At 41.6% G+C, this 252,530-nt stretch overlaps 6 protein-coding genes and 1 non-coding gene across 20 annotated transcripts; 3 read left to right on the top strand and 4 right to left on the bottom strand.

Moving 5' to 3' along the window:
* Positions 1 to 29,197: 29,197 nt before the first annotated feature.
* On the bottom strand, positions 29,198 to 119,779 carry DISP1 (dispatched RND transporter family member 1). 6 transcript variants are annotated; one of them, XM_050316473.1, is made up of 10 exons: positions 119,648 to 119,774; positions 106,991 to 107,252; positions 105,323 to 105,428; positions 63,511 to 64,047; positions 46,103 to 46,132; positions 41,945 to 42,068; positions 40,574 to 40,701; positions 40,041 to 40,138; positions 37,913 to 38,010; positions 29,198 to 32,853 (listed from the first exon to the last, which is right to left on the bottom strand). In XM_050316473.1, exons 3-10 carry the CDS (start codon positions 105,325 to 105,327, stop codon positions 29,209 to 29,211), a joined length of 4,665 nt encoding a protein of 1,554 aa, XP_050172430.1. In that variant the 5' UTR covers positions 105,328 to 105,428; positions 106,991 to 107,252; positions 119,648 to 119,774; the 3' UTR covers positions 29,198 to 29,208. The 6 variants fall into 6 exon arrangements, with proteins under 6 accessions (XP_050172430.1, XP_050172429.1, XP_050172431.1 ...); XM_050316472.1 differs by lacking the exon at positions 119,648 to 119,774 and adding an exon at positions 116,578 to 119,246; XM_050316474.1 differs by lacking the exons at positions 105,323 to 105,428; positions 119,648 to 119,774 and adding an exon at positions 116,578 to 119,246.
* Positions 119,780 to 131,211: 11,432 nt separating this feature from the next.
* Positions 131,212 to 147,846, bottom strand: BROX (BRO1 domain and CAAX motif containing). Of its 5 annotated transcripts, none has more exons than XM_050315668.1 (13): positions 147,734 to 147,846; positions 146,054 to 146,209; positions 145,199 to 145,305; positions 143,578 to 143,674; positions 142,142 to 142,237; positions 141,405 to 141,477; positions 140,949 to 141,054; positions 140,291 to 140,380; positions 139,443 to 139,528; positions 138,053 to 138,134; positions 136,842 to 136,992; positions 136,069 to 136,228; positions 131,212 to 135,593 (listed from the first exon to the last, which is right to left on the bottom strand). In XM_050315668.1, exons 1-13 carry the CDS (start codon positions 147,814 to 147,816, stop codon positions 135,507 to 135,509), a joined length of 1,374 nt encoding a protein of 457 aa, XP_050171625.1. In that variant the 5' UTR covers positions 147,817 to 147,846; the 3' UTR covers positions 131,212 to 135,506. The 5 variants fall into 5 exon arrangements, with proteins under 5 accessions (XP_050171625.1, XP_050171628.1, XP_050171627.1 ...); XM_050315671.1 differs by having other exon boundaries at positions 146,054 to 146,184; positions 147,734 to 147,801; XM_050315670.1 differs by lacking the exon at positions 147,734 to 147,846 and adding an exon at positions 146,736 to 146,968.
* An 84-nt stretch (positions 147,847 to 147,930) lies between these two features.
* AIDA (axin interactor, dorsalization associated) lies at positions 147,931 to 177,731 on the top strand. 2 transcript variants are annotated; one of them, XM_050316767.1, is made up of 10 exons: positions 147,931 to 148,147; positions 151,963 to 152,032; positions 158,769 to 158,822; positions 160,788 to 160,842; positions 165,993 to 166,056; positions 166,488 to 166,594; positions 170,959 to 171,081; positions 173,370 to 173,492; positions 173,964 to 174,081; positions 175,036 to 177,731. In XM_050316767.1, exons 1-10 carry the CDS (start codon positions 148,038 to 148,040, stop codon positions 175,130 to 175,132), a joined length of 921 nt encoding a protein of 306 aa, XP_050172724.1. In that variant the 5' UTR covers positions 147,931 to 148,037; the 3' UTR covers positions 175,133 to 177,731. The 2 variants fall into 2 exon arrangements, with proteins under 2 accessions (XP_050172724.1, XP_050172725.1); XM_050316768.1 differs by lacking the exon at positions 147,931 to 148,147 and adding an exon at positions 150,463 to 150,647.
* Positions 177,732 to 178,633: 902 nt separating this feature from the next.
* On the bottom strand, positions 178,634 to 207,343 carry MIA3 (MIA SH3 domain ER export factor 3). 3 transcript variants are annotated; one of them, XM_050316762.1, is made up of 29 exons: positions 207,184 to 207,343; positions 205,909 to 206,042; positions 200,674 to 200,760; positions 196,138 to 199,075; positions 194,946 to 195,227; positions 192,625 to 192,680; positions 191,421 to 191,552; positions 190,168 to 190,189; positions 188,078 to 188,166; positions 187,849 to 187,926; positions 187,636 to 187,746; positions 186,712 to 186,783; positions 186,461 to 186,565; positions 185,554 to 185,676; positions 185,323 to 185,440; positions 184,406 to 184,461; positions 184,234 to 184,324; positions 183,984 to 184,122; positions 182,212 to 182,313; positions 182,052 to 182,112; positions 181,922 to 181,957; positions 181,763 to 181,830; positions 181,375 to 181,472; positions 181,128 to 181,259; positions 180,853 to 180,915; positions 180,650 to 180,726; positions 180,435 to 180,506; positions 179,689 to 179,845; positions 178,634 to 179,320 (listed from the first exon to the last, which is right to left on the bottom strand). In XM_050316762.1, exons 1-29 carry the CDS (start codon positions 207,326 to 207,328, stop codon positions 179,061 to 179,063), a joined length of 5,904 nt encoding a protein of 1,967 aa, XP_050172719.1. In that variant the 5' UTR covers positions 207,329 to 207,343; the 3' UTR covers positions 178,634 to 179,060. The 3 variants fall into 3 exon arrangements, with proteins under 3 accessions (XP_050172719.1, XP_050172718.1, XP_050172720.1); XM_050316761.1 differs by lacking the exon at positions 207,184 to 207,343 and adding an exon at positions 206,741 to 206,906; XM_050316763.1 differs by lacking the exons at positions 180,435 to 180,506; positions 207,184 to 207,343 and adding an exon at positions 206,741 to 206,906.
* A 3,473-nt stretch (positions 207,344 to 210,816) lies between these two features.
* Positions 210,817 to 232,786, top strand: TAF1A (TATA-box binding protein associated factor, RNA polymerase I subunit A). Of its 2 annotated transcripts, XM_050316765.1 has the most exons (11): positions 210,817 to 211,172; positions 212,666 to 212,835; positions 214,127 to 214,240; positions 215,533 to 215,731; positions 216,403 to 216,533; positions 217,385 to 217,543; positions 218,655 to 218,721; positions 220,236 to 220,356; positions 222,129 to 222,289; positions 223,395 to 223,555; positions 232,648 to 232,786. In XM_050316765.1, exons 1-10 carry the CDS (start codon positions 211,037 to 211,039, stop codon positions 223,535 to 223,537), a joined length of 1,401 nt encoding a protein of 466 aa, XP_050172722.1. In that variant the 5' UTR covers positions 210,817 to 211,036; the 3' UTR covers positions 223,538 to 223,555; positions 232,648 to 232,786. The 2 variants fall into 2 exon arrangements, with proteins under 2 accessions (XP_050172722.1, XP_050172721.1); XM_050316764.1 differs by lacking the exon at positions 232,648 to 232,786 and having other exon boundaries at positions 210,818 to 211,172; positions 223,395 to 224,722.
* HHIPL2 (HHIP like 2) lies at positions 224,850 to 243,436 on the top strand. Its single transcript, XM_050316769.1, has 9 exons — positions 224,850 to 227,579; positions 232,648 to 233,300; positions 234,684 to 234,827; positions 235,171 to 235,502; positions 236,963 to 237,089; positions 237,427 to 237,572; positions 239,040 to 239,121; positions 241,926 to 242,008; positions 242,802 to 243,436. Exons 1-9 carry the CDS (start codon positions 227,187 to 227,189, stop codon positions 243,185 to 243,187), a joined length of 2,346 nt encoding a protein of 781 aa, XP_050172726.1. The 5' UTR covers positions 224,850 to 227,186; the 3' UTR covers positions 243,188 to 243,436.
* Positions 243,437 to 244,197: 761 nt separating this feature from the next.
* TRNAT-UGU (transfer RNA threonine (anticodon UGU)) lies at positions 244,198 to 244,270 on the bottom strand. The gene has a single exon. It is a non-coding gene; the product is annotated as a tRNA-Thr (tRNA).
* Positions 244,271 to 252,530: the final 8,260 nt, after the last annotated feature.

The raw sequence follows: 252,530 nt of genomic DNA, 5'->3' as shown, positions 1-252,530 counted from the left end.
GTGAAACCATTCCAAGCCTGAGATGCTCAGAATAAATACAGTTGGTGCAGTCTGTCCTATATGATGAAAAATCACCTTCAAATAGATGCCAGAACCCTGAACATCACCTCTGTAGAGTCACCTATCTTAAATGACAAAGCCTGGGGAATTGTCGAGAAAGAGCTTGTGCAGACTTTATACTCCTCTGCTCAGCAGGAACCACAAAAGCCTCCTGTACAAAAATGGAGAATGACTATGTTTTATGAATTAAGGCCATAAATTGAGCCTTAAATTGAGCCTCAACCTCATAACTATTGATCGGATTTCCTTCAGGCTCGCTGGGAACATTACTGCTCTATTAGAATTTTATGGCTCCTTAGTTAAGGATAGTCTCATCAGTTTTACTCACCTTCCTCAGTGAAAAACATTAACTTGTTGGAGGGGGTCCAGAATAGGGTGTGAAGTGTGGCACTGGCTCTAAAGCAAAGCTATTAAGATGGAAGGCGGTGAATTTATTTGCAGTAGCAGCACAGGGAATATCCAGAGGACAATGACTCAGTGCCCCGTGGTATCAGCTCAGCTATTCAATGGTAAAAGCCTCCTGCCACCATTGCAATATATATTATAAATATTAACTGGTCAAGCAGGCAGTGTTGTTCAACAGCAACAGCTATTCAGCCTGTCAGAGTCCAAGGATTGCAAGGGCTCCTCCTCAAAATCAAGGTACTTGGGACCAGGACCCAGATTCTACAAGCATATCCCTATGGAGAGTAACAGAAGCCACCAGTTATATGCCTACATATTATTTCACATTTTACATTATTATTATTTAACATACAGTGAAACCTGGCATCCTCTCCACTCTGACATGCATACTAATCTCAGCAAAGTGCAATTATTTTTGCTAATCCCAATCCCTAATCCCTCCTCAGAGAGACTGTTCCACATGCAGGTAGATACATCACCTTGTTAATTAACAAGATGATAGATCTAACTACTAACAGTTAGTATCCAGCATTGCTCCCACTTCAATAGATGCATTACCTGTGTGGAGAACACTGGGATAGATGAGACTGCAGAGTTCAGCCTCGAGTGGGACGCTCCTACATTGCTCAGAATCACTCTGCCTTTAACTTTCTTGTGTCACATCATTAACTCAGCTCCTTTGCTGACTTCTGGGTCTTTTTCAGCAGGACAGCTCTCCTTCTCACTGCCAGAGACCATCTGCATTTCAGATCATGGGATCCCACTTCTCAATTTCACGTGGTACTGATTATTTTACAATGGCTTTGACGTGTTCTCTTCTTGCTGGAGCTGCAAATAGGAGCAGCCCAGTTAAATCACACAGCAAGGCTCATACCTGGCAAAACACTTACAAAGAGCAATACACAACTGAGTGTCTGGAGGGAGTGGTGGAGATGCTGCAAATGGAGCAGAAGCTTCACATGTGAATCTCTGGCAAAGCAGCAAAGTTAGGAAGGGTACACGTGCTTAAGCATCCTGCCACAGAAAGGGGACTTGGGTCCCATGGGAAGTGGCAACATGAAGACAGACAAGGACATCTTTAGGGTCTGACTCTACAAACATGAACCAGCACAATGCCCTGATGTAGTAAGCAGATTCACCTGAAAATAGGACTAGCACAGACAAATATTTGCAGGGTTCCTTTGCACTTATACAGTACTACCAACAGCAAGCAGGCAGCTCTGTAAAATAAGGCTTCCAAAATCAGAAGACTGGTGTAAAAAAACAAAAACAAACACAAACACAAACAAACAAACAAAACCACAAAAACAAAACAAAAAACAAAGATTGGGAAACAATTATACATGTCTGGTATTTGACACTGTAAGACATTTTTCACTTTCTACAGGATCATAAGAAGGTTCACGCAGTCCATGAATAGAAAAGACTTTTTGGAATAGCCCAAGTATTTCAGGACTTCTGTATAGCTGTGGGGAACATCTGAATTAATCAGGCCTTGAATAAAGAACTTTAGGAAGGTGATGAAGAAAAGATAGGCTGGCCTTTCCAGCTTCCCAGACCTCTCTGAGCAGTGGTCTTACATCACGTATATTCTCTTCCATTCCTGCAAGATGTTTTAGCTGTTTCTGTTAAGTAGGAGCAGCAAAGCTACAGCCTTGACTGCAATGAAATAATGGGAAGGAGAAGTGACAATATGAACACTTCCCACACCGACAAATTGACATCAGCAGACCTCACAAGGCCTCTTCTGGTGGTTATTTCATCAGACTGCTTGTCAGACTCTGAGAAGGTATCAGACCTTTGGAATGCCAAACAGCTCTTTCTACTTTTGGATACGAGCACTTTTTCATCCACAGCTTTTAGTTACCTGTTTTCTGATTTGTCACTCACAAAGATGAGCTGAGCATCCTGGTCTTCACTCTCACTGTGCTGCTCCTGGCAGCCATCAAAATTCCATATACCTGGAACAGCGCTGCAGGTGCTGCTCCATCATTATTTCCTTTAGCCCAACAAAAGCTGCAAAGTAAAGTTTAGAAGCTGAGATTTACCCAAAAGGCCACTGTGAGCACGGACTTGAGCGACAGAAAATGCTGTATGCCAAGCAGGTACCAGGAGTTTTAAATTCAGCCTTATTAGTCAGCCTTGCATCACATCTAGGAACTATTGTTGGGCCAGGCCAACTCCTATGTGATTGCTTCTTGCTGTTAGTACAGATTGACAGGAGGCTTCTCTTCCCTTTCTAACCTTAACTTTGCTTTTTGTACTGTGTATACACCATGTAGTGGGTGCCAAAAATAAGTCTGCATTTCCTTTCCCAATATGCAAAAGTCAGTATGTAGGTATGACATGAATTATTTCATAGTGCAAAGACTATCTATTCATAGCAGACTCTGTTTGTTTCAGACATGCAGTTTTCCTTCCTTTCAGATAGCCTATTGTTTGTCTTTTTCATTTGTATTAAAAATAAAATCTTTGAGAACTGCAAGCAAGAGAGAAAAAATATATTTCTTCTGAAACTAACAATTCTCCAAACAGGAAGGTTACCTTTTTCCTGTTTAGACATTATGTTCAAAGAAAGGAAGTCGGGATTTTCAATGATAATAATAATTACACGGCATGTAAACATCAGTAAGTATCAAAGAAGGCTTCACTCTCTATTTAGTGGGTCCCAAATGCTACGCTACTGTTCAGAGTATTTTTACCAGTTCACCAGCCTCTTGCAACATTGGATTTCTAAGCAGTCATTGCACTGGGTTGCTCAGCTGTGTGCAAGATCCCCCAGTGAAAGAACAGCATGATCAGGCTGCCTCAAGCTGGCATGGAGGGCAGTGATGGAGAGGAGTGCAGCAAACGGAGAATCCTCCTACGAAACAATGAGTCTGATATGGCAGATCTGGGTGGGGGTTGAGTCAGGATTACACATACCAGGCAGTGTCATCTTTTCATGTTGCCACCCAAAACTTAGCACTTCAAGTCATGGAGTCTTTTGACGTCGTTCCTAAAAATTGACTTGTCAGCGCAATTTCAGCATCGTGATTAGGTACAGTATCAAAACAGATACCTGGTACATGTGGTGCCTTGTAACAGTGAACCTAGGAGTGCTTTATAAAGAGAAGTGCATTTTATTATCCTCTCATTAAAGACAGAGGAGTTGAGGCAGAAAGAATCAAGTTACATACCTTTGGTCGCGGTCAGTACCGAGAGGAGAGCTCATGTCTGACAAAGGATAAGCTATTAGGTCTCTTTACTCAATTTTGTAGGAGTTTTACAACATGCATTTTTATTACCTTGGAAACGAAAGTTTTCTATTTATCTGCAGAACTAAGTAGCAGAGCAAGGCCTCCACTTCATGTGCCACTAGTTTGCCTATGTGGGGCAGAAGAAGTTTCACAGGGAGGAGAAGGTAGCTGAAGAGTCATTGAGAGTTGCCAACTTGAGTGCCAGTGATTTTGAGATGATCTGAGCCTATTCAGTATAGGAGCAAGAATTCACTGGGCTTTTCACTAGGAGTGGCTGACAACTTTTCAGGTTCCCACGTGGTCTGGTATTTCTGATGAGGGTTTGCAAATTAAGAACAACAGGAAAAATAGTGGAAGACATGGCCCCGTGAGGACATAATCCTCAAGAAGATGGAGCTGTGGGAAGGGGAGCAATGGAGTAGAGAAAATAGGGAGAAGGCAAAGCAATTTTAAACACACAAACACTCTTTTGACAACTCTGAGTTAATAAAATTTCACTAATGATCAGGAAAAAGCTTTGGAATGAGCCATTTGGATATGTTGCTTCAAAACAATGAAGCCTAAGAATTGAATGTGAATAAGGAAAAAAAGAGAAAGGTGAGACAATTACCTGTGATTTAGAGTAGAGAGTACAAGAAACAAAGAAACATACTGCAACTATAGCTTCATTTTTCCAAAGATCTGATGTGCTGGAATTTACTCCCTTTAAGTCAACCGAAAAGAAAACCCAGTCCCATGCACTCAGCCTTCCCTTTGGGATGGTGAGAAATGCCAGGGTGAGTCACTTAGTTTGTATAAGGGTGTTATCACCTGCAGCTCTCCTCACATAAGCATTCGACACTCCTGAAAAGCAGGCCTTGAATTTCTCACTCTTTTCCTAAGGAGAATTGCCTTCAAGCTGCAAAGTGAACACATTCCAACTGCCTGCCACAAGCATCTTGCAATTTTCAGTGTCAGCTTCTTTAATGTCAAACTTTGCTTTGCAGCTTCTTTTTGTAACCTCCCTAAGTTCCACACTGTCAAACATCCCTGGACCATCTTTTGTTGCAGGGAGGCACCCAGGCAAGGACCATTCTGTGCTGTGAGGGAGGGCTGAGAGCAGCTGACACTCAGGGACACTGCATGGCAGGAATATCTGTGTGATTAAATACAAGTTAGGAAAGATCTACAAACCATTTAGCTAGGTATGTCCACCATACTCACTACCCAGACTTAGAGAAAACCCAGGGATTAATCACAGCCTTTCCTCTGAAGTGTGGGCTTCAGTTTTTGTGCCAGAGGCAAGACTTTTTAAGAAGATGCCAGCTCAGTTTTTGGCTGTAGTGCTGCCCCTGACAGACCTCATGGCATGAGGGAAAATCCAGGCTGGTGTGGAACAAAGAGAAATCCAGAATACACATCACCTTTACGATAATCCCTTGATACTCTACAGGGCCATATCCAGCAAGAGGAAAAATGTAGGCTGTTGGTTAGTACAAAGCTGGTGATATTTCACTCAGTTCTGTCTTTACAATTCTTTATCAGGAGCAATCTGGAATGTGAGTTGATGGAGAACAGACCAACAGAGCTTGGTTAGTTTAAATAATGAAGGAATTTCTTCTTTTTTGTTCCTAAACTAGAGAGAGGCTTTAGAAAAGCCCATGCAGTTTTCTGCCCTATTTTCCATTTTCGTTCAATTCTCCTGGCCCAGGTTCTGTATGAAGATGGAAACAAATGACTTAATGAAAGAAAAGACAGGCTAAAAAAATCTGTAGTCTGGTGTGAAAAAGCCAGAGAAGCAAAACAGCTACAGGGAAGTTATATCTGAAGCTAACAGAAGTTTTCAGTGTGAAGATAGAGAAGCTGCACTACTACTGAGGGCACTGTCCCTGCCAGCTCAGTGTGTATTCATACTGGAGGTGCAGTGACTAAATGAAAGGCAAAGAATGATACGAGAGGTCAATAACCTGAAACTTTTAAAGAAGCCTGTGCAAATCACCCTCTTCAGGCTTCACTTCTTAATCTTTTTCATGGGAGGACAGAAAAAGCCCTGTATCCTAAGGCTGCTGTAATTGTAAGGATATTAAAACTGAGAGACAATTAAACAATGTGGTGATGAAGCAATGAAAACATAGAAGACAGATAAGAGCTTAGCTTTTTTCAACTTACTTAACTCCTAATAAGAGAGAAATATATGGGCTTGTCCTAGGGCCATGGAAGTCACACTGGCACTTGTCTTCACACCCAGAAGAGCTTACACTACAAACAGACGTTATTTCAGGTTTTTTGCTAAAACTGGAAAGTCTTTCCTATTTAGCATGAGTTCTGAAAAGAAAATAATGTAGTTCACTAGAAAGTGGGAACCCACTCCCCCTGGGTGTTCTTCCTTTCGAGTATTTGCTCATACTTCTGTGGGCTTTTTTCCTAACAGTGTCCTTTTCATCAGTGTTCTTCTCTGAAGAGACTCATTCATAATATTCTCATTTGGGTACACAACACATTTACCCCCTTGACACTTCAGAAATCCGCAGGTCCATTCATACCCCAGCACACACATCGGAAGGCTGTTTAAAAAGCCCCAGGAAGTTTGCTCAGACGTGCTATTTTAGGAGGCCTGGACTGGGTCTTGGAATTTTGCAATATTTAGAGGATTTGGCACCGTGACTGTTTCCACACGAGGACACGTGTGCCGCCAGAACGCGTACGGTGCTCCTCGTGAGAGAGGGATAAGCTACCTGCAAGCTAAGCAATAAAGAGGAAGGCCTATAAAATGCTTGAGAGTAGCTGTAGTAAATAATTTGGGGAAGGCTGACCCAGTCAGCCAAGAGCCTGATCCCGAAGAGACAGACAGGTCAGGCTGCAGGGGGCCAACCACAATGCACAGGCTGGGGAACATTTGCTGTTCCCTACCTGCACCGTGCCCTGTGAGGAGGGAAGGACAGTGCATACAGAAAAGGTTAGCCTGTCTGAGCATGGGTTATAACATCATTTGGTGTTAGCTGAAGGGACAGACCTAAACCATCTTGTGTTACAGCACTATAAAGCACACAGCTACAAAGCCTGGCCTTCCTCTGCACAACTCCACTAAGCCAGCGTATGTGTTACGGTCCTAAAATGGTCAGAAGATAAAAGGGCTGCCCAGTCTTAGCAAGCCGGTGGAATAAGAATGAAGCATTTTTCTACAGAGCTCCAGCATATTTGCTGGTAGCTGCTGAAGGCACCAGATAGGCCCCTTTTTAGTCCATCCTGCTGATCCTGTGGTGAGGAGGTGGCAGTGGACACTCTACTAGCTTTATCCTCCTCATCCAACAGGCAACCTGGGACACCTGCTCAGACACCACTGACTGAATTCAGGGAGCAGCACTAGGGACACTGTTATTAGTAAACAATCAGTCTGCCATTGAAGTTACTCTCCGTGGCTCCTTGCATGGTCCAAGGTTTAGGAAGGATCCGTGACTCATCTCAGGCTTGCATATTCTCAGTATTTGCAAGCCCTTAGGAAAAAGTCCTGGCACTATAACTGAGGGACCTATGAGGAATATCTGCAGAAAAATATCTTACAAAGCAGGTAGCTGCAGGTAACCATTATGGCTGGGCCGTTCTGCTTTCTTGGTTTTCAGAGAAAGGTGGTATTTCTCATATGTCTGTTCTCCCATGGGAGCAGGCCATTTGTTCAGGAACTGGCTCAGACTTCAAATTCATGAGGCACAGCAATGGGTGATGAAATCCACTGAACAGGCCTACATCTTGCAGAAGCACAACAGCAGCTCTTCTCAGCAAAGCCTCTGTAGATTTGCCACTTCTCAGATGACCTGAGAATCCAGACTTTTTACCTTAATAACTTACTGCTCTCTGACCTCAGTTTTACCCCTTCAAAGGAAAAAGCTTGGCAGGAGACACTCTGGAGGGATACAGTTTGTACTTCACATATAGAAGTAGTAAGTAGCTTTTCTTTCAGTGACCCTTTGGTAGCCCTTGCACCCAGGTTGGAGATCTCCCCATATCCTGTTGACTATATTTCATTGCCATGACAAAGCAGCGACAAAGCAGCACATCCTGCCTGAACCTACGAACCTTAGGCCGGCCCCTAATCTTTAGTTCCAGGACACACGCATTAACAATGCCTGATGAGCTACCACAGTGTGTCGGTGCCTTTACCACTGAAATTTGGCATTGCAAAATATCAGTCTGTTCTGCTGGGATGTGTATCCGAAGCCAGAATCTTCACTAAAAGCTGCTACGCCATCGAAACACCATCCACAGCAAAACCAGCACAGATTTTAAACAGAAGCTGTTGGGTTTATTCTGACTTCCTGCAAAGACTAGCGGTGTATTGAGCCTCAGTTTTCAAAGTGGCATCTGGGATCAATGCAAACCTTTGTCACAAGTGGCTCAAGGTGCAAGACTCAGCCTTGCCTCCCACCGAGAGCCAGCAGCTGCATACATTTCTGACAGACTGATAGCTGTTTACACAGCAGTAAATATCTTCATACTCCATCTATTTATACTTTCATGTCACTTCAGAGTTTTTTATTTTAAATTTTATTTTAAATCAAAGATACCAAGAAGGCTATATAATTCTGTGTGTTACTTCACAGTTTGATAGAGAAAACATGACCTAGGAGGGTAAGAGTCTGAGAAGTGAGATGTGATTGCTTTAGCAGGAAGGTTAATTAAATAAAATTCCTCAAGATCTAATCCCTCCTGCCTAGCTCCCACTTGGCTTTTGTGACTGCTCTGCATGTTTCGACCTACCCACTGAGAAGTCATTGAAGGGGATAAAGGTTGCAGCCCACCTGCCTGATATTCACTGACTTTGAGGAGGATGGGAAAAACATCTTGGAATTATTTTTTCTTCAGCGCTAATACACTTACTAGAAATAAACCTAATCAGTAAGTTGGTGACTGATTAGTGGGTGTTTTGGCTTTGATGAGCCATCTGAGATGAGAACCTGAACAATATCTAGATGGTTGTAAGCTGGATGAACTGGGGAGGAGAAGTCTTACACAATTATGCTGTGGTAAAAACAGAACCAGTGACCACAAGGTAGAAAAACAAAAGGGCTTGAAAATCAGAGAAAACTAGGGGAAAATAAAAAAAGCAGAAAAAAACAGATGGGCTTTTTACATTTTAAGTAATCTATGATCTGGCCCAGTTTCATCAATGGAAAGATACCCATGGAATTCCATAGATGTTTTAGTTTTTTTTAAAAAAATGCATTTTTACTACATCTTAAGTAGATAAATCCTGCAGCAAGAAAGATAATCTTTGTTTTCCAAAATCTTAGTCCTTACGGAGAAATTTTTCAAAACAGTATTAGATCTTAAAGGGGCGAAGCAGATGATCTCAGATCTGGACCAGCTTCTGACTTGCAGCATCCAAAATGATCAAGATTATTCTTCTGCAGATGTGGCCTTAAACCTTTGTAAAATTTACAGCTGTCTATGAATTCCACATCTAAAACTGAAAAATTACAGAAAGGGACCAGCATGGTGAATCATCACTCTCAAATCTCCCTTGCAAAAGAGGTGTCTCTATCCCTTCCCAAAATATGAGTCACAGTTCCCTGATGTGGGCCAGAAATCTGCCCTCTAGTTCTCAGAAAATGGTGTTTATAGCATAGCAGTATCTAATGATTAAGGAATTGCAAGGCCTCTTGGAGAAACAAAAAGGGTTGCAAGCAAATAGCATGACCCTTGGAGAGAAGACCTCCTTGTGGTTGAATGTAGGGATGAGTAAACAAAGATGAAAGGATTGCTCTTGATAAGGCACTATCTCTGTGTTTTCCTTGTGACAACCACACTCCTCCACAGTTGTAAAAGGAATTCATACGGCAACAGAAGAGTATCAATATGTATTTCAAGTAATTTCCAGGTGTTGATGCGTCCAGGGACTTCTTCAAAAGGTGTCTCAGCAATCAAGAACTTCTGTTTCACAAATCAGAGTATCAAGCACACAGAAAAATCAACTACCCAGGAAGTGCTCTCAGCAGGAGCCACGAGAAACATCTGCCCTGGTACATTATCTTCTCCATTAGCCTCCTGGAATTTGATTTGACACTGCAAAAAGGAGTGTGCAGGTACCCTTGTCAGCTCCAGAGGCAGAAGACAGGAATGGCACTTTAATGACCCACTTAAAAGTAATGAAACAGCCATTTATCCTAATTGGAGGAACACTAATTATATCAGAAAGTGGCAGCACTTTTAGATGGCAGAGTGCAAATGCTATCTAATCAAAGTTAATGAATAGGTAAAGTATCCCGACAGAGCATCTGTGCATCACTCACCCATTCCTGCAAAACAGAAAGATTAGCCTGTAGGGAGCTGATCTGCAAACAGAGGTTTTAAAATGGAAGGTTAATTATGGTGGTTGAATACATGTTCTTTATCTAAAACCAAGTTCACACCATGAGCCTCAAGGGACGTTTTCCCTTTGAAAGAAATGAAAGTGGCTCCAACGTGGGGGAACATCCACTGTGGAAGGCCTGTGGTGATTACCCTGAACACGTGAGGGACCCCCAGTCTTCATTCACGGGATAGAAAGGGGAGGTTCAAGACAGCCTTTGAGTAAAGACACCACTGCAGCTAAGCCACAGGGGTAATTCTTAGGCTGAAATGTCTTTGCTTTCTTTCTAATTGGCTCCCAGCAAGCAGAAGAGAGAGGACTCTGGCACTGCTGCTGGGAGGGAAAGGTCAATTCCAACATCTTCACAGCCAGTCTGGAGCACAGCAGAAATAAAGAGTAGGGCCCTGGACTGGCACAAAGCACCTCACAAATCCTTCAGCCTCGGTCCTTAAGGACAACAATGGGGCCACTTAAGCCAAGCTCTGAATGAAACCTCATTTGCTCTGCATCGGCCAGGAGAAGGGTGGTTGGGATGCAAGGGCTGGGAATGGACATGAAACAAGGAACAGTGAAAAGGTCCTGGAGAGTGCATTGGAGTTTAGCGCTCCTGGAAGAGGAGATTATTATTACAAGGGGAACGTAGGGGTCTTGCCTTCAGCAGTCACCTAGAGATACCAATGCATTTGTATGAAAGTGAGCTGGGCTTTCTATGAGCTGTTCACTGACAGGATCCCAACAGCTATGAGGGGGAAAAAAAAAGCGAGAAAAAAAGCTTTGACACCTTTTAAAAAAACCTCTAATGAGGAATAGCAGTGAATTGACAAAGCTGAAACCTCTGCCAACGAAAGAAAAAGTCATCAAAATTTGCTCCTGTGAGCAAGGTACAATGTTAAAGTCAGAAAACATTTACCCTCAAGCCACATTAGTCAGAGCCTTAAAATATTAGCAGAATTGGCTGCATGGAAGCCATGTGAACAGCACGGGTTTTATATACTGAAGATGCCAAGTAAACACACAAGTCTTGACCAAACAAGTACTGCACTGACAGCTCAGATGAAAAAAAAAAAAAAAAAAAAAGAAGCCATGAGGGATGTAATAAAACTCCAAGGAAAATGTGCTTCCAGCCAAAAAAACAAAACAAACCTCAACAACTCAGGATAAAAAGACATTCACAGCCTCTGAATGCTTACTGAGATTAGACATAAAAGCCTCTTCAATTTATCTTGAGTTGTGCTTTCCTCTTAATGTCAAAGGGTACCCTGCTGCATAGGAAGATGTTTATACCCTCTCATGGGAAGCCAGAGGCTTCAGATAAGGGAGTGTCTTTGGAAGAAGAGAGCTTTAAAGGCTTGGGAAGATAGCCTTTATTATCAGCCAACCCTCTATTAGGTTGGTGAGATTCCTGTTTGATTTGGCTGCAGTCTCTAGCCTCAAGTTCCTGCCCAAGCTTTTAAAATAGAACAAGATCTCCCTGCAGCTGAAAAAGGGTGAAGGGTGGAAGATGTAAATAGCAATTACAGCAAAAATCTTGCTTTTAAAAAACCCTCCCCTCACAGATACTCTTGCTCTTCCCCAGTGGCCAACATTGACGGGCTGACAAAGCCAAACAGGCTACACAAACCAGTTCAAGTTAAATGTAACTTGCCCATCTCTTTCAAACTGCAGATGACAACACAACCCTGAAATCACCCTTCTTTGCCCCCATGATTAGAGGCAATTCAACAAAGGACAGATTTCTGGACAGGGGTTCATGAGTGCTGGGGCTGTCCTGGCTTCCCCACCAGCCTGCTTGGTAATTACCTTGGGACATCTCTGCTGCTTTACCTTTCTGAAGTATTTTTGAGATCTTTTGAGACCTATAGATAAGAAGTTCTGGGTTAAGTATTACTTTATATTCTTACTGTTGGTGGTTTGTGTTCCATAGAGTTTGGTAAAACTACATAGAAAAGTAAAACAGCTAAGCACACCAAACTTGATTTGGGGAATAAGAACCCCCCATATTCCTTCCTTCCCATCACAGAGCAGCCCTGCCAGGCTCGTGCTTCTCGGGAACTGAGTGTGCTCAGCTCCCATTTACTGTTCATGTTTTGTGACCTTGCCTCACCCGTGTCTCAGTTTTTCACTGTGCTGTTATAAATCATGACTTTCTTGTCTCTCAGCACTTCAATCAATACATAAAATGTCAGATCAGATAACTGGTACTCTCTCAATGCACACAAATGTAATTTCATAATGTGATTTCACTTTTCAGAGAAAGAATCAGAAAAGCTATTATTGGAACAGGAAGAACCAGCTAATCGATCAAGGACACTTTAAAGGCAAAATTCTTTGAGTTTTGAGTACAGTATTTGGCTTTGGATTATACACAGGTGGCTTCTGTGACTTCCACTCCATTTACACGTGCTACAAACCAAAACTATTCCAAAACCTAAACACTTAACACACCTGACCTTGGACAAAGTATCCACTGTGATACTGAGGTATCATAGGATGCTTAAGTGCCATTACCTTGGGAGATCAGTTTGGTCATGGAAGTTTTTCAGCATCTATGATTTCTTTTTCTATAGCGTTAGTGTCACATGGAAGTTGTCATGCTGCAACCCATTGTTTTCTGTCTCATTTCCAAGCAATATCTGACATATGGGATGAATCTGAGCTGACATCTCCAAACATGACAACACCATACAGAGATCTTGAAGAGCTGCAAAGTGCGAGGTGTGAAATGGAATCAGCTACAGATTTTTGGAGAATAACTAAAGAATTCACACAGGAAAAAAAAAACAAAAAAACAAAAAAACCATCCAAAACTCATGCTGTTGATTTCAATCTGTGCTCCAACAGAAGACAAATGCAAGGTGAAGATAAGACCCAATCTCAGTCCTTCTGGCTCTGGAACCAGAGCTCTGCAATGACAAGATGAAGTTCTGCTCATATCTGCACATTTCCTCTCCATTTGCTCATGGCCATATCATGCCATCTGTGTTAGGAGACGATGAGATTTTTCAGTTGGGATTCTAGGGAGGCTGCCTTCAGTAATTAGGAAGTCCCTTTCAGGAGCAGATTAGAATGCCTGGGCGAACTGTCGACAATTTTTGCCATATAACAGCAGTTCAGGAGTACTTTGTAAACTTTCCTCAGTTCCCTGAATGATCAGCATTATCCTCCCCCCACTGCCCAGACTTGAGAGCCCAGAGAAGCTGAATAGTACAAGTCATTGGAAAAGTCAGTCTGGGCCACAGCCACAATGCTTATATTTATTGCTTTAACTTTTACCATCCAAAATCTTTTGAAAGAATTATCAAATAGTTCCATTTTTGCTCAGCTGCATCACTGAACTCAGTTTTTGCCCAAGGACTGGGTGGGCACACTGAACACCTCAGTGAGGAATACAAGCAACTTTCTGTGATAGCAGTTTCAATCTACTGTCTTGATGACCTGTCTCTTTGCAACTTGTAAAAGCTTTTGCTTCATAAGGAGGGAGGTCTGCTTGAGATTAAAAAAAGGCATTGCATGGCACAGTTATTCTTATAATGCCTCTAATCTCCAAGTGCCTTTGCTGAGGAAAATATCATAAACACGTTTTGTGTGAAACAGGGAAATAAGCGAAGAAGCAGAACTAAGTATTACTGGGATAGACTAATTTGAGATGAGAAGAAAATTGCAAACAGAAGTTAAGGTATGCAGCAAGGGAAACGTGGACATCTTAATGAGAATCAAACACTGCCCCAAAAAATTTACTGAAACCAGACTGATTGCAGATATTTTTAAGCGCTGATAAGCTGAGTGGATGCCAGCACTTGAAAGAAGTTCTACCTTTTCCTAGGAAAGAAAAAGGAAAGAAAGTAAAGGATTCTGGAGATTCAGCCATCTCCACATAGATGGATCAGCAACACGGGAGAAAGAAGTGCATTTTTCTTCAAATTCTCTGGTGATAAAAATAAGAGGTTTCACTGGAGCTGGATTTCATCTATAGCCTCTGTTTGCAGGGACTCACGTTGCCAAGCATCAGGCACACATGGCAAAGCTGAAAACTCTGGGTAGATATTGGTTTTAATTGCTACCTGAAAGAGTGTGGAAGGTGACTTCACCTTGAGGTGACAGAGATAAACCAGATACCTTGGACACGGTTACACAGAGACAACTTAATGTCGATGTGTGCCTTAAAGCAGAAAAGGTTATGTCGGCAATTTGACACAGGCATACCTGACATTCTTCTCAAATTGGAGTGAAAAGACCAGCCTGTGATTTATAAAAGGGTAGACAAAGCTGCACAAAGGCCAGGGGCAGGAAGGAGATCAAAGTCTTAGACAGAACAAGCTTTCCTTATCAGGTTGAGGCTTTTCATTTTTTTTCCATTTCAGAAAAAAATTTAAAATACTAATTTCTAGCAAAAATAATATTTTCAGAATCATCTTCTGAAAAAAATTAACCCTGGATTAAAGAAGCCTCAGTTTTCATGTCTTTCTTCTTGGGTTGATTTCCTTTATCACTTTTTCTCTTATTTCACTTCTTCAGTGTCAAAATAGAGAGACTTAAAGAGAGAGAGAAAGATGAAATGTCTATCAGCCACAAAGAAACATGGACATTCTCTGTATAAATGCTGGTGAATTAATAAAGTGTTAATGCTGTATGTAAAAGGCCTTCAAAACTAAAACATTTTAAAAATCATTTTTCTATTATCATTACTTCACAAGCCATGTAATAGCACTCTGAGACTTACAAAGCATTTCTGACATTTCCAGACTGTCCAGACTGCACCTGAATAAAATCATAGCAGTAAGAGTTGAAACAAACAATAATCCTGGAGGTCTGAGTTCCCAGATTCAGGTATCACTCAGCATCAGCTCAAAAACAGAGCACAATATGATGGTTTATTTCTTATTGTCTCTCCAGTTTCTCTTTTTAAAGACGACATTTTCAGGAGTACAGGGCTCACTGTTTCTTATTCCTGCCTAGTGCCCTACACTGAATGGCAAGCAGAACAAAACTCGCACTTGCTACTGCCAATCAACGGCCAGACATGGTTAAAGATTTTTAAAGTAATTTCCAGAGCTGACAAACCGGGTTTATTTCATTAAATTACTAAATTTCTTGTATTTAGAGTTTTCTAGTTCAGCCATGCTCTGAGGTTTTCACTGAAAACTCAGGCCTCCCAAATATTGCGGTTTCTGATGATTCCATGCTCACTCCAGGCCTGGGACTCTGTTAATTCTCTCCAGGCTGCCGGAAAGACAAGGTACAACAGCAGTCAGTCAGAAAGACACTTATTTTCATCTCTCATGCAGTTGATATCTGAGAAGAACATCTCAGTGGGGCCCTAAGGGCAACAATAACTTTGATTTATTCCAGAAACTGCTTTCTCAGACAAGTTGCTCTCTTGGCAAAATTTAGAACAAATTCTTTAACTATAAATGCTTGGGAAAGGTTTTGCCTTCCCATCTCACTTGAATAAATATTGTTTGCACTGTATTTTGTGTGACTCCCTCAGCCCCCCCAGCAACAGCACTACACATTATTTCCTGATGGCATGTCAATCTGTTGCCTTCATTGTTCATAATGTCAATAATTATTATACAAACACAGTATTGAAGAATTATTTCGAATCCTCATTGACTTAAGTACCAACAGGAAGGGGAAACTAGGGCAGGAAAAACCTGCAATTACTGTTATGCATTCCCAGTAACATCAGTCACAGCGCATCAGGACACTGTCTTCCTTGTTCTTCTCTCTTCTCCTCGGACATCCTCTGGCAGAGCCAGCTCAGAGAACAAAAGCTGGATTAGACATTTGTAAGAATAAGAATAGTATCTAATATTACACCAGCTAATGAAAAATGTCCGAAGGTATCAACTGTCATGCTTCAAGGGGATAAACTGATTGCCAGCTGTGGTCACGGAAAAACAGCTTCCCCACCCTCACCCATACAACACTTCAATGTAATCACAGTGGGAACACAGTGGACATTTAAACCTGTCTGGAAACAGCCACAATTGGAAACAGTGGTAAGAAAAAATCTTGACCAGACAACTCACTCACCTCCTTTTTACCTATGGCAGTACAAAAAAAAAACCAGACAGCGTAGCCATCCAGACCAAGGCAATAAAGGAATTTTGGCTTTCCACTTGAAGTGCTGGCAGATGACCCACACATGGCTGTTTGCTGAAATTCATGCCAACACACTGATGAGTGTCTGTGAAGGTACTGCAGTGGGCTCACAGCATATTGTCTGCATATCCACCAAAGGCCCACATTACAGTTCTGCACACACTGTTTAATTCTAATTGGTTTAATCACTGGTCCTGCAAGGTCATGTTGCCTTCATTAAGTCTGGCAGTTCTTCCTAAGCCAACACATCAAAGTCCCCTACCCAACAGGACAGTAATACACAATCTCAGAGGCACATGTACAACTCAGCTCCACTACTCTGTCTCTACATATGTTCCTTTTATTCCTTCAGTCAACATTAAATACACTTCTGAGTAGCCAATTCTATCTCTGCTGTATTTACCAGGTAGATAAAAGGATTCATCTGGCTGCAAGTGCTATAGATTTAACCCATCATCTGAGAATTAGGCTTGTCTTTTTATTTCATCCATCATTTTTAATTAGAATAATCATGCAATCACAGTGGAGATGTAATTTATGAGATGGTGCCTTCTCCTGGAGCTCTGCAGGTCCTGAATCAGGATATGTATGTTAATTGTATACTATACATATTATGGCTCTAATTCTTTCATCTATTCCTCTCTGGTAATACCCTTTCCTTCCAGAATTGACCTTATCTTTATCTGTAAATCCTAGGACATCCACAAACGGCTGCAGAAGCAATACAGAACTGAAAATGCTGGACAATCAAACTATCTGCCTTATTTTGGCATTCTTTTCACTGTTGCTCTATCTGTAATATTGCAGAAATTAAGCAGATACCATGTAGTACCTGACAATCTTCCCTCTTGAAGGCCAACCTTCATTGGGGTAAATATTTTGGTAGAGAAGGACAGGTGGGAGAAGATTTAGTGGTACAAGAATGAAGTCCTCAGTTTACGGAGCCAAGTGTAAAAAGGCCTTCTAAGGAAGCTCCAAAATGCATCCTCAGGGAGTTCTGATTCCACATTCATCTAATGTGTATTGAGAGGCTTTTCCTTGCCAGTCATCAAAAGAATGGGCACATCTGGGCTGTGTGCCTGGTGTGGTGCTACACGAGAGAAGGCCTGGAGAAGGCAGGCAGGCATCACACGTTGTCCCAAAATGAAATCCGTGCACCACCTTCAAACCCAGCCTTAGATGGAACAAACCACAGCAGCACAATCTGGAAATGACAAATGAATTGGCATAATGTGGCCAGACACCCTGTAAGGGAAGAGAGGCCAGACTTTCTTAGAAAGCTGGAAGTGAAAGATGACATTTTTAGAAACAAATGTAAACCTGAGCTTCCTCAAGTAAAGCATGCTGATGTGTATCAAAGCTTCAGCTGGCCTAAACACTGTGAGTAAGCACTGAAAGAACAAGATTTTTAATTTGTTTTAAAACATTACTCAAGTTTTATGACCAGATCTAACCTTTAAAGAAATCTGGGGTTTTGTCTGCTTATTTATTTTTTATGTTTATACACACACTTAATATGGGTATATGATGATAGAACTTTACCAGAAAAACTGTTTCCTATTTAATTTCTTCTCACAGGAAAGGATGATTCTAAATTCCAAGGTCAGAGGGGTTTTGTTCAAAATCTAAATCAAATGACAGCTCTGATGTGTCAGTACAGAGGTGTGCAAGAAAACTGCTGATCTCTAAGAACAAGAGTAGATCACCTGTATTTCCTAACCTCTGTATTTACATACTGGAAGATTCTGAACTGGATATCCACTATTTCAGTTTACAAAGAGTCCATAAGGTTTACAACATTTTTCTTAATATGAATACTGTGCACAAAGCGGTATTACCAGGTGTCCTGGGTGAGTGCTGCCTGATGCCACACAAACTAAACCCATGCCTTTTCCTATAGAAAACTACATGCACAAAAAATTGGGAACAATAGATTAGTCAAAGGAATTAAGTTTTCCCAAGCCAGCACATGGCCAAGGGCTGACTGTTAGGAGGAAGATGATTTGGATTTGAAGCATCATCATGGGGAAGACAAGAGACAAGGGCTGCGCTCAGAGCACTGGGCCCAGGGACCATTGTAACCACTGATTTAACCCTGTCATCACACAGGTAACCAGTTATCCAGAAAAGGTGGTGCTCTGGCCCTAAAAGGCAGCTACTAAAGTCCATTGTATAGGATGACTTCCAGCAGAAGTCAGCATTGGGTTATGGTTTAATTTCCCACTGCAGACCACACCACAGCACAGAGATACTTGTGGGAGCTGAGTAGTGAAGGCCAGAGCCTGTGTTGTCCCAGCTGGGTTCCTTTGGTGACTAAGGGGAGCAGAACACATAACTCAGGTAACCTTTCCCTTTGCTTGGTCAAATATAAAGATTCATGGAAGCAAAGTAGCCCCTTTGCCAAGCTTGCTACCCCAAAGAGGAAAGAAATATTTCACATGCTCCTGTGCTTTTCCAACTTTCCCATGTTATTCTAATTTGAGGTTTCAATCCACCTGTATGTGAGTTATCAAGACAGAAAGAGACTACACTGCCTTGTTAGCCATAAAGACATTGCAACCTTTGAAAACCTTCAGAGGGTGATGTTCCAAGTTAGAAATGATTTGATGCTCCTAAATTAGGATCTTGGGCTCTCTGGACATTCACAGGGAAAAGAGACACATGCTTCCAGAAGGCTGCACCTGGATTGGATGTGGGCAGACGACAACAAGGGTACACCTCAGATTACTATTATATAGTAGCTTCCTGTCCCACATTTAATTTGGAGGTTTTCTGCAGTGAGAGAGAGGGATTTCAGGCAAGACACCACAGTCCAGGATGCATCTTTTCTTATGCCAGCATTTAGCTCTAGATGCTGCATCCATACCAACAGGCTGGAGCTCCAAGACCTCACTTTACTGAACTAATTCACCATGTGGCAAACCTCAGTAGCTGGGAGTCGTAATTTTTAGTTCAGATCATCAGTCACTGTTCTACAGAGAAAAGATGGAAGAGATTGAATCTTTTGGGAAAATTCCACCCTGTGTTCCCCGTGTCCCCTCCCGCTGTAGGAGGGGTTACAAACAAAAGTTGCATCTAGTTCAATACACTGTAATGTGACTTCAGATCCTCTGAAGTAAAAACAAACCAATCTGAGAGCTGTGATAGCTTTGAGGAAATCTATATCAGGCAGGCACACCTAAATGTAAAAACATGAAGAGGCTGTGGCTTCCTTACTGTCTGGGTTTCCTAAGGAAGGGTGGACCCATTTCCAGATAGCATGGACTTGGGTGGAGGGAAGGGGGAAGACACACTAGCAGCAACAACATCTGGCATGAATCTTTGCTTTCCTGATCTTAAAATACAATGCAAAACCAGAGCAAGTGTAGAAACTGAAGACTCCAGCAGGGTTTCAATCAATCAGGCTTTTCAGGCTAAAATTTATCAAAAAACAGGAGCAAGACAGCAAATGATAGACATCAGGACGATTTCTAAGCTCTTGCATTGTTAGAAGACAAAACAGTTTTAAATCCACAGCCCTTACATTTACAGTCCACCTCAGGAGCTCACGCCACCCCTGCTCTATTCCCAGACCCCAGGTGGCAGAGGAGGTGATAACACAAACAGTAGCTACCTTTGGGTAATAAATAATACTTAAATAAATCAATCCCACCAGCTCTCCTCCACTTAACGTGGGGCTCCAACGAGCAGCAGGGATTCTTCCTCAGCAGGGCCTCTTTGCAGGCAGCAGCAACTGCGAGGATTTGAGAAGCGCGAGCACCGGGAGGGAGCCGCTCTCAGCTGCCCAAAAGAGGGGGAATAAATTGCAGAGTAGCACAGTGACAGTGGACAAAAGGCAAATTTAGACCTGGCATCAGACACATAAATTGCTAAGAGTTCTTATGACTGGAGGTTAATCCTCAGGGATTGCATGGCCCAGTGCCCCCCTGCTGCACAGGCCACCACATCTGCTTTGCTGCTTGAGATCAATCCCTCCCTCTGGTCAGAGGACTGGGGCAGATATAATAGTGCTTCTTGTTTAAGCTCTGTGTCTGGAAACACACACTTAAAAACAAGACAGAGTGGCATAACCAGCCCCTGTGAACTGTTTGGCCCCTTGCAGTATGATAACCAGCTCTTATCCTTTAGGATGCATGTTCAGACACTGCAAGGAAACTGGAGCTGAGCTGGAAAAGGGAACTTGAAGACAGAGCAAGGGTGGAGTTCATCTTGTAAGGTGGATTGTGAAAAGCGCTACAGACTTGCTAGCAATCAAGTGTATTTGGCTTCTGTTTCACTATTATGGGTCAAGGGCTTTGTCTTTTTTCCCCCATGTTTGAATCAAGCAGTTTTAAAGCTAGGTGTAGGTACTTTGAATCATCTATGCATTTCAAGTTAATTATTTTAAAGGCATCATGAAATACAATCACAAAGTACTAAAAACTGTAAATTAAATGAGAGCTTATATGTCCCTACTGTGCTTGCCCATTTATAAAAATATTGAAATAATGATAACATTGACTGTCAGTTTAAAATAATTATAAGGAGTTTGAGACTGGAGCATATTACCCTCCAAGGGTACTGAAGGAGCTGGTGGAAGTCCTCACCGAGACACTTTCTACCATTTACCAGCAATCCTGGCTAACTGGGAAGGTCCCAGTTGTCTGGAAGTTGGCAAATATGACTAAGCCCATCTACAGAAAGGGCTGAAGGAGTCTCTAGGGAACTACAGGCCTGCCAGCCTGACCTCACTGCCAGGGAAGATCTTGAGGCAGATCAGCTTGGTTGCCATCATATGGCACACATGGGGCAACCAGGGGATCAAGCCCAGGCAGCATGGGTTGATGAAAGGCAGGTCCTGCTTGACCAACCTGACCTCCTTCTACAATGAGGTGACCCACTCAGTGGATGAGGGAAAAGCTGTGGGTGTATCTACGAGGACTTATGTAAAACCTTTGACATCATTTCCCACAGCATTCCCCTGGAGGAACCAGCTTGGATGCATGTACTCAGCGGGTAAAAACTGGCTGGATGGTGGGGCCCAGGGAGTGGTGGTGAGTGGAGTTAAATCCAGCTGGTTATCAGTCACCAGTGGGGTTTCCCACGGCCCTGTAGTGGGGACCAAGTCCTGTTTAATGTCTTTATTGGCGATCTGGATGAGGGAAGTGAGTGCACCCTCCATCAGTTTGCAGATGACACCAAGGTGGGTGGGAGTGTCAATCTGCTGGAGGGCAGGAAGACTCTACAGAGGGATCTGGACAGGGTGGATCAATGGGCCAAGGCCAACTGGATGAGGTTCAACAAGGCCAAGTGCTGGGTTCTGCACTTGCATCAAAAAAACCCCAAGCAGCACTATAGGCTCAAGGCAGAGTGGCTGGAAGGCAATCCAGAGGAAAAGGACCTGGGGGTGCTGGTCAGCACTTGCTGAACACGAGCCAGCAGCGTGCCCAGGTGGCAAAGAAGGCCAGCAACCTGGCCTGTATCAGCAATAGTGTGGCCAGCAGGACCAGGGCAGTGATAATCCCCCTGTACTCAGCACTGGTGAGGCCACACCTCGAGTGCTGCGTGCAGTTCTCTGGGGACCTCACTACAGGAAGGATATTGAGGTGCTGGAGCGAGTCTAGAAAAGGACAACAGAGCTGGTGAAGGGTCTGGAGCACAAGTCCTGTGAGGAGAGGCCGAAGGAGCTGGGGGTGTTTAGCCTGGAGAAAGGAGGCTCAGGGGACCTCATCACTCTCTACAACTCCGTGAAAGGAGGTTATAGCCAGGTGGGATTCAGTCTCTTCTCCCAGGTAACAAGGGACAGGACAAGAGGAAATGGCCTCAAGTTGTACCGGGGGGAAGTTAGATCAGCTATTAGGACATTTTTTTTCACAGAAAAGGTTGTCAAGCACTGGAACAGGCTGCCCAGGGAAGTGGTCAGTCACCATCCCTGGAGGTATTTTAAAGATGTGTAGAAGTGGTGCTTTAAGGACATGGTTTAGTGGTGGGTTTGGCAGTGCTGGGTTAATGGTTGGACTCAATCATTTTAAATGTCTTTTCCAACCAAAATGATTCTATGATTTATTGCAGGTTCCTGGATAACAGCCTTTTCAAATACTGGTATTTTCAAGTGCACAGAAGTTTACAATTCCCTAATTAAACATCAATCACCTTACACATGCTATTGTTTGAAACTTTGTTTCATGCTTATTACTCTGAGATTGTAGAAGTTATTGTATTCTCAAACATTGTGGTTTACACACATTTTCAAGACATTTACTCCCTCTGTGTAGCGTACAAGGCAAATAAGGATGTGGGGTTATCTCTCTCTCTCTCCCCCATCTTAACTAAGCTAATTGAAAGTTATATATCTAAGTTATCCAGTGCACCTACTGAGCCTGTCTCACATTCCTGCACACAGACTTGAGTGCCTTGCAGTTAAAATGTATTAGTTCAAGTCCCATAATGCTTCTCAGCTACACACGATGAGAGAGCCAGATTAACACTTCAACGACACTTTCATTACCTTATTTTGGTAAGCCATCTTTCCCCAGTCTTGTTATTTCACATATTCAAACTTCTTTGGAAAGTGATACCACCTAGAGATATTGGAGGAGGGTTTGTTGAATCCATGTTCAACACCAGCATGGGACACAGTAAGCAAGGTGGTGTAAAAAGTCCTTATAGAACTGAGAAAGCAGCAGACCTTACCTCCTGGCAAGCCACTGGAATCCAAGCACTTGTCAATTTTATGTTGTTTTGCTTAATACTTCCTGAATTACTTCTTTTAAGTTACTTTGTGTGAAGGCAATGCTACACAAAAGAAGGTGAGAGTAAGTTATTATTTGTCATTTATGTTACAAAATTCATAATGCCCATCTTTCTGAAAATTATACCCTTTCAGTGCTATGCCAAATAAAACACCCTCATATTATGTAACTACCTACTGCTAGAAGTATTCAAACTTCAGTTTGTGTCAGTTTAACACAGTTCTCCCTATTTCTGCCCTATTTTGTAGTGTAACACTGCTGTGAAATCTTAAAAAGCTGACATATTATACTCCCCAAATGTAAATAAAGTTTCTCTAATAAGAAAGCATCAAAGAGATTATGCTGCATAACAACAGAAGCTGTATTTCAGGAATTCAAGACAAATGGAAATGAACAAAAGGAGAGGAAGGTCTGCTACATGCAGTTTTATGGACAGAATGAGCTACATTTGGCACTTAACAGATTCAGTACCGTGTCAGGAAAGAAATCAAGCTGCTGGGACATCTAAGAAAAGCCCCAAAATGTAGGGTCATATAAGAGAGAACCCTAACTAGGAAAACAGAATCGGAGAAAAGGTGAATAATGGACTTGGACAGCTTTGCTGCTGTGACAGCCATGAATTCAAGTTCCATTAGACTGAAAAGAGCATTTATTAGAGAAAAGGTTTAATGTTCAGGCTACTTGGAAAATATCTGGGACAATACTATCTTATATTATAAAACAGATGTTTAAAACATAAATTTTAAAAACATAGATTTAAAAATATATATTGAATCAGACTATTTTTGTAACAAAAAGTGAAGAGTATCTGGCCTTGTACTGCAGGATGGTTTCAGCAGAACCCTCCACTCAAAGCAGTGCTAAACCTGCTTTCTGTGCTGTCATTCTTTTTAGGATTGAGATCACATGCCTTCAGTGGCCTATTTCTGTTCATTTTTACCTGGACTGTAAGAACATCCATGGGTTCTGCTTTTGCACATAAACATCTCTCCTCAAAAGCTGATTTTGGGCCAAACACTAAGGAATTTTTACGAGAGCCAATAACTCAGCAGTAGTGATACCTCTCTTTCTTATACTAACACAGCTCAAATAACTCCAATTAACTTACTTGTGATTTACACCACTAAAGTGAGAGATGAATTATTGCCCCAGCACGCAACACACTGAAGGGTTTTTTTATTACCAAAGGGAAAGGGAGAAGAGGTGGTTGATGCAGTTGCTGCCCCTCTGCTCCCCCCACACTGCGGGTACACAATGGCTCCTCTGAGAGCTCCTGAACGCTGCTGTTACAGCAAGGTGATTTCAGGTGACCTGCTCCTAGCACTGGGTGAGGGCAGGCAACCAGAGGTGCCACCTTTGTCCATCATGCCCAGCCAAGCTGTCCTTCATTTGTCCTGAAAATTACTTCAAGTACCTGTAAACTCAGTTCGTTTCAGTACATCACCCATCTTAAAATTTAAAGCACGACGTTTCCTATTATTGAATAATATTTTAAAAATGCTATTGTACGCAGAAGACATGGCTTAGGTCAAATTTTTAAGAGCCTGCCATTATTCTGTGTGTATTTTAGTCACCCTGTTTTCCAAGGATCGGGGCACTGTAACATAGCCAGCGTTACTAACGAGTCAATTACGAATAATCTGCCGCTTTCCTAAACCACAGAGGAACGTGCTAGAACCGCTATCACGATAAATCTACAGACAATTTTGGTTAAGGCTTTACAAGGGTTTAAGAAAGTTTGTTTAGGCCTCAAAGCAAAGCCATCCATCTGCCCTAAAGACTCACTGCTGGAAGAGCTCAACTTCTAACACTGCCACTATTGTGGCCAGGCCACAGCAGGAGAGTAAGTGTTAGCCCTGCTGCTTTTAAGAAGACAAATCAGCATTAGTTTTAAATTAATGGGTTGGGAACTAGACTCAACATACATTTTTAACTAACAGCATTTAAATAAAAGCAACAACCAGCTGCTGCTCACTTGAATATGTCTATCCATTTGCAGGGAAAGTGACATTGGTCAAAACCTAAAATAATGGAATCCAAAGCCAAGCTGGACATATTACCTTTAATACATTTCAGGTACACCAAAATACTCAAAATTATGTGTCTCCAGGAAACACCTGACTCTGTGGACTCCACTTTCTTAAGTGGAGACTTTAGGAAAAACACTCAGAATACAGGCTGCCAAATAAAAGCAAACAGTAAAGTCAAGAGCATTTGGTGTGTGAGACTACTTAGTATTCAGACGTTATAGCACAGTAGTACCTAAAAACTGCAGCCTCCCTAAGCTGTGCATGATCTATGTTACAGGCTCTCCAGACCTCAGAGGCCTTTTTCTGATAAAGTGAGTGAATAAATAGTCAAAAGATAACACCATAAAAGTGAGGGTAGTTCTGCCATAGTGACACTGGATCCAAATTCATGAGTCTGCAGAGATCTGTTAGGAGGAGAAGCTATTGCCTTCCTTCCAGACTGTAACTTCTACAGATTGAGCTTTTTATTGCTAAGGCAGGACTTGTTTCGCGTTGTGGGAATATGCAACACTTAGTAGGATGGTGTCCCAGCTCACTATCATAAATCAAATGCTAGATGTACAGGCACTTCAGATGTTATTGGCAGAAATAAAATTTAATATAGCTTGCCAGCATGTGGAAAAAATTTAAGGTCCAATTCAATGAAGTCAGTGTGATTTTGGCCTGAATCACCCATCTGCTACCTATATTAAGTAGTATAACATTCTTTATATAAATAAAATATATTCAGTTTTTATCACATTTGACATTTCTTACAGTGCTAAAACTTTCGTCATTTGTCAACCTGTATTTTTAGAGCCCTCTTGGACTGACTGCCAGGACTCCATCTGGCAAAATGAGGGGTGTTCCTGATTCAAAGCACTTCAAAGGAATTCTCCCACATCAATTAAAAAAGATCAAATTAAAGTGATTATGGGTGATTGCAGAAAGATGGATTTTAATTTTCTTTAAAAACACAAACAGTGTAACAGTAGCTTAAAACTCCCTTATGTTACTCTATCAACTACCTACCCATCTACCAGTACTTTGTATGAGGTGACTGCATTCCAAGTGATTACTGAGCCTGGTGTAACACTTTAGAGGACTTAATGTAAATTCTTGTATAATTTTTTTTAAACTAATTGATGTATTACCTACAATCTAAATGTGATTATGACCTGAAAAACACAGACCCTAAGGAAAATATAGACAACTAAAGTATCTAATACATTAAATATAATTTTTTTTCCCCTTGGGTGAAGTGAATTTTAAAGAATTGGTCTCAGGTATAAGCCCCACTTCCAGAAAGATCCTGGCTTGTATGTTTTATTCCTTAAGAAAGCTTACTAGCAACTTCAGACCCACAAACAGGCAACTGGCTTCCCACATGAAGTCTCTTTCCTTCCTTGAATTATCAAAGAGATGCCACTTTAAAGACACTTCACATGTGCAAGTTACTGTAAAGTCTTTCCTAGGAAGCTCGCCTGTCATGTCTCAAGCTACATGTCATCACTGACAGAAGAATTCTCAAACACCCCAGCGTGGATTATCCATAGAAATAAAGCTCTGCATCTTCTAAAGCCAGGACCGTGTTACTTCATGGAGGAAGCACCAGTCAGTGCCAGTGGTAGAGCCCTTAAGCCCACCTGGGCAGCCTCCAAGAGAAGCACCACACTGAGCCACACTCTGTGGTGTGCACACACCTAAACTCCCTGTGCTATCCCAATGCATGGGAGGACTTCAGTGACAGCAAATTAGTTAATGGAAATTGGAGTATTTTAGGCTCATCAGCTACCCTTGGGACTTGGCTATCATTGGCAAGCCTTCGAGAGATGTCTCAGTAGGATGTAATGGTTCCTGTTAAGATTTCATGGAGTGGAAAAGAATCCCACCTCTCCTTGCTTGCTCTTAGTAGCTGGTAAAAACTTAATTATTAGTATTTATTTATTTATCTCCTGAATTTTCTGGGGATAGAGCAATGCATCGCTTCATCAGCCTTTACCTCTCATTGGAATCAACTCCTATTCTCTTCCACTCTCCATGGCTCAGAATTTTAGAGGCCACACATGAACTGACATAGATGCAGTGCACACACACACACACACTGCCATGTCCATAAGTATTAAACTTATCTAAGTCCATGACTGCTCCTTGTCCAGCTACCGATTTTGGAAAGGATAAAGCAGTTGGCAGGGGAGCAATGGCAAAGTCACAAAAGGCAAATACAGCGGTGATCCTGTTCACTAGCCCAGTACATGAGTTCATTATAATCTTTTCTAAGAGCATGTTACATCACAGCACCTTATCTGCCCCATTTTTTAGCCTTTAAGAACATATAAATAATAAGAGAAATATAACATTAATCCCTGTTGCTTACCTCACCATTATAAAACCAGTTATATAGCAGTCCTTACCCAAAATACAGGAGGGAAAACTGGCTTAGGAAAAAAATTTCACTTTTGAGCTCATCAGCTCAAAAAGTCCTCTGTTCTGTAGATGCATTAACTGGGGACCTCCCCTAAGGCCCCTAAGGTCTCAAAGGCACTGCTGTGAATGACAGCTGAGGTGACAGGCACTACACAAGCATTACACATTGGTTTTGTAAGGTCAGACTCACACTGCACTCAAGCAGGTGCAGTGGGTAGGAAAAAAATTGGAAAACAGCAACAGCCCAGTTTATTTCTTATCCCTTTTACCACCTTCAGATTGCTAGCACTGCAAGTCTTAGCTCTTTATAATTAATGGCCTCTGAGGTGCACAGAAAAGCCTTGGATTGCTCCCCTTAAAAACGTTTAGAAAGAATCAGGCTTTAAATTGAGAGATGAGCTTCAAGGTAGCTAAAACTGAGTTTTCTAACTCAGAAAGAATGATACGCTTCGTAAACCATGCAAAATTATTTTAGCTTTTGCTGTAGATTTCAACCTCTTAGTCTGTTGCAGTCACTGAGATATGTAAGCACCAACATCACTACTCCCAGACAAACCAAAGTGGTTTGTTGTAAGATATGAATCTTTTGTATCCCTTCAACATGAACTCCAGGACAGAAAAAGCCAGGCTTTTCCCCCAGGTATTCATTACACACCAAGTACATGATATCACACCAGCCTATGAAATCTATCTTCTGTGTCCAATAAATCAACACAACCAGCATAACCAAATGATTATAGGAAGAGAGATTTGTCATTAAGGCACATAGCAATTATGACATGCTACACATTTCCAGCTTTCAAATCCACTCTCCCTGAACGATGAGACCAGCAAGTATTCCCACAACTATTCACAGCTATCATTTGACTAAACCCTTACACAGATACAACATCTGAAATCCAACGTTTTGGTTACATCATTTACTTCAGTATTTGTAACTTCATCTTGGAACTTCTCAGGGTAAGAACACTCAGAACACAGTATTTGAATTTATGCATTTGAGCCTTTTGATTGACTTAATCTGATACTGTTGACAGTAAGTCCAGAAGATGTGCATTGACTACGCCTTTCTCCACAGCGGATTAACTTCGTGGGAAAAAGTTCAGCATTGCAAGGCACTTCATACCCAATTTTATAACCCCTGATTTTATATACATACATCTGTCACCCACATAAACTGTATTTTTCTTGTCATTAATGAGAAGTAAACAATGTTCACTTACTATTGTTTTCACCCGTATTCTCTGGTATTTAATGGTAAAGTCTTTACAGTAACTGCCAGAAAGGGTAGTTTAAAATGTTTTAGTGCACTATATACACAGAAATGCAACAAGGGCAGTGTACATGCTGTTGGCCTCCAAGAGCTTTTCTTCAGATTTTGTTAGGATGAATAGATAAAAAATATTCCAAAATAACCTGCCCTGCAGAGCTGGTCTTTCAGACAAACCTAAATGAAACAATTATAGTCCTGCCCTGGTTCAAGGTGTGCATAAGCCTGCCAAGGTAGCAGTAGAATAAAGGTAAGTAATGTACTCAGGAAATGTGGCCATCTCAGTCTGACCCAAATGTTATCAATCTCACAAGCCCTGGCTTCAAAAAAAGGGAGTTTCTTCGCAACGCTTTATTTCTTGGGATGGTTTATAAGGAGAAATCAAACCCTAATCCCTTGGACAAAACCTAAATGAAACATAATCCATCTTATGAGTTACAGCAAAAAAACATTCTGGACAACATCAGGTTTTACTACATGTAATGGCTTTATGAAATGTATAAATGTTACTGTTCTATAAAATACATTTTTCATTCCAAAAGGCAAATTATAATTCATATTTATTCAGGACTTTCCTTTTTAGCGTTTTAAACTTACTTTGAAAAGAAAGACACAGGATTGCCAAATTAAAGGTTTATTATAGTGTTTTTATTAACAAACTTTCATTGGAAAGTTCTGGGCGCATTAACATAGGAGGCACATTGGCTTCGATGTTTGGCATTTGACAGTCAACAGAATTGCACTTCACTGCGATAGCCTTGCTACAACAGTGTGAACTTTCACGGCAACCCTCGTGGCGAGCCTCTCTCACTGACCTACTCAGCAGGTGCTTTTTATCATTTTGGTCGGCCTTCAAAACCTGCTCATTCTGCAAAGAATGCTGATCTATCTTGCTCTCAGCTTTCTTTTTCTGCTTGGACAGAGAGGCTTTCTTGCTTTCAACCCCATTCGCTTCTGTACCACCTTTTTCATCACACTTGTCTGTCCGCTGACAGAATCCCTTTTGGTTATTTGAGATGCTGTTCTCACATTCAGAGCAACGCACTATTAGAGGTCCTGCGTTTCGGCAGAGAAACTGCGAGGAGCTCATCACCTTTGGAACAGTTCTTACGTTCTCCTCCGGGTTTTGATGAGCGTGTGTATCGGTCCTGTTTATTCTTTGATGTGCCTGAAACTGTTGCATGGACTGGAGGAAAAAATTTTTAGGCAGAGAGTTCTGTGTCATCGTTCTTTTGAGCCTTCCTTGAAGGCAACTGCAGTGGAGGACATGCTGGACTGGATGTACATAACCTTCGGTAGCTTGCTGTAAAGCATTTATAGGAGCTACAGAACTCTGGATCTGTACAGTTCCCGGAGAAGGAGAACACTGGTAACAGAAGGTGTCACTTAACTGGTGACATGAGTGTGGACTCCACTGCGCTGCCACTTGCTTATATGCATCAGGACAGCTGCACTGCCTGTTTTGAGAGAAAACTGGGCATATGGTGTGTTGGTCAATAGAAGTCTGCAGCACAGCTGAACCAGCAACGTTTTTTATGCTTTTACTCACTTCACTGTTATAGGCTGGATGCATTGGCACACACATGTTTTGGGGCCTGCTGCTGAAGAGCTCTGAGCAGATATGAGTTTCTTCGTACGTCACCTTCTCTGCAGGGTTGCAGATACCGGTTTGTGACGCCAGGGGCTCAAGCTCATAGTGCTCATGCTCCATTTCTGGTTTTTGACTTCTGGAGTCCAGCTGATACTTGCTAACAGGATGTGATTTATTTTGACCTCTGCCTCCTTGGCCTCCTGAAAAGGTCTGAGAGAAGGCATTACACCGCAATTTTTTTGGTAGTGGGATCTGGCCACAAGTGCCCTGGGGTCCGAGGCATCGGCACATGCACTGGAAGAAGAATGTTGCAAAAGCCCAGCTAATGCACATTATAAGCATCATAAAAGTGCCAAGCTGCGTGTACGCCAGCACTGTCGAGGGCATCATCATTGCTCCGGCTACAAATGTGGTCAAGGCAGCCATTGCAATAGCAGAACCCATACGGCTCAGAGAAAAAATTACTTTTCCCTCTCGGTCAGGGTCAGGCGCTAAGCGATAAGCCACTCCATAATGAACAGCAAAGTCCACTGATAAGCCAACAGCCACCGAAATGGTGACAGATTCTAACACATTTAGCTCCCATCCCAGAAGAACCAGAGAACCTACAGTGACAAAAATAGTTCCGGCTATTGAAACTATTGCATAGAGGCTTATGATTATATTCCAAGTGGTAAGAAGCATTACGCTAAATGCAACAGCAACTGAAAGACCCATGGCAATCAGAGTACCGTCAGAAAGACTGTCCTGAAGATCATAAAATTCGAGGTTACTCACAAACCAACCATTGCTAAGACCTTCGGGAGCAGAACTAAGCTCATTTGAAATCCATGAGTCCACCTCTTTGTAGAACTGATGCATTTTCTCATAAGCCAGGGTAAAGAGGTAGGTGCTTTGGAACTCCAACACCACGGCCCTGATGGTGTCATTAAGGTCAAAGCGAGGTCCTGGGGTTTTGCTGTCTAAATGGTACCCTGTGCTTCTTTCTAGCTCCATTATAGCTCTCTTGATACATAATTCAAAAACTTCTTGTTTGTATGGAAAGCTCCAGTGGCTGCAGCAGGGGTAAAGAGATGGCTCATCACAGTCTTGATTTTCCATCCACTGCTTAAATGTTTCAATGAAGCAGCTTGTGAAGTCTTGTTCTTCAGTCTGATAAAAAAAGGTTTGGTTTCTTAACTTCTGACAGAAACGTAAAATCCAAACCTGTGAGGCTGGGTTAGCGATATTAAAACTGGTATCTAGCTGCAGCTTTCCTTTGCTTTTAGGGTTTAAAGGGTCACCATTATCCTCAGGTGTCACACCCCAGATTACTGTAATGGGCATGTGGAGCTCCTCTCCATGGTGGACACGTTCAAACATAAAAAGCTTTTTGTATTCTGCATCATATCGCTCAAATGGGTGGGAAGACCTAAATACCTGAAACTCAGAGAGCTCCAGCGATGGCAGTTTCATCTTTGGATTCACACACACGATATATGCTCCACCAATTGTTAAGGCAAGGAACCAGAAAAGCCAAATATATCGAAATTTGATTACAATGCATGGCAAAACTTTTTCAAAAAATATCCTGGATGCTTCCGAAACTGCAAAAATAATCTTGTGGAACATTTGGCACAACACTGTCCAGCAGTTTTTGTTGTTGTATACCCTCTGCTGAGGTTTCTTAAAGCAACTGAAAATATTGAGAAGGTATCGTTCATGTAACACAACTACAGCAGGCAGCCATGTGACCATCAAAACATAATTCACCAAAATGGCAGTGCCAGCATAAACACCAAAACACCTGATTGCTGTGATATTGCTGACGTAATTAGCATAGAAGGCAGCAGCGGTTGTAAAACTCGTGACAAACATGGAAAGAGCAGCGTGCTGCAGCGTGATGCTCACTGTCTCAGAGGTTCCAGCATGAGGTTTATCAAACTTTGTGTAGTTCCAAACGTCACATAAGACAAAAGCATCATCTGCTCCAATCCCAACAAGGATAATTAATGCTGTGAGATTCATGAATGGAAAGAACTCAAAATGAAATACTACCCGATAGAGAAAATAAGAAATAATCAAGGAACTAATTATTGCAAACATGGTCATCAGCGTGATAAACATGGACTTCGTGTACACACACATAACTAACAGAACAATTACAATGGCTATGGCAGGATACACAGTATCCATCAACAGGTAATCTTGAAACAACCTATGTTTTATTCCAAACTCAATCCCTGTGACGGTTGTTACACCATCAGAAGCGTTCCAGTTCTCAAAGTTATCTAGGTAAATACTCATCATGCTTTCCCCTTTCTCCGTCGGGGAGAAGAGCATGCTGTATTTTAAAGCTGGTAAAACATAGTCAGCTGTCTTTGGGCTTAGAAAATCCTTGTCCACTAGGTAGTGAAGGATCTGGTAAACAGCATTGTACTTGGTACATTTGCGAGGCACGTTTGTACACTTGAGTTGGTCCTTCCTTTTGGCATTCATATCCCAGCAGTCCGGCCCCAGGGTTCCATTGTAGTAGTATTTGGCACATGTGCGAAGCAGCTTTAGGGTGTGAGAGACGTCCCGTTCTACGATTTTTTGACACGATGACCTGTTGTTCAGAATAGCAATATAGTTGCCCAGTGTCCAGCTGGGACAGCACGAAGCAGCAGTGGCTCTCTGGCAAAGGTCACCAAACTGGGAATGGGATCTGATCTGTATAAAGACAGGCAGGGCAAACAGTCCAGTTTAAAGTAACAGTCCAAATTACTAGAAACGTTCACCCACAAAAACCCTCCAAACAAACAAAAAAACCCCAACCCAATCCCTGCTTCCCCCAAAAACCCCAACAAAACCAAACGAAAATGATGAAAATTCAGTTTATGGTTCTTCTGTGTTAACATTTTAAATTCTTATTTCCACACACATTGTTTTTGATCCGTATCCTCTTACACGCAGCAGACTCAGCAGTAACTTGTCACATTGGCACAGAATTGGCAGAAGCATTAAGAGTGTTGTAATTCTATTGTCTGAAGATACACTGAGGTATTTTGTTTCTTTCCAGACTGAGGACAGTTAATTCTCTTCTGTTATCTCTTGCTATATTCCTGAAAATAACCAATCAGCCATAAATCAATGAAGTTTCATTCTGCTTGGAATCATATTCTGAAGTTCCTAGGAGACTTACCATCCAAAAAGAAAGGATGTGACAGATGACTTCCATCACCTGACCCCTCTTCTACAACCCTGATTTTATGGCTCTCTTTTAGCTCTTGTGCAGCTGACAGACACTGCCCCTGACCTGCTCAGCCTGCCACCCAGGCACTGAACGTCCCTAAGTCATCCAGGATTTCCAAAACACAAGCACAAGCACACCACTGTCATGAAGCACCCCAATATAAGCCCTGATGCACACAGACAACAGTCACGCCTCTGAATGCTGCACCCATGGTGGGACAAAGTCCCAAGAGTTGACTCAGGAGCGGAGTGGAGGAAGTTGGAGCAGCAGCAAGGCCAGAGAAGTCATGGGAACAAGCAGACACCAGTGGCAAGTGCAGAGAGGGAGAGCTGGGACATGGGGGAGGACTGCTGGTGTCAACTCAAGTGACTGCACAAGGGTCAGGAACTCCTACCAGAGCTTTACAGAGATGACAGTAATTTTAACATCTTGGTTAAGGACTCTCCTGAACTGAACGAGTGTTAATCCCTTATAGGGATATTCTTCTTCCGCTTCAAGAATATTCCAGACATAGCTGAAGTCAGTAAAAGCATGACTTAGCTAAATCACCATGAGGCACTTCTATGAAAAACTGAATCAATAAAACAGAAGTGAAACTCTCAAGTAGCAAGGTTAGATAAGGGAAATTTCCTCAAGCTGAAAAAACTCGATCTTGGTAGGGCAAAAGGAACTTAAGTCTTAAAAACCAGAACTTTCAGTCTGTTATATGTGATGAAGTAGAATTAGTCCTTATATAGACTAATATGTATATAGACACATGTAAAAGTTCAGCCTTCATCAAGTTACACAGAATGAACACCTATTAATACAATCATGTTAGTACAGCCATGCACTTCAGTTTACAGAATTGGGCCCTGAAACATTATTTATGCATGCTTTAAGTTTAGGTGAACTGAAGTAAACCACATAGTTCTCTTTTTTTTTTTCCTTCTTTTTTTCTTTTGCAAAATTGCACAGGTTTATTATTAGCAATCTTTTATAATGCAGACCAAAAAAAATGCACTTGGGGCTTCTCATGGCAGTTATAAAAGCTTTAATATGGACTAAATTTTGTCAACCAGTTGTTGAACAATAACAAACTGGCATTCCCAAAAAACAGGATAATTCACATTTGATTGTTTCCAGATAAAAACACTCACACATGCAAACTCAGGAAAAACTGAACAACCTACTAAATAAAAGGAAGCACTGGAATAGCATATCTGTGTTTTTCATGGCACATCTCCAGGTTAGTCCTACGAGGATATAATAGGCAAATTGGGAGGAAAGGATTGTATTGTCTTCTCTACGTATTCAAGTTCAAGATGGGACAATGAGGTTTATATACTGTTCTTCAACACTCGCTGCAGGTCATAAACATTCACTGTTAAAGGAACTGCTGCCAAAGATAAAGTAACATGAGCTGGCAGCTGGAAATTAGAAATTAAAACACAAAATTTAGCTCCTGGTGGCTCATTAAAATATTATGTAAAATGTTAATAGATTGTAGCATTGAGCTTTGTTGGTGATCCAAAAGAACTGAAAAGGCCATTTTGCTGTTGCCAGACCTGGTCTGCCACTGGCAACATCACAATTTATTTTGGAACAAGTAAAGAAACTAAGCAGTGCAACCTGCACACATGCTGCATCTGTGGGCAGATCTGCCCAAATGGATCTCCGCAGTAACAGACATTTCCCCAATACACAGTTTTGGGGAAGCAGTCTGAAGAGATAACACAGTCTTTGAAGCTTATTAAAATAACAGTTTATGGATTAATGGGAAAACATTCTGCAATTAACAGGTGAAAAAAACCAAAAAAGGCTCTTCTTATCCAACTAGTAAAAAGTTAGAGCACCTCCTATAACTATTTTGTAAATAGAGTTTCCATGAAGATTATAGGAACTACCATATGCTGAGCAGCTGCAGGATGGAGCACCTAGGTGTCAGTAAAACATATAGTCAAAATAGTTACAAGCAGATGGGAATACAATTAACACATAAGGATATACTGTTGGTTCCATACTAAAGCAAATACTTGGTGCTGAAATCCTGCTTATCATCAGAAAAACATACAAATTTTAAGGTCTGGATTTGCAGAAAATAGTGTGATTTTCCCATCTTTGGGTACAGAAAGCTTTGCCACTTAGTTCAACGGAATTGTGGCTCTAAACAAGCTTGAATTCAACAGCAAAAATAACTCCAGTCAGGAAAGAGTTTGTAAGACCAGAAGGTCACCGGAGTCATAGATTTCTTCCGATCACTGCAGTGCAAATCAGCATCCTCCCTAGGGACTGGCTGCTACCAGAACTCAGTATTCACAAGTGGGGCATAGCACAGCACTTTGTGAGTTCTAAGAAGTGTTAAAAGTCCTTGAAAACTTTTAGAAAGTGTTAAAATAATTAAAAAATGTTATTTTTAAGTAACAAGCATTTAAAAAAGAAATAATGAAAAAAGCCTCAGCCCTTTCTGAGCCCTGAATATCTAATTTTTATTATAAATTTGCATACACAGACCAATAATAATTGCAAAACCTAACCATATCACTCTGTTTTATATACTAACTAGCTAAAAATCAATTCTGCTATCATGATACACTATTATTCTGTTCAGCTGCGGTATTCAATTACTACATTCTGAAGTAAATTACAAGTAAATTACAAATAAAGATCCACAGAAACATTATTTGCAACAATTTCCTCTATAAATATCTACACAACTGTGGGTGTAGCTGAAATTGCCAACATTTAGTTTTCTGAAGTGTTCTTATTTCAAAGGAAGAGCTGGTTTTATGGCTATAAGATGTGTGGTGCTTTCTTTTGAAGTAAAGTAGTTTCATCCTTCCCTCAGAAAGCAAAGCAGTGTTTGAAATAATACATTATTATCAAAATGTGCATATAGGGAGGAACCAAAGAAAAATTCCTCAAGAGTAACGCAATCATGACAGAGATTATTCTTCAGATGTAATTAACTGTCTTCTGTTAAATAGAATTATTATGGGTTTTTTTAATTCAGACTGCATTGCTTTGCAATGACCTATACTACCTGCGATTTACCTGCATCAGCTGCCTGTGTTACTAAGCTTCAACACTTAAACATGTAGATTAGAATTTCCTCCTTAACTCTCAATTTTTACCCTTGTAAATTACTCCACTGAATCTCCCGATTGAACTGGCAGTATGATTACTCCCCAGTTCAGTTCATGCAAAATTGATCTGGGTTAGTTTAAATACCATACTTTGCTCTCACCTGGCTCATTCTGATCAAAAGAGAGAAAGGACAACCACATGAGCCATCCTGTCAGTGCAATAATCTTTGATGGGGAAATAAGGAACACCTCACGAGCACATGAGGACAAAAACGACTGCCACCAAGGGAGGCCAACCAGGACAAAATGCCTGTCTGCAGAGTGCAAGGGAGATTCATTATACAATGTTTTGCTACAGCTCAACATTTTAACAAAGTAAACGACAGCTGTTGTGGGAAAAAAAAATTTGGAAATTTGATAAATTAACAGAATTGTCTAAAAGGCAACATCCTCATTAAATAAACGTGGTATAATCTGAATTTGTTTATGGTCAGTTTTGTTCTGCAGGAGAAAAAATGGAAATAAATAGATCAATATTAACAGGAGAAAACCATATTGCTTTATTTCCGTGCAAATTCACCGATACAAAAGTTCATGGCTATTCAGAGGTTAAAGGAGTTTACTCCAGCAAGTGACAAGCTTATATTTTACAAATGTACTATTGGGATGTTTATTTTATTTTAGCCTTTGTCAGTTAACTTCCTTCAGTCAAAAACGGACATCGACTTCAATCAGAGTGCTACATTACCTTCGTAACACATGTAAAAGAAGCCTCTGAACATGGTTATTCCAAAGGTTATTTTGACTATGCAAGGTACCAAGTAGAATGAAAGTCAAGTAAAAATACACCAGGCCAGACAGACCATGACAAAACATCACCTTTCATTTCCTCGGTTCTAAAGAGAAAACTAAGATATTACTCTGTAGGCACCATTATCCACATCTAATTAAGTGGGCTATATTTCTAGCTACTGTATCTATGTTCTGTTGATGCCCACTTGATCTCCATTCTAAACTAACAGAAAAAAAACCTGAGTGACCCCACCGGGTGTCAGAGAAAACTGCACGTGCGATGAGGGTGCATCTAGTTCACCTCAAGGTGAAAAAGCAAGGAAAATGAATTCTTTGCTGGGAAACGAGAACAAAATTCCATGGAATTTTATTCTATGAGGAAACACACAGTGAATATAAAGACAGTCCTTTCTGCAAAAAAACACTCCTGAAGCAACCCTCCTCTACCCCATTCTGGATGTTATTAGTAGCAAAACCAAAGAAATCTTCATACATAATCTGATTTACAAATTGCAAATTGTTTTTTAACTTTGCCTGCATGCTGACTGACCGTTTGACATGATGGGAACAATGTGAAGTCCTCTCATATGCTACCGGATGGTGATGGGCAGCAAAAGAAAATTTCAAATACATACTCCATATCTGCAAGTTTAACAAATTAAATGCCATATTTACTTACCCTCAAGTTATCTACATTGCACATTGACTTAATTGCATTCAAATTCCACAAATTCTCTCCTTCTGTTGATGTAAACACCACTCGTGAATAGCGATCACCTGAAATCACAAGAGGGGGGTTTTATTGATTGTTTGGGTGTGCCTGATATCAAAGCCTAAAGCAAAATCCCACTGTTCAAATGACACAGATGAAATCTTTGTCAGGTCATGGGAATTCACCTCCTTTTCAAGATGAGCTGTTTATCTGTAAGACTTGCTCCACATGAAAGTTTCCATTTCCTTAAAGTGCTTATAGTAAATATGGCATCTTTATACCACTCAGAAGCTCTACAGACTTCTGTTTAAGCAAACTATCTTCTCAAATATGACAAACAAATAAAAATCAAAAGATCTAATCAGCAAACTACGAAATTCTTGGCACAGCATAATGGCAGAACGCTGATAATAGTCATCAAAGGCTGATTTAGTAAGTCATTTGAGAATATAAATAATAATTATAAAGCTGTTTCTACAAGAATGTTTTTGCTTTAGAAGCAAATGACTGGAGTGGAAATTGTTGTGATATCCTTGAGGCCATTTTTAAGAATTCCACAGTTTAGACACATAGAGCTTAAATTACAAATTAAATTGCATTTATCAGAAGACAGCTTTTAGGAAAGGAAATAATTACTTAGTGGCAGTGAGATCTGAATGCATAGCTCACAAGGGAAACAGATACAAACAGAAATATACGGTACTGCACAACACAGTATGGTACTCTGTGTTAAGAAACATTATCACATTAATTAAAATATTCCAGAAAATCAAAAGGCTGAATTTTCCCCACTGTTGTGAATCTGCAGAATTTTTGTCTTCCACAAGACTCTAATGAAAAGACTTGGGGGTAGGGTTTTATGATGTCAGACCATGCTTTAGGATCAAGGGAACTGAAATCTGCAGATCATGGAGCAGACAAAGAAAGACACCAGGAATGACAACAACGGGTCAAGAGGAAATCAACTGTTTTCTTTACATAACGGACTGGCAAATTTTCCCATAGAAGTGCAATTCCTTCATGACTGCCACGATTGAGACTACACAGAAACAGCAGTGGAAAGAATGAGAGTGAGACTGTGCAGAAACAGCACGCAGGATAAGAGGAGTTAATTCTCTTTCAAGTTGCAGTTAATGCTCAGCAGAGTTTCGAGTACATTTCCTCTTCCTTACTCATGATATGCTCAGTCTAATTCGGTTCTGCTCACATGAGCAGAAATGACGACCTTGCTCACATCCTCTCACTTAGATATAAGACCGTACTGTAATAGAAAAAAGAAAATCTGTTCTTCACCCCAGTATTCACTGGTCATCCCTCTCTTAGATCAAGTAATATAAACAAATAACTTCACAATTATGTTTTTGTGCTCTGTTATCAGTCCTCACATATGGAAGTTGCTGTAAAAGAGAGCGAGTCGTTATATGAATAAAGTCAAGATCTACATCTGCTAATGCACGCTCTCTGCCAGAACAGGACTTATCAAAGTTCTGCAGTATGCCCTGTAAAAGGTCAATAGACTTCCTTGTCTTTTTTTGTCCTCTAGTTTAACTTGGTCAACTTCATAAGTCCCCAGTGTTTTTATTTTATTTTTGTTTCTTTGAGGGTTTTTTGTGTGTGCATTTCTTTTACCCTAAACAAACCCCTAACTTCTGTCCAAGATGACCAGTGGATGTCTTTTCAGACATATACAGGAAAAATATTTTGATTTAGGTTTTTTAGAACTAAGCTAATGGCACAGATAGAACACAACTTCTTCCCTACAGTGAATTAAGCTCTACCTCCATAGTCACACACAAAGCACTGCTTTTACAATGATCAGTAACACAAAGAACTAATAAAATTCTTTACAGGAAACGGAAACACTTAAAGGAAGCACTTTAAGTAAATACAGTTGCTTCCCAGGAAGAACCAATAGAACACAACATTTCAGCTGAATTTTCTCAAGACTTCTGCACACAGAAAGAAGGTGCTTATTGAGCCCATATGCCTGCTAAGCAAAAAATACTTTCCTATGTGGCATGCAATGTATAGAAGTGTTCAAAAACATACAACTGACAGAAGTCTTTAGCCTTCCTTACACCATTTCTTCACTTACTTGGAATATCACAGAAAAAGGTATCCTTGTGGAAGTTCCAGTCTGCTTGCCTCTTCTCTCTTTCATAGTGATCATCTGACCATCTGTCATCTTGATGACTAAACCAGAATAAATAATTTTACCTTAACTTAGCAAAGAACTTGCTAAAAGAGGAGCATCCAAACACATCACACACCTTAACAGCTCTTATATATGATAAAACACATTTTTACCAATGTGCCTCTGGTATACAAAAACTGACATAAATTAATTTTTTCTTTAAATTAACAGACTTTGAAGGAAATGACATTGAGTCTAGTTTTGAAAATATCCCTAACTCTAAGAGAAAACTAAAATTAAACACCTTTAAGAGTTTGAGATGGGAAACATCTAGCCTTATATGAAAGGCCTTGAGAATTGCAGATGATCAGATTCAATATTTATTGAAATCAGTGGAAGTACATACATTTAACTTCAGAGGGTGCCAATGCAAGCACTACATACATAGAAAAGACACCAGTAAAATAAAATACATTTAAAATACAAATTCCTACCTTTTAGCTTGCTCATCTGCATATTTGAAAGGATAGTTTGCAAGTGTTGCTTTATACCCTGTGTTTTTCACCATATTATTCCACGTGACCAGCCTCTGTCCTATGGCTGTCCCCCTTGGTTCAAAACCCTAAGAGGAGAAAATCACAAAATTCCATTAAGAGCTTTCATTCTTTAGCTCAAATGGGAAAGCGGAAACACGATCAAAGTGATGGATAGTTTTCATTATGAAGCATAATTACTCCAGGCATCTACTTCTAAAGGTAAAATGCTTTATGACAGGTCAGACAAAATAATGACCAACTGTACAGAGTGACGAGGGATTAAGAATTCTTGCATGTACTACTCCTCTCCCTGAGAAGAGATGATTTAGTCTACCAAATGTTCAACACCTAGTTTTCAGAGTAAGGGCATTCTACAAAGTCCTCTACATTATCTCATTTATCACTCTTTATTGATTAAATATGATTAAAAAACTCCAAAGTATACCTACTCTATTCCTCTAAGAGCAATAGAGTAGATATACTTAAGAGCTTTACATAATTTTGAAAGTGACATTGAAACAATTTTAACAACTTGACTGTTTTCAAGAAATATCCATTACATATGAATATGTACATATACACATACTATACTAGAAATAACAATAACTTATAGAAACAGTATATTTTTATTTAAGGATAATAATTAAATGCAGTATTTTCAATAAGAAGTCCTGAAAGTTACTCCTGTGTAAGACAGTTCAAGAAAAGTAAGAATTGAGCACAGTATTTAACAGAATCTGAAAAAGATTACTTTTAGTTTTCCAATATGGAGATCATTTCATCCCCAGAAGGCACTTGGAACCCCCTTCCCTTTAATACTGGCCCTCAGTCTTTGAAACCTGATTTAGAACGTATGGTCTGTTGTACTGTGCTGTACATCTAAAACTGGGATGAATTTACATTATCAATCTAAGCAGTTCTGCTAGAGGACATATGACTTCTCAATAGCAAAATGAAGAGAGAATTTAAACTAGTGGATAACATTCTCCAATAGCCACTGTTGCTTTGTATCACCGTTTGCTGCTCCAATGTGAAGATTTCATACTTTTTTCTTTTTTAATTAGAGGAATTGCAAGGGTCTTTAACAACTAATTTTTTTTCGTGGATTCGTTAGACAGAAACTGCTTCTGCAAGCTTACTACCAGTTGAGTCTCTCTGGAAATAGTTTCCCAAACAGATTGACAGTACAGGAAATCTTTTCAGGCATACTAAGACTCAGTTTTCCTCTCTGGGCAGATCTCAACTCATGAGGAATCTACCAATTGCTGTTTCCTGGCGTCACTGAAGAAACAGCAAACAGAAAACACTTATTGATTAATATTTACTTACAAGCAGTGGATCAGAGAAATCTGGAAGATCTGGAACTAATATTCCAACCAGGGCACACACCACAATTAACACAGTGCACATGCCCAGGACCACCACAGGCCAGTCGGCGATTAGCGCGGCATAGCTATGGGAGAGGGGCAGAGAGAGACGTTACAGAAATGAAAGTTACACAGAAAAATTAATCCACACTTCTCCAAAGAGCTGACCAAAGAACACTGACCCGTGTTCTTTGTTACTCTTACAGGAAATTAAGCTGCCTATCACAAATGGACAGAAGCCATTCGGAAAAATTTTTTCCACACATTTGTTGGGGGTTTTCTCCTTTTTTTATGGTAAGAACCCCCCTCCAACTTTCTCTCAAATCTCCCTAAAACTTTCTATTCTTATACAGAAAGCTTTTCATGTCAGACTGTTTTTTTTCCCCTCAGGATTCTGACAAAAATGCAGGCTTTATCTTAGATCTTCTTTGTGCTGCTACAAAGATGATTTACTATGGACTGAAATAGATATTTCTGTTGCTTACTACATGTTCAGCATTTAAAACTGTCATAGCAATAATTCACAGAAAATATTTTTACAGAAAAATATGCAAAAAAAAGAATATGTGAATTGAAAACTGTCGCTTAAGATCAAATACAATTTTTTAAATATAAATACTTTTTCCTTAACTTTATACTTAATGTTTGGCATAGATATCATCCATGATTGGGGACCACTAAAACTAGATACTTAGTTAAAAATTTAATGATAGAAAGAAATCACTATTTATTTTTTGAAAACTTAAGCATTTTAAAGAAAACAAAGAGAGAAAAACCCTCACTTTTAAAGCAGAACCCAAAAGAAAACATATCCCCTATTTTTACAACAGTCATTAAAAAAATACTCAAACCCTACACACTAATGATCCATGAAATCTGCTGTAAATTCAAAGATGCGAGGGAGTGTCAACATGATACATAAACTAATCAACATTAACTACCTAGTCTTGTAGCATAACATACATCCTTGCATTTTAACACCTAGTTCATTCTAAATTTTAAGAGTGCAAGGATTTTTATATGCAAACCCAACTTTCATTGACTTTGTAAAATATTTTTATTTTTGTTAAATTGACAGAAGAGTATCAGAAACCGAGTGAAACCCAGAAATCTTAATTTCTAAATAATTTTTCTTACAGTAAAGACTTTAATTCATAGAGTTTATGTTTCAAAAGCAACACTGTCTGAAGTGAAGAGATTAGAGGAAGTCCCATAAAGTTTAAAAGACATTAGAAAAATAATTACAGGCGATGAATCATTCTATACGGATGGTCTCTGTACACACTAAATATTGATCAAGAAGATCTACACTGTTACTTCCTCCTCACCTTACAAGCAGTGTAACATGAAAGTTTATAGCTTTACTTATCCTTTAGTTATTTCTACTGTCTCAAAAGATCATGGCTCTTCTTCAGTTTTAAGAGCAACTTATTAGCTAATCACAATACAATTACCAGCTCTACAGAATTTTTCTGTCCTGCTGCTAAGAAGGGAGGGAATGGCCATCTCTTCACTCCAGCAATGCTTTCCCAGCATTCTAACTGTAAAATCAACAGCAGTGAGGAAGTTTATGGCTGACTTTCCATAGCATGTGAAAATAGGCACATATAGGGGTCTAAGTGCACCTTTAAGGAGAAAGGAAGTCCAAAGCACTGGGTGTATCTCAATTTCCTATTAGGTAAACATGAAATAATTCTTACATTCTCACACGAGAGGTTAATTAGTAAAGGCTTGAAAAACAATCTGAAGTTTAAGTTTTTATTAAAGTGAATCACAAAGGGGCAGCTTGCCAAATGAGCAATTGTACAAAGTAGAAGTGAAGGGAAGTAAATGACCTAATAGAGTTTTCCTATTTATAGGACTAAATGTTTTCATAAACACCAAGCTAGACTGACTAGCTATTACACTGCTAGTCAGACATTTGCTCTGAAGTCATAAAAGTTATACCCAAAAGATTTATTTTCCTATTCATCACTAGTGCCAGTTCCTATTCATCACACTTTGACATGTTGTCTCTACATGTCCATTCTCAGCTGAGCAGCTCTTAATTTGGTTAAATTCTTTCAGTCACTAGGTGTAAAGGAAACTATGTCCTAAGTAAAGTGTTTAACGTGATAATAAGCCACATACTGGAAACAGTAAGTGCTTGTTTACACCCGCAAATTTGTCCTATTTCTTGTATCACATACTGAAATTCAGATAAGCAAAGCTGACCTGAGCTGACAAAAAGGATTAGCCAGACTAAATTTTACCTGTCTGAGCATTATTTGGTGCTGCTCAGGGCTCTGGCATCAAGCAAGTTGCCTATAATGAGCCTCAACCCCAAACCACTGTACCTGGCTGAACAGATGGCAGTTATTTTTCACCCACTAAAAAGCCATAAAAAGAGCTTAATTACTTTTTCTTTTCTCCAGGAGAAGTAAGCCACTGCCCTGATTCTGCATAAACGACCTGATAACGCCCCACGGAGTCCAAGAGGAAAATGATGACATCAATTCCTCAATCGAGGAATCACATTCAGAAAGGATATCCTTAGTGCTAAGCACATCCTTTAGTACTTTTCTAAATCAAGGTAACACCTCCTGCTTTTTGATGCCTAATTAAAACTATTTTTTGGTTGTGCAGTGACGTGGACATGTAGCCACACTGATAACTTATCCTCCTCTTTTTTTTTCCCCTCCAAACTATTCAAGCACTGACTGATGAATTCGCTTAAGTCTGACACTGACTGAAAGATCATTCTTTCAGCCACTTGGCCCCTGCTTTCAGTCTAGTTGTTAGAATGGTACTACTACTTTCAGCTAGCTATGTCCCATTAAAATACATATAGCTTTCATTAATTTATTTCCTCCTGACGTTTTTCACACACTTAGAAAAGGTTTGGTTTGTTTTTTTCTTCATGTTTTAAATAACTCAAAATGCTTCGGAGATACAGTAATTCAATCGGTATTTATCTCAGCTATTTAGCACCACTAAAAGCACCGCTGGTTTCAAGCTATTTGCCCTAAGGTGATCCAAGACCTCAGATAGTTTCTTCAGAAGGAGAAGACACAAAAGACATTGTTTAGTTTTCCTTCCCATTTTAAGCTGCAGACTAATGCGTGGCTGATGTTAAACTTTTCAAATCAGCACCTGTATGCAGATGTACTCAACTTAAACCACTACCCACCACCACTACACAGAAATGCACCACATATAGTGTCTGTACTGTAAAATGGTCACTGCGTGACTGAATTCACAGCAACACACAGATTTATGTAACCCAAACCAGGTACTTAACAAACAGCTCTGTTCTTTACTGAAGGCAAATCTTAAAGATGGATTATGTTTTTAATATTTTTTCACTTGAGATGGTTCCTTGTTGCCATGACTGTTGCGTTGACAGCTTTAGATGCGTTGCTCTGTTATTTTCTCTGACCCTGCCATTCTTCAGAGTGTATACAATCCAAACCTAGTGCTCTTGATTGCATGGGGCTTCTGGTTTTAGAAGAAGAAAAAACTATTATGATGAAATTTTCTGACCTTGTCTGTCAGGTTGATTTATCATTATTGATGATACAGCTAAGCCACTTCTCAGAGTAGCCCTTAATCAAAAAAGTACTGAGGCATGGAGTTTTCATGCTTGTGTACATACACACAAAGAGAATGGTGCAGACTGGAAAAAAATGCCATTAAAGAGATGAAAACAAGAAGCATTGAAATCTGCACGGGTTTTTAAATTCTGGCCTAGTACTAATGAAGAGACTGCTTGTCTCTCCATAAATAGAGCACCTGAGTTTGGCCACCTTCTGCATTCTATCCTCTTCCTGCTCCCTCAGAATTCACAGATGTGTTACAATTAGGGAAGTTAAAGAACTTGTCCCAACCTCTTTATTTCAGTGTTTATTTAGGGACCCATTGTAGATGAATTCTCATAAACATTCTTTGACCTTGCTATCTGCCTCCACGACCTCCTGTGGCAGTTTCAGAAATTCCCTACCCACTGCATAAAGAAGTACCTTTTGCTTTTAAAATTTGTTTAAATTTGCTTGTTTACTATTTTCCTTGAATATTCCTTATTCTTGCACTGTGCAGGGAATAACATTCTGCAACCCTCACATGTGACAGCATTGGACCTTACCTTTTTGGTAACTTGAACGGTCTGGCAGGCCTAGAAGGAGGAAAAAAGAGAGTCATTGAAAAAAGATGAAATATGCATGCACCTACCAATTTAATTCTTCCTATACATGGATAAGCAAATAAATTATGAATATCAGATATTTTGGAATATGAATTATTTTGAAAGGCCCACAATCATATTCAATTGAGTCTTTGCAAACAAGTAATTCAGAGAATAATTACTACTACAGACAGCTGGGTTTTCTAAAGCGGAATTTTATGCAGCTGATTTTTGGGATTACTATTCCAGAGGCTTTTGCAGTTTTCAACAAGAGACCAAATAAAGTAACATGCTAAAAATTCAGTACAATTGAAAATCATGACAAAGTTTGCACATGATGGGAGCAGACAACCACAACACTATGCTTTGACTTTGCAATCCACAAACCTCATTAATTGACCTTTGCAATTCCATTATGAAAAATTATCCATAAATTCTGTTTTGCCATAATACAGGAAATAGAATGACAGAGTATCTCTCTAAAATAATTTTTATGCAAGTTTTTCTTATTTCTTAAGAATCTAATATTATTTTTGATAAGGAGATAGCAAACCCAAGTGAAAATTATTATCTATCAGTTCAGTGAGCACTTCATTTTGTTAGCTATTGGATCAGTAAGTTTCACACACATTTCACTTAAAATAAAAGACTTCCATGAAAAATTTGCAAGTCCTTTCAAGAAGTTCCTGTCTATGAGTGCAACACATGATCACTCCAAAGATGTAACCATACTATGCCTTCAGTTAAGTTATGGACTTGTCTCACCACCAAAGACATATTTAATATTACTTCTTTAAAAGAAGCACAGAAATCAATGAATAAAGAAACAGCTACATGCATAAAACAGATCCCTTAGTAATTTTACACTGCGGTTGCTGAAAGCATACATCTGTACATTTTCACACCACCAGAACAACATTCAAACTTCAGGCTCCTCAGAGATTTTCAGAAAAGCTTAATTTACTACACAGAAAAGAAATTTGCTGTCCATCAGAGCACAAGATTCAACACAATGGGTTGAAATCCTCGTCCAGGGGAATGAAAACGCTGGCATCTCAAGGTAGCTGCAACCATGCTCACATCAGGTGTGAAGACTGCTCAGACTGTATCTATCTCTAACTCTGAGCCACTGTAAGGTAATAATCCACAGAAATCTGAACCTATGAAACACAGTGCTGTTACACCAAACAAAAGGTACAATCCAATGCAAATCAGCTCTTTATGTAGCAACAGGCCACTTCAGACACAGATTCAAAGCACTGCTAACAGGACAGGAAAAGTGTGATGAAAATGTAATTGACAACTGCTGTACAAAATAAGAATTCTATAAAAGCAAATTTCTATCAGCTGTAATTTGGAATCACTGTTGTTTGGAAATGCTCCAACCCAGTGCAGCTGTTAACTGGGACATGCCTGTAGGTACTACACAGTAGTAAGAGTTGCTCCTCGCAGCCATGTGGAAGCTGGAGAAAAGGAGGAGAAAAACAGAATAACCAATCTGCAGTTGCAGTAACTCAAGGATTAAGGAAAGGTATAGACAAAGATCCTCTGTTAAATCCAGCCACAAAAGTGAAGATTAAATTTATGAAGTGTCACCAATCCTCAGACTGCCAGTCTAAGATGCACAAATATGACCTTCAGAGGTACTGAACATACCCAATTTCTCACGTGATGCTAAAAACTTCTGGTACCACTACAAGAACAACAGACTCAGCAGCAGCCAAAATGTACAGAAACCCAAACAAACAAAGTTCTGAAACGACTTTGCAACAGTAGGTTGCCTGAGCCTGAAAAGAAGTTGTGGCAGGTTCAAGGGACTGTTTGCCATCTGATCTACAGCCTCAACTACATAACCAACTTTTCTCAGCTAAGGCTACACTGGACCATAATAAACTAGTTACTGAAGTCAGAACTCACTAAACTTGAATCTAAAGTTAGCAGTAACAGGACTCTGTACGAAGAGAAAAGTTTGAACAGACAAGCCCTTTCATGCAGTAATTCAGCACCAATGCAGAGCACAAACTGAATGTGCCTCTGCACCTCCATTGGAAAGGGACAAAGCTACAGAGTTGGGTATAACAGATTTTTGTAACTGCAGCACAGACTCTTGGGTTTACAGATGAGAGAGGAACGTGAACAGACATATTTACTGTCATCAAACATGAATTTCCAGCTTTTATTTGTAAATTTGAATTTCCATATATACTCAGTCACTTGTGACAGTGAGTCCCGTTTTCATCTGTGTCATAAGGGGCCCTGCCACGAGCAACAACCACCAGACAACAACGTGGCACATGCAACAGCCATCCAAGGACAACAGCTAGTACAAGCTTTGTAATTATGCTGACTTGTATGAGGGTTTCTGTGACAATTCCCACTTACATTAGCAGATAGAACTGCCTTCTGTATCCTTGGACTTTGTCAGTTTTAGTGCTCGCTTTTAAAATGAAGTTAATCTTACAAGGTTGAACAAACAAGCAGGTGCTCTAGCTGAGAATTAACTCCCACAGAGACAATGTTTTCTTCTACACAGGGGCTGCAGCGCTGTTACCCACATCATTATACCCCTGTATGATCGTCACTGTGATCCCCATGGCTCTGTAAGGGTTAGCTGATTCATCCAGACAGCCATGACCACATCACTGTGCAATGCCCCCTAGCTCAAGGCTTTGCTCAGACAGCGAGGTACAGAACCTCATCTGAGGTCCCCACAAAGCTGGCAAGACAAAGTTGTTGGAAAGGACCAACGTGTAATTGATAACACTCCAGGGATGATGCTGCCACCTTCTCAATGTATCTTCTTGTATATTCTCTCTACACTATACATCTTGTATATTCGCTCATCCCAGCCCTTTCCACATGCAAATTCTTAGTAGATAGGCATATTTTAAATCTCTCTTTTTAAGCTTTACTCTGTCTTTCAATTACATCTCTGTAACTGAGATCTGACAAAACAGATTTTCTAAATAGAATGTAAAATTCATTGTAGACAGAACTTTAAAAAATTAACTTTGCCTAATTTGGTTTACACAAAAGGAGGAAAAATACCAACACAACCACTCCTCATCCTCCCCCTTTCCCATCAAAACCAAACTACATTTCCCTCTGTTTCCTCCACCTGCAAAATATATTCAGTGCTGAACAAATGATGATGATTAAGTTCTTCAAAGTTAGGGAGGGTTAAAGGTCACACCTGCTATCAAACTGTTTTGTTTCGAAAAGCATGCATTGAAAAAACCTGTGTACACCCAGCTGAATTCCAGCAGTGTAACCAATCCCTTGCAGCTGTTGTGATGACTCTATTATATTGGTCGATAGGAAAAGTTATCCCTGAAAACTATGCCCCAAAAATTCTTTAGTTATGCTCTAAAATACAGAAATGCATGGCAAAACCAGATCTTTCCCACTTAATTAATGCTGCCGTGTCTAATTTCTGAAGTATTATACTTTCATTGAGCCAGTTTAAATAACAGCAGTAACCTCCAAAAAAAGTGCAGACAAAAACCAATCCTCATTGGTTTTCATGAGAAAGAAATGGTGAATTCCATTATTTTGCTGGGACAAAAGCCAAGCTGATCCGTGTATTAAATTACCTCTGAACCTCGTTCTCACAAGCCTGACAGCAGAAAGTGACAATCACAGTTGTTTGTGACCAGACCAGCACAACCAAGTTATTGACATAAACTGCAGTCACTGATTAAAACCTAATACACTGTGCACCAAGGGGGACAAAGGGAAAGGGGAAGAAAGGGACAGGCTCTATTCTACCACCATTTACTGTGACTGTCAGCCCCTGCCCAACAGATGCTTGGCTTCATCCTGTTCTTTCCTAATAGCAAGTTTTGTCTGAGCATCACACAATTAAGAAATACATAAAGAAAAGATAAATAGATTGGTTAACACCCCCAGATGTTTCTCAATATGAAATGTATTTTGGTTGACCAGCATCCTTCTGTGCAACACGGTGAAAAGGAGCAATGGTGTCTTTACAAAGGGTTGCTGTAATATAATCAAGTTTACTGTAGGAAATAACAGAGTATCAAGAGGATGGCTCAGGGCACTCCTTGTGACTGGACTGCTACAGTTCTAATATTCACCTTTTCAGACTAAATTAGCACTCGGCCTCAGTGTTTCTACCCATATTTTGAACAGTGAGATTACAGAAACCATTTGTACCTTTGTGTACTTACCAAATTGAATAGGGTCAGTTCACACATTTAAAAGCTACCATCGCTTTACATATTTTTCAATCTGAGAAAGATGCTGACTAGTGCTCCAGCTTCCTGGAGAGTAACACGCTGTGCCACAGGGCAATATCCTGACTTCAGGTTCCCAATGAAGCCAATGTCTCCTTTTGGTTACAGCACTGAATGAGTTTTCACATGGAAGTTAATAGATTGGTATGGGTATATCAGAGAGGGGAGTTTGGTCTTAATTTCAAGATTCACAATGGAAAATTGTGGAAAATACCACGGAAATCCTATGTATTATTAAACCTAGTTCTATAACTTTCATGTCACCTGGACATTACATGGCACAGAGCGATGTTTCGTGAACATGTTCCTCAACATGGGACTGTTACAAATGAATTTAACATTATGGCTGATTTACTGCATTTGCAGTGTGCTTCCTTAAGCTAATGCATTTCAGGGAAATACATGACTGAACACATCAGAGGCAAATAAAAGTATCTAGACATTTCAAAACACTCTTTTGCAGACTTTCCTCACAAACCTCAGCTAAGAAACAGGTATCAATTTAAGTAACCCCTTTGCCTCACAGCACAAGGAATCCATGCTTGCTGCTTCCTTAGTGGGTGCAAGAAACCCTGCAGAAGGTTTTGTATTCATTTCCATTAATAGAAAATTAGGAAAACAGGCATACTTTGAAGAGAGTTTTCTAGCTGTTGTGGAGCAACCATAATTTTTAAAAAGTGTTAGCAGCTATCAATAACCTAACAGGTTGAAAGAGATTTTAATATGGTTTTGAAAAGGAACATTGCAGCTTACACTGATAGTATCTTTTTTTTTTTTTTAAGAGTCAATTAAAAAGCATGAACACATTCCAAATCATATCTTCATATTAATTTATCCAAATAATACCTTCTTAAAATTCCTATTACAATTCTGGATATTGCCCTGGCTAAACATTTGATTTCAGATTTATTTCATGTCACTTAGATGCCATTAATTTCTCTTTTACAGTGTGTAGAGACTAGAACTTGGATATAGAATTTTTCCCCATTTTTCCGTGGAGGAAACAAGCCACTTAGACTTTGAGCTGAAATTAATGCCTGTGGGGTTACCACCCTGACATGGGGCAGCACAAAGGCATGGCTTGGGATTGTTGTGTCCTATTTTAAGGTGTGAGGAAACAACTACAGCATCACATAAATCTAAAGCACTCAGCATGGGTGCTTCTCCTCTGTTTCATTCCTGGGAGACAGCAGTTAAGGGAAGCAGAAAGCTGCTCTCCATCTATAATACATATAATATCCAACTGATTCTGGTGCTTTGCTGCAGCTGACTCAGCTTCCAGCCCTGGTACCATCTCCCAGCTGGAACCAGCACTAATTGCACTGCCTGCCGTCAAGAAGTTTATTAGGAACCCCCAGCTGGCTGGACTAGAAGCACTTCAAAAAGATACGAACCTTTGCAAGGTAAAAGTCTTTTCCCATTTAATTGCAGGAACTGGTCTCTAATGGAGAAAGTACTGACTGCTGATAAATGCCATCCCTTAGCAAATCCAGCTGAGATCCATACTCAATATTGTTTGGATATGAACAGTGACAGCCAGCCACAATTTCAGGGCTCAAACCCAGGCACAAGGGTAGTACGGAAATGGTCCCTGACAGCAACTTGACAGATGAGGAAAAGCCCAATTTTCCAAACTATCATTCAAAGAAAGCTGGTCAGGTGGCTGGTCTCCTTCATTTTGGTGCTGAGCTCACAAAAGTTCGAAAATAAATGTATACATTACAGCTACTTATCGTAAAGGTGTCAGAGGGATGTAAAGCAATCACTGACAGCACTGCAGACAACACAACAGCAGCAGAAGCAATCATGATAACTGCTCTAGCAAAACAAGAGTCTAGAGTAAATGAAAATTGTAGCCATTGCAGTAAATGTGTAACACCTTCAGTTTCTGGCAATTCAGACAAACACTGAGAGTCTCACATAATCTTAATTCTACTTTCCCTCCTGTAGGTATTTCTAAGAGGAATGTATTATTTCCCTTGATACAAATAATATTACGCCCATAAAAACACATAGCATATTTGTGAAACAGTGTACTCTTTAGGATGGAAATAATATCTATTTCCTTTCTGAAGTATCTTGTATACCACAGATGCCTAAACATACTGGTACATAAAAAAACTGTAAAAAGCCATATTAGATAAACTAACTTTGCACTCTTTCTTTTAATTTAAAGATTCACTTCAGTCAAAAATGCTAAGTTGCAATAAATAGCTGTATTTACTGAAAAAAACCAACCAAAAAGAAATATAAAGACCCTCCTGTTCAAGGATTATGAGGTGTTTAACCTCAATGCTTTACTTTGCCAGAGGGAAACTATTCCCTTTGTTGGTAGATCTGGTTACCAGAAGTGATAAAAGGTAGGGTTTTGTCATTATTACACTCATGGATAAGCTAAATCCCTGCAGGATAGAACGAGATATGCATCATATGGTACATTCTCCATTGGAACATTCAATACAAACTAAATCCCTGCAGAGGAAGAAAATCCACATGTTTTCAGACTGTCATTGAACCACGAGCACAACCTGAGTTGCTCTAAAATATGAAGCCAGCTTTTCCTGCTGTATCAGATATAACACCTATGTGCTTTATCATTTTAACAATCACTACAGTCACTCAGACAACAAATCCAATGGATTAAGTTGCCAAAAAAGACTCCCAATTAAATTTTTTGCTATGATGCATAGTTTTCCTTGATTCTAATCATGAACTTTATCTAGATGCTCTTTAAATATGCATTTTATTTGGCTGCACTTAGCTTTACTTATTTAGATCTCTAAAGGAAGAATAGGGCAACCCACAGCAGAAGGATGGTGTAAATAAGGCAGAAAATTCAGTTTTCTGAAAAGTTGCTTTTTTAAGGTTTTACTGAAAGCAGGCAAAATGTAATGAATTTTCAGGGGTTTTTCTCCACCTAAAATATCAAAGAATAATACAAAAAAAATCTATTTTTTAAATCTCTAGATTATCTGGGTGAAATTATCTGAAACTAACTCCTATTTCATCCCATTAAAATGCGTGAAATGTCAATGCCGCAGCTTTGCTTAACGTTGTACACATGAATTACTTCTGCTAAGACTATTCTTTTGCATAAAATTAAGCCAAATGAAGCTATGCAGACCAAAAATCAATATGCTATTTGGGAACTGGATTGCAGTTGTCAATTCACATTTTTGTACTTGAGATAGCAAGCTTTATAAAGGTTCTTGTCTCCTTTTCTTGTGTTCTTACCTACCTCTCAGTTCCAACTGAGCTCTAGGTTCACAGCAAGTATGAACAAATAACACTGCCCTTCTGCAAGGAAAGCAGTTGTAAGGAAGATGTTAAAAGCCATAAAATCATTGTCTGAGTGATCCTTGCTCTATTTCTGATTTAAATTTAAGCATAAACATGTATATGCTTTCTGACCTACAGCATGCACACTGGGTAAAATCCTAAAGAGTGGGGTAGACCCTACATACTTAACTAAGCCAACATTTCATTCATTTCCTTTCTGCTATGAAATCAATATTAAACTTTATTAACCCACTCTGAAAAAGTAACAGGTAGTTTTGATATCTCCCATTCACAAACTTCTGGCTCATGCCACTTTACAACAGGAAAATACGATTCCATCAAGTCATCAGAGATGGGAGAAGGTCAATGCAATCATATTGACATCCCATACGTGTGTATTTTCATTTGGAAGTTCAGCAACAGGGCTGGGAGTGATGTCCTATGAAGAGCAGTTGAGGACTTTGGGTTTGTCTAGTTTGGAGAAAAGGAGGCTGAGCAGCGACCTCACTGCTCTCTGCAGCTTCTTGAGGATCTCTTCTCCCTGAGATCTGTGATGGGATGTGTGGGAATGGTTCGAAGATGAGTCAGGGGAGGTTTAGACTGGACATTTCTTTACTGAGAAGGTGGACAAACACTGGAACAGACTTCCCAGAGAGGTGGTTGATGCTCCAGACCTGTCAGGGTCTGTCAAGAGGCATTGGCACAATGGCCTTAATAACGTGCTTTAACTTGGTGAGCCCTGAATGGGTTGGGTAGTTGGGTTAGATAATCCCTGTAGGTCCCTTCTAAATGAAATATTCTATTCTATTCTATCCCTGTATGATTTATTACATGCTGAAAATTAAAACTTCTATAAATTTATATCATACAGGCCTGAAATTGACCTGAAATTGAAATGCTCCTGTAATCTTCTCCAAAGCTGGGGGATTGTTGGGTTTTTTCCCCTCTCCTTTTCCTTGCTGCTCCATATGGAAGGTACAGATGCAGGAGCCCAGGATTTACTTACCAAGTCTTCAGTTTAAGATTCCTTAGAAACTCATGTTTGCAATACTGATTTTTAACGTATTCCCTCTTTCATCTTCAACAACTGACTAAATATTGTCAATTACTACTAAAGCTGGCTCTTTTCCTTAATAGCATCTACTTGATTCACTTGTCTTGTAAAGGAATTAAATCATCTTCTCTGTAGGAAAATCTGACAGTATATCAAGGAGCCAAGTAATACAGATCCTATAAACACTTTTCTTGTATTCTTCTTTCCCTAAACTTTTCTCCAATGAGTGTAGCCACTTTTAAACACTTCTCCAAAACTGTCAATAAGAAAACTGCCATCAAACATACTTAAGCTGGATTGTCCCAGCTTCAAATGGCATAGCTTACACACAATTTAAAGTATATACTTCTTCAAAAGGTTTAGTTGAAGCTACATATATATTCCTTTAACTTCTGAAACACTACGAGCAAGACCACATATAGTGCTGCCTGGCAAGTTAAACAAAAGTTCTGAACTATTTAAGACAATTAAAAAAAGCTTAGTAAAATACCACCATGAATCATTATTTGAAAACAAGCCAACAGCTAATTTGGAGCAGCCTAATATTATTTCAAGATCCTTCACAACTCTAAAACCATTAGTCTTTTTTCTTTTCTTGGTAATTACAGTGAAGTTAATAGATACGTTCTGGGATTTAAATGATGACTAGAGTAGTTTTCAGCATTTTTACTGGCAAAATGTTCCTTCCTTCAAAATATTTTATTTCAAAGCTGTTTTTATTACACTTCCCAGCTGAATGGAGCAACACAAGGTCATAGTCCCATCTTGTATTTCTCTGACAGACAGGAAATTAACGTGACCCAAGAAATCACAACACACGTAGAAGAAAAACCCCATCCCATGATAGCAAGAAGAACGAAAGAGACGTACATGAGTGCCTATTTGTATCATGGTATTTCTCCACAAAGGCTGAAATGAATGTTCTTGTAGGCAGTAATGACTGACATTAAGCATATGTAAGTCTGACTCGAGTAGGGAGACTTCAGACTGCCATAAATCACGCCTCAACTGGTACATGCTTCAGTCTTCCTTCCTGTGCAGATGTAAGAATTTGTGAATGTAAGTTACCACGAAGTTCGTTTCTGGTCTCAGAAAACCTCTTTTCACCAGAGTGTGTGTCTGAAGATAGACTAAAAGCACTTAAAATTCCTCCAAATTACTCACCTTACTATGGGGACAAACAGTAGTTTTTATCTTTCTGCATATTTTATCTCTTGCAGCAAATGAAAATAGTTACTTAGGTATCTTTGTTCTAAATTAAGTATTTCACCTCAAACACATATTTCAGTGTTGAACTGCTGTTCCAATGTCTGTGAATTCAGTCACTTAGAACGTCATAACTTCTAAGTGATATAAAACAAGTGTATATTCAACTCAATTAAAAGATTTAAAAGGATTTAGTATGCAGTTACACAGAGAAGGCTCTTCAGCTTACGCTGGCACTGATAAAAACCTGTACATACATAATGAGACAGTCTCGGCTGCATCTCCTGACACTCGCATTTGTTTTGTACGCTCAGCGAGAACCAAACAAAAAAGGGAATATTCACTGAACATTTAAGGTTTCCACTATTGCAGCTGAGACCCAAAAAAACCCACTGCAAGATTAAACAGGCTATAGAAGAGATTTAATGTAATCAACACCGCTCAGAAAAAAGTTGGTAAAAGTTCATTCATTTGACAGAACAAACTAAACATCCTACAAACTGGAAGTGTAAAGCACGAATTTTGTGGAAAGGTGTTCCATTAACATGACAGAAAATATGGGAGAAGTGATGCATGTAAGCTCTTCTAGTCCAGTACATTCATCTATTTATGATTTTATTAGAAAAAAAAAACAAAACACACCCTAATTTGCAAATAGAGGGGCCAGGTTCCCTGAAATATCATCAGGATTTCTACCTATAACTTCCCTCACCTGCACTGATCTGTTAGTGGTACCATTGCATTTCTATTTTGCATTGATAGTCCAGGCTTTAAGAGATTCCTTTATGCAGCAGATATCCTGCACAGAAATCTCACAGCAATCTTAGTTTAGCAAAATTAATGCCAGATTGCTCAGGCACCCTCTCTATTTCTTTCTTGCATTGTGTTTGGGATTTTATTTTGTTTTAATTTTTGCTGTTCAAGCACTACTGACTAATTAAAAGCATTTACAGCAATTATTATTATTTACTAGGAGATGAAGACAACACTGACACATATCAGAGAGGAAGGACAAGTGATTTTGGAAGGAGTTAGAGACAGAGGCAATTATGGCAACTCATGAAGAGCTTTCCAAAGCTGATGCTTCTCATTCCTCCCTTCCCCCATCCTAAGGAAGACTGAAAACTTTTAAGTAGAAATACCCGAATCTTTCAAAACCCATATCTTTAAAAGTGATGAAAATCAGGTCACTGGCCACACATAGTTTAGAGTTTTGCTCTTTGTTGTCTAGTGTTCTCTTTACTCACATCTGAACCTTACCACAACCTCCAAATGAATTAGAAGTATTGGAGAACAACTAAACATGGTCAAAGCATTCCAACAAACTGCCATCATTTTGGTTGTTCTGCCGTGGTTGTTTTTTTCCCTAAATAAATGTATGCAAATGCTCAGTTTTAAAAGTAATCTCAAAACTCCCACCTATTAGTAGTCCTTTTCAAGACTGAACACAGATGATGCTGGTTTTCCAGTCAATTTAGTACAAAAGAAAGGCCCCATGCTTTTTATGGTTTCCCTCACATTATCAGCTTTACATCTTCTGAAGACGAGTTCAAAGGCCCAGCAGATCGCTGGTTATGTGCAAGGTCTTCTTTTGTTCAAGGAAAGGTGAGGGATACAGGGCACGGGAAATTCATCTTCATGCACACGTGGAGCCTGGAGCCTGTAAGTAGCAGAGCCTGCAGGGCAAAATGTGGCCAGGCTGGTACTCAGCTGCACTAAGACCAGAGCAGGAACCTTCTAAGCATCTTTTTCCTATGTCAAAAATGCTTGATTCAAAGCAATCTGAAGTCTAGACAAATACTAACAATTAATTAGTACAATTACAACTGTATTGTGCATTGTGGGCTGTGCAAACAACACAATTAAAAGCCTGCAAAAATCCCTTAGACAGCCCAATGAATGAGGTGTGGGTTTTTTTTTTTGTAAGTGCACATAGTATTTTTCTAGGCATGTTATTTTTAATTTGTTCAGCCACTGAATGATAAATGGCATTTTTATTTGTATTCTGGTCTCTGTGTGTCAGCCCTTTGCTTTCAGCTCTACAAAGTGCAGCATGTTGTTTGCACAGCCAACAATGCACAATAATTATCATGGGAAGAGTAAATGAATTAATAAAAACCAGAATAAAACCCTTAAAGTATCATCCTCAGGGATAATGCAAGACTAAAATAAAAATGTGTGAAAATGAAAGCACAGCTCAAATTAGACGGACACGAAAAATAATTTTCAAGAAAGAAAAAGAACCAGTTCATTTGGTCCCAGGGAGAGCTCTTTCTCCACATGTGCACAACAAAGAATCCCACATTTGGACCTGGATGCATGAGATGGCTTCACATTCCCTTTCCTTTTTCTCAGCTACCTCAAAATCCCCAAGTAAGCCATGGGACTGTTAATGCTCACAAAAGGGAGCGTCTAATTTGTGGTTCCCACACACCTCCAGTCTCTCCATTATGGAAAGAACTCCTATTTTGGCATAAAAAAAAATGACTTAAATGAGAATAGAGGCAGAATTGTTTCCATACAAATTAGCAATACACAGGAACTCCAGATCTACAGCATGAACCAAGAGGTTTGCAACATCCTGAACACCGAATGAAATGATGGTAACAGCTTGTGTGCCTTTTACCTGCTGAAGCTTGATAAAACGCTTCAGAAATCTGATCTTCAGCAACCTGACCTAAAGGGTTTTTTTAAAGATACCTATCTTTAATCTTCCTAGAGGAAGGCAGAAAGTCTCTTTTATTAACATTTTAACACAGTATATGCATATTTATTTTGTACAAATTACATTAGTATACAATTCACATAACAAGTGAAAACAAAAATGTCTCTTAATGCATCAAATAAAGCAGAAGCTAACAACTTTCAAAATGGAAAATATTAAGATAGGATAGGCTGTTTAAAAAACTCCATATAGGAGTTGTTGTGAACAGTTAATGTTGTTGAAATGAGAATATTTGAAAATACTTTATACACATGTATACATATTATCAGCTCTGCAAGCCATGCAGAATGTACTAGATAACAATTATCCTTTTCCTGGAATCAAGCAGGGAACTGTTTCATAACAAAGTCTTGTTATTAAGATTGGTATTTGGCAAACATTCCCTTGCTTTTTGAAAAAACAAGAGATTTTTTTTTCTGGTTCTAATCTTTATGTGAAGTAACTAGAAGGAAAATATAAAATGGGTAAGAGGGAGTTGTAATATTCTACTCTCACTTCACAGCTTTTTCATTTTTATAGATCTTTTAAGTACTAAATGAAGTGCAAGTATTCAAGTAGATCTGCAGCACTGTTTAAGCAGTGTGTGGCACAGAACTCTGAGACGCAGCAGAACCCAGAATCCCAGAACCGCCACATAAATCTGCAATGCCAAAACAGTTCAAAAGAAGGTTTAAATCTAACTGAAAGAAAGCTGTACTATAAGTCTGGAGGTATGAATGCTTTACCAGTTTCCTGACGCTGGTTTTTGCCTTCTTTAGAATATAAATTGGTCTAGCAAGCGAAAACTAAACAGCAATTTAAACTAAGCTTTGGGAGCTACTCCAAACTAGGCTGGTGGGGGATGAGGGGCAACTTACAAAGTCTTAAATTTCAGCCAAACTAATGACTCTGTAAGGCTTTAAACAGATTTTTTTTTTCATGTTCTAGCTAGAGATGATTGTATGATCGTGGAGAGATCATCCAATACATCCTTTTATCCTGTCTTTTTCACCACAGATAATTCAGATGTTTTTCAGAACAGCTCTCTTTACTTATCTGCTTTAGTCAAAAGCGTTAACAGTATAGTCTTGAAATGTAAATAACAGTAGGTGATATAAAGCAGGTCTGCTGTGAGCAAAGAGTACTTGTATGAATTTATTGGTTTGATGCTGCAAAAGTGCAAGCACCACACACACTGGCAGTCTGGAGCATCTTCCTTATCAGCAGCACCAGCAGTTTTTCCACAGCTCCCCGAACTCTTCTCCCCTACATTTTGTCTCTGAATCCACAGACCTAAGCTTTCTAAATTTTATCATCAAAGAGAGATTCCAAAAGAATATCAAGATTAGGAAGGATACAGGCAGCCTTCAACTGGCATTTTCCTATTAAAAGCTTCCCATACAAGTCTGAGAGAAGCAGCCCAATTTGATACCAGAGACACCACCACTGTTATCCCGTGCCTTCCACAATCCTAAGACAACTTACTGAACGATCTCTGCACCTTCTTCCTCTTCCCCTCCTATTTACATGCACACGTTCCTATACAAATAATAGATTTCGAAAAATACCAGGAAAGACTGTAAGAATTTTCTGGGTTTATTTTTGTTATCGTAGTGTTTCGTTCTCCTGAAGTGTACAACCCTTCATTATTTATTTTATCCTCCTTTCATCCCACTAAACATGCTGCTGGGCTGCACAGTTTTACACTTTCCTAGTGGCTCCTAACTCAGTGCCTCCAGTTGTCATGAATCAGTCTTCGTGCTTAATCCACTTCTTCCGACTGACAGCCTTACTTGGTTGTTTTTCCTCATTTCTGCTCCACCTTGAAGGTTGCTGATGACTACAGAAGCAGGTGGCAGAAATGAGGGGCAATAACTGCCCACCTCCCAGTGCCTCTAAGCTCCATAGGTTTCTTGAGATTCACAAATGCGTTCTGGCAAAAAGGGTTACTTCAGCATGAGTCCTCCAAAGGGGCAGGGCAGGAAAAAAAAGTCTGCCAACACTACTAAAAGCACTAATCATATAATGCTCCAAACTGGTAAGTTTAGAAATGGTTTGTTAGAAAGCAAACTAAATTCCCAGACAACTGCATTCTGATATGGAGAGACAGTGAGAACTTCCCAGAGAGTGTTTTTGTGGTCAAGATAATGCGCCCACTAAAAAGAGAGGTATGAACATGTTTGCATGAACTACTACAAAATAACACAAAAAACTTTACTCAAGATCTTTTAACCTCAGAAAAACATACAAAAATAATCAGAATCATTAAAACCAGCAGTTGACGTATTTTACTTACTTTAGCAGTAGAATTTTTTGCCACAATCATGTTGCAAACCAACAAAAATATTTTCTTTTATGCTACAAGACTTTTTCACCAATCTAAAAAAATTACCAGCTGCCAAAGACTTCCAAGGTAGGGTGTATAGATGAGGTTTCCATATAATTTAGTTTCAATTTCAAAGCTGAACCCACTACAAAATTCCAGATCCAGCCAGCTTTAAGAGGATAGGACAAGTGTGGCATTATTTCAATCTGTCTTTACACACTCCAATCTGCAATGATATACAAGAGCCACATTCCTTTAATATTAGGTCACTGACAAATGTTAAGCCTTGGGCTTCAAAACCTGACAAAACCTGTCGTGCTGAAACAATTGGTTACCTGCCCAGAACTGTAAGCATGAGAGATACAGTTTGCAAAGAGTGTTCATCCCCCTCTATCTAATCACATCTTTCCCCCTTCTTAAAATTATAACAATATTTGAATGCATTTTTTAAAAATACAAAGAACCCAAATTAAATCTAGTTTGAATATACACTGAATTTAATTATTGTATTGTATGAGAACGTGTATTTTAAACAACCCTGTTAAAACACGCACATGTTACAAAGCTGGATGATTTCCAGTGAGCCTTGTAATAAAAAAATATGTGGAGAATAAGCTGTTGTGCAGATTAGAAGCTCAAACTGCAATAAAATTAGAGTATGAAACAAAGATCACTTAAAAACACCATACACCTAAGTGTTACTCTTCTGTGTACAGAAAGTTACCTGAGCATGTAGAAAATGAATACACATTTATCACCTATTCTTTTTAGCACTTTTTAGCACTCTATTGCCTTAGCTAGAAGCAAGTCCAGAAACGAAACAGCAATCAAACTGCAGAGTATGCTAACACATACAGCTGGTTAAATAAGTATCAGTGCCTTAAAGGTCGGATAGCATCTTGTTTTGACTGCTAACAGTAAGACAAACCATTTACAATAAATCATCATTTATAATTTATGTACATTCATGTAAAAATGTGTACTATGGCAAGGAAGTGCAAGAAGAAAGAAAAAAAGCATCCTGGCTCAAGAGCCCAATCAGAGATGTTCAAGCAGTCTTTGTACTTGTGAAGTGTTACATTATTTTACTTTATCCAGAAGAAATTTTCACAGTTCTTATTTACAGGCTAAGAATAGAACCCCAGATTATGGACTGCATTTTTTCCCTTCCCCCAGACTATGGAATACAGATGAAGTTTAACAGTCCTGCTGCACAGGGAGAAAACCAGTGAAATCAGTGCATCCATTCTGACAGTTTGAAAAGTATGACTGACTGATTCTGTAATGGCTTGACCTTCTGCATACCTCTGCATACAAAATTATATGAGAGTTTTCATCTTTACTTGACATTTAAACAAGTATGGGGTGGAAAAAACATGTCTGATTGTAAGCAGTTCCGACAACTAAGATTTTTTCCATTTTTAAGTGGAATAACTGGCAGAAGAAAGTTGATTTGCACTTTGTATTATCATCCTTATTTGCATCTGCTTTCACCTTAATGAAAAAAAGCTTTATTCACTTCGACTTTTTCCACATTACATACTTTTCCCAGTCTGATATTTTCAGAAGTTTAAAATTAGTTCATATATTTCATCAAGACAGAATCATTACAACTGACTGAGAAATACTTGTAGCTCAAAATTTCAAACAAGGCTGCAGATGTTGGAGAACAGGGAGAAGGTGAGCTTTTAGTACTCCAATGAAAATTCACCAATTTTGGCCCAATTGCAACTCAGAAAAAAATAACCTTGCTTAAAAGCTTCAAAGTGTCTTTCTTCAACAGTGAATTTGGTTTTCAGAAACTGCCCCTTGGACTGACTGATTTTGCCCAGGACCAGGAGGCTGTAGAAGATTTTCCTTGTGTTTGCTGCTCCTTGTAGCTGGGACTGTCACTGGAACTCCAAAGCTATCAAGTATAAAGAGGCACATTTGTATGAAGCAGAGAACAGAAAGGAGTAAAGCCTGGAACAATCCAAAATTTCTCAGTCCAAGCATAGCTTCAAAGTTTAGCAGGTAACATACACTAAAAAGGCATGGGGGCAACCCACTGAGCCAGCTGACCTGACAAAGAAAAAACACCCAGTACACTTATGACTAGAATTATTGAATGTGTTTTTAAAAGCATCTTTTTAAGGAAATGTGTGTTTTGGTTAGACTGTGCAAACACACCAGTTCTTTTGGTGTATTCTTAGCTATTCCTGTATCGGTTTGTTTCACACAATATAGGTGTACGCTGTGTCTTGTAGAAGAGCTAATGAGCTTCCAAACAATCCCCAGGAAAAAGAAAAAACCAGCCTTTTTTTCCTCTCAGAATTAATTCACTTCAGGAATATTCACGCAGCCCTGCAACACTAGTCTCCTAACTTGATTTCTTCAGGAAAAAAAAAAGGTGGTAATGCATCAAAGATTAACCTGTAAAAACCACTGGTGAAGAAATCTAGTTCATCATCCAAAATTTTCAATCTTCTACTTTTGTAAGAAAATTAAACATTTATGGAAAAGGTTACCCATACTGAGAACTAAAAAATACTGCAATCTGCTTACCTTATCCTGGCTATGTGCTGCTGCACAGGGTGATGCTGGAAATGGTCAGGCCACTGATGGTGAAGGCAGAAGGATGGGGAGGGCTGAAGACAACAGGTAGGCTGATAGACGGGGTTGTGTTTTTGGCAAATAGATGCTGAATACTCAGTGTGTGGCTGCATGCAGCACGAAGTCATGGGAGATGGTGCTGAGCTGCCAACCACTGAATTACATTCTTGCTTGCTATTATGGCTACTTAAAGAATGATGGTATGGACAAGGGTGGCAGCACTGCGACAACATCTGCTGAGTTCTTTGGTTGTCTAAAGGCAGAAAGGACGGTTTGATTGTACCATTAAGCTGCAGGCAGCCGTTTGGACTTGGTTTTGTTCTTGGGGTTTCCTTGGATGGGAGTTGCTGGGCTGTGGCGTCTCCATCATTAGCTGCAACAATACCTGTGCCAGTGGCATTTGACAAGATGCTGCCATTGCTCAGAACCACAGAGTCACTGACGCTGCTCATGGCCATGCTCCGAGTCCTCGATGGGTCTGTGATGTTCCTGATGAAACAAACAGAGCCAAGTTAACAGAGCTGCAGGGTTTTCAGATGCTCAGAAATAACTATTCTAAAGTGAGTAAAGCTCTGCTCTCATCTTTGTTTTTCACAACACAGGGAAATAGAAAGGAGGCACACCCACATCGCCAGAGATGTTTTGAAGGGCTTAAATTGGTTCAACAATATGTTAAGAGTGAAGTTATGTAAATTTCTCAGTGATTAAACCAAACTAGAAGTCAAATGAATAGACAGTCCATGAATTTGACAGTGTCACAGCTGTGTCACAGCTAAGTAATGGCTGAGATGCACAGGAACAGGATCATTTTGCACAAGACTAAGTTATAGGCACTATTTATAAAAAGAGATTTTGGTATGAACTGTGTAACCATCCACACCTTGCACTGCAATTTGCCTGTGTGCTTTGAAAACCTGCAGGAGACAGGACCACACAGCAGAGATTGTTTAATAATCATTTATGTGCTGGCTTCAATAACCTTCTTTCCTATCTCCAATTTCTATTGAAAACGAGGCATATTCATGTTTTTAAAGACATTCTTTTGAAATACCTTATTTAAATAAATCAAGCCCCTTCAGCAGACATACCAAAATTTCTGAAAAGTAGACTAGCTCTTTAGCAGGAGCATTATGAATTCCAAAAAGATAGAACACAACCACATGTTTTTCCCAAGTTTACAAAAAAATAATTCCAAGATTGAAATATTGCTGACAGAGAAGCTCTTGCTTCCAAGAGACATGTATTCTAAAGGCAGTAAAGAAATGGACTGTGCTGTAAATAAAGGATATTAAAAGATTTTCTTATAAAGTTTCATCTTTTTCAAACAAAATGTAAATAAACGAGAACTATTAACACTGGAAAAGCGACTATGGCTCAAGATCAAAATTTGTGTGAGGTCCTCACTGCAGTCAATTTCTCCCATCTTAACTATAATCTTATTTTTGTAAAGTATTAAAATAAGTTGGAGATCATTATTTTGCTAAATAACATGAAAGGTCAAACATCACACTCAGATAGGAGTTTGTTACCCAAGTTAGATGGGCTGGATGAGGAAGGAGGAGACAGAGGAAGAGGAAGAAAGAACACTAATTATGTACTACTTAGAAGAATAAATCAACACTTCCTTAAAAACCAGAATCAGCTGATTACAAACTACTTTGGCTAACTTAATGTTACCTTTTTAATTCCAAATTTAATCAACAACATTCTAAGTTCAAATTGCAAGGTTTGCATTACAGACACTGAACTTTGCAGAAAGACACAACATACAGATTAAGGCAGATAAACAAGGAAGTTTCTAACTTATTTTCTTCCCTGATACCTTTGCTGAGAGCTTTGAGCTCTAAGCCTGCCCAGCCAGCTGAGCCATTTAATTGCCTGAATGCTAATTCTGAGCAAAAAGTGCTTTGACGACAGGAATGCTACCCCTGGCAGCCCCCCCGCACAGCATCTCCCCTAGACAGAGCTAAATCCTTCACTTGTGAGATGAAAATTAATCCTCTGCTATTTGTTCTAGATCATGTGCCGAGCCAGATGCCCTGGGAAATCACTTTCATTTAGATAACCGCTTAGAACAAGAGAATATGCTGCTTGACAAGCATATTTTTTCCAGCCTCCAATTCCACACATTCCTGACGGGTACCCCCTCCCCTGGCCCAGGCAAGTCAAGCCCATGGAGGACTTTCTCCTGAGCATAGAGAGTAAATTCAAGTGGCTGGCTGAACTTCATTTTCGTCTAAAGAGACATATTAGTTACGTGAAATACCGCTGTGTTTGAACAGTCTGTTTTTTCCTTGCACTGTAGGCAACTTCAAACCTCAGTGGACAGAGAGAGAGCTGGACATCAAGGCAGAGAAAGCTCCTCTCGAGCTGTCTGGCAGCATTTTAGGAATTTCTAGCTGCTTATTTTCACATTCACTCACACAAGAGATAGGCTGCACAGCGATGCTGCTACATTTCTGTTTCTAAATTAGTTTCACACGTCCATATTATCACTTGAAATGCTGTACACTGATCAAAGTTACTGTCTACTGCAATAACTGAAAATAAAGCCTGGAGATACTGCAAATATCCAGCCCTTCAAGAAGACAGACCCACCATCCTTTGGCTTTAGGTCCATAACACCTGCAGGGTGCAGCAATTGAGATACCAACACATTATTTTCAGTAGCTGTTTCAAATCACTTTATGAAGGAAACCACACATTTATGCACAAGGCAGACACGTTCCAAACAGAGATGCAAGCTGACTTGTGCCCACGGCAGCTGGGCAGTCCCAACACACACACACAGGCTTGGGCCCTTCAGTGTATCTGTGCCCCTTGTGAACACTGACATTGGAATTAATAACTTTTGTTCCAGACAGCCCAGCAGCTTCCATTTAATATGATCAAAGATAAAATGCTTGATTTTCAATGGATGTAATATCTACCCACATACCTTTTGTTTTAAACACTATCTTCAGAAAGACTTTTTAGAACTAGTAAATTCAAAGAAACGATCATCATCAGTATCACAACATATAATTCTATCTTTGTTCTTCTTTTGAACAAGCTATTATAAACCATTTCAAGCTGTAAAAATTTTAACAGATCAAGCTGATTCTTCCTTTATTCCTAAGCCCTGAGAAACTATTGAGTTCTGTCCACTTCCATGGAGTCTTTGAGCAAGGCAATGGAAGCACCTGCTTGCCTTGAAGTTCTTTCAATGCCATATTAAAGTAAAACAGACTACTTTGCATGCTAAGGTAGCCATCTGATTAAGTATTTCATTCAGTCATAGCTAAGGAGAACCGGGACTCAATTCTCTAGAATGTAAGCTGGGCTGTACATTTTCATTTGGTTCAGTAACTTTTCTTTTTTTAAAGAAATGCAAGACAGTTACGTAATTTGACAAGTTTAATGTCACCTGAGTTTGGTTTCATTCATGTTTATGGGTATCAAAAATTCTGTACGGTGGTACTTCATTTGTGTCATGCTCTATAGAAGTGACTGCAAATCCACTGACAGCAAAACTTCACCTGCAGCTGTCACACTAAAATATATTCTTCGATCACATTTTTATCTCTCTGTTGTATTTTGTCTCCTCTGTCACAACTGCAGTGACGGGGAACTTCCTGAGAGATGTAACAATGGCCCAAGGAAACAGCTGATCGAGAATCTTTCCTTTAGAGGACGAACAAATAAGCCAGTTAAAATGCAACAACTAAAAGCACAGTCAGATTTTAGTAAGAAGCGGGCATGGGAAATCAAAGAACATGTTCATCATGAAAAAAACCCTAAAAATAAGAATCTTTGATAATGCAGTCTTTGGGAAGTCTGTATTCAGACTGTATTTCAATGTTGAAGTTAATTTTTTCTGCATTCCTCAGACTGCTTCAGGATCTGGTATGCTCCAATAAGGCGGGGTTTTCACTTACGAGAATTTACATCTGAAAGCTCTGCAGCAGTTGGACAGGTATTCTGAATAATGAGGTTGTAGAAAACACAGTTTTTAATGCAGGCGGCCCTACTTAATAGAAGACTAAATACAGTTAGAAAAAGTGTTAACCTACATAAGTTTAATACATCCCATTTAGGTACCCACCTCTCTAGATGGACACAAGGTATTTTAAACAAGATCATCTCTTTAGAAATTATGCCAGCTGGACCGCTAAGGGAAGAAAACCAGAATCATCTTTAATAACTGGGTGCTTGGTAAGAGGAAGTGCTCAGAAAGCACTTCAGCCACGCAGTTCAAAACAACAGCTTGGAAGAGTGTTGTATCTGGAAAGTACCATGCTCTGCAAAGGCAACATTGCTTCATGACGGTTTTATGGAGTAATCCATCTATTATTTGTGGAGCTAACAATGAATGCAGCTTACCCAGCAGACGTCTGCCAACTGCATTGCAAGCCCTTGAGGAAATAAAGTAATGCTGCACCACACCGAAACTATGTAGGATTTGGTGCTGCCCAACCAGCGTGTTCGTTTTAGAGCTGGATTAAGTTCACCTGTTCCTTTGGCTGCAACGGAAAGAATTTTTCTTTGATTTAAGTTTCTTTTTAAAAAAAACAAAACACCAGACTTAAAACAACATTGGTTCAACAAATCCCATCTGGACTCATAATGCCTGCAATTGGGAATGATAGAAGTGCAAATCCAAGAGGGAATGACGTAGTGGAAACCTGGTATACTAATACAGATAATTTATAGATCTTTAGAAGATGACAAACAGCCAAGTGCTGAGGGTTGCTTTAACCATACAGGAAAAAAAAAAACCCAAACCAAAATCTGTACCTTGCACAAAACCAAAAGTAACCTGTTTTAAAACTTCACATTTTTCATTTAAGGTAGGACAAAACTCAAATTTCACTTAAAAGTTATCTAAAGCCTTTCAAGCTGTAGTCAGCATTGCACTACTCAGCCAGCTGGACCAGTCCAGATTTTATGGACTTTGCAGACCTGTCAGCTACAAAGCATCACGGTTCTGAGATGAACACGATGTGTGAAGTAACAAAAACATCTTTTTATGTTAAAATTTCATCTAAACCAGCTGGATTCTAGAAGTAGTGCATTTTTGAAATAAGCAACATTTAACAATCCCAGCACTACCTGTTAAGTCTTATCCTAGATGAAACGTTATAGTGGCCCTGTAGTCCCTTAAGACGCTAACATTTTCCAATGTGGCAAATAGGCTACGTGGTCTCTCAATCTGTAAGCTCAGTTAAATGCTCTCCAGATCTTGCCTGCTGGGCCAGCCAGCGCACAGCAACTCTCCAGGAGGGTTCTCTCCTCCTTCACATTACCAAAATTCTCTGTATCTTTGCTTTTTCTCAGGGCTCTCAGGAGTAACAGGTGGTGCCTGGTGTTTGATACTGGGCTTTATGGGAGACATCTAGTTATCTATCATTGCAATGGTCTTTAGCAAGTCAAACAGCTTTTTAATGTTTTATGGTTGTTGATCTCCATTTTGGCTCTCAGCTAGACATTTTTCAAATTCTCCAGCTCTTACTCCAGTGCTATCATTTGTGGTGCTTGGTTTCTCTCAATACCCTGATTCTTGCTTTTCCATTTCAGCTGTTAACCACTAGGTCTTCTCTGAAAAGCTTTCACTGTACAAAATACAGACGCTTCCCAGAACAAGCCAAGCCTGTCTTTTCCTTCCCCTCCCCCCACCAGGTATTTTAAGTATATGAAATATATGTATTTCAGCTTCTAGAAGAGTCCTGAATTCTTATTTTATCAGCACACAAGTTTACCTGCTACAGTTATTAATGCAGCCATTTGAGGATTGATAAAATGTAGCTCCTATTTTTGAGGAATTCCGTTATGGTCAGTTTATTTTCTGCAGTCTATAAATACCCACTTTATCAACTAATGTTGCCCTATTAACAAGCAGATTTTCAGCAATCTAAGTACTTGTACCATAAGGTTAGAAGACAGTTATGAAGCAGAAAAGGTTTGTAGAAGGGGAATTTCCCCTCCTCCAAGTGTTTTGAGAGCCAGCTATCCCTGCCATCAGCCTCCACAGCCTGTGAGGTTGAGAAGCTGTCCCGTCCCGAACCTGAGACACCATGAGCTCATTTCCTGTGTCGCAGGCTGGCTTGGGAGCTGCAATTCCTGTGACAGGGAGTTTCCAGATGTCACTGTGCCAGGACCACAGCTCATGTACAGCTGGGCACTGGCAAACCAGCGTTGCCAAGCTGGCACATAAACTGACCCACCAGCAGCAGCTGTGGGGTGAGGGAGCTGGGAGAGACTGCAAAGGGTGGGAAAACCAGTATTCTTCAGTCCTTCAGAAATAGATTTTGCTTTTCTTTTAAGCTAAAGTTACTTTTACTGGCACAGACAGCAAAACAACAGCAGACCATTTCTAAAAATCATTTGCAGGGCTTTGACTAAAGAAATCGATTGCAGTGCTTTACCTTACAAAATCTTTTCAAGGTCAAAATTTACAATACATAGAATTAAACTATAGGTAGATGCAACAACAAGGAACATCTGAATTCTTTTCCAGAAGTTTTTAAAAACCAAAAAGCCCCTCGAAGCATATCTATGGAGGGAAAATGAAAAAAGAATGTATTAACAGTCCAAAACAGCTTCAAATACCCTGAGTTTTGGAATGAGATGCAGCTACAAGCAGAAATAATTTGAACCATACTATTTCAAGAAAAAATGTGCATAGTTCTGGAAAACAGGTATATCTCAGCACAGTTAAGGAGCACAGAAAGCTGTTAAAATAATCCCCAAACACTACTTACAACTGCCACACTGTCATCGCATCAAATCTTATTTACACAATGTACTGACTTTCCATTAGCATAGGAAAGACATTTAAGTTTTTGTAATTGAAAATATTCTGATCAAAAATAGCTCTACTCCTGCTTACACGGGGGTGGTGGGGGAAACAAAATATGTCTCTTTCTGGATGTAAGAAGAGTTACTTGCTTTGAAAGTTACACAGGTTCTTACTTTATCATGCTGTGGAATTAACATTTAAATTATTACAGCTGTAAAGGGACACAAAACCAACAAACACTCTTAAGGATGCAGCCCCAGCTCTACCTACCATCACCACGACTATATCAGCATGACATAAAAGGTTAAGAAACCTCTTGACCATCTGCTTAGAATCAGATTTTTTGTTTTCTATCCAAATTTAAAAGCCATGTTTGAACATCTTTAAAGAATTGTTACTAATAATAGCACTTTTCTTTGTATTTTAACAAAAGTACTAACATAATTTCACAACTACTGTATATTAAAGAAAGCAGAGACTCAGTGAGAATGTCAGGGCACATCAGGCAGGTACAAATCAGCAGTCACACCTATTGGATAAATACAGGGCATTCTTTGCATTTAGCTACAGAAAACACAGCAAAGCAGTTTTACACTGGCAGTTCAGCAATAATTTTCTTCAACAGCTAAACACAGAAGTTCCCCCACACACTTCATTTCCCAAGCATGAACTAGGTTTTAAGTCTCCCATTAGCTGAGCCGCGCTCCGAAGGTCAAATGATAAACCTCATATACCACTTTTATCGCGGCGCATCTGCTCAAAGAGCTGGGGATCTGAAGTCGGGGTGCGTTTTGCTTTTCTCAGCGGGCTATTAACTCTGGCACGGTCTTGTGCTAAACTCCCCAGCACTTCTACCCGGCTGAAGTCTTTCACAAGCCCAGGAGTCTACTTGCACTACTAAGTAGCATTGGCAGTGTAAATAAACCGAAGGCACGCACTGAGTTGAACCTACACACCCGCTAAGTTAAACCCACATCCTCACGCTCTGTGAGCGCACGGCCGGGTCCGAAGGGACCGGACGGGACGCACCTCTCGGCACTCACCAGCCGCTCGCCGCAGCAGATGGGCGGGAGGGAGGCGGCAGCCCCCTCTCGATCCAGGTATCCCCCGGCTACGCTGCCGCTCCTCCACGGCCGGACCCGCTCGCCCCCAGGGTGTCGGCGGGCGGGCAGCGCGGCTGGGACAGCGCCGCTCAGAGAGCGCCGCTCGGAGCCGCGCCGGGAGCCGGCCCGGGCCGCCCCTCCCCGCGGCAGGTCCCGGCGCTGGCAGCGCCCGCGGCTCCTCCCTGCGCCGCTCCTGCCGCCCGCGGTCCCAGCCCCCTCGGGGTCTGCGTTTGGCCGAGGCCGGTGCGGGGATCTGAGCCCAGCGCTGCAGCTTCGCCTGCCGGCGCCCACCGCGCCGGGCTCCTCGTCAGGCTTCCCAGGACACGCCTAAGTGGCATCACCTTGCCATTTGGAAATGGAAAGGGCTGAGGGAGAAGGCGGGAGACTGAAAACAGCGCCGGGGGTCATTTGGAGTGCTTTTCAGACTCATTCCAGCACTCACTACCTCCTGGCAATGGCTTGTCCCCCAGCCCCAAGCTCTTACTTCTTCCTTTGGTTGTCAGGCATTTCTTACAAAACACTGCTGTGTGGCTACAAATCTCTAACAGGTCTCCAACAATAAAAAACCACAACAGGTTAAAGGGGGTTTTACCACACCAGATATCATGGTATTTGTACCTAAAAAAAGCACCTTCCACACCTGAGCACTCGAGGACCTGGTAGCTCAAAAGTAATCATCTCCACATACTTCTCAGATACATTTTTTGTAAGACTTAATAAATACGAACAATTATTACCGACAATGCAAAAACCTGAAAACTCTATGGTCACCACTCAAAAAGCTGACAGGCTTTTAGAAATGCTCTCCTTCTCCCCTGCTGAAAGGAGCTCTGATTCCAGGATCAAGTTGGAGTGGTTGGAGCAAAAGGAATTTCTCATCTTTAAGCGTCTTTGCTCTTTGTAAAGCAAACAAATCTAACGAAAGGAAAGACTGAGGCTCAGTTTCCCTTAGCGTGACCTTAGAATTATGCATCCCAAATCTGGTCCACATTTTTACACATGGCAGCTCTTCCTGCTCATTGGATCTGGTCTTTACCAGGTGGTGAGAAACTGTGCTGTTTCCCCACTTCTTAGGGGAAACTTTTTTTTAAACCAGTCTTACTTGACTTTCCCACTGAGCTTCAACTGGAAAATTTCACTGTCATCAGCTGCCTTGTCTCCATCTCCCCCACACCCTCCATCCTATCTAAAACATCATTTTTTTAACATTAATGGATTCTTTAACAGAAAACTTGCTTTTCTTCTAAGGTAGAGCCATTCAGTGCCTACAATCCAAGACAGTTCTTACATAAGAAACTGAAATACATTTACTGAGCAGAACAGCACCACGACAAAGCAGGTAACTTTCAACCATAATTCAAAATGAATGTCGGACTACAATACAGTGTTCACTTTCTGAATATGTGAAATGCATAATCTATCCTGGAAGCATCAGAAGAATAATCTCAAAGTTACTTTTCCAAAGTCACATAATTCCACGTATTTTGGATAAACATATCTACTAATAAAAGTATTTCTTAAATGTGTAAATATTACTTTGCATCTGTGCATACAGTTCACTGCAGATACTGTACCCCTTGTATTTGCTAACGACCTCAAAGAAGTGACAAGAGGCACATAATATTTGCTCACTGCTCTTGTATCTAGGAGGAAAAGTACCATAAAAATCTAAAGGATTAGTCTATTAAAACTTTGACTATATGCACTGCAGAAAATAAAGTGTTTCTTATTATATAAATTTACCACAGATACTTTGTTCCCAAGAACAACAGTAAAACGAATGTATAATGTATGTTCATAGGTTATGCTTAATAAAATGATTCCTGTCCAACTGGGATTTAAGGAGTGTATCATATCTTTGAGTGACAGACTTGTTGTCGATTATTGCCTCTATGCATGAAGCTGAAAACCAAACTCATCACCAAGTGCTAAGAAACCTTTCCCCCATGATAAACTCTAGCACTGTAGAGATGCAGTTGTGCAGTGTCCCACCAGCACATTCCTTGTTTGGACACTTCCATCATACATCCTTTAACATCCCCTTCTGCATCATATTTAACTTCTAAAGTTGCTACTCATCCCACCACTCATGTCCAGCAATATCAGACAAATGCTGACTTCTTTATTTGCAAGTGATTAGGAAATACAATTGAGTTCTGCAGCATATGGAGCGCAGGTACAGGAAAAATGGGAGAAGGTGGGAAAGGATGGAAGAATTTTGACCGATTCAAGGCAGACTAGGGATGTCAAATTTGATCATGGAAGCCTGTAGAAGAGAAATAACACTCACTCTGCTGTGTTCACTGCCTAGAAATGCATCTACACAGAGAATCTGCAGGACATCTGCATTACTAAGTCAGCCCTGGTTTAAGTCACTATGATGTTCGATATATCAGGAAGTTCCACCTCCCTATGGATCTACCAATACATTTTACAAGTGACAGAATATCTATCATAAATAAAACAAACTCTCAAAGTTTCGCTATACAGTAAAGAGAAAATAAGCAGAATAAAATTTGACTATTATGTCATCTTTAAAACTATTAGGTTTTAGATTTTGTGGATCACTTCAAAATTCGCGATTTTAACTTCAAGCCCTTGAAGACAGACACACTGTTCTGGGTAAACAAAAGTGCTTTACATGTTCTGATCAGAGAAAAATTATTTAAACTTAGTTATCATAAGAGATGGTTTGTCCATTTTTCTATCATGGTGTTTTGTTTTTTTTAAACTGAGACTTCAAAATAACATTTTTCATGGTATGCTTAACAAATAAAATCAAGCAGTAGTAAAAATACCAATAGAGTTCCCAGAACTCTCTATATATAATACTTAAGAAAATAGTAAATAGTGTTATGATGATAACCATGTTGGATATTCAAACGAACTATAGACTGTGTAATATATAAGAAGATGAGCCTAAAAAACCCTGAAACTTGTATTTGTAATGTATCAAGTTTAACTACTCTCTCTCTTCAAACAAGACCCAAAAAGCCGCAATGCTTGGCCATGACCCTTTCATAGCCTCTCCTAAACTGAAGACACCAGGCAATGCCATGGAGTGCCAGCCACTTCTCCCACCTTTGGCTGCCCATGGTCAAGAGCTGTGTTCTGTATCTTCTCTTAGCTGGATGCCCTCACCTGCCCCTCTGAGCTTAATACAACATTAACCACAGATTATTCCTGTCACAGTGTCACTCTCTTAAAGATTGATTAAAGATTTTAAAGATTAAGCGAGATACTCAGAAGAAGCTGAAGGACTTTGCCAGTGCTGGATGTTAGTAAGAGAGCTGGCAGAAGTTTTGGGTGTTCTGGGGACAAATTAATGCTGAAGGACTAAGCGAGTGCTCGGGGGAAAAGCCCAGAGGCTTCTGAAATCCTTGAAGGCCAGACAGAGGGGACCAGAGGTGCTGTAGAAATTCTGATGAATTGCTAATGAACTGGGGAGAATAAAGGACTATGGAATAAAAGAGCCAATTAGAGGTTAAAATGACAAAATGAGTTCTGCACGTGGCACATGTACTCTGCACGTATTTTATTACAGCTACACTGAATTTTTATTACAATTCCTATCCACCTACAGAATTTCCTGGCTGGTGTTTTTTTTTCTTGGATGCAATATTCTCTGTTGCCTCTTACATGCTACAGCCCAGTACCTGCAGCAGGCAATTTACCAAATGCCATTTAAAATAAACAGTGTAGCAGGAGAAATATGGTAGGGACCAACCATTCACTTACTACTTTTCACACTAAAGTATATTTTTGTGCAGCACTTGAGCTATTACTAAGATAACAGCATCTATTATCATTATTTAGAGGCACAGAGGGCACATGTTGGGATTTTCCAGATTCCAGCAGCACATGGGATGTGCCAGCCCAATACTGAGAAAGTGATTTAGGCTGAGTAAGCTAGATCTATCAGAGATTATTAGGTCTAGACTGCCACAGATTGTTACACCTGACAATTTTGAAGAGGTATCCAAAAGTGCCTAAATGGGGCTCCCAAGAGCTCTTCGATCCAGAAATATGAGGCAAAGACACAACCTGGCTTATCTGAGACTGCAGCCACACAGATACAAGTTGTCTTCTAGACACAGCAGTTGTTTTCTCCTAGCCTGAAAAGAGAATGGCTGTGGTTCGTAAGGAAATGGAGTTGGAAACTTTCAAAACTGGCATCAGGGAACCTCTGAGCATTGGAGTTAACTCACAGTTTAAGTTACCCATCCAGTGATGATGGATAACTCCAATGAAGATCCATGGTAAGCAAGTGTCCCCTTGCAAGCCCATGGAAGAGAAGACCTTCAGGGCCTGGGTAACCCCCAGCCTCCAGTCTTAGCCCAGGAGGGGGGTAGGCCCAGCCCTGGAGGCCAACACAGAGCAAGAGAGAAAGATGAAAGAGTTCCAGCTGTGACGAGAGTGCTGCAAAGTTATTGAAGAAACCTGGAGCTCCGAGAATGGAGAAAGGGACTACTTTTCCTCCTTGGACTGGTATAAAGGGGGGAGAAGTATTTCTGTAAATACATAGTACTTTTACTTAAGTAGAATTGTTGTAGATATAGTTTTTTAATTTTAGCTTGTTAGTAATAAATATTCATACTATTTTCCCCAAATCCAGTCTCTTTTGTCTGCATAAACCTTCTCTCAAGTAATAGTAATTGTGTGGGGGGTGTGAAAGCAAATTGACCCAGAACAAAACCACAACATTTTTGAATAGAAAGAATATTGTAAAATATAAAACCAAAAGCACCCAGTAGTGAAAAACTGGTACTTAGATCTTTGGGTTTATTTATCTGAGATACAGGATGAAGCAAAGGAAGTTAATTAAATACAAGATATCAAATATAAAAACTTGCATCCTCTTACACGGGTATTCTTCTATACACTCTTTTTTGTTCCCCTTGAAGTGGAGAAGACAGACCTTCTTATAAACATAGCTTGTAATATAAGCAAAACTGATTCAGTATCATCATGTGCCTAAGGCAGAAGCCTCCAGTCCTCCACCACAAGGATGAAATACTGTCTGATCAATAGATGACGTGAACTGACCGTCCTTCTCCTGCTTCCACACACCCAGACTTCATCACAAAATCTTTCATAATTGATAACCTTGAGAAAGGTTGAGAACTAAGTGAGTTTACAGGCTGAAAAAATCTTTAAGCCTTGCAAAGCAGTTTTTTCTCCAGCACTAGTGACAGGGGAAATGTTAAGACATGCTCACTGATCATACTCTGTCCAGGTGGGGTTTTTCGTTGTTGTTTTTGTTGTTTAGTTTCTATGGCATTTTTGGTTATTTGGAGGTAGGTTTTTTGTTTGCTTGGGGTTTTTTCTTTTTTGGTGGTGGGGTTTGGTTGTTTGGTTTTTTTTTTAAGATAAGCAAATGACTTCTGGCTTGGATTTGGAAAATTTAAACTCTACACATGACATCAAATAAAACAGATACCAACACATTCTTTTAATATTCTGGAAATTAGACATTTAAAGTCACATCATCTTAAATAACACTAAAAGTTGAAGCACAGAAATAAATTTCTGGGGGCAAAAGAGGGTCTTTCATTGTCCTTGAGGTGCCTAGAACAATGTGCTCTCAGTCCCTAGTGTAATTAAAGAGTTAGTTCAGTATGAATTTGCAAACAAACAGTCTGATTCTAAACTATTTCCTTTATTGATTTCTTTAAAAAGCTCTCAAAGTATGATAATGACATTTTACAGCTTTTGCCCCCACCTCCCCAACTGCAACAAGACACTAGCAGTATTTCTCTAACTTTTGTCATTGAGATCCTGAGATTTTAAATCAGATCCTGTGAAAGCTGAGTTTTATGACATATAAGACTGTCTTGTTTTATCTACTTACAGAGCAGAAATACATAATGACTTTTTTAGTGGAGATCTAAGACATAAACCTATTATCTTCCATTTTTCCAAACCACATGTACTCTGAATTGAAATGCATATCTGAGGTTCCACAGTAACTCAAGTCCCACATCTCACAAAAGTCTTGAAAAGCTATTAAGTTTTAAAATTCCCCACAGTGGATGAAATTATTTACATTACTAAAATAAAAACCAAAGTTGTGTATTAATCATGAAAAACAGAAGAAAATATCAGATTTAATAATCTGCAAAAACGCTTTAATAAGGAAAGTTTATAAGACAGTTTTATTAGCATCTCAAATAGTTTTCAAATACTAATATGAAGAAAACTTGTTAAAAATACAAATAAATCTGGAAGCAGAGCTGAGTATCTATACTTCTGATTTATCTACAGCTTACAATGTTTTGAAGGAATTTTTAATAGCTTGTCTTCGGCTGTAAAAGTTTCATTCTCTAAGCAGAGTGTTCCAATAATAAGTTACATTAAAATGCAGCTGCATAAACATGTTTACACAGTTACATTTTCTCATTCACATTCCTTTCTCACAGGTGTACCTTTTCCACTATGAAGTAACTAAACTTGAGTGTATCTTAAGTAAGTGCACACATGTATAATGTCACTTGTAAAATAGTCCAGACTGACCAGAGGGAAAAACTAACAGAACGCTTTATCTGAACATAAAATAAACAAGTGACATAAAAAGCAGTAATTCTACCACTTCTACTACACCAGTACTTAAATTACAACCACCAGCCTGATGTTAGTGAAAGCAACTACTGCAGTACAATTTTTTTCCACTACAGGAGAAATGTGCCTTACTAATATTGTTATAGTTACCACATTAAGTTTAACTTGTCTATAATCAAAAAAATAACAAAGATGCTGCCTTTCTCCCATCATTTGGAGAAATTCTTATAGTCCAGATACAACAAATACCACTATTTCTATTTGAGTTAGGGAAGCAAAGGAAGGAAAAGTCACTTTCATCAAATTCATATTCTTAGCTCAGGAAACAGTCTTGCAGTGTAAGGGATTCTTTTAGAACACTAAGTTATCAATTATTTTTAAGACAAAGCCCATTGTTTTGAACTAAATTTAGGGGAACTAAAAGTATAACATCAATATTCATTACAATTGCATAAGTATTGACATATAATTCTTATGCAATAAAAAAAACAGCAATGTGCAAAATAAACTTTTATATTGCAGGTATGAGGAAATTATTCATTTTGTTGTTCATTTCATTCACTTACACAGCTACGTAGAACGTTCTTGCTATTCATTTAAGAGCAAATTAGGTGACAACTGTAGTTCTGAAACACTCCTTCTACCTACTGCAAGTTCAACATTCAACCCACCATGCTGTTCCCTTGGCTTAGTAAAACAGAAGTGGGAACCCCTACCAGCTTCTTAGTTACTTTTTCTTCTGAAAGATTTTCAAAATTAACTGCCTAAACCTTCAAACAATGCATGAAAGAGCTCCCTCTCCTTTTGTACATAACCAACACCAAACCTTCACCTTTCCTCATTAGGAAAGTGAAATCAGAACCAAAGCTAATCTCTTTTTCTTCAGGAAAAAAAAATAAAATCTAAGCGTTTGCAGTAAACAAGCATTGCTAGAGCCCACAGAGGACCTTTTATTTGATGTGAGCTTTTCTGACACGCTAACGAAGGCCTGACAGACAAGGCAAGAGAAAATGCTATTTGAGCACAGACTCAATGTTTGCTCACCAGGCTGCTTGCCTGCCACAGGCTTACTCAAACACAGCCCCTGCAATGGGAAGTCAGTCTTCTCTGGCTGTCTCTTAGCAAACAGATGTGAGCCTGGGAATTGCTCATACATTCAGATAAATCAAGAACCAGACCTTTCAGAGCACCAACCTCCGCAGCTTTAGAAGGAGATGTCGAGTTTCTCTGCGACCCTCTGATTTCACTGTTTAGACTAAAATACTGCCTATCATATGCAGGGCACATAATTTCCAAAGCTGTTCACTCAAGTTTGATCCATGGCTGCTTCACCTGCTACTCTAAGGCAAAAACCTTGAGACAAGTCTAAACTATGGAACACCTACGTAACATTCTCCTACTTCTTTCTAATGCTATCTCTCTTTCTTTTGTACTATGCCTGGGGGTAGTGAGGCGTGTCTTCTCAAGAAACTACTTTGGCATTTTCTGCAGTGCACAGGTTCCCTGGAGCCACACAGTTCTTGAGTGTACAGTACAAACCTTGGGTTGTCAGTACAAAATTGCAGTTGCATACTTTCCTGATCAATTCTCAAACCAAAAAACCTCTGGAAAAGCATAGGGTACACAAAAATTGCATTACTGTTGCATTACAAACACAGATGTATTACTTCTCTGCATGAGATCCATTTAACAAAGCAGATTTTTATGTTGAAGATGTCCACTATTGACCAAATGTCTAAGATGATGTACCTGAATGCTTTTCAAACCTGATGTTACCTCTTAAGATTTACAGTCAATAAATACAATTGGATAACTACTTAAAGACAGGATTCAAGAACAGATTACTTCTACTACAGTCTGATGTATGCAGTAATTTAGTTGGACACTACTGTTTTTTCCAATTGCTACAGGTTAAACATACTCAGTTTTTACCAGAGTCATTGGAATAGGATTCGGTTCTCTACTGGTTACATGAACTCTAGCATCAGATTATAACAATTAAGGAATCTAAAGAGGATCAGGTGCTGAAATGTATTTAGGAGTACAGTTTCTTTCCATACTCAGGCTTTGAGGATTAGGACTCTGAAGCAGCAGGACTGATACCAGCCTGCAGAGGAAATAAAGGGTATAGGAATTGAGAGAACACCAGTCACTTTTGGTCATTAGAGACTAAAACTGGAGATTTTTTTTTTGTTTTTTATATCTTGGCAAAGAAGAGTGACTAGGTACATGCTTGCAGTACCACAGCTGTACAAAGTCAACACCAGTAAACCACCTCCATACTGGACACGGAGACAAGGGAACAGCAGCTGTCCAAGACTTCTGGCAGCCCCAGGGCAGCAGCAGCTGCACGGCCGGTCCATGGCTGGGAGAAAAGCTTGGCCCCCTTGCAGCTCCCCTGCTTTCAGCTCCCTTAATTGGGCCAGTACCTGTTCCAGGGCACAGGCACTGCTGATTTTATTAAAGCTAAGAAATCGGTTTACTACCAAGCCCCTGAACCTTTATAACAAGTGTTCAGATATTAAAACCTGAATATTCTTTTTGTAATTTTAAATCTTACTTTACAGAACAGCCTTGTTTAGTCTATAGTGTTTAACAGTCACCAGCCAGATACCATTATAGTATGAGCAATGCGTGCATAAGATACTGACCTTCCCAGAAGAACTCCCAGCCCAATCAGCTATTGATAAAAGAGCAGCCACAAAAAGATCGCTCCATTTGTTAGATGATATTAATCTTTACATATGCCCTTTCAAAAACAGCATATTCATAAATCTATTAGCAAAAAAAGTCTTTCCCAAAGAGTTTGCTTTAGAGACAAAGAAAAAAAAATAATCTAGCCTTGAGGGAAGCATCCCAATTAATTTCGGATGACTTGTTCTTCATGCTTGCATAACACACCCACTATGTTTTTTTTTTCCTCATGGTGAACAAAAAAGTGGATCTGCTCATACTACTCAAAGGCAAAGGCACACAAAGTTATTCCTAGGCATTAGAAGAGACTGTAGTATCCACCAGTGTTCTTTCTGCCTTTCCAGTACAACTGAGTGTGAGATGCCAGGCTGGACCAACAGTATTTGTGCAGGGCAAGTGGGAACAGGTGACCCTGAGCTCCTTGGTTACTGGCATATTGTAAAACAGGGCTAAGAGCAAGCTGCGCATTTCAAGGGGAAGGGGGCTGGGAGGAAGGGAGAAAAAGGAACCTGGAATGCTTGGCCCGAGGTCAGAGGACAAGGAATTTCAAAGCTAAGTGGTAATTTTAAGAGGCAAGTGACTATCACAAGGACATGTGCTCATCACGCTCACCCACCAACTTCCTCTTCAGGGATTAGTTTTAATCCCAATAAATTTTCTAAATTCAGCTCACCACATACTTGCACAAGTTTGTTTGCTGGCATAAGGATGGTGAACATAACAGGCAAGGATAACCAGCTGGAGTGGAGAGATGCACTTCTTTCAGTGACACTGCTGGTTTAGGTCTGATATGCATATAAGGTATATACCATAGTATATTCTGTAAAAGTAATAAGCTCCATAGTTGATACTCAGGACTAAAGAGAAACTTTCAAAAATTGCTAAAGGAAAAGCATGCAGTACACAGAATATAACCAGAAGGTAGAGCTGTAAATTGCAGGCATAAGCATGGCACAATTTCTGGTTGTAGGTTTTCTGTTAAACAAGTTATTGCTGAACTAGTTTTGAATTCTCACAAAATAACAAAGCAGAAACAAAGGCCTGAGTTCAAAATGCTTGCAAACTGAAATTCCAGTCCAACATATACAGGAATTTCTTTCATGAGGACAAGATGAAAAAGAACTCAGTGATTAGCATTCTAATTCAATACTAAAACATAGTGGGGTACAATTGGTAAAGCCACTGAAGGCATTTTCCCAGGTTTCTTCTTGAATGACTGCACTTTTTCTTTTGAAGAAAACAAGTCAACAGTTCAACGACATCATTATCTTCTGTGACTTTTTTCACAGGGGCTGTGTTTCTAAGCTACTTGCATGGTTACTGTAAACACTGAGCAGGAGCATCCACACTCTTCAGATTATCAGTCAGAGGATGACTGAGAACAGTCAGCCTTCCTGTGCACAGAACACATCTAAAACACACCAGCCACCATGAGCTCCTTTCAGGGCTGCAGGTAAACACATGAGTGACAGCAAATAAAGTTGTATTCCTTTAAAATGGCATGGGTGAAACACATGTGTCTGCCTTCAGAGGGAGGTAAATTCAAGGCAAATTGAGCTGTGCATTACTGGGTTCTGCACAGTACTTCACAAAAGCCTCACAACTTCAAAAAAAAAAAAAAAAAGGAACAGCCAGGTCCTGCTAAATTTACTGTGCTCACGCCTCTCTACATTTAAAGGTGGAAAGAAATACTTCCCTCCAGGAAGCAGGGCCCAGTTCATAATTTCTGGATTAAACCTATTACTATTAGCTGCAGAATGAAATTATTAGTGACAGGTTCATTGAATTACCTCTTAACAGAGGTCACCGGAGCTTCCTAGAAACCTAAAACTGCCACTGTAAATTTAGTTAATAACAATTGAGCTTTTTAAACCATCTAAATTAGAGGTAAACATAATAAATAAAGAACCTGTTTTAATACCCTAATTTAGTCATGCACAATACATTTTCATTGTTTTCACTTTGAAGTTATAAACTGAGGAATACACGAGTTCTGGCATGCACCACTATTACATCAACATTTTATATCCACATATGTGGATGTACAATTTCTATTGATTTTAAATATGCTCATTTCTCTTAAAACTATAAACACACATCATGAATAATTTTTCTGGCAATTACACAAACCGTAGCTTGATCAGCACATTTAAAATAAGATTAGACAGAGGTTTACAATAAGATTAAACAAAAGCTTTCACCACGTAAAAATCTGTTCTGAAATGAATCACTTTTGCAATATCTGAAAAAAAAAATTAGGAAAAAAAAGAAACCATATGTATAAAAATCTTACTTTCATTCTGTGTTTATTACTGCCACTTTAAAATTTCACTCAAGGACCTTAGACAGAAATTGAACAATCTACCACTTTACTGGCTGTGCTTAGTTCTGCTTAAGCTTCCAAGACGGTCAATAAACTCTGTGTTGTTTCCTGTAAAATACACACACAGACCTTGAAGTGCAGTCTGTGTTTCCCCCTCCCAGGGAAGTGACCTCATCACTGGATTATAAAGTCCTGTTTCTCTTACTTATGCTCTCCCTTGCTCTGGTCCTGTAAATTTTGCATTCCTAGCTGTATGAAGGATGCCCTTGATCCCAAGCTAGTAAAGAGCTGAGTAGTTAAGAGTCCACTACTCAGTGAAAAAGCTCAGCCTAAAATCCTTCAAGTGGATTTTGGTGTTAAATCCAAGTCTTCCTTTTCACAAAACTTTGATACAGCTGCCCAGCAGCGATATCCAAGCTTTGCAAGGTGTTTGGAGACACTTGTGCCCTACTGTCCCAGTGGAACTTGGACACTGGGGCACTGGTAGAAGCAGCACTGGGCATAGCCTCTGCTCCCCAGCACACCAGTGTCCCTTGCTGTTGGGACCTCAAGGGGACTGGAGTGTTATATTTGCTTAGACCAAGCTCTCCAATCCTCCCATGCACAAGAAGAGCCTTCTTCCCTGCTTGTCCCTCCTAAGTGCTGATCTGTTTTGTCACAGGTTACTTCAACAACTCCTAGAAGTAATGCCGTTCCATTCTAGCCAAAGCCATTTTGAAATCCCTATTTCTACACAGGATAAAATAAACAACTTGAATTCTGATGGCTCGTAAGGAAAAATGGTGCTAAAGGCGAATTACTGGGGAAGAAATGGAACACCCCATGAACGGTCATGGTAAATCTTACACTAAAATGAGGGTCACCTGTCACAACTGAGGCATGTTCACTAGTATTGAAGAGGAACCTATAAAGTTCTCATAGTCTCACAAGCCTTAAATAGGTTGAAAACATGCTCTGTTATGATTTATTTTACCAGTTGAATGTTATTCTGCAAAGATCATAGAATCCCACTGACCCTGGTCACAAGTTCCCTAGAACTATAAAGAAAATTCCACAATTGCCAGAGACCCTGAATCTGAAGTAGATTGACAATAATTTGCAATTAAGGGACTAAACTACCACAGAGTGCAGGTTTCATGGTCTAAATTGTTTACTATAAATTCAGTTCCTTTTGTAATTTCTTTTTCCTGCTTAATCTTTTAAGGTGTTTTGTTTTACTAACTAATATACCTCATGCAATAACCAGACATACCCCTAACAGACAATGATGCAAAAGGTTGGAAAAACTGACTGATTAATCAGCTGTGAGATTCAGTATCCCCTTTTGCAGAGGGCACATCTGATTCTGAACAAGGTAGGCAAACCTCATTTGTGCTGTACTAGTTTCTGTAACTTTGTGGTAGAGAGTGAGACCTCATTGTTCAATTATCTCCCAGCACTGGGTGTCAAAGCTGAAAAAATGACTACACTCTTCAGGTGTCTAGGTTGAACAAATGACCTTACTGAAATAAGAATTCCTTTGAATTGTTCCACTTTCACAGAATTTTCCAAGTACCCTCAGTAAGATTAAGCCACGAACGGACAGTCACTTCAATATGGAAGTGTTTGTCATCCTGCAAATGAAACTTGAAGACCAAATATCCATATAAGTAAGTAACTAAAATGCTGAGAAATTTATAAGGAAACTCAGGCACTAAAGTCTTGAAGTGGTCTGAACTACTCTGTCTCCAAATACTATTACCCTGGATTTCATGGATCTAGGTCCTCTTGCAGAGCAGCTTCTGCTAGCCTTCAAAACACTAGGTGATCTGAAATTCAACAAACTCTGTCAGGGGCTGCGCTGAATTATCTACCATCTGGAAACCGTAAAAATCAAAATTATATGAAGGGGAACGAAAAATAACATGATGGCAGTGGTAAAGTTTGATGACTTTCCAACAGGGCTAACTGGAAACCTGCCTTTTCTGAAGACCCACAGAACTTAGAGCAAGCTGAGTGAGAGTTAAGAGCCCTAAGATATCAGATATGGCTACCCAGCAGGGTCTCCTACCTGTGGAGACCAAACTTTATTTTCTTCTACAATGAAATGCAGAATCTTTTTGTTTTAGTTTAATTGGATCAAAAGGGAAAAAAAATCAAATTTCAAAACACTGAAGTTCTTTGCAAAAGCACAGTCTCCTTTTCTTCAGCCAACTCTACATGGTCTCATCCTGAAAAACACAGCACTGTTCAAAATAAAGTTAAAGGATTATTTGGAGTTGTCTTGTATAAACACAAGCCAAGTATCATCTTAAGTTACTATAATGGTCTTTATAAAGGCTCATAAGTCACACAGCAAATTTTGGCAGAAACAGACTTCAATCTTTAGACACGTTTAGGAATTTGAACACAGTGCCAAAAATCTCCCAAAGATAAGTGAAATGCACTGAGAAAACTGGTTTTAATATCCGAGGAGTTACTCAAGCTGCACTGAATTTATCAAGATAAGGAATACATTTTTCTTGCTATTCAGAGGACAGATGAACCTTTCTGCTCAATATTGAACAGCTGTTGAAAACAACGGATGCTGAAAATTATCTCAGAGATTCTACAAAAAAATCTTTCATAGAGCAAAATACCTTGCAACCCAAACACCAGAGTTCCCATCATGAAATCAATTTCTATGCCATGGTCTTAATTTCAGTCTACTTCATATATTCACTCAATCTACACCCTCTGAGCTTTACACTCAAGAAATTCTCATGGCAGCAGCAGTCTTCCACAAAGAGTTCTGTTCACTTAACAGTGCTAGTATTTGCTCAGTGAAACATTAGTTCCTGCAAAAAGGAACTGAACAACAACATACTCTGGTCCAGCAGAAAAAGCAAAAAAGTCTAAACAAGAACCAAAAAGGCCACCTTTTCAAAACTAGGTAGTTTATTCTAAATAAGACAGTTCTGCTCTTTCCTTAATCTAAAACCAAAAATTGTAAACTTTCACCAATTTACCAAAAAGAGTTTCTTTTTTTTCCACCCATGCTTTAAGCCAAATGTGTCTCAACACTGGACCCCAAACTTTAATTTCCTTCTACTTCTGCTATTGTTATGCCAGCACTTCTAAATATTTACCCTTCCCAGATTCCTAAAATGGGAGAAGCCGGGGCTCTTTTGTAGTGCAGATGATTTGCACAGACCCCAAGCAGTGGAGAAATTCTCACGCTTTCATGGGAGGGAACTGGATTTAGAGGACACTTTGCTCCTGACAGAGTAAAGTAATCTTTAATAAATTTAAATTGAAGGGTCTTTCTAACACAGAAGGATTACATATACCTTCCTCAATGATAAACACTAAAGGTATTAATAAACATTTCTTAGAGAACTGCAGATTTACATTTTTCATAAAGCAGAGATGCGATTAAACTGCATCCAAAGCTGGGAACATTTAGCACTACGCTGCAGAAAAGTTATTTTATTGTATATGCCACTTCCATTTATCTCCTGAAAAATTAAACTGTCATTATAGATAAGGATTCAAGAAAAGGTTAATAAAAAATTCTAAGGCAACACAAACAAAATGCAAGCATAAACAACATGAAAAAGAAAACTAAGTGCCATTTTTATGCCTACTGAATCTTTTGGAGTCTCTGCAGGGACAGCTTAGTCACTGTTATAGAAAGAGGAAGTCAGTTTGGTCTTTGCTGGCATCACGCATTCAGCAGAGTGATTTAAAAGATAAATACTCCATAACCTATTTATTCATTAAATCAAACCCATAATCTATTAAGATACAGTAAATCTGAAGGAGATGTAAACATACAAGATACTATTGAGTCATCTGAGGCAAAAGCACTTTTCTTATTTTTGTAAGCACACACTGAGTTAAATTCTCCTACTTAACAGAAATCTGTCGCTAAGGACATATAGGAGGCTATTTAAAACTTGCTAAAGCCATTGATTGTGCAATTTTAGCTGAAGCAGTGAATAAAAGTATCAATATATCATGGTATTATTTTGAAGTTGTCAAATTATGCACTCTAACTAGAAGAAAATCCTTCCAGAAAAATCTTTCTGAGCACTGAGCCTCTTTTGTTATCAAAGCAAACATTTCTTTGTGTGTCTATTCCATCCGATAACATTGGATTTTCCCCCCTTACGGATGCTGAAAACTTGGTGGGTAAGAATCTAAATGAGATCATCAGTCCCATATATTAAAGAATTCCTTAAGAATCTGTACAAGTATGTAGTAATCCACAGAAGAATATAAAGAAACTTAAAACTGCTTTTCTGCACAGTGGGGAGCTACAGTTTCTCAGTCTCCAGCTCAGAACACTACATGGGCAAATCAGGAAAGAGGGAATATAACAGAGGCTGTCAAACTCTGCTTTTCAGTCTAAGGCAGCAAAACAATTATGGACAAGTCCTGACTTATAAAACAAGGACAAAAATACTTCAAAGCTATGGCTGTTACTATCAAACCCATTTCACATAGTTCTGCCAGCCCATCAATGACCATCTCTCCTTATCCTCCAGGCACAGCACCATTTCTCTTATTGATTACTTCGCTTCCCTCCTTTCTTCTCATCTCCTGTTTCTGGTTTTACCTCCTCTTTTCCTGAATTTTCCTAATTACAAAATCTTCTAAATCAGCAGGGCCAGAAACTTGGAAGACTACTTTCTAGCAGCAACAGTCTGGATAGGGCAGGGCAAATGTCTGCACCTGCCCTGTAGGCAGCCTCACTGTGTAGAATATCTGCCTGCATAAACACTACTTATCATGGCAAGAAGTTCAGATGTGCAGGACAGGTTTAACATATAAACAAGAAGCTGCTGTGGGATGAACAGTTGGAAGCCCACCCTACATGCTTACTGAAGGGATAAAGGCACATCATCCAACCCCATCTGCAGTGGGATCTGGGATCAGCTGAGAGTACCAGAAACCAAAATGCCTGATAATCATGAAACATTTTAAATGCTGTATCTCCTCTGACTATCTAAACCCTCCAAGTATCACAAATCTGGTTTACAAAGCAGTTAAGCCAAGCTGTGTTGTATGTCACTAACTACAATTTGGAATACTTCCCACATAGATCAATATGTTTCTAACAGTTTTTAAGAAACTATTTTACAAGATTGGCCTTATAGACTGTAACCAGAAAAAGTGAGAAGCAAAAAGGAGAACATGCTTAAATGCCACCAATAGCCACATATTTTACACCTAACAGTGAGAGGTATGTTCCCACAGCCTGCTCCTGCGACGTAAATATTTCTCAAATCAGAAATTAAGACACTTTTGCTGTCTCTGAAGAACAATGACAGATAAGCATAAAAAGAAAAAAAAAATCAAATATGAACTCTCACTTTATCTAGTTCATGAGCAAGCTATAGAAGGCAGGTTTTCCTACCAGAATTAAATGGAGAAAAAAAAGCACATTTCCAAATAGCATTACTGGATTTTGTGACTTTTCTAAACTAATAATGGAAATAATACTAAGCAGCTATACTGAATATTATAACTTTCCAGGATTATAATGTGACTTCAGGCTTATCAGCTATCAAAAAAGGGAAAATATTTCCAAAGATAAGTTTAATCACAGCAAAATTATCTACTTGTTTGGTGCATCGAGTAACACATCTGTTGGCTTCAAAACTAGTAATTACCATAACATTTTAAACAGCTGAAAAAAAAATCTGAACTTTTCATAGTCTCCTAGCTGCAATAACCAAAGGTTAAACATTACTGAGGACAGGACCAAACTCTTTAAAACATCCAATTATGTGCTTTCCCACTTATGTGGTTTAAAAGGGTATGCTTTCACCAAATCTGAATTAAAAGCAGAGAGATAAGGCAGCTAGCCAAACTGAAAACCTGTAACAGCACCAAAATTATGTGGATACGCAGCAAAGAAATATGTTGCTAACACTGACTAGCAAGGTAAGCATCCTTACCTTCAGCTGGAAAAGCAATTTTAAAGAACAGCTGAGGGTAATTTGCTTAGTAAGGAAAAGTCTTAAAATGGGAAATATTTAAAGAGAGACATAACAGTTATGTATCTATATAGTAAGTAACATCCAGACAACAGGCCACAGATCCAAGCCTTTCAGAAGAGTTAGTATCTGATACTCTCAGGAATGCAAGATGCTCTCCAGTGCAAGAATATATGATGTGAACTCTGGAAAGCAAAGGTAAAACGAAACAGAATGAGAAAAGGCAGCTGGAAAGAGGTAGCCCAGTTCTAGGTGGGATGATACCACTCTGAAAGGTGCTGCATAAGGAGAAAGGCAATTTGAAATAGCTCTTTGTGTTACTCTCCAATAGAAGATTTTAATGATAATGAAAACAATTCTAAAAGGGAAACTGAAAAAAAATCCCACTTCAAGCTACGTAAAAAAAAAGAGAATGTGTTCACAAGAAGAGATGCAAATACTTTTAGCACTTTCTTCCATCCATTAGTGCAGAACACAATCTAAATTTTAATTGATGCCCCTCACTAAAAGCTAGAAAAGGTATCACTTCCTGGTTCTGGATTAGTTACCTTGAACACAAATGAGCTGACAACTGTTAACTGCAGCCTTCCCAATGTAGAAGAATTAAAACAATGAACTTCCCAGATCCTGCACAAAGCAACCCTTTCCCTTCCTTACCCAGCCAACAGGGTGACTCTTGAGAAACAGCTGACTGCACGCACAGTGAAGTCTCTGCTGGAAACCAGGCTCATGTGCTACATTTGATGTACTTCAGGCAAGTGAAAATCTTCATTAGAACATTCCAAACGGGTTTCCAGGAACAGCCGTACACTGAATTAGGGGCTAAAGGAAGAGGAGTTGTCAGCTGTAACTGCATCAGAAAGAAAAACAGGAACACACTTCCTGGGGTTTTTTAAATTACACTTCAAGAGCCATTGTTACTAATAGCTGCTCCGAGCTGTAAAAACTGCAACCTTGGAGGGCAAAAGTCAAAGAAACCCTACTGGTTTTCCCCGGATTACTCACAGAATTAATAAGATCATTTGGGAGGCAGCCTTGAGGTTATCAGGAATCTCTCGTCACATGCCTACAGCAAACTTTTCCAGCATTTCTGCTTACAACTCTTTAATGAACTGCAGCACCAGGGCAGAAATCCTCTTGCCTGCTAGTAGGTCGTGCTGGAATGTAATTTGGCTACCTACGTATTTTGTGTTTCCAATAGCAAAGTTAGGAAAAAAAAAAAGAAGCAGATAGGTCTTTTGCAGTTTTCCACTAAATGGTTCTAAAATACCTTTTTTATAATGTATTCACCCCTGAAAAATAAATGTCAAAGCTTATATATTATTACTGCCAATAAAAGCAAATTATCTTAATTATTCAGTACATAATCAAACAGAACATTGCTTTAAAGTACCATAGAATGTATTCCTTTTCGAAATATTTTTTAAAGCAACAGGTCTCAGGCAGGTAGAAACAATACAAACAGTGAGAGTTTTGTAGCTGAATTGAGCTCTGCTGTTTTAACACACAAAAAGTGTTAAATATCAATGGAACTCAATGAAGGATATGCTACAAACAGATTTTTGTAGGGTTTTAGCTACAGGCCTGTCTTTACTACACCATGTTTAGGCACTTTGAAGATTTTAGCCCAACCACTGCCAGCCACTGTTTGTGAGCAACTATCTCATATGCTGAGCTCCTGGCTCAATAAAGTTTCCCAAAAAACAGATACCGAGGTGGATATCACAGCATCAAGAACATGGCTTGACAGGCAGAAGCTCAGACATCCACTGTGAATTTGTGATGGGAGGTCAGCAGGAGAACAACAAAACCTGGTATGCCCACTACAGGAGAGCTTCTCAGTATGGCCACAAGAACAAGATGAACTACTCAGAGATTATACAAATCAAAAATGACAATATACATGGCAAAGCAGAACTTCAGCTTGCCCTAAATGTGAAGTCAAACACCCAGTACTGCTGGAAGTCTGCATCTGAAAGTGCTACACATCTGAAAGTAAATCCTGTCTTTTGGACAAACTTTCTGAGAAGAAAATAAAAGGACACGAAGAGGGTGAATCAGTCTGGGAGCCATAATAACATTACAGAAGAGCAGATACTGAATGTATGCCATCATCAGGTTAAAACCCAAGGATCTGGCCAAGATGAGAGCTGGGAATAATAAAAAAAAACCCTCAAAACTTACTTCCCTCCCTAAAAGTCAAAATGAGACAAAAATTCCTGAAGCAGCTTGTCACAGGTAAGACGATGACTTAAGTTTTTATCAGTTTGAGAGAAATCAGTGTTTGTGGAAGGATTTTGCTGGTTCAATCAGCACACTGTTTGGAGACTTCAGATAATCAGGCATTCACTGTCACAGCTTAGAACAACATTTTGCAATATTTTACTTCCCCTCTTACATCCCAGGCAATCCAAAATGGATGCCAAGCAAGCAGAAAAAACACGGTTCTTTAGTCAGTCACATCTGTTTTACTTGAAAAAAGTTATAAGCAGCATAAATTCAACACATCACAAGGCAGAGGGAGCGCAGACATACATGCAAAGACACACACACTTAGCTTCCAGAACAGAAAGTTTAGTCAGGATATGGAGTGAGGTTGTTCTCTCAGCTGCTGTACATGGAAGTTCACTGTCCTGAGAAGGGTTAACAGGGCTAACTTTCTGACCACTTCAACAGGTAAACTTGTGGGTGGTTTTGTTTTGCACATTGGAAATAGCCTTAACGCACTGTCTGTGATATTCTAAGTCATAAATCCTACTGTGTGCAGTTTTAAGAAACCCCCATGACCCCACTGTTGTCTGCTACCTTGGCACTGCTGATTCACTACTTGCATTCACACGCTGCAAAAACTGCTGTCCCATGCAACCCTCTGCATCTGAGTGCAGCACCTTGTTTGTGCTGGCATGAACTTTTGCCCACTCTTGACTGACTATGCTTTTCGCACAGGAAAAGCTTAAGATGAGGTTTAGAAATTCCTTTGTCAGGGCAGATTCTCCCTCCTCCTCATACAACCCATGCTGGGGGACAGGAAGGAAGGAAGAGAAGACAAGACAAGCAATGCTTTTAATAAACTCTCAGAATAGAAAAACATGGGTACATATAATTTTGATACATCAAATTACCAATTAACTACACCTTTTGTCCAAAAAAAACCAAAAAACCAACCAAACAAAGGGCATCTCTTGCTTTCCCAGTACTGCTACACCACCCAACTAGGAGAGGTGCATGTCCTGCCTTGGACTCACTGATTTCAGTCCAATCCCAACAGCAGCTCTTGGCCTCACTCTTCTCTTTGTAATACCTTCTGTCCATCAGCAGTAACACGAACCTAATTTGCCATCTGAACAGGCTGGCAACAGCAGCTCACCTGCCTACAGAGCTGTGCTGCCTTCAGCCACCTTCAACTGCTGGCACCTGCTCAGTACAGACATCCTTACACCTGGAGGATGCTTTGTGAGTTCGAGCAGTGTCAGCAGGAACACCTCACAACTGGGACACAGATACACTGGCTGGTGACATCCATGGCATAGGGATGAAGCAGACAAGGAATTGCTTGTAAATCACGTAGGCTGTGAAAGAAAACTGTCTTGGAGAAGTCACTTACAGTGATAAGATGCAAGGATAATTTCCATTACTTGCAAATGACAGTCACATAAATTTCCTCATCTGTCAACCTTGAGAAAAGAAAGTTTTAAACTATGAAAAATATGTGCCTGTCTTGGAGCTGCTGGGACTGGCATCACAGAGGTTTAAGTTAGAAGTGGAAGTTTTCCTTTCCCAAAAGCCTCATGGCTGGTAGTATCTGGAGGCATCCCTTAGCTTTCTTACACTTTTTTTGTAAACTTGAATTGGTTTTGAGCAGTGGTTCCCTGGGTGTCTAGAAATGGCACAACTTTTCTCTTAAAGGCGAGTTTAGGGTTGTAGTCATTCTCTTCACATACTTTGCTGATTATTCACCCAAACCAGTCATATCAATGGAGTTTCAGCAGAAATCTCCCATCTTCTTGCTATTTTTGAGCCAACCATAGAGCTACAGCCATAACTTCACCTTACCATTATCCAAAGAGTCCAGCAACTACTAGTCCAACACCTGTACAACTCCTTAAAATTCCCCTACAAACCCCTCTATCAAATAGGTTAACATTGATTTCTTCCCCCTTTAAAGCTGCTTCACCAGCAGGTCTCTCTTTTAGTTTGTCTAATACAATTAAAATCTAACTTCTACATTTTCTGTATGATTTTCTGTATGATGACTTCTTGTCAGAACTATGTTTAACTTGGCACTTTTAGACCAAGATGCAATTTTTACCTAACAAAATTATTAGGAATTATCGCATTTCCATTTTCTCTGGAACAGATTTATTACTTCTGCAGTATCTTTGAGCAAAAATTTTCAAGTCTGAAACAACACAGCAGAAGAGGACAACATCTACCCTCTGTATTTAAATTTAGATATTACCAACAAGTAGCTTTCTAAATATTTATAAAACTGAGTATTAAAAACCAAGGAAATTTTAAACAGCTTCTTAACCTCAAAACAAGGCACTTGCAAAGATACCAAAACACTAAATATATATGCACGCAAAATAGTTCAGGAAATAACTGTAAAGCTTAGCTATTAGAAGTAAGAAACAAAGATCTTCAACGTGCTAGTTGATAGTCAGCTTCAGGCAGTTTCCAATTAAAAAAAAAAGTTATCAGGCAACTTTTTCACTGCTCCTGTAAATTGAACAGATGGTTTTATTTCAGTACTAACAGTCTCAATAAGTCAAGAATTTCTAGGCACAGAAATGCCTGTTTCCATTGCACTAAACCATCAAGATTACTTTTTATGTTTTGGGGGTTTTTTAAAAACAGAAAACTCATTTGTCCCCAGCAAAAAGCTTTACTCATTAGAAAACTCAGGACTGATGGGAGGGGAGCAGACTTGCCTTCAAAAATGGCCTGAACTTATCTCAGCATAGCTCAGAGATTACCACCAGGCCAGAAGACTTCCAAGGATATTCCAATCAAGGCCTCTATGACGCACTTTGAGCTGGGTGCAGAAAGCTACATGAATTATCAGTCCAAGAAATTGTAAGCATCATGCTGATCTTGCCTGCTACATGAATATAAAGTACCTTACTCAGTACCCAAAATGTAATCAAACCTTTATAATTCAAATAATCAAAAGGTAAATATTTTTGTGCAAGTGATGGAAGATTTCTAATACTCTTAAACACTTGATTTACATCAGGCATACGATTTCATGTTTCTATCTTCTTTACTCGAGGTGGAAAATAAACTAGTATAAACTATTTGTACTCATCTCTGCAAAGCATACTCAGGAGAGAGAGACAGGAACAAAGTTTCTCATTATCAGTATCAGAATACCGTGCCACTGCACACTTTCTATATAGAGTTTTTTTCCATTAAATTCAATTTTTTTTAAGTTTGAAAGGGTTAAAAAGAAGTTGTACCTGGATTGAAAACAGAGTCTGAACTGATCAGCCTCACAAGGGAATCTCAGTGTAAATTTCCAAGTGGAGTTCTGCTTGGAATTTCAACAAGGTAATTAAGTACAGACCACTTCAAAGTGGGACATGTCTATACTGATCACTGGAAGATACAGAATGCAGAATGGGAGTCAGTATTTCCAACAACATTTGAATAAAATATGGATTTTTATAAAATACCTGTACTCCACGAGAAGCATAAGAATAGAGTGACAGAATATTTGAGCAGGTCTGCTTCTCATTTTTTTCAGTTAACGTTATTTATGCCCATATACAAAAGTTTCTTTGGAAGCACCAGAACTTAGCTGTTGGCTCCAAATACCTTAAAAGTAATTAGATGGTTTTAAACATTAGTTCTGCCATGGTTCCTAATCCTTTTATGCAGATGGCAGGGCACTACAAATCCAGTTTGTTTTCTCTCCAGTTGACCCTGGGTAACACCACACCTGAACTTGTCCTGTTCCAACTCACAGGTATGTGTCTAAAGGCCCTCCTCCATGTCACACATGATACTACCTTTGTTGATATATGTGTGCCAATATTTCAGCTTCCTTCTTCTGTCTGCTCATTTTCTGCTCTCAAACTCCAAGCTTTTGTGGCAATGTTCTGTGCCATACATACCTTGCCATATATTGATTCTGCCACACATTGTCCAGATTGCCCTGAACATTTATTGTTTCTAATAAACTCTTCCTTCATGTTTACTGACTCCCTCATAAGATTTCCAAGTCACAATTCCTCTTCACAAAAGCTGAGCTATCAATATATTAATCTGTCTAGGGTAGAAGTGGGACCTACACCATTCCATCCTTTCAGTCTGCAAGCACAAGTGAAACAAGTGTTTAATCACAGTATCAGAGAAAATAATTGGCTGCTGGGCTTCGATAACACAAACAGTAGGGCAAACTGGCCACTATTTTGGCAAAAAAGGGTTACATGTGTTATATAATATCCAGATTTTTTTAGAAGGAAAAGGGAAAATTCCATTGTCTTTATACTAAAATAGAATTTATGCTTTTGAGTTTCCTGTTTTCAGGGAGTTTCTTACAAATAAATCTGAAATTCTTCATTTATAATGACCAATACCCCAATGTCCAAACAGATGTATTTGCATCAAGAATATATTTTCTGGACTGAGGTTCACAGACCCAGTGAACTGAAATTTTGCTTGAGACTATGTCAACCAGTTGCAAATAGATTCTAGGTGCACTGTCAGGACTAGGAGTACAGGCCAAAAGCCTTGGCTCACTCTCTGGAGACCTAGACAGAAATATTTCACTTGTAGGATGGAACACACAAAGAAAAATAATATACCTGTCTTTTACAACAAAAAGCAATTTTGATAGATGACCAAACAGGCCGTGCCTTCAAATTACCACAACAAGACTCAGAGTGGGTTTTGGAGGTTGTTTGTTTGTTTTCACAATATAAATATATACACTGCTTTTCAGCCATATTTTGCTCAATGAGCTTCATAAAAAATATGCCATATTCTGCAGATTTGCAAACTGAGACCATATGTGAGCATTATGCACACCACAACAAAAAGCACGGCCGCCTGCTCAGCTGAACATCTCTTCCTGCACATGTACACAGATGGAAGCAGCTGCTGCCACTAAATAACTCACAGAGCTAAAATGCTGAGAAACTCTGCTCCATTCCCCAGCCAGGACATGCTCTTGTGAACTGCAGGAGAGCTGTATGGGATAGAGAGCAAATGCAACTAGTGAGGTGGTTTCTCATTCCCTCCCAATGTCATGAAATAAGCTATGAAAAGATACTCATCCAGCTTTGAGAAATGAAAAGACTAATACAAATACCACTCTCTCCTGTAATTGCTAAGCTAAGCAGAAACACAGTAAGTACAAACTTTCATTTTACAGCACAGCACAACCAAAAACTAGGTTTTTTGCACCAAACCCTTAAAACATGCAATTTGCCAATCAGGTCACTGTAAGAGGAGGGAAAAAAAGTAGTGTCTGCAACATGGGCTTATACTGAAAAAACAAGGAGGTGGAAGGATGAGGTAATGGAAAGAGAGAAAGCAGTTTATCACTCCACTCACTCTCCCCTCGCAGAGGACTTTGAGCACTCAGGAACAGCAGAGGACTATATTCCTACTCATGACCTTTCTTTGAAAGAGTGCACTACAAAGTCTCAAGAAGTAGAAGTCAGGGAGGAGGCAGAAATCTGGCATTCCAGCACTCCCACTCCCAGCTTAAAACTTCAAGGCAGACTGATTGCTATTTCACAGTCTGCTGATTTGCTCTACTTTTCATGAACCAAGAATGCTTAAGAAATTCTAAAGTAATCTCTGCTTAATATCTCAGGTTAATCATGTTAAAATTTTGCTTCTGGAATCTGTAATGTCATCAATGGCATTAGTGAAACATTGAGAGTGAACAATCAGTAAGAAAAAGAAAACTAAAATTCTTCTTGCTGTATGAGAGTGAGCCAGAAGTTCCTTTTCTTGATGATTTTAGAGGCAGGTTAGTTTCACACAGCAGCAGAAATTACATGTAAATCAGTACAGAAATTACACAATTCTCTCCAACATTTACCAAGTTATGAGAAACCATTAGCAATGGTGCTGAAGCATATGTATTTATGCATTAGCAAAGGCATTACTGCTTTCTGCAGTTCATGAAATCATGTCTCTTGTGGAAAGTAGCTATAATGCTACACACTGCTGTCTCTACAGCTGCAGGTACTTACATTTCTGTGATTGAAACAGAGGAATGATTGTGCTGAATCAATCCACAAGATAAGAATTTCTCAAGCCTCACAAACAACAAATTATCTGATTCTTCAGAGAAAAGTATGACTGCCACAAGGTTTTCCCTGGAAGTTATTTAACCCATAAGTTCATAACTATAAAAGGTTTTTTTTACTCTTTGTATAATGGAGTCCATGATACATTTTTAGATGAGTTTCAGATATGGCAGATGCCCTATCTCTATAACCTCAATTCTGCAAAAATACAGTCAAATTTTCTATGCGCCTTATAACCTAAGAACTGCAATTTTTGCATTTTTACAAGTTTATTTGCTTTGTGGAAGTAGTTGGTGCTGGACACTGCTTTTCCTGTCTCAGAACTACTTTGCAATTAAGTGATTAGACCTGCCATGGCTTACAGGAAGAACACACAGTATCTCTAATCTTTAGGTACTATTGTGTAGTTCTGCTCGGAAATGTAGACGGTAAATATTTCCAGCCTGCTATTCAGCCACTGTGCCTTTAGAGATGTTGATGGGGTAATGCGAACACAGGAACAGGAAAGCACACACGTGCAAGTTTTAATTTGCAAGTTTCACTCCATGTTCTGCCACCTAAAAACCCCATACATTTCCCATTTCTAGAAAGACACTGTGCCAGTATCTTCACCCACACTGTTGTACTTTTCCTTTCATCAAATGAAAAACGGTTAATTCTAAATTTCAAGTAAGTGTTCCTACAGTCATCTCCAGACTTCACTACTTATCCAAGTAATGAAGCAAACAGGAAGAAAAAACCCAACCAAATCAGCAATTCCATGAATCACACAGAAATTGTTTTGCTTCCACTGACATGGTCAATGTTTAAGTTAAGCATTGATGTAATCTAAGGCACACCCTCCTCTGCTGCAGGACCTCGCCCTCCACAGCTTGTGCCCAACTTCCATCCCACCCAAGGACATCCACTAGGGTGCACTTATATTTGCACTGCATTTTAAATAATTTAATTGTTCTACCTGCTTTGTAACAGAGTCAAATCAGATATAACAATAATTAAAAGAACAATGAAAATAATAAAGAGATTCAGTGAAAAGAATCCTCCTTTACTTAATTGCTTTTTAAATCTGATAAATTCAGCTTTTCTGCTTCCAGTTCTTTAGAGGTAGTAATGGCTCATTTGATCAGCTCTTATTTAGAGAGTCAATTACTTTATTGGTAAAATTTACCTTTAATGCAACTGCCACCTGAGACCTCTTCATTGTTGTTCTTGATTGATTCCTCAGGTCCTTCTCTCAAAAGTGAAGTTCTTGTCCGTGCTGCAGCATCTCTCTCTAAGTCCCTGCTTTTCTTCTTCTTTACCAGTATCAAGAAAGCAATTCCCAAGCACAGAATTCCCATCTAACCTCCATCCTAACTCTCCCTAGTATAACAACACACTTATCATTCTGACTAAAAGACTTTCCCAGAAGGCGAGGGAAAACCTGACTGTTTATACCAAAAGGCACTGAAGTAACAGAAGTTACTCCCTTTGCAAAGAAAAGGAGTGCACTATACTGAGAATTCTATGGGGAATAACTGCACAGAGAAGATAGCCAGGACTGTGAAATTCTGTCCTCATCGCCTCAAAGACTCAGGAAGTCTCACACATTCAAGAGACTTGCATGATATGTTCCCACCTCACATTGTTTCCCTCCAGCTGCCTCTTTCTCATGCATTTGCATACAGCACCTTCCTTTTCTTCCCTGAACCTCCTGTGCTTCGAGCAAGATTGAGCTGGATGAAGCCACCAAGTATTTGGCATATGGAAATAACGAAGCAGGAGAAAGAGCAAAGCCTTATTACAGACAGATGTTGTTGCTCTTACTGGAGCTCCATGCTCAGGAGTCTCATTAGAAAAAATATTGTTCCCAGTTGCAGACTAACAGTGGAGAGAAATACAACAGAAACAAGTTGTCTGCTCCTGAACAAGAGAACATTCAATAAAAATCTAAATTTGGCATCTTGATGTCTTTGACATCAATCAGGCTTTAGAATTCACTGCCATGTGATGCTATCCATGGAATACAGCAAGGTTTAGTGCACTGTAAATTTTTATGGACAAGAACTAGCTGCTCATACTATTAATGCCAACAGAAAGACTACTGGAAGAGAGGTAAACATCCTCTGTGTAAGGCGTTAAGCTTTTCATGCCTCTGGCTCAAACCATAGCAAATAGCTCGACACTCTCTGAGGTGAGATTCCTTATGACAGGATTCCAGTCCCACCCCTGCCCCACCAGCCCTGGTGTGCTTCAGCCTCCAAACTGAGCTCCTTCTGTTGGCAAAGACCACGGAAAAGCATTCTCCCTCAGAGCCCCTCATACCGGGTTTTATTCTCCCCATTCCAGCAAGCCAAGCTCCCTCAAAGGTGGAGTTGACACAGGCCAGAGCTGGTGCAAAGACAAGGCCACTGCACTGGCTCAGCTGCAATGAGCAAGGTCACCTCCAGTACTGGAAGTGATTACCTGCTGGCTGAAACATTTGTCTTGATACTCTCTTTGAAAATGACATTTGAAAGGTGTGAGTGTCTCTCCATTTATTCTAAAGGGAGCCTGAGTGACTGGCATTGGCTAGTCCTTAACCATTTCAACTTATCCATGACAAGCTCCCCACTAAAAGATTAGCCCAAGATTCCCCCAGCAAACAGATTCTTTCGACTACCTACCACAGCACTTTCTGCACGTTCCTCCTAAACTTGCCTTCTCTCCAGCTTAATAAAGGTGCACTCTCTTTCTTCCTGTTTATTCTGTCCCTGTTTCTCTGCACTTGCAAAAGCACCGTTCCCCCTGTAAATACCCAGCATTCTGGCAGGCCTTGTACAAATAAGGACTTGGCTTCTTTCAGCCTTCTAGCTGCTATTCAGTCCTCTGCCATCTCTATCTCACCTCTACCAGAATATTAAAACAAAGTAGTGAATAAATTGGTACAAAAAAAGGGTTACTGAACAGCTCTCCCCTTACTAATAAGCTTTTTCTTGCCCTAGGCTAGATCAGATGTTTGCTTTCATGTTTGTACCAGCATCGAGTTAATATTTAGTATTCAGTATCAAGATTATGGTGCTACCACATATGTAATAAGACCCAACTAAATGTTCTCAAGAAATTAAGTTCTAAAATTTGACAAAAATAACACTTTTTAAAAACCTCTAATGGCTATTAGAATGGGAGAAGATATATACATAAAAAAACAAATATGACTGAAGCAGTTTCAAAGCACAGAAGAATTATATATGAGTTTCTAGCATTTCATGATCACGAAGTTCTTCCTTACTTTGACCAACTGTTTCTTCTCATGTGTTGAACATCACGCAACTAGTACTACCAAAAATCTTCAGCTGAGGAAAAGTATCTTGAGTTTAACCACAGGAGATAACAAAAATCTTTCTCCCTATTACAATCTTGTGGGCAGGTAACTATCACATGGCCTAGCAGAAAAAGCTTAAACAAATGCGAATGTATTTCTAGGCTGTAGCTAAAGGTACCAAAGTAAACATGTACCTGCATCTGTTCCCTTATTTTCATTTGCAGAACATGAAGGTGTAGGTACACAATGTTTTCTTCACCTGCATGCATGTGAGAAATAAGCCATTCCTTCAATTCAGTCTCAGAATTGCAGCTATTCTCCATATGCTTTGGCACATGAGACAATTCAGCTAGAACATCCCAGTAATGAAACCACAAAAGAAATATTCCAGAGACACAATATGGGAGAAAAGGAAAGGCAGGCTGCCTTTCAGATCCTTCCCTGAAGGGCAGCAACTTTTCATTATTTGGCATTTGTAAAAACCTCTAATTAAAGCATTCAAAAAAAATTTTCATGGCATGCAAAATTGATGTTGTAAAGTGTTATATTTCTGTTCAAAGCTTAAAGAAAGTTACAGAATCCTCATAAAGTCAGTGAAAAGAGTACATATTGTACATGAGATACCATACATTGAAATAATAGAGCAGACACGCAGCAACATAATACTTACAAAAGATATAACAATTTATTTAAGTTCAGCTTGGCTACACATCTTCTACATAACACCATTATTCCTTAAAGGTGAATATATAAAATCAAGTATTGGGATGAAACCCTCAGAAGCTACCCAGACCTTCAGCCACTCTCAGATCACTGCTTCCTGCTTATGACAGAGGGATTTTTTTTTTTTTTTTGGAAACACTTGATTTTTGGCAATTAAACTTCTAAACTAAATCACTAAATTTATAACTGTGAAGCTGTACCCACCAAAATTGAAAGTGTTCAGACAGACAATTCAGTAATTCTATCTGAGCAGGTTTTTGGGGGGGTTGTTTGTTTTTGTTGGTTGTTTTGTTGAGGTTTTTTGTTGTTGTTGTTTGCTAGACATGCTGGTCTTTCTTAGCTGAAATAACTATGCATTTCTACAGCCTAAATGAAGTAATCTGGGCTTTTCCTAATTGCCACTTAAACCCAAATCACCTATCATGACCAAAAAAAACAACAAACAAAGATATAAAACACCAAGATCTAAGATTACTCTGGTAAACATCATTACTGGTACTCTGCATACCCAGGCCAAGCAGTAACCACAAGAATGCAGTTTGGACACGATGGAGCTCTTGATATCCAGCCCCTGGCTCCCCAGCTGACCCCTGATCACCTAGAAGGTTTCAACAACTTCAGCAAGTTTTCCACGAGACATTATTGTGACTATGGCATGATTCAGAATGAGGAATCTTCCTCTTACAGCACTCTAACGATCTCCATCAATGTAGAGCTACAGATTATTTTATTTGTCAAAGACCAAGTCCAAGTGCTAATTTTTATCAGATTTCACTGCCATCATCTATCAAAACCAACTTTAATATCTTCCCCAAAAGTGTTTTTTAAGTTAGATCTTAAGCAACATACAAGTTCTTTACTTAGAAGAGGGTCTCATTTTGTGCAAGCTTAAGATACTGAAAACCATCTAATCAGCACAGTGATTTCTGGGGTAGTTGATTCTTTATTCATTTAAGTATTACAGCTCAAAATTGTGTTTCTTCCCAAATAACTGAAACAGCTCTTTAACAAAGCAGCAAATTTAATACAGCATGGACATTGTCACTGTCTCCTTTTAGCACGTAATTCCATTTCACCAGTGCAAATTTTATTGTAACTACCTTCCACTGTTTCTCTCCTCTCAAACTTTGCCTGTTTCATAACACTCTGGCAACCCAACATCTTGCTTTGAAACAGCTTTGAAAGCCTGGCTTACGGCCAACTTGCAACTGATACTACAGTTTAAATACCTTCCTAGCAAAGTTGCAAAAACTTCAAAACACTCAGGGATCAGTCATTAAAATGTTTTTGTTTCAGTTACAACACTAATGAAAACCAAATGTCTACATTTATTTTAGCTGGCTTAATGGTCTGGGGACTTCACTTAAAAGAAAGGTCTGAATCAACCCTCATTTACTTGGCTGAACAGATTAGCACAACAACATTGTAGAAAGATACGGATAATATTTTTAAAAGATTTACTAAGAGTGTTTCGGCCACAGATTCAATTAAGGAGGCCCAATTAATTGCCTCCATTTTATTTTTCTTCTCTAAAGTCTTCAATTACAGTGCACCCGAAACGATGCACTTTTAGCTGCAAGTTTAAAAGGCTCCATTTGCCAACAGATTTAAGACACAAAACTAATACTACGCTACAGGATATAGGCTACTGCAAGCTATGTTTCTACTATCCAAACAAGGCACAAAGTAACAGATCCTGCCTAAAATTTAAGCCATCCCAAAGTGTCTGCTTGGAAAAGCACTGTGTTCTACAAGTGTATCTCATTCAGCAAACATGGGAATATTCCGGGCGGGAATCATAGCATGCTAAATGAAATGCTTTGTACAAAGCTGTCTTTCAGCTGAGAGTTATGACATTCTGCTGCTGGTTTAATCCCTACCCTCTACAATCAAGTCAGCAAATTCTGTGCTGGTTTTGTATAGTCTTAGCCATAGATAATGAACTGATGTTTCAGCAACATTTTATCTTTGAATTCACTTTTGAACACTTTGTCCATACTCCTCTACAGCAAAGAATATCAAAGTTCTGCTAAAACAAAAACAACACAAGCTGACACAAATATCTACATTTTCAGTAACAACACTGTTGTTCATCATTTGTGTCTCAAGATACATGGAGCATGCACCACCTGTTTTCAACTACCACTCAAACTGTTGAACCGCACGTTAATGACAGCTGCTAAAAAGTCTAAAATATCAGGGAAAACAAATAAAAGTTTAACTGCAGCCCTGCAGGATTGAGGCAAGCCACGGTCTTTTGCTAAATATGAGTCATTATAATACATACAATACTCTAATAACGTGTATTTGCACTTTGCAGACTCCCTTCAACACCATCATAACTCCAAGGTTCACAGGAATGCCGGCATTTGTGTGCAACGACTGCTTCTAGGACAGGAGAGCGAGCAAGTGGTCTGTGCACTTCCAGAGTTTTACAGGCCTAAGAAACTCCCAGCAGGGAGTTCCCACTACACATCTCTAACACGCACCTCCATGCTATTTAGCCAGAAACACAGAGCAAAAAACCCGCTTGAGAGGTTATACCAAGTGCACAAATGCCAACCCAAAAAGATATTTTAAGTTAATGAATCTCAAATTATCAATCTTTTATTCCCTAAAATATGTAAAAGACGATATATAGGAATAGATGAAAGGTTATAGATTACTGGTCACCCAGTAAGCAGTCTTTATAACATCAATTTCAAGTGCATTGGCACTTTACTCGAAAGAGCAGTTTACTTATGAACACTGACATTCTTACCATGCCTTCAAAAGTATGTAGAGCTCTCCCTGTGCAGAAATCCTTCTTTCAAGCACAGGAAGACACTGAAAAGAGTAACTTTTTATATGCTTAATTCCAAGTTTCACCAAAAAAATCATATGCTTACAGTAATTAAATTAATTTTGCTACTTAAGAACTTCTTTTACAGACATTGGAATACAGAATTCTAGCATTAAATAGCTTATAAATGTTTTTCCCATTAGTATCAAAAGGAGGAGAAAAGAATACCTAAAATTAGTACACTTATGTTTCACAAAAAAAACATAACACAACATAAAAGGCATCCAAGACCTTAGGTCTCTGCCCTGGTCAGGACTTTATAGATGATGGACATCACATCAAGAGCACCAGAAGCAAAGAATCCGTTCTCAAAGTTTCAGCTAAATGATCACTAAAAGTAACAGGTAGGAAGATTAAATAATTCAGCTACTTCAATGAGAATGAAAAAATATAGTAAGAACAATTTCTTAGTCCTTTACTTTGCAAATCCACACACCTGCTCTTTACTACTTTGAGAGAGAATCAAGACATACTGTTTATATAGTTATTTCTCTTATGTGGAGAAGAACAGTATGAATTCAACCACACCCTTCAAGAAACTATAAAAACACCATTTCTCAGCATGAATTTTCTCAAACCCTGGCAGCCTTACAGAGCAGTCACCTACATAGCTCTAGCCAGCAAAGAGGTCCTCCACAGATATCTTTCAGATAGATACAACACCTTAATTAAACTCAGCATACCTACCTATCACAATTTCTCTCAGGCATTCAGCAGAGAAGATGAATAAAGAGCATGTGGATCAAATAAAGAATAACAAATCTCCGCAAAAATACAGTTGGAGAGAAGTTCCTGCCATCAAGTACTGTTTGCACAAAGCAGCACAGAACTGCAAATCACAAACTCTCAGGAAACTCCTACATCCCATCTGCGCACAAGGGGAACTTCAAGGTTTAAATCAAACCTTTGGTTTGGGACAAACTTCTCAAACATGAATCTTTTAAACAGTAATGCAAATTTATTCCTCTCCTGAAGGAAAATAATCACATCAAAAGCAGATTACGGAGAAACAACAATAACTAAGTCTCACAAATATTAAGATTGTCTCAGAATATTAAGATTGACTTTTATGGTTCATAGAACAAGCTTCAATTTCTTGCATGAGACAGGGAATCTTATGTGAAAAAAACAAAGGAAAAAAACGGATAAGTATTAAGTAAAACAGAATCAAACAGATGAGCATTCTCACTTTAATGCCTCATGTAACTGGCTATTTAGTTCAAAATGTACCTCATATCACATGAGCTGTTCCAGAAGAGTAATACAGAGGCAAGTGTAAGAACAAGGTGGCCACTCAGCTTCCTCCATGTCAACACACTCCCAGAAGCAGTCACCCCTTTTGGAACAAGAGAACAAAATTCTGGGTATCTTATTTTTTCCCCAACATTCTGTATTTGAGGCACTTTCTACTGTGCAGTAAGGGTTAATCTGAAAACTTAAGGGTTAACCTGAAAATTTAATAGAGTGCTTCGTGAATATTTAGGATCTTGATGGCTGGCAGTGTCAGCATTGGAAGCTGGCTGTTGGGTCAGGCCAGAAGGTTGATGGAAAACGAAGTAATCCAACAGATGTATACAGCACTTGGAATTTTCTTTCCTGTCACTACCCCAAGCACAATTTTCAGGTATGGACAATAAACATATGGGATGATTGAAAAAAACTCAAAACAACCAAACATAGGGGCTTTTTATCTAGAAATCTACTTGGAAATTAGGCTTGAACTGCCATAAAAGCACACTCTACCCCAAGAGCATTTGGTAACCGGTGATTATCAGCAGAGACAGATAGGTATTGTTAAGACAACACCTAACAAAATAAGAATAGACTGCAAAAGACATTCATCCCCAAGCACTGTCATGCTGTAACATCCTGCTGAATTTGTACATTTGTGATACATGGGCTGTATCTTAGAGGCAGCACAGGAAGCCACATCACATCAGGCCTCAAAACCTGAAGTTAGAAAACCTTTCCTCAGAGATTCCAGTGAAGATTCTCACAACTTTATTTAGCCCTAGACATGGGATTCTAGCCTCTTGAAATCCATGCTCACTTTCTGCCCGAAGAAGTGGAACTTGTGTCAAAGAAAACTAGACTACAGCTTGCCTCACTATTCTGCAAGATAAAGGTGCTCTCTCTGGCACACACTCCTGACCAGATGTTTGGCTACAAAGGAGGACCCAGCCAAACTGTATCTCCAAAGAGGTGCAGAAAGCACAGACTCCACGTTCCTGTTCCTGAATGGAAAATGTAGATCTTTAATGGTGGTGGCTGCTAAGGGGTATTTAGCTTGAACAAATCACTCAAGGTTTGCACTACACCCATAAAAGCAATGAAAGAGCTCTTCTATTACACATGCATAGCCTGTAACACAGCTGGATCTGTACCTATCACCTCACAAAGACACTGCTGGCTATTGCTATGGATACTAAACCCATAGAACATCTTGTTACCTTCATGTGGAAACTCAGCTCGGACATACCACATTAAAATTAGCACACTGAGGGTATTTCATTTACACATTCTAAAATACACAGGACACTTCTTTGTAGAGACATTTCAGATTATTGGAACACACAAGGTATAAGACTCTCAAACTTCTGTCAAAATACCTTTAATAAACTTGACACGTGAGATAACTTTAAAAGGTCAACAGTGGAGCTCATATGGGAACCGACCAGTACAGTTAGATCCTGCCCAGGCTTCTCCCCCTGCCTTTGATGATGAAGTGGAAGGGGACAGAGTCATTGTGGCTGTGGAGTTTCTCAATTAAGTTTATCACAGCATGTAAAAGAGGCTCAATTTTACCCAGAAAACTGCTGCTAATTGTTTCTTTTGCCCCAGTAAAAGCAGTCATCTATCTCTAACAGAGCTGCTTATTTAATAATGTTTCTTCCTTACCTTCCACTTTCCACAAGAGTACGTTCACCTTTTCATTCAGGTCCACTATGTTGCCTCTTGACTTTGGGCTTCTCTTTTGGCTTATTTGACAAAAAACCTATCCACGTGTCCTGCAGCAGTTGTTTATCTTGTCCTTAAAGACTGCACAGCTTGCAATGAGACATGAGCAGCACTCAGCCTACTTGTACCTTCACTATGACAAAGACAGGGTTCGTTTTCTTCAGCTTTCAAGCATGCCTGCCTGTGCCTCTTCCAGTGTGACCTGGGAAAGGAACAAGTTAATGTTTGACTTTTGTTTTAACTGTATACTTTTTCCAGTGGTTACTTAACAGCAGAGTCTGGTGTGCTGAGCATGGGATTGAAGGCCAGCAGTCTGTATCTCTGAATCAAGATTTCAGAGGTTACATAAACACATTTATCTTTGTGGTCTTTATTTTGGAAGGGGAGAAAAGTAAATGAGCAGTTAGGAAGGAGCAAAGCAGAGGATTTGGAAGGCAGAGAACTGACCAGAAACATACTTTAAGTGTTGTATTATGTAAGTAGTCTCTCCTGGGCATTTGATCTATGCATGCAGGAGTTTTATGGCTTAATTTCCTTGTTCTGTCAGTTCTTAGCCAGGAAAAAAAAAATCACTATTCCCTTTTCTCTGAGTCATGGCAAGTCTAGGACCTTTCCTTGCCTCATGCAGATCCATGAGATACAGCAGGTTTGACAGTGGTAATACTGCATTCCTCAGTTCTGGGCACGTGCCCTCCCTATTTAAATGCTGATTGACAGGACTCCAACACACTACACAGGGTACACAAAATCAGCAGGGTTATTCTACTGCAGAGGGAATAAAGCAACCCCAACAACTAACATGCTAGTGCAGAGTAAAGATATACACAGGAACATCTCTGCATTAAGTAATTTCAAAGTGAATTTAACCCATTCTCAAAGCAGACAGCACAATTTACATTCACTGGCCAGTTGACTCCCAATGAGAACAGCATCCTTTGAAAGCACAACACTCTTTTGAGGATAGTTAGCATGAACTTTCTCTACCTCATCCCTCTGTAAACAAACATTAGGAACCTGACATATCCATGGCAACTTGTGCTGTGGAAACAAGAATTGAACATAACCTTTTAAAAAATGATGCCAGTTCTTTTACAAAGAATTCACTGAACGAACTATAAACCCTGTGGGGTGACACTAATAATAAATTTAAATGTGAATGTCTGTGGAGGCCCAGCTTAGAACAGCACCTGAAGAAAGAAGCCTGCAGGGATTTCATCCTGATGCTACCAGTTTTAACAAAGGTAAATCATTGCCCTGAAGACCCTACACACCCTCTCACTCTTCAACACTGCTGGTCTGTCCAACCAGAATGACATCATAGGAACATTGCCCTCAGCCTCTCTAGGAAATAAAATTAAAAGATAAATCCTTAGGCTAGCTGCATTTCTAGAACAATGCTGCAAGTCAAACCAGTTAATACTGATACAGCCTCCTCACTTGGAAAAAAAAACAGAACTGGGATTCCAACAAAATTTAAATCCCACAAGCTTTCTGTACCCTTATAAATTAAACAAATGAAACAACTACACCATACATCTGAATTCTTTGAGAAAGGAGCTATCTTCAATAGTGTGGGGAAAAAACAAAGGAAGAAAAGAGGAGTTTGCATTTTCCACACACAAAGACAAGGGAAAATATCAAAGTCATAGGTATTTTTCAACCTACCAAAATTTAAATGATTATTTTTTAACCTGAAGATACTGTATCAGGATAAACCAAACGACCTAAAAATCCATGAATGAAAACCTTGGGCTTACATTCTAACTTTTAATGTGGAAAGACACGTCTGAGAGTTTTCATCTCTGTAGCTACAGACAAAAAAAATTAATCCTTACAGCATTACATTCTGTGTGTGGAAAACAGGGCCAGGAATTAAACATGCCCTTCAGCAAATCATAATTCAACAACATGTCTAAGATGAAGATGCTGACAGTTCTGTCTCCCAGGCCCAAGTTCCTGCTACCAGAGCACACTGCCTCTTATTCATGCATTTTAATTGCCAGGTTTAGAAAAAAAGGCATGCAAGATAAAGACTGGTATCTGCTAATAAGGGAATGGTTTAGTTTCTATCTTAATTCTTACTCAGACTAATGAGCAAAGCAGTCTGAAAGCTAAGAATCTGATATCAAACTTACCATGGGGTTTAAAGAGTTTAATTTCTCCCTCATGCCCAAAGCAATTTTATGTATAGCTGGGGAAGAAAGATTGATTCTGGAAGTTTGTAGCCATCAGTATACACTTAGTGTGTCAACTGGAAGATATTTACAGACATGAAATGGAAGTGAGCCAGAAGATTTATAAAAGTATTTCCCCCTCTCCCCCAATGCAATATTACTTTTCTTTGAAGAGCAGGGAGTGGAAATGAGAGAGTACAGATGCGCAATTTTGATAGCAAGACCCATTAGCACGAAAGGAAAAGGTGATTAACATGGGCCCAATGCTATTAAACACTTTGATACCTTTTTAATTCGAATGCCCCTGCTTTCTAGAAATCCTTCTAGGATTTTCTAATTCTCTAATGGGTGGGAAGGAGCTCAATAAATCAGCTAATCCTGACTCTCAGGACTGGGGGAGAAAAACATGGTCTAGACATAGTTAATCTGTGCCTTATGAGGCACTCTAAAAATGGAAATACCATAGTCTTCCCAAGCAATCTGTTCCAGTGGTTCAGTTCATTTTCTAGTGCCCATTTACACCATCTTTGTTGCAGTTTAAACACATTATCAGTGGTTCTGTCGTCAGAGTGACTATACTGGAAAATACTCTCCTTGCTTATATCTGACCTGAAAACAACTCTTCCTTCTCTCTGTAGTCTTCTGTTTGTTAAGGGAAACAGTTCTACATCTCTGTGAATAAAATAATCACATTTTCAAGACTTCATTCTTTCCTCTATGCTCTCTCAAATTACTGTAGCTTGGGATGAAATGCCTAAGCCTAGCATGGAGCATTGATATGTATTCAGGTTAAGTTTCTATATATCACAGCACACTTGAGCTGTTTGCATCACCTCTGTTAACAGAATCACATCTGCCTTCTCAACAGCAACACTCCCAGACACTTTGTACCAAGCTCATTCTACTCCCCTGCAGTCTTCTTGTAGAGATGATAAATAAATGGAGGATCTTAAGTCTTGTCCTTATCCAAAAGGCATGGGTTTTTTTCCCCCCTCCCAGGCTGCTTCTTCATTTCCTTCAAGCCATTCTGAACCCTAACCACGTTTTCCAGTGCACTGGCAGCAATTCCTAGCTTGATACCATCTGCTGTTAATACTGCATAGCCTTAACGTTTCACTTAAGTCAAAATTAGTGACAGAACCCTGCAGAGATCATTCAGTCTAGACATCCTCTGGTCTGACAGTGATCCATGAAGCTTTTTAAGGTTTTTCACCAACTTTACAGTATTTAGAGAAACATCCTTGCTTATCATACAGAAAAATCCATTAGAATAACTAATTATACTAAGAACATATTTGTTCCTACCAAACAAGACTGGATACCATGTCACAAAACAAGACTTGAGAGGTTGTGAATTTTGGTTTGAGAAAACCCACATTTATGTTTATTTATCACCTTTGCACTTGAAAAGCTTATCAAATAGTCCACATTTGTTGCAATGTTTTAGGAAGTGGACTCCAGATCTTCAGTGCTTCTTTTCCACCTGTCTCACATAGATACAGGTTTGGCTTCTCTCTCCATTTAAAGAACTTTATCTGTCTGCAGGAAAGCTGATACCAGTTCTGTGACCAGGAACAGGGTGAACCAAATTATCCTTCATTAAAATTTCACCTGCTTTTCAAATTACCACTTTTGTAAGTGTTCTTCATCACCTTCTTTATCTGAGAAAAGTTCCTCTGTTTCTGGGGCCAGGTATAATTACAGCCTAACCTGCAGTAAAGAGATCTGAAGCAACAAGTGCACTGAACATAAAACTTTCTAAGCATCACGTTATGTTTCTTCACTCAGTAGCAGGTCGAGCCCTTATTCTTCTTCTCACCATAAACTATTTTCTTAAGCACACTGTCTTAATTGAAGTAAGCACAAAAGGATGTCCTTTGTGCCAAATGTGCCTCAACAGATCATGGAAGAGTTAGGTCTACAGAAAAATCTCTTTAGAGATAGGAACATACTACAGGAAACAGATTGTTCTACAGTATAATCCCTTTGTATCATGCACTCCCATTATTTCACCTTATTTACCATTTAACCCTTATTCTAAAATTGCTTAACTTTGTCTCAGTGTCAGAACTTTCAACTAATATGTGTTCTTAATCAATTTATGGAAAGAAATCCATATTTTAAAGTACAAACCCAGCATTTGAAGAGTAAAAGCAGTACTGTCATTTGGGGATATCATTCAGACCCATTATTATGAGTTTACTAAATTTAACTTAAAACCTCTGACACCCACGGCACTGACCACCAGAACTGTCTCTTAAATGGAGGGGGCAATGCTGAGGGGTACCCAGCAAGAGGGAGCTCTGTTAATTCCAGCTGGACTGAAAACGTAAGAAGTCATCTCAGTGTCTCATAATCCCACTACTACAGCTTCAGTTTGCGGGATTTACAGGTTTAGCGCCCTGTGTTCTAAATGCAGCAAGGAACTCGGAACAGCATATTCCAATCACCTTTGGGGGTTTAGTGGAAAAGGAAAAAAGGTGGGAAATGTAAGAAAAAACAACAACACGTTTGGCACAAGCAAAGAGATGTGGTTTCTCCTGCCTAGATAGTAAAAAAACAAAAAAGAAATTATTATATTTTTGAAAGTCATTTTTTTTATTGTGTATGCAATTGGCAAAGCCATGTCAAAGAGAAGTTAAAGAATGTCACAAACTAACAGAAGCTAAGAGAGGGACAAGCCTCCCCCAATCCATTCAACATCACACATCAGTGATCAAAATCTATTTAAAAAAATAATTTAAAAACCTTTCCATTTCCCCAGAAAGCAGTTTGGTTTGTAGAAATCAACCATATCCAGGGCAATAACCAACCAACCAATGTGACCCTCTTATGGAAAGGCCATGGAAAAAAAAAAAAATCTGTCTGGAGTTTGTGTTGGCCAGGCAAATCAATACACTTAGTCATAATTCATTCGCACTGCTTACAAAGCAAGTAATTGTTTTCCCACTAATGCCATCTCTACCATTTTTTAACAGAGAACAAGTTGCAAAAGTACTGAGCTTGCAGCAGATCAAACTGGCTTTGCTTGACAGCAAAGAAAAGCAGAGAAAATCAGTTTACTGATGCAATAGTTAAGCAGTAACACATAAAAAAAGCCAGTTACATTTCACGGTCAACCACAACACTATTTTCTTCAGCTTAGTGTAGAAACATTATTACACAGTGACGCATTTCCAAAACCCTTAATACAAATCTTGCTTTTAAAGTTCATAAAGGTTCACTGTCAAAGAAAATACCTAAAAAGTGTCTAGGATTATTCAGGATCTTTACTGTCACAGAAGTGAGTTCTAAACTATATTAATGATCTTGGTTTTAATAATGATTTTGGTTTTAATTCCATTATGTTTTTATAAAGGTATCAGCATGACATACATTTCACATGATTTAACTTCAAAGGGTTAAGATTAAGTTACTGAATTCTTGCAATACCTGCTGTAGTTTTTTATGGTTTTAAAGAAGCTATCAACAATAAGTGAGAACATATGTTTAAGACTAGGGTAAAGTTTATTCCAAGAGGCAAAAATTCCCTTCAGCTTTATATAATTAGTTTGAACAGCATACGTATTAAAGAAAATATTTTAGCTTATTTACATATTCAAACTATGTGGCATAGTACTCTGTGATTTTGTAAGCCCAAAACATCATAACTGCAGCAATCTTCAACTAATTACGTAGTTCTCAAAAATCCCCCTTTTCCTTCCTCCCACCCAAAGATATCTCCATATCACCAAGTTTTTATGCAACTTCAAGAAGTGCTGCCCGGCAGGGTGTTTCAATATGAAATAGTTTTACTATTAGAAATGGATCCTATCAGCTGGATTGCTGAGCACAGCGATTACTTGGAGCAAACAAAAGGGCAGAAAATACCTAAGAAAGTCTTTTAAGTTCTCATCAAATCTAAAAGCTTCCTCAGTCCAAGCCTATAAGTATTGAGTACCCTCCATGTCTTGTAACAACTAATAAGAAAGTGCAAAACTCCGAAGACCACAAATGAGGCCTTGCAAAAAAACCAAAAACCAAACCAAAACAAAACAAAAACACCTCCAAACAAAAAAACACCAAACCAAACAAAAAACCAACAAAAAACCCAAAACAACAACAACAAAAAAAACCAAGAAACAAACTATGAAACTCCAAGCTTTAATTCCAACACTACCCTGAAGCACAAGTGTAATCTGAGCTGTACCATTCCACTCACATTCCAGGTAAAATGAATTTTGTGTTTACAAAATGTGTCTCCTCAAATCTCACTACTGATGCTCCACCGTATCTATAAATATTTAATTACAGACAAACACTTCCCGAAAGGCAGCTCAGACACACATCACTGGCAAACGCATCTCCCCTAACCTAAAGCAAAGAAAAGTTCATATGTTACAACTACAGTTAAAAAATGGCATTGGAAAAGAAGCCTTAAAGAGATGAGTATGGAAAGAAACAGTTCTTAAATCAGTCACTTCATGTCTAAAATATTTTCTAAGCATACTCATTGATCAGACAATATAAGTCACAGGAAGATGAGGATGCTGCACTTAAACTTTGAAACTTGAAACAATTCTCACTGAGACTCTCTTTAAACACTCAGTAAACAGCAAACACTTTTGAAAAGCGAGGCACAGGCACGGTATCAGCTGTGGCAATAAACCTCACCTCCTTTGAAATTTACTCCCTGGTTCAGCACCGACACAGGCAGGTCTTATCACATGCAAGGATGGCAGTGGCACAGAGAAATACCGGGAAGTCTAGAACAAGGCTGTTTACAGCCCCTGACCAACCTTAGTTACATAGAGAAGATAAGAATTAAAGCTGTAGGAGGGGGAGATACTCTTGTCAACCCAAGAATAACAATAGTTTGATTTCTAAACACTATGGCTCTGCACAAGAAAGGAGTATTACTGAGCATGCATGCTTCACCCGGGAACATAAGTGTTTTCAGATGAGAAGGCAAACATTTTCTCCCATTAAAGTCTATCTCCCTCCCATTTTATCTGCATGTGAAGTTCATTAACAAGGAGAGACTACACAAGACTAAACCACAGTATCCATCTGCTAATAGTTATGGCTTAATTCAGTCATTTTTATTAATTTGTGTTACATAGCACAAGAGTTATGTTGTACTATAGACAGCACAAGAATGTTTTTATCATGCTGTGTTTGCCTGTTTCTACAAAAACAACAATGCTATACATTAAGATACACAGTAAGACCTTTCTTCAGAGACTTGAATGCCGAAAGCTAACATTATTCCCAGTCATATGTTGACTGTATCAACCCACCAGAAAGTAAGTTTTTCACATCTCCCGTAGAGGATAAAGATGGGGGGAGGAATAAGAACAAGGAGGGCAGAGTGTTGCCTTCTCAGCTTCTACAAGCTGAGCACACCACAACCGACACTCTGTGCTCTGCACCACTGAGGACATCCAGCCCGGCATGCTCCTCTTCTTTTGGGATGCACATCTCCAGCTGTCTCCATACCAGAAGACCTCCAGTTCCCAACCTCAGCACTCAGTTTCCCCTCACTGGAAAGGCCCCTATTATCATTTCCAACCACACATTCCAAGATCGCACACCTTACAGTCACTAGTTCTTTTCTTGGTGCCTGTCACTCCTTTCAGATGTATTCCTACTTAATTTTAAGTGGCACTTTTCTGCCTATATACCAAACAATTTCTCCATCTCTCCTCAGTGCCACCTTTACTAACCAGAAAACGTCATTCTTGCAAGGTCTTTCCTACCCTACATCAACATCACCTCCAGTCTCCCACGACACCCGGCTTTGCCCCACTCCTTTTCCCCAACACCTCTTTCATTCCTTTTCTTTTCCCCACTCACCTGGTCTGATCGCTTCTACTTTCAGATCTACTTCCCAGATCACCATCTGACACTGGTTCCCCTTCCCTACAACTCTCACAGACAGATTTATTTCTGTTAATATTGAATGCTGGAGAATCTCCCAGAGTAATTTAAGCTGCTATTTATAAGCACAGGGTAACAGTCAGCTTAAAACAGAAACCCAACATGTTTCTCTTTTATAAAATTGCTTTGCATACAGGTCAGAGCTTCCCAACCAAAGAATCCTCTTTGTTATTCCACCTTTCTCAAAATGTATTCTATATTTCTCAAAGGCTCTTGATTTTGAATCATAGAATCATTCAGGCTGGAAAGACCTCTAAGATCATCGAAACCAGCCATTAACCCAACGCTGTCAAGTCCACCACTAAACCACGTCCCTAAGCACCACACCTACACATTTTGGAATGTTTATAGGGATGGTGACAACATCATTTCCTTGGGCAGCCTGTTCCAATGCTTGACCACCCTTTCAATGAAGACATTTTTCCCCAGTATCCAATCTAAACCTCCCCTGGAGCAACCTGAGGCAGTTTATTCCTGTCCTATCACTTGCTGCCTGGGAGCAAAAGACCGACTCCCACCTGGCTACAACCTCCTTTCAGGTAGTTACAGAAAGCAATAAGGTCTCCCTGAATTTCCCTTCCTCCAGACTGAACAATCCCAGTTCCCTCAGCCACTCCTCATGTGACAGAAAATTCACACTTTTTGACTAGCGTTAGCCTCAAAAATCCAAATTCAGAAGGAAATTTCCTGTGGCTATTCTATTAATGTCAAGACCCATTCAACAACAGCATTAATGTATCACACCTCAAGAAGAAAGCCCCTTAAAAGGCTATGTTACTGTAGCAGAGATCTCATTTTTACACTAAAGCTAAAAAGTATTTTGTTTACAACAAAACACCAATCTGTTGATAGCTATTTGCATCAAAAACTTCAGTATCAAACAAGCAGTAGTTACAAGTTTTGACTATTTTAGCATTACAGTCTCATTGAACATGTGATTTAGAGACTACAATCTACTCTTACACCAAAGTTAAAGCAACCAGCTTTTTTTTTCTTTTAATATAAGAACATTTTCACACCTTCCCGTAGTATTTAATTTTTGCTGTACTTCACACCAAAGCCCAGCAGACTTTGTAAAAACTGTTCTCAGGAAATCACACTAAACTCTGAAATACCATATGGCTGCTGAACAAGAAAATAGCCATAGTTACCAAACCAAAGTAATGCCATTGATCACTTTAAAGAGAGATAGTTGTAGGCTTGCTAATTATCTGAGGTGCTTATTATACATTTCAAAGTTTGAAAGTAATTCTATCCCTCTATCAAAGCTAGTAAATCAATCACCTCTGTTAAAGGCTTAGAGAAAAAGTCAAGCTTACTGCTTAAATCTACAGTCAACATATGAGAAGCATTACTATGAAAGCCATTCAGAAAGCCTCCTCATGGGAAAGGGTAACATTATGAGAACTAAGTGTTTTCACATGTTCTTTTTACCTTTGTTCTTTTATAGTCTTATTTTTCACCTCTTCTACAGCAGGATTTTTTTGGAGGCTACTAATCTGAATTCCATCCCTTTCTTCTCAAGGCCCCTTGGGACCACTTCTCTCTCAGCACTGTCTTTTGTTCCTCCTACAGTAATTCTCTGATCAGTCAAAAATAGCTTCACATGGCATTCTCCAACGGAGCCAGGAATCTGCGATGGTAGCAGATTCAGAAAGGAGGACTGAAAAAGAAAAAAAAATAATTTGAAGAGAAAATCCCCATGTTCTCAGAAATGTTGCAAGCCTGCTAAGAAATAGAGAACAAACTTCATCCTGAAGTCGTGCCTCCCATGCAAGAGAAGGACAGCACCTTAAAAAACAAAGGCATTGCTCCACAGACAGGAAAGCCCAGCCACTGACACTGCCCTCTCCCAGGTGCCATGAAGCCAAACAGACTTCACTGTGGCCCTATTTAGCATTTCACATAATCTGCAGACAGCCTTAATTTCACTACAATAAGCTCAAAAGCAGGCTACAAAAAATGGAAAACCCAACAGTTGTGTTTTATTTTCTACATATAGGCTGTGCTCATCAAGAGGGGAAAAAGCCCTCCAGAGTCATATTATAAAGTTTCAGATCCTATGAGTCTTCTCTATTTTGCACCACTACAGTGTCAGGTCCCAATTTCAGCATCCATCTGCTTTTAACCAACATACACATTAAGCTTCTAATCTCAAAATAACTGTGTCCTCAAGCTAGGCTATTATATTACTACAGGATATTACTCCCTTCGCTATAAAGGAGGAAATAAATCTTTCTGCAGAATTTCATTTTTCTTTCTATGTAATGACTGCCAAAATATCTTACACTACAATCATGGTATAGTTCAACCATTCTACTTCTAAACAGAATACGAATGTCAAAGGCTGTTTTGTTACTTTGTGTCACATTTAAAGATAATTATTTAAGAAAAAACCAAACAAACAACAAAAAAACCCCCACACCTGGATGTTTGTTTGCCTCTTTAATTTGTATCTCAGTTCACACATACATTCAGCAATCAGAACAGCAGCACCCCAGTACTAGTTGCATTTTCTGGGAGCTACTGAAAAACTGAAGAAGCACAAGTCATTTATTTTACATACATTCATGTTTTTTCTGAGTGTAAAATAAATGTAACTTGTACATGTTATATACATTATAATATAGAGTGAACATTTGTAGGAATGTTAGCATCAACAATTTAGTGATTATAAGCTTAAGTATGTGCCACAAGAGTCTACAAATCACAGAATATCCCGAGTTGGAAGGGAACCACATGGATCATCCACTCCAACTCCCGGCTCTGAAGAGGGCAATCCCAAAAATCACACCATGTGCCTGAAAACATCGTCCAAATGCTTCTTGAACTCTGGTAGCCTTGGTGCCGTGCCAATGTTTCAAGTATATATTTTTCTAATACCCATTTCTCTGTTCCAGAAATAGTTACCTTCCCCCCCCACCCCCTTGGCTGTTTCACACTAGATCTCTTTCACTTCCATCCCTGCAGGCTGCATGCTTTGGGCTCTTATTCCTTTGTCCAATTAAGAAATCCCTTCTTACTTCCAGTCTCAATTCATCCCAACTGCTTCCTTGCACCTTTATTTGCCTGCAGTTCCACCAGTCAACACTTATAAAGTTAAGCACGTTTATAAGCCCACTAACAATTTAGATGCCTTGTCCTAGGAGTCTGGGGGAGTGGGTTGGTTCAGTTGGTTAGAGCATGGTGCTAATCATCCCAAGGTTGTGGATTCAATCCCTGTACGGCCCATTCACTTCAGAGTTGGACTTGATGATCTTTGTGGGTCCCTTCCAACACAGAATATTCTGTGAACATCTGAAACATTCTATGACTATTTCACAAGTTTGTTCAAGTCAGATATTCTATAACAAGCTACTTGTAATTCTGATCAGACAGCTTTTTGCTCATTTAAATCACACACATGCTTTGAGTAACTACAACTCTTCATTCCTCTTCTTAAAAGAGCTGGCTTTCATTTACTGACATACAACATGTACCACCATCAACCATTCTGCCAACCCTGTTTTTCCATCTTCTCTAGGGGCTCAGAAAAACAGATGGAGTGTCCTATTGCCACCCTCACAGAAACATTTTCCATTAAACTTCTGATATCCTCTCCTCCTCTACTAGAAGGAAGATGGGAAGAAACTAGCAGGTAAGCTGTCCCTGACTCAGGAGGTAACTCATTCTGAAAGTGGGGTACAGTGGGAGATCATTTCAATGGCTGCAGGTGCCACCTCTGATAACTGGTAACGTGGTTACTTGCACTGAATCCAGAAACTGAAGGGGCTTCTGCGTCCCTCTGGACAGACCTCTGCCCTAATGGGCTCTCCAACACACCACCAGCATTTCCCACCGCCACTGGAAGCAACGCTTAAGCAGGTGATCAACACATCGGTCGTGCAGACAGAAGTCGGGAATCACCATATCCTTATTTCCCAAGACAAAGGGTACCGCACGAGCTGCCTTTCGAAATCATTGCCTTTAGATGTTATGTCCTCAACGAGCCCTTGCTCCCAACAAATAAAATAAGGTAACTACGAGCAGCCTATGTCTGAACAAAGACCAGAAGCACACGAAGGGCTGATCATACCTCAGTACGTAACAAACGGAAAAAGTTATGTGCCTGAACACCTTTAAATAAAGAAAAAACAAAACCAAACAGAAAGACAAAAAAAAAAAAAGCCCCAGCTCCCCCTAAAATAAATACAGAAATTCAGAAGTGAAGGTAAAAAAAAAAATCAGTTCATTTTTACATGACGTTTTAAGGTAAGGCTCAGGCTAAGGCTCACAAGGGCACCTCCGCTCCCACCAGGGCTCTCCCCGCGGAGGGACCGCCGGTGTCCCGCAGGCGCGGCTCCGCCGGACCGGGGGTTCCTGCCCCGCTACACGAGCACGGGGCGGCCGCCGCCTCCTCCTCCTCCTCCTCCTCCTCCTCGAGCCGCCGGCCCGACCTGATACCTCGGCGGCGGCGCGGAGAGCCCGCCCCGCGGGGCCCGCCCGCCCGGCGGGCTGCGCTCACCTCGCGACCTGGCGACTGCCGGCGGCGGGGCCCCGGGGACGGCGGCTGCCCGTCGTCGCGGGCCGGGCGGCGAGAAGAAGCGAGCGGCGGCCGCGGCGTCCCCACCGTGGCGCAGTTACCATGGGACGGACGCCCTCTCCCTCCGGAAGTCACCGCCGGCAGGGCGGGGAGGGCGGGGGCGGGCGGGGCCGCCATCTTGAGCGCGGCGCCCGGCCTGGCGCCCGCCATCTTGAGCGTGGCGCGGGGCTCGCCCGAGCGCCCGCCCCGCTGCCCGCCCGCTCCCCGGGCGGGGGCTTGGTGTGAGGGGAACTGCAGGACCAGCGGCAGCCTGATACACGCGCTTTTATGGATATATCTAAACTGGGGGAAAGTCCAGTCTGGGGTTGAAAAGATTGCCCTTCAGGGAAAGAAGGTCACAGTGGCCCCAGGACAGTTTCGTCCCAGGCTGTGGCTCAGATCCCTCCTGCGGCCCCTGCAGGGTCCCCGCACGTCCACTGGATCACCCTTCGCCTTTAAAAAACACGTCAATGTTGTAAATAAAACTGCACATAGAAAACAGTATTATCTACACAGGTAAATCCGGTGCTGAAATCCTAGGAAAAGCTTGCAGCAAGCTGTAGTTGTGCCAACTTGAGCATAGGCCGTAGTTTTTAATTACACAATTGCATACCTTTGTGTCCCAAAGGGCCTCTGTCTCATTTATGCACAGAATGGTCTGAGATACGATTGTGTTGTTAATCAGGGACGTCGAGTTTTCTAACCTTTGAGTGCTTCCTTTTGTGGTCGGATTAAAACTACGTATTTGCAATTTTTAAAAACCAGCATAACACATAGGATAATCTGCAGTGATCCCTTGCCCATGACGAGCTGTTACACTTTCATCCCATCCTAAGGGTAATTGGCTCTCTGAAAACCACTCTGAGGCATGTGAAACAACCCAGGTCAGGCTGGCGATGGTTTGAGAGCCAGAGTTTGCAGACTGAGTCAGACTCCAATCCCCTCCCTTCCTCCTCATCCTCCCTCTGGGGTTCACTTGACATGGTTTTTATTAAAGGCTCGTTATAATCTCTAATTCTGACTCAGACCTCATCCTGAACACCAGTGGTGTGTCTCCTGCATCAGCCCAAGGGTTTGCGTTTGGTCAGGCGGGGCAGAAACAGAGCGTAAAATGCTGTGGGAGTTGATGTTTTTGACACTGGAAAGTCTGGGACTAGAACCACACTCAAGGAGTGCCATGGTGAATGGGAGAGAGCATTTGAATTTTAGACGAGACTTTCTGTGAAGCAACATGAGCAAATGAGACAGGAAAAGCTCCAGCCCCCTCATCTGCAGAAGGACTTTGCTCCCAGCCCTGATCACTTAATATCGTGTTCTGCCACTTCATTGTAATTGTGCTGATTTCTTCTACAGGCTCAAGCAACACTGAGTCACGCAATATAGCTTCTGTAATTCCTGTGAATCCTCTTTTTTTTTTTCCTCCCACAAAATAGATTACAGGATATCAGTTATGCTTCGGTGATCCTCCACTGAAGTACACTACCCTCCAGAAATATAAAATACCTAGGTTTCCACACCACAGCTCCTGTCTTTCGGTGCCATCTAGTGTCCAGGCATGGAAGAGATGTTGTAACTAATGGAATTTCTCCCCATCAGATCGATTTGCCATAATTAACACGTTTTGGACATTGATAGATGGCACCGGTAGAAGATATATTTGTAAATTAATACAATATTTCTCTATATAAATCTAGCAATATATAAATTCCTATTTTTCTTTTATGGCACTAAATTCTGACACAGATCTCTGTTGCATTAATGAAATTAAAATCAATAGCACTCACAAATCAAACGTACATGTATATATATATCAGTTATTTATTCTGGATATGCTGTTCTCTGTAACTAATTAGATTGCTTTGGATAATAATGGTCACCAAAAGAAAAATAAATTGAAAATACTGAAATAATTTATCACCTTGCTTCATTTTCAGCTCTACTGAAAAGGAGTAGCCATCCAGATCAGAGCCCAATCAAAATTGCATTTGTAAAGTAGAACTGCAAGGCTTGGAGTAACACGTCTTTCAATCCAACAACAAAAAGGAATGAGCTGGTTTTTGAAACAAGGAAGAGGCAAAAAATGAAGGATTATGCAGAGATCAACTGACTTGTTTGTTATCTTTTAACCCTTCATGTCTTTCTTTATAGTGACCGTTAATTATTATTCTCATCCACAGTCCATAATCAGCAGTAAAATAGTTCTTAACCACTGAAACGCCCTTGTCTGTCTTTTACTGTTACATACAAATTAAGGGGAGCACAAAGGACTTACATAATCTCCCCATATTAGTACAAAGAAAGCATTTAGTGGCCAGCCAGCACAGATAACTCCTTCTTGAAGATCTCAGATTCTAAATCAAGATCCAAACTCTGAGCAGCAAATACAATAAAAGGAATATGAATATGGAATATTATACAATAGTCTTGTGCATATTCAGATGCTTATGTGTATATATTTAACAAATCTTGCCCTCCCCTACATGGCCATGGAAAGAATTGGAAAGTCATTATTCTCTGAACTAGTCTAGCTAAAGAGGAAACAAAACAAGGTGCTCAGCTGCTTTCATTCTGGTGAAAATCTAATTTAATTAGAGCAATTTCAGATCACAATTCTGACAGCTGTGTTTATCATACTTTCTTCAAAGGATAGAAATTAGCATTGACTGACACTAGCATCAAAGCTTATTTATTCACCCGCCCACATCCTACCAGCCCTTCTGAGTTTGTCTGTTTATTTAGCACTTTATTAACATCACAGTAAATAAGATTTCATTTCAGAGCATGCATGTTTTTTGTCAAAGCATTTAGCACAGACTTCTTACAATAATGCCACTGTAGAACCCCTCTTTGCAGGTTTGATGAAAGAGGTGTTCCTCAGAAAAGGCACTTTAAATGGTTAACAAGGACGCAGACTGGGATCCAGAATTTCTTTTTCTTTCTTTTTTTGGTCAACAACTAGAAAATATCTGCCTTTCAGCAGTTGCCAGGACCAACCTGTCCTCCCTTAAGCTGCAGAAGACTGCCTGAGTCCAAAGGCAGATGGGTCAGGGGGTCTTTGAACCTCGGGGTTTGGGGAAACCACGTGGTACTGCAGACTCTGCTCTGTTCCAGAGCTGCTTTGCCCTTGCCAGCTCGTAGAGGCGTGAGCCCTGCCTGTTCACACACAACCTATCTATCACTCACAACACTATCTGTTCACTCAGCCCATCTATCCTCTTGTGAAATAAAAGCAGCTTCTTGCTGGTAAACACCATCTTTTATTTCGTGTTTGTGCAACAGCTGGCAAAACGGGGCTCGATCCCTAATTAGAGCTGCTGGAGCACAGGAATGAGGTGAACGGATCGTAGCTCAGCTGCCCCTTTCAGAGGCACGTATAGAACACCACCACATCAGATCAGACACCAGAAACACAAGCACAAGGAACTTGCTTCCCACCTGCAAATTCAAGCCCTGGGGTGACAGATACATTTAGGAGGGGACCCCATGAGCTGGTTCTTCAGGTATCAGCAGTAGTTTGCATATTTCCATAATTGTTAATGAATGCCAAAATACATGAAAATTATGTCAAAGGAAGAGGAAAAGCTCCTTTCAAATGGCTTTCCAAGAAGAGGTAAAGCAAACAACTCCATTTGATTTTTCAATGAGTAGAACCCAACTGAGCTGATGGATTAGGTTCCCAGCAGGTGCCCTTCACGGGGAGATTCCATCCAGATCTCACCTTTCCCCCCAGCTTGCCAACATAGACATCATCATGTACAAACTAGAGGCAGCAAAGAAACAGATTAGAGATCAACTAATAGGAATAAATTCCACTGCTTTGACCACAGAATTACTTTCTCAAATCCTGGGACTTAATGCAACAAAATTATCATAAGACAACAGTTCTGTGCAATGGAAATAATTTAAGTTTCAGTGTTTGTTCCAGCAGTGCAGACAGGCCTGTGGAGTGTGCTATCTTACCTGGAACACTTATTGAAGCTGGCCACTGGCTTATACAGCAGGAGCTGAAAGGTGACAAATTCAATTCTCCAATTCTAAAATTAGGAAAAAAACCAGAAATGCCAAGGAAATGAGACACTCAGCAGCTGGTGAGGAACAGATGAAAAATTCACAATTTTCAATCACTCACAGCACAAGTTATGCAGAAATAGACTGAGCTTCCAGTTTTGTTTTGGAGGTTGTGTCACTTCCAATCTTTCCTGTGAAACTCAAGCATGGCTTATTGTAGTGATTTGCATGTAGATGAATGAAATGTCTGCTTTCACTGGTGGTACTTCTGAGTCTTGTTTTTTCTCTAGTTGAGGAAGAAAACAGCTTTTTTGAGAGGAATATTAGTCTTGTAAATATCCTCATGCTCTAAACCATTACAATCAGACTGACTTTTCTTTTTTTAAAGAAAACTTTTTTTTTAAAGAAAAAAAAAGGGGAAAAAAAGAAGAAAGATTAGGAAATGCAGCAGAGTAGCACTGATTTGCATTTTCAACTGACAGCACAGCAACTGGAGAGTTTTGCTCATTCTGTTTACCTAAGGCAGAAACCACATAGGTCCATGGAAAATCCACTTGTGGACGTGCTTTTTCTCAGCTACCATCAAAATATCAGGGAAAAGCATAACTTAGATGTCTCTTCAAAAGCATTGTCCAGAAAACTTGTTTTGCATTTACATAATCCACTCTTCCAGCTGTTCCCCTGACTTTTTTCATGCATACCAGTAACGAAAAAAGTGCAACAAAGAGTAGCTTAGAACAGTATTCAGTATCCCATAAAAGAAATAATTCTTTTATTGACTTGGTTGATCTATAAAGCAAATCTACCTTCTTTATGAATACTGACATCTTGATTTGTAACAAAAATATGAAATCTGGAGAGCAAGAATTATTAAAATCACTATTATTAATGTTTGACCACTTGCTTTGCTGAATATAGGTAAATTTTACACTCTGCAGATTGATTTAGGTATACCAGGATATTGAATTCCATTGTAATGCCCCAAGCAGTAAGTTCTCCATATTCAGAAGTGATCAGCTAATGACAGGTCCAAAATTCATGCCTCAGAAAATAAGAGCTTCAGTTAAGTGGGAATCAGATGACAAATTCCATCTATCTCTGTAGCTTATATAAAGCAGTAGATGCCACAGAGGACATGTTCTTCCTCACAAAACTCCCTTTTCTCTTCCATGATTGTGTTGCTTTTTTTCTCTACTACACATTAAAACCTTACTGTTTGGCCAAAGGGAGGAGATTTGTTATGCCACAGCTGATAATAATTCAGTCACTGCCTTTAAGTTACTTTAATCAGAGATAAATGGGAATGACAACCACCAGTTATTGAAACACTTCTTGGGTCACATTATGGAACTTCATTAGTACTTGCAAAAGCTCTTTGTGAGAAACCCACCGTATCCTTAACTAATCTGTCTTCAACACCCTGTACCCCCAGGTGATTTTTTCACTCCAGGAAGTCCACATCATATCTCTCAGAGCTCTCTTCACCATCCCCATGTTCCTCAAGACAAAACAGTAAAACATTAATTAGACAAAAGGCAGCTAATGTAGGTATGTTCTGTTAGAAGAACTAAAAAATTAGTTGTCCCAGTACTTCTACTTACCTTGATCACAGAAACTCCAGCATATATAGTTGATTTATGGCTGTAAAGTAGTAACAAGACAGGATCAGAGCCCACAAAACATAATTAAAATAAGTCCTAAAAGCAACAGTGTGGAACCAGAGTCCTCAAATCTGCTGCTATGTTTTAAAAATGAACTATTTTTTTCTTTAGCAGCAAAAAGCTGCAAGAAGTCAGTGTTAGAGCAGGGAGGGTGAACTTCATTCACCTCTGGTTCATGTTTCAAGCGTGGTCCCAACTGCAAAGCCTCCTCTGCTACTCTTTCCCTCCCTTAAGCAAGCCTGATAAAATGCTGTAAATAGCTTTATGAATCAAAGGTTCAAATTTAAGTCTGTTAAAAAGAAAAAAGTATACAATTTAATAAGAATCAAGCTCAAATGGAAGACCTCGGAATATGCTGCCAGGACTGAGGTCATGTTTTAAAATTCAGTTATATCATGCCTAAAACTTGGAAAAATACACTATCAGTTTTAGGTATCCCTTTTCCAAAGCAGAACATTTCACTCTAAAGCACAAACTGGCACAGGCTGGTTATTCAGACCTTCAGGGAAGTGGTGTTGTACTAAATCACAAGAGCCCATATGTGATTCACATCTAAAGTTAAACTGTCAAACTAGAACCTCAAATACAGATTCAGACCATTTGAAGTTTCAACAACTTTTGGTACCCTTTCATTTATAGGCAGTCCTCAGCAATGAAAACTGAATTTATAATTGCAACGTCCATAATCTGCTAACCTCACATTTTAAAAATCCCTTTTTTTTCTGTAGAATGTTATTGCTAGAAAAACTCCACCACCATTTTCATGCATCCTTAGTTACAAAATTTCACTGGGTTGGTTGATCATCCATGCAGTGTTTCCTCCAGAGGCCCTGTGTGTCTCTGAGGATGTGTCTTTGATCAGGTAAACATCCTGTACAACCAACCATTGTTGCAGCCATCCGTAACCAGTCCTGCAGCACAACAAATCAGAGCAGCTTATTTTCTTACTGGCAGGAATTAGTAAAGGACAATTGGAGTTACATAACATTATTCAGATGGATTGCCCAACAGCAAACACCACTAATAACACCAGGAGTGTTGCAACACAGCAACACACTTGAGAGACTTTCAGGGAGCTGGTGACAGAAAACTGTTTTAGAATTTGGGTTTTGGGACGAGTTTTGTATCACCTACATTCTCCAAAGGCCTATATGGTTAGACAAAGTTTTCAAGGGTATTCCTCTATTTCTTGAGATTTTTCCTCAGGTTAAAACCCCCTTGACTTTGGCCCCAAAACTTGGGCCAGTATTTGTCTCCAAAGCCTAGACCAGCACTGACTTCTGATTCTGCTACCAGAACCGATATTGAAGTGAACAAGCTGGCCACACATCCACATCATCTTTGACATGAACCTCCAGTTCATCCCTTTGGGCTGTCCTGACCTGTTTGCTCACCTTCAAATATCACCTGCAATCAAAATCCATCTTTAGTGCAGTAACTTCAGAAGGTACAGTACAGGAGGACTGGTGTATGTAATAGGACACATAAACCAATAATCACAGTTGAAGCTCTACTAGAGCTTTCATTTAGCTTTACACTGATTTCAATACAGTAACAAAGCTCACTAGCATTTATCAAAACCTTATTTTCAGTTGCTTGCAATGTGTTGTTAGCACTGAAGTATTTTGTCCCATGTTGGGAAGAAAAGGACTTCCAAATGTTTGAAAATATGGATAGGAGTAAAACAAGGAGTAAAACAATGTTTTTTTCTCTAGTCCATGTGTAAAAATTCTTTGTTTGCTTCGCTGCTCTAAGTCACAGAGGAACTAGAGTGTTTCAGAGTCTAGAGATTTGACAGTCACGGGTTCAGCATTTACTGCCTCTCTGAGCAACATTTGCCCTGGATCCAAATATACAAGCTCGAGGGAAGATTTGTGTATGGAAAGGACATAGGTAAAGACTTTTTGAAATATTAGAAATGTAAAATTTCTATCAGAGTATTTTCTTCCAGTTTTAGGGAACTTCCCCAGCAGAAGACAGTTCTGTACAGACAGTGCAATATGTTCTCCATCCACACACCAGAGAGGTTTCACTCTCCAAAACAAGAGGCAAGAACTGTGCTTCTGGTAAAGTTTTCACAAGCTATGGTAAATCTAATTTAAGCAAACATTTTTATTACCTATGGTAAGTAACTTTCTGTAAGCAAAACTATCATTCCTATTCCTTTAGTCATGTATCTTATTTCCACTACAGGCTTATTCACATTAGGTCAAACTAACATAACATTTCATTCCTGTGCACCAACCCTTAGTCCATATCCCACAATTACATTAAACTGTTGCTTGGTTTTGACTTCTAATAGAAGCTGTGGGGGGAAATACAACATAACATAGGGAAATCAAGTGTTAATTCTGTATTTTTACAGCTGAAATTAATTTTATTTTTTGAGTAGCAGAAGGGGGAACAAAAAGTGGTGATGCATTAGCTCTGCCCATCTCGCTGGACAGATGAGAAAGGAGCTGTTCTAAGACAGGGCTGATTCAAAGGACAAACGTGCTCCCAGGCTGAGGGTGGGTCTGTCAGCTTTTGCAGAAGGAAAAGCAGAAGAAAAAGGAGAAATAGAGAGACCTTCTTTCCTTGAATTCTTAGACGGCCTAAGGGAAGCACCAGACATGAGCTTCTAACACTCAGCTCACAACCACAGATACAGAAGAAACTTCAGCAAACTTGCACCTCTACTTAATAAGATAAATCAATGTCATTTTTATGAGATATCAATATCAACTGAGGGGAAAAAAACACTACTTAATTTTAAGCAAAACCTTTCTTTTAGTTCAAAGGCTTGTTTGTATTAAAAACAGTTACTTCAAAATCAAATTCACATAAAATTCAGCATGTAAATAAACTGATGTTGTCATTGGTCAAGATCCATTTCTGAAAGACAAGGGCTCCAAATGACATTTTAACAACCTTGCGTGGCAACAGATAAAACTGGGACAGCAGGAGCATCTCTGAGTTCACAGACTGAGGAGTTAAACCGCCCTCATCTCCTTCAGTACATTTTAAAACACCATGTGCAAATCAGTGCTGATTGGAGTCACGTGTCTCACAGTAACCAGAGGTGGGGGGGAAAAAGGAGCAGTTCTTCTCAGGTGGTATAGACAAACATTTATTTATGCCAATCTTGTATCCTGCAAGCTGATATATGTTTGTGGTTATACTGAGATTACATTACTATGGCCACATTGATTTCCATGGAATTTTTTCTTATTTGTATGCCTGTAATCAGGCCAGGAAGAATCAAATGTTCCATTTAAACCATGTTTTCATTCCACTGTAGATTTTCAATGCTCTTCAAGATCTGAGTTCTGGACTAACTGTAAATGAGAAAAATAAAACTGTAAGGAAGGAGAAAAGAAAGATAAAAGATTTGCTTTATTTATACCACCTCATTTGGATTGAAATCAGTCGTGGCTAAGGCAGGATTTTGCAACATGGGAGAAACTTTTTCAGGCCAGTACTTGCAGAAGTTCCATACATACCCGGCCTTAGGTTCAAAACAGCTTTTCAGTTGCATTCGAGAGTCTGTTAAATTTACCACTTTTTATTAGTATTTACTTATTAAAATTTACAAGATCAGTTGTTCCTGCACTCTGACTATGTATTATTTACCTTATCTAAAAGAAAACCTGGACATGTGAAATGCTACGGAAGTTTTCCTCTTGTAACAGCATTTAAACCTGCAGTGCCAATGCAGGTATCAATCTAATCCATCGTTTTCCCTTGAAGCCTGCCTGCACATGTATCACTACCCTGTGTAGCAGGGAGGAGAGGTCTGAAGTGCCTTGGCAGTGACCTTGATGGAGAGGTAGGTCAGAGAGCATGCAGGGGCTCCTGGCTGCCACCCCATCAGCTGCCATCCCATCAGAGATGTTCTTTTCAGGATAAAATGATGTAGAAGGTGTAACTTGTGACACCTGTTCCCATTTTAAAGCTGCAGTGCCACTCCTGGGTACACCCTGTCTGTGCCGGGTAGTTGTGTGGAAAAAACTGCAGGAAAAGACAAGCTCTGCTGCCCCTTGGTGGCCATCACTCCACTGCAGCCCTATAAGATTATTTTACACATTCCAGAGGGCTCTTCTGGTGCTGTTACTCACTGTGTTACATGATGTTTGGGGAGAAGGTATTTACTAAGTTGTGTGGCAAAAATTGGGGAGGTACTGTCAGCAAAGAGGGTCTGGGTATCCCAGAGGAGAAGGTACCTGACCTTCAGATCTGATGGCAATTCAACAAAGCAAATGCAGCCCCACATCCAGGGGCCATCGACATGGGCATCGCAAACTGAAGGAAAGTCCTTCTTTGGGAAAGCCAGACAAAAGATTGGAGGCATAAGCAACATTATTAGAGACCACCACATGGTTCTGAGAGACAGATGTGTTTCTTGGTGACACCAGCAGATGCATGTCTGGTTCAGAAGGAAGACTGAACACGCTGTGCTAGTCAGGCTTCATCAAGAATATCACAAACAAGGAACCAAACCCCTTTTTTACGAGACAAACTTACAGATTAACAAGAGCTGCCACAAAGGTACCTGGGAAACCTGGTGAGAAAGAAGGAGACCTTAGCTGGAATCCTGAGACCAGGAGCTCCTGGATGGATTAGCCTTCAAAAGCTCATCTGGAGCCCTTGGCTTTGCAGGACCTCCTCTGGAGCACCTCCTCCAAGCTCCTGGCGAACAGCCTCCGCTGTGTGAGGAGTGGAGGGCAGCGACGGCCAAGGTCAGCAGGACGGAGATCTGCGAGCTGAAGGAGTGGGTGTGGGCAGCACCTGCCTGTTGAGCAGGAGCCCTGAGCGCTGGCTGAGAGCACCTGGGGAGAAGCACAGCACAGCCACTGGCTCCCCCTGCCTCAGGCAGGTCTGGGCAACAGCTGTGGGCAACAGCTGTTTTTGGAACATGGAGCTGGGTTTGATGTTGCTCCTGCTGCAAATGTCAGCTATCAGCACTATTGCTGGTGATTTTTACTTGTTTTCCAAGTGTGCAAGAAAATAAGGAAAGCAATAAAGCAAGGAAACATATAGGTTTTTTCCGCAACAATTTTTTTAGCAAGGAAAGCCAAGGAAATCTATTTTTTTTTAAGAAGTGGAGGCATGAAAAGCAGCTTGCAAGACATTAGAAAAACCACACAGTAAGACAGGGATGTATTTCCCATTCAAGGAGCTGCTCAGCTTTTTGGTCTGAAGTGTTCCAAGTAACTCATCATCCATTTTCACATCAATGGGATGCAATGGCCTGTTTGGTTGGCTCCCTGGTTGGGTGGGTAAATCTTATGTCAGACAGAAAGAGAGACATCAGCGTGAAAGAGATTATTTTTTTTCTTCCAGAAACTGTGCTAAAACCTGAGAGGCTGAAAGGAATTAGCGTGTATTTACACTAAAATGAATAGAGCAAGCTCTGCCTCAGAAAATGAAGAAACATTCCCCACAAATCTGCTTGCCCCTGGCTGGCAACTTAAGAGAAGTGGCCAGCAATCTGGGGTTATTCCCAAATAACTCCTTCACGTAGCATGTAGAATATCTTACAAGGTCACAGACCTTGGCAAGTACTGGAATTTCGTATTTGAAATGATATCTAATTACTTTTTCTTTTTAAAACAGAAGTTTGGAAATTCCATCTCTTCTCTTCCTGCCCCACAAAGATGTGCTTCTTGTAGCTACTACTTCCATATGTACCCAATTCACATAAGTATCCTGCTCATTTTAAGTCCTCCTTTCAGCCTACTTCAAGGATTAAATATTTTCTATAATGAATAAAGCTGCATTAAATTGGAGAAAGTAACATTCAAGACAGAGCCTTTTTCTTGCTACTATACTCGAAATTTTAAATGATGAAACAAAGTGTGATACTTTAAGATTGTTTATTTTAAATGGTATTCTGAAATTCGTGGTTATATACAAATTTTCAAACTATGAAGCTTAAGATTGCGTGGTGACTGTCTTCACAAGATAAGGCTGCTTGGTCAGTATAATCAGAGCTGATTCCATGGACGTGGGATCACTCAAGAGTACAGGATGGCTTCAGGAAGGTTGTAATCCGTGCAGGCCCCAACACCAAAGGAGGTGGGCCTTCCTACATAAAGAGCTAATCAAAGGTCCCCTCAGTTGCCATGGGACATTGGTTGAATTTGGGAGCATCAGCAGCAGGGAAAGGTGCTGAGTGAAACCAACAGTCACTGTGGAAAGGCCTTTACACTGAACTCACAATGAGGAGACAGGGACACACTGGAGGGGCTTTTCCATGCCTGTCATACTTCCTGTACTTTATTCCTCACTCAACTAACTAGGCCAGTTAGAGAAAAAAAAACACACACAAAAAAAGCAGCTTATGCTGCTATGATAATTTAGCCATGAACTTTAGAGACAGAATTTTGTCTTTAGGGATAATTAATAGGCATGAACAAGATTTATGTTAATACTGAAACTTCAGTTTAGATACTAGACAAGGGGAACAAGGGGATGGGATGAAATGTATCACCCTGCAGCCAATAGACAGGAACTTCTCATTTCTCTGGACTCCCGTGGAGGGCAGATGAACTACTGCCTCCTCTCATGTTCCCTCCTCTCATGTTCTAAAGGCAGAGATATGCTTCATGAGTTTGTTTAAACACAGACAATTAAAAATACATTTTAGTAATGCTTCCCATTAAAACCTTACTGATAGCACAGTACTGAGATCAGTGCAACAAAACTAAAATGCCAGGAAGGAGTATTTACAACCATATTGTATTGTTCCGAAGTTGCAAGACGAGAAATTTCTAAAGTGCAAAGTTGTCTACATTCTACACAGATACAGGGATCCATTTTCCTGCTGGGAGTACAAACCACTACTGTCGTTACAGACACACCACATACCCATGCTGAACATCTTAGTGACCAAACGCCATCCTTAGGCTGACAGGCAAAACTCCTCTGCCAAATCCAGCGGGAGGCAGACATCAGCATCCAAGGGCCAGGCTTAGTCGCTCAGCTGTAGGTGTGTCACATGCTGGATGGAGATTAACTACTGTAAACCCAGGAACATGAAACATGGAAGGAGCATATTTAAATACATGGAGGAAGGTATTTAAATAGAAATCTTACAAAGAGCTGAATGGTGTGTTTTATACTAGATTAAAGACAATTGCTTTTTATTTTTAAAGCACAAAACAGAGGGCCCAGCACTCCGTTTTCCATTCAGCCGCAGTTTTGTCCTACTTCAGACTGAGCACAAACTTTTAAAGACTATTTACACCAATGAGATTTGCAGGTTTAGCCATGAGAGCCTCTAAAACTGGAGAGAGGCCACAGAAACAGGCTCTTGCAGCATTAGAGTATTAAAAAGTCACCATTCAAAATACCTCATTCTTAAAAATTACTAAAGGGAACTCTAATAGAAGGAACATGGCTGCTAGGTTTCCAGATTACCTGAACTCCTAGTCCTTTCATCCATATTCTTAAGCATATTGGACAGTTAATCTACATCCTATTTACAATAATTCTTCCTACTACCCAACAAAACCAAACCAGAAAACTGCTCATTGGCTCACAGCTCTCTATACTAAACAGTTTCTTATTTTTTGGGCAAAACCATCCAGTGTTTGCCATAGGATTTTAGCTACAAGTAAACGAAGTTTGTCTTGAAAAGCAACACATGTTAAGTGAATTAGTTTGTTCCATTAGTCTATTTTTAAACTACTACATCATATTTACTGAAACAGCTATGGCATAAGACGTTACACAGCTAGGCTTAAGTAATGTCACCATCTGACACAATTCACTTGGTTATGCCCCAAACTATTTACAGTGAACTCAATTCAGACAAACCACTCAGTTTGAGAAAGTGTCCAAAGGATTCCAATCCATAAAATAATCTTTCCTACCAAGTTGTTTGGGAACAATTTAGTAATGATCTGTTAACTTTAAGATATTCCTGTACAGGAATATACCCACGGGCAAAAGCCTCACTGGAAAAGAGTCCCAGGACCTACACATGCATTAGCAAACACAGGCAAGTCTGTGCCACAGCATGCAGCAGATGGAAGGGAAAACGAAGGGAGAAGGGAAAAAGGAATCTAGTCTGCATAGAAAGGAAAGTAATTAAGTTGAGACATGTATGAATTAACACAAACAGGGATCTGGGAAACAATGAGTAACTAAAAAAAAATCATGATTATGAAACTGAGTTAACTGCATGTTGATCCTGAAAGGCGCCAGGCTGAGCAAATGGACGTGACTACAGATGTAATACATTTTTAGAATTAACATCTGTACAAGCAAAGTAGCTCCATGCTCCATTTTGGCAAAACCCAAGCTGGTCTTTTAACAATGCAAGAAGTCTAATGAGTCAGCTGATCAAGTGATGAACAGATCTGAGTAACTCTTCATAAAACATACCCCAAGCCCCAGTGCAAGACCAGAAGAAATGGACCAATTTTAGATAAATATTATTCTTGATACTCATTATCCTCTAATCACTTAGGCCCTTGCAGAACAGAAATTTCTTCCAAAGAAATTCAGCTCATTTTACACTTATTCTTTATGCAGAACTGGCAGAAAGAGAAATCCATCAGAGGAAGCAATGAATTCTGCATTTGATTCACCCAGGACTGCCAGAATTAAAAGCCTCTGCCTTTTGCAGCAACAAATTCTGTAGTTTGGTCCAGTGTCACAGGAAGAGTCTTGAGTTTCCTATTAACCTCCTCAAAAGCTTTTGTTCCATAGGCCTTCAAGGAGCTGCACTCCTGCCCTCTAAGCTAAGTGACTCTGAGCCCTGTGAAAGACTTCAAGCAGACGCACCAAATTCCACCACAGTGGAGGACAAATCCAAAGAGAACAAAGGGAGGAATGTGTTTACAGCGTACATAAGGGTAAGTGCATTTGCCATCATGTTTGTTGAAACAGTGAACGTTGTCAGGCTGGTCAGTTTCTTTCTCAGGTAAAGTGAGATGCAGCAACAGGCCCCCAGGGATTGCAAGGCTCTCACTTCAACACATGCATCATATTCCCTTGCACTTGCAGCAAATCAGAAAGGTACGTTTTTGCTGTCACGGGTGTTTTGGAGTGCTCAGCACTAAAGAATGCTATCGCATTTTCCACAGGAGGCAAAAATGGAAGCAGCAAGTTCTACAAAATAGTTTCTTTCTCAGTCTTGATGGGGCTTGGCTTTTAGCAAGTTTTCTTGCTAAGGAGCTGATTTCAGTGCAATACTGCAAAGGCTGAGAAGTAGCACTGTTGACACAGGGCATAAAGCTCATCTTTCCTCCCTGTTCTCCTGACAGCTTCTTACAGACACTACCCAGATGGAAGCACAGCAACTCCGTTACAATTCCATTACCTTACTCATGACAACTTCCTGAATTCCAATGCCAGGAGATTTTAACTGTCAGCAGCTTTCAAACTTACCAAATCTTTCAAGATTCAGAAACTTTAAAGGAATGACACAGTGATGCATTACTTTTAAGAACTTTCATATTACTTGCTGCATCACTTTCAGATACACTTTGATATTAAAGGATTTTAATTAAAGTACCTTACTATAGATTCTGATACCAGAACCCTATTCTGTAGAGGAAAGAACAGAGGCTAATAGTTTCAGAATATAAATTGTGCTCCAGTTATGCAGAACTTAAGGTTTTCCAAGTTCTGTGAAAGTCCTCTGAAACACCACAGGCGTTGTTACAAACCAAACCCAGATTTTCTTTGCTCACTACAATTATGTGAATTGGAACACGACAGGGTGCTAAGCCTGAATGACAAAACTTGAATAAATATAACTGTTCATGCAAACCTATGTTTGCAGAATTTGACATTATATAGCATATAATGTAATGGAAAAATCCTCTAGCATTACAATCATGATACTTCCTTTGCTATTTGTGGGTAAAACTAAACCCACAAAAAGAAACTCTCTAGAGGCACAACAGGAACATTTAAGCCCACTCATTCTATGATATCCCACTAAAACCAAAAATAAGTCAGATATAAATAACCTCCTAGAAATCCACCACATTCTCAAGCAAGATAGACACATATTAATGAAGGTAAATTAAATTAGTCTTCTAAGTTAAAAAAGGAGAATCAAAAAAAGGGAGATCAGAACTAAAGCCCCAGAGTCCTACTAATACAGTTTCAAAGTGAGTTCGAAGCACTTATGGCACTTAAGAAATCTGGCATCCACTGTCTTTTTGAGGCTTTATATCTGGTTCCTTCAGAGGTTTTACTTCTTCATCTGGTTTTGGTTTAGCCTGCAAACAATAAGAACAAAAAAAAACAACTAAATACCACAAGTACAAGCCACTATATTTATGGACGACTAACTTTACACGTTATAACAGTCCCTTCTTTTTTCAAGGCTGAAGACTTTGAGTAAGACTCAAGCAGGGGGAAAAAGCCAAATATTCTCTGTTTCAGCAACCTTAAAGAAGTCCTTTTGTAAAAAGAATCTTTCTACAGCATTCACTCCTGTCACTCCATTTCAGCATATTACACACATTAAAGGGTTTCTTCCTATTCAGGGCTTAGTAAGAAAATGTCTCTGAATTCCCAGATGCTGACAGTGGGCAGAGGTTAACTGAGTTGCCCCCGGAACAGTAGAAATGTGTAGCCTTGTGTCTACATCCTGCTCTGAGCTGGGGAACATTACAGAAGAGCAACACAGTAACTCTGTGGGATACACAGAATAAAGCTAACAGGAAAGAACAGTACACGAGGTTATCTTACAGTGTCATCCTTTGGCCTCTTGGTGAGATCAAATGCTGCAAGTGTTTCAGGAGTCCAGTGTGCGTTCAAGGCAGGAAACTCAAAAGGAACAGGCTCTACTAAGCCATAGTTTGCTTTCAGTTCTAGCTGGGGAGCCTCTGCTGGCACCTTCTGGAAATAGCTGTAAAAGAATACAGAAATGTATTTAAAATAAAATGCACCATCTCTGCAGGTCTTGTTTGCATCTCTAAAGAGAAACAATCTGGGTTTTTACAGTGGCAGTCACTGCTGCTCTCTTCCACTGCATTAAGGCACCACCTAACATGCATTCTGTCACCAAGATTCACAAGAACAAATGCAATTCCTTCTTGGTATTACTGTTCATCCCTAACAGCGAGGCAGGTTTTCCCCTCCTGATAACCACTACTCCCAGTGCTTCAATGAGAAGAGCATCTTTTGTCCAAAACAACCCTTCAAAATACAAATGGGGATTTAAAATACTTCCCAAGAAAGACAAAGAGAACAGTTCTTTTCCTAAATTAGTCTTAATATGCCACAGTACATGATGGCAGCAACACCGCAACACCCACAAAGACTGGCTACAAGGCAAGGCCTGAATCAGGGTGTAACATCTGCAAATTGACAAAAAGACAAATTTGCAAAAATAAGTTACATGCCATGCCCTAAAGGAATGTAACAACTGGAGAGTAAAATTCACCATCCCACCTTGAAATAATGGCAAATGAGGTAATAACACTTTATACAAAGCATTGTACCAACCATGAATTACTTACATAAATCCATTCTCTCTCTGGCACTTCTCTAGTGTGGTCTTAATCAGACTTCCTAATTTCCTAAAGAAGAGATGTCCAGAAGGTTTGGCAGTAGTCCCAGGCCCTTTGGTTTCTCCATATTCTTTGCACAATGCTTCAGCCTTGGAAAAAACTTTTCAAGAAAGAAATGAAATAAAAATCATTTACAGAGCCCTCTTAAACCACAGTTCTGCTCTACAGCGCTTCAGTTTTAGAAGATACAAGAATTCATTCAGGCATCTTTCTTCTTAGAAATAAAACCAAACTAGTTCAAAGGCAGCACTTCCAGACAAGATTTACTGCATCCAACAAGTGACTAGGAACAGATTAAAAAAAAAGAAAAAAGATAGCTTTTTGGGTGGGAAGATGCAGGAAAGCAGTCTTATGTGTGGGGCAAAATACAACAATAAGCCCAAGAACTGTGCCACATGGTGGGGAAAAAAGAGAGGGCATGAAGATGTCCATGCACAGTTGATGTCCAAGACCAAACAACAATATGGAGTGGGAAAAGAAGCACTCTCCTCTGAGCAGCAGGTACAATAAAACCCACGGTATTTGTTTCACTGCAAGTAATCCAATTTATTTTGTTCTTAATAAATTTTTAATTTATTTTAAAAATTAACCTTTACGTTTCCAATCTGAAGATTTGAGCATTTTTTATACATGGTAAAGTTATGCAGTGCTGGCTGCTGGAGTAGCAATAGTTTTGAAGACAGAAAAATGGGCAGAAGACCTCAAACTTGCCTTAAGCTACCTTTCAAAGGAATAGAAAGGAAATAAATTACTGAAATGTGTTTAAAAGCAAACAAGCAGGGTCTTGATTTACTATTTAATATGAGGTAGAGCAACCCCCAAAGCAGAAATGGCTGCAGTAACCTGGCATACAGACCAGAAAACATGATGACCAGACCATTGTTTTTTACAGTGTATATTGCAAAGCAGTCCAAAGACAGTCTTTAACAGGCTGAGAAGTGAAGACGGAATTTTCTAGAGCACTGTTATGAAAGACAGTCTTTGGTATGAAGAAAAAAAAAAAAAAAAGTACTGCCTCTCTTCAGAGGTGTGCTGGATTTTCAGATCAGGTGGCAGATCAAATCTTAAGTTTATAGGAGACCAAATAAACATGATACAGCAAAATAGAACAGGCACATCATCATCATCACACCATGTAATCCAATCTCAACCACACTTACATTTTTCTGATTCCTGCAGAGATCTGATTGCTTCCCCACATTTATCACTCGCCAGTAAAGTTTGGCCATGGTAACAGTATGCCTGATGGGAGAGGACAAAATCATTACCAACGTCATTGGGCACTTCCTGCACCAGTTCCCTTCTGCTGTCCCTTAAATCAGAGATGCATCTCTTTGAAGGTGCCATTCCCTGCAGACAGTTGACAATTTGGGAATGCAAGTCAAAGCAGCGTTCACTGAACAGTGCAACACAAACACCACGAGGCAGGTATGAACCAGGCTGTCTCAAGTCTAGCCAAGAGTAACTCAGAGCTCCACAAAGCTGTTTGACCAAAAGCACTGGCAGACAGTTGCAGTTCAAGCCCCCTCAGCTCTCACAGTGAGACTGTGTCAATGTGCAGCACTAAGCCTCACCACAGGAAGAGGACGAACCCCAGCCAAGTTTACAAAGCAAAGACTAAAAACATAAATTACCACAACACTCAAAAACAGAATCTGTGACAAACACCACTGAACCTGGAAGAGATGAGGTTTTCTGCAGTCTGAGATTTTTTGCCAGAGTTTAAATAACTTTTCCACCCCAAAAAGTTCCATGACTTTGCACCTATGCTTGAAGATAGTATTGTATTCCAGTGAGAACTGAATTGCCTCTTATCTATTATCAGGAGTGGAGTTTAAATACTAAATACCACAGGTGAAGAAACAATCTCACCAAATAATGCCTGCCTTGCACCCCGTCCTTTAATGTCTGTTCTCACAGTACAGCTGTACCTTAATTTACTATTGCCCACATCACACAGCTTAAAAAAAAAAGGAAAAGTACCACAACTCTGACCCTCTCTCACCTCTCAAACTTGCTAATAAGGCAAGCAAACCTTTTAGCTACAGGTTTAACCTAAGAGAAAGACAACTGTGTTAACTGCTTAGTTTGGGCCATTTGTACAGCATGAAAGAGCCAGATGACAGGCTGTGGCAAGAAACAAACTGCAAACTGAGCAGCTCAGGATTCCAAAGGCACCACTGCACTTGCTAAGAGATCAGTCAGGCAAACAGGAACAGCACTTGGAATGGTGCCTAGTGGCGGTACTTGCTTCAGTTTCATTCAGGGTTTTCAAAAAGATGATCAGCTCTGAATTGTGCCTAGAATTCCACTGTCTTGCAGATAATGGAAGGTGAGTATTATGCTCAACCTGAATTGCTTCACTTATCGATACATGATCACAATAAATTCCACACTGCAGTAATTGCACTTGGCTCAACAAAAACACTTCAGATGCCACTGACACTGCACAATCTCTCATCGGAGCACAGAAAGCAAGCCAAGGAAATACCTAGCCCCTATCCAGCCCTTATACAGCAAACTGTGACTGCTGTCAACCAAAATACTTACGTAGGCCATATAGAAGCAGCTCTTCAAGTTTAAGTACTTCCTCCATTTCCCTGCATAGGTTGGATCCAAACTGGATAATGTTTGATCTATGAACACACAAATAAAGTTATTCTTAGGACATTTCCAAAAAGAAAAATCCCAAATACACTCAAAGACCAGAATTCTTAAACTTAGCAATAGATCTTACTATGAATTAGCCAGAAACAAGTGACAAAAAGTGCTCCCGCAAAGGCATAGAGAAACCATGAGAAAAAACAACAAAAAAAATGCAGCTATCATGCAGTTGTCCCTAGAATTCCTGAAAGTTTGGACAGCTAATTCTCATAAGTAGTTTTAAGCAGCATTTCAAAGCTTGTTCCTAGTTTAAGTTCAAGTGGTGACCTATAATGTGACGTGTTACAATTCTCTCCTGACTCCCATGCTTTTACAGTTTTCCCACTTGCCCAGTAAGCACAGGATCAGCTTACTCATCTGGAAGGATGTACATTATTAACTTGCTATGCTCCTCATGATCTGTATCAGAATCTGCTGCCCAAGGGCCGCTGGAACACATATCAGTTACATCAGGCCATTGTCTGCTGCTAGCACATGTTCTCAAGATGTTACTCCGTCTTCTGCCTGTCACTAACATTTCCTACCACGAGCTACAGAAAGATTCCCACAAAAACAAAAGGTCTTATCAAAATATATGCTGGTAACCAAAGCCTCAAATGTGCTAAATAGAAGCTAAATACACAAACCATGTCCACTGAGGAACTGTTAATATTGCAATTTATGGGTGGGTGAAGTATGTCTGCTGGCAGGAAGGCATAAGCCAAGTCACTAAGGATACAAAACAAGACACTTACCAGCTTTTTGGTAGAAGTTAGCTGTTTCATAAGCAAGAGCAGCTATTAGTCCTGGATTATGTTTCAGCTCAATAGCCCGAGCAATTGTCACTGAAAAAAAGTTCCACACCACAGTATAAGTTTAATTGAAATGTCCCTTCACATCAAATCAGCAGAGGCATTTGGGATTTTAAAACCCCTGCGTGAATGGAAAATAAATGTTGTACAGTCAAGCAAACTGCAGAATAAAGACAGATTTTTGATTTGATAGAATGATCCCAATTTAAAAATAAAACTGAAGGGATGTTATCCTTTAACTAGCTAATAAACAAGAGCTGAAAATACTTTAAAGTAAAGGAACTGTGAATTTATGTCAGGCAGGCATGGTGGTGAAAAGGTTGCATGAAAGGAAAAAGAGAAGGGGGGAATGTTACATGCAAGTTCTCCCAAAGTGGAAGGTATTCCTTATTATATTTGTAATATCAGATTGATTTGGGGGATTTTTCTTCTATAATTATAACTTTAGATTCTTTAAAAGCAATCTGACCTACTAAGCCACAGTCCTTCAGGAGAATAAAAAAAAAACCATGACCTTGCTGCCAAGCAGAGTTCACAAGACATCAAGTGACCCACAAAGACTGTCATTTCCCACACCCAACAAACATTTAATTGATGATACCTTCTTGAGCTTCAGCTTGGCACTGTATGATGTAAGAGTCTATAAGTCGAGCTTCTAAATCTCTTCCCTTTTCTACAGGTGTAATCAATTTTGGAACGTGACTTTCCTAAACAAAACGCAAGTCTCAGAGTTAGTTTAGACTTAATGCCACTGCAGTCAGGGCAAAACCAGTGCCTCATTCCTAAATGGATGGGGCACTGAGTGAAGGTGCCTGCACTGCTGAATGCTAATACTGGGCAAAGAGACAAATTACTCTTCCACTGCAACTGGGAATGAGTAGCAGGGATTGAGTGGTAGCACAACATATTACTACCCTTCTTTTCCCTCTATCATTCAGGTAGTCTAAGGTACCTGTGTATTCTGTAACATCATCAGAAAAGCAAAGGCTTTTCTAAGACAAAAGGACAAGTATTTGGAGACACCTTGAAGAACAAACAGCAAAGACAGTTTTTCTACCTTCAGGTGTTTAAAAATCCCAGCTGCTATCTTCAGGCTTCTGTGAACATCCTTTGCTTCATCTTCTGTTATACTAAGAATACAGAATGAGTCAAGGAAAAGTGACTTAGAAAGGGCCTCTAGGTGATATTTAGTCCCACCTCCTGCTTTAGGGCACAACTATCAACAACAGTAGATCAGGTCAGTTGTGGCTTTGTGGCTTTAGATCTTAAATCCTTCAAGAATCAAGAGTCCACTAATTCTCTAATGACCTGTCCCACTGCTGTGCTACCCTCATGGTAAAGAAATTTCTTACAGTGTCCATTCATTAAATAACCAAATAGAACTTGCTTGAAAAAAAGAAACATAAGACCTTGTAATGACTTTCAAGTAAAAGGCAACCTCAGTGTTAAAAGCCAAAGATTTAGAAATCTGTAGGGCTAAAAGTCAGCAGAGCTGTGATTTTGAGAATCTCAATTTTGTACCCAGACATTTAGAGCAGGACTGATGAAGGGTTTATTCACAACTGACACTTTCTCTGTATCACAGTCATGTGGTACTACTGCACTCGGCTTACAGATGCAACCAAGGACTGAAGTGCACTTGGACATTCCAGCACGTGAGTGAAGGCCAAGCCACCTCCTTGAACTCCTACTGTCTCAGCTGGACATGCACTACAGCAATCAAAACCCAGAACCTGCTAAATCTTTGCCGGAATATTGCTACAACAGGATTACTAAGAAAAGAAAAACACTTACTCTTCTTTTCCAGCAAGTCTTGAGGCGTATTTTGTGTACCACAGAGCTACATTAAATCCCATAGAAACCAGTTCAAACACTGCATCCTGCTGGGCACTAAAGAAAGAGAGACAAAAAAAACCCCAAACAATTTACTGCCTTCAATTTTGCCCTGGCAAGCTGTATCTGCTGATAATTTATGTAGCATAAGTTGATATTTCTTAGCATAAAATGTATTTAAGATATTAATGATTTCCAATTCAGAACCTCCTACTTGCTAAGAGAACTGCCTAAGAGAGACATAGATATTTTTACTTATTCCATTTAAGAGCTCGTAATTAGAATCTCCCACATTCAGATGCCCACCCTTCCCTTTTGGGAACTTTTATGTTAAAACTGTAACTTGAGACTTGTTTAGCTTTGGGTGTGGCTGACATTTTTCCATCTCTTTTTTTTTTTTTTTCTTTAATTGCACATTTTGTGGAAAGCCTTGCTCTGGAATGTCTACTTTAAAGTTGTACTGCTAAGTTAATAAGTCAGAACCTATTACATCTCTCTCAAACGCATGTTATTGCAGCTATTTATGTAACTGCAGACAAACAGCATGTGCAAATAGCAGGAAATTTCAGAAGCTAAAAACATGATCTTTGAAAAGACTGAACTTGCAATCACAAGCTCAGTATGGTTTAGGAACCAGCAAACCTTTTTTAAATAAAAAGGTGTGGGAGTGGGAAGAATAAAGCTGGCACAAGTACAAGTGTCTGTGACCGTGAGAAAATCAGAAGAAAGTCCAAATCAACAGATTTTCTTCCAAGGGGAATAAAAGCTTTGAGGAAGTCAAGCATTTCTAGCTAAAGCTTGACAAATTTGTAGGCATAGTTATACCACACGATTACCTACAATAGCAAGAGACAACTGAATAATCCAGAAGGTTACAGATCTATATTCCTACTTCAAACGGAAGAGTTGTTTGTTTGGACCAACAGTACATGGACCAGGAGCTTCAGAGGACAAGAGCAAAAGTCAGCTCTTCAGCAACACTGGTACATCAAAACATGGAGAAGTGGCTGGTCAGGCAACAGTGCCAAATGGAAAGGTTTTAGATTATAGTAAGTTTTGTTATCATATTCAATTCACCAACACCCTCAAGGCTCTTCTTTGTGCTGCTGGAGCCAACTGCAGATTCAGTCTGTAGATCAACTGAGACTCAGTGGATCCTTCCACAATTACTGTGCACTACCACACCTCTACATAAAGGCCACACACGCTTCAGAACACCCAACACAGTACTGCAGTTACCAAAAACACATACAAACATGTTTTTGGAAACTACTTTGTGTCCAACGCTTTGCTACATTTCTCAGCTTTTCTTCAGGCCTGTGCTGGCACATGAGCACATCTCTAACCGAGCAGCAAGACAACAGCTGCATACCCTGTACTCATAGAAGCACACGCACCTTGGGACTTGTCCTTGTAACGTGTCTGTCCACTTGAAATTCTGAATGTATCTCAACTTGCACTCTTGGGAAGAGTTATCCAGTGAAAGGATAAAACCTATGGAATAAAAGAACGTACCGACAGGCAACCTTAGAGTAAGAAACAGAAACAAGGAATGAAGGAGAGTGATCAATAAGAATACAGATTTTGATAAAGGAATGTTTCTTTCTGCACCAAAAATGTGTTACTTCCTGAGGCTTTCATTCCTCAGTATCTTGAGAGGAAGATTTAGAAAAAACCAAACTGGCTACCTCAAGAAACTCCTTGCCCAGCAGGTTACCAAATCACCCCTGTGAGTCTTGACTGCTCAAGGAAAACCTTGCAGATGTTTGTATGTCCCATATGGTGACTAGTTAGGAGTTGAACTGACCCAAATACAGGATGGCTGAAGCTGCCTGAGGCGAGTGAGTGACTGTCCCTGCCACTATAATGGCCATGAGGAAATTCCAGGAAAAGCTTCCTGGTCAACAGGGAGAAGGAAAAGGGCTTGTAAGCATTGACTCACCCAGTCATCACCTCTTTTGTCTCGAGGGCTACAGGAAACTGGTTCTTTATGTCCAGCAGCCCAGAAAGCAGCAGTCAGTGGGATGAAGCTCATGCTATGAGATGTTCAAATCCCAGCATATGCTTTTCATATGCTTCATATGCTTCATATTTTTCAAGGAACTTTTCAGGGAGGCTTAAGAAAGGCCTTGGTCTGATCAGGTCTTACAGACTTTAAAAACTCAGGACTAGCAACAGCAGCTATCGGGGCTACAACTTTAGGCACTGTCCCATGTTTATAAAGATGAGAAATACTCGTTCCTTTCACATGCAGAAGATTTTAGTGGCCAAGTGTGATGTTTTCCCGAAGAAACTCTCCAAATCTTGACTGCAGCAACATGGACTCCTATCTCACCTTTATCTAGATGTGGCATTGGCTTACACTCTCCCAGGGACTGAGGGAATAAAACCAATGTGAGCTGCTTCACTTCCCACAGACTAAAAGATCACAGTTTCCATGAATCAGCTGATTCCTGAAAACTCACTCTTCAGAAACTTGGCTGAAAGGAATCATCAAAATATTGGCAGGAGGGAGGTTTCAAGGGAATCTATGATCACAGCTGACCATCTACTGAAAATGTAGATACTGTGCTAATGAGCACCTATATGTACACCTAAAACAAGCAGCAGTAGAAGTGTAAACTTGCAACAAGCCTATGATCTGGTATCAGACCAAGCCAGAAGTTTATGCTGTATAGCGAATCCTATCAACTGATTAACAGACTCAGCTTGTACTTAAGGAGCAACTCACCACCACCCAAGAGACAAATAAACATTCTCTCCTCCAGCAGGAAGCAGGATAAGCTTAAAAGGAGGAGGACGGGACTTCCAACACATAGTACTGGCAGGATCACAAAACACACCGACACTTGGAGACAGGGCCTGGCAAGACTGGTATCAAACACAGAACCCATGAAGACATTATCCTTCCTAAAAAGTGCAAAGCTTCCTTACAGAAGATCAGCACAAGACACATTCTGAGAAGCGCCATTAAAACTCAACTGATACAGCTCCTGATGTATCAGTAGCACTGCCTACCTTGCAGGAGTGAAAAGTACAAGTCAGTTGCATTCTTCATCATTTCTGGATTACAACTCGAGTCTGTAAACAGCTCCAAGAGTCGTGTTCGGGATAACCTCAAATCGCTACATGGAGGAGAAAAAAAACAAAAAAGAAACTAGGATGTTCTACTCCAAAATGTACTATAGAAAGTACCCACCCATGTACAGCACCACCCTTTTGGCTCAGAAGGTGAAGCTAAGCATTCCGTTTAGCTACCTGAAGGCCTGGAAAGGGATTTTATGAGGAGGATGCCAATAAATACAGAAAAATCCTCCTTTCTCCCTTGGATAGACATGACTGACTCTTTAGCACAATCATCCATTTTGGACAGACAGCAATGAATAATCAGTACTCAATCTACTGTTTTAACGCAAACTGAAATAATTATGCCTTTACCTACCAAGAGGTTGGTTGCAGGGGGAGGGGAGTAACAAACAGGAACATTCTCAAACATTAGAATGGGGTGAGATGGGGAGATAAGAATAGATCTGCAAAATAAGCTGAGATCTCTTTCCATTACATTCCTGTCTACAATAGAACAGTCATGCCTTATCCACTTATGGAAATTAGGAATATTTTGCACAGGAATGCACAGTCATCAGAAAGGCAATGAAATGTTTCGTCTTTTGCTGCTGCATTGTTATAATTGGGCCTGTTGTGCACTCAGAGACCTGAAAACTGGAGAATTTGTAACCAAATCTTTGGTGTTAGCAGCAGTTAGTTAGGTCTTCCTGCCTACACCTCCAGCTCATCTTCTCAAAAACTGAAGAGTAACCATTACTTTTAAGGACGCCCTCCAAACAGAGTGAAATTAGTCAAAGGAACACTTACTTGCAAACTTTTGCTGCAGCTGGAGTGGTGGCTACCCCATAATAATTAAATGAAACAGGAGCCGTAGCCTTCAGAGGGTTGCGGTGGAACCAGTGGGTCATTTTCTCTCTGTCGTGTTGTTTGCGCCAAGTCTGAAGTGTGGAAAGGACAGAAGAGCTGCAGGAACAGGTACAACTGAGGGGCTACACATAAAATGTAACAGATAAAACCCACCACCACTTTTCTTCCACCTCAACTTCAGCAAACGACTATAACACAAGCATTGCAATGAGCTTCACCACAGCAGTGATGAAACAGAACGGGCAGATGCTGACACACGGGAAAGCTGTGCTGCATCAAAGGAGAAACCCCTTCACAAGGAGGACAGAAGGACTGAGGAACAAGTTCTGTGGTCTCCTATTCTCAAAGTCCCCACTGGACAAAGCCCTGAGCCCTTGGGATGACCTCGGAGCTGACCCTGCTCTGAGCAGGGCACTGGACTGGAGACCCCCGGACTCCCCAGCACCCCATGGCTCTTTTGGAACCTTCTAAGTTTATCCTTACAAAACACTCCGCAGCTTGGCTATAATAAAAAACCCAAGGAGATCTGTCAAGCAGAGACCCTCTGGCACTGTGCAGATCCTCCTGACTGAGCAGAGGGCTTGTTCATCGTGCCAGCACCTATCGCGACACCCCCACCCACCTGCGCAGTGCTCTGTCGCACGCTCGGTCGCCCCCGTTCCGGGCCGGTCTGTTAGTCCCTCACAGGGCTCCGAGGCCCCGGGACCCCCGTTCCGGGTCTGTCGGTCCCTGACAAGGCTCCTGTGACCCCCGTTCCGGGTGTGCCAGCCGGTCCCTCACAGCGCTCCCGGTTCCCCCCGTTCCGGGTGTGCCAGGCGGTCCCTCACAGCGCTCCCGGTTCCCCCCGTTCCGGGTGTGCCAGCCGGTCCCTCACAGCGCTCCCGGTTCCCCCCGTTCCGGGTGTGCCAGCCGGTCCCTCACAGCGCTCCCGCCTCCCCGTTCCGGTGTGCCAGCCGGTCCCTCACAGCGCTCCGGTTCCCCCGTTCCGGGTGTGCCAGGCGGTCCCTCACAGCGCTCCCGGTTCCCCGTTCCGGGTGTGCCAGCCGGTCCCTCACAGCGCTCCCGGTTCCCCCCGTTCCGGGTGTGCCAGGCGGTCCCTCACAGCGCTCCCGGTTCCCCCCGTTCCGGTGTGCCAGCCGGTCCTCACAGCGCTCCCGGTTCCCCCCGTTCCGGGTGTGCCAGCCGGTCCCTCACAGCGCTCCCGGTTCCCCCCGTTCCGGGTGTGCCAGCCGGTCCCTCACAGCGCTCCCGGTTCCCCCCGTTCCGTCCCGGCCCCGCCGCTCCCGGCCCCGCGTCACGCACCGGCCGCCGCAGGCAGCGCCAGCCGAGAGCCGATGGCGTTCCCCCGCCGCGGCCCGATCGCATGGATCCCGCCGCTCGCCCCCCCCTCTCCCCGCCCGGTGTCCCCGGGCCGCCCCCGCCGCAGCCCCGCGGCTCTGAGGGCTCCTCCCGGCACAGCGGGCGCGGGGGCACGGCCGGGGCCCGCGGCCCTCCCGCGGGAGGGACGCCTCAGCGCCACCAACACCGGCGGCAGCGGGGGGACACCGGCACCAGCGACGGCAGCAGCCGCCCGGGAGGGGCCATACCCCCGCGGCGCTGCCGGGGGTCGCCGGGGCTTACCTGGGGGCGGTCCTGCGGCGGCGGCACGGCCGGGAGCGGAGGGCGGGGCGGAGGGCGGGGCGCGGCCCCGTGACAGGGGCCATGGCGGTACCGAGGCGGAAGCGGCGCCGCGGCCCCTTTGCCCCGGTAGCGATGGCGGGGCGGGCGCGGCCGGCGCCACCTCCCCCCGGGGCGGTGCGGGGTGGGGCGGTGCGGGCGGGAGGCGCCGCCGCGCTCGGGTGTCCCGGGGCCGGGCGGGGCGGGGCGGTGCCGGCGCTGGCGGTGCCCCGGCGCGGGGTGAGCATGGTGCCCTAGCGCTGGGGCTATGTCGGAGGCGGCCCGCAGCCTCCTGCAGCGCTGGGGCGCCAGCTTCAGGAAGGGCACCGACTTCGACTCCTGGGGGCAGCTGGTGGAGGCCATCGACGAGTACCAGATGTGAGTGCGGCCCCGGGGAGGGAGCGGCCCCGGGCAGGGCAGGGCAGGGGGGCCCCGCCGAGCTCAGGCCGCGGCCGCCGCACTGCCGGGGCCCCCCGGCCCTTCCCCAGGGCGCGGGGCCGGGGGCCGGGGTGTCCCTCGGCGCGGCAGCCCGGCCGGGGGCGAGGCAGGAGCCGGCCCGTCCTGCCTGCCGTGAGGGCGGCATGGGGCTGGGAGCAGCCGGGTCTGGCGGGAGGTGCCCCTGCCCACGGCACGGGGGTGGAACAGAATGGTCTTTAGGGTCCCTTCCAACCCCAGCGTGGGCCGCCGGAGCGGCTGGTTGGTGGAGCCCCCGAGGCAACCCTGGACTGGGATGCTTCCATCCCATCACCCTGTTTGCCCCACGCTTGTGGGGAAGGGAGGGTGGACCTGCCAAATGGGCTGGAGAAACATTAGCCTTAAGCGGGGAAAAAAAAAAAAAAAAAAGGCGTAACCAACCCATCAGAGTGAAAAGTTGTTTGTCACATGCTTGTGTGTTTTGCTCCTGATGAAATCGGGGTGGTAGTGTGGGGAACCTGGCACCCTAGTCAGATTTGGTGGCACTGGGTGGGACTGCACCATTCATCAATCTGGCACCAGAGGAGTATCGGCTATAGAGCATTGTTGGTATCCTTAGTAACACACCTGGTAGCTCAGAGGCTCTCCTCTACTACTCCATTCACCCTGAAGGTAGAAGTTATTTCTTTGTAATCTGAATATTTCAGGCTAAGTTTCTCTTGGTGAATTTTCTGGAAGTTGTCAAGAGGGTTTATACTTGTTCCCAAGTGAAAGTCAGCTGAAGGATTGCTCCCTGAGGGATCTTGTAGCACTGGACTGTTGAAGTTACGGGATGAGCTGTAACCACACTGGCTACCAGTTCTGTTGCCATTCAGAGTAACAAGGTCTCCTGGCCATGGACAGCACAGTTGTGAGAAACTGTAATCTCATAATTTCATTCACTCACCAGGCAGGATGATGCAAGTTCAGTTATTTGTAGTTGGAGCCCCTGGTGGTCTAGGGGGTAAAGGCGCCGCGCTGTCACCGCGGAGACCCGGGTTCGATTCCCGGTCAGGGCCACTCCCGGGCAGGTGGGGCTCGTTAGCCCTTAAAGGCAACCCACCTACGTCCTAAGGACCTCGCTGCCACCGTCCAAGCTCGCTTGGCCCCGGCAGATGAACCTTAGGATTAAAGGGTGGGCTCAGTTCCGCGCACACTGTGTCTCACCTAAAAAATCCAATGCGCAGGCTGGAAGGTGGAAAGACCTTCCCCGGATCTTCGCTCGCGAAGACTGGCCATTATTAGTTTGCTGATGGTCTTTTGAGTAGGGCAAACTGTTACTATACAAACTTTGGCACAGGGATGAAAAGAAATTTCTCTTCCAGGTCTGTATCTCAACAGAAAAAAAAAAAAAAAAAAGATTGAGAAGTAAAAGAAGATATTTTTACTAACTGCCCTTATGTGGACATCTACAAGGAGTCCAGTAGGATCCTAATGCTTTAAACTATCTTAGCAGTCTCAGCAACCAGTTTCATATAATGATGTTTCTTCAGAATGAAACGTCTTTGGGCTTTTCCTTCTGATCACACTTCTCTGACAGGCGAGGTCACTAAATGTTTGTAGACAGTCCAGTGTGAGAGCCGAAGTACAACTTCTGTTCCTTTCCTCCCTCCATGGCTTGTGTCGGACGAGAACTGAGGTGATCTCCACACCCTGGCTCTGCTCTGACTTTGGAGCGGTGAGATATCTTTGTAAGAAAGCTCCTCATGGGTAGTGGTGTATTGTAAGCTGCTCTTATCAGTGAGATTCTACTGAATAGTCCTCAGTAGATGAGCTCTGTGGTTCCAGGACTGAGAAGAAAGGAGAGAGAAGATCAAGGGATTACAGGGAGGTAATTCCTAGGGAGGAGCAAAACCTTTTCTCTGTGTATATCTGCTGTTTGTAGATTTAGCAGGTAAATTAATAACAATTTCAGGCTGTAGAGTAGAAGTTGCAAACAAGGAGCACCAGACAAGATATCAACCTGTAGTTCTGGAGAGACATCATAGCATGGGTTTTTGTTGTTGCCCTCTCCAGTGGCACCCTGAGATGGGACGAACAAATCTGGTGCTGCTGTTGTCCAGATGCTGTGAACGCTGGCATGGTCTGTACTGATCAACACCAGGAGCCTGGGGAGAAGCTGGTTACAGTGAGCTTGATGATGCTGAGAAAGATTTTCCCAAATGTAAGCTAAGTCCTGATGGCTGCTCCCGTAAAACAGTTATTTACCTCCTGTGTCCATCTGCTCAGGTCTTTGTTACTCCTGGAAGTGCGGGAAGCTTGGTGCAAAGACTGGCCTTCGTTCATTCAGGTGCTTACTCACTCAGGACCCCTTTGAGCTGTCAGCAGTGGCTTCCCTGTTGAATGTCCCCATCTGTGGAACTTGGCCTAATCCAACTTTGAATGAGCCTCAAACGGGATGCCAGATGCATTTATTTGGATTAGGGTACTTTTTTTTTTTTTTGTATTAGTGACAAATGGAAAGAGGGTTGTGTTTTTGATGCTTGCAGAAATGTTAATGCTGTGATGCAGCCTGTTGTGGGTGGCATGTTGCTGCTATGGTGATGTTTCCTCAAATCATTACTTTTTATGAAGGGGGACAACAGCACCGAGTTGTGCAGTTACTCGTCCTGTTTGGTTGTGTTTTCACTGGTTCCAGTTAAAAGCTACAGCCACCTCAACCCTTATGGGGTTTTTAAAGAGGGTTTATTTTGAGAAAAAGCAAAGAAACTGAGTTCTGGTTTTTGTTCCTGCCACAGGCTTTGACAATAATCTGTTCTGCTGTGTGCATCTTGGTGTATATGTTTTAACCTCCCCCCAGAAACCAAGCCAATGCCCCTGCAGTGGTGGAGAGAAGCAGAATCCCTTTAATAGTGCAAACTTGGATGTTCCAGGTGGAAGAATATTGCGATGTCCTGGGTACTGCTGCTGTCCCTGGGTTTTCCCTCAACCGCCATCCTCCCTCCTGCTCTGCTTGTAAAAAAAATTATTTACGGGGAATGGCAACAATTGCCCAGAGGTTTTGCTTGTTTAATGTTCTCCTTCCTCCCCGGACGGAAACTGTAACTCTTCCCATAGCTTCCCTCCAGCTTCCTTTCGCTTTCTCGAGCTGTTTGCTTACTGTTACTTTTCCAAACCCCTGGGTACTCCGGCCTCCGTGGTGACAAGGGGTGGGGTTTGTGCTCCGCCTGGGATGCTGACAGGCACAAATGTGAACTGATCCACCCCGGCAGCCTGGGCCAAGCAGCCCAGTGCCTGCCTTCCAGCGCTGGGAGACCACGTGCCATCACCCGGGGTGCCCTCACCCTGGCAATCCTTGCCTCAGACTCTCCCTGTGAAATGCACGTGGGACTGTACCACAGTGGGTCTGCGCAGGGGCTACAGTTTGTTAGGATAAAAGATGAGGATGGTGAGAGAAACAAGGTCAGTGCTTGTAAAAGGGTCTGTTGGCCAGAAGAACCTTCTTACCTGTTCTCCCTTCATGATGCATTATATGTGTAGTCTTTCCTGCCTGATGTGGTTCCATACTTTGTCACTTTGTCCACCTTCTGGGTTTTTTTAAGTATGGACTACCATGGCTATAGAAAACTTTGTTTTAAAAAAAAACCTCAAAAACACAACGACAACAACAACAACAAAACCCTGAAAGTATTTGGAGCAGCAGTCTGTGGACCTTTTGTCTGACACGGTTTCTGGAGCCAGGGGGAGGGCGTGTGTTCATGTTGTGTTCCCACTCTACAGTTTTCTTTTCCCCCATCCAGATTAGCAAGGCACCTACAAAAAGAGGCGCAGTCTCAGCACAACAACTCGGAATTCACAGAAGATCAAAAGGTGAGCATTTGCTGTTTGCTCAGTCAAGGAGCTTGGCTCAGAGATGTTGATGTGTGTTATGTTTTTTTTTATCTCGCAGACCAGAGCCTTGTGAGACCTTTTTTACTCCCTCAATATACGCAAACAGAAACAGAGCCCAGCACGGCTGGAGCAGTTGCTGTCATGAGATGTGACGGATGCTCTGCTGTGTAGCGTTGAATGTCATGCATGCTGGCCAGAGTCCTTCGTAACCCGGGTGTTTCTTTTTTTGGGTGATGGTTGATAACTTGCTTATTCAGTGTTAGTACAATTTATGTCGTGAGGTCTAAATACAAAGTGTTGTGCACTGCAGACACGGAGGGTGTGTGAGGGGGATGTTAGCTTAACATGTAACACCTGACAGGGAAGGATCCTGGCAGAATACTCCCTAGTAGCCTCTTAGAACATCATTTGTTTATAATCTTTCAAAATATTGAAATTACTTTACTCCTCCCTCCCTCCCCTCAGTTGAAAAGGCTGTTTCTTGTCTCAGCAACATACTACTGCAGTTGTGTGGTGGGATTTAAGTGGACAGTGCTAGCTGGGGTCTCATGTGCTCAAACATTTACTGCAAAATAAAATCTTCTGAGATATGAGGCCCTCTTAAATTTTCTTGTCTCTTATAAAGACATGCTTTTCTTAGGGATACCAAACTAGAGACTTGTATTTCCAGCTTTCCCGGTCATAAGATCACTTGTTTGAGCAATGTTGTTACCAGGAAATTGACATTTTCTAGCTCAGAGTCTCGCTTCTGGTAATAGAGTGCTAGAGTAATAGGATCTGTGCTTGGAAATGTTAGTCCTGCAAACAGGTCCTGGCTACGGGAATTCGAGATGAACTTGATGTGTTTAAAGAAACTCATACAAAGAAATGCACCTTTATGTAGAATCTGACAGAGGTTTGTAACTGTTTCCTTGATGTGTACCAATAAGAAAAGCAAAGAGCTGGTCTTCCATGTTCTGTTTACCTTCTGCAAAGAGGGTGATAAAACTCATGGTTGCCTTAAACTGAGTCTTAATCTTGGAGAAGGATTTGGTCCACTTTTCCTGAACTGTAAGCCTTGAGAGCCTTGTTAATGCTGGACAGCTGTTTACTCTTTGATTGCTTCTGTTCTCTATCCCTTGCTGGTAGCTTTCTCCATCATTCTCAGCTAGAGTTATCTCTGCAGCGTGTTTCACCTCTGTGGAGACTTTTGAAAATGTAGTTACTTCATGAAGGCGAAGTTGTTAATCTCACTTCTGGAGACATCATCTCCTGCGAGTATGGGAACCAGAACCGCACAGGGCTTTGCTTCCAGATGTTCCCTGAGTCTTTATGAAAAGGACCTTGGACCAGATTGTGGAAGTGAATGAGGTCAGCCATGAGGGAAGGCCTGGGGGGCTCAGGAAGTGGAGATAACTGACCTCAGATGTGAGATGCACAACTGCAATCATGTCTTAAGGCAACAGTCTTCTGAAAAGAAAAAAGTAAGGAGTGGTGGTTTTAAATCCTTGCAGAGTGATACCTGTTTCTGAGGCTGATAAAATTTCAAAAGTGTTTTGTATCTATGTCACTTCCTATTTTTTGCAGATCAGAAAGTGGATGATGCACTGAAACTTTGGTTATCAAAGGGCAGTAACTGTTTGATTAGCCACACGCACAGCCCAATTCTTCAACAATTTGTTGGAAGAACACTCTCTTTCCCACCTCTACCATGAGGAATGCTAGTCACAGCAAAACTAAGAGTCTTCCTATTGCTTTGAAAGAAGCACTTAAAACTCTTTACAGCAAAATCTTTTGGTGGGATGTATAGGTCCTTGCTCTTCTGGTCTTCCCTATTTCTGCAGGAGCTCAGCCAGAATATCATTTAGTGGTCATGACCAATTACTGTCATCCCTAATATCATTCACTTGGCACATAGAGGTGGAGTTTAGCAGACTGCTGGCTTTGCAAGCACTTTGGTTAAACAGAAGTGTATCTTCTTTCTCACCACCCTTTAAAAAATCAGCTACCAAAACAGCTACTTTTGCTCAGTTCTGCTTCTGCCAGTGCATCCACCAACATGGTATTTCCTTGTGGTTCCAAAAAGCCTCTTTCCTATTACCTTGACTTTCTAAGGTTCTGTATGTTGTGTAAGAGCCACCTCTTTATTTTTTTTTTTAATGTAGAAGAGTGTGTAAACTTCAGAGTTTGCTTATCTGATATCACTGGCCAAGGCTGCACACGGAATTTCATAGATTGAAAGGCCATGAAGCTCATTATGATTTCCAGTTGTTTGATCTACCCCCATTCCCTTTTTTTATAGATTTCCAGTTATCTGTTTTCCAAAGGACTTTCCATATTGGTGAAAATTACTGTGAGGCTGTCATTTTTTCTTACATTTTCTCTGTGAGGAAAGTGGATTTCAGCAGTGTACCAAGGGAAAGCTACTCACTTTACAGCTACGGGAAAAGGACAAGACAAGGTTCAAATCCTCAGTCCTATCTGCCTGTATAAACTTCTGCCACGTTGGGGCTTTTTTTGTGCATCACAGGTGGTGTTACAGTGCAGGTGTCGCCACACCATAATTGATGGTGTGTTATTTGCTAATGTAATCATACAATCTGTTAATCTAAAAACACTTGACAGATATCACCAGTTTCTTTCCTAGGCATACTGTGAGCCAGTTATCATTTATCTTGTAATAAATGTATTGTTTATGGTAAGAATTCAGACTTCTAAATAGTCATATCTTGCCTTTTTGCTTTTGATCTGAAGAGTCTGTTATGAAACACTGTATGCTACTTGCCTTGATAGAGCAGACTGGTGTCCAGATTTTGCTGTTCATTCCTGTATTTTCAACTTCTGAGGGGTTGTCATCTTATAACTATTCTGTAGTTTCAGTCCTTAGGGAAGGCTCTGTCTTGACTTGGATAATTGACAGTGCTGGAATGTTCATTAGTGATTGTGAATTTTACTGAAGAATTTCTCTGCAGATACTGTAAACTGTAAAAGAAAACTGTGTGTTTAAATCTAGTCACCCTTCAACAGCCCTAAAGAGGCTGGGCAACAGTTTCATCACCTAGAAGCTGCGTGTGTGGAATATTAGCAGATACAGTTACTGGTGAATTTACCTCAGTCTTAACATTTTGAATCCTCCTCTTCATTATTTTACCTTCATTGTCTAAAAGATCCTGCCTTCATTCATGACCAGCCGCTGTGTTTTGCGATATGACTTGTTCCATTTAGGTTTGGCCGTGGTTGTCAGCTTGCCTCCAGCTACGGTTACTCTCACCCAGTTCTCTGTGCAATAAATGTGACCTTTAAAGCCCTCTCCCAACCGCAGTTGTTGCTTCTCGTGTAACTGTTTTTGTGCTAGGCTGAGTTCTCTGCAGCGTTAGAAAATCAGCCTTTTTTGTGCAATGATAACTTGCTGAAATAAGAGCACTGTTGAACAGTCTTAGCATGATTCATTAAACTACTGGTCTTCTAACAGCCTAAACCTCTCGTTAAAGCCAAACTCCGCTCTGGCTCTGTATTTATGCAAACATCTTTGACTGCATTACAGTTAGCACAGTCATTACTCACACAACTGCACTGAAGAAACCTTGACTACAAGATCAACTGATTTTTTTCCCCTGTTCTAATCATGAATTTACATAAAACTGAATCTTAACTATTTTAAACTAGCAAAGTTAATTATGGCTTCAGCCTTTCTAATGAGATGCAGAAAGTTTTCCCTGCTGCAAAAAGCAGCCTTTGCATGGGATAGTTGCAGCTGAAAATGATAGCAGTGTTTAGCTGCATTTTTAACTTTTGGGTTGGGTGTGGTCCCTTAAAAAAATAGTTATGAATAATGCCTGCTGGGAGCTTGCCATGTTTCAATAGATTCCATATAAAACCTATTCTTTACTATTTTAAGACTCCCAAACTGTCTTAAATTAATCTGTTTCTAGAGCCATTTATTGCCCTTCAGCCCCCAGGAGCCGGAGGACACACATTTTTGTGTTGCTCTTTGTTCTCTTAGGAGGTTCCTAGTTCAGGCAGTTTTCAGAACACACAGTTACGAATCTGCAGGATAGGGAATAGTGGTGTTGCTGAACTTATTGGTGAACTGACAACAGAGATAGGGCTTGAGCAGTGTTTCTGAGACCTCCTTTATGGTGTGGGCTTAATGCTCTGCGTGAGGGACCAGGGAGGAGGAGAGCCATGGGAAAATCTGTTCTGTGACGGGGCACAGAGACTGTGTGCTGGCACCCTGCAAACTTGTAGCCCTCTTTCTGTTGTGTAGTTGGAGGGGTTTTGATCTAACACAGAATGGGCATGCTTTTTTTTTTTTTTTTTTTTGCTCAGCAGTCAACACCCAAACCATTGGAACAGCTGGGTTTTTTGCAAATGTTAGAGCTGTAGTCAAACCTCAGAGATTCCCCTCCCTTCCCTAGGGAACCTCTGGATTCCTTTCTTTTACCCATTACTTCACACCTTCCTCTTTGAGAATCTACCTTTGCAAATATATCTTACCAGATGTTCTCAAATATGAAAAGGAATTCCTTTTGTTACACTGCAGCCCATTAGGTGGATGTAGTGTTTTCTAATTATAGGGACTGAGAATCTGCTTCTGTAGTGCTACCTGTTGTCCTCCCATCCAGCCTGAAAGTACGTGCAGATAAATCCACAACACCCACGTGTGCAGTGCGGGTCTGGAAGTCTCAACATGAATCCAGGACTGTATGTGTTCCTTTGTTTTTCAAAATATCTCTGTTTTTACAAGCTGTGCTTGAGATCCAGTCACGGGTCTCTGTTATGTAGTAGCAGAACTTGTTTTGGGGAGATGGGAATTTGTTGACTGAACTTAGTCTGCAAAGCAAACCTCCACAGAAATGGAGCTGCTGATATTTTTCTCTACCATGTTGCATCTGTGCATGAGGTCACATTGCTCCATGCTGGAATCCCAAACAGCACTGCTGCACGTGCTGCATCCTCAGCAGAGGAGAAAACTGTGTGTCCTGTGTTGATACCCAGCACTCGCTGCTTTCCTGGAAGGTGCTGAGAAGAACTAAATTTTTTGAAAGACCTCCATACAATGGATAACAGTAAAAACTATGAGAAAGTAAAGTCTGGCCCGAGCCATGTTCTAACAGAATGTTTAAGGCGAGAGGAGGTGCCAGCTGAGGAGAAATGGCTTCAAAAGCTCTGATGAGCCTGTGGTGGCAGATGAAAATCAGGTGTCTGAGGCTTTTGCACACTCCAGCTGTTGGCTCTGCCCTGGAGGTGTTGGTGTCTGATCTGCTTATGATTCAGCTCCTGAACTCTTTCACCTTTCAGTGTGCCCTAAAGTGAACTGAAACTGGAGTCCCTTAGCTTTTAGCCCTGTCACTAATGAAACTAGTCGTGGCCCAGGAGCTGGCTGAGGAGGAGTTGTGACATCTCTCAGGGCAGATGATGGAGGAAGGTACCTGTGAAAGCATGCCTTGTTTTTATCTGCTGCTACCAACCCCTTGAAGCCCTAAAAATATAACCCTCCATTTTGGCTTTTGACTGACACTGCATAACTTGCCAGCTGTCCATACTCTTGAAGTTCTTTGATGCTAGAGTTGTACTCTAGGAAATCTTTTCCTCCCCTTGCATCCAGCTTGTGGGGGAGCTGTTTTAATACTGCCTGATTTAAAAGGAAAGAATGAGTTACAGGTGCATATTTCAACTTTAATCTTCCTTCTGGGGGGAAAACTTACTTTGAAAATAAAGTACTTTTCTTTATAGCTTCATTCTTGATGGTTTTCTTGCCCTATAAATGTTCCACAGAGCATTTTGAATTTGTATCTGGCCCTTATCTCTGCAGATAGTCTGAATTTTAATTCACCAAAAGCTTTTAGTTAATGAACAAACTTGTGATGGCAAGGTAAGGTAAAATACATCAGGCAGTTGTGTCCACTTCATAAGAGATATGGAAGCCTTAACTCCTCCTTTCAGCTGGTAGTGACAGAAACAAACATGACTGTTTTGTGAGTCATAAAGCTCAACACTGTCTTCAAAGTAAGACTGCTTGCAATGGGCTATTTTGAAGCCCTTCCCTCTGTTCTGCATTTTTAAATGAAAATGAGGAATTCACAGTTATGCTCAGGCATATCTTAGATTGCTGACAAGTTTGAATTGAAGAATATATTCCATGATTCACTTGGAGTTTAAATCTCTTAAAATCACAAAAATGGAAAGTTAGAAAAATAATCCACCTTTATACTTCCACTGAAACTTGCAGAAGTGGACTGTGTGTTTTTTCAGTGCTGCTGTAGCATCTGAGGAGGGTGGACTTGGTTTGCTGAGACTGTGAGCCTGATAGAGGAGCTGTAGGCATGGCTCCTAAAAGAGCAAATAAGAACAAGCCACTCAAGTTCTCAGAAGTTAATACACTGGTTGGTTTGGTTTTATTTTTCTTCAGTCCCCTATCACCTGAGAGCAGTTGAGTTTATAAACAGTTTATGATGTGAGAGGCGTTATTACAGTTTCTGCTGAGTGAATGACCCCCATCTGTGTTGCTGGGCTGTGGGAGGGGAGTTAAGTGGCAGATGCCTGTTTCATCACTTGTGCTTTCAGAAAATCTTGCTTGTGTATAAAAAAAGCTTTTGATGATGAATGATCTGGTACTGAGTAATAGATCTGAAATCTTTGCAAGAAAAAGCAATTGTTTGTATTTATATTCTTTTAAAATGTGAATCTGGAAGAATACTGTTTCAGTACTAAATTATACTTTTTTCCCTTTCAGAAAACCATAGCTAAAATTGCAACATGCTTGGAACTGAGAAGTGCAGCTTTACAGGTATCACTCTTTTTCCTGTGTGACTTCATCCTTTAGCAATAGGTAAATATAGAGCTTTTTAAAGCTCGTTTAGTGTCTTCAGAAATAGCTAAAACTTCTGAAAACAGGGTGAACAAACACTTGAACACTTGGAATTTCCAGACTATCGACATGATGGTCCAGGTGACTGCCTTAAAAAGATCTTAAAGTGTGTATATGAGCATCTGTGAGGGTTTTTACAGGAATTTAACTTCACATTTTGTGTCTTTTGTTCTCTGCCTCATTTTCCTCCTTCAGAACTGTTTAGTTTGTCTTCCTAACTCATGTGGAAGGGTAAAAAAATCCCAAGTGACCCTTGCACTAATTCAGCTGCTTCACAAATCATAATAGACCATGAGGAAGAGTGTGTGTGTAGAATAAAAATGACTTTGTAGCAGTCATGAAAACTGGCAGTGTTGTAGAAAAATGTGGGAAAACAATGGTTTACAAACTACTCTTTGGGCTTTTTTTCTAGATTGAACGTAGATGTCATGGGAGTGAATATCTTTTTCTCTCAGCACAATCTTATCCCCAAAACAAAAGGCAAGCGAGAGAAGTTTCCGAAAGACTGTGGATGGGGAAGGGATGAATCAATGGAAGTGAAGTTTGGGTTACTGGATTACCTCTTTACCAGCCAAGAGTGGTGAAAGGCAAATTTTGCAGCAAGTTACTCCCAGCACCACTCCAGAGCACTTCATGTGGCTGTACAAGGTGCAGCAGCTCCACTGTGCTGCCTTCAATCGCCTGAGAGGCTGGGATCCAGCTGCTGGAGCTGAGCTAATGAGGTGAGGCTGATCAGCCTCCAGGCCATGCAGTGTTTGAGGAATTCCTTGGTTAGCTCTGCCTGTCATTCTATTTGGGTCCAACCTGGAGCGTTTGAGGAGTGTTGCGCTTGCTCTGGGTCACTGTGACTTTGAGGAGGGCAGGCGTGTTCCACTGTGGGACACATCTTAGGCAACAGCAGAAGATGCACCCACGTCATAACCTGCCAACCGGAGGAGATGATGTCGTGCAAAACCAGCCTTCCTTGTTGTTGATTCCTCAGCAGTAACTCGAAGATTTTCTAATCTTGTGTGAGGCTACTGGAGCTCCTCATGCACTTCACCTTGAGGAGGGGTTTGTTTGCTGCAGTTTGGTTGTGGTTTCTTAGGAGAGGTTAAAGCAGCTAGTGAGAGTAGTCATCTTTTCCTGCTCTCCTAACAGGAAGGGTACAGCTGCTTTACTCTCCTTACATAGCCTTGAAGAAGGTCCCTGATCACTCTTGGACAAAATTGAGAAAAAACCTCAATGGGCCTTAAATGTTGGAAACAACGGGCAGTGTGAAGAGATACCAAGGGTGCAGTGACATAGTACATAAGACCTGATCCTCCACCTAAAAGAGGATGTCCAGTGTCAATCCTCTTATTTGCACCACTTGCCCCAGAATAAGCTGGTTCAGCTCACCAAGCTGCTGGTGAGCTACCTCAGAACAAAAACTAAGAATTTTTCTGTTGAGTTAATAAGTCAGATAGGCTTACTGAGAACCAGACATGTATATGCTACAGACAGATGAGGAAACTGCATCATGGAGAAAGGCGAGGTGGTAATTCCTCTTCCATTTGCAGTGAGCTCTTAGCTGAATTTTGTCAAACTCATTCTGTATACTGTCATTTCTGCCCATGTTTCAGTGTTGAACTGTGAATGTTCCTGTCTGTGGTAAGTAAGAATTTGGAACTAGTTCCTTTAAATATATTTATCTTGCAATAGAGCTTGGAACATGGGTTAAGTTTGTTCTCAATAAATGAGAAGTAACATTTTGCCTCACCTGTGAAACCTACCCTTTGTTGGGGAAATTTTATTTGGGTTCTTTAGGATGTAGCTTTGAAGTAACCTTATTCCAAGATCTGGTAGCTCTGTCTGAGAGGAGGGCACATCCTGACATCTAACTCTTTCTTTGTAATGTCCTAGTCCACCCAATCACAGGATGAGTTTAAGCTTGAGGATCTGAAGAAGTTGGAACCAAGTAAGTAGTATCTTTGTATTTTAAGTGAGTGACATTTATCATGACAGTGGAAAACATGACAGCTCCACAAATACTGACTGACCACAATGTGGTTTTAGGTGGTTCTTCCAAATGTCTGCTACTGTGTAGACAAAAACTGATGTGTATTAAGGAATGTAATGTGGGTAACTTCAAAGTGTAGTAATCTGAATACTTCAGATAATATATTCATCTTTATTTTCAAATAAGTAATTTGGGTGCTGCTAATTTTCGCACAAAATAGTATTTTAAGGTATCCATTAGTATATTACATCATTTACCTGCACTTTTCTTGCTTGAACTGAATTTCAACGCTTTGTGGTCTTCCTCCTTGCAGCATGAAATTTATTTTTCTTCTGAAAATATTTAACTTGTGCTCATGGTAGCTAATCACCTGTCACCTCCCACCGTAATGCTACCAGACTAATGAAGTTAAGAGTCAAAATGAGGATGTGAGTCAGTCTTTGAAGGGTTTTGTGCGATGTTGTTTTTTCCCAACTGGTCCTGGGTCAGGTCTTGGTATGTCAATCCAGAAATAACTTTTTCATGTAGGAAGTATCTATTTATCAGCTTCATTTTCCTTCCTGTAACACTGACTGCTTTGTTCTCAAAGCATCCTTATGATTAGAGCTTCCACATCTAACCAATATTATCCTGAATGCCAACATTTCTGCAGTTCTTGAGGAAGAGCAGATGCAGAAGAGCTTCTTTCACGGTGACAGAAGTTGGTTACATTTTGCTCATCACACAACTGTATCATTGAGGGTGATCCTGGGGATAAGTATGATGGGCAGGGAAGTGTTTCCCCTTCATGAACAGACTGAGCTTCCCCGCACAGGATCCTACAGGAAAGCTTATCAAGAAGTGGGGCACTGAGCTGGGCTTCCTAATATCTCTACCAAAACATAGAGTCCAAATGCTTTTAAACTGTTCCCTGCAAATGGTTAGTGAAGGAATGTTACAAGACCACCAGGTCTGTGAAGATCGTAACTCAGGAAAGGGTTTAACTGTGTGGTGGAATATTCGGTCTTTCTCAGACTGCGTCTTGCACGTCTGGCCTCTGAATCCTCTGATTTGGGCTTGTTTTGTATAGATGCTGCTGCTTTCTGTTTACAAAGTATTTAAAATGTTGTAATCATTTAATGACTGTGGGTTTTAGACTCCATTTTGCAAATGCCCTGTGAGTGACTGAATGATGGGAGAGGGAGGGGAATCCTGTCCAAAATTTCAATTACGGTGCAACAGTCCTGTTTACTTATCTTGCCCTCCATCAGAAAAGGGATTTTGAGCTGTCAAAAAAACTGTTCAGCAGTGTGAAGTGCATTCAGCCCACACCTCATACAACAAGCAACTATATTAAAACTGAGGAAGAGTGTGTGGCCATCAGTTTTCAAATACACAGAGTTATTTTCCTTGGAGGAGAACTGGGTGCCTCTAGGACAACAATTGAACATTGATGTTCTTAATGCTACTGTCTGACTTGGACCATTCTGGCCCTCTTTCTCTCTGAATTGTGCCTTTGTTTTGTGGTTTTTAAGTGTATCTTGAATAGAGTAAATCTTAATCAGGCCAACACCAGCCATCTCATAAAATAGTGTTTTAATTTGCCTGTTGTCAATTTTATTTTGTGTTCCACCAGAAAAAGCTAAAAAAATCAGGGCTGGCAATGCAAATAAGTGACTCCTTTGTTAGATCAAACCATTCCATTAGGGTGGAACGAAAACAGCTATTCACACAAAACAGCTATTCACACAATTTGGCTTGTTTTAATTACTTTTGTGCCCGAAGCTGTCAAAATGGCTGAGAACTTTGGTTTTGGTGTTGTTAGATTTACTCTTTTTTTTTTTTCCCCCTAATCTTGTGTTTTCAAGATCTAACTTTTCCTACTTGAGCTTGCATTTCATGCAGCTTAGAAAGTGAAGCAGTTGGCTACTTTTGTTTGTTTATAGGATTTGTCACTGAGTCGTTTGTGCTACAATAATGCTACAGGAGGGTCCATACATACAAATAGTTCTTTTGAGACTGCGCTGTGTGAAGTCATTGTTAACACACTGGATCTCACAAATCATTTTCTTTGTGGGAGCTTATTCCAGTGTTAGAATACACAGTACAAATGATGGGCTGGGGCATTCCCTGTGCCTGTGCTCTTGGGTGATAATTCTTGCCACTAAGTAGCTAGGGTCAAACTCAGTGTATGTGTATTATAAGACAAGTAGATACTGGGTTGTACTGGGGAGCCTGGTATCTGAATTATTTTATGTTGTCTATTTAAAAAAAAAAATCACTACAGGTATCACAAAAAATCACGGTCACAGTTAATGTGTCCTGGTCTCATGGCTCATGTTGACAATTTCTTTTGAAATCTTTCAAGGAAGTGCCAACTCTTGATAAAATCAATGTGGTAATGTCCAACATCACAAAAGAAAAGACAGCTTCCACAGGAGAGCCAGCAGGACAGTAGTTTTTAAAAGATTTCTCTTGGAAAACAACATAGGTGGAGGCCATGATACTGGGATCTGCCCATTAGTCTGCCTCACACGTGGAGAGCTTTCTGTGAATCATGTTCCCAAGCAGCAGCCTTTACAAAGGGAAAGGGCTCTTTCTCCCAGGGGTGATTCATGTTTTTGAAAATGAAACAGAGACCAAAAGAAGCCCAAACCAAACTTTCAAAACTTTGGTGTCTTACCTGGTATTACAAGGGAGATTGCTGTTTGTTGTAACCCAAGTTTTTTCCTGTGATCTGGTTATTTTTATTTGAATCAACTGAAACTCACACTTGTGGTAGATGCAAAGAGGATTTTCCTTCTCCTCAAAGTTTTACTGTTTAGCTTCTTTTTCTTTTCTTTTTTTTTTTTAGTGACTGAATAAGTATTTCACCGGCCTGAGTGTGGTAGTTCCACTACTAAACATCCTTGTGATGTTTAAACCAGCACTTCAGTAATTTCTGTGTTACAACTTGGAAAAATTATTTGCTACTGGTGATGAGACAGAGTTGAAATCTTTTTAAAAACTCGAGCCATAGCTTTCTGCAGCAAAAGGCAAGAGATTCAGTTTCTGAGCTGAAGGTTCAGCATCACCTTTGTTCCCAACTCCGCCAGCGTGTCTGAAGGCAGCTCCCGTGGGCAGGTCTGGTGCCCACCCGGTGCCCGTGTGCTTGGCTGCGGCTCTGTGGCAGGAGGGTGTGTGCTCAGCCCGGCCGCGGGCAGCACCAGGATTTCAGGCGCTGTAAAACTGTCTGCCTCTTGCCTGTGCCCGTGTCAGTGGAGCATTTTGTGCCCTCTAGCGATGTCCGAAATGTATTACCGGGAGGGTTTTTTCAGGGGCTGTTCGCTCACGTAGTGAGAAGGACTGGTTACTAGGAAGAGAGGAATCTAGTACTTACCAGCTGTTGGAAGACGGGAGGAGAGCTACTGTGACTTCTGTCCTTCTGTATAATGTCCCTATGATCTGTAAGAGGTCTCACTTTGCTGGGATTTTTCTGCCTGGGACAGTTTCACTTTCTGTCTCTGGTGTGATGTAGCTCTCCCAGAGCTGGGGAATTCTGAGAGTGATGAAAATCCCCTTCCTTTCCTGAACCTCAGCTGCACTGGAAGGTGACTGTCTGCTACTGATCAGCTTCTTTTCTGTTGGGAAGTGTCTGTGATTCTTTAGATTCATGCTGAGATCTGCATCACTGATCTTTTAGAGCAGAAGCCTTTGGAGAGAGAGACATGGCATCAGTTTTGTCTGTTAGCTCTGACTGAAGGCAGCTTAAACCGTCCTCTGCATTTATGTATTGTGTCTGGCTGGAATCAGGCAGTACTTAACCTCTCATACAGGGTACAGAAATTAGAAAAAAAAAATCAGCGTGAGTAAAGACTGGAAAGACTTTTTACGTTCTTTATAGTTTCCCTGAGGGATACTTCATTCTTAGAGCATTCAGATGGTATCTGGTAAAGTAATGCTGGAGCCCCTGCTGGGTGATGAGAATGTGAAGACAGAAAGGGAAGCTCTCCTCCGCTGGCTGAGTTGTAGGCACAGGCAGAGGGGCCTGGCAGTGGTTCCTTAAACATAACTGGTATTTAAGTACCTCTTGGTATTTGTGTAATCTTAATGTTGTTTGAAAAGAGTTTTGTTCTCTTTCAGTAGTCCTGAGGGGAGATTTCCTGTGCTCTGAGAGGGCTTATTGCAAAGTGAGGCTCTGTGATAGGAATCACTTTGGTTTTTTTCTCTCTTCCTACCCAGTCTGGGATATGCATTGTCTGGTAAGAGAGTGCCTCTCCCAGCAGGTGTTCTCTTGTAAATTTTTAGGCCCTTGAGTCATCATGAAATGCTTATTTCATTCATGTGCTTTTGGAATTTTTGCTTTTACTGGTAAATGTGTCTGGAAATAATAGCTAAAGTTGTGATTACTAAAACTTGAGTCAAGTTTCCAACAAAAATGGCAAAGCTGTTCTCCACAGAATGCTGCAGGTATAGCTGGTGTCTGTGGGGCTGGGTGCTCACTGTATCACTTCTGAATTTTGCCAACCTTCCTAGGCATCTGAGGGCAGATAAAAAGAAAAAACAAACAAACAAAGCCACCACCATGAAATAAAACCCCCAAAACACGTGAAATGAAGAAGTAGCAAATCTCCCCAAAGCTTTGCGTTACCAGCACACTTGGTCTCCCCTGGTGGCTGCCTGAACGTGCAGCTTCCACGTGTGCTGAAGTGTGTCAGTCCTGGAGACTTCAGTCTGTTTTGAGCTGATGCCAGTAACATGGAGCTGTTTGGAGCTGATGCCAGGAACACCACCCCCTCCTTTCAATGGCCACCAAAGATTGCTACCGTCACCCCAGGGTCTGTAGCTTTTTCTCATGATGCCTTTGGTTATTGCCACATTGATCTTCCCTGTCTGAGTGTGGTGGTGATTTTGTGCTGGAGTTGCAGCTCACCTATCTGAATGTTAAAGTGATATATCTTGGATCACAGCTATGCTGTGTTTAAAATATGAGAGAACAGGGGTGCTTTTTGTATGATCTGATTATTTTTTAAATACTGTCACTGTTATTTGTGTGTGAAGATGCTGTTAGAATGTAGATAGCTTTGCAAAGTAGTAGAATTAATGCTGGTTTATGAGCATGGATTCTTATTTTTTTCCCCTCTCTGCAGTCCTAAAGAATATCCTCACTTACAATAAGGAGTTCCCCTTTGATGTTCAGCCTGTCCCACTCAGGTAAGCAAGAACTGCTTCACTTCATCTATGGGTGCATATCTAAAAGGGAGCAGAGCCTGGGGCCTGCCTAGAATTTCTAGAACCATCTACTTGCTGTACTGCTTTGTGTAAACTGGGTAATAAAAGAACTTTTGTATTCTGTTTGTCTAGGTACCACTAAAAATCAAGGCCATGCTTTTGGTAAAATCAGGACTTGGTACATCCCTACATCTGAAATTGCCAGTATTGTGTCTTGTTTTTAGACTGTGCTTTCTATTGGTCTGACCTCCTGCAGTCTCTGTCAGAGTTTATAGGTACAGGTAGAAGTTAAGAAGAAGTATTAAATGACATTGAACTGTATTGTACTTGCTCTGTACCCAGCTGCTGGCTTGTGAGTTGAAAACCAGTTGGTCTTGATTGTTGGTCTCATTCTTCTTTCTTGTGTTTTACAGGAAGATTTTAGCACCTGGAGAAGAGGAACACTTGGAGTTTGAGGAGGATGACGAGGAAGGAGGAGCTGGAGCAGGGTCTCCAGATTCTTTTCCTGCTAGAGTTCCAGGTAGGGGCACTAGCCTTGCCATACCAGCCTATGTAGCATCTCATAAGTTCTGTCTCTGAGAAGCTCCTTTCTTCCCTTTGATTTGAAAAGCTTGGATGAGGAGCAACAGGCTAATGCAAACTCTGATGCTGTATTGGAGAACCACAAAGGTGGCTAGTGAATTTTTTTCTCAGCAAACAATATCTTATGGTGAAACAGTTGTATGAATAACCTGTGAGGGTGGTACCATCTACCTCAAATAATTAGCCTTTTTTCTTTATTCAAACTCAGTATTTTCATCCCATGCACTTTCTTAACTGTACTGTGTGCAGTGTTTCAAATGCATTAAATGTAAATTGTGGCAGTGTTTCTCCTGCAAGGAGCATCACATCCTGCTAGAGATGTGATAAATTGTTGCTGGTTATTTTTGTGTTGCGTTGTCTGGTGAGACAGTGGCTTAGAGTGAAGCCAGGCTCTGAGAGGATAAAGAGAGAGTGTTGGTTTTGATAGATTAAGTCCTTGTCCACGTGAAAGCACTTGTAGAACTGGATACACCTGTAGCTTCAGGTTTTGACAATTTAGATGATCCAACAAAAGTTCTTCAGGTTCCTGGTGTAATTTCTTTGCAGAAGAAACCGAGTTGGTTGGCAAACTTTGTATTTCAGAAACGAGATAAAAAGTAAGGAAACTAGTACTGGAATTATGGTTGAAAGAGCTGGGGTGTTGCATTCCTTGTGCCTGGAGAAAATGCAGTCTGTGTCCTTAGGTGTGAGCCAGGGCACGGCACTGAACGTGGTCCCTGCAGGCTGGGCTGATGTTGATGTGCACAGTCTACACTTGTTTGTGTCAGGTCACAAACAGGCTGTAACATGTTGTGATGTTTGGTTACTGACACTTGCTATCTTGATCCTTGTTATCCACCATGATAAATCCATTTATGGAGATGCATTCTGTCTGTCCAACGTTCAGCAGAGAGACCTTGGGTGACTCTTGGTGTGGCGGTGAATCAATCAGGTTGTGATCATTGCCACGGTGCCAACAGGTACCTCTGCAACCCATCAGAGCTGTAGGTGTGTAGTGGACATAAAAGCTGTGTGTGGGCTTAAGAAACAAAATAAGTTGATGATAAACAGACTGACTTTACAGTTAAATCATTTCCAAAGAAGGGGAGTAGTAGCCAAGTCTGAAAGAAGAGATGTTTGGGGCATATACTTCTTACTGAATTATTTCTCAGTAAGATCATGCTTTTAAGAGGAGGTGAGAGCAACTTGTGAACTTACTGCTCTTTTACACTGTCATCTGTTTAGCAGATGCATATCTGACTTTCTGAATTGCTTTTTTGGATTAAGGTAAACTTCCCCATAGCTACAATAATCTAAGCCCCTGAAGTGGTTTTGCAGTACTTTAACACAGATTTTGTTTTCCCCACGGAATGCAAATTACGGTGGTGTTTCTTACCTGATTAGAGGTTGGTCTGTTGCTCTTCCTCTGGGTGATGAGGCTTAAGCAAAAGCAGTTTGCAGCCTTCTGGGTTGAGCCTCATAAATGAAGTGAACTTCCCATACTGAACTGACAGAACTGTGTTGCACTCCTTGCCTCGTTATGCCTTTAATCCGTAGTGTGTGACTGTATTGTCTAACTGATCGTGGTCTTGTCTTCTACATGCATGGCTTCATCGTTATCACATTGCCCCATCCATCTAACCCAGGAGCCAGTGAAGGTATGAGAACCCTTTAGTATGTACAGTTATTTCTTTGGCCAGGTTCATGTAGCTGTGATGTTCTTCATTCGGCTCTCAGTTCCAATCCTCAAAACGCAGTTGTTGGTAACAGCGGCAGTGCTGGGCACCTCTGTACCTATCTTTGTTTGCCTTCAGTACCAGAGTTGACACACCTTACATAGCTCTCTAGAAGTCCTACTGTGCTAATGAAGGCATTCTCAGTTGCGTGGCCAAGGGTAGGTGTAGCTGGATTTTATTTACTGGAATACACATTTTTGGGAAATCTTACAGAGTACTTAGACTTCTGTGCTGTAGGGAGCTGAACTGACCAATGGCTTGCTGCCTCCAACAGCAAAGGTTTCCTGCCTTTCTGCTGGTTATATATGACTTTATTCCAGTGCTGTGCTTGCAGTGGGTTCTTCTGTGAACCATTTTCATTTGTGAACCCAGCAGACTTGTCAGTTTTTCCTCCACCTCTGAATTGGGGTTTGGGAAGGGAGAGACTGAGCACCTGTGTCTCGGTGGCAGAGAGCTGTCGGGCTGGATCACTGTCATGGCTCTGAAACACACTCTGTAGGAGGACACTTATATCATTTGTAGATGCTCCTTCCCACTCTGGCAAAGGTGCTCTGTGGTTGTGCCTGGAATGGCTGGCGGTTTTCTCCTGAAAGGCTGCAGTGTGAGCCTGCTGGAGGCCCACAGGCCTGAGCCAAGGGGCAGGGAGCAGTGTGATGGTGCCCAGCCCCAGTGAAGTTGTACCATGGGGCTGTCAGCTGATGGCTCCTGTGTGAGGTGGCTACAGAGGCTTCAGCACCAGGCCTGACTGGGGGGCTGTGACTCACATGGGACAGGCTACAGTCAGCTACTGTAGTCCACTGTTCCTCCTGCTGAGGCAGAAACTATTCCTTGGAGACTGTCCTACTGTTCTCTTATCTCCTGGAAGTGGCCTTGACTGTTCTGTTCATTGCAACTCTGCAATTTCACATATTCTGGAAAGAATTTTTCAATAACAGAATAATTCTTCTTAAGCCACTATTTTTACAATAAATGTCAGTCTGATGCATCTTTCTGGTGACTTTTCTATCAAGTATCACATCAGCCTTTGAGTGATGGACAGGAAAAACTGAAGGCTACAGTTGTTCTTGGCTCTTGGGGGACATGCTGCTTCTAGGAGACAACTTAGAAATGGCAGAGCAAAGTTTTGTGCCAAAGAGAAGGTGGGCTTGCTTCTATCTTCATTTAGATTGAAATAAGGACTCTGTCTTTCAACATCTGTTCAAGAGAAACAGCAAGATTAACTAGAGCGTGTGCTGCTTTGCAGAAATGAGGGCTCTTCTCTAAGTTTACTTTTAACATTTCTCACACAATATCAGAATCCTTTGCTTCAGAACGGTGGGTCGAGTTCTGCCGTGGTATGTTGTGAAGTGGCTGCAGACACGGCACTTTGGAGGCCATGAGCCTGCCAGCTGCCAGGACAGGCAATACAGAAACACACAGCATCGTGGGTGTGAATTCAGGTCTTGCTAATGATCCTGAGAGGGAGGCTGGGTTCAGGAATGCTCATGAAATCTTGCTGAAGCTGTGGCTCTAGTTCTAAGAGGAGAATACATGGTCCCCTCTTGCAAAGTCAGTCTCTCTCACAGGACAAAAAGTCCTTGGTTCTCCAGCTCCTCAAGAGGAAAAAAAAGTATCAAGGAAAAACTCTTATTGGACTTGTCAAAGGAAATTATTTCTTTGTTTAGATCTTAAGCCTGGGGATAACTTTATTTTTTCACTAGAAAGCCAAAACTTTAAATCAAACTTTCTCTTGAGTCTAAGCATTTTCTGTTCTGGTGCTAATTCGTCTAATACTGGAGAGAGGCTTGAAGTGTGTCAGTTTTTGCTAAATTCAGCATGAAATAACCTACTCCACTGTTGGTGACAGAATACTGTAGCTCTTAGTGGGTTTGAGCAGTTTGGATTTCTTGCCAGCTGCACTGTCTTCCTTAGCACTGTGAGGATTCATTTATGCTGACCACCAAGTTTTGATACAAACTGTTCTTCATGCAGAGCTGAGAACTCCTTCCTTAAGGCAGAAGCCGACTTGGGGGATGCAAATACTATTTTTTCTCTCTTTAAGTGGAGGCCAGTAGAACTGAGATAATTGAGAATCAATCCTCTAATTCCCTTATGTGCTGTGGGATTTGCACCAATGCCATTTTCCTCCCTAATCTCCCAGTCTAAATTGTACAACATGAAGCCAAGTCATGTTCAGTGGGGTGGGACTCATGATGAAGTGTCTGATGCTCCTGCAACTGCAGATTGAATCCAGCCTCCCAAATTTAATCCTCCAAAATGATATAAAGCGGGTTCCATGAATGAGTTATTCTGCATGACAGCAAGAAATAACATTTCGAACAAAGCTCCTCTCTGTTGTTATGGCATCAGTTTTTCATGAATTGATTTGACTTGAGACAGTCCTCATTTTTTCGTGTGGGCTTTGAAATCTGTCAGATTGTGTTGTGTGTCTCTGCACACAGATATTCCCATAGTGCTTGTGTACTACTGGGATATGAATCCCAGGGCTTTGAACCCCTTAAGGAGAACACCACCTTCCATGAGAGAAAGGAAGGCCTCTGCTGTAAGGATGGCACAAAGGGTTAATAATGTGCTTTACTCTTTCCAGGTACTTTGTTACCCAGATTGCCATCTGAACCCGGGATGACGTTACTCACCATCAACATAGAGAAAATTGGTCTGAAAGATGCTGGGCAGTGCATTGATCCTTACATCACTGTCAGTGTAAAGGGTAATGGTTTCTGCTCCTGGCTCCTCACTGCTAGTTTGGACAGAGTGCATTTTCTGAAAGCTGCATTGATTTCTCAGCCTGCTGGGAAAAATGTTTGTTGTTACTTGCATTTTATATTGTGAACTTAAGGCTTCTGCTTTAATCAAGGGTGGGAAAATTCAGTATTTGGGAGATACTGGGAGGTGAACCTGTGCAGGATACGCACTTCTCTGTGCACTGCAGGGTGCCTTCCCCGTGCTGGGAGCTGAGTGAGTGGCAGTGACGTGGCAAGGCAGTGCTTCTCCATTCCAGCTTGTTCAGCTGGCTCTAAGTACAGATCTGTTTGGACTGCTTGTACTCCCCAACACATCCTGGGCTCTGGGCTTTCTGGAGATGGTGAACCACAACCTGCTGAATCCATTCTTGCCCTCCTAATAAACTAATTTTGTAGTAAAGCAAATATAATCTTACCAAGGCCTGATGTTTAGAGGAATAGGTATAAAGCTGGGGAGCAAAACTTGCGAGTGAAATAAAATATAAAATATACGTTAACCTCGGCAGTGAAATGTTTTGGCCAAGGCGTGGTAGGCAAATAGCCTCCCCCTCTGGGAGCTTCCCTGGATCTGGAAGAACCTCTTTCTCTGTCATTCCAGGATAGGTAATATTAGCATTTCTCTCTGTTTCAAATGGCAGCATGGTTGATGTCTTCTGCTTGACACTGAGATTTTGGTATTCACACTCCTTCTAGTGGGAGTGTCTGTTCCCCATTTTGCATTTCTTAGCAGGAAGCCCCCATAGTCAAAGTTGTTTACCCTTAGTCTGCCCTGCTTGACTTCTGCTTCTCTTTACAATCTTTGGAGGTATTTTTTTTTGTTTTGTTTATTGTATAAAAATTTGTAGCTGAGCCAGCAGCCTCTGGTTATCAGTTGTGATAACAACCTTGTATGTGTCTTCTTTAGATGTGCCATTGGATACCAAAAATGTAGGGATTAAATCCTTGTTAGATGTGTGATCAGTGCTTCCTCCACCAGACATGTTCTCTGGCAGAAGGAAGGGTCACAGTATCAAGTGTCACTTGAGTCCCTATCCAAACTTGTAAAGCAAACATTCCTTGTTCCTTGCCACCAAAGTGTTTGTTTTATTACATAGTGGTAAAACTGCTGCTTGCCTACAGAGCTAGCTCTCATTTCCTTTCTGGAACTAAGGGAGACTGTGTATTGCTGGGCTTGCTTTCCCAACGAGTCTTCCTGTTAACATGCGGCTCTCTATTTCCAAACTCATTTACCTGCAAATGGTGGCTGCCAAGGAGTGATGTAGAAAATAAGAGCAAAAGGGGGGGAGAGGGTGGGGCAGGCTATCACCTAATCTGCTAATGGTGCCTTTTGATACTTTATTTCTCAAGATTTTTGGTCACAAAATGTGACTCTGAAAAGTCTTTTTCTCACTATTAGGAGTCTGAAGACACTGAGCAGGTGTTTTCCTTGGTTCTATACCAAGCTGCTCTCCTGCAGGTTTGGAAAGAGGTTTATTCCTGGTGTGACATCGGCAAATCCCAGCCCACACCCTGGATAAAGGGCATCATTGGTGCTCCAGGGCCCCAATCTCAGCCTGTGCCCCAAGCACAACGTGTGCACTGCACACTTGTAATCTTGGCCATGTCTTAGCAACTTCCTCTGCCAGAGGGAAAGGGATCAGTGATGAGAGGGGAGAGAGTAAGAGGACACATGTACTCCTGGAAGCAGCAGAGGATTAGTGAGAATCTGTGGTGGCTGTGCCTGAGCAGCACAACCAGTGGCCGGTGCTGGGAGCTGGAGTCCAGCCTGTGGCCCCACAATGCCTCTGTCCTTGGAAAAGCCAAGAGAAATAATGGACAGTGAATGGGTCTAGGCACAAGGCAGGGCATGTGCAGGTTGTGTGAGGTGTGCCAGCTGTGCCCTGCAGACCCTGTGTGGAGGGCAGCCTCTGGTGCGTATCCCACTCGGGCTGAAGCCCTGCTGGAGTCCTGTGTGCAGAGGGAATGGAACCTTTTGCTGAGAGCGGAAAAAAATGCACTCTTAAAAATAAAAAGAGGGAGAATTCCAACTTTTCATTTGAAATATTGTCAGAACTTTAGCTGCTTTCATGTTGCAATCAAAAAGAAAATGCGCTGACTGTGAAGAGGCATGATTGCCCCTTTTTTTAAGTTTAGGGGGAAAATCCAGGTGTGCATTAACTTTTTGTGACAGGATTAGGAGTGACTCATGAATCTTTTAAAGCAGGACCTTAAGTCTGAGAAGCTTCTGCCATTCTCATGCTGTTCTTTCCTGCAGACTTAAATGGGATAGATCTGACTCCTGTGCAAGATACTCCTGTGGCTTTGAGAAAGGAGGACACGTATGTCCATTTTAATGTGGACATCGAGATTCAGAAACACATTGAAAGACTAACAAAAGGTATGTGGTACCAGGGACCCGAAACAGGGCCCAGGAGCTTTGGAAGCACAGGCAGTGGGCTGCTCCTGATCTAATAAACAGGCTGTGCCTGAGCTGGTGCTGCAGGGCTCGAGATCCAGACAAGGATAAAAATAGACCTTTGCATCCTGTCGCTTTCAAATTGGTCCCTGCGATGACTCGCAGACAAGGGAGAAATGAAAAGAGATAAAAGTGCAGCAGTCTGCTCTACTACACGGGTATTGAGCTGCTTTATCACCTGCTCAGTCATTGTTACCTGGTATGAGCAATTGAGTGAAGAGGACAAGTTGTTGTTGGAGCGATGAGCATTGTAAGAACACAGTGTAGCTTTTGAGTAAGTAACAGAAGCATCGGACATAATTCCCTCCAATGTACGGGCAGAAATAAGTTTTCTTGGCAGATAACTATTAGCCATAATTGCTAACTTCTCTATTAAACCATTTTTCACTCTAGGTGCAGCTATTTTCTTTGAATTCAAACACTACAAGCCTAAGAAAAGGTTTACTAGCACCAAGTGCTTTGCTTTCATGGAGATGGATGAAATTAAACCTGGGGCAATTGTTATAGAACTGTAAGTGAATCACAATTATGGATGACAATGAGTGAAGAAATGAACTAGACTTCAGTTACAATGTGTGACTTGTTGCATCAAGGAGAGTTTCTTGGACTCATTAGATTGACTTCCATAAAGAATATTCTATTTTTAATAAAGAATAGAAGATAAAATGTTTTTAGGCAAGTAAGATGGCTAGAGGCCCTTCTCAGAAACTAGACCATTTCCAAATAAAATGCTGGTGTTTGTAACCGAATTTTGTATGAAGTTAACCAAGTCTATATGGGAGATTTTAATTTGCAGTTTGGCTTGACTTTCAGATCAGCTATTTAAAAAAAAAAAAAAATCAACTCACAATCTTTTGGTACAGAACTTCTGTAAAGGAAAGCTGATTTGAGGCATGAGGTACCAATTTGCAAATTTTATGAATGTTTCAAAGCATTGTTGGGTGGTTGTGTTTTCCCCCCTTGCCCTAATAAGTAGACAAATAGATCAGCCAGTTATGCTTGCAGTGGTTGTCGTGTGCATCCTACCCTACCCTTGCTGCGTGGCTGAAGGTTTGAGTGAGGCATTTGAGGGTTGGTTTTTTTCAAGAAGAAGGTGAACTTTGCCATTCTGGGCACCTCTAGGAAAAGTGCTTAATCTGTGATAGCTGAAGTACTTCTGAAGTACCGAGTAACTGATACTGGGTCTCCTCCAGTCCACAGTATTATGTTGGGAATCTCCTTACAAAAATATTACACTCATTTCCATATTTGAAATCTTTGTTCTGTTAAAAAAATAATCCAGAGAAAATACTGGTTTGAGTTTCTTCCTGTAAATCTAGTCATTACTGTTGCTTCCAATAAGCCTTGTCAGATGGATTTAAAAGGCTGGGGTAATAAGATCTGTGCAGGACGAGCTTTCTAGTTTGCCTTCATGTTCATGTGCAGCCCTGAGCACTTGGATTAACTCATTTTCTTGTGGTTACAGGTACAAAAAACCCACTGACTTTAAAAGGAAGAAATTGCAACTGTTGACCAAGAAACCACTTTACCTTCACCTCCATCAAACACTGCACAAGGAATGACCCTAGTTGTGAGATTTCTGTGAACTGAACCACACGTCCTGGTAGCTGTGTGTAGTAGCCTTAGCCTCCGAGGGGCGGGAAGATCCGACTGTATTCATGCCAGTAGGTCAGATGGGACCATCACACACTGCACAGCACTACTTCAGGGTCAGGGGCAAGCCCACCATGCAAGTGCAAGATTTTTTTCAGTAACTTCCAGATACAGGTTTTTCCGAGAGCCCTGAAATACGTTGACTGCTTTTCCTAAGTTTGCCGTTCATCACTTTTTATCTTAACCGTTACTATCCTTTTGCCTCAACTTCCACCCAGGGATGGAGACTGCCCCTCTGCCAAACCTGCAGCAATAAAGACGTGGCAGGCCTACTAACTGTTTACACTTGCTGTGGTATTGTAGTTCCTCTCATCTGCATTTCAGAGTCCTCTGTAGCAGACAGGGTGGCAGAAGACTGGGAGAGAAGGATGAGGTGTGGTGTGAAGGAGCTTGAGGTCCTGCAGGTGCTTTGAAGTGAGAGAGAAGGTGGGCAGATCAGGGGGGCGGCCACAGCACAGCTCCTCCAACAGCTGCTTGGCCGTGGTCAGGTCAGGAGCAGGACGACTGCAGATGAGAACACTGAACTATGATTTTAACAGCCTCGCCTGATCCACTTGTACTGATTTTTGCATACATGTCCTTTACAATCCTTTAAATCACTGTTACTCCCCAATAGAGCTATTTTTTTTTCTATATCTTGTCAGAGAGTGGTTTGCAAAGGTGGGTGGGTGACAGAGAGGCTGCTCCAGGGCTTTGTCCTGGTGGCAGTGGGTGTTTCACCATTGCGGTGACAGCAGGACAGGACAGGCCCCTCAGTGTTGAAATGTCGACTTTTCCAGAGCTTTGTATAAAGCAGATTTGGCTAGCAGGCTGACCCACCTTTTACATGAAACTGCTGTTCTTATGGAAACTGATTGTATGCAGTTTTCTGCATATTTTGTGCAAGTCTGGAAACTTACTCTAAAAATTACCTTTTTTATGTAAGTAGATAGGATTATCATTTATTTTCTATATTTTTGATTTGGTGTGTAATAAGCTGCAGGACATTGGCTTATTATGACACACTTGCATTCATCTTTTGACCTAATAAAGGGACAGAAGTAGAACCCAGTCAAATTTTTCATATATTTGCGTGGATATTTAATACGATACTTTAAGGTTTGATAAACTTCTTGCATATCTAACTAGTGCCTGAATACTCTGCTATGCTAAGGACGCAGCTCCCACAATAGTGTCAATTATTTTAAACAGCCTGGATGCAGGTGTATCATCCATTCCTCTTCTCTGTCATATAACCCCAAGATGTTACATCATGAGATGTTACTTTTCCTCATGCTACTTGTCTGTCTCCAGGCAGGTGTTCAGCATTTTTGGCTTTACTTTATTGATTAGGATAAAAAGCTGGTTTTGAATGTCCTAATCTTCTTGCCTTTCTTCTGTAGAGAGGACATTATTTAGGTGTTATGACAGAAGTCAGCAACACTTTCTCAAATTCCACTGCTGGTTGGAGGGGAAAAAAAAGGCCAATTGAATCATCCTGTTTATGGTTCTTTACAATACCCCAATGGTATTACAGGTGAGAGGGTAACTATCAAGCCCTGAAAAGATATCCCTACAAGTCATGGAAATACCTCTGAATGCAGCATTCTGGATACCAGGCAAAATGAGGAGACACATTCCTAAAAACCAACCCAACATCATCCTTTGAACTCTGCAAAAGGATGGAGCAAAGTGTTTGTTAGTCTGTGGTTGCAAATAACTGAGCTCGGGCAGTAGGTGTGTTACCTGTCAGTGGTCCCTGGCTGGCTCAGGACTTGCTCTGACTGAAGGATCTGTGGCACTGAGTGTCCCTGGAAGGTCTCTCTCACTCAGCGAGGGAGGGTTCTGGGGCTCTGTCCGGCTCTGCTCCTGTTGCTCACAGCCCGGTGTAAGCACTGCCCTCACTCGTGGGTGTCCAAGCTGCCTCCTCCTGGGGCATCCCAAGGGCCATTCCATTCAGATTTTAAGTTCTTCTTGCTAGCTGGGATGGGCAAGGGAGGAGACACTAAACATCACAAAGCCTTGTATGAAGATTGAAAGAGCCTGAACTTGGAGAACCCGACTTTCCAACATGTATGTTCATCAATGTGTGTGTCGATGGCCACCGTGCCAATTGAAATTCTTTCCCCCGAACCACAACCCATCGTTTCTGCTGCTTACCTTGACCCTTCCCCAGCTTGTAGCTGTCTGTATTAACGCCAGTTATATGAAATGTCAACTTTGAAATATTTTTGTTAAATACACAAGTAGAGCTTTGTATTTAACTAATTGTGAATTAATGTCTGTTGAGTGTGAAATACCATTTTTAAAGTTGCTTCTATCCCCTGCATTTTTTCTGTGAACTGTCTCTCACTGAAAGGACTGCTGCTGCCCACACCACAAGCTTTGGTATTGTTTTATGCTTCAGTGATGTTCTAGCTTGTCTTTCATCTTGAATCTAAAGCTTTACACTTGTACTGTTAAGAATGTAACACCTAGATGGCAAGTTTATGGCTGCTTGTACTCTGGCAGTAAAGCTGTAATGGCCTCCCCAGTAGGGTTTTTTTATTATTCCTAGAGTTGTCTTCCTTTTTATCTCCCTAAGGATGACTTTTGTGCAATGCACTTTTGAGAAACCTTACTCACTGAGACAGTAGGGGCCTGGTATTCCAAATCCCTGCACTAATACTCAAACAGCTACAAGTGTAGGGCCTGTTTTTAAGGTTATTCAGTGTTCTGTGTCTGCAATGCAGGTTAACACGGTTTACATGCACCCACTCTGCTTTACAGAAAGCTACTTACTTAGGTTAAGAAAGAAAGTAAAGAGGCTTTCAAAATACAGACTTACTGTTAAGGAACCTGAATTGGGTTAGGGTCTTAAACACTGAGTAACTGGTCTTAAATTGGCCTTAAACGTTGAGTAAGATGAAAACTCGGCTCACACCTTGCTTAATGCTGCGAGCTGGTCTTCAAAGCAGAAAGCAATTAGGAAATTTCTAAGTCCATCTAGTGGAGAATGTTTCCCCAGTCCCTACACAACTTCATAAAGGTTTCCAGCTCTGGAAGCTGCATCCTCCACGGTCCTCGTTACATGAAGCAAGTCCATAACATGCCAGACTAATTCAGCATAAGGGTAACAGGGTCATTAACCCTGCAGCAGCAGTAGCAGCAGCAATTTGGCCTTGATTCAATTCTTGCACTCAGAAGCGTAGCATTTTCTGGTCATGTTGCTGAACCAGTATCCTTTCTGAACAAAAAGTGGCACTGAAACAAAGCCTTTGGGGTTTAGCAAAAGGAATTTTGCTTTTTATTATAACTTTCCTTTGAATACAGTGGCATTTGTGCTTCTGATCTCTGACCAGACATCCTTTTTAAAAAAACCCCAGACCTTCAGAGTCCTCATGTAAACCCCTGGCCTACAGTAACTGCAGCTCAATGATGAGATGGAGAAGGCAGGTTGGATAGCGTTTTACTTAAAAAATTATTTCCACAGGAAATGATTTGATTTACATTTTTAACGAAATTAGTTCATTTGCCAACTGGTTACAAAGGCTACATAGAATTAAAACTATCCACACAGGTATTTCCTTCTATTGCACTTTTAGAGTAGGTTCAAGTCCACCACAAAAAGGTTCTTGCAGCCCAAGTGGATGGATGAGTTTGTGATCATAAATGCACATAAGATGTCTGTAGCAACTGGATAAAAATTAATCCTGCAAAAGCTGAGATATACTGAAATGAGACCAATGTCTTCAAACCAAGAGCCGTTTCCTGCGATCCCGAGGGTGGGCTGTGTGCCAGAGCCCACTGTGTGGAGCTGCTGTCCCATCAGGGCCCTGTGCTGGGGCTGTGCGTAGTCCTTGGAGCCCGGCAGCCACGTTAGTCCCTGGGTGCTGACGGGGGCAAGTCTCTGTTGGGAGAAGGCGCATAGTCTCTGGCAGCTTGTGGGGGTAGCCGGGGGCCTGGAGGATAATCCCTGGGGCCAGGAGGGCCTAGGGGCCGGAAAGGAGGGTGCCCACGTACGTAGCCTCTGGGATCTGGGGGAGGCGGCAGTGGGCCAGGAGGCAAATCTCTTATTCCTAAACGTGGACCAGGTAAGAAATCTCTTGCAGGCGGAGGTGGCAAGGGAGCACCACAAACTGGAAGGAAAAGAAATCATGGAGTTAAATGAAATCTTGCTTTAACCTAGACAGTGAAGTTCCTGACTTGTCCCTCACTTCCATTATTTTCTAGAGCAGCTCTGGGGTCCATCACATGCAGACTTCACAGCCCATGAATTATATTCTAGGGACTTTTGGCTGCTGTAGCAGACTAAACAAGGAAAAACACCTTCTTAATACCTTGGCATTAAGAAAGCTTGAAAAAAATCCCCCCAGTTCAAGCTTATTGAGCAAGACAGCCAGAGCCCATGGAGCACTGGGAAGCTGTGCATTAAGGAAAAGCACATGTGGGTTGTGCAGTCAGATTCCCAGAAGGGACGTCTCAGTGCGGGGCAGAGCAGCTGTACCTTGGGGCGCAGGGTGAGGTCGAGGCCCGAAGTGCCCACGGAGAGGAGGTGGTGGTGGTCCGTAGCGAACAGGCGGCGGAGGAGGAGGTCCCATCACTGGGGAGGGCATGATGGGTGTCCCAGGGAAAGGAGACGGGCCTTTGGCACTGGCATTCCCCTGTGCGAGAAGAAGTCGTGCCTCAGTGCATCAGAGAAGCAATGACACTGCTCAACACCACAGCCACTCACCCAGAGGCAAAGAGGTGCAAAACCAACACACCCCAAAACATTAACCTGGTAGAAAATAGGGAGTTACTGCACCATCATCTTCCCTTTACCCAGGACACTGCTGGCACTACCCAGGAGTGAGTGGTTAGTGTAACTCTCTGACAAGATGAGTTTTTTTTAGCTGAAATTCAATCCCTTTCTAAGTGTCCTCAGTGGACACCCCTTTGATAAAGGGCCTGGAACTTTGAATTCCATATGGAATTGTGCTTAAACACCACAGGTAAGTCAGCTGCTTAGGATTATTGCTGTAGTCACTCCAGAGTGTTTGCCCACAGTCCTTGACAAGAAACATCTCATTTCCTCAATTCCGCAAAAAACAGACAGGAACTGTTCATGGTGAGAGAAGCCCCTCGAGGCAGAGGGAGGAGCCCCTGGTTAGTTGTGCAGAGCGTTTGTTACTTAGCAGGTCAGAACACCAAGCCTGTTAACTCCTCTCCATCACAGCAGCGTAACACCACGTTCAGCCTCTGGGTACTCACTGCAGCCGCTTCACTGGATGAAGGTGAATCGGTAGCTACACTGGGGGCTTCAGACTCTTTGGGAGAGGGTTGCTTTTGGGGTTTTTTTGGCCAGCAAATAAGGATAGTGACAGGATATGGACAAGACAGAATATGATACAGTTAAAGAAGCAGCAGAAGTAAAGTGCATCATGTACTAAAAGTGCTTCCTGAGGGTTGGGGTTTTCTCAGCTTACCACTCCATCCATTGCTGTGGAAGGGGAGGAGGTTCTTGGCTCACTGCTGATCAGGGATGCCACCGCAGGCCCAATGTCTGTAAAGAGAGCCATAAATGCCTGTCTTACTGTGCATAGGGTAAGGAAGGTGGGTTTAAAATTGCCTTTTTGAAGTGAAAGGGTAACTGAATAAGATGCAGTTGGTTGCAGACCACATTACTTACCAGGAACAGACATCCTTCCAGGTAACTCTGGTGGCCTTCGTGGAGCAGGGGGACCATCCACCACTGTACATTAAGGGAAACAAGAACCCCAGAGATTCTGATCAACATAGCCTTGAGCTATTTCTATTAACACCCCCACCCCCAACAACCCGACACTTGTGTATTAATAAAGTAGGTATCAATACTTAACACTACCCCTAGAATCAAGATCTGACCTTAGTGTTCCTGTGTCCGTAGCATAAGAGTTGTCACACAAGGGAAGCTTCAGTGCTTACCAAATTCACCCCTTGTGCCTTCCCTTCGAGGAGCAGAAAGGGGCCGAGCAGGAACTTCGATCATCTGTGTGGGGGATGGATTTCCTCCACTCACAGGGGATGGGCCAGACGAGCCATCTCTGCTTAAGGGACCTATGCCAAAGAATTAAAACCACGTGACTTACTTTTCTGTAATTTAAAATAGCCTTATTTTTTTATGATGTACTGACTCCAAGACCAAAGTTTTAGGTGAACCAGCAGCATTTACCTCGTCGTGGCGGGACTTGGCGATCTGGTCTGCCTGGAGTTGGCTTTACAATTACTGGTCTTTGAAGCATGACGATTTTTTGGTTTACTTCTATTAATCTAATTTTGAAAAAATAAAGGTTTCTTATTACTATTCAAAAAAAATACCTGTGAGTTATATTTATTATAATGCAACAAGGCAAACCGCATCGTAAAACATTACTGCTTTCACCAAGAGATCTTATTTTAAGCACCAAAACAGTTTAATAGTGGTTAAAATTAGTCAGTCAAATATGCACTGCGCATCCTGAGCGAGCTAAATGAGCACCTGACACTGCTAGAGCTTCTTCTCTCCCAAGCAACACAGAGCACGTTCAAAGAGGAATAAAGAGGGTCTGTTCCATACTCACTTTTGTCTCAGGTTGGCTGCTTCTCTTTTTTCCTCAGCCAGAGCTCTCTCAGCCGAGCGGGCAATGAGCTGGTAGGTAAAATTTTATCAGCTGCATTAATGGCACCAATGTGAAGTCAAATACAAACTGTTTGCATAAGAAAAAGAAGAACATTCTTACCCAATTGTCATGTGCCTTTTTCTCATGAGCAGCGATCTGAGAAGGAAAGAAGCGATTTAGTTTTTGTCCAACTACCAGAGCGCTGGAATGATGTGTAAAAGATGACACAATAAACAGCAAGCAGGTTTACCTGGTTCTTGTAAGATCTCTCTGTTTTCTGCAGTTCTTCTTCCATATCTTGGATCCTTTGCCTGCACAGAAGGAAGAAGAGGGAAGGAGAGAGGTTTAAATGAATTTTCCTCAATGGCTGAAACAAGAAGAAAACCATAATCTTCAGAAACTCAAGTTACTTATAAACTTTCACTTCTTCAATGGCCAGCACGGCTTTTTCATCTGCAGCAGACAATTTCTGTTCCTTCTCCTGACGCTCATACTCTTCCTGGGTTAGTTTTCTGCATAGGAAAAAAAAAAAAGGCACAATATAGTCCACCATTCTGCATCTACTACAACTCAAAATCAAGGCATTCCCCTGCTAACAACAGTGACATCAGAATCTGTAACAATGTGCGAGAACACAGAGAGAAAAAAAGATTTTTTTTTTTTTTTTTAAGAAACAGAAGTACTTTCTTTTGAAATCAACAGACAAACCCTTTGTGTATAAAACCCTAAAATTAAGCACACACAGAAAGTTCTGTCAGCATCCAAAGGACTGTCAGAATGTATCAACTGCAGACAGGTCATCTCTTCAGATCCTGTAGTTTTCTTTGCAGTTCTACAGATGGTAATCCAGATTTACAAAGGTACAAACAAGGAAATACGCTGAACTGACATTAACCAAGGGAAATGAAGAAATGAATGTGTAGTGAAAAGGGGCTAATTTGGAGGCCAGGTGACCAACACACTGCATAGTCATTAATTGTGGGGAAAGAAAGAAGATTTTTTTTTCCTAAGTACTGAACATAGCAATTTACTACATGACCAATTTCCACAGTCTTCTTATAACCTCTTAACCTCACAGTTCACTTTTTTTTTTGACATTTTTCTGAAAGTATTTAGGAGGTCCATAATGTGTTCCTAACTTAGAAGGGCTATCTCAAAAATATGAAACCATTAAACTAGCAGCAAGTTAACTGTTCCTAACATCCAGTTCAACATAATCCATTTCCTTGGCTACATGTCAAAGCATTTTTCCAGAAAAAAAAAAGAAAAGTGCAAGAAGTTCTTTATTCTAAGAAAGAAGTAGTAACAGGCAGTGTAACCTCATGTAAGTTTTGGAAAGAACAGAATTATTTACAGAGGTCAAGAGGAAGTTTTCCTTGAAAGGTGGGCTACCCTTCACCTCTCCATTATGTGTCTCCTATTTGTGGATCCTGACGTTTCAAGGTCAGGCAGTTTCACCAGTGAGCTGCTGTACAGCCTCACCTCCTTAGCTTGTTCCAACCCTGTGCTTCCCCCAGCCTACACACTCAAACCTTAGAAATTTCAATTGCTTCTCCATCACAATTTCAGCTTTCTGTACAATTTAGCGGAAAATGTCCCTGAATTCTATTCTCAAATTTTCCCCAGTTGAGATGGTATTATAGACATTTCAGTGAGTAAATAAATGAATAAATAAATGAGGAATGAACACAGATACACACTGGATCCTCATTGCTCACAGTTCATTCCCCTCAGTTGCCATGACCAACTCAGCCTTAATGCAGCCCTCTGAGAACGCAAGAAGCTTACCAGGCTAAAATACCAAGTTCCTACACTGGAACTTACTGTCTACTCACTGAATTGAGGTCAGTGTAACAAACAAAGCTTCACGGCCCCTAGACTATCCTCGACATTTCTGGAGAATATAACAGATCAATCATAGAATTTGCAGACCAAGCCACCCCTCTGCCCTCCCCAAAAGTTTAAAAGTAGAAGACAATACTGGGGATGCAAACTTGACAGTCCTCTCTGGAAAGGTGGGAAAAGTGAAAACAGGGTACTAGCTTCAACTGCACTGAAAGAGCACTCATCATCTTTGACTCCAACTACAACTTCAAGTTATTTGATCCTTCTGAGCAAAGAGCACTTGGATAGTGGCTATGATATAATATCCCATGTCGTGGCAGAGTAAGGAAAGGCTTACTTCTGGAGTGCCATCTCCTTCTGCTGGTAGAGTTCACCAAGTATCTCCACTTTCTGCTGCAGAGTTTTGCATTCATTTTCCAGTTGAGTTTTGGCTGACTGGAGAGAAGAGGAGTCATGTTCCAATGTTTTTATTTTCTCTGTTGGAGAAGTGAAGGTAAGTGAGGAAGCTGAAGTTGCAATGAGAACCATTATGCCGCTCACACGCTCTGTTTCTTTTTAAACCACAAACAATTCTTTAGTAAACCTACCTTCCAGCTCATGTCTTGCTGCTACTTCATCATGCAGTTTGGACTGCAGAAGGTTTCTGTCTTCTTCAACTATGGACAACATAGTTTTTACCTGAGAAGAGGAGCAGAGTGTTTCTTATCCCAGGCATAGCAGTAATGTGACTGCATTTGTTACATAGGTTGTGCAACTTACCCTGGAGACATCCATCATCTGCTTAATCTGAGCCTTCATCTTCTCACTCTCAATATCTAAAAGAGGAAAATATATTTGTTTTCCATGTTTCTTAACCCCAAGTCCTTAGACTCTACAGCTGTAAAAAATAACCTTCCCTACACTTTAGTCTAGGACAGTTCTTCTTACATGGTTTAAAAAAAGAAAAAAGAACACAAAACCCAAGAGTGTGAGGTGAGGAACAAAACACAATAGCAAATCCATGACCAGCACAACAGAACTATTATTAGATTTATTCCAAAATGTGTTCAGAAGATTCCTTCTTGTCACTTCTTCTGGACACCACACTAATATTTGATGTGAGTGCAGCATCTATTACTGCACAGAGTATCTGAAAATCAAAGAGTGGAAATTTCTGGCCTCCACATATACCATAGATAGAAAAAAGTAAAAAAAAAAAGGGGAAAAAAAGAGGAATTCAAAACCAGAGATGTAATAGCAAACACACATGCAACATCATAAATGACAAACTGCCTGAATAGTTTGGAAAACATCTATTTTGGTCTTTCAGATTTAAAAAATGTGATTCCCTAAATTAGTTCTCTTTCTGGAGCCAAGCAGAACATTCATTAAAAATTCATATTAAAAATAAATGTACCATAACAACAAAGTTGAGATTCGCAGCTTTCAGAGTGCCCTTCAATCTTTACAACTGTGTCATTACACTCATGATTTACCTAAAAGGGCACCTAAAAGCAATTACTGGCCTCTTTGACAATTCCTCCCTTCAGCTGGGGGCTATTTTGTATTTGAGGATTAAAGCTGTCAGCCCGTTAACCCACGGGCAGATATAGGCATGGATTGTCCTTGTTCCCTCTGTGACATGCCACGAACACACCACCACGTGTGCTTCAGCCAGCAGGGTAGGATTCCTGTACCTGGCAACTCTCCGTTGGCCAGCTCATCTCCTGGGCTCCACTCACCCCCCTTCTCATCCTTCTTGGCCTCTGGATCCACGTCCAGCTGCTTCAGCTGCATAATGCAGTTAGTTAAAACCTAGTAACGAAATCAAAGGTTCACTGAGGAAGAATTGCTCTGCATTTTGCAAAGTATGACAAAGTATTTTATGATGCATACTATTTGAGGCGAGTTGATTATAAAGAACCTACTTCAATTTCATTTTCTTTGTAGGCAAGTGTTTCTTCTATGTCCTTCTGAGATTTCTGATACATTTGGATCTGCTCACGGAGCTCAGAATGCCTCTCACTCCAACCTTCAGCTTCTTTCAGCAGCTGTATGAAGCACCAAGGCAAGACGATTACTTCCTTTATTTTTAGTCCAGGGTGTATGTAATTAAAGTCTATTTTACTGCCAGCTCTGCTGATAACTGATCACCACAGGTCACAGATAAAGGGTAAACTTCATAGTTATCAGGCACATTGCTGTTCCATTGGCAGAACTGGATGCTGGGAATATTTCTGCAGTTTATTATTACGTGACTTTACAAATCTGACGTTTTCTCAGCTAATATCCCAACATCAGAACCAAACTGCTCACACACTTCAAAATACTAGGAATTAACTGCAGTCCAGAGGTAAACAAAACACATCCCTTAAAGGCCATCTACTTCATATATGGAGAAAGAAAACAAATATTTACAATTATTTGTAAAAGAACTGTCACAACATTTCAGGGTTAAAGGTCCTCCCCACTTCACTTCAGAACTGCTTTTTGGCAATTCTTTAGCATTACTTCCTTGGCTCCTGATCCCAAGTGGCAACCAGTGACAACCACATCAGCACAGACTTCCTATGAAACTGCTGACCAAAACTGAACCACTGGAACTGGCGAAGCCCTTGTACCAGAGACATGTAAGAGGCTCACCTGCACAAGAAGTCTGTGCAGGCAGGCACAAAGCATTTAAATTTTATAATAGGAATTTGATAATAGGAAACGTGGAATTCTGCCATGCTAAGAAAATGGAGACATGCTGAAGTTACATGCAAAAAAACCCCAGGAATAAAGCCCTCATATTTTCTTCTAAATACAAGGCTGCCTGGCCTGGCCATAACTTACCTGCTCCTTGCTCTTTTTCAGCCTAGCATTCTCTTCCTGCACATGAAGCAGCTCAGATTTCACCTTTTCTTCACTTAGTTTAGCTTCATTAAGGGCTAACTGCACCTACACGTGATACAAAAGAGGAACAAAAACACTAAGTCAAACTACAACAAGGGGAGCCTGCCAAGCTAGCATTTTCTATTACATAGATATGAATTTTCCTGGTACAGGAACTTGTGACTGTTGAGAGGGTGTAAATCATGCTTTACCTCTGAAAGCTCTGCAGAATGCACATTGATAGCCTCCTGCAGTTTCTCCAAGGACTTCTGGGTTTCAGAGAGCTGTGTAAGAAAAAGATGAGCAGTGACAGAGTATTAGCCAGGTACATGCCTCAGCCTGAGTAATTACTTTACCTGTATAGCCTAGAAGTATAAAAGAAAAGCCAAAACACCAAAAAAACTTCCATTCAGAGCAGGCATTGGACTGGCAGCAACACAGAGCTGCCTTATCAACAAGGCAAGGAATAGAAACATTCAGCACACTGGAATCAGCTGCCACCTATGACTCCTCCTGTTTGTGGCAAGGAAGTTCCCTGTACACCTGTGCAGCCGACAACGAAAGGAACACACACTGCTGTCATTAGCAGCAACCTTTGATCAAAAACAACAGCAAAGAACTTGTTGATGCAGAAAAATCAGGCCTTAAAAAGAAGAAGAAGAAAATAACAAAACCAAGGGGCAGTTGAGAGATCCTCACATTTACTGCAGAGCTAGATGCTTCTCTAAGCACAGGAAAACATCTTCACAAACCTGAAACCTTCTGGCTCCAGCTGGGAAGTATTAGACTAGCCCATGGCCTGAATACATCTGTTTGTTTGTGACAGCACATAACCACACAAATCCATCACAGTCTTACCAAAACAAACCAACCAAACAAAAACAAAACAAAACAGGCAAACTACCCAAAATCAAACGAACTAAAAAAAACACAAAAAACAAACAACAAAACCCCAAACAGAGACAACAAAACAGATTCTCCAGCTAAAGCTTGGGATAAACATGAAATTTCATTTCAGTTCTTTCTGAGGTGGCTCACCTTGCTTGTTCTGATGCTATCTAACTAACTGGTTGTGACCGGCTTTTAGGGTACACCAAGTTAAGAACAATATAAAACATGAGTGTGATTGCTCTAACCTTGTTCTGTTTCTTCTCGTTCTTTTTTCTCTCCGTTTCAAGCATTGTGTGCAGATTTTTCACTTTGTCATCTAGCTGATGCTTTGCTTCTTCCAGTTCTTTGACAGTGTCCTTAAGAAAAAAAAAAAAAAAGGGTAAAAGACCAACACAAAGCAAACTATTTTAACTGATATTTCTGCTGTCAGTACAGAGAGAGAGTTAACTGTCTCTTACCTTAAGTCCTGCAGTTTCATCAGAGAGAATGTCTTTTTGTTCTTGGGCCACTTTCATGGATTCCTTTGCTTCCTTTATCTAAGCACAGAAACAACCACACAGAACTGAGGAAACTGTCAGCATAATATTCAGTAAGAATAGAAAATAATATATTAGCTGTTGAGTTGACTGTGTCACTCAAGCAATAACAGAAAATTAGGAAGCAAAGGACAAGAACTTAAGACAATACCTTTTGATCATATTCTGACAACTTTTCTAAGATTTCTGTTTTTTCTTGCAGAAGGTTTTTAATCTTTTCAGCAAGTTGCTTTTCAGTCACTACGAAGAAAAAGAAAGCTTACAATAACTGTACTTCATATACTGGAGGAAAAGCAAATCAGCTATCATTACTACCACTTTAGGGAATATTTTCAGGTAATGACTTAAAAGCATAAATCAGGATAGTGCCAATTCCTTGGCAGTCCGCCCTTTCTGCACCTCCAGCTTTCATTTAGAGTTAGGATTGAAAACAAGATAGTAAAGCACTGAACACTGACAAAAAGCACGAAGCCCTTGCATTCACTTCACAGGAGCTCGTCACAGAACCCGGAGCAGAGTAAGGTGCTGGCTGTGCACCGATGAGGTACATTCAGGGGAAGAACTGGCAGCCAGGACCTCACAGCAGTCTCAGAATGCTGCTCAGACACTCCGGGAGATGCAACATCTCCCCCACCAACCTCCTTTCTGCTACATTGGAGCTGAATGTTTGGTCAGCAAAGGTAAGAGGATGAAAGTTCTGTTCTGGTCCTACTGGGAACAGAAAGGAGAGTGTCGGCTAGAGGCGGCATCAGTAAGTCTCAAGGAACTGGAATTCTTAGACTCAAAAAGGCTGTGACCAAGCAACAGCCTTTAGGCATGCATTTGCTTCTCACCCTGAACAAGTCACCAACCAACCCTTAGGATTCACCAAAAATCATTAACATACTTAAATTATTTTACTGCAAATTAATTAAAAAACCACCCAATTGTAGTTATTTTTCAAGTCCTAAGCCACCCCTGTCTGTATCTGAACGCCCCAAGCGCCAATTGCCTCACAGCAAATCCTGCAGCACAAGAAGCACTGGATGTTCCAACTGCATCCCACAGGGTGCAATGGCAACTGCTACTCCTCCTTCCCTCCCCTCCCACACGAGGGCTCCTGGGACAGCCTTTCCCACTCTGGGAACAGGACAGGAATCCTTTCATTAGCTTCACCTCACAATTTCACTACTGTCATTATGAGAGGATAATAGATTTTATTTTTGTGACTCTAAATGTAATGCATTTTTGTCACCGTTAATATTCTATTATTTAGGGTAAAGATTTTAATAACATGACCTTTATCAAGATTAAAGAGTATCTATTTGTTCCTAGCTTCGGTAGTTTCTGTACAGCATCACACAGGAGAATATTTGGGGGGGGGGGGTGCAATTAGATCTGTGTTCCTCACTGGTTTGGGGTGGGCTGTGGTGCTAAGTGATTTCTACACCACCAATACCAATGGTTTTCCTGAACTACAGAAATCACAGGTCTAAGATGGACTTTTTTCAGCTCATCAATTCTGCATTAACTGTACAGAAGAAAACTGCAGCATAACCACAATGAAACTAGAGAGGAATGACTGGTAAATAGTATGGTTTATGAGAAAGAGGCAGAGAGTTCCTGAGAAGTTAATTCTTCCATATTTTCAATTTATTTTCAATTATGAATTTCAGCAATTACCCTACTTTTAACCCAATTTTTTTCCCACTCAGTACACTTTAATTTTAGGAACCTGAAGCTGGAGAAATACTCTTGTAAGAAGCAATGTACTAGCCACGGGAATACCTGCAGATTTAGGTCTACACTTAGAGGGTCTCTTTGCAACTGCCCAGCAGTCAGCTTCAGGATCCCCTTAATCCAAAAAGGCAAGAGGAACTAGCTCCTGCTTTCTGGGAAGAAACAGCAAGCAAAACTAGATCCACTGCTAATCAAAAAACCAAACCAAACTGCCCCACAACCAATCACACCAGTAAAAACCCATGGTTCACATTTATTTTGAACAAGGTGGAGCTGTTCCTTGCCCTTTGTTTTGCAGGTGTGAGCTGCACTGTTTCTCCTGATCAAAGCATTGTCAAAAGCAAAATTTAAATCCTCAGATTCAACTAATCTACTGGCCAAGTTTACACTGTAATCTTGGACTTGGCATTCTCTTTGAAACAGAGTAAAGATGAATAATTGGTTCTCTGAAACAACCTAACAATCTTCAAAACTTTTCCATGTCCAAGCATCAACTACACTGAAAAGCAGAGAGAAACTTACCTTGATAGATTCTACTCTTTACCTACAGAAGAGAGAGAAGACACACACACACACAAAAAAAAAGATTAGTCATAAAGAGTGATAAGTGAAAAATTTTATTAATTTTCCCTATAGAAAAAACCCACCACTTATACACAGATTAAAGCAACATATGGAAGACACATCTATCACTGCCAGCAAGTGTTGAGTAACACTACAAACGAGCTTAGGTTGTTTTCTAATAAAAGCTTCTAGGCTAAAGCCCTGTCCCAGAGCCTCAGTAAACGTCTGTTTACTCACTCACTAAAAGGATAGCGGTAACTGCCCATATCCAATTTGCAAAGAAAATGAAGCCATTTTGCATTAAACCACAGCCCTGAACAAACACAAAACACACTGGCATCCCAGTTCTGATCCCCTTAAAGCAATGTATGTTTACATGGCAGGTGCTCGTTTCAAAATTAACATGGAAAAAGAAGAATTTCAGAAGCTTTTTTATGCTTTTCTACTTACACTGCTTTGCATTTGAAACTGAGCCACTGTATTCAATACCAAAACCAAGCAAGGAGGAAAACTACTAATACTGTTTACAGATAATATTTAGTTTTAACTCGTTTTTGTCAGGCAAATATAAAGTATTCTACAGATTTCTCTAGAGCATATCGTGACTGCACTTGACAGCTGTAAAAGAAATTGGCCTATTTGATTCTCATCTTGGCTCCCAAGGAGATGCACTGCTGTACTTGAGAGCTGGTGAGGGTGTTTTTGTTGCAAAGAAAATTACCCATGTAGGAAAGAGGACAAACACAGAATGAGGAGAAGAGCAGGGAAGGGGCCCTCTGGTCAGAATTAATATCGGGGGTTTAGGTTTCTAAATGCAGTGCCTACAAGCAGCTGGACAACATGAGGGGGGAAGGATTAACTGCTTGTTTTGGAGGTAGTCAGCAACAGGCTCCAGCACATGGAAGGCTTCTCGTTTCAAAGATATGCTGACCCTTTCCTCAGCCTTCTTTATTTACATCACACGCCTCTGTTTTGCTTTTGAAATCACCTAGTGCTAAGAGATCTTCAATTAACAGCTTAAAGAAAATGCTTCTTAGCAAACTTACTTTAGCTATTCAACCCAATGTTTAGTTCACATTAATGCTCTAAACAGAAGTAAAACCATGAAAGACCACATACTGCTTTGAGCCCAGTAGTGCTGAAACAGTTTAACCATACAGAGGACCGCTGGGTAAGTGAAACATCAGCAGGCAAGCACGACATATACTCACTGAAAGGCAGGTTCTCCAGAAAAAAATAGCAAGCGTGACAATTCCCACTAAGGCAGTCATAATAACAGGCTCCCATGGAAGTCCATGGAAATCAGGCCCAGGACGCATTTCCTCAGGCAGGGTGGCAACCAACTGAAAACCGACAGCATTGACAGCTATGAGTATGTTTTCATTAAATACTCAGGCAAAATAAACAGTCTGCAAGGTGCTTTTATCTCTGTCATAAAACCAGAGAACCATCTAGAGCTTTCTTGCAGTTTTTGTGCAAACCGAAAACTGAAAATGAGGAAAACCACAGAGCAGCTTGCTGCCCGCGTTTCAATGCAAAACTCCAAGTATCAGGACGACACCTGGCAGTGACAAGTCTGCTGGTGCTCACATTTTGTGTTACACACCACTGGCAGCTATCTGACTTGCTTCCAAACAAAGCTGTAAGGATGGGAAAAAAATAAAGGAAAAAAAAAATCCAAACAGTTTTACATCTGGACAGTTTTACGCCTGTAGTAATACAGTGAAAATGGCTCTCAGACCTCTCCCCAGCTGTTGCCCCGGCCACAGGGTCATATGCCAGGTGCCTCCTCCTCTACCTGGAGGCCAGAGAGCACCTGGGGAGGTGTGAGCGCCTGGTACGGGTTACGGAGCCGATAGTGACATGACATGGCGCTCGGGGAACGAACTGTGCGACCCACACGGGAACAGCTGCCTCCTCCCTCCCTACCCTCTTCACAGCCGACAGCGACGAGGCACCAGAAGGAGGGCGCACATCTGCCCCTGCAGAGCCCGGCCCAGGGGCGAGCTCTCCCCGCTACCCCGGGAGGCCAGGCAGGGATCCCGGGCGCCCGTGGCCGTCTCCGCTCCCTCGGGATCGCCCCACAGTGCGGGGCGGGGGCACGGGACGCTCAGCCCCCCCTCACGGTGACCCCCTCAGGGACGCGCCTGGCTCGGGGGGGCAGTGTCACCGCCCGGGCTGGCGGGGCCCCTCCGCCGCTGCTCACAGCCCGCCCGCCGCCACCCTCACCTGCTGCAGCGGCCGCCCCGGCGGGAGCTCTGCCGGCCGCCATGCCGCGGGAGGCTACGAAACGCCGGGCACACGTCAGCGCTTCCCTCCTCCCCTGCCCTCCTTCCCTCCTCCCTCCCCCGCCGCGTGCACCGCCCGCCCCGCCCCCGCTCGCGTCACCGCGCGCGCGCCGCCGTCGCCACTCACCCGCCGCAGCAGCTCCCGCGCCGCCCGCCAGGGGGCGCCCTCGGCCGCGCCGGCACCTGCGGAGGGGGGGAGAGAGGGAGGGGCGGCGTCACCTCAGCCAAGGGACAGCCTGGGGAGGCCCCGCCGCCACCCCCGCGCCGGGTCACGGCACCCGGGGCTCCAGGGCACCGAGGAAACCACAGAATCATAAAATCATGGAATTAACTGGGTTGCAAGAGACCTCCGAGATCATCAAGTCCAACCCTTGATCCAACCCCACTGTGATTACCAGGTCATGGCACTCAGAGCCACATCCAGCAGGGACGGTGAATCCACTAACTCTCTGGGCAGGCCATTCCAATGCCTGATCACTCTCTCTGTAAAGAACTTCTTTCTAATATCCAACCTAAACCTCCTCTGGCAGAGATTAAGTCCGTGCCCTCTTGTCCTACTGCTGATTGCCTGGGAGAAGAGCACTGACCCCCACCTGCCTACAACCTCCTCTCAGGTGGAGAGTGATGAGGTCACCTCTGAGCCTTCTCTTCTCCAGACTAAACAATCCCAGCTCCCTCAGCCTCTCCTCACAGGACTTGTGCTCAAGTCCCTTCACCAGCCTCATTGCTCTTCTCTGGACCTGCTCCAGCACCTCAATATCCTTCCTGAACTGAGGGGCCCAGAGCTGAACACAATACTCAAGGTGTGGCCTCACCAGCGCTGAGTACAGCGCAAGAATCACTTCCCTTGTCCTGCTGGCCACACTGTTCTTGATGCAGGCGAGGATGCCATTAAGAACAGTGAAGAGGCAGAAAAGTCCTCAGAAAATAATATTAATAGTCCACAAGCGGCATTACAGGGCGGGATGCGGCTGTGCAGTGTCACTTTGCCGAGCTCTGCCTCTGACAGACCACCCACAGCTCCTCCAGCTGCAAGTCAGCAACCAGAGCAGCACACATTCTTCATTTCCTATCCCTCCCATCAGTTTCCAGCACTGTCCACAGAATCACAGAATATCCTGAGTTGGAAGGGACCCTCAAGGCTCATGGAGTCCAACCCTCAGCCTTGCACAGGACAGCCTCAAGCACCACACCATGTGCCTGAGAGCACTGTCCAAACGCTCCCTGAACTCTTGTCAGTACCCTGTTAGTATGGCATAAGCTTTAAACCATCTTCACACCTCTACCCTGAACTGATTCCTGCCTCTCCTCTCATTGCTGTTGCTGCTGCCAGGAGTTCAGGCCAGCAGATTCCACAGCCACCTACCTGCCTGTTCTCACGCCATGGAACAGCTGCTGTAACCAGTGGCTCAACAGCGTCCGCCCTGTTACTTCACAGAACTTCTACCAGTCCTCATAAGAAATCCTGATGAACATTAAACCACCCTTAGGAAGGAATGCACGTTGGTCTGAAATACAGCTGAACATCTGATTGCTTCACCACGTAAGTTATCCACCAACCATTTAAAATTTATTAGGTGTCTTTGCATTTAATCTAGATTTTCCTGCAGATCTTAGAAGCTGCTCAAAAACACTTTGCTGTGGGGATGGTACAGCACCTCAGGAGCGTAGAACAGCTAGGCAAGATGTGCCTGAATTCTTTTTCTAAATGCTCATTGGAGACAGATTTGTTAAGCATAATCAGAGGTGAATGCAGAACAGCAAAGCCAAGCTTAGCACCAAGAATAGAGTCAAAGATAGTTTCATGCCAAAACAGACTAGGGAAGATGACAGTAATAGGATCCCTTCTTGGCACAATGACGAGTCAGCACAGATCAGCACTCTAGCTGCAGAGGGATAAGGCCTCAGCCAAAGAGAGTCAAACATTGCTCCTACTCCAACACACACAGAAATTACTGAACTGCCTGAGGGGGAAGCTACACACCATCTTTCCTGGAAAGTAATACAGCCTAGAGACACAGGCTAAAAAGAGTGAGAAGAGAGGGCACATGATTCTATGGCAGTCCTGTCTACAGCACATGACACAGGGCTATCAGTCTCTGCAAGGAACAAACCTGGGCTAATGGTATGCTTCCTGCGATTCCTGCTCTTTATCCACTACCATCTTGAGACAGAGTCCACAAGCCCAAGCACAGAACTCCAACTATGACACTCACAGAAGCTCTTTTCTTACTCCTAAATTGAGAAATGACAGAGAAACTGCTGTGCTAAGTTAACGACACAGTACTGCCACTAGAGGGACTGCCGTGGATCAGGGAGAGCCATTAGTATTACAACAAAGGACAGTAAAAATATTAGCCAAAACCCCTGGTATTTGCCTAAAATTACATTCAACCATGCACCTCTTCAAGAGCAAAAGAAGAAAATAACCCAATTCCAAATGGTTACCTGCAGCAATATCTTCCTTGGCACTTTGTTCTGAATCAACTGACTCAAAGGAATTATCTTCCAGGATCGATCCTCTTTCACTGTCATAACCTTCTTCAGGTTCTCCGTTGTCTGAGAAGTTGGCCTCTTCATGCATAGGTGGAACATTAACAGCCTTCTCTTCCTCCTCAGTAGGCTGCTTTGGCCTCTTATCTTCAAGCTGCTGAAATTCTTGATTGCCCTCATCGATGGCATTTGGGTTTCTGATGGTAACTCTGCCATATTCAGCCTGTTTTGCACCATCTGTGACAGACAAGGAGACATGAATTAAGCACTGAGCTAATGTATATTTCTTACCCACAGCTGTCTTTCTTGGCACTTATTAAATATTTCTGCCTGTGTATCACTTTCAATATATTCTCAATCAACTTTCAGTAATGTCCAATTAAATGTTTCTATGAAATTTATGCAAGACATCAAGCACTGACCTTGCAGTGAAACAGTGCAAGGTGAAATATTTTAATCACTCATGACCTTATCACAAATCACATACCTAAGATGTACTACTGTAAAAGGAGCCTTGCTAAGAGCGTATCTTAACATCTTACACAGTAATTAGAAAAACCAGCAAGTTTGTAGCAGACTGTATCTCTGGTTCTTCCCCCATCAAAAGATCTCTTTGTTCAGTGTTTCTACCAACATGCTCTTTTACCAATGTGGGGAAAAATATAATAGAGACACCAGAGATTTTAGGTGCAGGGATTTAGTACCTCAACTTTGCATTAATCACTGGGTATCTCTCATAACTAGGTGCTAACTAGTTCAGGAAAAAAAAGAAGACTGTTCCAAACCCTCCAGAAAATTCAGCACATTAGTATATATGAATCTCAGTTTCTTAAGGAGGTACAGACATGTCCTGACTGGCTACTTCTAGCCATGTCCATGCATGGATGCCCCTTATCTTACATAGAACTTGGCCCATAAGAACAGACATGCTGAGCTCAACACTTCCTCTCAGGATCCGTCCCTGAGCCACTCATCACAACGCTGAAAACATGCATGAAAAATAAGCAAAATCCCAGAATATTTCACAAGGCCTCTTTCGATTCTACTCCCTCACACTCTTCTTAGGCCTTCTCTGGGTTACGTAGTGTTGCCTGGGATAGGGTTTTACTTCCGTTTCATTTGTTTAGTAACTGATTTGACATCCTACCTTCAATGTACAGCTGGTCATCTTCCTGTTCTGGAGTAGATGCAAGTGGGACACTCTCACTAGCAGATGAATATTTACTCCTTAAAGAATATATTAATTCTTGAATGTCATCCATCAGTGCACTCTCCTCATCATACAAATCCATCTCTTTCACCACCTCCTCTTTATTTTCTGCCACTCTGGAATCCAGAACTTTTCCTACAACATCCATAATGTTCGATTCTGAAAACTCAAGTATCTGGTCCAAGGCTTTTTCTACATCTCCGTTATTATGGCTTGCCTCACGAGCAAGCTCCATCTCCACCTTCATGTCATGGAACATGGCTTCTATCCTGACCACCTCTTGGAACCCAAGGTACTTTTGCAGACGCATCACACGCTTCTCATCCAGAAAGTCTCTTATTATTGTGAGCCGCTTCACAGACTCATTGAAGTCTGTTACAGTGTCGTTTGTGGCTGCTGAGCTGTCAGCAGGGCTGGGGAAATGTGCAGACTGCTGCTGGTCATTTCTCGTATGCTCTAAATTTTGCACCTCTTTTGAGTCTTTTTGTGACATGCCCTCTGGGAGATGATCTTTCTTTTGGTCAAAGTCATCGCTGTTTTCTGTGTCAGGAGATTGGAAATTATCTTCTTCCACAGCCGATGGCTCCTCAGTTTCAGAAGGCTCCTCATCATCTTCCATGACATATTCCATCTCATCCAATTTAGCATCTCTTCTTACTGGTACATCAACATCTTTGTTCCCAGTCTCACTTGCATTTTGCATGCTGATTGTTCTTTTATCCTCCTTAGAAATTGAGTCTGTGTCCTCTCCTGTTTTGTAAGTAGGATTTGGGGTTCCTGAAACAGCTTCACTAAGTCCTTCCAATTCAGGATTTGTATTTTCAATATTTAGTGTATCACCCTGTACATTTGCAGCCCTTACTTGTGACAGCTTTGCACTTGCTGCATTCTCATCTTCCAGCAGCTCATCCTCTTCTTGTTTCAGGTCAGGGTCCTCCTCAGCATGTGGCTCTTCAGATTGCAATTCTGGTCTTAGAGTTCTTTCTTTAGCTAAATCTGTGCCAAGATTTCTGTCTGAATCTGCATCCTCAGTATGAGCAGTTCCTTGCTGAGTAAGATTCTCTGTATTAGTATTCTGTGTAGTACTTTTTGATTTTTCTTCAGGGGAACTTTTCTCAATGCTTTCTTCAAATGCTGGCATCTTGCCAGGATTTCTTGATGGTTCTTCATTCACATTTGCCTCTGAATACTCAGTCTCATTTTCCCATGGCCTGTGTTGCTCAACAGCTCCACTATGGCTTGGTTCTCCCTCCCCTGCAGGAGTTTCTTTCATGTTTCTGCTTTTCATTTCCAGTTCTTTGTTAGGAGAGGCAGTTTTTTTATTTTCATGATCAATCTCCCCTCTTTGATTTAAATCTTCATGTCCAAGAAGTTCTTTCTCCACTGCAGGCATTCCATGCTCCACTTTCACTCTCAAGAGTTCAGTATCTCCAAGGTCATTTTGAGATGCATTTTGTACCTCTTCCACTGTTTTGGCTGGAACATCAAAAGAAGGCTTGTTCTCAGCTCTTCCTTTCTCATTTGTTTTGTCCCACGACCTTTTGTGCTTTAAATCGCTCTCAAAGACCTCCCCTGAGGTATCACCCTCAAACCTTTTCTCACTTTTCTCTGTTTGAGCAAGTGGCACTCTTTTGGGACTTTTGTTAATACCATCAGCAGATGGTTGTAAAGCATCTTGCTTGTTTTTAACAAATGATTTGGACTCCAGATCATCTTCTGGACTAGGCAAAGCAGGAGGATCAGGCACAGCTGTACTCTTCAGCACTCCAGGATGTGACTCTGCTCCATCAGTGTGCTGCTCTTCAAACTGTTCAGTTTTGTTTGTTTGTTCTTTTGAAACTAGATCACCAGAACCTACAGGTTCCTTTCTAAGGAGTTCTTTGGAGAGATCATCAGGTTGAGTTGTTGCTGGTGCTCCTCTTTTACTAATTAGCACCACGTCATCCTGTTTCTCTTTTGTCCGTTTAAATTCGGACCTGTCCACACTTCCACTGTCACCTGACCTCTTGCTCCTACTGAAGGCATCCTCAAGAATTAATGCATCTGAATTGGGTTCCTCCTCATTGTCTCTTTGGTTATTTAGCTTTGTAGCACCCTTTGCATCTTCATCAGGTTCATGGTTTTGTGACTCAACATCATCGTTTCCATCATCTTCTAAATCCTCTGGGGATGTGATTTCATCCTCTGCCGTAAAAGACAGCAAAGGGATTTCTGCAGACTGATCGTCAAAGTCTGGCTCCTCCTCTGCATCAGGAGGATTAATGCTCAAATCGTCATTTAAATCATCTTCCAGTGACGTAACAAGGCGAGTCACTTCATCATCTGATACAACAGCATCAGCAGTTGAACCAAACTTTGTTTTCAAGTTCACAGAGAGCTCTCTGTTTAAAAGTGTATAGGCATTGACTTCTTCATTCTCTTGGTCAAGTTGACTTGTTTCACCCTGAGGAATACTAGTGTTTTTGGTATTTTCACTTTCTAGCCCTTTTAATTTCCCATGTAGCATTCCTTTCAAGTGCTCATGTGCAATTTGGTCTCCCTGAGAGTTTTCTTTGTGACTATTGGCATTGGAGTGTCCCCCAGTATTTTCAGTTCCTTCTGTAAGAGAACTGTCTACTTCATGCGTCAAGACAAGGTTTTCCTTGTCTTCTTCAGTGCTCCGCTCGCCTGTCTCCAAAGCACCAGGGGACATTACTCTACCAGCCTGTTCAGTCTCCTTATCCCTCTCTGTTCCTTCAGCTGGTTCTGTCCCTGGATCACTCAGTTCAGTTTCCCCTTCGCTTGCTATCGTCTCTTGCAATGACTTTAAAAGCTCATCCACGTTATAGTTGTCAAAGTCATCCCTTCCGCCATCAAAGCAAACGAAGTCTGTTTCCTGAAATGAAAAACAATATGTAGTCAAAAATGTTATTTTATTTATTACAGTGATGAGACCAAATCCCTTTTCCTAGTTAGAGAGAGGTGCAGCAGCGAAGTAAATTACAATAATCCTGCAGAATTGACCTCTTGCGTCCTTAACCAAAGTTCTGAAGTCGGTGGAGGTTTCGCCCAAGGACTCACAAAAGCCTAAATAAAAAGTGTTTGGCTTTGCCCTGCCAGAGACCTCCTAGCGAGGAACAAAGTGGAAGTCAGCAACAGAGTTGACAGTATTACACTTTACTCATCATCATATATCCTGAATCAAGAACAAGTCTATTGCTGAATGGCAGTAAAGAGAAGAAAACAAACGTTGCTAAGCTTGTTTGTCACGATCTCTTTGCTAGTCTCTCCTTACATGACCAAGTTCTCCAAGGAGGAACTTCCTGTCACACAATTTCTGAAAAATAAATAGAAGCAGTGCAAGACACTGAACATGATTTTATAGAATGGTTTGGATTGGAAGGGACCTTAAAGATCATTTAGTTCCAACTCCCCTGCCATGGGCAGGGACACCTTCCACTAGACCAAGTTGCTCAAAGTCCCATCCAACATGGCCTTGAACACTTCTAGGAATGGGACATTCACGACTCCTCTGGGCAACCTGTGCCAGCGCCTCATCACCCTCACAGTAAAGAATTTCTTCCTAGTATCCAATCTAAACCTACTCTCAGTTTGAAGCCATTCCCTCTTCTCCTGCCACTACATGCTCTTGTGAATAGTCTCTCTCCAGCTTTCTTGCGGGTTCTCTTCAGGTACTGGAATTAGGTCACCCCAAAGTCTTCTTTTTTCCAGGCTGAACAAACCCAATTCTGTGAGCCTTTCCTCACAGGAGAGGTGCTCCATCCCTCTAATCATCTTGGTGGCCTCCTCTGAACTTACTCCAACAGGTCCATGTCCTTCCTGTGCCGGGGACCCCAGAGCCGGATGCAGATGTGGTCTCACCAGAGTGGAGCAGAGGAGGCAGAATCACCTCCCTTGACCTGCTGGCCAAACTGCTTTGGAGTCAGCCCAGGATATGACTGACTTTCTGTCCAACACTGCAGCCTCAAAGAGGCCTTAATCACACAGCTGTGGAGTTACCAGCTACTAGAGCATGAAAGCCGTTCATGCGTGAAAGGGCTGAAGGAGCAATTCTAGAATCAAAGGGCTAAGCGTATCAGGTTTTCTTTGTTTCTGACAGGACTTTAAACTTCGAAAGTTTGGGAAAAGAAACTATTTTGAATACATACCAAACAAACCTGTGCTCAAGCCAGCTAGTGGCACTTCTAGAGTTCAGTCCAAGCACATTCCATTAGAAGAAAACCATAACATTCAAAAAAAAGAAAGAACAATGCCCACATTTTGGGGCTGATGCTTTCACATACATCCATATACATAGCTGCACAAACTTCCACCACCCACATATATGTGCACCTTTGCACATATGTAGCTGCTTACTAACAGAAAGTTACTAAAAATCACTGATATTCCCATCTCCTCCTCAGGGATTTTACTGAATGCTGAGGTTAGGAAACAGTAAGAAGCCCAACTGAAAAAGAAAAAAAGAATACTTACGTCTGTTGGCAATTCTAGCTCCTCATTGGAATAATTATGATTTATTTCAAGTAAATCCTTTGGAAAATATCCAAAATCACTTCCAACCTGTCAAAAAAACACACACAAGCAAACAAAAAAGCAGTAAAGAAGCTTTAGAAATCATGCAACCACGTCAAAAATCCTAACTGCAGACACCAGTAAAAAATATGTCAAACTGACTCTCAAGTATTCTAAATGAAGTTTAACACAGTGAATGAAAGACCAGTGACACCTTGTTTTCATTGAGGTTTTCTACTACATTTCACAACAGCCTTGTGAAGTTGGTGGGTATTAATGTTTATGTTTTAAAGCCTGACATAAAACAAATTATTAGGAGAGCTGGGAGCAAAGCCCATGCATTCTGGCTCATGTACAGGTAACTGCTGTTGTGTGCTCTCAGGGGCACCACACATGCCTCGAGGATTTTCTCAAGCAGCAAGCAGAAGAGGATCTTCGACTAATAAGATTTACACCCATGCACAATATTATATAGCCCAGAATATGCTCACTTTGTAACTTACAGGAAAAAATAAATTCTTAAAGCAGATTGTAGGAAAATGAAAAAATTGTACCTGAGGTACTAATCATTTTAAAACCTGTGTGGAAAATATGTCCTCCTCTGCAAATGCACTGTTGATCTTCACTGCCTAACACAAGCAAAAATCAGTCACAAATGGCTATTTTCAAGCAAGTCAACGTGTTAAGCCAAGGCAAACAGTGGAAGACAAGAATCTCTCTTATCAATCACTGGATAAGATCTACACAGCAACGCTCTCACTTGGGAGTTCTGACAACAGCTGTCAAGAAGCCAATATTAATAGCATGCTATCACTCCACAGATTAGATAATTCAGGTAATTAGACACACCTAAAAAGGTACAGAGTTCCTAGATGACCGGGGGGTCAAATATCCAGGGGGACAAATAATGTTGGTCATTTCCTCAGTCATTTGTTATAGGAGGAAAATGACAATTGCCCATTTTCTTGAAGAGTTTGTTTGGGAAGAGCGCTCAGCTAAAGATCAAATTAAAGAAGAAACCAGTTATGTCAAAACAATTAGGGACACAGAGATATAAGTATTGTTAAACTGATTGCACTGAAATAGGTTAACCTGAGTTGTAGTTTTCTGGATTTACAATACCATAGAAAAAAAAAAGAAGAGAGGGAATTAGTATCTAGTAAATAATATATGCTAATAATTTTTGGGGGTGTTTGTTTTGATGTGCAAGCAAAGTAAGCCCTGATGTATTATAGGACTTCCTTTCTTTACTATTTCTCATTCAAATTTTGCCTTCCATAGTTGATATCTCTGAGGTTAGTTACAAGTATATTAAAAAAAAAAAACTGTTCCCTCCCCACCTTTTGCAAACACATATACTCTCATACAGAAAATAGATAATATATACAGGTTTATTATTGGGAATTACCAGGAATGAGAAATTAATTTTGCCAAGTCAAATCAAAAGCTCATCCTTGCTTGGTATACTACAGTTTTACTCTAAATAGGCTTGTTTTTCTCCCCAAACTTCTACTCCAGTTTTAAGCAATCCTTCTGAAAACAAAAGCTGAAGCTTCAAAGTAGTCTTCTTACTAACCTCTGTGACTCCCATTATAATCAAGCATCACAACTGGAAACTCATTTATTGCAATCCAAGCTGCTGACCATACAAGTCCTCTGCAGTGACCCAGTTTGCCACTTCTGTGGTTTATGAGCCATATGGGACCTGCATGCCCAAAATTTCATCTGCTTCTCTCCCTACAAGTCCTCTCTTGTAAGGGAAAAAAATGCCTCATTGTGCAAATAAAGGAAACATTCTTCATTCTCTACAGACTTGAGAGAGGAGAAGCATTGTGAATGCCAAGTAAATAAGGGAGAAAAAAAGTGCATCTTTCATTTCCACTCTCTTTCCAGCTGAAGTGTTGTGCATGGACAAAACACGTAGCTGTGTGTGCAGCATCTGTCCCCACCAGTGCCCACGTGTGACAGGCAGCTGCAGCAGATTCACTGACCAAGAAGCCAGATCCTCACAACACCTACCAGAAAACAGACAGCTGGGAAAGACGAGGTTCAAATGTTTTTAGTCTTACAGCCCACATCCCTAAAGTACAGGCATCACAGGTACCTAAAACTGCAGAACATTACTGGGCAAAGATCAGCTCATTTGGTTTGCCCTTGCTGAGTGCTGGCATTGCTAAGAAAACACAGAATTTCCCTAATCCTCTTGGTCCTCCAAACATACTCTGTCTTCCTCTCTTACTTTAAATTTACCCCTCCTGTCTTCCTTTTTACTAAGCTATGTACAAGATTTGAAAACAAACAAACAAAAGAAAAAAACAAACCAAAAGGCAACCACACAAAAAAGCCCCAATCTGCAGACAAGTCCATTTCTTGTAACATTAAGCCAGAAATAGTTTTCTCGACCTTAAATCACAGGCATGAAGTTCATCCCTTTGCCATAAGATAAAATAACAATCCTAAAGTGTATTTGACAAAAAGGTTTTGTTAAAAAGCAGTTTTTTACTTGGAATTACCTGAATTACTCTGGGAGTTCTGGACCCTGCTAAAGTGAGGGCAGAGTGCAGGAGAAATGCATAGGAGGAGAGTCTACATAACAGCTTGAGGGAGTAAGCAACACAAGGTTGATGCTGAAGAGGAGACTTGATGTATTCATGAAATTCACAAAATAAAATTACTACTAAATAATGGTCATAGAGTATTTTCCAAGCATTTGGTTTTGCTTTATTAATGAGGTTTAGATAGCTCTGCTAAAAACTGCATGCTATATAATGTATAGAATATACAACTAGGTTGCAGAATTTTTTCACTTGCAAAATGACCAACGTGTGTGCTCTGTAAACAATAAAGTATACAAGACTGGGAACACAAAATAAGGGACCTATTTTATCAAAATGCAACATGTCTGCTGGCACAGGGCAATAAAAAACATAATCAACAATGGCTTGAAAAGGGTGGAGTGAATTAGGAAAGCGAAGGCAAATAAAGCCCAGACCTAACTGCTATAGATTTTTCAGCCTTGCTGAAAGGCTCCTTTTCTTATCAGATCATCTCTCTTCAGGTGAGAAATACTGTTGAATTTCTCATAGCTCCTCCAAATCGATTTCAGGATCAGAGTCTGTATTTACAACTTGTTTGAAATAAGGTTGCATTGGTTGAACCTTCTCATACACGCATTCCTCTAACCTCTGCCCACACCTGAAGATCAGAATCCCAGTTATCCCTTGATTTCAAAGTTTCTTTTAGCCCCTAACAAATCCTTTACCCCTAAAACTTTGGGGAATGGAAAAAGGCAGCAGGGCAGATGCACGGGATCAAAGGATGCCCACAAAGCCCACATGAAGCGACGTGACGAGATCCCAAAAGGGCTGTGGCAGAAGGTAAAATGCCTTCCACTGGAATTTGTTTGATGGCAGATCTCACTGGGTAGCCTGTTTTTAATTAGCAAGGAGCAGCTTCCCCCTAGCTCCAAGACTGCACACAGCAGGCACGGCTGGTCTGCATAAATCAAGCTGCCCAGCCAAACCTGGCATGGGAAGTCACACTGCAGGAGAGAAACCCCAGTGCTATCTGGGAGTCAGGGACAGGGGCAGAGTCAACATGCAAGGGCAGGCACCTCTGACCCTGCTGCAGCGCTTCCACACTGATTGCTGCAGTGGTACAATTAGTGCAGCAGCAATCAGACAAACTGGGCAAAAAAAGAAATAATGGTTATAGCCACCAACTAAAAGAAATCAGTCTGTCAGCACAGCCCTAAAAGGAACATTGAAAATAGTGTAACACAGTTGAAAAATGACAACAAATAAAATGGAGCTTTGCAATTCTTTCAGACCTGCCAGCTTTGGCTTTTACTCGTTAAACTCAAAGCAAACATCCTTTTAACTTGGAGACACACCTAACTGTTGCATGAGCTTCCTATCAGTGAATAATTCAACTGAATATTAACTCGGCAATTACCTTACCCTGCTGTCTGATCTTGCAGCCTGCATTACACCTCGTTAGTAGATGCAAAATTGGCCCCACGCTGCTACTCCGCGTCTCAAGAACCGGCAGCCCTGGAAACCTCTACCAGCTAATTAACCATATTATTTATGGTACAGTACATGTCAGGAGGGAATTACCAGCATGATACAATTATAAACTCTTCTTTAACCACGTGCTACAGTTTTTCTACTCTCTTCTGTATAGTTCTAATTGGATTCAGCTCCTACTGAGAGCTTGGCTATCCACGCCCAGCCTGAAGTGGTTACAGAAAGTGATACATCCTGAGTTTCACTAAACCACTAGTCCCACAGTCTACACCCAGGTGTGATTTCGAGCACCTTGGACCACTGGCCCAACTTTCTGATCTCTTGGGAAGATCAGAGTAAGAAAGGAGGTTGAAGTAAACAATCTGGACACAAAGAAGGTTATAGTAAACAATCTGGACACAAAGAAGGTTATACACGGGGAGGAGGCAACAGGGACTAGATTTAAGCCAGCTCTAGATTGCCAGCATTTTCAAGGGAAGCCCACAGAAACTGCTCTTCCTCTGGGGTATCTCAGTTCTGTTTCTGTCAGGCAAATAAGGTGCTTATGAAAGTCAAGAGGAGTTTTCTATGAAATAACTGCAAGTATGGGGATGTTCTTTTTCCGTTAGCCGAAGCTTCTCAGATTGCCCAAAGACGCTGACTCAGACAAGGCCACTACTCTCCAAGCTGCTACAGTGCAGCTGAGAGAGAGACAGACCTTTTAAAAAAATCAAATTTACCCTAATCCTTTTTAGTTTTACTACCTTTTTTTTCCTCCAACTGCAGATGAATAGTAGGAAGAGAAAAGCAATTAAAACATGTACATGGAGCGATCTTTAGCAGGATTACAGAGAGCAGGATAAGACCACGTCCTAGGAAAACACAACCACAGGCTCAAGCCTCCCTAGGTGGAAAGGGAGGCTCAGCTTCCAGACAGGCCCATGGCCACCACTAACAGTGCTGCAATGGGAGGTTTCCAACACAAAAGCAGTTTTCTAACATTTTTTACCACACATTAATGTTGCCCGTTTTTCACAACCGCATCCCATTTCCCACTGGTCTCAGGAAAAAACGGTATTCATTGTGTTATTTAGCCATATTCAAAACTCTAAGCATTCTCTTACAAAGCAAAAGGAAGAAAAACAGATTCCAAGAAGAGCAAGCAAAAGAAATGCTTTACAGTACTTACACTTCCAGCCCAAAGCTCCGTTGATTTTCCTATTAGTTTGTAATATACGTACACCGCTTCTCCCTTCTTAAAATTTACGAAGCGACAATCTGGACCTTTAAAATCCCTCATTGCCTTCCCTCGGCACATTAACACTGTCCAAAGAAAACAAAGAGAAGCGTACTACTTAAAAAAATAATAGTAATAATACACCGGTTTCGTTAAAAGGGACTTTGCCAACTGGCAGTAAACAAGACCTGCCTGCAAGCACCGCTTTCCTATTTTTCCAGATTGGGTGAAGAGATAACTTAAGTGAAAGTATAGCTAAAATAACAGATGAAGCTAGTTATAGAAAATATAACTAAATAGTTATATTTATAATTATTCTGTTTAAAATATAACTAAATAGTTATATTTAGTTATAAAAGAAAAAAGGCAAGTATTCTGATCAAGACAAGCGTTTGACGAAGCACTGGAGAATTACATTTCTGAGGGGCACTATGAAGCTAATTATTAATGTTAAATTAGAAAGACGACATCCACGTCCCAGCGAATCAAGTCCTGAAATTATCCCACGCACAGAGAACACCCAGAGAGCGGGTTTAACACGAGAGGGCTTTGCAGGGGAGGGAAAAAAAAAAAAACCCACAACACAACCACGGAGCTGCGGGGACCTGAAAACTTGGCCAAGGGGAGAGGAACGGCGCGCGTGGGCGCCGCGTTCCCGTTTTCCCGATTCTCCCCGGTTTCCGTGCCAAAGCCAGGAGGGAGCTGGGGGAAGGGGGCTCTGGGAAGCGCCTCTGGGAGGCATCTTTGCCCACCACCACCACCTTCCCCCGCCGCCCCCACTCACTGCTGCACTCGGGGTCGGCGCAGCGCTTGCGCTCGGCGAAGCGGCGGCCCAGGTCGGGCGCGGCGGCGGCGGCGGCGGAGCAGCAGCGCAGGGGCGGCGGGGGCAGCAGCAGCAGCAGGGCGAGCAGCAGCCGCGGGTCCGGCGGCGGGGCTGCGGCCATGTCGGCAGGCGCCGGCAGGGAAGGAGGGACGGAGGAGGGAGGGAGGGAGCAGACACGTCAGCAGCGCCGGCGGGAGGGCGATGTGGCGGGGGAGGGATGAGCGCGGCCCCGCCGCCGCCGCGGCGGGAGGAGGAGGGCAGCGCACGGACCCTCCCTCTCTGCCGGCGGCATCCCCATCCCCGTCCCGATCCCTGCCGCCGCGCCCGGCAGGAGTCAGGCTCTTTTTCAGGTTCGCCCCGCAGGGGAGAGAAGAGGGAAGGTCCTGCCTCCTATTTGGGCTTACTAATAGCGGGTCTCTCTAGCAGAGAATCGCTGGAGTAGCGAGCGGCGCAGCGGCCTGGCCGCAGGGCAGGAAGGGTGAAGATGGCCCCTGTAAGGATACGACAGACCCGAACATCCCTCTGGCTGCCCCGCCGAGCAGTTCTCATCTCCGCTGTGGAGGAGCAGCCGTCACCTCCCTCGGTGACCTCCGAGAGCCTGAGGTTACACCTGCGGTGAAGGCGGGCGTCGGAACTCACTCAGCCGTGGTTCCACTGGGGAAAGTCAGGGTTTCACACCAGGCCCATCCTTGCCCTTCTGTAACTGCAGCTTCCACTTGCTGATACATTTTAAGTATTGAATGTTTGCAAACAGAAAGCTTGCGTACATCTGTGCCTGCCCTTCCAGAATCAGAATATCTTGAGTTGAAAGGGATCCACAGGGATCATCAAGTCTGACACGTTTGAGACGATCCCAAAATGTTCCATGTTCCAAAGTTTTGAGAGCAGAAGAATTTGGCTTATTATATACACAGTAGCACCAAAACAGTGAGTAGTTAATGCGAATTAAATGCACTAGTGTTTCAAAGTTCTCATCAAAATCACCAACAATGTGAATTCAATTGGTTACGCAGGCTTGAACTTGCTGTTCTCTGGCCTTTACAATCTTCTGCTTTGAATGGAAGTTGTCATGTCAGAAGCAGTCCTGGTGAAGGAAAGCTGCACAGCTCCATGGGGGAGAGCAGAAGAGAATCATGAAATCACAGAATTCCAAAACGGTTTCAGTTACCATTCCCTTTTCTTCACATCCATCACTTTCATTTTGCTTTAGCGATCTAAAATAGCAGGATGACAGTAAGAAGTTACAATGCTAATGTACAGCTGAAAACCCAAACCTTTTTATCCCTCCTTTTTTTCAGTCTCATGTTAATCAGCACAGCCTCTGAGTGGACGAAGAGATTAAAAGACACAGCCAAGAAGGGACAGGTAATGTAAGAGAGTCCTCTTGCTGGTTAATTTTATTTTTTTTTAACTTTCCAAAGGGCAAATTCTGAAGCGGCTCCCAAAATGAGCAGGCACTAAGCTGAACTCATAGTCAAGGTGAATGATCCTGCTTTTTTTTTTTTTTTTTTGTGAATGTCAAAGGACAACTCTGGGCAGCTGAGGGGTTTTTTTAAGAGCCCTTCTAAATGTTACATCTCAAGAGTTAGCCATCACCACTGCTAATCGCATGTGCTCCTATCCCATCCTCATGACTATTGATTTTTTGCTCTACACACTTTCATTTCTCCATCATATGGGGCCTGAGATCCAAGTTTAGTTACTGCTATGTAATCTCTGAAAAGTATGTAAGCATTTAATTTACAGCCTCCGTCTTGTGCAGTTTAATGTTTTAATCACGCTAGGAAAAAGTATCAAGGTAGAAACAGGTGTCTTCCTTAGTGCTGCAGTGAAGTGTTGGTACCTCTTTGCCGACCTTGGCCATCCTGCCTGTCCATCCTGAGGATCCACATGCTACAGGAATGCAATAATTCATTCACCCAGTGCCTATATATGTTCTCCAGGCCTAGTGCATTATCGTGGCTGTAGCCCCCCCCCTGTAATTTTTTTGACATTTTTGTGTTTTACTTCCTATAAAATGAGGTGATACCTATTTGCCATCGCTGATATTGGTTAATAAAAAGCTCTAGGAAAGCCTAACTCAGAAAATCTAAAAGTGAATTTTGTCACAATTTACAATATAAAAACAGATGAATTCAAGTCACGTTTTATGATGACTGTACGAATGAAAGACAGGCATTTTCCCCTCAACACTAATATTTCTTGTGTTCTAATGCCCACACCTTTAGGTCCAATCTCTTGTGAAAAAAAAGCTGTTTAGTAATTTTCCATCAGTACAAAGTTATCAAGCTTATCTTTATTAAAAGACCAAGATATAAGGTAACAGTATCTGCTGGTCATAAAGACAAGGGCAAGAAAGGGAGATGTGAAACAAAAAAAGATCCCATAGTTCTTGCATAAGTCATTGCCTTTATTGTGCAACAGCGAGCATCGAGCAGCCAGTATGTATACACAAGATCACCACTGCAACCGTCCAGCATTCCCAACCATTTCAAGTATTTCAGAGTAAAAGCACACCCACTTATTAACGTGCCCAGCTTTCCCCAGTGTGTGACATGAACCAGAAATATTTTACTTAGTTCAATTTAGATATTTTAGGCAAAATTTTCTTCAGTCTTCAGCCCCAATGTTGGAAAGAGATGTATTCAACTATGAGAGTAGCCCCACTGTACATGTGAAATCTAACATTTTGTGGGAATCTACAGTTACAAAGCAGTTCTCCTATCTATTTTGCGCTCAAATATCTACTAAAATAACTGATACCCACTAACAAGATCAGTTGGTTAAGTTTATCTAAGAATCTGCAAAGACTCTCACTCACATATGACACAAGAAAATAAAAATAACAAGCCAAATGTAAACATCCTTCTATGCAAACGTGAAAACTTTTACAAATAAAGTGGGGTAAGCTGGACACTGAAATTAGGCAACTGACAGAATAAAAGATCAGAAATGTTGTAGGAAGTGCCATCACACTTGGGGAACACCAAGGATCAATGAGATAGATACTCACAGAGGGTACCAATTATAAAAGACAGTAAAAGAAGATGACAGTCTTAGAGAGGTGGTGCTCTATAACAGTTTATCATCACTAGTCCAGTAAGTTAATTATCAATTAATAATACAAAATATTTATGAACTGAAATGCTGGTTGTATACTGGAAGAACACAGGATTAAAAATACAGAAAAAGTAAAGGGAGACTTGTTATCCCTTCACGGATTTATTAAATGCCATATTAAGGTATAGTACTGAGGTTCAGCGTTTATATGCTGCAAACAAGTGTTCTGCCTTGTACCGTTCTCCTGATACACGTTATTGATCACAGTTGAACCAGTTCATGCATTACATGAACCTTCAATCCGAGCCAGCTGATTGTTTACACACTCTCCGACTTTAGAGCTGTTCTGAAAAACCTCTGTAAAATCGTACACAGAAAACTGGACTTTACCCACTTCAAAACATCCACGAAAAACTCAGTTGCTACAAGTGGTTTAAAGAAACAAGTCCCAGTACAAACTTGTACAAACCAGAATCTGTGGTTGAGGCAGATTCCCAGAATCCAGGTACTCTGCGGGGGCATAGGCAACAGTGTTGCTCTACAATGCTCAGGATTTTGACTGGGAGTCCTTTGCTTCTGTAGAACATGACGAATTACAAGCTACCAGAAAAGCAGCAACACAGCTAATGGAAAGAGTGACAACAGGACCTCGCTAAGTCACTTTGAGAGTAACCAGTGCACGAGTCAGGGCTCTAGTAATGTTGGTGCTACGTGTAGAATTAAACACCTCCCTGCCACACCACTACACACACAGAGCTACCCGCCCGTGCCGCTCCCCATCCCTCCTGCTTCACCCTTGGCCGGCATTCTCCATTTTCCCCCTTCCATGGGCAGAGGGAAGCAGGAACAGCGCACCCTCCCCCGGCCGCCCGGGGCACACGGAGCGCGCTCCTCCCTCATGGCGGCGGCCATGCCCGCCTCTCCCGGCGCGCACGCGCAGCGCCGTGCCCCGCCCCCCTGTCCCGTCATGGCGGCAGAGCCGCTCCACGTCCCTCGGCACGCGGGTGCCCGCCGGGATCGCCCCGCCCGTGCCGCGCGCGCCTGCCGGGAATCGCCGGCGTGAGGGGCAGGTCCGGCCGCTGCCCGCCCGGCCCGAGCTGATCCTCCGGGATCGGCTTGGCCGACGGATCCTGCCCCACGAGGTGGGAGGTGCCCGCTGCGGATGAGCTGAGGAGGTGGCGGGCTGCCCGCGGCGCCATGGACAGCTTCCTGGAGGAGGAGGAGGATGAGGAGGCCTTGGCGGGGAGGAGGAGGAGCCCCGGCGCCCCGGCGGGGAGCGCCTTGCAGCCGCCTCTGCAGCTGCCCTTCCTGCCGGCGCTCCCCCACCAGCCGGGTAAGGGCGGCGCTGGCTGCGCGGGCTCTCGTTGTGAGCTCCTTCGTGCTGCGGTGGGGACGATGGCACCGGATTTCAGCTCCTGCTCTCCAGATCGCCTGTTAGCGGGAGAAAGAGATTCGAAAATGGCCTTAGTTGTTTTATGAGCCGGCAGTGTGCCCGTGCGGCCAGGTGATGTCCTGGGGTGCGTTAGAAAGTGCACATGGCCAGCGGGTCCAGGGAGGTGAATCCTGCCCCTCCACTCGGCCCTGGCGAGGCACATCTGCCGTGCTGTGTCCAGCTCGGGGCTCCTCAGTACAAGAATGGCAAGGAGCTGCTGGAGAGGGTCCAACAGAGGGCCACAAACGTGATAAGGGGGCTGTAGCATCTCTTATGAGGAGAGACCACAGGAGCTGTGCCTGTTTAATCTGGAGAAGAGAAGACTGAGAGGGGATCACATTAAGGCATATAAATATCTCAAAAGCGGGTACCAAGACGACAGTGCCACACTCTTTTCAGTGGTGCCCAGCGACAGGATGAGAAGCAGTGGCCATAAACTAAAACACAAGAAGTTCCACCTCAACATGAGGAAGCCCTTCTTTACATTGACAGTGGCAGAGCACTGGAACAGGCTGCCCAGGGAGGTTGTGGAGTCTCCCTCTCTGAAGACGTACAAAACCCACCTGGGGGAGTTCCCGTGTCATGTGCTAGAGGTGACCCTGCCTTGGCAAGAGGGATTGGACTGGATGATCTCCAGAGATCCTTTCCAACCCTAACAGTTCTGTGATTCTGTGATAACTGAAATGCTGGCTAAGTTAAGTAATTCCTTTGCCTACAGCATCCAGGCAGGAGGTGTCTTGGTAAACTCTTCATGTGCCTTGCAGAAGGCTTTTCTGGATGAGCATTGTTGTAGGGCCACTTTTAAACAGACCTGGGAATGAAGTGCTGGTTTCAACATCATAAGTTGAAACACTATTCATGTAAGAAGGCTAAATGGTCTCTTTTGTACTCAAAAGAGAATAATTCTCTACATTTATCTTTGTGGGAATTGCATAGCCTTTGGCACTAGAATGGCCTGTTTGTATGCATGTATGCAGATCTTCAGCACAGTGGCATCACAAACTTAGATGATGATTAGTAAGTGAAGAGAGTCGTTCCCAAAATATCACAAAATGTGCTGTGAAGCTATCAAAGCACTGTGGGCTTCTAATACTGGTAGAGCAGTATTGTGAAATAATTGGCTCTTCACTGTTTTAAGTGCATGCAGCTGTGTGCTGTTTGTAGAAAATGCTATTTCATGTTACATTTTCAGCTTTTCCTATAGTTTTGCTTTACTGTGGACTTGTAGGTGTGTCTATCTTCAAAACCACGGAGCTTAAGATCACTTTCTATAGTGTCCAAGAAAGATTATATAAGAAAGATACTGAAACGGAGGGCACATTATCATCTGAATAAGTAACAGTTGTGGGCTCGGTTGATCTTTTGTTTGTTTGTTTGTTTGTTTGTTTGTTTAGCATCTTCCCATGAACACAAACTGAACTTCAAGAAGAGCAAGGAAGCCTGTCTAAGTTACCTTCAGGATGCCATGCTACAAAAGCAGTGGAAAAGGGCTGCAGAGTTTCTGACCTTCTATGTTGAGTCACTAGAGAAGGACTATTCCAGAGAACCCGTCGGTCCGTCAGAGGTAAGTCCATGTCCCTTATCTGGGTTCTTTTGCTGTTGAAAAAATACTTTCAAGCAGTATCTCTAACACTTTAGGACCAACATTTGCCTTCACTAAGTAATCACAGGTTTGATTTTTTTTCATTAAAAAAAAAAAAAAAAAAAAGAAAATTTGCGGGTAAGACCTGAAAAATTATGCAACTTTCATAAACTAGACCAGAAAATAAAGACATTGAAACTTCCAAAAGCAAATGAGCAACTCTTCAGATGTTGATGTAGAAGCTGTTGAGTGGCAGGCTGCGGGAAGTACACCCGACCTCCTCACTGTAAGTGCTCAAGGCAAATGCTGTCCAATTACTCACCAAAAGCCTGCCCCTGCACAGACATGCTTCTGCTGAGGGTTTAACCCATCTTACCAGAGCTTAATTCTGCTGAGATCTCGTTTCAAGGGTGCTGAGAATCTGCAGTGTTTTTCCTGGCAGGGCACTCAGCAGTCCTGGAAAGTTCTTTGGGCTTGCAGGGTGGTTTTATGGGGTTGTGTTGGGTTTAGCGTGGGGGTTTCTTGTTTGTTTTGGTGATGTTGTTTTTTTTTTAAACACAGATTTTCAGCACAAGAGATGAAAACTTGGCTTGGTATAAAATAATTCCATCAGGAGTGTATCTATGAAAAGTCAGCTTAAAGTAGTCTTCTAAAATGGAAAAGCAGTGAACGTGTTTGCCTCTGGCACTGACATCAGTCAGAATCTGTTTGAAAGTTAATGGCTTATTTAGGTTGTTACTGGCTCTTCCAGTACTTGCAAAACTCCTTGCAGGTACTGAGATGGAAGCAAGTGGAAGGAAAGGGATCAGAGCTTTTAAAGAAATGGAGTACTTGAATATTGCTAACTTGCAGACCTTGAAAACAAGTGCATGTAGATGGGAAGCTACACGTAATTGGAAATCATTTTTATTACTAAGTTCAAAGAGCTGTGTATATCTTGTGTCTCAGTGGGATCACGTCAAAGGAGAACATAATTTTTCAGTGACAGGAGAGAGGAACCTTCTGACAATGCAGTTTTCATGAGCTTTGCTGGAGTGCTGCATTTATAACGAGCAATTATGAAGCACCCACTGAATGATTGTAAAAGTGTTATGAGATGAATATGTAAGTTACTGTAACAGTAGATAATACTTAGTATTATTTTTTTATTCACAATTCAACTGTACCTTTTTTTATGTGCTACAGTAACTAGGTTTGATAAGACTGTGTATAAGGTGACTGTTGCCATTTTTGTGCTAAGGTTGTTTTTGAATCTCTTGCTCCCCACCCATAGATGATTTGGAGAATAGGAACTGAAATTCTGTGCCATCATTCCCATAGCAACATGAAAGAGTTCAACTGCTTCATGGAACAGATGAAAACTTTAGGAGTAAAAAGGTATTTGAAGGTGAGTACTTACAGCAGTCTTGATGGTTTCCCACATTTACCTGAACACTTATAGAATATTGGTTTCTGAGCCTCTCTTTTGAAATATATTACTGACATTAGTGCCAAAAGAAGAAGAAGATAATACATTTGAGTTACCAACTGCATGATATTTTAATATTATTTTATATCTTTATCTCCTTTGGTCTATATATTTGATCACAGATGCATATTGTCAGTTCTTAGAAGTGCCTAGACCCTTTAATTAAGCTTTCAATTTGAATTTGAAACAGTTAAATTAGTTTTCATGCATGCCCCAATGACATTCTAATTACAGGTTAACACCTGCCAAGTTTTGTTTCCCTCCTTAATTTGACCACTGTGCTCCTGGCTAAACACCTGTACTTAAATGTTGCCATCGTTACCATCTCACTTTTCGAGTAGCTGATCTGACTGTACAACAGTACACTGTGCACATCTGTGTCACTCAGCTGTAGGTTTTTTTCCTGGGGTGGCTCATTCAAACCTATACTGTCTTGGTTTCCTTGGGCTTGGGATGGTGCTTCTGTCTTTCATTCTGTTGTTAAAGGTCTTCAAAGGAAGTTCTGTACAAGAGTTTGCTAAAGTTAAGTGGAGCTTTAGTCTTTGAACCAGTGCCTAATCAACAATCATTGATAGCGTGGTAGGACATCCCTCTTTCAGATGCTCTGCAGTTGGGTAGACAAATGAAAAATCATCAGATGCAACCCAACTGGGTTTCCTCACGTCATTTCTAGATCTGAAACTGGTATAGCACCTGTTGAAGACAAGCAGGTTTGTGAGACAACTGCTTTCTGCTGCCTTGATCAGTGCCACTGAGTGTCTGCCACTTGATGGGTGGCTTTCTGCCCCACAGATTTCCAGTGCTTCAGCCCTTTTCCTGAGAAGGTATCCCTGGGAAGGGAAAAGACTGAATTTAAACCTGTGGCGCAGAAAGTATCTTTGTATATCAGATATGCTTTTAATTCCTAATGTTTCTCCAGCATCTTCAGACAGAAAAAAATACGTAGGTTCTTGGCTTATCTCCCTCCCCACAGTGACACTTGTGATCTCCCATTCTTTCCTTTCTCTCCAAAATTCTTTGTAGAGATACTTTTTGGATAAAAGAATATTTTAACTTCTGATTAAAATACTTTATTAACTGTGTTGGCAATATTTTTTTGTGCATGTCAGGAAGTCTCTTTTGCTACACATGTGTGTAGAACTTTGCTGTATTGCCGAAAATCTCTCAACTGGAGGTGTGAAATGCTGTGGTTTGGACGGTTTGAATTGCAGGTCTGCTTGGAGCATGTCTTTCATCTCCTTTGTAATGGGCAAATAGATGAAGCTTACCAAAACCTGTCCCTGGCAGAAAGCTGGAGGTTTGGAGAACAAACAGCCATTCAGGATAAAGAAATGAAACTGATTCAGGCTTACAGGGGACTGCTGGACTACTATAACTGGTCTAAGCAGAAGAACATCCTCTTAGAGCATGGTAAGTGTTTTTTGGATTGAGATGTAGACTTCAGCTTGCTGGCTTATGCAGACACCAGGGTTTGCAATGACACCTTTTCCTTCAGCATTTGATGGTGTGGCTGGTACGTAATTCTATAAGAGCAGTGATGGTGGTACCAGAATGGCACACTGACCCACATCTTTCTGAAGTGCCCTGGAAGGCTGTTCCAAAACTTTTTTCTCCCCCTGAATCACATTTCTTGTATCCAGACAGTGTGAAATAAAACCAATTAGCGTCAAAGAAATTTATTCACTTAAAGCAGTGGATTAATGGGTATGCAACTGCTTGACTGCTGCTCAAATTTTGAGTGATAGCAAAGCCCTCAAAACTTGTGTTTGAACTTCCGTTTATTTAAAGATACCTAAGTTGCTACAAGTGTGTCACATCTAATTCTGTGTATACCTGTGTGTTAGATTGGATCTCTACTTGATTCTGTGAAAGCTGTGTTGGATTTGGTTAATGGACCTTGTGCTGGCAGCATCTTTGAGTCTCGGACTGCTGCTCATCATGCTCCATAAGCCGAAATTGCAGGGTAATAAATTTGATTGAAGAGCAGTGAAAATTTCTTGTTTTGTTACTGAGAAAACTGAGGCATCTTTACTGAAGTCCCTGTTTAACTAACTTTGTGGCATTCTTTGGTGTTTTGGTAGGTGCAGATGGATTTGCAGACTTGTCTGTTGAACAGGAAATGCACAGTTGCTTTCGGAAGGCAGCGGTGAACTTGAAGGAGATTATTAAAATACCTGGAGTCTGGGATCTCTTTGTGAAATGCTATGTGGACGTAAGGGCATGTTTCACACGTGTATTTCTTTTGCCTAAGTTTCATAAAGATGCCTGTCTGCAGCTTCTTTATGTATGTGTGGGTGAAAACAAAATATTTTAAATAAAAGGATCACATTTGTATGTGTATGTCACTGGCTTTGCTATAGAGCACAGTTTACTCTTGGTAGAACTGCAGAACCTGCACAGAGTACAAAAAGGACTTTATCTGTGCATTGTCAAGAGAAAGAAATAGACAAAGAACTTCCATATTTTTTTTTTCATGGTGCTACAGAAATTAGAGCATAGCTGCTTTTGTTTGAATTCTTGAAAACAAGTTCTCTGTTTTTTGGCAGGGCAGTGTTTTTTCTGGATACATTAAATGTTAGAGGCGCCAAACGTGCAGCCCCTCTATGTTTTGGTTTGGGTTTTTTAAATATCTGCTTAGAATTTGTAACTAAGAAATAAAGTTAACCTTAAAATCTCTTTGGAATTATTTACTGTTTGTCAATGTTGATAAGCTCTGACTTCTCTAAGCACATCTTAGGGAATTTTCCTTGGTGCTGGCATCCGCCAAGTTCTCTCCTTTTTAAGACATGGCAGGCTCTCTTTCCAGAGAGCAAGTGCTAGTAATTCCTTCACAATGAAGTGTTAAGGAATTTTCTCATGTAGTAGCTTCTGTGTATGAACTTTTGTGTCTCTGGCATGAGAGTAGTCAGTAAAATGAAAATACACTGTTTTTAATCTTACCTAATATGCTGCACTCTTAGATACAAATTTTGATGTTGGATAGTTCTGTGGCAGTGCCAAATGGGTTGTAGGAGTTTGATTGCATATATCTGGCAAATTAATGACAGGCTTAACTTTTCCTAGATGTTGGAATTCTATGGAGACCATAATGAAGCCTGCCAAGTACTGAATGAATATGCCTACAACTCAAAGTTTCCTGCCAATCCCAATGCTCATGTCTACCTCTACCAGTTCCTGAAGAGACAGGGCGAGTCAAAGAAGTCGCTCATCTCTGCACTGAAGGTGTGTGTTCCATGGGAGATACAGTCTGTGTCATTCGTGTTGGGTGATGCTGACACTTTGGTTCCCTTGAACTCTGTCACATTATTTACCCTGTTGTATTCTTTGTGGGAAGCAGAGGGTTAGAGGGGAGTTAGAGGAAGGAGCAGTATCCTTTACTGTCTTGGAATTCCGGTTCTTGCTTTGCCTTTGACTGATACATCATATCACTTCTTGAAGTCAGTGAGCAAGCTCAGAGAACGTATTTACATGGTCCTACAAGTCTGTATCAGCAGTCTTGTACATAACAAGCATTGATTTCTGTTAAAGTTGGACCTTCACAATATTGTAGAAATTATTAGATGCTTGCTCTTTCACATATTGATCCTGTCTAGCAATTAGTTTCTCTGCTTGTTTTTGATGAGCTGTGCATTAAAGCTAAAATAAAAGTTAATATCTGCTGGTTGTTGGCAGGCAAGGCCTTGCTTGACTAAGCTTTTGTACAGTTGCTCTTAAATTTCTACTTTCCTTGCCCACGCTCCTTGGTCTTTGTACTGCTTGCAAACAGTGTTTTAAAGCAGTTTGTGTTGCCACTTGATGGCACTAATGTGCTTTCGTTAGTGCAGGTGGTGTTTAAAAACAGCTTTATAAAGTTTAGGCTTTTAAACTGTGGGGTGTATGTATACAATTCCATCTTCTCAGGGCTTTTTTTAGCAGTGGCTTCAGACACTAGCCTCTTACAAAATAGTGACGAATCAAAGAACCGGTTTGATAGGTCCAGGCACCGATCCAATGCACAGAGCAGTGGACAGGGCAGCTAGGACTGGCCTGGGAAGAAAATGACATTGCCTTCTGGATTTGGGCTTCAATCCATGTTGTATTTGCCACATGCAGTGGTTTTTTTTAGCAGCTGTCAAGGTATTTCATCGATTGTGTCTCAGAGTAGTGTCACAGATGTGCAGAATGGACCTAGACACTCGTTCTTTACACCAAGGCAGTAAGGTACTAAATTGCTTAATTTTCTGAATTAGTCACCCAGAATTCTCAAGCCTGTGCTTCTCTTGTTCAGGTAGAAGCGTTCAAAAGTTTTTTCACATTAAAACAGCGTGTCTGTGTTTTGCCTTTTATTTTTCAGATCTTGCATGATATTGTTCCGTCTCATGAACTTATGATAGACTTTAATACCATGCTTCAAAAATCAAGTAAGTCTACCTTTTCTCTTTTCATCTATGTTAATTTCAGAATATTATTCTAGATTATCTTGCACCCTCTTTTCTGCTTTTTAAAGTAGTTTTGTTTGTTAGGAAAAAACCCAAAAAACAACCCAAATCCCATCTTTCCAATCACAGAAACCTTTAAACTGAATGTGTGAGCAGGCATTTACAAACTTATGTCAACAAATGCCTTTCTCATTTTAAAGGCTGATCAAAGCAAACTGTTGTAAGGCACAGCCAGGATCTCAAAAATAATTTATTTTTTTTTTTTTTAGTACTCTCTCTACTCTGAATTCCAGGGTCTCTGTTTGTTTTGGGGGTTCTCTTATTTATTTATTCTTTTTCTTCTAGAGGAATTGAGATGGATCTGTTATTTAGTTCATTGTTATGGATTAATCAAGAGAGCTTTATCTTAGAGCTGGTAGAAAGGTCTTCCAATTTGGAGACTTTTTTCCATGCTGATCAATTGTATTCTAAGCTGTCCATCTTATTGTGACCTGATATGTCCCAGCAGGTCAACAGATTTGTGAAATGCCCCTGAATGAAGATTGTTCTCCTTTCTAATATGAGAAGGGTTAATGGCTTTAAACTGAGAGGGTGTGTTTAGAAGAGGTTTACAGAAGAAATTCTTGACTGTGAGGGTGGTGAGGCACTGGATCAGGCTGCCCAGAGCAGCTGTGGATGCCCCATCCCTGGAAGTGTTCAAGGCCAGGTTGGATGGGGCTTTGAGCAACCCGGTCTAGTGGAAGGTGTCCCTGCCCATGGCAGGGGGTTTGGAACTAGGTGATCTTTAAGGTCTCTTCTGACCCCAACCATTCTGTGATTCTTTGTTGGAAGGGGGTAAAAAAGACCATTTGGCTGGAACCTCCCTTTTTCTGTTCATTTGTGACACATTTGCTAACTTTCCGTAGTTAATGAATACAACTTGATTTTTTGAAAATGTTTATACAGATAAACATAACTTTTCCCTCATTTACCTCCTGTCATAGGTCAAGTATTGTTTTAAGAACTCTGGTGACCCGTAACAAGTTATGTGAAATGTCCACTTGAGTCATTTTGGTCCCAGGTTTGATTTTTTTGGTGGCATCTTGGGATTTGAAGTATTCCAGAGGCATCGTGTGCCCTTCCTATGGGAAGAATGTATTGAACAGAGGTGCCAGTTGGGGGCACTGATTAGTGAGCTTTGGAAACAGCAATTTCCTTGGAAAAAGCAAGGCAGTGTGTGATAAGTGAGTGTTGTATGTGTTCCTCTTGAGTCAGCAGTGTTTGAGCAGGATGGGAGTAGGGACAGAGTGTCTCTGGTGTGAGTTGTTTTCTAGAGACAGGAAGTATTCCTTAACTTCATCTCTTGGAAGCAGCAAAAGGCAATGGGGGGCACCCTCAGTAATGGGGACAGGAGCAGCATTTGGGGAGGCAGGATGGAGAACCGTATTTCACTTGTTGGTTACTAATGAGTTCATCTTGATTTAAGTAATTAATTAATCAGCCTCACCTTTTTTCAGAGAAAAGAAAAAAACGTCGGCTGGGGCTAGAAGTTATTTTTGCGGTCTTGGATTATGCTGGCTGGAAAGAAAATGTGAAAGCGTGGAGCTGCTTGACAAGACAGGTGAAACAAATTGTAATGTAAGTATCTCTGATGCAATGGGCTAAAAACAAATGTATCAAGTCTCTGCCTTTGGCAATTGACACAGTGTCCCTCCGTAGCCTTTCTCTTGGTTCTGGTGAAGGGGAGAGTTGCCTGGCCTGAGTTCTGTGGCACTGCTTGACTTCAGTGTGCTTTTGTTGGGAGGGAAGAAGAAAGTATTGAGGAGAATTCAAAATTTCCAGTACTGCATTGCCTGAGAAAAGCTGTAGTGTTCTGATTTGTTTTGTTTTACTAGGTTACATCTTTATGCAGGAAGAGTTATTCAGATGTTGGGGTAGCATTTGCTGCCCTTCACTAATCTCCCTCTTTTGGGGCAGGAAAGTTGTTGGTTGTTCTGTTCTGTTCTTAAATGTGCATTGTTTGAAGCTGGTTTGAGAACTGCTGGGCCGCACTGGGGGCATGGCTGGTAACTGTGCAGATTGGTGGGTTGTGTGATGGTGGTAACTTACAGGGTGCAGCTGGTGGCTGTATTGTTAAAATCTGAGCCAACGTGCCTGGGGATTGATGTCTTTGCCAACTCTGACAGACATGGCCTCTGATTTCAGAAGAAGCCATCTCTGACAATCTGCACCCAGAAGGTCTCCAATGTCTAGGCTTTATTTTACCCAACAAACAGGCTGTTGTGTGTTTCAAGACCTATATGTTTACAGTAAATTAATTTGGCACTGAATTTGACCCATTCTACTGTTTTGTTGCCACCTCTACCTGCACAGCATCTGCTGTTAAGTTCAGAAGTTGGTGGATTAGAGCTAGGAGTGTTGTTGCATAGAATTAGTAAAGTAGTATGATACTCTAACTTTGCCTTCATTTTTGTTTTTGAATACACAGCTTCAGAGTGTCTTGAAATATAGTGGGCATCTTGCTCATTTTATGGGAATGTTGCTTCCCTGTTGCAGATAGTTTTATAGAATCCTAGAATATTTTGGGAAGGGACCATAAAGACTGCGTAGTTCCAACTCCCATGCCATGGGCAGGGACACCTTTCAGTACACCAGGTTGCTCAAGCCCCATCCAACCTGGCCTAGAACGCTTCCAGAGATGAGGCATCCACAACTTCTCTGTGCAACGTGTTCCAGTGCCTCACCACCCTCAGAGTGAAGAATTTCTCCTAATATCTGTTCTAAACCTGTCCTCTCTCAGTTTGAAGCTATTCCTCCTTGTCCTGTCAACTACACGCCCTTGCAAAAACCTCTCCAGCTTCCTTGTAGGCTCCCTTGATGGACTGGAAGGAGTTTTTGCTTCTGAAATGCTCAGTTTAGAGTTGGACTCAATGATCCTTGTGGGTCCCTTCCAACTCAGCATATTCTGTGATTCTTTTTAAAGGGTGTTATTGCATAACAGTAATAACTGTTTGGGATAAGTTAGTCTTTGAGTATGCAAACTTACCCTAAAAACAAACCAACCCCTTCATACTACTAATTTGTTGACAAACTTGAAGAAACTTCCATATTACTATTGACAAACTGGCACGAAAGTCAAAGACTTGCTTCATTTCACACCATAATTTGTGTTATTGACAAATCTAAATAAGACTGCTGAAGTTCACCTCCTGCCTCAGGAGTGTTGCCAGGGATTTTAAAAAAATAGCTTATTTCTGTTTAGATTAGTGTTTCAATCTCAGTATAAAGTTGGTGTGTCTGTGTTAGGAATTTAGGAGACTTGTAGCAAGCTGGTTATAAGTGTCATTGTCTCCTCATAACCTTTTAATCACAATTTAAGCTTTTCTGTAACTTGTTTAAACTTTTTCCAGCGCTGAGAAGCATCTTGACTGGATCAAGCAAGAGTGGAGCTCCAGGAAGGACTGGTGGCCAGCCTTCCATTTTAGCCGGTACTTGGCAAAAAGGAACTGGCAGGAAAATAAAAGCCTTTCATATGAAAAAGCTCTGGTGGCTGGAATTTTACTGGGAAAGGGTAATACTACATGATTTTTCCTTTTCACTACACAGAACAGAAATACTGTCTAGTTCTAGCCCTAGTAAGATGGGGTGCAGCTGTTCTGCTCCTTGGAAGAAATGCAATTTCTTCCTTCTAGGAAATATCCTTGTCTTTGGAGCTAAACATGACAGATGTTTAAATTGGTTTGATATTTAACAATGAGGCATATTTTGCATAACTTGTCTTATCCTGGTTTACAATTCTGTTTTATCTGGCCCTGTTGAGCAGACACAATACTGTTTATCTTGTTCTACCCTCAAACCACAATTTCACAAATGCACAACATACTCCTGAGGGAATGTTGTGAGACATTAAGGACCATGGGGGTGTTGTAGTGCAGGAAAGAGGAGGACGGAGGGTCTTGAGTGAAAACCATCAGCAGTTTGGTAAGAAGAGGAAGACTTTTACCTCTTCAGTAGCACTGTTTGGAATGTTGCCAAAACCAAGTGGAGGATCAGGCCAAGAATCAGCTGCTAAATTGAGAAGGGGAATATGGCATGGAGACCATGGCTCGTACACTGGTTTGGACTTCTGATTGTCAACTTGTTTGTTGTCAGCTTTTCTATAACTTTGCCTTCTGGACTTAATAAAACAATTTCTCAAATTGAAAGTTGGGGTTTTTTGGGTTTGGTTTTTTTTGCTTTCAGTAGTATGTTATCAAATGTCTTGCAGCTTTTATTTCCAGCTGGCTAAAAAAGCTGTTCCAGTTCTGATTTTGTTGAATGAAGTTTTAGTGCTTATTGGTGTCAATGTGAGCCTAATAAGTTAATGTATTATATCAGTGCTGCTTTACACCCTTGAAATTTTGCTTTGTGATCTATTTGCAGAGCAAAAATTTAATAGAGAAAAAAATGTTTTGCAAGACAGCATAATTTGTATACATGTAATGTTTTTTGGTTTAAGTGAGGATAGATTATTTATTGCTACAGTTATGTCTCTAATGTGCATGTCTTGGATTTTAATACCTTCAAGTACTGAAAAGTTTCTTAGATGTTTGCTTAGATGTTATTTAAACAATGAAAGCATTTTGTATTTGCTTGTATCATGGTATAACTTACAGTTTGTTTGTTTTTTCCCTCAGATTGCAAGTATTTTAAATATGTATCACACCAAGGCTGCAAAGCTCAGGTGAAAAGGTTCCGGATGCTGAAGAAATTTGTGAATAGGCACAATCCTGTCTACCTGAGAATATCTGGGCTTTCTGATTCCTCTCTACAACCTTGATTAGAAGGCATCCTTAAGGTTCTTGTACTTTTTCCTCTCTGTAAAACTGACTTCTGGGTTGGTGCTACTGTAAAACTTCTGGGCAGACCCTGTCGACTCAGTACTAGACTTTTTAATATACTTCTGTAAAAACTCTTTGGTTTGTATTTGTTTTATAATAAAATGAATATAAATCAAGGGATGAGGTTGAAGAATGTGTTTAATGTTAGTCCCATATTTCTGCATGAAATGCAAACAGCATTGATTTCAAATACAGCTTGAAAATGACTTAGTCACTATGGTTTGTAATCTCTATTTCACTAGTATTGCAAGGTTGAGCCTCCTCAAGAGGTGGTGGAAAGTAGTTCAAACTCCATCCAGGACTAGCAGTGGCATTCATAACAGGTTACATGTCTTAACCCAAGAACAGTACTTGACACACTGTCAAAATGTGTTTTGAACCTGTAACCACGTTTCTGCTTATAACTGATCATTTATTGAAACGGGGAAAAATGGAGAGGCATCAGTCACTTTTTCTAGCATTGTGTATTGATAAGAATTATTGATTGTGAAGATCTACTGCAGCTTGTTCAAACAGATGAGGCAGTTCAGCATGTCTAAAGGCAGTTTTTCCACATGTCATATTTGGGGGCTCTGTGTCCAGCTCAGGGATTGTTTTCACATTGCTGGTAGGAGGGAGTGAAAGGTTGCTGTAGCTGCGTGGCCACGGTGTTGCACTGCTTTGAAAGAGCAGACCCACAGAAATACTGAAAACTCTACTTGGTGGAAGAGACCTTCTAGAATTTTTTTTTTTGCAGTCTTTCCTATGAGTTGAAATATGCAGTGTTGCTGTGCTTAGAAAGCACACCTTAATGTGTTGTCACAAACTAGCATTCCAGCTTGCGTGAAAACAACAACAAAATGCTTTCCAAGTACTACTTCTGTTTTAATGAGAGATATGTAGAATTCTGGAGGATGAACTGCTTGAACCCACCTCTGGGAATGAAACAAAGATGTCTTTGAGTAGCAGAGTAGTTCATGAATAAGTACACCTGGGCTTTTAAAAACTCAGTGTTTATCTGGAATTTTGGCCTGGATTAATTTGGATCGTGTGAGAAGTGCCTTAAGACAATGTGTCTAGCCTTGAGAGCTACTTGCTGTAACTGTATGTTTTATTAAAAAAAGGCAATTACTCATCATTCCCAACCTGTGTGCTCATTTAGTTCTGACTCCCAAGCACTGCTGTTGCCTTGCTTTGTAATAGTCAGGGTTTTTGTTGGAGATCCTCAGCTGGGTTTTGACTGTTTTAGATTGTGAAGTTTCAAAATGTTCTTCTTTCCCAACATCTCATAAGGTGTCCCACACCCCTGGGAAGCAACTCCCCCCTTAGCTGAGAGAGGTGGTCCAGATGGTTGCTCCCAGGGACTCATCTTGATGGGTTTCATGCCTGGGCAGTGGGGCTGTCCTGGGAGAGCCCATGGAGGCAACCAGGCAGAGTGTCCCTTCCCTGGAGTCCTTAATTTGGCTTCCTGCCTACCACTGTGCTCCTCTGCTCCTCTGGACTTGCAAAGACAGGCCTTTGATGGGCTGCTGACTCTCTTGTGATGGTCCTGAGGTGGTAAATCCTAGGGGATTGGAATGATCTGCTTTGGCTCTGAATTCTGTGCTCTAGGTTTGATTTTCCTATCAATTGCCCTCCCCATCCTGTGTGCAAAGCTTCTGTGAGGATTTTTTTTTTCTTTCCATGAAAGAAATATCCCATCTTTTCTTTGCTGTTCTCCTTTGTGCTGAGTCAAGGAACTTTTTCAGGGAATCCACATTTTCTGCACAGACCCGGTATCTGTTGTCCCTCTGTTATTCCACCTCTTGCTCTGGTATTTTTGATATTAAAACCTAACATAATGATAACACAAAATTACACATCAGATCTACCTCTTCTACCTTCCCTGTTGTTCCATCCATTGTTTTGATGCTCCTGCTTGCGTTTTCCTGTTTTAAGAATGTCTTCACTAAAGTTTAAGACAAGCAAGGTAATGAAATGTCAGCTGTTTTTTAAAGCATGTTGATTTGTGTGTATTCTGACTGCCTTTCGTCTCCCAAGCAGGTTCTCTGTGTTCTGAGCAGCTGTCTCATTCTGAACACCAAAGTAATGCCTTAATTTCAGTGATTGTCTGCAATGTTTGAGAGCAATAACTGAGATAAGCTGATACTTCAGCAGATATAAATAATAATGGCCAGTCTTCGCGAGCGAAGATCCGGGGAAGGTCTTTACACCTTCCAGCCTGCGCATTGGATTTTTTAGGTGAGACACAGTGTGCGCGGAACTGAGCCCACCCTTTAATCCTAAGGTTCATCTGCCGGGGCCAAGCGAGCTTGGACGGTGGCAGCGAGGTCCTCAGGACGTAGGTGGGTTGCCTTTAAGGGCTAACGAGCCCCACCTGCCCGGGAGATATAAATAGTTGGATTAAAAAAAAAAGATTTATCTCCTGACAGTGCTGAAATCTTTTGATTGGCACATTTCCAGTTCATTGAAGTCTAAGCAGAGACAGGATTACTGTGAGGCTGCTGGACAGTCAAGGTGCCACAGCAGAGTAGGTGAAGGTTAAACCCCCAGAAATTTAAAATAACCATTTCCCAGTAAAGACTCAGAGTAAGTCCATAGTCCAGAGTATTCTCAGGTGTCTCATTACACTGGTGGTTGTATTGAGAAGCCAGGACTGGGAGCATTGACTTCTCCATGAGCTAGTGAATGGTGATGTGTGGGGAGACAAGGAAGTTTTGAATGAGTGGCGGTGTCCCTATATGTGAGATTCTCCCTGCAGCTTCCCTTTCCACTTGGCTATGATCAAAGTTACCTTCTTCTGCTTATGGATGAGCAAAGTTAGGGAAGTGTCAAGCACAGGCTGAGTACAGTGTGTACAAACAGGGTACACCTGCGTGCACAGCTGATGGGAAGGGCTTGCTCATGCATTCTTCACCAGAGGGGAAAGTGGGCAAAAGTCTCCTGCAGCTTTAAATCCATTTAATGTCCACTGGGATCAAACCCTCAAAAATTCATTAGCTGAAGCACAGCGTTACCACAGAATATCACAGTTGACTTCAGGTTGTGCTGATGCCTTAAATAATTTTTTTCTCCTTCAGTTTCTGAATTTCTTCTCATTTTAACCCTGAGTATATACCCGGATTTGTGGGTAACATCAATATTCCTTTAAAACTTTCAGTCCTGAAATTACTTGTTCCTATGGTTAACTGCTGCTGCCTTAACTTGGTTGTATTTTATGACCCCTCTTCAGCCTTTATGAAACCAGACCCAAGTTTGGTGCATTTTAAAAGCTGAACAAAATGGTAGTTAGCAATTGAAAATTGTTCACTTGTGTCTTGTAAAGGGAGAGAGATTATCAAGTCCTGTGTATACGTACCATATCTTGTATTTTTATTATCCGTATTTCTGGGTGAAGGATTTCTTCGCCAATTTAAAATAAAATGCAGGGATTAGATTTGTGAGTGCCCAGAAATGCCCAGAGGGGAGGGTTCAGCTATGTGACGTGGGAATCACCAAAGAGGCAGCCCTGAGGGTTTCTCTCCTGCCAAGTAGTAAACTTCAGAGGGAAAAAGGCAGAGAGAATGTAAGCAAACCTCAGTGCCTCCTCTGTGGCTGGCAATTAATAAAATGGAGAATTTGAATGAAGTATACTGTGAAGAAGTCCAGGATTTCTATACATCTGACCTCAAGACACCTACACTGAAGGAAGTGAATATTTGGCCACAGGCTGGAAGGAGCAGCAGCAGCTCTGGAGTTTCCTTTTCTTGCCCAGATGTCTGTCTTTGCCTCTTCTTGTTGTGCCTGATAGGCAGTGTGCTGGGACATCCTCAGTGTCTAGATTATGGGCCACCTTTCCAGCCCCCTTTTCACTTGGAGTTCTGCTCTGCCTATGAAAATTTTGGCTGCTGTGACCAGGAGAGAGACAACAGCATTGCAGCAAAATACTGGGACATCATGGATAACGTTGATCCCCGGGGGCATAAGCTGTGTGGAACATATATCAAAGATATCCTGTGTCAGGTAGGGCAGAAAAATGATATGTGTATTCTGTGCTTTGGGCTGGTTTGGGGGTCAGTTGTGGTAGAGCTCCTTATGGCTGGTCGTGTTGCTGTGAAGGGAGGTGTGGCAGCAGGGAAAAGGTGGGCTGACAGGGTAATGGCACCTAATCCTCAGCGTGCATTTTGCAAAGTGCTTTGTGTAAGGTGCATCACTCTGGAATCTGGCAAAATATAGGGACATTTGCTAGCAATAACGGTTTGTGAAAGCATTGCCCAGTGCAGATGATGATGGGAATCCTGCTGCTCAGTTGATTTTTTTCATGATGAAGGAGAGAATTACAGATCAATATTTATCATCTGCTTGCAGCTACCAGGTGCTGGATTACAAATTCAATGCAATCAAATGATACGGGAATTGTGGGCGAGGTGTTTTGGATCTCTGCACTGCGTGAAGGATGTGTTTTGATTGTGTTCCTGCTGAGCAAGCTCCAAGGGGTGTGGTTGTTAAAGCAGAACAAAATTCTGTAGGCAGTGGTTTCAAACAGCTGCTGCGAGGTCCCGAGGCTGCAGTCACAGCGTTTTCATCAGTGCTGTCTCCACACTGCCCACCTGGCTCATGGAAACAGGCACTGTTCTGGCTGAGCTCCTCTGCATCCCCGTAATTAGAGGGCAGAACCCACCTGCCTTTTCAACAACTGGTAGTCACACAACGCTGGACTCACTCACTGCATGCTAAAATTCAGAGCAGCCAAAAGACACACTTAATCTTTCTAAGAATGTGTAAAACTCTTGTAGCTAATATTTCCTTAGCTCTAAAATATTATCTGAGTACCAAAACGTTTCCACCCTTTTTGGGTGCTGGCAAGATTGTGGCATCTCCTTGGGGTAAGGGACACATCCTTTCAGCACCAGGGCTGAAAAATGTAGCATCAGTTTGTCATTTTAAAGTTGGTAAATCAGAAAAAGATGTGTTACAGGTCCCAGCAGAACCACCGGTGTTGATGTTATGAAGATTTTTTTCATGTTTCAGGTAGAAAAAGAACACTATAAAATTTTACTATTGCTTCTTTGATTGCTCATTCTGCAGGGCATAACGTAATTTTGTTCTAAGTGTATTTTGTAAACAAACAAAACCAAAACCAAAAAAACCCCCAAACTCCACACCCTTATTTACTTAAAGATTTTTAAAGTTATAAGCTATTACTCTTTTTTTCTATCTTTTAGAGTAAGATTGCTGTTAAATTTTCGAGGAGGAGCTTGTGATTGTGTTATGTGTTGCTCTTCCTGGTCAAGTTGGTGACAACCATGGAAATGATGTTGGGTTCTCTAGCAAATATTATTTGGCTGTTGAATTAGTGAAAGAGAGAAGAAATACCAAATGGTTTTGCTTTAGGAAGTCACTTTGCTGGAAATTGTTGCTGATCTCATGTAGGAGGGATGTGAAATGATAACATCTCCATTCTACCACCTTCACAGTATCCTGACAGTTTGTAGTCGCTACTTGTGAAATGTTCAGGTGTGCTTACTGCCACATTAAATATGAAAATACAGATGCATTTATGTGATCAGCATGTCATTGTGACAAGTGCTTATTTCTGCAGTGTATGGCAGGACTTCAGATAAACCGCTGCTCTTGGTAAGAAGTGCTTTTATTGATATTTTCCATATGGAACTTAGGACACAAAGATTAGTCTCAGAAGCAGTGGTAGACAAACTAATATTGTTAGCTTTTGCCTTTTGAACAAAACATTGCAGGAAAATGGTGTAGGTGCTGACTGATAAACCTGAATAGTAGTCACTCTAATTTAGCAAAGGCAGCATTATGTCACATTTTTGGGGAAGATCAGAGTAGTAGCTGTGTGTTGTAACAAAGCACCTCGTTCAGTTAGATGTGCCTTCAGTGCCAAACCCAGCAGACAGTAAAAACCAGACAAACTTCCTGGCAATGAGGGGAGTGCTGAGCATTGCGCAGAGGAAGCTGGTTTTGGCAACAGCAGTAGTCCCGTTGGTCCCACAGAGTCCAGGAAGGATGCCATGGAGCGCACTTTACCTTGGCTGTGGGGCTGTGTGTTTCTTCAAAGATAGATGATTAGACAGGGATGTGTTCTGGATCATGGATTTCCTGCTGTCACTCTAAACCAGATTCATTTCTCTTAAAAACTAACAGGCTAGGAGAGGCATCTAAAGCAACTTGGCTCTACTGCTAGAGCTGTTTCAGTTTGTGTCTGGCAAGATCTGGGTCTATTTTAGTTAGCTACACTTGTTTTAAGAACTTGGAGGTTTAGAGTCTGACCACCAGCTGAGGTGTTCTAGGATTTAGCTTAAAAACTGAATATGGAACTCTGAAAGCTGCCTGTAATGTTCTTAAGGAGGTGCTGTGTAAGTTGCATGGCTAGAAAATTTCCCTGGATGCAAACCTTGCTATGTGTGCTAGAACAGCTGTTTGGCTGATGGCTGGGGGGATGCTCCTCTGTTCAGAAAACTGCTACAGGAGAGGCTTAAAAAAACTAAAAAAGCCAATTAAGCCTTGTTCAAGATGATTGAAAACTGTCATATTAGCATGTGATGGGAGCTGATGCAGGGAAAGCAACATACTTTCTAAAACAGTTTTAATCAGAGGCCAGACTTGATTTCTGAATGCATACTCTTCAGAGAAGCCATTACAAAACAGCAGAGAAGCATCAACGTGATCTTAGGAGTTTTTTTGGTTTTATAAAGTAGTGAGATAAGCTTTCCTGCATGCTTGAGTGAAATGAAAGCAGACAACCAACGTTGACTGCAAGGCCACCTGATCCTGGGAGTTTACGTAGATCCTGAGGAACAGCCCTCATCTCATGTGTCTTGCTGAGTCTACAGTGCTGCAGGCATTGTTTTGCCAGGCAAACACTGTGGGGGAAGCCCAATGGCTGGGAAAGCATGGCAGCTGCTCAGGGGCTACACTTATTTGGGAGGAAGAACTGCAGGAGACTTTTATGCTGTAGCCTGTTGGCAGAAGAGAGTTGAGGAAGCTCAAAGGTGATGAGAATATGCCTTGTTTCAGAGGCATTCAGGTTTTTTTAATGTTCTCAGGTTGCTGGGCTGGGAGCTGGACTCTGTTCCCACTTATTTGAGAGAAATTAAAAATGTTTTCAAAGGTGTTAACAAAGTAATTACTTCAGAACAGAACTGAGAGGAGCTTCAGTTTTCCAATGATTTCTGCACAACGGAACAGTGAGCCAGCTGCAGCCACATGCTAGTGGGAATGAGGGAGATTCCCAGGACTAGAAAGCAGGTTAGTCTCTGTCTATTCTCCCACACCTTTCCTTGGGGACACCTTATCAGGCTCTCCTTGCCTCCTAGTCACTTGAAATCAGCACCATATTTTATGAAAATTTGGTGCTGATATAAATATGATATAACTGACATATTTTATGAAAATATGGTGCTGATATAAATATGATATAACTAAATATAACTAAAACCTCAGCCTATTTGGGGGTGCACACAGGAGTGTGTAGTGGTGAAAGCAGAGAGGGTGAGCAATGGCTGATGGACTCCACAAACATCAGGGCAGGAGGGTGCCAGCCAAGTGTTGTTAAATGCCTGCACCAAAGCTGCTCTCCTTCAAGAAGGTGAGAACAGAAAGACAAGGATTTGGGAAGAGGGAGAAGTTCCTTACAGATGTGATGCAGGGGCAACAGAAACAAGCTCATTCTATGCAGCTTAAGAGCCAAATGGCAGCAATGAAAAGTGAGAAACTTACTATACCATCCAAGAACTGAACTCTGCTACTTACAAATCATATCTGTTCTTATTATGGCCAAAAGCCCCCGGGTACTCCTGTGAGCAAAGGAAACAGCATGCTGTGTGAAGTTTGGAATCAGAGACTGTAGTCTTCACATTAAATACCCTGGAAAGGCTGCTTCTTGCACAAAAAAAAAAGGCAAAAAAAAAAAAAAAAAAAGCCAGTGCTTGTATAGCTGCCCAGATTTTTTAAATGAATTTTGTTTAAAGAAGTGAACTTGTTTAATGAGGCAGAAAAATTGCTGATGTAGTGGTTCGTCATTCGTCGACTTCCCATGTACTCACCTTCCTACGTATGTGCCCAATAAAAGGCCTGGATAGATTGTTTTGAACCACTGGCATTGAAACCAATAAAATAATATTTCTGCAGAGTTTAGTCTCTTCTGTTTCAACTTCTGCAACTTTGTGCTGATTAAAATAGAGGTGGGGTTTTAATAGAAATGTTTTATGGAAGTTCTGGCCCGAAATTTCTACAAGATGAGGAGATAAAATTTAGGTACAAATTCAAACGCAATGCCTGATTTTCAGAATTTAACCTAAATTTTGCACAGATAAAACTTAATAATCTTTGAAGGAACATCATTTAAATGCATAAGACTTGAAAATGTTGCTTACAGTGTTTTTTTTCCTGATGATCACATACAGAGTCAATGATATCTACATGAATTGCGTAAGATGATATTTACGTACCTGAATCAGTTTTAAATCTCAACTACATCTGCTTTGGTAACACTGTGCATGCAGGAACATGACTGGAGTTGTACAGCATCAGACCAAAGATTAATTTAGCCTGTATATTTAATTGATGTATGTCTTTAACAGATGTACATTGACGTACATCTGTCAGAGTTTCCCCTTCTTTTTTTAATCTGTCTCCTATTACCTTTAGTTGATGCTCCCTCATTTTTCTTCTGGGAGGAAGTGTAAATATCACAAGTGATTTATCCATGTCACTTGTGATGTTTCCAGACCTCTGCTAAGCTGTTACCCTCCTCTGATTACCTCTCTGCAAGACTGTTCAGTCCCATCTTAGTGAGTGGAGAATCCACATCCTCCACAGTAGTACTTCTATTGGGAAGAATTTAGGTGCAGCTGATTGTGCTTTGATGAAGGATACTACCACTGATCTCTGAATCCATTTTGGCCATATCCTGAGTGACTTTCTACTACACCACATCAAAGGTGACTCTTTATGTTCTCTGAAGTACTAATTTTCATTTTATTAACCAGTTTGCTTTCATGAAGACGTCTTGGCTACTCCCAGAAGTGTGTACACAGTCACGTACTTAGTTTTTTTTACTTTCTAGGAATGTTCTCCATATGCTGCACATCTCTATGACGCAGAAAACCCTCGGACACCTCTAAGAAGCCTCCCAGGGCTCTGCTTTGACTACTGCTCCGAGTTTCATTTCAACTGCCGCTCTGCCATCCGCCTGCTGACGCGCGACAAGCACATCCAGGAATGCTGCGAGACAAACAGAACGTGCTTTTGCGACCTCCTCCGCCTGCAGGACGAGGACTACTGCTTCCCCAGCGTGCTGAGGAACACGGCCCTCAGCCACAACCTGGGCTCTGTGGTGGAGGACCAGCGAGGCTGTATCCAGCTCTGCCTGAGCGAGGTTGCCAACGGCCTGCGGAACCCGGTGCTCATGGTGCATCCCAGCGACCGCTCCCACCGCCTGTTCGTGGCCGAGCAGGTGGGCGTCGTCTGGGTCTACCTGCCCGATGGCAGCCGGCTGGAGGAGCCCTTTCTGGATATTAGAACTGTAGTCCTGGCCACACCGTGGCTAGGGGATGAGAGGGGCTTTCTGGGGATGGCTTTCCACCCCAGGTACAAGTACAATGGGAAGTTTTACATCTATTACTCATACATGGATAAGAACCGGGTGGAAAAGATCAGGATCAGTGAATTGAAGGTTTCGGCGTCTGATGCCAACAAAGCCGATCCACGCTCTGAAAGGTAAAGTTCGAGTTGAATGGGTTCCCCAGCACAGGAAGGACATGGACCTGTTGGAGTGAGACCAGAGGAGGGCTACCAAGATGATTAGAGGGATAGAGCACCTCTCCTGTGAGGAAAGGCTCATAGAATTGGGTATTGTTGATATTGGAGAAGAGAAAGCTCTTGGGCTCTAATTGCAGCCTTCCGGTACCTAAGGGAGCCCACAAGAAAGCTGGAGAGAGACTGTTCACAAGAGCACAGGACAAGGGGGAATGGCTTCAAACTGAGAGTAGGTTTAAATTAGATATTAGGAAGAAATTCTTTACTGTGAGGGTGGTGAGGCACTGGCACAGGTTGCCCAGAGGAGTCCTGGGTGTCCCATCCCCAGAAGTGTTCAAGGCCAGACTGGGTGGACCTCTGAGCAACCTGGTCTAGTGGAAGGTGTCCCTGCCCAGAGCAAAGGGGTTGGAACTAGATGATTTTCAAGGTCCATTCCAACCAAAATGATTCTTTCCACTTGCAGAATCTGCAAATTCTCAGTCACCCTGGTTCAGATGTGTGACTGGCCTACTATGAAACTATCAGAGACAAGCTGGCTCAAGGTCACACAGTAAACCAAAACTGAATTGTAAAGAGGTCCCAGGATCTAGACTTCCAGGTCATCTTCTCTCTCCATCTTGTACTCTTGTCTTCTGAAGAGAAGTAACAGCCTTAAGCCTCTTATGGAATTTATATCTGCCCTAAGTGTTTTGTAGTGTAGGAGAAGAGGGATGCTTTGCTACAGTACTATACACTCTTCTTATCTGCCGTTGTGTGCACCTACCCTGTTTCCTGCTAAGAAAAGAGCTAATTCTCAGTTATGGAGGGGAATTTGTTAATAAAAGTCTTCTTTTCTCTAGAATTTCACAATCACCTTATCATGCTTCTAAAGCCCTCAAATTCACCAATTGCTTCTCATATGAGAAAGCAGGATGCACCTGCCACAACCAAAGTATTCCCTGCAGAGGAAGACATTCTGTATTTGCAGTTGTGTTTTCAGAAGAGCTGTGGTACTGCTGTGCCCATGGTGGTGGGGGAGCTCCATAGCACAGGAGGTGCTAATGCAGTGCAGGCCAAAGCAGGAGCGCTGCTTGGGTCACGGGAGAAGTGTTTGCAGGAGGGATGCCACACTGAAAGGAGCTCTGCTGTATGGCAGGAATATGATGCTGCAGGCTCCCAGGAAATCAGATGCCACCCAGCAATGTGTTTGACAAACCTGGCACATCTGTACAGCTTACAGGGACATCCTGCTTTCTTCTGTAGGAGTGGTGATGTAGTATTTCTGCAGCCTCCCAAATGTTCAGTCCTTCCCAGTACCTACATCTGGACTTATTTGTCTTTTTTTAATTTTTTTTTTTTTTTAAGGAATCTTTTGGAGCTTGAGGAACCAGCTGCAAATCATAACGGCGGGCAGCTGCTCTTTGGTGTGGATGGCTATATGTATCTATTCATAGGGGATGGAGGGAAAGCTGGAGACCCTTTTGGAAAATTTGGGAATGCCCAGAACAAGTAAGTAGAAAGGGAGGTGAAAGCTTTGAGCTTGCTCACTAAGTTACAAGCTTTGGAAGTGAGACAGTGTGGAAGAATAAAGTAAGAGTACTTCCTGAAAGTGCTTGTGCACCTGCAAGTCTGTCCAAGGCAGTATTTCAAAAATAAAAATTTTGCATTTTGAAAGCCAAGTTGTTTAGAGAAGAGAGAGTCTTCTGATTTGAGAAGGTTGCAAGACATACCAAACATTGGTTAATTTATTTTGGACAGATAACTTTCCTTTGTAAAGGAGGAAGAGAAAGAGAATTTTTGTGTTTTCAGTTGGCTCTCATGCTGGGGTTTCTTTTTCTGTCGTTCTCCTTAGGAGTACTTTGTTGGGGAAAGTTTTGAGGATTGATGTGGATGGAAAAAGTCCCGATGGAAAGCCTTACCGCATCCCTCCTGATAACCCGTTTGTGTCCGATCCCAAGGCCCGCCCCGAGGTTTATGCGTACGGGGTCAGGAACATGTGGCGCTGTGCAGTTGACAGAGGAGACCCTGTCACAAAAAAGGGAAGAGGGAGGATATTCTGTGGGGATGTCGGGCAGAACCGGTTTGAAGAAATTGACCTCATTGTTAAAGGAGGGAACTACGGCTGGAGAGCAAAGGAGGGATTGGAATGCTACGACACAAAGCTTTGCCACAATTCCTCTTTGGGTAAGCAAGAAGTTTCCTTGCAGGAGATTATTATAAGTGTATATTTAGTGGGCTCTAGCACTGTTTTTCCAGTGAAGCTGAATAATCCCGTGTTGTGTGTTAAATGGAGATTGTTTTCTTAAGAGCAGAAATCCCTTCTCCCCAGCCCCTGCAGTGTTGGTATGAAATCATGCTCTGCTTATTCCAGGAATTCCCTGCCACGCACTGCACCTGACAAGTGCATTTTGTAGACAGCATTTTCCCAGCGAAGTCAGGAAAGCAATGGATTTGGTTTAAGTAGAAAAGGGGTTTTCTTCAGAAGCTCTGAGCCACGACTGTGGCTAAGGAAAGTGGACCAGGCTGAGGCTGAGACCCTAAAACAACTCCTGTGGCAGAGGCAGTGTGTCCTAGCAAGCAGGGTGCTGCAGTAGAATGCCCAAAAGCTGTTCTCTGGGTCTGACTGTGGGTGTGATGGACAAATTCAATTCCTGCCTTAAAAAAAGAGTAGAAATTGGTGATCTTTGTAAAGGTCTTTGCAAAGTATGGTAGAAGAACTGAATATTATTATAATGTTCCTTAAGCTGAGATCTGAAGACACTTGGTTTCAAGCTCATATAGGTGTTTCTGAAACATTTTCATGAGCAGGCAAGTGCAGAGTGTGCATTACTGCACAAGTGCAGTGCAAGTGCATTCTGCATTTCTCCTCTGCTGTGCCAGTACTCACATAGCTCTCAAGTTTTTTGTTTGGTTGCTGTCTTAAAGGCCCAATCCTCCACTGAAAACAAAACTGACTTGGATTTTTCTGGTTAATCTCTGGTTTTTAATGAATTGCATTTGTGATCTTTATCCTCATTGTTAAAGACAAGCTACTTGATCCCAGGGAAAAAAGTGAGGACAGGACTAAAATTTTGTGGGATCTGATAATTCAACACAAGAAAGGGCTGAATTAAATTTTAGCATTGCCAGAGACAGAGTCTTTATTTTATTAAAGTCTCATGACATAGAACAGAGGTAGCACACTTATTCATGTTCTGTGCTGAGAATGTCAGTGAACCTACAAAGATGTTGAGTTAAATTGCAAGTGCTTGATCTTATTCCCTTCTCTTAAAATACCAACATTGCTAAAGATGATCCCTGCTGAACTGATTGGTGCAATCACAAACCTGTAAGACAACACTTCCTGCAGGCTGATACCTTTCTGCATTGCTTGCTTGATGCAAAGAATCTGGCTCTATGTGTTATGGAAGCTCATCACAACTAAGACTTGATAAGCAAGTACACAAAGAGCTCCTTAAAGCCTCTGGGCTGGGCTGTTCTGTCCCAGAGTAAATTACTGAGTTCCTACTGAAATTTCACTGTGTGCTTTGTTGAACTGTATTGTTCCTTCTTTCAATTGTACCTGCCCGAATCATTGAGCAATTGCTTTTTTGATGCTCTCTGGAAGTAAATTTTCTGACTTTTTATTTCTCTGAGTTTAACAGGTGACATTCTGCCAATATTTGTGTATGGCCGCAGTGTGGGGAAGTCAGTCACTGGAGGTTACGTCTACAGAGGATGTGAATCGCCCAACTTGAATGGCCTTTACATTTTTGGTGATTTCATGAACGGGTGAGACTAACTGTTTTCTCTGCAGCTCCCATTCTGTACCCTCATCTGGGCAAATAAGTGTATCGGAGCCTCCCAAAACCTTTTGAGCTGGAGTAAATGAGAACATCAGATGTCCATGTATTAGATTAAGTGCTCTGTTTGACTATAATAACAACTTTTTTTGTTGGAATCTAAACCTACTCCAATTTAGAATCCTTAGGATACGTTTGCTTTTGTTCAGGTCTATTTTTCCAAAAATCAGCCAACAGTCAGGGTCCTCACTGTGTAATGCATGATTTTGACAGGAACTAATTTTGATAATGGAAACATAAAACACAGGGTTTTATTTTTCATCTAGTCGACTTATGGCTTTACAGGAAGATGAGAAGACAAATAAGTGGAAGAAGCAGGATATCTGCATTGGCAGCACAACAGCTTGTGCTTTCCCTGGAATGATCAGTTCTTACAGCAAATTCATCATCTCATTTGCTGAGGATGAAGCAGGTAGGTACTGTGCTGGCCACATCTCCACTGGAAATTGTACTGTCAGTTCTCTATTGTGGGGAGAAGGTGTAGAATTATGTGGCTCCTCACATGTTACTCCAGAGTAGGCATTGCAAACAGGTTTGTGGCTGTCTCAGCACGGCAGGGAGGGTTGGTCTGTGGTTCTGAGAGATCTCCTGCCCTGTGTGGCTATTGCAGATTGGCTTGATGGAGAGCTCAGGAGACAGATCCTCATGTGAAATATGGCAGGTTGTCTAAGGAGTCTGAGCTCCTGCTCATTGCAACCTTTCCTCGTCCTTTTGTTGTTGTTTTTCGTGCTGTTTCATAACTCAAAAGACTATATCAATGCAGTTCACTTTTTCATTGTAACAGCTCATTCTTCCTTGAGTTCTTACAGCTTATCTGGAATTTTCCCTGCTTCCTTAATATAAATTCCTCAGTCTTATTCAAAACATCAGCACTTTACACTATAGATTATAGGCCAAGGCTTTATCTGGGGATGAGGAAAGACACTAATTTTAAAATGTAGTGCAAAGGTCTCAGCACATGAGGTTATTAAGGTCACAATAACCTTATTAAGGTCATGACCTTATTAAGGTCACAATGACCAGATCTCTCACCACGGTGGAAGTACCAATGCATATTTTGTGCACTTTTCTACAGTCTGCTGACACAGCTATGTAATACAAAATGCAGCTGTGAGTTTTTGGAGAACACAGGTGTGGTTTAGCGAGCTCTGATGCTTCACTATTCAGCAGAAAAGAGATTTGCTTGCAGTGAAAAGATCCTAGACGGTTGGGTTAGCATATTCTGCCAAAACTGCATGAAGATGCAGGCTTTGTTGTATAATGTATACAATTTTTAACTCCTCTAACAACATGTGGAGTGAGTGGATGTTAAATGTCTCCTCTCCTGGTGGTTCTTTTAGAGAACAACATGGTGGTGTCATCCACAAGTACCATACAGAAATAAGAAGCTTCTGTCTTCCACGGATTAGCCAATATAGCTCTTGTTGGATTTTTTTTTTTTTTTTTTGGTATGACTATGAGATGGCTAAACATTTCTTGTGTGGTCTTCCCCTCTATTTGTAGCTTCTGGCTGCTTCTTCGGTACAAACATGTTTTAAAAAATACATATTTATACAGAGGAAATTAACCTTTTGCAGAGCCACAGACACGAGGTAATGAAGGTCCTGCTCAGGCGTTCTGCCTGATTGAGAGCTGCTGGTTCTGTGTGGGACCCTGCTGTGGTCAAGAGATCATTTGGAGTCTGTGGGAGCCCACCTGCACAGAGCAGGGTGAGGCCAAAGTCTTGGACATAATGCATGACTGAGGGGGTAACTGAAGGGGTTTGCTTTTCTGACCACATGAATTAGTGAAGAGCCAGGAAAAAGAGGAAAATGGAGAATTGGGATTCAGCTTGGGCACTTGAATCTAAGACCAGTTTTCTTTTTTCACTTCCATTTAGGTGAGCTGTATTTTATGTCTACCTCTTATCCCAGTGCCTATGCGCCACGAGGATCGCTCTACAAGCTTATTGATCCTGCAAGGTTTGTAGTTAAAGATGTTTTTCCAGGCCAAATTCTTCTATAATCACCATATGCTCTCCAGCTATCACAGTAAAAGAATACTAAGTACTACTGATAGATAATCTCACTGACATCCACATTCAGTCCTTGGTTTTTGTTCACCCACTGTACATCTGGTGCAACTTTAATCAGTTTTAGTGAATTTATTCCTCACTCCTCATATCTGTGCACACAGACATAGGGAATAAACAGAGTTCAAATACCTTGGAAGATCTGGGAGAGTTAAGGATTAGAAGAGTGTCTCCTTGATTGTATATCGGAAATATAGCACAGTGATGTTTTAAAAACAACAGTCCTTCAGGGTCATTACATCAAATATCTACAATGCACTTTAGTACAAATAAATAAATAAGTTAATTAATAAATAAATTGCACTCCACAGTTTAGTTTTCTTCACGAAGATGAGTGAAACCTGGTGGTTCATGCAGTCTTTAAATAATAACTGGAGTCTGAATCTGAGTTTTTCCAAGCAAAATGTCTTTCCACATTAAGCAGTTATCCTTGCTAAAGTCAGTTTTTCCAATAGTAAGCACACTTACATGATTTTTTCCTCTCCCAAGATTTTGGATTTTGCTTAAAAGCATTAAATGGATTTCAAATCACCCTGTAAAGTAGATGCAGTACAAATGTGTCCGTGCTGTTGCAGAGACCTCAGACACTAACAAAATGAAGATACCAAGTTATGTTTTCTTATGAAGTTAAATCCAAAGCTAGGTGGTAAACTCAAGCTCTGTACCAAGGTGATGGGAATAGGAACTTCTGAGTCTTTTACTTGCTGTAACTGCTTGAGGAGACTCCTGCCTTTAACACTTATCATTTGCCAGGAAGTTTTTTAACTGCATTTTAACTGTGGCTGACCAAAATACAATATTTTTGACTAAAAAAATCTGGTTTTGTGAGCTTGCATAAACATCAAGAGCTTGTGCATGCTCTATTTCACCAAAGGAAAAAAAGCTCTGTAGTCTCTACGTCACTCCCTATTTGCCATGAAGACCCCGTGCTTTTGAAGCTTCGTGTCCCTCACCTCTGGAGCAGGACCAGGCACTTATTCCCTTGGCTCTCTGGAATTTATTCTTGTATTTTCTGCTTCACCTCGTTTACCTTAGCCCGGATGCTGCTCTGTCAGCTTTGCCCTCGTCTGTTTGTTTAAGCGTGTTGCGGGCTTGTCCAGGGTGTGCTCTTCTGGAGCCTGAGCGTGCTTGGCCCTGGGGCAGAGTGTCCTAACGCCTCCAGCTCCTGGGCTGCACTCTGGCCTCCTCCTGACTGCATCATGAGCGGAGATTTTTCCTTTCTCCTTTGCATTTTAATGCTGTTTACAGGACTCTTCCGTTACTGTCTCGCTGGGATAACTGGCTGCCCTGATGGGAGCAGTCCCAGCCTGTCCAGCCAGGCACTCCCTGCCTCCTGCCCACACATCAGCCAGCACGCTGGCAAGGGCAGCAAGCCACAAAAATACCTGCTTTCAGAACATTGCCAGGGCCACTGCCATGTACCTTATGGCAACTCAAACTTCCCTAACAACATGCCAGGAAAACTGATGACAGCAGTGCCATTTGTCCCCACTTCGGCTTGTCTTTCTGGCATTACTCTTGGAGACAGCAGAGTGGTGCCGGGATTGGCATCAAATTCCTTCAGTCATAAGCAGGGGGGAAATGAGTTAGGAAGTGATTAAAAACTTAGAGAGGAGAGAGAGGGGGGAACACCCCCCTCCCCCCCCCAGTCCCCGCAAGCAATGCCAAAAACCCTGCTTTAATAACTTTTTTTTTTTTTTAATTGAAGTGGTATGGAGGAAGCACTTGGCTCTTACCACTGTCTGAAGGAGAATGCTAATCACAAGAAAATGTGATGCCTTAGGTTATGCTTTGCTTTGTTCTATGCTGTCAAGCATGCCAAATTGGAAGAACCTGTTCTTATTTGTCCTACAGCAGTTCCCTTGGTGGGTAAGGGAAAGCACAGGTGTGTTGTGCTTCTTTGTACCCCTTCCTGTCATTTAATATGTGACAGCTTTACCTTGGGGAAAATGTGGGTTTGTTGTGTTTTTGTTTTTGTTTTTTTTTTTGTGCTTTTGTACTGTGGGAAATTGTCAGGGAACAGCAGGCGAAGAACATCGACATATTTTCTTTGCAGTTGTTCCTCCCTCACTCTTTGCCTGTTTCTTTCCATTCTCACCCCTCTCACTGCAGCACCCTTTGAAGGTCACACTAGTGTTTGTGGGGCTGTGTGGGAACACTCTGCTCTGTGTGCAGAGATCCTTGTGCTGCACTGTGAGGGAGGGCAGAGAACTGTCCCTGACAAGCCCTGTGTGCTGTGAGGGAGACTCCCCCGCCTCAAGGTGGGATGCACAAAGCCAGTATTGGTGAGGACAACCCAAAGTGACTGATTTCTGAAATTGAAAGACCTGGAATTCAGTGGTGGGCAGCAAGTCCACACAGGCAGGCCAGCATCCCACACACAAACAAACATAACCAGCTGCTGATCCTGGATGAAGACAGTCCAGGCTGTCTGATGACAGAAACTTGACAAGAAGAGCAAGAGAAGAGAAGAGAAGCTGCAGCCTTCCAGCTGCTTTTGGGACAGGGATTTTGTGGCTTGCAGCCCTGTGCTAGGATCTTGAATTCCACCTGTGTTTCACTCCAGGTGCCTAAAGTGCTTTCATGCCTTTTCCACCAGAGGCAAATGACAACAGGGGATTGATATGTGCCTACAGAATGAATAAAGTTCCCTAACGATCTCTGACATCTGCATATGGGTTTCTGTTTTCCAAGGAGAGCTCCACCAGGGAAGTGTAAATACAAGCCTGTTCCAGTGAAAACAAAGAGTAAGCAGATACCATTTGTTCCACGTGCAAGTAAGTTGTCAGGCTTTGATTATACTGAGAAGCAAAACATGTAGCAAATTACATCTTTCTGGGATGTGATTGGAACCTTTAGCAGTCTTAAAAACTAAAGCACTGAGCAGGACCAATCTTGAAGTTTGGCCATCACATTTAACATGTGCTTCTGCCATCTACTAGATGCCGTGCTTTTTCTTAATCCCAGTCTCTGATTTCTTGTTTCCTAAGTGCTGCCAAATAACAGTGTACATGGGCATCACAAGGGCACTGGTGGCTTTGATTCAGGCATTGGCTTAGGTCTGGGAAGTTCTGAGCGCCTATGCCTGACTCTGTGACAAGCTCCTTGAATCAAAGAATCCCTTCTCTGTACCTCTAGGGGAGTCAACCTTCCTCCTGGCCATCTTCTGTCTTAAAGTCTCATGCAAGTAGGGCAGGACTTCCATCTTGAGTAGAAAGGGTGTTTAGCAAGTTGAGGTTATCTCATCTGGGATTTCCAGATATTAGTGTAATATGAAAAATTTGTATTGTTAAGTCTGCCAAAAAAGGGTGCAAAATTTCATCGTACTCTGCCTGGAAGTAACTTTCCTTAAATATACATTCATAATTTCTAAAATTAAACATTTTATTTCCAAGAAAACCAAGGGTCTTCTGATGGAAGAAGAGGGGCTTATACTACGCGTTTCTTCTTTCAGAATGTCAGGGTTTTTTTCTTAACTATAGCTCTACTAAGGGTTTCTATCATTTGTATCTCTGAATTAGCCTTTTGCCTTAAAGCAGGGATGCTGAACCATGTTATTACTTTCCTCAGAGACTGTCCTTGAGCTGCTTAATGAATCTTCAACAGGCAAGCCTCCAAAAAAATCTTCTACCCTTCCTGCAGCCATCCCAACGGTCTCTTCTAAGAAAGCAAAAAAACCCTCATCCACCAAAATAAAAGCATCAACAGTGCAACCAGCTCCATCTGGTAAAGAGAGAAAGAGAATCAAAGCTGAAGCTAAACATCACAAGCCAAGGCAGGGAGAAAAGATCACACACAACTCCAGAGCTACACCTGCACCACCTTTGCCTAGAAGGAAGAGCTCCCACCTAGCCAGACCCAAGAAGGTTCTTCCAAAGAATGCAGCACTAGCCAAGGGAAAACTGGAGAAGAGGAGGAAGAAGCAGCTTTTGAAGCTCAGTGGTGTATCAGAATAAGCAAGTCACTTGTAAGATGGTGTGACCAAATAAAAGAGAATTTGACGTGACTTGTTATGCCAGTGCTCCCAGGTGTGCCTCTGTTACTGGCAGTGCTAGAAGTCTCTCTATATGTTTTATTAAACCTAAAGAGCACCAGCCTCCTAACAGTAACTTTCTTTGCAAATCCCCCTGTGATGTCCTTTTCTGACATAAGTGATTATGAGAGCCTCTGATGGACATTCACTGGTAAGATTTATCTGTGCATGACTGTCTAATAAATCCAAGTGCCTCCAAATTTTGAGACTTTCATCTTTGATAAAAGAATGTGGAAGAGATATGTCAATGACCCTCACCTTCCTTTTTTTTTTTTTTTTTTTTTTTTAACTGAGGTGCAATGAAAAGTATATTTCAGGAGCAGTTGTCTTTCAGACAATGAAATTAGATTCCCCCCTCTTTTTAAAGGAGGGCCACCAAGATGCTCCTATGAATACACAGACTGAGAGAATTGGGGTTGTTCAGCTTGGAGCAGAAAAGACTGCAGGGAGACATTATAGCAAGCTTTTAGTCCGTAAAGGAGGCCCACAAGAAAGACGAGGAGGGAGTTTTCGCAAGGTCATGCAGTGTCAGGACAAGGGGGAACGGCTTTAAACTGAGGGGAGGAGCCACGGAACCCTCAAACACAAAAGTCACATCTGAGCAATGAGGTGGAAGCATCCTCTGGCTTCAGACCACCCACGGGGGACGCGGGGCTGCCACAACCCTCCCAAGTTCAATCCCAGACAAGTGTGTTTATCTGGGAAGCGCACCCGGGGCCGGACCTGCGCTCCCGCCCTGGGCCGCCCAGCCCATGACGTCATTTTGCAGTTCTAGCGTTACGTTCGTCTCCAGCCGCCACCCCCTGCAAACACCGGGTCGGGAATGCAAAAAAGCGCCGCTCTGCTGCCTTCCAGCCGGCGGGGAGCGACCCCAAGCCCCCAGCTTGGTCCTCGGGAAGATAATTATAAAGAAGAGCAGAAAAAAAACTTGGGAGGCCCCAGCGAGGATCGAACTCGCGACCCCTGGTTTACAAGACCAGTGCTCTAACCACTGAGCTATGGAGCCACCTATCACTTCGAGCCTTGCCGACGGCTCCTGGCCCTTGCCAGCGCCGCCTCCCCGCGCTCCTGCCGGATTCCAGGGTGCCTCCGGCCGCAGGGTCCGAGTGGGCACCCTCCTCCCGCCTCCACCCGAGCCCTGCCCTCCGCCCGAGCGCCAGGGAAGCGGGGCGGCGGCACTCCCGCCGCTGGCGGTTCCAAGGCTCCCGGCCCCTTGGGGCTGTCTTGAGGGCGCCTCATGCCCAGCACCGCCGGCGCTGAGCCGGGCCCCTGGACCCGCCCCATACCCGTGTTTTCCATGGGGAAAGCTGCCAGTGGCGGGGCTGTAAAACCCGCTCCCAGACCACCTCCACGGCATTGCCCGAGCGTGGCCGCGGCCCCTCCCTCCTCTATCAGTGGGCGGGCGCACCTGCCGCGAATTCCGAGTTAAGCTGCCCTGTTGGCGGGGGTATTTCAGTGGTACCCTGAGCCTCACGAGAGGGTCGCTCCTGGCACTGTTTCCGCGTCCCCTCAGTGCTACGAAGGAGGGAGCAGTCCCTCCCTGACGGAAGGTTTTGGGAGGTAAGGCTGCACAGCACGTGGTCTTGTACAGACCGGAGAGAAAGAGTCAATTTAAGTAGATTATAATCAACTCACTGTCGTAAAACCTGTTAGGTTTTGTGAAATAACTGTTGCAGGAAAACTGGTTTAACTCTCTGGCAAATAAACCACAAGTCTGGTTTGGCTGGGGGATGAACCCAACAGCAGGATAGGCGTTGTGCGGCCTTCATTTCTCTCTTGATTTTTACTGAACGAGCAAGTTTGAGGCCATTTGAGGATTTTCTGCTTTTCTTTGCATAAAAGAGCTCGTCTGTCACATGCAGACCTGCTCCATGAAAGCTTAGGTGAAGGTGAAAAGATAAGCTGTGGAGAGGAAATTGAGAGACACCACTACAGGGTAATAAATCTGAACAGTTTAGCTGCAAACTGGAGTAATGTTCTAGAAAAGCAGACATGATTTGCTGGGTGCAAGCCTCAAACTGTCTGTGACCAAAAGTAAAGCTGCTTGAAATGAGAATAGACAGAAAAAGCTGCATTAAGGAGTTAAAGACCTTTCCTCCATCCCACACTCCACAAATCATGAACTAGGTCAACTTCTTCTTTTTATTTTTTTCTATAGTTTTTATTTCACCTTCTCTTAAATGGATATGATCTCTGGGGACAAGCTAGGCCAGTTCTGGTGAACTCTGTCTTGTTGTTTATGTAAGACACTAAAATTACTTTAAAATATCTGCTTTTGACCTCCAGTGTGGCAGCTGATAAATCCATGAAGTTTCACGTTTCTTTGGTTGCCTTTTTTTTCCCTTTCCTTTGAAGACAGTGACTCTTTAGAGCTGGTAAAGCTCTTCCAAAGAGGGCTAAAATGTCTGTGGTGAGTGTTTTGCTAATGCCTTGGGGAAATGAAATATAAGCATAGCTTGTTTTATAACCTTAAAATAGGCGGGAGCAGAACTATCTTACACTTCTCATGCTATAAGACAATTCTATGTTCATCAGTCTAACACATCTGAGTAGCAGGGTAAGATGTATTCTGAGAACAGAACAGTGTTGAAATAAGTCTTCTGTGATAGCATGGCTACCTGCCACCACTGGGCTTTTTAACTCAGGTGCAAACGTGTAACTGTTGTGATTTCCCTGCTTCCATATTTTGCTGCCGGCTTAGAGCTCTCTGCAAGGGGGCTGCACCTCAAATACTGTGTGATAAGACAGAGTCTTTCTTAGTCAAACACCCTGGGTGGGATTCAGAGGGTGTGATGGTAGTACCATGCTATCAGTAAGCCTCCTGCCTTCTCTTAGTAATGGGAATGAGACACTTCTGGGATGTAATTCATCTCACCTGGAGGTAAACCTCTACAATAAGTCATCTGAGTCGTGGTCTAGAGGTGCCTGTTTCTCAGCTGACTGTGATGGGGGTCGATGCTGACAATGTCAGCCGTTCAGAGACATCTGGCTGGGTGTGACAGGTTTGTACCACTGAGCTGTGGAAAGGGAGCAGGTATCCTGCTGAGACCTGGCTGGGACACGGCAGCTGCTTTGTCCAACAGGCACAGCAGCACTGCAGAGCTCCTGTCTGCAAGCTGCTAATGCTCTTGGCCAGTCCATACGCTCAGTCTCGTTAGCACAGGAATAACCTTTGGTTTAATTTGACGCCCGTTTGATTTGAGTGTTTAAACTAGAATAACTGTAGTTGGAAAATTTCCCTCAGAGGACCAAGAGAATTTTCAGGGAGATGGCAAGATAAATCGTATATCTAAAGAAGACTCTGTGATTCTTTCGGCAGCTAGACAAACAGATGTGAAAATGAAGCATTCAGGTGATAAATGCTTACCTAGTCTGCTGTTCATGGCTGTTGAAAGCCACTAGGTGGAACCTAAGGACTGCTTCAAAAGACGAGGAAGATCCTTTTAACAGACTTCAAATGTTGAAAAGTGAGGTTTTACCACACAGGTTTTTTAGAAAGATCTGTAGGACGACTCACCTTTAAATGTATGCCAGACATGTAAAGATGCACGTTTATATGTGCTCTGTAAAATTTCTGCTGATTTGCAATAAGATTCAACTAGTGCTGTGTGTCCCCTTGCTTAAACCAGGACTTTCCCAATCATGGGTTCTTTTCACCTGGCTCAGTGAATTAATGCTGAAAGCAGTGGAGGGCTAATAGGAGCTGTTTGGTAAAAGCCCTGGGAGAGTAGCAGGCAGGCCCTCTGCGAACTGCCTGGCTGGTATGACACAGCTGGCTTTTGCTTTCCTGTTGGAGAGTTTTGTAAGAGATGCTCCCATGGCATGGAGGAATGCTGGATGTTACTGGGAGCAGCACACAGAAAAGTTTCCCTTTCCTGAGGAAAGCTGTAAAGAAGGAACAGGGTTTGAAAGATGTATCCTAGACCTTCTCTACACTGAGACAAAGCATTGAGCTAGAAAATAGGGTGGCTAATGTAAGAACAGGTATGGTCTTGCTCAGTCTGGACCAAGATGTTAGTAAAGAATGACTTATTTGTTGCTGATTAGCTCTGTGGCTGTCCTTAACAGCCCCACTGAACAAATACTTGTTTTACTGCTTGTAAAGATGGTGTCAGTCCACAGATGTCAACCACGTTGCTGTGAGCTTATGTCCATCTTGTTAAGCATGGTGAGCTGATCTCACGCATATTCCATATGATCTTATGGCCATATCTTGCATTCAAATGCTACAAAGGAGAACTGAATGAAGGGAATGACTATTCAAACGGCTGGTTCATGAATTATCCCTGGAAATTCTCTTATACTACCACATTCTCTTTTCTAAACTCCTTTGCCCAGCTTGCCACCCAATTCCCTGCTGAATTCAGTTTCACTGGTGTTTCGCAGGGTTTGGTTCTTTGCTGCACAAACCAGCTGCCCGTTTTGGGCTGCAATAGTACAAAATAAATACCAGAAAATATTTTCTCTGCAGACATGATGTGTCTCCTAAGAGGTTGTCATGGCTTGCCTACCTTTGTCCTCATCACGTCTGATTTTCTGTGTCCTGAGGGAAGCCTAGTGCACCTGGGACTGCCTCATCAGAAGTACAGAGCAGCAAATCTGGCATGCTTGCCTTTCCTTGTTAAGTTCCGTGAAAAAGGAATTGCGGCACAGCTTCAGTCTTCTTGGAAATAGGATGTTCTGTGGGTTTTAATGCTTTGACGGGGTCAGCACTGTTGCCTTTGTTTCTTAAAGAAACTCTGTAGTAAACAAAAGGTATTTGAGTTTAATGTATCCATTTCAATTGGCAAGTGCCAATGGATTACTTTGTCTTATGCAAATGCATGGGTTTTTTTGAGTAATATGTTATTAATATCAAGGGAACATTTCCTGCTGAGTTTGGATGGCTTTTGGAGGTGGTCCTTGGGGTATTTTAGGCATGGAAGGATCTAAACATATGGTGGAGGCTCGCCTTCTCTTCTTCCTGTGAAGCTTTAAGTCCTGTTTGATTGAGAAGTGCCTGAGGAAACTCCCTGTGGTTCTGCAGTTATGACCCAATAAATTCTTTTAAAAATTGCTGTTCTTCAGATTACACAGGAATGCTCCACTTGTCTTTAAAACATTGGATACAAAACATGAGCTAGAACTAGATTTAAAAAATCGGGAAAAATAATCTGCTGTGATTTTTCCATTAACAATTGCCATTTAAACCAGAAACTGGGTAAGGTGCTATGAAGTCTCTTTCCAAGTTTAAGCTCGTGCACTGCTTGCATTCCTATTCCAAAGTAGCGTGAGAGATCCTGGTGTGCAGCCTTCCTCTTCCCTGACCCTCTGCTTTCCATGGGAAAGAAGTTCAAGCACACAACAGATACGATGCTCTTTCAAAATTACTTTGGTAGCCTCAATACTCTTCTTTTGGACAAACATCCGTTATCACATGCAAAAAAAAAAAAAAATCTGGTCTTTTTAACAGCATTTTTGTGCAGCTTTGAAGAGGAGGCAGGGATTCATGTGCCTGTGAAAATTCAGTTCTTCGTGTTCTTCAGAAAGGTGACATAGCACACAAGGGAAATGTAAAGACAGAATCCATGTATCTCTATTTGCTCTTAGCCAGCTGTTGCGGTGCTCATTGCTCATATTTGAGCATCAGTATTTCTCTTTGGAGAAGCATCTCTTTTCCTAAGTCATACTGTAGGGGAACAGTGCTGTCCCTGCCTCATTATTCTCTCCTGTTGGGTTTTTAATTAACGTGAGGGATGCAAGCAAAAGAAGTGTTGTCTTCAAATACTTCATGATTTCATCTTCCTGAAACAAGAAAGGAGTAATTTAATTTCATTGCTTCAGGGTTACTTCTCTGATCCAGATCAGATTTGAAGCTATTTATTATAATAAAATGTTTCTGGTTGTGATAGCAAAGTAGTTGGTGATCCTTAGGTTCTTTAAAAGAAGAATCAAGATATTACCTGCTTCAAGATATTACACAGCTACAAGTGAAAGATGTTTTCATGACAGTTACATAGTCTGGGAAAGTGATAGAATATTTCTCCTTTCCTGCCCTGCCTGGCTTCAGAAGAAGTTGTGACCATCTATGCTACTGTAAAAAAGATGGTCTCCTTCTGGAAAACATTTAGGAGATCTGAGTCAGCCAAAGGACATAGTAGTGCTCTTCAGAGTGCAGAAGGGGACTTGACCAAGCCTGGCCTTTGCCTTGAAGACAGAGATGCTCCCGGAGCCCAGCTGGGGAGGGCAAAGCACGGTCACCCAGCGCTTCACCCCTCTGGGGCAGCATGAGGGCTTCCTCTCCTGGAGCCACCACCAAGGGATTGGCTGTCTTTGGGTGGGCGGGTGAGGAAAGTGCAGCAACACCCACAGGTCATGCTGTGCTCTGAGCAGTGAAGCTGTGTGCACTGTCACCTGTGCTTTCCCCCAAACCCTGATCCGTGTTGAACCCACCCCGATCTCCCTGCAGATGAAGTGTGGGCTGCACGGTGCCGCTCAGCCACGGCCCGTGTGTCAGCCATGCCAGCTGCCTGAAAGGGTCAGCACGTTGCAAGCTGTGTGCTGCCATCACCCAGCTTCTTGTCCTCGCACGTCCTCTGCAAAAGCCCACAAGGCAGGGAAATAGCTGACCCAGAGCTGTGTGTGTTCTGGTCGGTCTGCCCCTAAATGAGTGTGTTCATGTCTCTGTGTGTATATACACGTGTATGCAGGTCTGTGCTGCTGAGCAGAGGGTAGAGCAGCTGCATTCTCCCTCTCTGGAGACACTAACCTGAAGGTCTCTGCTCAGTTGTTGGTTTCCAAAAAGTGCGGGAATGTGAGGACCATCTTTGAGGCTGTTAATCCTCTCGAATTTGTCTAAAACCAGTTAGCAGATCTGAAGGTTACTTGGAAGAGAGGTTGGCAACCACTGTGGTTATATAAGCCCTTTTCCAAATAAAACCAAGCTAAAAACATACTGATCACATTTTCCCATCAAGATTTTGAAGTTCTTTGGAAAACAGACTATTTGGAAATGAGTGTGAGGCAGAGGAACCAGGAGATAGAGAGGTCCCCATCCTTACTCTAGTATGGACTCTGCTGCTTAACTCAGTGACTTGTTTCCATAGCTGTCCAGCACTACCCTCGCAGCCTACCAAAGGGAAGGCAACATATTTGCTGGCAACATAAATGCAAAGTCTTATTATCAGCAGCATAAAAATAGACTCAGAAGATTTCAAGTGGGCTGTAAGGAAATAAAAAAGTAGCTACAGGATGGCTCAAAACTCCTTGCTATAAAAACCAAAAAACTCAGGTTCATTTTTGTATAGCTGTTTTTAGACAGAGGAAGCAAAGATGAGTAATAGGCAACAGAATCCTTGTTTAAATAATCTTTTTTTGATGGTTTCTTCCAAGGAGCTGTAAAGGTATAGGTACTAAGTTCCTTGTGCAACTCAGTGGGCGGTAGGGAACTAGGAATGTGTCCCAGCATGGCCAGCACTGCTGCAGATGGGAGGCTGTTGCCTCAGCCATGGCCTGTTTGCAAGGGTTGGGATATTGGGCTCCACTGAGGATGCTGTTACTCAAGCGAGACACAGATGTGGGTCTGCTCCAGGTTTCAATTACTGGGAAAGGCAAAATAAAAGACCTGTCACAACTATTAGGCACCTTCCTCAAGTACTCACATTCCCTTTCCTGTGAAACACATTTGAGTCCCAAGGGCAGACAGGCTATGCTAATGAAGGAACACATTGGGTTTTGTTCTGAAGTTCTCTTAAGGTAGATGGAGGACAGATGCACATGTAATAAATATTACATAAACTGTGAAAAGCCAACTGTTGCTTAGGTGCTGGATGCGATAACTGGGGCTCGGTGATTTCTCTTTATTCCTCCTGGGAAAAGTAATTGAACTGGAAATACGGTTTTGTTCCCAGCTCTGTTTCTGATTTTGCCATATGTTTGCTGGTAGAGATAACAGTTTGTGGGTTAGAGTCACAAAAGTTGTCTGTGTGTTATTTTCGTGTGCAGTTAGTTCAGAATATCCTGCCCCATTTCCTCAAGTGCCTGGGAAGAGTGGTGCCCCAAGTTTCAGTTCAGAGAGTTGCCCTCACCACCCTGGAATGGGCAGCCTGGGACGCTTCTGCTGAAGTAGAAGTATGCTCTAGAGGAGTGACTGAGACCAAATGTTTCATCCCCAGGTAGGGCTGGTGGCCCCTGGACACCAAATGAGAAGGGGAATTTACAACTTCCCTTCTCTGTTTTTAGGGTTCAGCTGGAGGGACTCTCATGGTCCTGCCTACATACAGGCCTCTCAGTTGTTCTGGGGATGAAATGTGTTGCTCAGCAGCTCTGCTCTTCTCTTCCAGGAAAACACGTTCATCTTCCCACTTATTAGACTGGACCAACATAGGCCACAGAACAAACTGAATAGAAAAAGAGCGTTGGATGGGAGGTTTCTTCCTACTTTCCCATTTGTGAATTTTCATGTCCTCTGCTATCCAGTCTCTTGGTTTCTGTTGCAGGTGGAGGTATTGAATGTGGATTGTGCAGGTGGCTGCAGTTCTGTGTGCGCTCTGGTTTTGTCGTCTTCAGCTGCCAATATGCTGAGGGTCCTGTGTACACTGACCAAGTCAGGAGTATCTGCAGTTGGTGAGGTGCACAAAAATAGCAGCTAGTACATAGATATACTGCAGCCTCACTGCATAAAATCTAACAATGGATTTGTTTTAGGATAGCAAGCCAGCTGAGTATCCTTTCCTCAGATCTGATTTCTGTTAGAAATGAGCCAGAAAATAATCTAAGAAGTGTCCTGAATGCTGGGGAGCTGTGACTCTGCTCCCAGCCATATGCTAGTAATTGGTAGTAGCTGCTCCTCACAAAGTTGCTGCTGTGTAGCATTTCTGAACCATATTCTGGAAAGGTTTTGAAGGCTGGCTTTTGAGCAATCAGCACCTCTTCTGACACACTATCTGTAAGCCTGCTCACTGGGCGTGCAAAATCTCACCGCCTTGAATTTCAGGAAGGTGCTACTGTTTCAGAGTAGGCTTTGGCTGACAAAGAATTGTCAGGTTTTCAAAGTGATAACTGGGTGTTTCCAAGTCCCTCCTTTGCTTCTGAAGGACCAAACTGTCTCCAGACCCTTTGAACATCCTTTCTTCTGAGGGAGCTTAGACTCACAGTTCAGCTTTGTGATTGGGTTTGTGTCTCCTTTGGCATATTTCCTGGTTTTGATTGGTTTGGAAATGCTGAGGCTATAACCTTCCTGAGGGTACTATCTGTTTTCTTTGGCTTTCCCAAATGTAACACGTCAT

Source organism: Myiozetetes cayanensis, unplaced genomic scaffold (assembly GCF_022539395.1).
Source record: "Myiozetetes cayanensis isolate MyiCay16 unplaced genomic scaffold, myiCay2020 scf2-11, whole genome shotgun sequence".
Taxonomy (NCBI): domain Eukaryota; kingdom Metazoa; phylum Chordata; class Aves; order Passeriformes; family Tyrannidae; genus Myiozetetes; species Myiozetetes cayanensis.
This window is presented reverse-complemented; position numbering and strand designations above follow the sequence as displayed.

Coding starts and splice junctions, on each gene's coding strand:
- AIDA (XM_050316767.1), top strand. CDS start 148,038: ATGTCGGAGGCGGCCCGCAGCCTCCTGCAGCGCTGGGGCGCCAGCTTC. Junction 166,057..166,487: donor GTTCAGCCTGTCCCACTCAG/GTAAGCAAGAAC, acceptor TGTGTTTTACAG/GAAGATTTTAGCACCTGGAG. Junction 166,595..170,958: donor TTTTCCTGCTAGAGTTCCAG/GTAGGGGCACTA, acceptor TACTCTTTCCAG/GTACTTTGTTACCCAGATTG.
- TAF1A (XM_050316765.1), top strand. CDS start 211,037: ATGGACAGCTTCCTGGAGGAGGAGGAGGATGAGGAGGCCTTGGCGGGG. Junction 211,173..212,665: donor GGCGCTCCCCCACCAGCCGG/GTAAGGGCGGCG, acceptor TTGTTTGTTTAG/CATCTTCCCATGAACACAAA. Junction 222,290..223,394: donor TGGAATTTTACTGGGAAAGG/GTAATACTACAT, acceptor TTTTTCCCTCAG/ATTGCAAGTATTTTAAATAT.
- HHIPL2 (XM_050316769.1), top strand. CDS start 227,187: ATGGAGAATTTGAATGAAGTATACTGTGAAGAAGTCCAGGATTTCTAT. Junction 234,828..235,170: donor TTTGGGAATGCCCAGAACAA/GTAAGTAGAAAG, acceptor CGTTCTCCTTAG/GAGTACTTTGTTGGGGAAAG. Junction 239,122..241,925: donor AAGCTTATTGATCCTGCAAG/GTTTGTAGTTAA, acceptor CTGTTTTCCAAG/GAGAGCTCCACCAGGGAAGT.
- DISP1 (XM_050316471.1), bottom strand. CDS start 119,769: ATGGTAACTGCGCCACGGTGGGGACGCCGCGGCCGCCGCTCGCTTCTT. Junction 40,139..40,573: donor GCAGATGAGCAAGCTAAAAG/GTAGGAATTTGT, acceptor ATTCTGGTTTAG/TCATCAAGATGACAGATGGT. Junction 38,011..40,040: donor CTTTTTCTGTGATATTCCAA/GTAAGTGAAGAA, acceptor TTGTGATTTCAG/GTGATCGCTATTCACGAGTG.
- MIA3 (XM_050316761.1), bottom strand. CDS start 206,900: ATGGCCGCAGCCCCGCCGCCGGACCCGCGGCTGCTGCTCGCCCTGCTG. Junction 180,916..181,127: donor AGGCACAAGGGGTGAATTTG/GTAAGCACTGAA, acceptor CTTAATGTACAG/TGGTGGATGGTCCCCCTGCT. Junction 180,727..180,852: donor TGGAAGGATGTCTGTTCCTG/GTAAGTAATGTG, acceptor CTCTCTTTACAG/ACATTGGGCCTGCGGTGGCA.
- BROX (XM_050315668.1), bottom strand. CDS start 147,816: ATGGCCCCTGTCACGGGGCCGCGCCCCGCCCTCCGCCCCGCCCTCCGC. Junction 141,478..142,141: donor AGACTTGCTGGAAAAGAAGA/GTAAGTGTTTTT, acceptor CTGTATTCTTAG/TATAACAGAAGATGAAGCAA. Junction 140,381..140,948: donor CCAAGCTGAAGCTCAAGAAG/GTATCATCAATT, acceptor ACTTTTTTTCAG/TGACAATTGCTCGGGCTATT.